The 254,930-nt window shown below is 42.6% G+C and overlaps 5 protein-coding genes, 2 non-coding genes and 1 pseudogene across 11 annotated transcripts; 2 read left to right on the top strand and 6 right to left on the bottom strand.

Moving 5' to 3' along the window:
- The first annotated feature begins 37,507 nt into the window (after positions 1 to 37,507).
- On the top strand, positions 37,508 to 55,098 carry GRSF1 (G-rich RNA sequence binding factor 1). 2 transcript variants are annotated; one of them, XM_055139106.1, is made up of 10 exons: positions 37,508 to 37,905; positions 40,663 to 40,819; positions 42,846 to 43,001; positions 43,395 to 43,538; positions 44,401 to 44,536; positions 45,907 to 46,091; positions 47,717 to 47,838; positions 51,658 to 51,793; positions 52,578 to 52,656; positions 53,575 to 55,098. In XM_055139106.1, the coding sequence occupies exons 1-9, from the start codon at positions 37,552 to 37,554 to the stop codon at positions 52,625 to 52,627; spliced, it is 1,440 nt and encodes a 479-aa protein (XP_054995081.1). In that variant the 5' UTR covers positions 37,508 to 37,551; the 3' UTR covers positions 52,628 to 52,656; positions 53,575 to 55,098. The 2 variants fall into 2 exon arrangements, with proteins under 2 accessions (XP_054995081.1, XP_054995082.1); XM_055139107.1 differs by lacking the exon at positions 37,508 to 37,905 and adding an exon at positions 37,962 to 38,182.
- Positions 48,003 to 48,179, bottom strand: LOC129405190 (small nucleolar RNA U3; annotated as a pseudogene).
- Positions 55,099 to 64,135: 9,037 nt separating the features above from the next.
- Positions 64,136 to 156,225, bottom strand: RUFY3 (RUN and FYVE domain containing 3). Of its 4 annotated transcripts, XM_055137300.1 has the most exons (18): positions 136,692 to 137,575; positions 99,560 to 99,733; positions 98,672 to 98,789; positions 97,804 to 97,905; positions 93,834 to 93,957; positions 90,948 to 91,009; positions 90,210 to 90,275; positions 87,249 to 87,318; positions 82,997 to 83,089; positions 81,254 to 81,337; positions 79,632 to 79,799; positions 78,688 to 78,785; positions 74,227 to 74,346; positions 72,979 to 73,075; positions 71,443 to 71,507; positions 67,854 to 67,881; positions 66,204 to 66,272; positions 64,136 to 64,481 (listed from the first exon to the last, which is right to left on the bottom strand). In XM_055137300.1, the coding sequence occupies exons 1-18, from the start codon at positions 136,867 to 136,869 to the stop codon at positions 64,338 to 64,340; spliced, it is 1,860 nt and encodes a 619-aa protein (XP_054993275.1). In that variant the 5' UTR covers positions 136,870 to 137,575; the 3' UTR covers positions 64,136 to 64,337. The 4 variants fall into 4 exon arrangements, with proteins under 4 accessions (XP_054993275.1, XP_054993272.1, XP_054993273.1 ...); XM_055137297.1 differs by lacking the exons at positions 64,136 to 64,481; positions 66,204 to 66,272; positions 67,854 to 67,881; ... (1 more) ...; positions 72,979 to 73,075; positions 74,227 to 74,346 and adding exons at positions 74,578 to 76,844; positions 113,361 to 113,414 and having other exon boundaries at positions 136,692 to 137,563; XM_055137298.1 differs by lacking the exons at positions 64,136 to 64,481; positions 66,204 to 66,272; positions 67,854 to 67,881; ... (2 more) ...; positions 74,227 to 74,346; positions 136,692 to 137,575 and adding exons at positions 74,578 to 76,844; positions 155,974 to 156,225.
- LOC129405251 (U6 spliceosomal RNA) lies at positions 84,690 to 84,796 on the bottom strand. The gene has a single exon (XR_008630433.1). It is a non-coding gene; the product is annotated as a U6 spliceosomal RNA (small nuclear RNA).
- LOC129405422 (small nucleolar RNA SNORA40) lies at positions 138,328 to 138,452 on the bottom strand. Its single transcript, XR_008630569.1, has one exon. It is a non-coding gene; the product is annotated as a small nucleolar RNA SNORA40 (small nucleolar RNA).
- A 12,605-nt stretch (positions 156,226 to 168,830) lies between the features above and the next one.
- UTP3 (UTP3 small subunit processome component) lies at positions 168,831 to 170,558 on the bottom strand. Its single transcript, XM_004622230.2, has one exon. The coding sequence runs from the start codon at positions 170,330 to 170,332 to the stop codon at positions 168,914 to 168,916; it is 1,419 nt and encodes a 472-aa protein (XP_004622287.2). The 5' UTR covers positions 170,333 to 170,558; the 3' UTR covers positions 168,831 to 168,913.
- A 26,541-nt stretch (positions 170,559 to 197,099) lies between these two features.
- Positions 197,100 to 208,799, top strand: JCHAIN (joining chain of multimeric IgA and IgM). Its single transcript, XM_004617915.2, has 4 exons — positions 197,100 to 197,236; positions 202,796 to 202,922; positions 206,932 to 207,012; positions 207,818 to 208,799. The coding sequence occupies exons 1-4, from the start codon at positions 197,173 to 197,175 to the stop codon at positions 208,044 to 208,046; spliced, it is 501 nt and encodes a 166-aa protein (XP_004617972.2). The 5' UTR covers positions 197,100 to 197,172; the 3' UTR covers positions 208,047 to 208,799.
- A 10,337-nt stretch (positions 208,800 to 219,136) lies between these two features.
- On the bottom strand, positions 219,137 to 235,831 carry ENAM (enamelin). Its single transcript, XM_004617879.2, has 8 exons — positions 235,778 to 235,831; positions 232,474 to 232,542; positions 232,292 to 232,336; positions 231,589 to 231,627; positions 228,915 to 229,172; positions 227,929 to 227,979; positions 226,020 to 226,070; positions 219,137 to 221,968 (listed from the first exon to the last, which is right to left on the bottom strand). Exons 1-8 carry the CDS (start codon positions 235,829 to 235,831, stop codon positions 219,137 to 219,139), a joined length of 3,399 nt encoding a protein of 1,132 aa, XP_004617936.2.
- Positions 235,832 to 254,930: the final 19,099 nt, after the last annotated feature.

Raw genomic sequence — 254,930 nt, 5'->3', positions numbered from 1 at the left:
ATGCCAGTTAAAACTAAGTTTCCAAATAGTAGATGAGATGAAATTTCTCCTTATAGAAGCACTTCGGCTTTTTAAAACTTGAACAAGTAGAAAGGGGCAGGGCAGAGGATGTGGCTCGGTGGTACAGCTATGCTTTTCAAGTACGTTTTTCAATTATCCTTCATACTCTCTTCAACAGACTCTTGTAAATGGGAATGACCAAATTAGTCTTTGACTAATTTCCCCGTTTGGGTCAGGGACACACATTTGAAGGTTCTTGGGGCCTTTTCATGACTCTGAGCTTAAGAGTGAGCCCTAGTGTTTAGGGGCCATATTTGGCCTGGAGGGTTCAGACTAGAGTCTCACCTGTCACAGCTAAATACGAAGTGTATTTAGCATTTAAAAATCCCACCCCTGATTTTCTTCATTGTAGCTTCTACCAGTTCATGGATTTAGGTATGGAGCTTCAATGGCTGTTAGTAGTGCAAGAGGGGGGTAAAACGTTTTACGTGCATCTTTTTTTTTTGGAGGGGGGTCACACCTGGCGATGCACGGGGGTTACTCCTGGCTCTGCACTCAGGAATTACTCCTGGCAATGCTCAGGGGACCATATGGGATGCTGGGAATCGAACCCGGGTTGACTGCGTGCAAGGCAAACGCCCTACCCACTGTGCTATTGCTCAGCCCCTTTTTCCATGCATCTTAATAGGGTAACTTCAGGGCTGGATCGATAGCATGGCGGGTAGGGCGTTTGCCTTGCACGCGGCCGACCCGGGTTCGATCCCCAGCATCCCATATGGTCCCCCAAGCACTGCAAGGAGCAATTCCTGAGTGCAAAGCCAGGAGTAACCCCTGAGCATCATCGCTGGGTGTGACCCAAAAAGAAAAAAAAATAGGATAACTTCACCTGTGAAGGAGGGCTGGCCAGCAAAATAAGCCTGAATCTGGCCAAGCCTCAAGATCCAATTTATAGGAAATACAGTCTACAGAAGAATGTGATACAGAACTTGTTAAATGATGTCCTTTAAATGCAATTGCAAAATTCAACTGTGGGAAGTCACGCAGCACTAGCTTCACCAGGAAATGAGTAGCAAGGAAAAATAGCTGAAGGAGAGAACAAGAGGTCCAAGAAGCTCGGAGACATACCAATCAAAATTGCAACTCTTTTGCATCCTGATTCAAAAAAGTAATGTGCTGAAATGGGGGGAGAGAGCAATAGTACAGCAGTTGGGTAGGATGTTTGCCTTGCATGCAGCTGACCTGTGTTCAAGCCCTCGCATCCCTCATGGTCCCCTGAGCTACCCGGAATAATTCCTGAGTGCAGACCAGGAATAATCCCTAAGCATCATAAGGTGTGTCCCCAAAATAAACTGTAGTACTGTCATCCTGTTGTTCATCGATTTGCTCAAGCGGGCACCAGTAACGTCTCCATCGTGAGACTTGTTGTTACTGTTTTTGGCATATCGAATACGCCACAGGGAGCTTGCCAGGCTCTGCCATGTGAGGGGACACTCTCGTTAGCTTGCCGGGCTCTCCAAGAGACAGAAGAATTGAACCCGGGTCAGCCGCATGCAAGGCAAAAACCCTACCCACTGTGCTATCACTCCAGCCCCCACAAAATAAATAAATAAATAAACAAACAATGTTTTAAGAAGATCTATTTGTTAAAAAAAAATTTTTTTAAATATCAATCCCAGTGAGTGAGAACAGATAACTGGATAAAGAAACCATGGTACATCTACACAATGGAATACTACACAGCCAGTAGGAAGAATGAAGTCAGGAAATCTGCTTGTAAATGGATGGACATGGAGAATATCATGCTGAGTGAAATGAGTCAGAAGGAGGGAAGGAGAGTTACAGATATAAAATTACTGTATTCGAGCCGCAGACCAGTGGAACAGGGTGGACTATCTCTACACACAACCCCAAATGTATGAACATCTAATTTTTGATAAGGTAGCAAGAAATGTGAAGTGGAGCAAGGAAATCCTCTTTAACAAATGGTGCTGGCATAACTGGACAACTATATGCAAAAAAATGGGCTTAGACCTCGACCTAACACCATGCACAAAAGTCAGATCAAAATGGATTAAAGACCTCACTCGGCATTAGACCAGAGTCCATAAGGTACATTGAAGACAAGGTCGGCAAAACCCTCCACGATATTGAGGCTAATGGTATCTTCAACGATGACACACCACTGACCAACCAAATGGAAAGAGATAAACAAATGGGACTATATTAAACTAAGAAGTTTCTGCACTGAAAAAGATACAGTGACCAAAATACAAAGACAATCTACAGAATAGGAAAGATTCCCATCTGATAAGGGGTTGCTATCAAGGATATTCAAGGCACTGGTTGTACTCTGCAAGAAAAAGACATCCAACCCCGTCAAAAAACAGGGCAATGAAATGAACAGAAACTTTCTCAAGGAAGAAATACGAATGGCCAAAGGGCACATGAAAAAATGCTCTTCGTCACTAATCATCAGGGAAATGCAGATCAAAACAACCATGAAGTACCACTTCACACCACAGAGACTGGCACACATCCAAAAGAACGAAAGCAACAGCTGTTGTTGTGGGTGTAGGGAGAAAGGGACCCTCCTACACTGCTGGTGGGAATGCCGACTGGTTCTGCCATTTTGGAAAACAGTGGGGATGCTTCTCAAAAAATTAGAAATTGAGCTCCCATTCAACCCAGCAACACCACTCCTGGGAATATATCCTGGAGAGGCAAAAGAGTACAGTCAAAATGACACCTGCACTCGAATGTTCATTGCGACAGTGTTTACAATAGCCAGAATCTGGAAAAAACCTGAGTGCCCAAGAACAGATGACTGGTACATCTACACAATGGAATACTATGCAGCTGTTAGAAAAGATGAAGTCATGACCTTTGCATATAAGTGGATCAACATGGAAAGTATCATGCTAAGTGAAATGAGTCAGAAAGAGAGACAGACATAGAAAGATTGCACTCATCTGTGGAATATAAAGTAACAGACTAGCACCCAAGAATTATAGAGATAAGTACCAGGAGGTTTGCTCCATGGCTTGGAAGCTGGCCTCACATGCTGGAGGTAAAGGCAGCTCAGATAGAGAAGGGAACACCAGGTAAAGTGTGATTGGAGGACCCACTTGGGATGGGAGATGCACGCTGAAAGTACACTATAGATCAAACACGATGGCCACTCAATACCTCTATTGCAAACCACAACACCCAAAAGGAGGGAGAGAACAAAAGGGAATGCCCTGCCACAGAGGTGGGGTGGGGTGAGGGGGATGGGGTGGGGGGGTGGGAGGGATACTGGGATCATCGGTTGTGGAGAATGGGCACTGGTGGAGGGATGGGTTCTCGAACACTGTATGACTGAAACACAAGCACGAAAGTTTGTAAGTCTGCAACTGTACCTCACGGTGATTCACTAATAAAAAAAATTTTTTTTAATGACTGCGTTCATTTGTAGGATATAAAAATATATATCTACAGTATGAACCTAATGCCCAAGGTCAGGGTAAATGAGCCAGGAGGTCTGGTCAATGGTTGGAAGCTTGCCACAAGAATGTGGCGGGGGACAGGGAGGGCGAAAGGCAGTGAGAATAGAGAAGGAACCAGCATGATGACAATAATAGGTGGAAATGATCATTTTGGAAGGAACTGAGTGTTGAGAGTAGGTAAAGATATATACCTAATAACCTTTCATTATCTGTATTGTAAACGGCCCAAAAAGAAAGAGGAAAGAGAAAGAGAGAGAGAGAGACAGAGACAGAGAGACAGAGAGAGACAGAGAGAGGTTACTAATAATGGAGTTTTAAATTTTGTGCTGGTATGACCCAGAAAGACAAAAAAAAAGGGAAAATAAAAGAATGTTGAGACAAAGGATTTCTTTCCTGATCCTTGCATGAGCCATATTTTCCTACTAATGTCTGAAGGGATTCTTTTACCTGTGAAACTATTCTTTTACCTATAAAAGCAAATTCTACTAATGCAAGGATTCAGTCTTTGTAGCCAAATTTTGGCCTCAGTCATTTTTTTTCTTTTTGCGTCACACCAGGTGATGCACAGGGGTCACTCTTGGCTCTGCACTCAGGAATTACTCCTGGCGGTGCTCAGTGGACCATATGGGAACTGAACCGGGGTCGGCTGTGTGCAAGGCAAATGCCCTACCTGCTGTGCTATCATTCCAGCCCCACCTCAGTATCTCTTAAGCAGCTTTTTTCTGATCAGAAATGGGATCTGCCTTTGAAAGGATAGATACCATATCAACAAATAGTAGACAAAGTATACTTGGGCAACAAATTCCTAATAACATTGCAAAATGCATTAATTTGTGCAGGTGTGTTTTGGTTACATAATATTTAAATTATTGTAGCAATTATTCCACCTAATTTGTTCATTATATAAGGTTGTTTTTATAACTACCACTTATTAAATTCATATGATAGGTCAATAACTCTAAGCTTTTCACATCTTTTATCTCTGCTCCATTTATGCCTCACCATGTCTCATGAGATTGATATTATGCATTGCCCTGCCCCTATTTTCACAGATAAGAAGACTAAATGCTGCGAGGTTATGTAATTTGCTCAAGGCCACGGAACTATTAAATAGCTAAATTCAGGAAAGTCCTTTTCCTTTGCTCCCCCAACCCACCACTGCCCAGCATAGCCTAAATTAGCATTAACATGCTCTAAATGAATTTTGGCCTTCTATGCATTCCCATTTAACACAGCTAACTACTCAACCTGTCCCTATCAAAACTCTTTAGATTTTGGTTCTATAACTTGCTTTGTTAAATACAAGCCAATGTATAATCATAAATGCTTCTCAGGGGAATGTTAATGAAAAAGGTTGGAAACTTAAAGGGTTGGCTCATGAAGCTTGTTTTTTCTCTCAATGCTTGACTTTTTACCAAAATTCATAAAACATCAAACACAAAACTTTCGGGGCTGGAGTGATAGCACAGCGGATAGAAGTGGCCAACACAAGTTCGATTCCCAGCATCCTATATGGTCTCCCGAGCACTGCCAGGAATGACTCCTGTGTGCAAAACCACAAGTAATCCCTGAGCATCGCTGGGTGTGACCCAAAAAGCAAAAAACAAACAAACAAACAAAAACACAAAACTTTCTAGTACTTATGCCATAAAGGCAGGGGGGTGGGATCGGGTGGGGATGGAAAGGGGGAGACTGGAGACGTTGGTGGTGGGAAATGCACACTGGTGGAGGGTGCTCAATCATTTTATGACTGAAACCCAATCATGAAAGCTTTGTAACTGTGTGTCATGGTGATTCAATAAAAAAAAACCTGTCAGGGACTGGGAGATAACTCAGAGGCTGAAGCACCTACTTTGCAAATATAAGGCTATAAGTTCAATTCCAGTGAAGCCACACAGGCTGAATTGTATCCTAGCAACTCTGCTGCCTGTGATCCTTGTGCCATCGTGATTTGTGGACAGACTGCCACCAGGTGTATGTAAGCACTGCAGGCTAATGGTGTGATGCCTTGGCAAACACCACAACCAGGAGTATAACCACTATCACTGCCCTGCCGCCACCCTTTCCCCCACACAACAACTAAAAGAGTGTGTCCTCTGGAAAGCACCACAGCCAAATATGACAAGCACACCACCCCACCCACCCACCCATATCACAGCAAGGACACCAACAAAGGAAAGGAAATGGGGGTGAGGGGAGATCTACGGTTTCCTATGCATTACGATGGCAAAAAACAATACGTACCTTCTCCTTCAAGCTGTTCATCTTCTGAAAATTAAGTCCATGCAATAGAATGCTAGGTTTTAGGGCATGATGAGGTAAAAATCATTCATTTGACCATGAAGCAAATAATTTAGTGTCTACTCTGAGATTTGGAAGATAGTCCTTCTCATTCTATATAGGTCTTTGGGAAATAGAGGAATCTATCAAGTGAAAACAAAATTTAAAATTGTTGAGAAGGAAGGCTCATGTATAAGTGTGCATAAAACATCAAACACAAAACTTTTGGGGCTGGAGTGATAGCACAGCGGATAGGACGTTTGCCTTGCACGTGACCAACACAAGTTCGATTCCCAGCATCCCATATGGGATGACTCTTGTCTCTGCACTCAGGAATCACTCCTGGAGGGCTCAGGGACTGTGTGGAGTGCCTGGAATGGAATTCCAATGCGCCATGAGCAATGCAAGCATCCTACCTGCTGTCCTATCATTCTGGCCTCAACAATGGCATATTTTAATAAAACTTATACCCCTCTCATCAGAAGCACCATGATAGAGAAACTGATTCTTCTTTAGAAGTCTTTTAGAACTTTTATTTTATTTTTATTTTTACTTTTTTTTTTTTTTGGTTTTTGGGTCACACCTGGCGATGCACAGGGGTTACTCCTGGCTCTGCACTCAGGAATTACTCCTGGTGGTGCTCAGGGGACCATATGGGATGCTGGGATTTGAACCCGGGTCGGCCTCGTGCAAGGCAAACGCCCTACCCGCTTTGCTATGACTCCAGCCCCAAAAGTCTTTTAGAACTTTTAAAAGGTGCCACTTTGGTCAAGATCTTAGTCCATAGAACAAAGCTCATAAAAATATCTCTTGTGCTTGCTCAATAAACTTTGAATTTCTTGACTTGACAAATTTACCATCGTTCATAGCTGTTTTTCCCACTCAACTTAAACCAGGTAATTGCTTTTCCAGTCAACTGCTTGAAGAGAAATAGAAGGAAGCATCTTTGGGGGAAGCTATTCAAAACTGCTTTTCCTAAATTGATAGGACACTGTCAAGGTCAGAAAGTCTAAAATTAACTACACCAGCTGTGTTTAGGTTTGCTCTGGGGGCTCAGTCAGCTGGACGCGCCGCAGCTCTTTCAATCTGCTGTGCTCTTAGAGCTGGTTTTCCTGGAGTGCATTGTCGTGCACAATGCATGGTAACTAAGCAGCTCAAAGTATATAAGGCTAAACAAATAAGGCACTTCTTTAAGCTCAGAAAAGCCAAGGAACATGGGTGGAGGGGGATGGTACCCTCTGTCAGATGACCGGCTTAACTTTTAACCTTACTGAAGCTTCCAGGAGAGCAGGCTGCTAACGCGCTGTCAAATGTCCTAGCAGTGATGATGTAGTCTCAAGGAGACGGGGTTTGTAGCCCACCCCTCTCCAGGAGCTCCTTTGGGCATGAAGGACCATATATAGACATAGAGAGTATCCCAACTGGCTGCAACTTAAAAATATCTTAGGAATCAGCAGCTGTTACTTTCACCCACACAAATTCACAGTTGGCTTAATTAAACAGTGCCTGTTCTCAAGAGCTGCAGCCCTTTGGATTCTACCCCCGGGAACTTGTGCTCGCTCCTTTCCCTTTCTCGGAATAACTCGCAACAGAATGGATGTACGAGGGGGATTGGTTACGAGCTGTTCAGGATCTGCATCCGTGCAAATCGTGAGATGTGTTAAGTCAGAACTTCCTATGTGGTCTTGAATCCTTGCCTATATGTATGACGGCTGCACTGCAGGCAGTCCCGAACTTGGCCATTTGTTCTCTCTTCTTCGTGATCAACCACACCCTTTTCTTGGCATCTTTCTCGTGTTTTCTGTAGTTGTCATAATCACAGCCATAGCAACCTGAGCAGGCCCCACGATCCTCTTATAGCTAGAGACGTGAGATACTGCTTTACGAGACAGCAACCCTCCCACCCTGCACCAACAGGATTCTGCTTGGGATTGTCAAGCCATGTGTTTGTCCTCAGAAGAAACATTCCAACCCTTCCAAAATATCGCTATCCTTTAAGTGTATATGGTATCCAGGCAATCAGGATGAATCTACAAGAAGAAAGAAGGAAAAACAACAACAACAACAAAATCAATCCCACTTTGAAATTTGAGCATTTTCTAACTTTCAAGATTCCCGTGTTTCCAAGTCAATCTTTCTTCTTGAGTACTAGAAAAAGACTAAGTAAAATACAATTCCAGTGAACAGGAAAACTTCCCATCTAAAGATTAAATCTAGAGATCTTAAAGAAAGTGATCTTCAAAGGATAATGCAGTCCTTATAGAGAATCTGAGATCTTCCTGGAGACCTGCAGGATAAAAGACAAAGATCCAGAGTTATTCACATGGCCAGAGAGAAAATACCACAGGTACAACCTTTGCCTGCACAGATGACCCATGTTTGATCCCCAGCATCACATATGGTAACCCCCAGCCCCCCCACAGGCTTGATTTTCTGAGAACAAAGCCAGCAATAAAACCTACTAAGCACAATGGCTTTCATTAAAATTGTCAAATATGGTCCAATGGTACTATAGCATCAGTAAATATTTTTGAGTGGTACTCCCAAAATTATAAAAGTTGCTGGAAAAGAGACCTCTGAAAATCTTATGGTATTGAACAATGTTAAATGAACTAGAAAAACAACAACAACTACCTAAGCACCGCCAGGTGAAGCCCAAAAGCAAAAAAAGAAAAGGAATCACTCAGTCAGTAACAGTTATTGAAGTGCCACCATAAACCAGTCAATACGCTAAGGAGGAGTATACAGAGAAATATGTAACATTGGGACCCCCAAGGAGCCCGTTTCTACTGGTAGAGACTAGCACATAAACAATTATATCGTAAAAAGATTCTTCATAGGGGCTGGAGCGATAGCACAGCGGATAGGGAGTTTGCCTTGCACGCGGCTGACCCGGGTTCGATTCCCAGCATCCCATATGGTCCCCTGAGCACCGCCAGGGGTAATTCCTGAGTGCAGAGCCAGGAGTAACCCCTGTGCATCTATGGGTGTGACCCAAAAAGCAAAAATTAAAAAAAAGATTCTTCATAACAGTAATATCTGGATGTAGGCAAAGAGTTAAAGGAATTATGCTGGAGAAACAATGTTACTTATTTAGAAGAGGAAGATAGCAGTTAAAGAAAGTTTTACTTTAAAAGTGAGTCTGAAAGGGTTAATAGACTCTCAGAGGAAGAAGCAATAATTGAAGAGTAAGAGTCAGAGAGAAGAGACTGCAGAAAACTGAGACCTTTTTTTGCTCTTTGGGTCATACCCGGCGATACACAGGGGTTACTCCTGGCGCTGCACTCAGGAATTACTCCTGGCGGTGCTCGGGGGACCAGATGGGATGCTAGGAATCGAACCCAGCCTGACTGCGTGCAAGGGAACTGCCTTACCCACTGTGCTATCACTCCAGTCCCAAGCTGAGACCATATATATCAAAGCCAGAGGTCCAGAAGAAGTACATGCATCTGCAAAGGAAATATTGACTACTGCTTGCCAGTTACCCAACTACATACTAGTTATATAAGTGTTGGGATTTACAAGAGTACAAAAGTCCCTAATCAGGGGCTGGAGCGATAGTACAGCAGGTAGGGCGTTTGCCTGGCATGCGGCAGACCTGGGTTCGATTCCCAGCATCCCATATGGTCTCCCGAGCACTGCCAGGAGTAATTTCTGAGTGCAAAGCCAGTAGTAACCCCTGAGCATCACTGGGTGTGACTCAAAAAGAAAAAAAAAAAGAGGAAAAAGCCCACAAAAGTTCCTAATTCTAAGAAAGTTCCACTCTGATTGGAAGAAGATATTCTGAATTTCATTTCAGATGTTAACTCTCTCTGCTTTTATTTTAATTATTCGTAACTATGGCAGGAAACCTAAATCTTTATTAAAGGAATGTTTTAAAAGGATGAAGGCATGAGGAGTCAAACAGAGAAGAAAATCTGGAATCAACATAAAGATGAAAGCAGACATTAGAACCAAGCAGTTTTCCAAGCGTATATGAATTCTGCTTTAGTCAAGGGCACAGAAACGCAAATCTAATCCTGTAAGAGCTGCCTTGAATATTTAAAGTATAATCTTCAACTCTAAGACCAAATGACAGGCCGAATGGAGTAGGTGTGCGTGTAAATAAATTAAGACATCCTCTCGGCTGTGTTCCTAGGAACAAAGCCTCCTTTTTACTCGGATGCCTCTTTCCTTCCTCAGGCAACTAGGGACTTTCATCATCTATCAGAGTCACTGTCACAAGGTTGTCATGTCCGAAATTTCCACAAATCTTTCCTGATTCATCTACAAATCTCACGGGGGCAGAAGCGGGGGAAGTTTACAAAGCGTGCCTTGAAAGATGGGTCCCTGAGTTCCTCTGAGGAGACTGAAGTGGATACTCTGGTAGGACTGAAAGCAGTTCTTTGTCCGAGGGCTACTCGGGAGCCAGCTGTGGCTGCCTGCCCCGCTGTGGCACTTGGAGAGTTTATATAACCATGAGAGCAGGCAAGCCCCTGGCCAGCGCTGCAAAGACACCACAGAATCTCCAGGAAATAGGGGAACTCGTGTTTGCTTTTCTTCTGTGCTGTGCATTTTCTGCCAGGAATCTTTCCAGACATTTTATATTATGGGGCAGATGTTAATATACAGTTGTCATAATGAGGACATTAAGTCACAAGTAATATAACATCAATGGTAAAGAGTAGATCCCAAATTTGAACTCGGGTCTATGAAATTCGTGTAAATCAAAACATCCATCGGCTTTGTATTGTTGAACAACTGTGAATTTAAGTGATACACAAATGTAGCTTTATATAATATTGAATCACATATTAGGGAAGCTATATTTTTTTAAGGGCTGGAGCGATAGCACAGTGGGTAGGGTGTTTGCCTTGCACGCGGCCAACCCGGGTTCAATTCCTCCATCCCTCTTGGAGAGTCAGGCAAGCTACCAAGAGTATCCCACCCACAAGGCAGAGCCTGGCAAGCTCCTCATAGTGTATTCGATATGTCAAAAACAGTAACAACAAGTCTCACAATGCAGACGTTACTGGTGCCCGCTTGAGCAAATTGATGAGCAATGGGATGATAGTGACAGTGATACAGTGATTTCTTTTTAAATTTATTTCACCTGACAGGAAGGAAGTCCCAGTTGGTGCTAATAACTTAAGTCTTCTTTTTTATGGGGAGGGGGTAATTTTTGGGTCACAACCAACAGTGCTCAAGGGTTACTCCTGGCTCTGCACTCAGGAATTTCTCCTGGTGGTCTCAGGGGACCATAAGGAATGCTGGGGATCAAACCTGGGTCAGTCGCATTGTACCATAGCTTCAGCCCCTATTCTCCTTTTTATTTTATTTTATTTTATTTTATTTTATTTTATTTTATTTTATTTTATTTTATTTTTGCTTTGTGGATCACACCCAGTGATGCACAGGGGTTACTCCTGGCTCTGCACTCAGGAATTACTCCTGGCAGTGCTCAAGGGACCATATGGGATGCTGGGAATCGAACCCAGGTTGGCTGCGTGCAAGGCAAACACCCTAACTGCTGTGCTTTATCTCCAGCCCCCTAGTCTCCTTTTTGAAAAGACAGTAAAACCTTGGGCCCAGATGTTGATAATATCTAACTAAAAATGACATTTTGCATTGCTGGAGCAATAGTACAGTGGGTAGGGCATTTGCCCTGCATGCGGCTGACCCGGGTTTGATTCCCAGCATCCCATATGGTTCTCCGAGCACCATCAGGAGTAATTCCTGAGTGTGTGAGCCAGAAGTAATCCCTGTGCATCACCGGATGTGACCCAAAAAGTAAATAAAATTAAATTAAATTAAAATAGATTTTGCTCCTACTCTATTTCAGTATTTTCCTACTACATAAGGCATGTAATACTAGTTTTCATGTATGAAAAATGAGATAAGTGAGGTAAAGTAGAGTTTACTGGCCAAGTTCAGTATTGTCCATTGAAACGACTATCCAGATTCAACTAGTTATTAGCTGTTGTACCTTAAATAAGTTGACTCATCCTGTTGCCTTACTAAGGACAGTTTATTTTCATTTATTTTCTCCCCTTTTCCTCCATGTGTGGTTACTGGTCGTGGAGGTTATAGGGTGGGTTTGGTCGAGTTGTGGCACACTTGGTCACAGTGTTCTTGCTCCCTGGTGGCTGCGTGCTGGGGACCGTAGACACAGCTTTCTCATGGAGCAGTGCCACTGGGATTGCACTCTATAGCGGGAGGACCCAGGATGAAACTCAAACCTGAAAGGCAGTCGCTCTACCACGGAGCCACGTCCTTTCCGCTTGGTGGAGGCAGTTGCCATGTGAGGTTGATCGATGGACTCAATGAAATATTGCATGTCACGCACCGGAACTCTATTTAAAATATAGTGTTCATCAAGAAATATTAGTTATCAGGAAGTTCAAATGAAAATCCACTGGTTTCAATCAGGATCTCTCACTGCTGGCACTGTTGATGTGGTGGGTGGCTGACTCCAGCCTCGAGGTTCCCCTGTGTGGTGTATCTTTGCCCTCTATCCACTAGATGCCAGCAGCAGACAGTGACAACAAAAATGTCTCCAGTCAAAGCCAAAATGTCCTCCTGGGGGCAAAACTGACAGTGATTGTAAACCACTGACTTAAAGGAAAATACTAGGTAAGAACCGTACTTCACTGTATCACTTCACCCCTTTGTTTATCGATTTACTCAAGTGGGCACCAGTAATGTCTCCATTTATCCAGCCCTGAGATTTTAACAGACTCATCTGACTTGTCTTATATTGGAGGCTCTTTCAGGGTCAGGGGAATAAGACCCGTTATTGTTACTGTTTTTGGCATATCAGATACGCTACTGGTAGCATGGCAGGCTCTGTCGTGCAGGAAGAACTGTACTTAGATATGACAATTGTCCAAGGAAATTATGAAGAAAAACTGAAGTTTGAAAACCATAGCTCTAAAACAATCACTGTCACTGTCATCCTGTTGCTCATCAATTTGCTCAAGCGGGCACCAATAACGTCTCCATCGTGAGACTTGTTGTTACTGTTTTTGGCATATGGAATACGCCACGGGTAGCTTGCCGGCTACCAGAGAGGGACAGAGGAATCGAATGCCCTACCTGCTGCGCTATTGCTCCAGCCCCTTTAAGACAATATTATTCAGAATTTAATTTTAAAGGTCAAAAATTACAATTTTTTTGCATATTTAATGACTATGTTCTAAGTCTCCAATCAAAGCTGAAAGTATTCACACTAAGAGGCTGAACTAGTAAATAAAAAAAAAAAAAATTCACCTTTCGTTTCCTTTGACCTTCGCCCTTTGCTTCCACTGCCTTTTTTCCCAGCCTGCCCCCACCCCCAGCACCTGTTTGCACACAAAACCTGAAACTGACCAGGAAACATCCTCCAGATCTTTCACATCTCTGTCCTCCCCAATCTGGGGTGCTCCCTCCCCTGCCTTTGAGTGCATGACCAATTGGTAGTGTACACAGCCATTGGCGTGGTTTTAGTTATAGCAGAAACATGTCTACAACTGGTTAGAGTGAGGAAGAAATCTATGGCCGACAGAAATGAAATTCAGAGGTTCGAAAGGTTTCGGAGTTTCTCATTGCAGTAGCTCCAGAGCCTCTCTCTGCCTTCCTCCGTGACTCCGACACCCCCTCCGCTGTGGGGAATTGGCTAGAGCAGATTGCGACCAAGGACACTGAAAGAAACGTGGCCCTGGAAATTACCCAACACCTTTAATTAAGGTTCAGTTTCCATTTGCAAGTTATTCGGTCCTATAAGTTATCTGCTTTAAAACAATCGCCTGGGAGGTTTGTAGGAACTGTATATAACCTTCCGAGAGCCATTGGAGGCTTGTTTGCTCACTGTGTTCTCTTGAACACATATTTTTCTCTGTCTGTCTTTGTCTCTCTGTCTCTCTCTTGGTCTCTCTCTCTCCTCACATCTCTCTGAAGTTCTTTCAATAAAAACTATTTTGCACCTCAAAAAAATTAAAATAAAAATCAGATGACCAGAATGAGAGGAATACAGCAGGTAAGTTTTTTTTTTAATGTTTTTTTTTATTGAATCACCATGAGATAGACCCTTACCGAGCTGTTCATGATTAGGTTTCAGTCATACAGTGTTCCAAACACCCATCCCTCCACCAGTGTACGTTTCCCAGCACCAGTGTCCCCAGTTTCCCTCCCATCACCCCACCATCACCCAGGCATTTAACTTTATACCTTTTTATGAGTGTAATTGTCTGCTAAAATTCTGGGCCATCCCAATACCAAAAATGAGTCTTTTTTTTCTAAAAGATAATGAACATACAACTAGATTATTCATAAGAGAGTTTATTATATAAGTTCTCATTGAATTAATGGAGTGCACATCAAATGAACCTCCCCAAATTCATATATATATATATATGTATATATTAATTGAATTACGATGAGATACAGAGTTACAAAGCTGTTCATGGTTGGGTTTCAGCCATACAGTGTCCCAATACCCATCCAGTGTACATTTCCCACCACCAGTGTCCCCATTTTCCCTTCTGTCACCCTTTCCCCACAGCCTTTCTCTATGGCAGGCGCTTTCCTTCTCTCTCTCTCTCTCTCTCTCTCTCTCTCTCTCTCTCTCTCTCTCTCCTTTCAGGCATATGGTTTGCAATATATGTATTGCAATATATGTGTTGCGAACCATACTGAGAGATAAACTAAAATCTTTTTTCTTTTTTGGGTCACACCCGGAGACGCCAGGGGTCACACCTGGCTCTGCACTCAGGAATAACTCCTGGCAGTGCCTAGGGAACCCTATGGGATACTGGGGATCTAACCCAACCCCGGTCTGTCGCGTGGAAGGTAAATGCCCTGCCGGTTGTACTTTCACTCTGGCCCCTGTAAACTCATATCTTAATGGAGTCAAATAGAAATTCTGGGGAACAGCTCAGCCACTGAAAGCATGATACCAAGAGTTGAGTCCCTAGTCTCTGCCCTCAAGGAGATACTAGGCTAATTAAGTCGGAACTTCTTTTTTAGTTTTGGTGTTGGTTTTGGGCCACATCTGGTAGTGCTGAGGGCTTACTCCTGGCTCTGTTTTTAGGGATTACTCCTGAAGGGCTCAGGGGACCACATGTGATGCTGGAGATCATACGCAGCTTCGTTGCTGAGGGCTTACTCCTGGCTCTGTTTTTAGGGATTACTCCTGAAGGGCTCAGGGGACCACATGTGATGCTGGAGATCATACGCAGCTTCGTGCAAGGTCAATGCCCCCCTACTGTCTTGTCGCTCTGGCCCCAAGTCTGGGCCCTTCTGGTCTAGACAAAACACTTTACCTAGGGCTCCTGGAGGTCACTGTCCAGTTTGTGAGGTGAATGCTCTTAGGCTCTATGATTAACATCTTCAAGGCCTAAGAATGTCATTTCACACTGCATAATGTGTTCATGTCTAAAACAGCCTTTAGGAGCTGGAGAGATAGTATACAGCGGGTAGGGCACTTGCCTTGCATATGGCTGACCCAGGTTTTATCTCCAGTATCCCTTGTGGTCCCCTGAACACCTCCAGGAGTAATTCTTGAGTGCAGAGCCAGGAATAACCCCTGAGCAGCACCACCCGGGTGTGTCCCCCAAACATAAACAATAAAAAGAAAATAGAAGAAAAGAAAAGAAAATCCAGGCCTGACCATAGAGATACGTCAAAGTGTTCTAGTACCTGATTTGCATGTGGGAGGCCTGGATTTGCTACCCAGCACCACATGATCCTTCACGACCAAGACCAACCCAAAGCTCATAGCCGGGGGTAGCCCCAAGAACTGCTGCATGTGATCATAAAATCAAAGCCAGACAAAAACCCAAAATAGATTATAAACCTCAATATTAGAGCCAAATCCACAAAATACATTGAGGAAAATGTTGCTATCAGAATGTTGTAGTGCCCTCGTGCCGTCAAAACTGAAAGCAAGGGAAGAAGAGCCAATGACTGAATTCAGTGAAGACTTGTTTTAGAGGCAAAGGGAAGAGAAAGTGAGCAAGGAAAGTCCCCAGATTATGGAAGGGGTCTCCGAAAGCAGGATTCTGAAGATAGGCTGGTACCTTTGCAGCAAAGCTGGATTAGTGGGTATTTCTTTATTATGCTCCAAGAATGTGGGCCATAAAAACAGGGGAGAGGAAACTGGTGTCTCTTCTGGTGTCTTGATCCGGTAGGGCCTGGATCATCAGGTTATCGGGCACTGCCTAGGTCTCCCTCTGACCTTCCATACCAGGGGGTTTCTTTTTTGTAAGGACCATATCTCTAATCTCACCAACTTCCCCTTTTGCTTCTAGCATAGGACCGATGCCAAAGATACAGGAAATACTCAAAGGGCTGGGGAGGTATGAACCCTGTATGCACAATTCCCCCGGTTCAATCCACAGCATTGCATGGCCGACTGTGGAGTTTCACTGGGAATGTCCTCCAAAGTCATTTAAAAAAATAAATGAATAAAATAAAATACTCGCAGAACTTAACAATAACAACAGAAACAATCCCACTGAAAACTGGGGAGAGGCTGAGCAAACACTTCCTCAAAGAAGATGTATAAGGGGGCCAGAGAGATAATACTGTGGGCAGGCATTTGCCTTGCACGCGGCTGACCTGGGTTCGATTCCTGACATCCCATATGGTCTCCCAAGCACCTCCAGGAGTGATTCCTGAGTGCAGAGCCAGTAGTAACCCCTTAGCAATGCTGAAGGTGACCCAAAAAGCAAAAAAAAAAAAAAAAGAAGAATGAGGAGGAGGAGGAGGAGGAGGAAGAGGAGGAGGAGGAGGAGGAGGAGGAGGAGGAGGAGGAGGAGGAGGAGGAAGAAGAAGAAGAAGAAGAAGAAGAAGAAGAAGAAGAAGAAGAAGAAGAAGAAGAAGAAGAAGAAGAAGAAGAAGAAGAAGAAGAAGTACAGTACAATAAGCAAATGAAAGAGTATTGATCATCGCTGGGAAATGACCTCATGCTGGTGAGAATGACCCACATTAAAAAAAAAAAAACAGAACTGGATCAGGGAAATAGCTCAAAGGGCTGGAGTGTACTGGAATGTATAATCTGGGTTTGATTCCTAGCTCTGCCTGTCTCCTAAGCACTGCCAGGAGTGACATGTAAGCACCACACGAAACACGGAACCCTCCTTCACTCTGCAGGGAATACCATCTGGTTCAGCCTCTATGAAAAACTGTGTGAAGAGATCAAAAATTCCAAAGCAGTTCTCCCACATGACCCAGCTATTTCTCTCCTTGGAGTCTCTCCCAAGGACGCAAAACATTAATTCTTTCTCAAGAAACTGGACACTGAGCCAGGACATAGCGCAATAGGCTGAGAGCCTATTTTGCATGCAGGAGACTTGGGCTCAATCCCTGGCACCACGTGATACGCCAAGCCCTGTCAGCAGTGACCTACCCAGCATACCCGACAGAGAACTGTGAGTAGCTCTCGAGCGCAACAGGCGTGGCCCTCGTATCCCGCCCTCCTTAAATAAATTGCACACAACTCTATAACTGGACTGATGAAGTGTCAGGACTGAAGGATATCTATGAGAAAATTGGGCAGATCAACTTCTAAATTATAGAACATCTTAAGAAGTTCCAAGTACACTATTATTCCAAAACATGTCTTTGGCAAAAAAGCTTATTTTATGGCCTAAAAGAAATATTCAGTTTCCTTTGTGTCTATATAAACTTTTTACACACACACACATACACACACACACACACACACACACACACACACACACATATATATATATATATACATATATATCACTGTCATAGCACTGTTGTCCTGTTGTTTGTTGATTTGCTCGAGCGGGCACCAGTAACATTTCCATTGTGAGACTTGTTACTGTTTTTGGCATATCGAATACAACACAGGTAGCTTGCCAGGCTCTGGGGTACAAGCGAGATACTCTCAGTAGCTTGCTGGGCTCTCCGAGAGGGACAGAGGGACGGAGGAATCAAACCCGGGTTGGCCGTGTGCAAGGCAAACACCTTACCCTCTGTGCTATCGATCCAGCTATATATATATATGTATATATGTGTGTGCAAACTTCTTTGAAAGGGTGTATCTCCTCTGAACAGATCAGCCTTGGCCCCAGGGTATAGCAAGGAGAAGGAAAGAAAGAATAGAGGAGAGGGAGAGAAGAGGCAGATGAGAAGCAACGAAGGTCAGACCAGGGCATTCACGGACAAAGATGATGTTAAGGAGTGATAGAGCCAATTATCCAAGTCACAATCAGTAACACTGAAATTAAGAGACCCAAACTTCCAAACTTTAACAAATGAACTTAGAAATTCATTTGTTATTCATAAGAAATTCATTCATTTCTTGTGCTGTCAAGAGGTCAGGCTGGAGCAGGGTTATGGAGGGAACCAGGGAACTTCGGTAGAGGAAGGCTGACACTGGTAGTGGGATCCGTGCTTTAATAAAATCTCGAGGTAGTACAGTGTGTTTGCCTGGCACACAACTGACCCAGGTTTGATTCCCAGCACCCCATTTGATCCCTAAACCCAGCAAGAGTGATCACTTAGTGCAGAGCCAGGAGTAAGCCCTGAGCATTGCCAGTTATGGCCACTTCCCCCAACCATCAAAAAACCTTTATATATACGTGTATATATATATATATACATATATATACATACATACTTAAAAAATGAAAACAATTTTTTTTAAGGAGTACATTCTCAAAAAAAAAAGTACAACATTTTTGTAATTCCCAGTATCTCAATAAAAACGGAAACATTTGAAAAAAAGGAGGGGGAAGGTACTCCCATTCATGGTATCAGGAAATCAAATCCTATCTGTACAACAGGAAGGCAGAACTAAATCTGCATACTTTAGATACGTTAGTTTCTCCTCTCCCAATAACCTGCTAACCTCCTGGGTAACCTTTTTCTTCCTTAGCTTTTCTATTTTAGCTAAAGCTATGTGGGTAACCTTTACTATACTTCACTTCGGGAAAGAATAATGTAAGCCTTGAAGCTAAAGTCTTAGATTGCCCTGTCCCATATGAAATGTAACTTGGTCAATTGTATACATCAGAATGTACTATTTCTTAAATTTGGGATTGATATTTGCTTTTACGACTGGTAAAGTTATCGAGGAACCTGCTTCCACATGACTTGAGAGTGGATGCTAAGGGGAGAAAGTGAATACATAAAAACTGAAACAAGACTGCTCAGTAGTTACTCGTTTTTGAACCCGGGTCACTGTCACTGTCATCCCGTTGCTCATCGATTTGCTCGAGCGGGCACCAGTAACTTCTCCATCGTGACATTTGTTGTTACTGTGTTTGGCATATCGGATACCACACCGGTAGCTTCCCAGGCTCTGCCGTGTGGGCGAGATACTCTCGGTAGTTTGCCGGGCTCTACGAGAGAGGTGGAGGAATTGAACCTAGGTCGGCCGCTTGCAAGGCGAATGCCCCACCTGTTGCGCTATTGCTCCAGTCCTTGAACCTGCCTAAAATATAAAATATAATGGGGATTGCCTCACATGTTAATGACTCTTCCTTTACTTGTGTTTGGACTTTTCTCTACTACAAAAGTTTTGGGATTTTTTTCTTTTTTTTCTTCTTTTCACTTTGCTGGTTTTGTTTTTACAGTGACATTACAGGATTATTACCATGATAGTTACTACAGTGCAATATCATAGTTCTTACAGTTACAGTTATTACAGCATTATTAAGGAGGGTCACAGCATCTCTGCTGTGCTGCTCACTCTTGGTTGTGGGGCTTGTGTCATTCTGGGTGCAGTGCTCATACAGCTGCGGGCGGGGGCTTGCAATCCTCTCTTGCTATTGTGCATGCATCTGTGGTTGTGGCATTCGCTAGAGGCCACAGACTTTCAGTTGCTAGACTTGCACCCACCACCGTGTGCATACAGGAGGTCACACACACCGTTGTGCGCATGCAGAGGCTTTGCCACTGCGCTAGTTCAAACACCCGCCTCCAAGACTACAAAGGTTTTAAGTCAGTTCACCACTAACTGCAGGAGCACCATTCACACCTGTATTCTGGAAAGACATGGGCATTAAGGCTAGTGGTATCATTTTTGTGTCCCTTTGGTTTGGGGCCCCAGAACTTCCGGTTTCTGTTTGCCTTGACGATGAATCGTGACTCTGCTTCTCCACAGAGAATAACTACCACATCTTTCTTGTGATGGAACCTTAAATGTGTGGATTTCTAGTCAAGCACGTGTGGCTTCATATTGTAATCCTTGGATTCCTGAGGACTGCAACTTTCTCTAAGTTGGCTAAGTTTGCTTCAGTTGGCCTGAAGCAAAAAAGAAGGCATGCACCATTTCTACAGAAATTATGATTCCATGAAAGATTTTTTTTTTTTTGGTTTTTGGGTCACACCTGGCGTTGCACAGGGGTTACTCCTGGCTCATGCACTCAAGAATTACTCCTGGCGGTGCTCAGGGGACCATATGGGATGCTGGGAATCGAACCCGGGTCGGCCGCGTGCAAGGCAAACGCCCTACCCGCTGTGCTATTGCTCCAGCCCCTCCATGAAAGATTTTTGAGGAGATGAGTTAAGGGTAGTCTCTTTAAGTGTGTAAAGTAATATTGGAACATTAAAAAATCTCTTTTTTGTTTGTTTGTTTGTTTTTGTTTTTTTGCACTCACCTGCAGTGCTGAGGACTTACTCCTGGCTCTGTGCTCAGGGATCACTCCTGGCTCAGAGAACCATGTGGGATGTGAGGGAAAAGTTCTGAGTCAGTTATGTGCAAGGCAAGCACCCTTCCTTATACTATCAATCTGACCTCATGAAACATAAAGAATTTCTGTGGGTTGAGTGTCATGGAAGTCTGTCACTAATTTGTGTTCCTGAACTGTAAAACATGAATATTTGGGCTAAGGAATAGTATCTCTTGATAAACATTTTAAAAATTTAAATAATGATAACCATATAGGTATTGTAGATTTTCAATTCTTTTTGACAGAATTATTTTTGGTACAAATTAAGTTTCCTAACAATTGTGATTATCATTATTTTGCTTGATTTACCTTGAAGAATGAGAGTTAACACTATAAAAGTATGTTTGAAATTATATATGCAAACCATGCATGCATATTATATAAATGCATATTAATAAAAGGGTTAAGGCACTTGCTTTGCATTCAGCCATCCCAGTTCAATCCCTGGCATCATACATGGTCTCCTGAAAACCACCAGAAGTGGTTTTCACCTGAGCACAGAACCATTGCCTATGTGAGCACCACTGTGCCCCCAAAACAAACAAAAAGTGTTAAAATAAAAGGTTTAAGGACCAGAGAGATTGTATGGAGGTAAGGTATTTGCCTTGCACACAACCAACCCAAGTTTGATCCTTCACATACCATATAGTCCCCTGAGCACCAGGAATTATTTCTGAGTGCAGAGCCAGGAGTAACCCCTGAGCATTGCTGGATGTGGCTAACAAACAAACAAACACACAAACTAGAAAGCTTAAAAGCTCTGACGGGGTCAGAGAGAAGGTTCAGGAATTAAGTTGCTTGCCTTGCATATGACTGATACTGGTTCAGCATCCAGCACTACATGGTTCCTCTAGAACTGTTGGAAACAACCCAAAGCACAGAACTTGGAGTAACACCCACACACCACCATGTGTGATCCAACACTACCCACCAAACCGCAAAAATTAATTTTTGTAAAAGTGCTTGAGAGAGGCCAGAACAATAGTACAGTGGATAGGGCATTTGCCTTGCACGCAGCTGACCGAGGTTCCATCCCTGGCACAGGTGCAGGAGTGATCCCTGAGTGCAAAATCAGAAGCCATGAGCATCACCTGGTGTGGCCCAAAACAAAACAAAGCGAGTGCGTCAGAAAGTGGGGTGAGAGGTCAGTGATAGAGAGCTCAGACATAGGAGGACTCAGTTTTAATCTACGGCACACGTCATAAAGGTACTTTGAAGGCACTTTGGTTTTTCTCTTTTTAATACCCTTCTGCTCAAATCCTTCTTAAGAACAAAATTGTGTCATGTAGCACCATGTCATGTAGCAATTTACGGTCTGGGTACAAAAACGCAATCTTATGTATTTGAATATGATATAATACAAAGATACATTTTTCTTTGGCTTTTTGGGTCACACCTGGCGATGCACAGGGGTTACTCCTGGTTCTGCACTCAGGAATTACCCCTGGCGGTGCTCAGGGGACCATATGGGATGCTGGGAATCGAACACAGGTCGGCCGCGTGCAAGGCAAACGCCCTCCCCGCTGTGCTATTGCTCCAGCCCCCACAAAGATACATTTTGAAGTAAGAAATCTGGCTTAAATCCTTGCCCTATTAGTTGTAGGATGGGGGAGCATCATTTAATTTCACTTATCTCTATTAGTTTAACAGAAAGAACTAACATTTAACTTGAGGTGTGAGGATAAGGGCACAATAAATGGTAACCACTGTTATAAATACATAGGAGAGTGTTTGCGTTTCCTTTCAGACTCAGGCCCTCCAGCTGGAATAGAGAAGGGATCACTAAGACAATGATGGTTGGAGGGGTCATTCGAGATGGGAGATGTGTACTGAAAGTATATAAAGGACCAAACATGATGGCCTCTCAGTATCTGTATTGCAAACCATAATGCCCCAAAGTAGAGAGAGAGAGTATGGGGGCAAATTGTCTGCCATGGAGGCAGAGGGAAGGTTAGAAAGTTGGGCGGGGGGAGGGGGTGATACTGGGGACATTGGTGGTGGAGAATGTGCACTGGTGGAGGGATGGGTGTTCGATCCTTGTATGACTGAAACTCAAACATGAAATCTTTGTAACTGTATCTCATGGTGATGCAATTAAAAAAAAAAGACTGGGGCCCTCTTGGCGAGGGCCATGGACCAAGCCTTGCATGCATGATACATGGGTTCAATCTCTGGCACTGCAAAAACAAAAGAAAAATTGCTCACCTATTTTTCTTTCAGTTTTGATAGAATCCTGAAACTGTTGTTGTCTGAAATATTCCTTGTAAGTATTAGGAAGAGGACTGAAGAGAGTATGGGATAAGGTGCTGGCCTCACACGTGCCTAATCCCAGTTTCACCCCCGGCACCATATGTAGTCCCCTGAGCACCACCAGAAGCATGGTTGAGCAAAGAGTCACTCTCAGGTGTGGCCTAAAAGCAAACAAACAAACAACAAATACTAAGAAGAAAAATAATTTTATCTGTAGAACATTTTTGACCAGTAAAATAAGAGTTAGGGAGAGCAACCTAACTTTACATTCAATGCATGACTCTAAAGTCTCATTAGAAAAATGTAATTTCATACTGAATTCAAGAGAGACTTCTCCTAGTTGTGTTTTCATATCTCCACATAAAAGAAAGATATAAACTATGCTGGGGAAAGATATAAACATTGGGGAAAATGTAAGGAAATAGAAATTACATTGTAATGAGAGAAAACAATATCCATTTTCATGCTTTATAAGCCGTAGGCAGACTGCTGAGGTGCTTGTTTTTTGTTTGGTTTATTTATTTATTTATTTATTTTTGAGTTCTGATTTTATGACTAATTTGTTTTTTGATCTCCAAAATAAATCATATATATATATATATATATTTTAGTGAATCACTTCGAGATGGACCCTTACAAATCTGTTCATTATTAAATTTCACATTGTATTCATATTTCATATTGTATTCCAACACTCATCCCTCCACCAATGTACATTTCCCAGTACCAGTGTGCCCAGGTTCCCTTCCATCACTGCCCACCTGCTCACACCCCAATTTGTTGTTGTTGTTTTTTTTTCAAAACAGAAACATTTATTTCTCACAGTTATGGAAACTGGGAATTTCGAGATTAAGGTTTTTTTCATATTTCCTGTCTTCTTGGGGACTTTCCTGATCATCAGCTGTTATTTTCTTACCATGTCCTCAGTTGAGATATGGTCTATGGAAGCTATCCTGGCCTCTTTTCTTTTGAGTCACCTTGAAATTATAAAGTTATTCTTGACTGGGTTTCAGACATACAATATTGGTCCTTGTTCTTTTGAATCTTGAACTAGTTACCACTAATCATTCTGATAAAAATGTAATAGTGGGGGGGGGAATGTGGAGAGATAGAATAGGAGATAAGGCATTTGTTTTGCCTCCAGCCAATCCCGGTTCAATTCTGTCATTGCCTATGGTCCCCTGAGCATCACCAAGAGCGATTCCTGAGCACAGAGCCAGGAGTGAGCCCTGAGCAAAGCCAGGAGTGGCCCCAAAACAAAAAATGTAAATGGGATGTGATTCAGAGATCTAGAGCTTACATCACATACGTAAAACCTGGGTTCAATACTCTGCACCATTTAACAACATTAATCTGACAAACTTTGGGTAATAATAAACCTTTGCTGTAGCCCATGGACTTATATTAGTTTCCCTGCAGAGAAACAAAGGCCTCTCCATATTGCATTATATAAACTTATCCTGAAATAACTACAAAGTACAAAACAATAACATATCGATAAAATTATAGCTTTATTAACAGGCATGTGTCTATACCATCAGGCTACACATGGCCCACAAGATGACTTTTAATGAAAGAAATCAGTGTATAGGAATAAAGTAAAGCAATGGGAGCATGATTATAGAACTCACCAATGAATTGTTCTTTTACCAAAAGTCACCAGGTCCATAGATTTGTGGCCTGAGCTTGTGAGGACTCATTTACGGCATCAGCTAGGTGAAGTATGGCATTCCTGTGTAACGGGGGCAATGTCTTTAGTATGTGCAGGTTCTGCCTGCAAGAGGCCCAGCTTTGAACCCCGACACTGCATGATCCCCCCACTTCGCCAGGATTGCCTGAGCACAGAGCCAGATGTAGCCCCTGATCATACCTGGGGATGACCCAAAAAGAAAATAAAAAAAAGAAAAAAGGTTTCAGTGTGTGCAATAATATAAGAGAATAAACGCACACTGTATCTGTAATAGTTTAAGTCTAAGTTGATGTTAAATTGCTATCTGTAGAGTCACAGATTGGACTCAAGCAGCAGAGCACATGTCTCATGTATGATGTCCAGTGTTCAATTCCTAGCACCATGGGGCTCATGAACCACACCATGCATAGCCCTGGTGGCCTCTGAGCACCACCAGGTTTGATCCCACCACCTTTATAATAATAATAGATGAAGTAACGGTCAGATAAAGCAATAATAATAACAACAAGTAAAGTGATACAAATAGCAAATAAAATAAAAATTGATGTCTGAGATCAGTACAGTGAGAGGTAGTACAGTGAGTAAAGCACTTGCCCTGCACATAAGCTGACCCGGGTTCAATCCCCAGCACCACATTTGTTCCCCTGTAACCCACCAGGAGTCAACTCTGAGCACAGAACCAGGAGTAAGTCCAGTGTAATGCCAAGTGTGACCCCAAAATAAACAAGAAAGAAGGAAGGAAAGAAGAAAGAAAAGAAGGAAGGAAGGAAGGAAGGAAGGAAGGAAGGAAGGAAGGAAGGAAGGAAGGAAAGAAGGAAGGAAGGAAGGAAGGAAGGAAGGAAGGAAGGAAGGAAGGAAGGAAGGAGGGAGGGAGGGAGGGAGGGAGGGAGGGAGGAAGGGAGGGAAGGAAGGAGGGAGGGAAGGGAGGGAAGGAAGGAGGGAGGGAAGGGAGGGAAGGAAGGAGGGAGGGAAGAAAGGAAGGAGGGAGGGAAGAAGGAAGGAAGGAAGGAAGGAAGGAAGGAAGGAAGGAAGGAAGGAAGGAAGGAAGGAAGGAAGGAAGGAAGGAAGGAAGGAAGGAAGGAGCAAGGGAGGAGGGAGGGAGGGAGGAAGAGAGGGAAGGAGGGAGGAAGGGAGGGAAGGAGGAAGGAAGGGAGGGAAGGAGGAAGGAAGGGAGGGAAGGAGGGAGAGAGGGAGGGAAGGAGGGAGAGAGGGAGGGAGGGGAAAGAAAGAAAGAAAGAAGGAAAGGAAGGAAGGAAGATAGGAAGAAAGAAAGATGAAAGAAAGAAAGAAAGAGAAAGAAAGAAAGGAAGGAAGGAAGGAAGGAAGAAAGAAAGAAAGAAAGAAAGAAAGAAAGAAAGAAAGAAAGAAAGAAAGAAAGAAAGAAAGAAAGAAAGAAAGAAAGAAAAGAGGGGCTGGAGCAATAGCACAGTGGGTGGGACGTTTGCCTTGCATGCTGGCTGATGGCTGACCCGGGTTTGATTCCCAGCATCCCGTATGGTTTCCTGAGCACCGCCAGGGGTGATTCCTGAGTGCAGAGCCAGGAGTAACCCCATGTGCATCGCAAAGTGTGACCCAAAAAGCAAAAGAAAAGAAAAGAAAGAGAAAGAGAGAAAGAAAGGAAGGAGGAAGAAAGAGATAGGAAAAGAAAAAAGGGAAGGTGTAATAAAAAATTTGGAATCAGGGAGATGATGGTTTGAATATTGCCCTTGCAAGTTATTAGCATTGGGTAAGTTAAACTCTCTGAACGTTTCACTTTCCTTTTGCAGAACAAGATCACATCCTGCAGCACCGTTGTTTGAATTAGAAGGGATTTGTCCCCTCCTTCCCCTTTGCTGTTGTTGCTCTGATGACTGGGATTCATGTACATGGTGACAGATGCTTGGTTGTATCACTGGGGGCTGCACATCTGGGATTGTGGAGCTCACACACACACACACACACACTCACTCACTCGCTGGTGTGTGCCCTCGTTTAGTGGTGGTGCTTGTGTGCATTCTAGTGTAATGCTCACCTGGATCATGGTGGTGCTCGTACATTTGTTCACGGGGCTTTCACTCTTGACTGTGGTGTTCCCAATTCGGAGGCTTGGGGGGTGTTGAGCCACACTTGGAAATGCTCAGGAGCTACTCCTGGCTCTGTGCTCAGGAGTCACTCCTGGGGTCGCTCAGGGGATCTTTTGTAGTGCTGGGGATGGAAGGAGTTTGGCCACATGCAAGGCAAGCATTTAACCTCTATGTTATTTCTCCAGCGCTCCAATTTTTTTTTTCATAATTGCAGTGCTTATGCTGGAGGAGGAAGCAGTAACCTGTTTTAGTTTGTTGTTCGCACACACCTGAATGCACTGGTTTGATCACATACTCTGTTGGAGAACTGGGGGTTCCACTGGGATCTCACTCAGCAGTGCCAAGGATTGCACTCTTGGCTCTGCTTGCAAGGTACCTTTGCCAGAGCTCATCGTTTATGTAGCTGACACGCTGACACAGTGATTAATTGAGAGTAGGTAGGCACTTAATAAAAGAAATTTCTAGGGCCTGGAGCAATAGCACAGCGAGTAGGGGGTTTGCCTTGCACACAGCTGACCCGGGTTCGATTCCCAGCATCCCATATGGTCCCCTGAGCACCGCCAGGGGTAATTTCTGAGTGCAGAGCCAAAATGACCCCTGTGCATCTTGGGGTGTGACCCAAAAAAGAAAAAAAATTCTATTGTTTTATTGTTTGGGTTTTTGATCCACATCTGACAGTGCTCTGGGCTCACTCTTGGCTCTGCACTCAGGAATTAATCCTGTTGGTGCTTAGGGGAGCAAATGTGCATATGGGATTTAGAGATCAAACCCATGTTGGCTGTGTGCAAGATAAGCGCCCCACCTGTGTACTATTGCTCCAGTTCCCCTACCATTTTTTTATTTTAATCTTTGGGCCATACCTGGTAGTGCTCAGGGCGTATTCCTGGCACTTGGCTCAGGGATCACTCCTGGTGAGGCTCTGGGACCACACGGAGTGCTGAGGACGAGCCTTGGCCATACGCAAGGCAGTTACCCTGCCTGCTGTACCCTCTCTTCAGCCCCTCTACTATTCTTTACCACATGTGAGGAGTAACCAAGCATGTTTTCTCCATAATTATTGCAGTATCTGGTTAAATACTTTAACATAATTGAGCATTTTAATTTTCTTATTCATTTTCTAAAGACAATTCAGAACTTAAAACTTGCTACCTAATTCACAAACTTATCCTAAGGCCTAAAAGCTTAATCCTAAAACATTTTTAAAGCTCTCATTTTAGGAGACATAGATATTCCAATTGCAAAAAAAAAAAGTCTTAAAGGCAAAGTTATATATTATTCTGCACTCTTAGCATAGCTACTAAAAGCTGCTCATTGAAAAGCTATTGTTGAAGTAGACTTAGAAACTTAAAAAAAAAGTGGTACACTTTATTAGGTGCCTTATTGACCTTCACCATAACCTTCCCCTTAAAGATGAGAATAAGAATTTATAGGAGCAAACCAAGATGCCACTAAGAGGGAGTGAAGGCTTTATGTATTCATGTAAGGTAAGGTTTATATCTTTTTTCTAAATGTGTTTCACTGATTATGCTTCCTAAATTAACTGCTTATAGGAATCATTCAAACATATGAAACAAAATCATTCAAGAGGAATCATAGAAATAGTATTTTGAATAAACTCTAGGTCCTTCTTATACAACCAAATAAGCTTTTCTGCCTCTGGACCACTGGGAAACGGGTTCGTCTTGCCTTAGTATTGCTTTTCTTTTTTCGACTTTTAGTGTTCTCTCCTTTGCTAGTGGTTCTGTACTTCACAGCATCCCCAATGTCAGGATGAATCTATCTGATGTGCTTAACACCCCAGTGTGACTAAGTTTAATGCGCCATCTCTTCAGAAATGCTAATGGTGGGACTTGAGACTTCCATGGTTATGGGTGGGGATGGTTGAGGGAGGAGAAGCTGTGCTTCCTGGCCCCCAAAATGACATTACTGAGGGAATAGCTTCCTTTTACCACCTCTCCATAAAGTCATCCCAACTTATAAATTAGGCATCACTATACAGAGATGAATTCCAGGAAGAGAGTATAAATGAAGTCATTGGGAAAATCTGCATAGCACCTGGAATCTTGGCTCACAAATTTCTAAAAGCTTCCTTTGTTATTGTGTATTTGTTTATCTTAAATTAGGCAGATGTCTGAGCCCTTTATTGGGGACTAGTGTATTGTTCTCACTGGAGTTATTTAATGTGGACTGGATTCCCTCTTGCCAGGGATGTTGTAAGGATTTTTCAAATTCTTAAAAATGCGATTTACATGTTAAACATTGTCTTAAAATCTCTCTCAATAACTTTATTATTTTTTCTATCCCACAGAGTTTAGGGTCCTCTGATAGAGCAAAATGATTTTTATACCTGACATTTCTTATTTGTTATGATTTTGGCTGTTATGTTATTAGCTGTTATATTATTAGCTGTTTTACTTTGTCCTTTACTGGTTCAGCTCGCCAGGCATGGAACTCTATGCGTGATCCCTTTTGGAATTCTACACATGATTCCTGATAAACATCACTGGCTGTTCTGCAAGATTCGGACAGAACAGCGTTGGTGGGGCATGGACCGCCTGCCCTGGCCATTGGCCATGGCCGCCTGCCCTAGTAGGGCCAAGTCACAGTGCCATAGGACATAGAGCCAAGGTGGCAGTGTGAGAAGTGGCTCACCCACTGTGGGGTGCTGTCAGCCAACCACTGGGTGACCTGGGACTCGGCGCAGGTGTTCAACCTGGCACAGACCCTCCGAGATAGGGTCCTGCTCTGCCAGCTGCTCAACAACCTCTGGGCGCATTCTACCAACCTCAAGGAGATCAACTTGAGGCAGCAGATGTCCCAGGTGTTGCCCAGAGACGCAGGCAGGTGCGTGTTTGTCAGTGTGCCGATTGTTACAACATGCCAGTCGACCAAAAGCTTACATTCGGTAGACTGGGAACACCTGTAAAGGCGATTAGAGGCCACACCAAAAGCCTCTTGGAGAGCCCAGCAAGCTACCGAGAGTATCCCGCCTGCACAGCAGAGCCTGGCAAGCTACCCATGGAGTACTTGATATGCCAAAAACAGTAACAATGACGGTCCTCATTCCTCTGATCCTGAAAGAGCCCCTAGTACGCCATCTGGCGACACTAGCACTCGAAAGGGAGAAATGGGGACGTTACCGGAGCCCACTAGAGCAAGTCAAGGAACAATGGAATGACAGTGACAGTGATGACAGTGAACATTTTATTTTTTTCTCTACCTTTTTTTAAAAAAAAATTTTATTAGTGAATCACCATGAGGCACAGTTACAGACTTATAAACCTTCGTGCTTGAGTTTCAGTCATACAGTGCTCAGTACCCATCCCTCCACCAGTGCCCATTCTCCACCACCAATGATCTCAGTGTGCCTCCCCCCACCCCTACCCCATCCCCCCCACGTCCTGCCTCTGTGGCAGGGCGTTCCCTTTTGCTCTCTCCCTCTCTCTCTCTCTGAGTGTTGTGGTTTGCAATAGAGGTGTTGAGTGGCCATCATGTTCAGTCTATAGTCTATTTTCAGAATGCATCTCCCATCCTGAGCGGGCCCTCCAAGCGCCCTTTCCTTGGTGGTCCCTTTTCTGTCTGAGCTAACTTTTTCCCCAGTGTGTGAGGCCGGCTTCCAAGCCATGGAGCCATCCTCCTGGTGCTTATCTCTGCTATTCTTGGGTGTTAGTCTCCCTTTCTGTTACTTTATATTCCACAAATGAGTGCAATCTTTCTATGTCTGACAGTGACATTTTAAACATTGAATTAAAATCTCTCTTAATAACTTAATTTTTTTTCTATCCCACAGTTTATGGTCCTCTGATAGTGCAAAATGATTTTTATGCTCGATATTTCTTATTTGTCATGTTTTTGGAAATGTCCATTAGCTGTTTCACTTTGTCCTGGACTTGTCAGCCCCTGCCCAGGGCTGCCTTGAGACCATAATAGAAGTTGCTTCAAGATACTAGGATTCCCATTGTCATAGCTCTAACAATTCCTCTCCTGGTCTAGAACTTGCCTTTTCTCTTATTATTTCATTGCCCCTCTCAGCCCACCCCCACTGTCTCTGGTCTCTTTTTCTCTTACAATTCCTCTTTCAAACTATTGCAGGAGTCCAATAACTACATGTAAATCTACATAAATCACTTGCTTACTTTAATAAAAACCTGTCACTCCAGATATAGGACCAGTTGTTTTTTTGTCTGTTTGCTTGTTCTGGGGTCATACCCAGCAGTGCTCTGAACTCAGGGATCTCTGCTAGAAGGGTTCAGCAGACCAGATGGAGTGCCAGGGATCAAATCAGGTGCCTGCAAGGCAAGTACCCTAACTGTTGTATACTATATCTCACGTCCACATGCATAGGACTTTTTTTCATGATCTAATTCCTTTTAGTCTTTTAAAATTTTCATTTTGTTAGTGTTCCTGTAGCAAACTATTTGCAATTTTTTTCATTGTTGGTTTTGGACACCTCTAGGTTCTTGGGATCCCTCCCAGGAACGCTGAGGGGATCATGTGGTGAATGAACCCAGGCCTTGAACATGCAAAGGATGCACTCCAGCCTTTCAAGCTATATTCCCAGCCCTGTAATTTTTTAACAAATCCAGATTCTATTATGCCTATGTATTTATGCAAAAATTCTTTCCTCTGACTATATCAGAGTATTGCCTCCTTCATTTTTCTAATCTCCATTGATTAATTTAAGATCTAAGTTTAGTGCCAACCATCTTGAAATTCTCTTTGATTCACAAGGATATGAAAGTGTCCCTCTTTTAAATATAATCGCATCCAAAGGTACCTCATTTTAGCAGAATTTACAATGTGTTGCATGTGATGATTTTCTTATAATCTTATTAAATTGTGAGAATCTTGAAAGTAGGTACTATTTTCATTTAGATAGTTCTCAGTGTCTGGTACAAAGAATGCATTAAATAATGTTTCTAGAATTAATGACTTTCAGAATAGGTAACTCCCAGCTCTGTGATCTCACAAAGCTTAATGTGAGATTCAAGGCAGCTTTCAAGATAACTGATACCAACAGAGATTATGATGAATGGGAAATCAATAAAAGAAAAATCCAACTGTGGGCCTATCTCACAGGGCCAGATCACACTGGGAGATTGATACTAGTGAAACTAGCATTACAGCAACTTCTCTATCTCTTAAACTACATAGATAAACACACAAACATTTTTAAAAAATAGTCTGATTTTAATTCCATAAACATTTACTGAATATTGACTGAGCAAAAACTGTATATATATATTTATATGTAAATAGATGTATATGTTATAACTCGTTGCATAATTCAAGACATACATGTATACATACACACATACTCTTATATTTGTTTCATCTGATTAGCTAAGAATTTTGTTATAACACAGAGCCTAGTATCAAATGCAATCAGGCAAAAAGCTAAATATATGAGAACTAAATATATGAGAACTAGGTATCTCCAAAATCTTTGCACTTGATGATTCTCATTGCTGTGATGTTTATCAGACCAGTGAGATACATTTGACTCAGGATAAGCTTTACCAGGTCTTCTACAGTTAATCCTTATATCAGTGTTTTCTTATTATACAGAATGTTTCCACAGAAAATTAATTTTTCCGAGGAAGCTGCTGCATGTTCTTAGATGTCTTATAAATAGATAACATTGAAATGATTATGTTAATTGCATTTCAATTAAAAATAATTATTGAGGTGAAATTCAGGGGGAAGAAACATAATTGCACACAATAAAAACTATTTCCTTTAAAAACCACCCCCTGGGGCTAGAAAGATAGTACAGTAGATAGGATGCTTGATTTACACTTAGCTGATCTGGGTTCGATCCCCAGCATCCCATGTGGTCCCTCTAGCACTGCCCGAAGTGATTCCTGAGTGCAGAGCCAAGAGTAACCCCTGAGTATTGCCAGGTGTTATCCCAGAACAAAAACTAAATAAGCAAAGCCTAATTGAAAAAAATAAAAATAAAGAAAAAACAGCCCCAAAGAACCTATACTAGGTTCTTCCTATTGGTCAGATACCTCACAAGACTATATGGTAGGAAATATTAGCTTTATTTTTATAATTTAGGAAAACAATGATCGAAGGGGTTAAGTGTGATCTGTCGCACAATAAGACAGTGACATAGTCAGGATTTTATCCAAGTGTCTGACGCTGGGGTTTTCTCTGCCTGTGTTATATTGTTAATTAAAGAGGGGAGGAACACGCCCTTCCAAATATCAGAGCAGAATTTACCTTTTCATGCCTTACCCCAGAGTCTTCTGTTTTGAACCTTAATACAGGATTTGTTTGTCTACTGTACTTCCTTTTCCTTTTGCTCTCAATTTAGGAACACATTGCTTTAGAATATCCTTTCACAGCAGGTGGAAAACTTGTCAAAATTCCAAGTGTACCGGAATCACCAAAGTTAAAGGCGAGGAAACAGTACACAGGTCTCTCAAAGTCCACACAAGACCCATAACAGCGTCTGCTTGTGAGGAGATGGGGGTGAGAGAGGCCACCAAAAATCAGTGGCCAACCCTTGTCTGTGTTTCTATGTATGATCTTGTGGAACATCTTTGACTTTTTTTTTTTAATGCTCTGTTCTTATATTATTTAGAAAGAGGTTTGGAGTGATTCTATTATCAAAGACTTCTTGGTTATTTTGTACCCATTGATGTTGAACCTTGGACTCTGGTTACAACCTAGTTTTTCCCCTTCTAGGAAAGGCTTGTTAGTGCGACTAGGTCTCAGCAGCTTCAAACAGAAACACTCCTCTAACTTTATCTTTATACACATATGGCCGGAAGATGCAGCAGTCCACCACACCACTTTAGATAGCGTTAGTGTGAGCTTTATATAGTACCACGAATTCAGCCTCCATAGAAAATTGTTTCGTAATTGTCTTGCCTGGAATAAATCAGTTCCTTATAGTAATCATGTTGATATTATATTTAAGAACTCACTCCTTCAGGAATATAGTTTACTTTTCTGGTCTTGTTCACTAAAAAATATTCACCATGAAAAAATGGGCTGGTAATATGAGATAATTCTGTTGTTTTTAAGCTGCTTCTTTCATATATTGAATGGCTATAATGACATTATGTATTTCATTAATGACTCATCATTATCTCCTCTTTCTCAGAGACTTACTGTAATTTTAAAGTAATTTTAACAGGTGAGGAAGCTGTAGTTGTGTCAGTCATAATTAGATACATTTTGCTCTTACAGAGGCATTCTCAAATGCCTATAGATAGATATAAGAATGGGCTAGCAGTTTGTTCACTGTGAGTGACCCAACAAAGCTGACCTAAGAAATGCATCACTGCAGGGAAAACAAATCTTAAGAGTTTGTGACTCCAGTGATAAAAGTGGTAAAATGCATCTTTTTGTCTTTCCTTGAAAGTAACTAGTAGCTCCAATTCCTGAATTTCTCTTGTTTCTATTCAACATAATAAACTTCTTCCTTTAATCTTGGATGATGAATAGCACCTTAACCACTGGTTACACAAATGGGCACTATTTTTATGGTACTTGGCTTTTCCTTTTGCCACCCTAAACTTATTGACATCCATGGTTCATGATTTTTTGTTTCTTTCAAATGCAAAGAAGGCTGTGGAATGGGGCTCTTTGAGATGAACTCAACCTCATTGCATATCAGAAGAAAAGTATGTTCACCTCTAAGAATTTAGAGGCACGGACAATAAAATGAGTTCCTTCATTTATTAGTAATCTGAACAAATATCCCCTTCCACATTCTCTTCCAGCTCCTAATAACGTGTTCTTTAGAGTCCCGACAGCTTCTTTTGAACATTCTTTCCTAGGAATGAGAGTGATCTTCCTCCCCCTTCCTCTCTCCCAAATCTAGAGTGTTTCTTTCCTTTTCCACTAGCTCTGATATCCTTATCAAAGAAATAGGCTGATGACCTTCCAGCATTACTGTTTAGAGTCCTCTAAGAGGGAAATTACCATGACACAAGAACAGTATGATTTATGATTATTTATTATTGAAAATATGGAGGAACTCCTAATATTTAAAGCTAATCTTTGCACCTTAATTTTGTGACCTGTCCTCTGCCATCTTTCTAGGAATCTACACACCTATTAAGTCTATTTTCTTCTGTATAATTCAACTAAACCCCTCTCAGATGTATTATTTTTCACGATCATTTCTCGATTTATTGATCAATTCCACGATCAATCTCACCCAATTTAATTCAGAGCAAAATAAAACCCAGTTTTGACTTATGTATCTTTACTGCTTTATCCCTTTTTTCACCTACGAAATAAGAAGGTTTTTGATACTTTTTATTTCATTTCCTTGCCTGTTTTATTCTGTCTCTGCCAAAATACCTCCAAACAATTGTGGCTAAGGATACTAAAGCCTTTCTACATCAATAAATCTACGACAATTTTCCTGGTCGCAAATGGATCTTAGTAAGGACCTGACATTGCTGAATATTCCCCTTCTTTTCCCCAGAATCATGCCATTTGCTTCTCTGAAGTTGCTCTTTTTGGAGGTGGAGGAGTTTGGGTAACCCTCCGAGGGGCTTGGGGACTACTCTAGGTTCTGGGAAAAGCACGCAGTGCTGGGCGCTGACCCTGTACTATCTATCTGTCCGGTCCTCTGAATTTGTTCGCTTGCTCCTCTCTTCTTGCAAATTCACTTTATTGTACCAGGCATGCATTGTAGTGCCTGTACTAATTTCTCTGACCTGTTCATCTTTCAGATGAAGAAGTCACCTTTTTGATATTCTTTGTGCTTCATTCCACAAGAGTTAAGCTGATTTTTGTTTGTTTGGGGCATGAAACGGTTTTTCTAAGTGAATACTGAATTCGCTTTTCCCCTGAAAGTTAGAAATAGCATAAACTTCAGATGCTATTAAATATTCAAAACAGTTCATCAAAATGTCATGGCATTTTCTTTTTTTCTCTTCAAGTTTTTGTCAGCTTGAAATCATCTAAGGGAGGGTCACTGACATGATTCTTGAGGCTTTGCTTTAAAAATTCTAGCAAGGGTTCCTTTATCAACCACCATCTGCAGCAGAATCATTGCTAGGACAAAGGTCTTTGTGAAAGCTTTTATGAGGAAGAATAGCACTCTTAAAGCTGAACCCTGGGGTAACAATAGAAAATGTTAAGGATAAGATCCAGGATAAAGAATTTCTCAATCTGGGGGCTGGAGTGATAGCACATGGGTAGGGTGTTTGCCTTGCACGCGGCCGACCCGGGTTCGATTCCCAGCATCCCATATGGTCCCCTGAGCACCGCCAGGAGTAGTTCCTGAGTGCATGAGCCAGGAATGACCCCTGTGCATCGCCGGGTGTGACCCAAAAAGCAAAAAAAAAAAAAAAAAAATTTCTCAATTGGCCTGTCTAAAAAAACATTCACCGGAAACCGGCTCTTAATCTTGTCTAGCTAGTAGTGCCCAGAAAAGGATGACGTCTACAACACTCGAATATGCATGATGTGTTACAGGTTACAAGACAGGTTATGTGGCGTCCTGAAACACCGTTAGGGGGTATTAGAACAGTCACTTACACCTTGGTCGGGAGTACCCTTCAGGTTAATGGTGCGCAGTGGTTAGGGACTCTGCTTTGACAGTTGTCATTGTGGCAAGTGTCTGGTTAATTAAATGCTTCCACAACCAGAAGACAAGTAACTAAGAAATGAACAGCAGCCACAAAAATTTTAGCATAGAAAAAAAAAGAGGATAGTTCGTAACAGGATTTAAAAGATTTGTAATTTCTAAAATTCAAGGTTGTTATATTCTTTGATCTTCAATATTCTCTAAATGAAGCACTGTAGCACTGTCATCCCGTTGTTCATCAATTTGCTTGAACAGGCACCAGTAACATCTCCATTGTGAGACTTGTTACTGTTTTTGGCATATCGAATGTGCCACAGGTAGCTTTCCAGGTTCCGCTGTGTGGGCGGGATACTCTCAGTAGCGTACCGGGCTCTCCGAGAGGGACAAAGGAATAAAACCCGCGTTGGCTGCATGCAGTCTACAAGGAAAAGCTAAAAAGAAAAATTGGGGGCCCTACTTAGGTATGCTCAGGGCTTACTGCTGGCTCTGTCTGCACTGAGGAATCACTCCTGGCAAGCTCCAGGGACCATACATATGGGATTGAACCTGGGTTGGCTGTGTACAAGACAAGTGCTCTATCAGCTCTCAGGACCCCTAAAAAAATTATTAAAAAAGTACATATTAGGGCCAGGAAGCTGGAGGGCATAGGGTTTGATTCCAGATGCGCCTGATCCTTCCAGGAGCACTTCCACTGGCATGGCCTCCTGTCACTTCCGAGAGTAGCCCTAGCTCCCCCGAAGGCCCAGTAATTTAAAAACTATCTATGTACATATATCGGGGCTGGAGCGATAGCACAGCGGGTAGGGCGTTTGCCTAGCAAACTGCTGACCGTGTTTCATCACAGGCACCCGGTATGGTCCCCTGAGCCCTGCCAGGAGTGATCCCCGAGCACCGCCAGGTGTGGCCCCAAATCAGAGCCTACCCCGCGGGACGCCCTCTGCTTTTGCATTTGAGATCTGATCACACGAGGGAAATTGCACAACCAGTTCCTTCGCAGAAGACACTTGCCAACAGGCTTTTCCCTCCCTTCTTTATTTTAGGGTAGACTTAGCCCTTCGGATGACCCAGCACCAGCCTGCAATAGGGATCGAGCCACTTCATTTGCAGTCCTTGGCCTTCTGCACCAACCTCACCCTTGGGGCCGGGGGCGGGCGGGGCAGAGAAGGGGATCGCCTAGTCTCTGCTTGCTGACCACCAGAAACGGCCTCCCCCCCGCGCCACGTCGCGCATTCCGGGAAGGATCGTGCGGGGCGTCGGTGAGCGGCACCCCGATCCGCGGGGAAAGGGGCGGGGTGTGCCCGAGCCCAGCTTCCGACGGCAGCTCCGGGAGGCGTGGGGGGGCGGGGGGAGGAAAAAAAAAGCCGGCGGAGACGGGCCGGCCGCGCCCCCCGCCCCGCCCCGAGGGCGGAGACCCGGCGCGCGCTCGTCCGCCTGCGGCCCGCGGCCCCGCGCGAGCGGCGCATGTGCCCGCCCCTCCCCCGCCCTGGAGCCCGCCGCCCCGCCGCTCGCGCCGCAGTCGCCGCCCGGCCCGGGCCCCGCGCCGCCGCCGCCCGACGCCATGGCCGGCACGCGCTGGGTCCTCGGGGCGCTGCTCCGGGGCTGCGGCTGTAACTGCAGCAGCTGCCGCGGCTCGGGCGCCGCCTGCCTGCCCTTCCCCGCGGCCGCCGGCTCCTTCCCGTCGGGCGTCTCGGGCCGCCGCCGCCTGCTGCTGCTGCTCGGCGCCGCCACGGCCGCCGCTTCGCCCCCGCGGGGCCTGCACACGCGGCCGGGGCCCTCCCCCGCCGCCGCCGCCGCCGCGGCCGCCGCCTGCTACCCGGCCCTGCGCGCCCCGCTGCTGCCGCCCGCGCTGGTGGCGGCGGCCGCGGCGGCGGCGGCGGCGGCGGGGGCCGGCCCGGCGCGCGGCTACGGCCAGGTACGTGGGGGCCGCGCGCGCGGGACCCTTCCCCGGCCGCGCGCACGCGCACGCGCACGCGCCCCCGCCAGCGCGCCGGGGAGCCGCGGCCGGCGCCGCACGCCTCCCTCCCCTTCGCCGGCCCAGTGCTCCGATTGGGCCCCCGCCACAAGGGCCGGTCTCGCAGGCCGCGGTCTCCTCCTGGTTTTGTTCTCCCCTCCAGCCTCCGCTCGGTTGGGCTGTGTGAGTCAATGTGGCTGGGGGCGAATGTTGAGGCCTGGTTTCCCGCCGACCCATGGTAGGTGTTTGGGGAGGCTGCGGGCGCCCCCCCCGCGCCCCCCCACCCCTCCATCCTCCCCACCCCGCTCCGCAGCCCGGTCGCTCGCGGGACCCCGCCGAGGGCCGGGAGTCGGCGGTGCAGCCCCGGCGCTAGGCCCGCGGCGGCGCGGCCTCCGGGGATGGGGGAGCGGCGCGGCCCGGGGTGGGGGGCGGGGGGCGGAGGCCGGACCCCGCGCGCTCGCCCCGGGCCCCGGCCCCGGGCACAGGCGGCCCGCCCCGCGGACTGAAGGTCACCTCTGCACCTTCACGCCCGGGGACGGAAGGTCCTTTAGGACCACGGGTCACCGCCAACGGGCCGGACAGTTTGCAGACTGAGGCTGGGGGAGGGGAGCGCGGCGAGGGCGGGGGAGGAGACCGCGGTCTGGAGGCCAGGATTGTGGGGGCGGGGGCGAAGGGGAGCGGGAGTGAGGTCGGGATTTTCGGGGGGAGGAGGAGGAGGAGGAGGAGGAGAAAAAGAAAAAGGCGATGTGTGGTTTCAGGCCTTCCTGCCAGCGTTTTTTTGTACCTTGTGCGAAGCTTGAGTTTGTCTCGTTACGTGGCATCCGGGACGTGTCCGCACGCTTGGGGCTACGCAGTAGCTCGTGGTTGGGAGCCATCGATTATCTTAATAATCCAGCCTGTGCAGCCACTTGCATCTTACGAAAACGGGGGGCTGCTCGTGGCTGCGCTCAGAGGTTTAAATCCTGGCCCCTTTCCTGTAAAAAAAAAAAAAGCTTGTGATGCTTATGGAATATGGGAGGGGGGGCGGGGGGAGTGGCGAATGTCGCCTTTATTGTTAAAAAAAAAAAAAGCAACCCCAAACCGCACAGCTGTAATAAGTCTTTGTGAGCAGGCCTTTTTCTTGCCTTTTTTTTCTTTTTTTTTTTTTCCTCCCCCGTGAAATTGACTGCGGATATCTGTTGAGCCTCTGCTGGGGTTCGACACAGTTCTTACATGGATGCCTGGCTCTAAAATGATACGCAGATCTGCCCGAAAATTTAAGAACATGGGAAGGAACGAAGCGTCTCCTTAGCCTAGTGGAATGCAAATCACCGAAAGCCCGAGTTGCCTTCCCAGACTGAAAATTGTAGCGCTTGTTGCTTTCAAAAATGTACCTCGCCGGAGATTAAGTTACCATGGACTCCGTATATACGATTGTTGTTGTTGTTGTTGTTGTTTTGGGGCCACAACTGGCGATGCTCAGCGCTTGCTGCTGCCTGTGTTCAGGCATCACTCCTGGCAGGGCGCCAGGGACCATCTTGGGTGTGGGGGGGAGGGGGGGAGGGCGTATAGAACCCTGGTCAGCTGCGTGCAACGCAAATGCACTGTCCCTGCTCTACTGTCAGTGTAGCCCCTCAATCCCTATAGTCCAGACATCAATCCCTGTGTAATGACGGGATTGAGAAGCAAGTCTTTCCTTAACCCCCGTAGGGAGCACGTCTTAAAAATCCGAGTTATGGGGCTGGAGCGATAGCACAGCGGGTAGGGCGTTTGCCTTGCACGCGGCTGACCCGGGTTCGATTCCCAGCATCCCATATGGTCCCCTGAGCACCGCCAGGGTTAATTCCTGAGTGCAGAGCCAGGAGTAACCCCTGTGCATTGTCGGTTGTGACCCCCCCCAAAAAAAAAATCTGAGTTGGCCTCCTGGTCAGGGGTTTGTTGGATTACTTACTAAATTTCAGTTTTGGTTTTGGCCAATAAAATGTTTTTTTTTTTTAAGTTATATGCTTTAGACTTGTTACCTCATTACCATTAGTGCCTCTTAAGCTCTCTTTCTTCTTCATCTGGCAGATTCATCTCTCCAAGCATCCTTCTTGTTGATTTACCCATTAATAAATATCTTTATTTAAAAAAAAATCCCTTTTTATCCCTTTTTTCTGCCAGGTTAAGAACAGTAATTTAACCAAAATCCTTGACTATTTGGTAAATGGGAGTCTTGCTGTTTCACCAATGAACTTTTGTTTTAATACTGCTTTAGCCCTTACCTCTGAAATTAGAAGCCCTGTCTGTATCTGTCACTGTAAATCCTTCTGCCAGGGCCCTCTTGTACCTTGAGTCTATTCTTATTTGGATTTCCAGAATATCTACAATCTTAGTGGTCATTTTTTGAAATGAGGGTATTTGTAATGGCACAAGGTAATTAGGAGGCCATCGTGTTTGTTATATTGAAGGGAACCACTTTTGTCCCTTGTTAGCCAAAACACATATAAATACAATTGGGACTGGTGAATTTGAGAATAAGCCCTGAATAAAATTCGTCTAGCCAAACCATTCGGATATACCTGCATGTTGCTTTAAGATATGCAATTTAGAACAGGGAGTTAGATTTGTGGTGTTTACTTCTTGACTTCGAAATAGTAACTGCTCCCTAAATAACGCCAAGAGCATTAACTTGTGAAAACAAACATTTTTAAGTAGGCTGTCAGAAATATTGTTACAATTCTCTATTTCTCTTGGAAGGAGTCCAAAACTACCTACTTGGAAGACCTTCCACCTCTCCCCGAGTATGAAGTGGCTCCCACCAAGTTAGGAGAGGAAGTGGATGATGTCTATCTGATTCGAGCTCAAGGATTACCATGGTCCTGCACTGTGGAAGATGTGCTTAACTTTTTCTCAGGTATATATTATATTTGTCCTAAATTGATTACATTTGAATTGTAAGAGATGAATCTCAGACTCTAAATTAGACTCTCCGGTCCACATCCTATTTGTTGGTTGGGAATTATCACATCTAGCTGGTTACATCCGCACACCAAGTGACAGCATGCATGCCATGATTGAGACCATGCTTCAAAGACTTTGTTTTGTTGTTTGGGGTCTCACCTGGCAGTATTCAGGGCTTCACCCTGTCTCTGCCCTCAGGAATCACACCTGGCAGTGCATGGGGGACCATATGGGATGCCAGGAATCAAACCTGGGTCTGCCGCTTGCAACGCAGGCATCCTGCCTGCTGTACTCCCCCTCTGGCTCCTAAGGACTTTAACAAAAATATTTCATGTTAAAATGACATGGTATGAAGCCAGTTTTGTTTTTTTGGTTTATTTATTTATTTATTTTTTGGTGGTGGGGAGGTCACACCCAGGATGGCTTAGAGCTTACTCCTGGCTCTGTGCTCAGGAATTGTTCGTTGCTGGTGGGCTTCGGAGATCCATATGGGATTTTGGGGCTTGAACCTTGCTGCTTGCAAGGAAAATACCCCACCCCTGTACTATATTTTCAACCCCATTTTGGGGAAAATTTTTGTTTGTTTTTGGGTCATACCGGGAAGTACTCAGGGTTTAGTCCTGGCTCTGTACTCAGGCATCATTCCTGTTGGTTCCTGGGAACCATGTGGGGATCCTGGGATGAAACCTGGGTTGCGTCATACAATGGTCCTTCTCTTTTGTTTTGGGGTCACACCTGGCTTGCACTCAGGACTTCTGGCGGTGCTCAGGGGACCATATGGGATGCTGGGGATTGAACCCAGATCGGTTGTATGCAAGGCAAGAGCCCTACCCACTGTACTCTGGCCCTCTTTGTTTAATATTTTAGTTAGTTATTATCTATTATTTTTCTCTCTCAAGATGAGTTCAACTTTTTGTTCGGTTTTGGTTTTTGGGCCCTGCTCACCAGTGCACGGGGCTTTCTTCTGGTTCTGTTCTCAGGCATCACTCTTGGCTTTAGGGACCTTACCGTGTGCCTGGGATCGAACCCAGATGGCCCCCATGCAAGGCCAGCGCCCACCCTGCAGTGCTGTCTATCACTCAGGTCCCTTTTAGCAGGTTTTTAGACCCTACCACCTATATTTTTCAAAGTAGGATAACAGTATATAAAAGACTCCAGTACTGTGTGGATCAAGCATTTTATAAAGCCACCTATATCTTCAACTTGCATCTATTATATGAAGTATTCAGTATGGAGATCCCTTTTCTTGATAACGAAAGGGTGTTTAAACTAAGGTTACAAAATTACTGCTTATTGGGAAACATACCCCAGATGTGCTTGGGTTACCATGCAGTGCCAGGGATTCAACCCAGGGCTCCTTCATGCAACACATGTACTTCAGTCTTCTTTGCACCTGCAAGGTTACTTTTGTAGTTAATATTTTAGAGCACTGTTTCTCAACCACTGTAGACTAGGGCCCCTCTTCTACCTTACCTTGTTTCCTTCTTACACGACCGTCCTACTGGTTGGCAGTGTGATGGCCCCTTATTTATATAATTTTCATTGGTGGGAATATCCTGGGGGTCCACAGGGTTCCAGTATGGATCTTATTTGAGAAATATTGCTTTAGAGTTCTTATGGTAATTTAAAAAAAAAAGACATTCATCTTTAATTACATTTTGATTTTCTTAAACTGATTTGAAACATGGAAACATTGAAATAAACATAAGACTTTTCATTTTGGACCTAGTTTGAAATGCCATTTAATGGTAAGGAGAGTCTAGGTTTCTGTGCTAGGGTTTGTCTCTTTTTTATTTGGAATATTTTAGAATCTGCCATCTCATTCGCATTTGGATGACTTCAGTGATGAGGTTCCTGTAAGGACTATGACAGGCATTTTGGTTGCTGCTTCCTATTGTTGTGGAAGGTCGCACTGGAATACCGTAATTGAGCTGAATGTGGGTTTCTGATTGTAATTAATTGTACTTGCATACTTTCAGACTGCAGAATCCGCAATGGTGAGAATGGAATACACTTCCTGTTAAACAGAGATGGGAAACGAAGGGGTGATGCCTTAATCGAAATGGAGTCTGACCAGGATGTGCAAAAAGCCTTAGAAAAGCACCGTATGTACATGGGGCAGCGGTATGTGGAAGGTATGTGAAGTCCGTTTCAACTTTTTGGGATTACAGTGTCAGACTTCATATTTTCTAAAGTATTTTTTCATTCGATCCTTAATGGTATTTGTAAATATGCTTTTTATGGGATGTGAAAATGAAGCACAGAGACTTTTAGTTCCTTCCCTATAAATGACAGTGTGGACCATGACTTGTCACTGCCTGTATTACGGTGTTTAAATGAGTTGCCTGGCATGTAGTAACTGTGCAATAAATGTCATGTCTTTTTTGTTAGATATAGCATGTAAAGGTTAATAATAATAGTTTTGAAATTCTTCAGTTACCACTAAGTGGCATTGTGTTTTCTTATTTTTAAAGGGCTTATTCCTCTTTTTTTCCTCTAAATTCTGGGTATCTTTCCTTCCTTTGTAGTGTATGAGATAAACAACGAAGATGTGGATGCCTTAATGAAGAGCCTTCAGGTCAAATCTACGCCTGTGGTAAATGATGGTGTGGTTCGTTTGAGAGGACTTCCTTATAGTTGCAACGAGAAGGACATCGTAGACTTTTTTGCAGGTGCATTTCAGTTTTGTCGTGTTTGTAGCCTCATCTTTTTTTTTTCCCTGTATCTTAGGTCAACCTAGGTAATAGCATGCAAACACATTAGGTTTATTTAGGGAGAACTTCTCATTTAGATTTCTAGTATTTACAAGTTATATAAGTGGGTTTTTGGGAGGGAGGGGACACTGAGAGGGACTCGGCTACTTACGGCTCTGTGTTTGGGGTGTCTTCCTGCAGGGCTCAGGGACCATGTGGTGCAGGGATAGAATTCTCTGGCTTCCTGGATGCAGAGCCGTCTCAGCCTGTTGAGCCATCTTTTTGGTCCTATATTATATGTGTTTAAACTTAAGCTTATCTTTGGGTGCTACCAGCTTTCAAGAGGGTTCACTCATACTGAAGAAAATAGCCTATCATGATAGCAGTTTGTATGATTGGAAATCGTTTTCAAATTCCTAGTTGTGAAATAGGCACGTTTAATAAATTGCTACTTCCTTTAATACTTAATGGCTAACAGAGAGAGTATCTTATTGCAGTGCTGGAGGTTGAGTCCAGGGCCTTACACATGCATGGCATGTGCTCTGCCACTGAGGCACATCCTCACCCAATAATTTTGTTTTAGATGGATTGCTTCTGCTTGGACCATGAGCAGTACTGAAGTACATATAGGCATGCAGGTTGTTAGTAGCTTTAGGCTGCATAGTAATTTTGTTTCCATTAAGACAGTTTTTGGGACTGGCAGAATAGCCCTGTAATTCTCTGGCAAAACAGTCCTCAAATTTGCTCATAAAATAGATGAATAATTAATGACTGTGTGTTGATTCTAAGGATTAAGAACATTTATTAGCATTAATAGTTTACTCATTCTTTGATGTCCTAGGACTAAATATAGTAGACATAACTTTCGTTATGGACTACAGAGGGAGAAGAAAAACAGGAGAAGCCTACGTGCAGTTTGAAGAACCAGAAATGGCTAACCAGGCCCTGTTAAAACACAGGGAAGAAATTGGTAACCGGTGAGCAGAGCAGATACTAACGATGCAGAAGAATCATATATATTAGAATTTTAGTGACTGTGCTACATGTAAAAATGACAGATTGTACATAGAAAATTGGATATAATGACTGTCAAATACCCGCAATTAGTTGATAATTAGCTGTATTTGCTGAATTAATTTTTCCTGTATTATCTGTAGATCTGTCTGTGTGTGCATATATTACCTTGTATATATTACGTATGCGGGCTGGAGTGATAGCACAGCGGGTAGGGCATTTGCCTTGCACGCGGCTGACCCGGGTTCGATTTCTCCATCCGTCTCGGGAGAGCCCGGCAAGCTACCGAGAGTATCCCGCCCGCACAGCAGAGCCTGGCAAGCTCCCCATGGCGTATTCGATATGCCAAAAACAGTGACAACAAGTCTCACAATGGAGACGTTACTGGGGCCTGCTCGAGCTCCCCCAGGCTCCCCCCAGGAGTAACCCCTGTGCATTGCTGGGTGTGACCCAAAAAGAAAAAAAAAATTTTTTTCTAGTTGGTTTTGGGGCTCTTCCTCGCTGATGGTTCCAGGATCGCTCCAGCTGTGCCTGCGACCATGCAGTGCTGGGACCCAGCGCAGGCCCTCTGCTGTGAGAGCGTGCACTGTTTCTTGATCTCCCTCTTTCTGGTCCTACACTTTGACCTGTAATGTATTTTATTAATGTGATTAAATTTTTTTTAGAGTTGAATTATAAGACTTGGATATTGTTGCAACTGATAAAGAACACAAAATACTCTTCTTACCCAGTTAATTGTAGGAAACAAAAGAGAATAACAAATATTAGTAAATTCTATTATATGTTTTTATTTCCTTTGATGATACAGGGATCAAACTTCAGGCTTCAAACTTAAGGCCTCAGATTGGTGAGACCTGTGTTCTGCCATTGAGCTGCAACCCCGCCTAGTTAAAATTATATGAAGAAAACTTGGGATGGGGATTAAATCTGGGACCTGTTGAGTGTGCTTTTTCCTGGGCTAATACACCTACTTTATAGTCCGGGGATTAAACCCAGAATGTGACTGAGCTACTTGGGCTGCCCTGATAGAGCTATTCTTACTCTTCCTCCTATCTACTGTTTTAAACCCTCGTATTTCATAAACTGTGGAAATAACATGCTTTTTGGGGGGGGCACTCGGGCACCATATTTCTGGATCTATGCACAGAAGTGACCCTCGGTGTTGTTCAGGAGACATGTATGATAGGGTGCTGGGAACTCAAACTAGGGTCAGCCATGTGCAAGGCAAGCACCTTGCTGTCTCTCTGGACTCATACGCACGCATTTTTGTTTAATGAGTTTAATATAGTTTGTACCATTTGTGCCTGCTTGCTTTTTTTTTTTTCTGACATAGATACATAGAGATTTTTCCAAGCAGAAGAAATGAAGTGCGAACCCATGTTGGTTCTCATAAGGGAAAGAAAATGGCATCTTCTCCTACCGCTAAGTATATCACGGAGCCAGAAATGGTCTTTGAAGAACACGAAGTAAATGAAGATATTCGACCCGCGACTGCTTTTGAAACTGAAAAAGAAATAGGTGGGGCTTTGCTGCTTCCTGAGACTCACTCAGTTTATCTGTAACGTTTTGACATTTGTTAAAATGTTTTTTAATTGTTTCGTATGTAGTTGTAAGGTTTTAGGAGAAGTAAAATGAGTCGAAGATTTAACATGTACTTTGAATATATGCAGAGAGGCCCAAGTATTAGCTTTTTGGAGGGGTTTTGTTTTGCGGTCACTCCGGCAGTACCTGGGTTGCTCCTGGCTCTTGCTCAGGGATCACTCCTGCCAGTGCTCAGGGGCCGTGCTGTGCGGCCAGGGACTCCAGCCAGGCTCCGCTGAGTGCATGGCAGGCACCTTGATCTTTGTACTATTTCTCTGGCCTCTAATTTTTAAAATTTAATTTTTATAGATTTTCATAAGCAGGGTGGCATAAAATACCAAAAGTAAAATACCAACACTTATTCAATGAGGTGGGGAAAGATGGGCCAAAAACCAGACGAGGACTAAAGAAGAGCTTTGTTTCTGTCTGTATTTCTAATTTTTGACCCTCCAAAAACAATTGTAGCATGATAATCCTATTTTAACTGCTGTTCTCTGACGACATTTATTCTTCCTGTTTTTTTCAGTGCCTATAATTCAGGAAGTTTGTCTTACCCTGATGATTTCTGACATAATCATTTTACCTTCTCTGTTGCCACAGAGAGCTAGATTCTTAATCTGGTAGTAATTTAAAACACTAAAAGTTGGGTGTTCCAGTGACTTTTTTGTTTTCAATTTTATTGTCATAAGATTGTTCACATTAATTGATTACATCCAATGTTTCAGCACCAATCCCAGCCACCATTATTTCAAATTTTCCCACCACCGTTCAAGCCTGCCTGCCAGCAGCAGATGCTAAATAATTTATTTTCTATTGCTTATTATGAATATCGTGAGAGGTCACGCGGCCGCTTTTGTGCTTCTGGGATTCTAAAAGTGTAAATGATTGGGCCGTCTCTGGGTCAAGGCTGCTGATGCGCTGAGATGGAGCCCGGAGGCAGATTGTGGGTGTGACAGTCAGAACCCTGAGCGGACGGGGGTGGCGGGGCTGGGGGGGTACGGGAAGGGCCGACCCGTCTCCATAGCAGTCATGTGGCCTGGAGTCTTAGTCCCTGATCCTGCGTACTGGGTTTTGCGTCTGGAAGCTCGTAGCCATCAGGGTTTCACCCGGAACACGTGAAGCTGGCACACGTGCTCGGTCTGAGGTGCCCGGTGGGATTGACTCCATATGGGGTCGTGAGAGATCTCCGGCGGGCTGCTGTCCTCTGGTATTCATTGCTTTGTCTCCAGTCACTGTTCAAAATTTTTTTGCAGAGGGCAGTTCCTTGCTCTGCACTCAGAGATCACACCTGACTTGCTGGGGGGATCTTAGCAGGGTACTGGGGATCAGCCCGCCCGGTCAGCTGAGTGCAAGCAAGGGCCGTACTTGCTGTACTGTCACTCCAGCCACTAAGGAAGTATTTTTATAGGTGGTGGGGATTTCAAATGATATTTTTCAAGCGATTTTAGCTTATATTATTGGGTCTGTTAGCATTCAGAGGAATTTAGGAATTGGAAATACTATAATCTGTTAACTCTTGAAACTTTTATATTCTTGACACTGCTCTTTATTCCACCTCCCAGAATTGCCTAAGGAGATACCAGAAAAGCTTCCAGAAGCTGTTGATTTTGGAACTACGCCTTCACTCCATTTTGTCCACATGAGAGGGTTGCCTTTCCAAGCCAATGCCCAAGACATTATAAACGTATGTGGCAGTAAGATGTTCGTTCTTAATAGTTTGAGCAAAAAGTTTTGAAATTGAGCTTGTATTAATTTGGGGATGGTAGAAAATAAAATTTCTGGTGTATCTTTGTATAGTTGCGAGGCAATTTCATGCTTGTGGAGGTCTCTTTTGATTGCATTTCTTTCCCCACACCCTTCTGAAGGAAGAGAACGACCATCAGTGGTAAAAGGTAGTTGTGAAAGCAGTCCCTAGAACCAGCTTCGCAGAGGATCCTCTGGTTCGTCCTCGTGGCTTAGGGTCCTCTGCACGATCAGAGAAACATCTCTAGTAACTATAAACATGATCCCTGAAAGTATGGTCTTGTTTTTCTTTTCTGTGGATTTTTTTAAAGCTGATTACTATGCGTTTTATTATTTTAAGATCATACATGACAATATTGGAATTTTGGTGGTTTGGGTCCACACCTGGTGATGCTCAGGGGTTATTCCCTGCAATGCCAGGAATCGAACCTGGCCCTTTTGCATCCAAACTGTGGGCTATAGGCCACTGGACTGTTTTCCAGTCTCCACATAGGAGGTGTTTTTAGTTGTAGAATATGGTACATGCTTAGTATTCGAAGTAACAGAAGTTTGATTTTTTGTTTTTGGTCTAAATTGATTCAGCCCTTGTTTTTCTGAGTCTAGAAAACTTTAAGACATGACAAAAATGTAAAAGAGCAATTACAGACATTTTTGGGTTTTGTTTCGTATGGGGGCTAAACCTGTGTGTGCTCAGGCATCACTTCTGGTGGTGCTTGGGCGACCAGATGCAACAGTGGTTGGCATTGGATTGGGGTTGGACACATGCCAAGTGAACGCCTTGACCCCTGTGCTGTCTCTTCAGCATCAAACTTTGACTGTATTTTTTGTTGGGGCCTGCAGTGTAGCTCTGTGCCTTGCATGTTCAAAGCCCTGGTTTCAGTACCACCCAGAGTTGCTAAAATAAATAGATATAAAAAAAAAATGGTGTTTGGCATTTAAAAAATAGGGACAGAGTGATAATACATTGGGTGGAATACTGGACTTGCGTGTGGGCTGACGTCAGTGGTTCAATCTCTGGCACCCCATATTGTCCCCTAGCATGACCAGGTGTGATCCCAGAGCACAGAGCCAGCCAGATGTGACCCAAAAACTAAGAGGGAAAAAAAAAGATTATTCTTTTAAACTTACTGAATGTTTTTCTTTTTAAGTTCATGATGATTTGTTACATTCAGTATTCCAACACCCATCCCACCTCAGTGCAGCTTCCCACCACTGTTATTTCCTGTTTTTCCAACCACCATGCAAGCCTGCTCCAATAGCAGGCCCTGAATAATTTATTGTGTATCGCTTGTTATAATTCTCTGAAAATGATCAAAAAAGATTTCCTTAGAAGAAAGTGTGTGAAGATTGTTGTTATCTCACCCTGGAGCCATCAAACCCTTGTATAAGAGATTGGTAACATGTTGTTACCGATTGAGCCTTGTGTGTTAACATTTTCTTAATTGAGATTGCTTGGTTGCCTTCTACTTTACATCCCATCCAGTGCTGCTCTTGGTATGTACCAGTGATGTAGAGTAGGAGATACTGCTCCAGGGATTCTAAAATTTTGAATGAAGCAAGCGATAAGCTGAGTTAAATTTTTAACTGGATGTGGTGACTTTGGGGTCTGGAAGTATCTCTGTAGCTTGTTGATCTCTTCCGAGATTTATTTGAGTCTCTGGATCATGGCTGGCTAATGAACTTATTTAGTGCCAGCTGGTTGACTTCCTGAATTTCATCATGTATTTAATGTAGATCTATTCCAGAGCCTTCAGTTAATAGTGGGACCTCAGTTATTTCAAAAAGCCTAGTGGGAATCATCAAATGAAAGTACAGTGGTTTACTTGGTTTGGTTTGGAATGATAAACACTCAGTGTGGTTACTCCATTTATGTTATCTTGATCAACTACCAGGTATGTGTGTGATTGAAAAAATGGTTAACAGTGCATCAGGAGCACATCTGAGGTGTGAATACCATTACAGTGCAATGGTACGCCATTTAAAACATTTTGAAAATAGGACCGAGGGATGTGACGTTAGTGGTAGAATATTTTCCTTGTATATGTAAGGCCCTGGGCTCTGTCCCTAGCATTGTCAAAAATATAAGTAAAATGAATTCTTAAAAGGCAGGTTTATTTGGTAGACTCTCTTTATAAGTGTATATAGAATAGAAGACTTGTTGAATGGGAAAAAAAATGGTCACACTACCCCTTCCATCAGTGGTGTTTTCTATCCCCCCACCCCAATTACTGGGCCACGTCTGGTGGTATTCAGGGCTCACTCCTGGCTGTGCACTAAGGAATTTACTCCTGGCAGTGCTCAGGAGACCATCAGGGATTCTGGGGATTAAATCTGGGTTGGCTGTGTATAAAGCAAACGCCCTATTCGCTATACTCTCTCTCTGGCACCATCCATCAGTGTGTATTTAAGTGACTAAATCATTAGTCACCTAGTCACTTGGATGACAAGTGACAAGTGAGAAATCCTTAATCATGAATGAGGACTGGATTGGGAGGTTAGTTCTGGGATTGCAAAATGTAAGATGTAAGATGTTTTCTTAAAGTATGTAAGATTCTGAAAAATAATTAGGTCATGTGGGTAGGGAAAGCAGACTAAGAGAAGCTGTGAATTTGGTTTTATGGGTTAAACATTACCCCATGATTACAATTTATTTATTTATTTATTTAGTTTTGGGTCACACCTGGCTTTGCACTCAGGAATTACTCCTGGCAGTGCTCAGGGAACCATATGGGATGCTGGGAATTGAACCTGGATCGGCTGAGTGCAAGGCAAACGCCCTACCCGCTGTGCTATTGTTCCAGCCCCACGATTTTTTTTTTAATGGCCCTTGTTTTAAAATTTTTTAAAATTATTTGTATGGTATTGTATTTATAGCTTTTATCTTATTATTGGGAAGAGGGAAGAGGTGTTTGGGTCACTCCTGGCACTGCCCAAGGACTTTAGAGCTCAGGGGACCATATGAGATGCCAGGCATTGGACCAGGCTTATACAAGATAAGTGCCTTAACCCTTGTACTATCTTTCCAGTCCGATTTACGGTTTTTAGTATTCTGAATTGATACTACTCGAAGTGAAACCATGATTTTTAAGAAAATCAGGAGATATATCTATAGTTGCTCTGCTGTTTTTTTTTTTTTTGCAATAATGCATTTTTATGTTTTTTTTTTTAATTTTTTTATTGAGTCACCATGTGGAAAGTTACAAAGTTTTCAGGTTTAAATCTCAGTTATACAATGCTCGAATACCCATCCCTTCACCAGTGCACATATTCCACCACCAAGAATCCCAGTATAGCTCCACCCCGCACCCCCGCACCCCTAACCCCCCCCACGCCCCTAGGCCCCCCCCTCAGCCCCCCCCCCCCGCCTGTGTAACTAATAAATTTCACTTTACTTTCACTTTGATTGCATACAGTATTTCAACAAAACTCACTATTATTGTTTGGAGAGTCTCTCCCCTTGCTCTGCTGTTTTAAAGGGAAATTTACTAAGATCAAATTGACCAGGTACATGAATGCATACGAAGTGGTGGAGTTGGAGAGAGAGCTCCGTGTGCTGGGTGCAGGCTCAGACCCCGTGGCCACAGGATCCCCTGAGCACCACCAGGAGCAGTGGCTGAGCAGGAGTAGCCCTAAACGCTGCTGGGTGTGGCCCCAAAATGGAAGGAGGGAAGACTGCATCGTGTTTAGTGTAGTCAGCGGACTGTCGGAGAGTAGGCTGAGGGCCGCTATGTGCCTTTGACTTTCTTTTCCCCTTGTGCAGTTTTTTGCTCCCCTGAAGCCTGTTAGAATCACCATGGAATACAGCTCCAGTGGGAAGGCCACGGGAGAAGCTGATGTGCACTTCGACACCCATGAGGATGCAGTTGCAGCCATGCTCAAGGATCGGTCTCACGTTCGTAAGTGCTGTTCATGGCTTCCGGGGTCATTTCTGTCTGAGCTGGCAGAGGCCTGTTTCTGTTCTGGAGTTTGCCTAGAATTTTTACTTTGGAATGTTACTATTTATAATACTCCTAGATTAAGTGCAATTAAAACCCCCACTGTATTACAATGAAAATTATTTGTCTGTTATCCTGCATGTTTTTACTTAGAAATTAATAGGATTTCAGTTTAAAAAATTTGGGGCCAGAGGGCAGGAGCAGTAGCATAGCGGACAGGGCGTTTGCCTTGCACGCGGCCGACCCAGCATCCCATATGGTCCCCCGAGCACCGCCAGGAGTAATTCCTGAGTGCATGAGACAGGAGTAACCCCAGTGCAAAGCTGGGTGTGACCCAAAAAGCAAAAAAAAAAAAAAAAAATTGGGGGCCGGAGAAATAGTACAGGGGTTTTAAGTCACATATGGTCCCTCTAAGCATTGCCAGGAGTGTGATCCTTGAGCACTGCTAGATGTGGCCCAGTAAATACACAACAACAAATTTTAAATTTGGTTTTGGGCCACACCCTGCATTGCAGGGCTCAGTCTTGGCTTTGTGCTCCGAGATTACTCACGTACCTGGGATTGTACCCCGGTTGACTGTCCAAGGCAAGCATCCCTACTTGTGGTACTGTCTCACCAGCCCCCCACATTCTTTGTTTTTAATAAGGGAAAGAAACGGGCCAGTGATTTCAGTTGTTCTCTGATTATGATGGGCACGGTATGTTTGCCTTTTCAGTAAAATGAAACTTTTTTTTGTCATACGTAGACCATAGGTATATTGAATTGTTCCTGAATTCATGTCCAAAAGGAAAATAGGACGACTTCTAAGGATTCCAGATAAACAGGTAAACTTAAGTGCAATTGTGGTGGCCATTATGAATTGGCAGATTATTTATATAACTTATTTGTAATGTGGTAGAAACTATTCTTTTTAGTTAAACCAATCATAATTGAAATATTAATATAAGGAATGGAAATTGTCCTGGGAAATGAAATACATTATATAGTGGCTTTGAGAATTTTTCTTATATAAAGTCTACTTTGTGTTATGCTGACATTCATTATGATATGTGCCTGAAAGTAATAGTTTTACCTTCAGTGGTACTAAATCATTGAACACTAAATGTATTTTTTCAGTTCTGAGGTGTTTCAAATGAGACATTTTAAGCCAGAGTTATCTTTGATATTTATATACATAGATTACAATTTTTTAAATAAAAATATTATGCAAATGGTTGCTTGTCCTAGGAAGTCAGTTTGTGTTAAATATAACAAACTTATCTTGATAGACCTTTCCTTGATCACATGTTTTGTAGTGTATTCCCCTATTAAATCTTTTAGTGAGTTGAAATACTTTGTCTTCATGTATGGTACATTCCTTTGAGACTTATCTGTAATTTCTTGAAAGCAAATGGAATTTTCCAGTACTATAGTTATCTATAGTTGTTACATATAACTATAGTTGTCCTATAGTTATTACAGGCAAATTTTGGATATAAGGCCCCACACTCTTGTGCTGTTAAGGAATTTGTGTAATGTACTTTGTGCTAAACTCTGAAAATTGCTATTTCCATACCGGGTTGCAAACACTAGTACCTAACTAGTTTTCTTCACCCTTAACTTGGTTTGCCAGATAAATTATCCAGAATTGGAAAAATTAAGGTTTTATTTATTTATTTATTTTTAATTTGTAATTTTAAATGGTGTGGGAACTCGTGCAAGTTTTTGTCATTTGAATAATTGTGCATCATTTTTTGTTTCAGGATGAAGCGAGAAGCATTTCATTTGCACATCTTTTTGGACATGGGATATAAAGTTCCAGTTTCTTAGCAGCAACTGCTAGAGAAAGGATCTGGGGGCTTGGGATTAATTGCTTCTAAGAAAAATTCCTTAGTGGACTGTTCAGAAAGGAAAAGAAAAAGATTTAGTTGGGGATTGCAAAATAAACTACAAATGAAATTTTTTTCTTTAAACCACCCAGGATCTGATTTTAAAGTCTGGTCTACATATGATTAAAGAGTTTGTTTTCATAGAGGATGTGTTGCCCAAAGTTAAGACTACACATTTTTTATTCAGCACTATCCTTAAAAATCTTCTGCGCATTTAAAAAGTTGCCTGCTGGGGGCCAGAGCGACGGTACAGCGGGGACAGTGCTCGCTTTGCAAGGGGCCGACCCGGCTTTGACCCCCACCAGCATCCCATATGGTCCCCGAGCCAGGAGCGTCGCTGGGGGTGGCCCAAAAACAAAACCAAAATGACCTGTTTGAGGTTTTTGTTTTTTGCCTGTGAATCGAGCCCTCTAATATAAAACTTCTCATGGAATAAATACCGATTTATTTTATCCAAGTACTCACCAAAGCAAGAAAACATTACACATCTTTGAGCCAGTATGTTTTGACGGAGTAGTTTTATTTTTAGGTGTATTTGATTACTTAGGGGTAGAAATGGGGAAAAAAATAAGACCAAAAAGGGAAAAAAAAAGAAAACTACAGGTTAGTGAGTGTAAATGAGGACAATTTGGCAGTTCCCCGTTTTTAGAAATGTTTCCTATTTCTAAGCCTTGTGCTGAAGGCGCGTGCCTGTGTGCTTGAGGAAGGACTTCTGAGATGAGCTTCGAAGTTTTCTGAACAGCTCCCCCCACCCCTTTGTTTTGTGTTTTTGGGTAAATCTTATGGGTGTGTGTTTAGTCCCAAGACTGTGAAGTGATCTGTCAAAAGTCCTGCCCAGGAAGGACATTCATGGCTTCACTTGAATTTAAACCAGCTCTAGTAGGAAAAACCTAAGTCTCCTCATTTGCTTTTTTCAGTGGGGTAGCACATCCCATATTTTAGAACAAGTAGGGGTGCCTTGCTTAAATAAAAATAGCATTTAATGTATAATTGTGTGAAGGGTTGTGGATAAAACTGTACTTCTGTCACGCTGTGGCAGTACCTTCTGCTTTAATATTAAACAACTTGTTATTTAAATATTGGAATCAAAATGGCTGGCTTCAAAATGTAGTCGTTAATAAACTAATTTTATGTGCACCTGTGTAGGAGAATTAAAGTCCTGTATACTTCATTTGCCTTGTTCCTGTTCTCAGGGTGTGACTGCCACATAGTTACCAGGAGATGCAGTTCTAGTTCTCAAAATGGAGTTAGTCCATATTTCTGAGAGGTGATATCTGGTAGAGAGATCATGTCTTCTCTCACTTGTAATCATAACCATCTTTGATTACCAGCTAAGATACCAAATCACTGTACTGTAAGTAGTCAATAAAATGAAGGCTTGTTTCAGGCTAAAGATTACCTGAGAGTTATTATTTGGGGTGTGTCAATTAACCAGTTATATTCTTAAACACAAGTCCTGGTATATAGTAAGAAATTGGGGCTGGAAAGATAGTACAATGGGTAAGGTGCTTGCCGTGCATGAAGCTAACCTAGGGTTTGATACGTGGCACCACATGTGGTTCCCTGACCCTCTCCGGAGCCAGGAATAAGCCCTTGAGTGTGGTGGGGTGTGGTCCCAGGATTAAAAGATGGAGCAATAGCACAGCAGGTAGGGTGTTTGCCTTGCACGTGACCTGCCCAGGTTGATCCCTGTATCCCATATGGTCCCCGATCACCTTCAGGAGTAATTCCTGAGTGCAGGGCCGGGAGCAGCCCCTGAGCATTGCCTGGTGTGACCCACAAAGACAAAAGCAAAACAAACCAACCAAAATGAAATGGTTAGTTTGCAGGTGATTGTCTTTATCTTTGAAGAATGCAATTTAGTCTGCCTATTTAAAATCATCAGTGGTACTACTTAGATGGAGATGTGTTTACTTATGTGGCAAATTATACCTAGTAACGAGAACTGTTGCCTATAATTATATGGCTTGTTAGAATATAATCTTTTCTTTTCACAGTACTGTGCTTTTAATGCAGTAGGCTGACGTTTGATCCTTGTACAGCCGGTAATAACCCCTGTGTACCCTAAGCTGGGTGTAGTCAGAAAACCGAAACAAGCAAAAAGACATGGTAGGTTTTTTTTTGGCAGTTGGGTGTTTAGTTTGCTGTGGAAAATATTCTGTTGGTGTTGCTGAAGTAATTTGCAGTTACTTTATATTAAGGCAGTAGGTTCATTTGCACATCTGTGGGAGAAGGAGCGGCAAAATGTTAGGTGATTGGAAAGCTTGAAATGTTTATCTTGATGCCACATCTAATGACTCAGTTCTCAGTACAAAAGGTTCTTGGAACTGATGAATTCATGTACTTTACTTTAAGTATGTAAAGAAATAATACTGGAAAAAAAATATTGCGGAAAAGCACATACTAGAGTGAAACTAATCTTTAATTTCTATTTGGTCAAAAGAAATTTCCCCTCATATTTTGCAAGACCAGGTTGTGTACCATTTATTTGCTTTTGAAGTAAGTAATGACAGTGAATTGCGTTCTCCTAATTTGGTCCTTTATATCTTTGTAATCTCTTGTCACAAAGCGATGAAAATAGCAGTATTGAAATATATGGTATATGTGGGTCAGTACCTTGTCTGTGAGATTTCTTAGGGCATTGTAAGGGGATGAGGCATTGACTCAGACACCAAGGAGAAACTCCCCTTTGTGATCTCTTCTAAAATACCAAATCAGATACTGAAACAACAGGAATTATTTTTTTTTGTCCATGCGTGGGTGACAGGCTCCTACCAGGAGGGAAGAGGAGGCTGAGTTCGTGATGGAGCCGTAAGCTCTGAAACCTCAATACTTCCAGGATGTGGACAGAAAGGAGAAAACCACTTCATTGTGGTATACTTTGTGGCAAAACCCCACTTATTAGATCCTGCATATTATTTGGTTTTGTTTGTTTTATTTGGGGACTAAACCAAGCAGTGCTTAGGGCTTATTCTTTGCTCACTCAATCCGGTGCCCACTTGAGCAAATCGAAGATCAACGGGATGACAAGTGATGCAAGTGATAAACTCTATCATATGGGGTGCTGGGAGTTGAACCCAGGTCTGTCGCTTATAGCACCATTACTCGATGGACTATGGCTCTGGTTCCACATGATTTTACTTGTTTCTGAGTTAAATACTGTTCATTTCTCTTACTTTGTTGAGACGTAGTTCACAGACAGTATAGTGAAAGTAAACAGTGGGCACTGTGGGTCAGAGATACTACGGGAGTTAAGATGCTTGCCTTGCGTGTAGCTGCTGACCTGCGTTTGATCTCTGCTATGGTTCCTCCAGCACCACCAGGAGTGAATCCTGAACACAGCCGTGTGAATAGCCTTTGAGTGCTCCTGGGTATCTGATCCAAACTGTTCTAAGGACTGAAGAAAGAGTACAGGGGTTAGATGTGCATGTGGCTGACCCTGGTTCAGTTCCTGGCACCTCATGGTCCCCGAAACATCACTGGGAATGACACCCAGACATTGTCAAAAATGACTCAAACCCCCCAAATAAGTGATACTGTATATAGATGTGTAGAGTGAAAAGATTACAGTAGGTTGGGTCAATTTTATCTCATTGATACAAAGAACTGTCGCAAGTGTGTTTCAGCATCGTGTGTAGGCTGGGAAGCCCCAAGCATTGCCAAGGTGGGCCTGGTGGTCCTGTGCACATGACCTGAGGCACCGCCACATCCTCAGGCCTTAGCATCAAACTGACCGGCCAGTTGGGAGAGAAGCACCAGGTGGTTCTGGGGCTCCCTGAGCACTGCTAGGGAGGTGAGGTCCGGAGCAAGCTTTCCGGTGTGATGAGATCTCTTAGGGTTTATTTTTAGCAGCTTTTTAAATGTACCATGCAGCAGTGTTAACAATAACACCTTATACATTACACTTAAGGTTCATCTTACAGTTTTAACAGTTTTGATTCTTTCAAGAGATTTCCCTAAATTATGTGAAAGGATTCACAATCAGTAACGCATGTATCAGGGTCGAGGGGTGTTTCTCACTGTGATTCAATTATATTAATCTAGACGGGGTGGGAGGGAGAGAAGTCCAAGTTCCAGGGATTTGGAAAACAAATTATCCTATTAGAGTAGGAATGCAGTTATTTCCCTGGACTTCAGCAGGTTTGAAAATAAATTTCTGAATTTTGTAGGAAGCAAAAGGTTGCTTTAAACATTTATGAATAAGTTTCTCTATATAGGTAAGATAACAGCTAATCTGCATTAACAGTAAGGAACGCTGTTACTGGGTTATGTAGTTAGTTTTTTTTAGTTTTTTGTTTGTTGTTTTAGGCCACACATAACAGCTTAGGGTATTCCTGTCCTGTCTATATTCAAGAATTACTCCTAGCAGTGCTCAGGGGACCACATGGAATGCCAGGGATTGAACCCTGGGTCGGCGACATGCAAGGCAAACACTCCACATGCTATACTCCTGTTCCAGCCCAGAAAGTTTAGCTTTGAATGAAACCGCCAGTCTCCCAAAGTGGCTATATCACTTTGCATTTCTGCTAGCAAACGAAAATACCTGCGTGCTTGCCAGCATCTGGTGGACGCAGTAGTAACTTATTTGCAATTCCATAGTGACAAGCATTTTAAAACACTTTTATTGAATCACTGAGACCTTGCCAAAGCTGTTCATGATCGGGTTTCAGTCACAGTGTTCCAACACCTATCCCTCCACCAGTGGGCATTTCCCAGCACTAGTGTCCCCACGTTCCCTCCTGTCACCCTGCACCCCCACCCCCTGCCTGCCTCTATGGCAGGCGCTTTTCTCCTCTCTCTCTTCCCCCCGCCCCCCCCCCCTTTTGGGCATTGTGGTTTGCAATATTGATACTGAAAGGGATAATGAGCATTCTCTCAGGCTCTGCTGTTGTATCCTGTCTCGATGAAATAACAGCTCCTCTTGCCCGTTTAAATTTTTTCAGTTGGGTGTTTTTTTTGTTTTTGTGCTGCATCTAGTGGTGCCAGGGATTATCCCAATTTGTTTCTCAGGGGTCACTCCCAGGTAGTCCCCAGGGAAGCATGCAGTTCCTCGGATCAAATCTGGCCCTCCATATGCAGTGCATGTACTCCAGCTCGTTGAGCTACTCCAGCCCCTGCTGGGTGATTTTCTCATTGCATTTGTAGGAAGGAAGATACCTGGTTTGATTTACTCAGTTATTAACCTTGATATATAAGTAATGGGATAATTTATAAATTTCTTGATTTAGAAGTGTGTGTGTGTGTGTGTGTGTGTGTGTGTGTGTGTGTGTGTGTGTGTGTGTGTGTGTGTGTGTGTGTGTGTGTGTGGACTGGAGTGATAGCACAGTGGGTAGAGCATTTGCCTTGCATGTGGCCAATCCAGATTCAATTCCTCTGTCTCTCTTGGAGAGCCTGGCAAGCTACTGGGAGTATCCCACCTTCACAGCAGGCTACCCGTGGCGTATTCGATATGCCAAAAACAGTATCAACAAGTCTCACAATGAAGACATTACTGGTGCCCGAGTGAGCAAATCAATGAACAACGGGAGGAACGTGCTACAGAAGTCTTTTTAAGGATTAAAATGCAAGCAATACAAAAGGGCCTACAGTGAACAGTCTCCCATCTTATACTTGTCATTTAGTTACCCCTTCTCAAGCAGGCATCTTCTATCTTGAAGATGTCTAATAAGCAAATATTAGACAGTTCTTAGTACATATGACAGCATGTAAAAATCTTTCCTCATTTAAAAAATACAGAGGGGCCAAAGAATAAGTACTTGTATTTCACCAACCTTGACTGTCACCAACACCGCATATGGGCCCCTGAGCACAGCACAAAAAAGGTGTGGCACACTTTATATATACTTAGTATGCAGAGAAATAGGGGTTAATGCGCTTGCCTTACATGTGGCTGCCCTGTTGCAATCCCCAAACGCATATGGTCACCTGAGTACCACCATGAGTGATCCGTGGCATAGCCAGGAGTGGCCCTAAGTCTAAGTCCTCCACCCCCCAAAAGATATAGTGTGGATATACACTGAATGAATTTATAAGTTGTTTCCAGTCTTTTGCTATCATAATGCTGAATGAATTACCCTGTAATAAGGTTGTCATTTTCCGTATACATGAATTTCTTAGAACGTCAGTGTATATAGTTTATATCTAATGATATTTCCTTTTCTGTATATTCAGATTTGTTCCCTATTTATCCTTCCCTTATCATTCTCATCTACAATTCTCATTTTTAAAACAAATCAAATACCCAGTATCTCTAGTCTGTATATCTCAGTATATTAGTAATATATAGTGTATATATTTCATTTTAAAAAATGGACTTAAAAATCCCTAACTACTAAAAATGCTCATGTGGTGGGGCTGGAGCGATAATACAGCAGGTAGGGCATTTGCCTTGCACGCAGCCAACCCGGGTTCTATTCCCAGCATCCCATAGGGTCCCCTGAACACCGCCAGGGGTGATTCCTGAGTGCAGAGCCAGGAGTAACCCCTGTGCATTGCCGGGTGTGACCCAAAAAGCAAAAAAAAAAAAAAAAAGGCTCATGTGGGCGGTGTCTGAATCGCTGGTGGCCCACAGTAACTCTGCTGCGGTTCAATGACTGGCCCAGTGGTGGGGCTGCCAGGATAGTCCCAGGAAATGAGCCTCGGACCCCAGGCATGCCTGGTGCTTAGGGGCGGCTCGAGGCACATGTGTTGTTGGGACTGAACCCAGGCCTCCTGCAAGCAAAGCTCTGCCCGTTGAGCTTCCTCTCATTACCTCAAGAAGTTCATTAACCGGAAAGAAGCAGTTACACAGAGAACCGCACAAGTGGGAAAGTTTTTCTCTCCATAGTAACCAAGGCCCATTTGGAAGCAAAGGAACTAAGGAATGTAACCTGAAGTCAAATTCTTAGTAATCCTTAGGGTTTATGATCCTGTCTTCCTCTCACTCTGCCTCCTGCACTTATAAAGTCCCAGTGGGATACAATTTGGGATCATACCTGAGTTTGTGCTCCCCAATGTCCAAATCCAAGGCCTTTTATTCCCCCTTCCCACAACTGACATGTGACAGAATATCCTTGTGGGGGCAGAGCTTGAAATCAAACCAAGAGCCTCACAAACGCAAGGTCAGCGCTACACCCTGCCCCTGTGTGGATGGCAGGTCACACACTTGGTTTCAATGCCTTGGACACTTGGTGCTCAGCACAGATCTGGCACTCAGTCGTGGTGTGCTCGGGCAGGTCTTGGTTGCAGTGTTGCAGGGGTAGCACACTTAAGTTGCAGAGGACACAGGTGCTAAATGGCAGTGCTTGTGGGATCATGCTTAGTGCAAGTGGTATGGTGCTGGGGATCAAAGTCAAGGCGCCCCCCCCTTTTTTGAAGCAGGTACCTTTGCAACTGAGCTACACCTTAGCCCTCCAGAATTTCTTTTTCAAGGCTGAATAATATTCCACGGCATTATCATGCTTTCATTCATTCAGACACTTGTGCTGCTTCAATTCTTGGCTCTTGTGAACATTACAGGTATGTGTAGGGTTCATAAATCCTAAAATTTATTTTTACTTTTTCTGTGTGTGGGCACCAAGCTGGGGGGTTGTCACACCCATCTTTGCTGAGGTCACTCAGGGATTGAGCCCAGGCCAGCCACGGGCAAGACAAGCATCTTAATCCTAAAACTATCTCTCCAGTCTCTATTTCCATGTCACCTGAGTAAATTAATTGCTGGATTATGATTAATTTGATGTTTCATTTCTTTGGGAAGGCCATTGAGTTCTACAGTGGCTGCCCCAATATTTCACACTGCTCCCAACAGTGCACCGATGTTCACATCATCAGCAAGTTTTTTTGTCGTTGTTAACAGCCAACCTAGTGAAGTGGTATTTTGTGATTTTGACAGTCACTTTGGTGGTGTTGTGCATCTTTCAATTTAGTTTTTTGCAATTTGAGAAGTATCTGTTAAAGTATATTGCCCATAATTGGAATATTTTCCTGATTTAAAAAAAAAATATCCTGCTGTGATTTACTTACCATATACAATTTACAAATACGTTATCCTGTGTTTGCCATTTCATTGTGTTGAGTCTTATTAATTTTCTTTTTCTTTTTGGGCCACACCCTGCACTCAGGAATTACTCCTGGTGGTGCTCGGGGGACCATATGGGATGCTGGGGATTGAACCGGGGTCGGCCTCGAGCACCCTACCCGCTGTACTATTGCTCTGGCCCCATCCCAGCATTCTTGATTTGCATCGTATCAACATATTAAAGAAGTTTCTCAATTCAGGAACAAGTGTCTTCCTATTGCTATTTCTAACTCCTTAAAGCATTTTTTAAAAGGGGATACCAGGGAATCAACAAAGGCCTTCATACATGTGGCACTTGTATCTAATTTTAGGAATGTTTTGTGGTTTTGAGTCTTTTCCTAAATGTGTTTGTTTCTGCATCACACCTGGAAGTGGTTGTGTTCAGGAGCGACCTCTGGCAGCGTTCGGGGCCACATGTGGTGGCAGCTGGAATGAACTGAGCATCACACCGACATGAAGGCAAATACCTCACCCCTGTACTAGCTCTCCAGCCGGGCTCAGTCAGATGCTGTTCTCACTGATGCCACTGGAGATGGTGGAAAGCAGTTTTCAATTGAAGATACATTCAAGCCAGGGTACTCATGACTTGGTCCCCTTGTTTTTGTAGACAACAGCACTAACACCCACAGGTTCTGTGGTTTTTGTATTTAGTCTTTAGGCAAAGACTAAATCGGACTGGGGAGATCACGCCAAGGGCTTGGCTTTGCTTTGTATGCAGGAGGCCCAGGTTTGATCCTGGGTACCACCCAGTCACCAGAGTGCCTTTGGGAGAGACCCAGAAGTACTGAGCTAAGCATGAAGCTCCTGAATATGGCCCCACACTCAAAATAAATAGAAAAAGACACTACATAGCTTGGCTGGGGTGTGGCAAGCCTCTAGTTAGTGTGTGAGGTCCTGGGATGAATTCTGGACCCTGGGATAAATACACAAAAAATAGTTAACTTATGTGCAATTCAAAATCTTATGTATGTCATATGTAACATGACTACATATTAGTCCTCAATAAATACAGAGCTTCCCCTTTTCAATTTAAAAAAATCAAAAAGAAGTGTAGGCATATATTCTAGTAGTTCTATAAGCTTCATATGCTAGAGTGTCATCATACAATGCTCATGCCCCACCCCGCTGCACCTCGTAAGCTCACTTCTGTAGGACAGTTCTCCGGTAAATTAAAAAATAAAATATATATATTACTGACTTTTGTTTATGTACGATAAATTCTTTACATTATAAGTCATTAAAACAGTGTTGCCATTATAGATGAACAAAAATTATTAACTAACTTTTGTTAATTTAGGATAAATTCTTTACATTATATATGAAACAGTGCAGGTGGACAGAAGAATCACAAAGATATTGAGAGGGGAAAAAAAAGACAACAAACCAGAAGCTAGAGTTGTAATATTTTATTTTTCCCTCTCAGCTGCATCAAGTAACAGGCCATATTTCTGGAATAACATCTCTTTCCCAAGTTGTAAACCTTTCCAGGAGGTGTTTATCAAATACCACCTGGTCTGGATGTAGCAACCTAAGAATTCTAAATCAGTTGCAGAACCATTTTTGTAGATCTTAATTAGAATCAAACAATCTAGACAGATGTTAACATCATCAAAATCGTATGTAACCATTTCTGTCCTTGCCTTGTTGAATGCACCTCTTTTCTCCCAAAAGGATGTTTAAGAGTCTTATACTTTCAAAGACACGTGTCTACTAGTTTTAATTCTTGGCTCAGAATATGAGACCTCTTATATTCTAATTGTTCTCAGCTACGGAACAAGTTAGTTTTACTCTCCACCTAACTCCACTTTGCTTCTAGTATTAAAATCTCCCTACTGGCCTGGGAATGAGGGCTGGCGGTGGCTGGGAAGGGTTGAGATGTAGAAAAATTCTTAAGAGACCAGAGCATCACTTTTGAAGTCATTACTGAAGAAATCAAATATTCCTCCTTCTTCTGATAATTAAAAACAATGTAAAGCCAAGACCCCGAAAATCCTGTTCCTGAAATGACAGTGTATTACAGTAATACTTAAAGTACATTCAGAATTTATATTACTCTCTCTTTTCCCTGAGTATGTGGGGTTCACAGTTTTGTGGCACTGCTTTCGAGAGGTAGTTGGCGGGGATGCTAAGGAAATAATGTTTAGACGTAGCAGCACCTGGGAAAACATGTAACATGTGTCGTGTTGATCTCAATGAACACATCTGCCCCACGAGCCCTCGAATGGGAAGATGATCACTCTCGTCACCTGCCTGGTGCCTGTCTCCCACGCCCTCCCCCCCGGATCAGCACCCCTTCTTCCGGAGACTGCACAGCCCTTTCAAAAACGTGCAGTTAAACCTTCTGAGTGGGGCTGTGCACATGTAGAAGATCTGAGAGGCTCAAAGGAGTTAACTTTTATTCATACAGTTCTTAGGGAAAACGAACAAACTATCTATCACCCCCCAGCCACTGCCTTTCTGGCCCTGGACCTGGTGTGTTGAACTCACTGCTGTGACCTGCAGCTGGGTCTAAGGCCTGGGCTCTGGACGGTCCTGACAGCTGGCGCAGATGCACGTGTGGTCCGGGTCGTGGTCTTCAGACTTAGGCCGGGCTGCTGGAATACTGTTCCATCAGATGTTTGTGACAGGGATTGCAAACTCGCTCAGGCTTGATACTCGAAGGAAGAGGCAGTTCGTTTGTGGAACAGGCGTCACAGAAGGTTCCTTTGCAGTTCTTGCACACGTTCTATTAAGCGGAGAGGACGTTAGGTGGGGAGGAAAGAAGGGCAAGGCATGGGATGCACGGGGTATAAAAGGCCAAATACAGTAAACGCTGAATGCTTAAGCAAGTACTGTCTACTTATCTGCTCTGTGCCAGAAATGATCTGACCAACGAGCGTCTGCTTACCCTGGTCACTATTCATGTTCAGGTGGGCTGACCCGAAAAGTAGTTGCAAGTACCTAACCACACTCAGCAGGCAGGGCCCTAGCAATGGAATCTGTTCAATACTTTCCTGAGACGCTTGATGTCAGAAGTGGGGAGCCTTCTTTTAGTTAAGGCCCATTTATTTTATTATTATTATTTTTTAATTTGGTTTGTTTTTTTTTTTAGCCACACTTGGCTATACGAAAGGGGTTACTCCTGGCTCTGGACTCAGGAATTACTCCTGGCAAGCACGGGAGACCATGAGCATCAAAACCCAATTGACCCCATGCAAGGCAAGAGCTCTACCTGCAGTAGAGCTATGGCTCCAGTCCCTCAGCTGGAAAGTTAGGGCACCCTTCACTGGTCAGACAAGAGGAGAGATGGGCCGCGGGCATGTTGTCACGTCCCAGGGACAGACCAGTCCGCAGGTCAGAGGCCCTTCCCCTGCTCTATTAGAATCGGCTTCCTGCATTCTCTTTACAGGGAAACGGTCTCCTCAGTAGCCAGAGATGGACAGCGTGTGGCCCATTCTGACGATTGTCAGGGCGAAACTGATGCCATGACAAGCTGCAGCCAATTGTAAGTCTCAGCTAGGCCTCAGTTTCTCTTTCCCCACAGCAGAACTTGCAGTTTCTGGTAAACTCCCAGCTGAGTAATTTGCCAAGACAAGGAACTGGGCAGTTGGGTTCTGGCCGGTCATGACGGGTCACTGTCCCCTCCTTAGAAACTGTTACTGACCACTGTCTAATTACTGACCACTGTTGTCATAGGGCCAATGCTAAAAATAAATAACCAGTATATAAATTGCTCTTAACTCTGAACCCTATATAAACTGCGTGTGATCTGGAGTCAGGGTCCTTGTCAAGACTCCACGGTGTTGGATGAGACTCGGACCCTAGCTTGAGCTAGCGATGGCTCGGGCTAGTAAGAAAGTCCTCAACCTCTCAGCGTCAAAGGCTCTTCATCTCTCAGGTGATGACACGAAGGGACATCTGTGTCACAAGAACAGGGACTTGGCCTCTATGTTATCACTCCTTTTTTTCCACCACATGGTCCAGTGAGCACGTTCTACCCAGTCAGGCTCTGAATGAACAGCTAGAAACTTACTTGCTCCGAATTATTTGTTTTCATGGGAGGGAACTGAAGGAGACAATCTACTGTATTCACTGAATAATGCACAATAAATGCTGGCTGCTTCCGGGAGCGGGGAGGGAGCACAGGGGTTATATAACGCCAAGCATGTGCCAGATTCCAGCTGCATCCTGGGACCTCATATGTCAACACCCCTCGACCTGTCCCCAGTCCCCCGGAGTGGTGGCACTCAACGCTGTGGGCCGAGCACTGCACCCTGAGCCCTCACGTCGCGCCTCCTGGCCTGGCTCGCTGAGTATCACATGGAGTGTCTCCCCCCAGTCCCCCCCATAACAGAGCAAAAAGATGCCGGCTCGGTCGGCTCTTGCCCCCACTCTGCCGGAGCGAGGGCGCCGGCATGGAATCACTGAACATGCTCCACGGAGCCCGTCTGGTTCCCACTGGCCTTACCTGCGTTAGGCGGCCCTTGTCCTGACACAGCTGACACGCCTGTGGCTTCTCCGAGGACACCAGCTGGTCCTAAACCACACAGGAAAACTGTTAACTCCCTGGGTCCCCTTGCCAAGAACTCACTTTCAGAAAACGTACTTGTCCCCCCCTAGCAGAAAACAAAAGGGGTCGCAGAGCACTTCGGGGCAGGGGGCCTGCTCAGCACGATCCATCCCAGCACAGAGAAGCACGGCCAGGCGTGGCCCCCCAAATAAACAACGCAAAGCGAAAATCGGAATATGCACTTTGCAGGTACAAAGTCAGTGTCACCACACCACAGACTAATTTGGAAACCAAAGCAGCCAACAGAATCCCCTGCCTTCAGACACGCTGACAGCCCTAGTTCTCCTCCGGGAGCCCTTTTCAACTTTTATAGTGAAGATGATTAAAAGAGAGAGCTAATTGTATTTACGCACAGTGAGCTCAGGATAGAAGTATCCAGTGTGCGTGGGAGAGTCCTACTATGGGGCTGGGGAGACAGCTCAGCAGTTGGGGGTGCGATCCTTCTCAGTACGAGAACCCCAGTTCAAGCTGTGGCACTGGCGGGTGTAGATGCGGTGGGCCCCCCAGCACCTCCAGGTGAGGCCATGGTGACCCCCAGCGGCCCCGAGCTAGCTGCCTGGCTGGCTGAGTACTGCCATGAACGGCCCTGGGCCGGGGGAGAGGGTGGCTCTTGAGCACTGTTTAGGAGCCCTCCTCCCCCCTAAATGACCATTCCTCTTGTCTTACATTACCAGTGAGAATGAAACACAGTAGGTTTGATTTCGTGTATTTGTAGATAAAAAGGGCAGGAGCAATAATAGCACAGAGGGTAGGGCGTTTGCCTTGCACACCACTGACCCAGGTTCGATTCCTCCACTCCTCTCGGAAAGCCTGGCAAGTTACCGAGAGAATCTTGCACGCATGGCAGAGCCTGGCAGGCTATCCATGGCGTATTCGATATGACAAAAACAGTAACAGCAAGTCTCGCAATGAAAATGTTACTAGTGCCCACTCGAGCAAATCGTTGAGCAACAGGATGACAGTGACAGTGACAGTAGATAAATAACAGAGGTAACTCAGAATAACACTATAACTTCCTTAAGGGGAAGTCATATACAATTATATCTGCAAACTATCTTATAAACATTAACCTACTTCTTTTTTTTTTTTTCACTTTTTGGGTCACACCTGGCAATGCACAGGGGTTACTCCTGGCTCTGCACTCAGGAATTACTCCTGGTGGTGCTCAGGGGACCATATGGGATGCTGGGAATCGAACCCGGGTCAGCCACGTGCAAGGCAAACGCCCTACCCACTGTGCTATCGCTCCAGCCCCAAACATTTACCTACTTCTAAGTGATCAACAAGGATTATTTTTTTCTCTAAAAGGGAACGCTAAGGGACAGGGTAAATAAAATGAGCTCTCCCAGATCTCACTTGAGGTGAAAGAGAGACAATTTTCAGTAAGAACCGCCGTTCACTCAGAGCAGAGCCGCTTCCTATGGGAGCCTGAGGCAAATGCATTTGTCTAGCGCGTGGTTACAAAGGCCCGTGAGCACTCATCTGCCTCCCTGCACCGTCCCTCAGAACCAGGCAATATAAGGTATCTGAGAAATGAGACACAGTTACCTGTTCATCCTCAGGGTGAGACTGCAGTCTGCAATGGAAAAAAATGAAACACTAAGAAACAGCAATTTCCATTTCCATTTCTATAATTTCAAAGCTCAGAGAAGTATGGCTTCTATGTTGCCACCAATATAATCTTGACTTCCACGGAGAGGAAATGTTGGACATGAAGTCAATTATTAGAAGCTGACCAATGTTTAATGCTTAAAAAGATTTCCACTTACTCATGTTTATGTTTTCTTTTTTACTACTATGGAAATGTTACATTTCCCAATCTGTACACAGTCAATGGCAAATGCTATTATGTTAAAATAGCTTTTTGTCTTCTTCTTATTATTATTATTTGGACCATACACAGCGGTGCTCAGGGCTTACTTACGCTCTGTGCTCAGAGACCACTCCTGGATGGGTTCACAGAACTATACTGGGTGCCAAGGATGGAACCAGTTTGGCCACATGAAGGGGAAGGGCCCTACCTGCTGAATTATGTTTCAGGGTCCTAACAGTATTTTTTTTCTATCTGGTATAGAAATCTAAGTCTATTATATACTAGCCCCCTCCCCCAAATATTTTTTTTGACCACACTTGGGAATGTTCAGGGGTTACCCGTGACCCTGTACTTAGGAATCACTCCTGGATGGCTCCGGGGACCATATGGGATGTCGGGGATCAAACCTGGGTTGGGCCGAGTGCAAGGCAAGTCCACTCCCTGCTGTTCTACCACTCTGGCTTTCCAAATATTCTTAAAACTTGCCTAACTTGGTGGTGAAAGAGAAGTGAATGAGATGGTCACATGAAAACCCTTTTAGGTAAAAGTATTTCTTCATGAGGCCCAACAGAGCTAATCCTGGATTTCCCAGCTTTTAGTTAGAAGCCACACTTGGAGCTGGGGAAGATGTGTCACACCCATACAGTGGCTCCCATCTCCACAGCTGAGGGCCAAGGACTACCAACGTGACCAGGTTTTCTTCTCTTCCTCGGGAACACAAACCCTAGGAAGTGTGAGGATGTCTCAGGATTGCCATTTTTTTCCACGACTTGCCTTGGATGCAGGGATTATGCCCTGATGAGACAAAGAACTGTTTACCCGGGTAAAGGCAGCGTGGGTGGGCATGTCACGGAGCCTCTGGGAGCCTTAGCTCCCCCCAACTAAATAGTAGGGATGGATGATTTTATTTTTTATTATTTTTCTTTTCTTTTTGGGTCACACCCGGCAATGCACAGGGGTTACTCCTGGCTCATACACTCAGGAATCACTCCTGGCAGTGCTCAGGTGAATATATGGGATGCTGGGAATTGAACCCGGGTCGGCTGCGTGCAAGGCAAATGCTCTCCCTGCTGTGCTACTGCTCCAGCCCCTGGGATGGATGATTTTACTTGTATAAGGAGAACTAGTATTTGGGAGGGGATAATAAATGCAAAAGCATTTATTTGTTCGGGGCCACGCGTGGCAGTGCTCAGGGCTGACTCCTGGCTCTGTGATCAGGGCTCAGGGAATCCGACACGGTGCTGGGGATTGAACCCGGGATGGGTAAGTGCAAAGCAAGCAAGCGCTCGCTGGACCAGCTTTCTGGCTCCACAAATATATTTTAAGCAGTGGAATGCAAGACACGTATACTACAGTCTTGGATTTCCAGGGCCTGGGTCAGACCCTCTATGGAAGACAGTCCCGACTGCTCATAATGACATCTCAGCCTGCAAGTAGGCTGACTCAACGGCCCCGAGGCTACCTTTGGCTTTTCTGGCTCCTTGCAGGCCCCGTGCAGGCCCGTCCCTGGAACAGGGCGCAGTTCAGTCCTGATCAGAGCACTCTCTTTGCGAGTAATCACTCTGGTCAGGAGGAAAGTGCTTTTTAGGCTGAGCACCTGCAGCACGAGCCTGCATGTGGGGATGTGTGATTTATTTTCCCCAGCAGCAAGTTTCTGTCTTAGGGACACGCCTGGTGGTGCTCGGGGATTATGTGCAGTGCCCTGGATCAAGCTGGGATCAGTTGCGTGCGAAGCAAGAGCCTCCCCCACCAGAACTATTTCTCCGGCCCCTCCAGCAGCATTTTTGGCTCTAGATGGACACATCACCCCCTTTCAAGGCATCTCAATCTGGAGAGAAACATTTCCCCCAAAAGTACACTAGACAATTCTCTCATGGCATCTTTAAATGTCTTTTCTCCTTTTTGGTTTTCTTGGGGGTTGATGTTATGATAATGGGTTTTAATTTTCAGAGCAGTTTCAGGTTCCTAACAAAAATGAGCAGAAAGTACAGAGATTCCCTAATGCATCCACCACTGCCCCCACTGTCCACATCTGCTACTACTAATGAAACTACATTTGCACACAGTAACTCCTGAAAGTCCAGTTTACCTTAGGGTTCATTCTTGGTGTTATATAGTCATTGGGTTTAAACAAACGTATAGTTTGTTTGGAGAGAAGTTTATGTGTGTGTATATATATGTATATATCTTTAATTTTTATATTTATGTATATATGTATATATTTTAAATTTATATATACGTATATATTGGGCTCAATTCCTCTGTCTCTCTCGGAGAGCCCGGCAAGCTATGGAGAGTTATCCCTCCCGCACGGCAGAGACTGGCAAGCTACCCGTGGCATATTCGATATGCCAAAAATAGTAACAACAAGTCTCACAATGGAGACATTACTGGTGCCCGCTTGAGCAAATCGATGAACAAGGGGGCGACAGCAATATAGTGCAGTGCTATGTATATATCACTGTATTACTGTCATCCCCTTGTCCATCGATTTGCTCGAGTAGGTGCCAGTAACATCTCCATTTGTCCCTGTTGCGTTTTAGTGTAGCCCAAGGGCATCTGCTTGCTCCAGGAACACAAAGAGTCTGAGATTTTAGCAGCCTCTCCTTACTCATCCTTCCCAACGCTGTCACATTAGGGGCTCTTTCAGGGTCAGGGGAATGAGACCCATTAGTGTTACTGTTTTTGGCATATCGAATATGCCCCGGGTTTTCTTTCTTTATGGCATTAACTGGTGCTCTGTGCTCCACCTATTCTTGTCTACACTCTCATGACGTCTGATAGCCAACTGTGTGAATATGATTTTTGACTTTTCCAGGAGAGTTGGGCTGCTTGCTTTTTAATGGAGTGGCATTATGTTTCTACCTATTAACATAACAATTACAGGTCAACTTTTGTGAAACAATCACACTCTCCTTATAGCAAGATCAGATGAGTGAGGGAAAATGAATTAACATGAAATTGTGTGAGATCCTAACAGACTGGATTTCATTCTTTTGTGACATAATTTCATAAAGATTAGAAGTAATCTAATAATGTAATATACCTAATATATGTGTTGCCGAAGGGAGCACTAGAAGTAACCTTTTAAGAGTCTGAGGTTAACTAGGAAGAGTCAGAGGCCAGACTGATTTCCTGTGTTCCTTTCTGACATGCACTAACAGACTTGTTTTAATATATGTGTCTGTTCAGTGCTTATTCCACCCTTCACAAAGGTGTGACACCAAATCACTTTCCCCGTATGTCACTGTCAATGTATATCAGAAGCTCTCTCTTTCCCAGCATCGCAAAATAACATCTTAGTTAATACTTCATAACAAACACCTGTGGCTTTCTTCTAGAGGTTTTTTCAGTTTAACATTTTCCTCTTGAATTCGCTGCTTTCCATCCTGCCAAAAGAAAACAACCTGGTTTAGCCTTCATCATATTATTCATCAAGAAACTCAGCTCCAGTTTCTTGAAAAACTATCTTAAAAGTGTCTTCAGATGATTTTCAAAGAAGCTATTTTCTTTGATTCTTTAAGGTTCAAATGAAATTTTGCCTATAACCTCCTTATTTGCAAAGTGAACTCAAGGTATCTAGTACTTCATAGCAAATAAATAAATTAAATTAAAGATGCATTTCCCCAGGTGAACTGTGGAAATAAGAAACCAAGAAGGTCCTGACTGGGAGTCTATGGCCCCCCTGGGTGCTCTGTCAGGTCGGTGTCTTTCCGCCCAGACAGCATCTACAGCTCATATAACTTGAGGGATTTTCTTTACTCTAAAGGATCAACGTAAAATTCAAACTGTTCTACTCAGCTTTTCTAAAGTCCAAGCATTTCTAGAACCAACACTCTTTAGGCTGCACATGGCTGCTTGCTGTGAACGGTTTCTCACAAGCCTCCAAAAGTAGAATGCATGTTTGGAGGTCACTCATGCAGCAAGAAAGAGAAGAGTCAGAAGAACAGCTAGTCTTCTGGAAGCTCAATCAAGGCAATTCCAGATTTGTGAAGAAACGTTAAGTCCTTACTGGAAAACCGGGGCAAGGAAGGCCGGGATTAAGTAGATATCTGCAGCCCCTTTAAAGCAGATGATACATTCCTTAAAATAACAAGGACTGCATATGATGAAAGAAGGGGTACTTTGCACACTTTAATAATGGGTATGCAATCCATTTCCACCCCCGCCCATCCCATTCTGACACACAAGCAAATCGGCTGTTTTCTCTAGAAATTTAAAATAAGAAGCTTATAAATGTCCTTTGTTATACACAGTGTACGTAGAAAGTAATTTTCACCCATATTTGTCTCTATAATCCACGCTCTTCTGCTTTCATTGTTTGAAGAGACTAGCTCTATTTGCTGGAGTACTGTGGCTCTCTGACCCAGTTCCTGCACACCACCTTCACAGGCACCGACAGGAACTATTAACTCCTGCTACGGATGCCATTTCAGATGACTTCCCCTCCCCAAGCCTAAACCCCTCTTTATATAATTTAAGACAATCCTGTTAAAAATCAACTCAATGTGGAGAGGGATTATTGTAACACAGAATTAAAAATACGAGCTCAAAACATTTATTTTTGTTAACACACAAAAATAATCCTAGACTGAAAGGAGTAAGAAGGTCACTGGAAAAGAATAAATTAAGAAAAAGAAAAGGAGACCACTGGAAATCAGGATTATTAAAATCCCCCTTTCCAAATGAGACCAAGTAAGAGTGTCTGAAAGGCAAAGGCGGGCTCAGGACCCATCTCTCACTGCCACCTCTGCTCCCGAGGCCGTGCAGTGACACGGGTGTCCAAGATACACAGCTGTCTGGTGCATCAAGACAGCCTCGGAAAATTCCAGAAATAAACAAGGGAATAACAAGTATTACCATTTTGGGTTCTGGCTTCTGGGAACCCTTTCCTGGGATGCTCCTGTTTTGTAACCTTCTTTCTCTTTCTTGTTTTAGTTCTAACTCAAGCTGGTTCCTGGGGTTGGTGAGAGAGAAAAGGATGAAAACTCGGATTTCTGTACTTGATTCTCTAAAGAATGCCACGCCTGCTTGAAAGCTCAGTAACTGACCTCTAATTCTTGACCAATTCAAAGTTACATATATATATGTACATATATATGTACATATACATATATATATGTACATATACATATATATATGCACATACACAAACGTACACAATAAGGTTTTAGCCACTAAATACAAGAGACCAGTATAACTAAAGTAAATACAATATTTATGGTGTGCGGGGGTGATTAAGAATAAATGTTAGAATCTTAAAATTGCCTAGGCGTCACCACTCTGAACATCATTATTTTATATAGCTCTTCATAAGAGCTGTGGCCCCCAAAAAATATTAGTAGGATCTACTATAACCAAAGACAGTTTTCGGATAAATTTTTTTTTTCTTTTTTGGGTCACACCCAGCGATGCACAGGGGTTCCTCCTGGCTCTGCACTCAGGAATTACTCCTGGCGGTGCTCAGGGGACCATATGGGATGCTGGGAATCGAACCCGGGTCGGCTGCATGCAAGGCAAACACTCTACCCGCTGTGCTATTGCTCCAGCCCCTTCGGATAAATTTTCAGCATGAAGTTGTATGACGTACTGATATTTCAGTACCTTTCCATGCTAATTAGCGGGTCTCTCTTTATAGGCCTGTCCAGCTCAGTTATACGGTCAAGCTCCTCAACCACGAGTGTCTTCAGCCGCCACGTGCTTTTCTACCCAACCACAAAGTTGGACTTGTCTGAAGCGGCAAGAGCACTGCTCAGTCTCAGTCTCAGTCTCGCTGGAGCCAGACCCGCAGAGTGGGTAAGGCTCAGAGGCACAGGCGGCTACTGGTTAGCTGAACTTTGTGACTGTGGCACAATTTTTCACCTCTCTACTCTTGAATTTCCCCTGAAATCGGGGGTAATAAATTGCTAGTCGGGCTGACGGGAAGATGTGAGGGGTGAGTGCGTGCAGGAACAACGTCAGTGTTTAGGGCCCTCGATCCTCACACTGCGTCCTCACTTATCCCTGCGGCTGGACTGGACGCTCTCAGATTCCCACCGAGGAGAAAGGCCTTTGCCCTCCCGCCTGAGAACCCCCCAGCGACCGACCACCCGGGTGGCCCCTCTTCACCGCTGCCTGGTGAGCGCCTCCACTTGCAGCTGCAGGCTGTTAATCTTGTCTCCAAAGTCCTGCTTGAAGAGCCGGTTGTCCAACTCTGCAGACTGGCGGCCGCGCTCGGCCTGGCGCAATCTGGATGTGAGCCACATGAACTTGTGATAAAAAACAAAAGCCACGTGGGGGAAAGACCAAGTCCACAACACAAAAGCAACCCAGGGAAGCAGGCATGGAGGGGGAGAGAGGGATCGAGGAAAATAAAACCAAACAAACAAAACAACTTCGAATGGCACAGGGGGAAAAAAGAAGGGGAAGAAACCAATTCTAAAGAAAAGCAAGATGAAGGTGAACCAGGCAGAGGAAAAGTTGATTTTCCTTTTTTTTTCTTTTTTTTTTTATTCTAGTACTACAGTTTACAGCCATTAGATGATAAACAATAAAACAACACTTTTTTTTTTTTTAGAAAATCCATATCCAAAGCCAACCTCAAGTACACAGCAATTAAAGTTAAATTCACTTTTGTTTTTCTATTAAGCTTGATACCTTACATTTGTTTGACACACATACTTGGAACTTGCAAATGGGCAATTACCTTTTATCTGTGGGATTGGAATTTTTGGTTCATTCCCTACATCACAAGTTATATTAAATCATTAGACAGTATACATCAATCCTTAACCTAGGCTGCAGGTCACTACATCTGGAAAAGCTTCATTGGAGTTTGGCCATCTCTTTCTTTTGCCATTCCTAAGGTGTGGTGTGTGAGGAGGTGAACAAACAACTCAGCACCAGGCTTGCATAAGATGTCTGACCAAAATCTCTGGAAGATTCTGATGAATGTTTTCCTCTGAATATTCTGTAACTTTGTACCGATAAAAACAGAAACAAAAACCATGTCTGAAAATGGGAAACATTTGGGGCTGCATATAACAGAATTTGGAAGCATGCTATGTATAGTCCGTAAAATGTTTTATTTTGGTGTCTGAGCACTCCTTTCGAATGCTCATAGAAAAGGCAACTCATCACCACAAAAGGATGGTGAGAAAAGACAATGGAAGACTTTATATTTATAGGTGCAAAGTTGTCAGAACTAAAATAAGTTCAGTAAAACAGGATCTTCCACGAGACTGGTCAGATCAAAGTCAACTGTTTGACTTGACTTTGGTTGAGTGTGCAAGGACCTATTAAAGCACACATGGCATCCATTTTATTCCTTTAATTTTGCCTTTTTTTTCCCTCAAGAAGGTGATAAAGAATTTTAAGAGCTGGAAGCAAAGGGATTATCTTTCTTTCTATGTAGGCAGCTGAAATGCTGCAAATCATACCAGAATTTAAAGAACTCAAAAATTTTGCCAGACGTTTTGAAAGAATGAAGGCTCTGGAAAGCCTATTCGCCCAATCAAAAGTGATTAAAAAAAAAATCAGTGTATTTAAAGGATTATTTACTATGTAAAACCCAGCAAGGATTAGAACTGTGGTCACTTAAAAAAGAAACCCTGCTAGTTATTGTTTGTGAATAACTATTGGGATAATAATATTCAGACTAAATAATGTTAAGAAAATAGAAGTTTATAGTGTATCTCCAAGTTGGAAACGGTTTTCTAATAGTTGGATTGTTAGTTTCCCAGAAATGTTAGAAATTTCCATCCAAACATAAAAGTGTTTCCACTCAAGGAATGAGAATCAGGAAACAGTCACTCATATCTGTATCTTGTTTTCACCCCACATGGAGAAAGTCAGATAGCTTTGAAAAAAAAAAAGAGGTGTATTTCCTTTCTAGGAGAGATTATTTTGTCTCTGAGCTACCTAATCAGGAAGTGAAATTACAGGAAAATGGCAGAGGTAGAAGGTGACAAAACATGGTGAGGATGTTCCCAAGCTTCCACATTATCACATTATCATAAGTTACCTAACCACTAACTTTATCTCTATGTACTTTAAAGAAATGTAAGGGTGCCGTGGTTGTATTTTTTTTTTTTCTTCAAAGTCACTAAGGCAAAAACTTGCAAGCAATCTTGGATACTGAGAAGAGAACTGTAGTAAAATACTAAGTTACTTATCCTTGGCTTGGGGCTTAAACCTATGGAACGGAAGTGAAAGGGGGTCATGACTTAGGACGTACGGAGCTACTTTAACAGAGTCCAAGTCCATAAGGTAGTCACCTCTAGCTCCCTAACTGCACGAACAGGCTTTCTCTCAGGGCATTTGGAACCTGCCCTTGCAGGGACTGGCTGTAACGGCGGCAAGAATAGACGGTTCGATTCCCTAGGGCTGCTGGATGGTGTGTTCAGTGGTTATCTCAGAAGCAATTTCTCAAAGTTGGGTTGGCATTTAATCAAGAACTTATACTAAACCTTCTAACTCTGGGGGAAAAAAACCCAAAAACAACAGAACAACACAGTCTACATGTCAAACTTTTTTTTTTTTTTAAAGTCCAACAAATTCAGATTTAGGTTTTGGTGGTTTAATTGAGAATCAGAGCTCAGATGTTGCTGACTTTCAAGGGTCTTCCTTCTACAATTGCAGTATCAGACTTGTGAGGTGACCAAGTCCCAAATGCTTAATGATGTTTGGGGATCAGTTTATTTGCTGCACTATTTAAGGTCTTTGCCTGTTTCACCAAATCCTTTTCACTAAATTAATAAATTAAAAAAACAAAACAAAACAAAGATGGAGTGAAAGGGGAATGAGAAAATGGATAAACAGGAAAGACAAAAATAGGAAGACAATAAGTCAGCTTAAAACTTGAAGAGATAAATCATTTCAGCTCTGTCTGCTTTAAATGTCAAGTAAGAAAAACTTTCTCACTTGCTAATGATGAAGCTGAAAGTACACAAGTCACGAGTACTACGTCAACAGTGATATGCCATGCTGGCCAGGACCCTCCCTGGTTAAGGACCTTCTAAATAAAAGAATCATCCATTCATTTCCGTATCTTCTAAGTGAATGCCTTATAGTCAAGGCACGACGGAGACTTAAAAGTTAGGGCCAAAAGGGCTTACGAGTTAGAGCCAGAGATTTAGCTCAAGGGGCTGGAGCATGTTCTTTGGTGCCACCTGGTGCTCACCAAACATCTCAAGCGGCGACTACTGAGCACTAAGTTGGGAGTAACCCCTGAAGCACCAGGTGTGGCCTGGCCTTAAGAAAATCACTCTTTTTTGGGTGGGAGGGGTGGGGAGAGCAGGGGGACACACCTGGTGGCACTCCAGAGTCAGGAGGGCTTTACTCCTGACTCTGTGCTCAGGGATCACTCCTGGTGGGCTCAGGGAATGGGGTGCCGGGGATCAAGCCCAGATTGGCCAGGTGCAAGGCCTTTCCTGCTAGCTGTACGATGGGTCTGGTCCCAAGGAAGTCATTCTCATGAGATGATGCAGAGGATTAAAAGACAGGTACAAAGTGTCAGATGCTCTAAGCAGGATGCAGATGGACTCCGGGGAGTCCAGTAGGAGTAGACCTTTTTTTTGTTGTTGTTTTTTTTTTGCTTTTTGGGTCACACCCAGCGATGCTCAGGGGTCACTCCTGGCTTTGTACTCAGGAATTACTCCTGGCGGTGCTCAGGGGACCCTATGGGATGCCGGGGATCGAACCCAGGTTGGCCGCGTGCAAGGCAAACACCCTACCCGCTGTGCCATCGCTCGGCCCCAAAGGACAGTTTTCAGCTGGGAAGCAGTACCAAAGGCTCTGAATCTGGATGGACAAAGTGTCTCTGAAGAAGAGGGAGTGGGAAGAGGAGGAGCGATTCTGATCTGTAGAACTATTCCCGAATATTCCAATAGAATGGATGGGAAACACGAGACACAGGTCCAAGCATCAGCAGTGGCTTCGCTGCACTCAAGTGCACAAAAAGTGACCTGGGGGGGTTAAAGGTGGAAACGTGGGCGAGCGACACGGAATAATGCTGTCGAGGCCCACTTCTGGGGCAGCTCAGCCAGCAGGAAGGAAACGGTGCTTTTAGCCAGAGAAACAAGGCAACTGCACCGGAGAGGCTGTGCTCTGGGCAGACGGACACGCAGGGATTGATAGGAAACAGCTGGTCAGTGCAGGGAACCACTGGTCCCCAGGGGCAGAGCCGTTACTACCCACTGAGCTATGTGGGAGGTGACTCCGGATGCTCTAGCGCTACTCTGGGGGTTAGAGAGAAAAGGGGGCGGGGGAGCGGAGAGGAGGCAGTCAGGGACCTCAGTACTCTCAGCACCAAAGTATTCAAAGACTTAAAAGCTCAAAAGCACTTTCCTCCTTGGAAGCCTCCTTCTTCTAAAACATGGCAGTGAGATGGAGTTGAATTAGAATTCTGTTCGAAGAGCCCAGAACAGTTGGCATGTCTGAAAATTATTTTCACCAAAAAGTTAGGATATGCAAAATGGACTTGGCTTTCTTTCTCCCGGCATCCTGGATGTTAGGGATTTTGTCTAAGTTTGCCTGCCACAGGCAGTGCGCACTCTCCCAACGTGCTCCACTAGGGGAAAGGCCCTTTACCTCTGCTCCAGCTGCTTAATGGTAGCCGCCATCTGATTAGTCTTCTCTTCCAAGCGACTGTTGAGTTCACTTTTCTGCTTCACTCCTAAGTCTGAACTCTGTCATGAAAAATAATTGAGTCATGTATAGATAAGGTCAAAAATCTGAAGTAAATCAAACATATCTTTTGAACCTAAGAGAAACAGGAACACTCATATATTGGTCTATTAGTTAATTCCTAAGTGGAAAACAAAAGGCAATGCTTGTAATTAAGTGGATTTTGGGAGGATGATTGGATTGTTTTTGGTTTGGGGGCCATACCCAGAGGTAATCGGGGATAATTTCTGGTTCTATGCTCAGAGATCACTCCTGGTGGTGCTCGGGGGACCATAAGCGGTGCTGGGGATAGATCGCTGGTCGCCAGTGCCTTACCCGCTGACCCCTGCAATTCATGTTGCTCTAAGATACTTTACCGCAAAAATCAACTATCAGAAGGATCATCAAATTGTCCCCGAAGCTAACAAGGGGCTGGCCAGAGCGCTCACTGGCTTCAGCCTTCAGCACCACAGGGTCTTATGGTCTGTCTCCACTGCAACTCCCCCGGGCCCCCAGCCCTGCCAGCACCCCTGCACAATGCTGTCGGTAGCTTCTGAGCACCGCTGGGTGCAGCACAAGTGAAAAACCAAAACGAAGCAGCTGATGGGATATGGTACTTCATTGGTGTTTAAGGCCGGAGAACAGCATCATGTGAGAGCATATGAAAGAACGTGTTCCTTCCGACTGGGGCAACAGCTTTCCAGAGCAGATCACATGCAAGTCTGGCTCCCAAAGTGGTTGCGCAGCTACTAGCCTCAACATGAGATGAGGCACTTCACTTTTGTATTTACAGCGTGACTCAGAGAAGGGCACAGGGACGCTTCGGGGCTGCAGCGAGCCAGCAAGCCTGTTCTCTCCACATCTCTTACCTGCAGCTTAAAGGCAAGTTCATGCTTGAGCGCCCTGAGATCGTCCAGCTGCTGCCGCAGAGACACCAGGGCATCCTGCTTCTCGCACACATCTTTCTCCAGCATCTTCATGGCCAGCTCCATCTCCTGTCTCATGCTGATCTGGATCTCCAGTTCCTTTTCAACGTCCTGCCCCCGAAGGGAAGAACATCGATTACGGTCTCTTCCTGACCCAAGGACGAACAACGAAATCCCACAGGGAAAGGCAGACCAAAACCCTTGCGCCTGGACATCCCAGCAGTAGCTATCACTACCTACACACATTAATTATAAGAGTAACCACATTAATTATAAGAGTAACCTAGCTTCCAAGCACTGCTGACTGTCCCTGGGGGCCCTGCACTGCACTGCAGTCCCAGGCCCCGTCCACCCCAGTGAGCCAAGTCTTGGGAGAATGGCCTCTCGAGCATGCTGGCAAGACCCTCGACCCTCCGCAAAAGAACAATATTTGGGATAATGCAGCAAGTTATTCAAAAATGTGCAAACCGAGAATCATTCTCCTAGACCTGTACTGCAAACCTGAATTGCAAACCATAATGCCCAAAAGGAGAGAGAAACGGCAATAGAGGGAGAAGAAAAGTGCCTGCCACAGAGGCCGACTGGAGGTGGAAGATGCGGGGCGGGGGGGGGGGGGGGGGGGGGAAGGGGGAGAGGGGAAGAGGGGGAGCGGGGGAGGGGGGAGGGAAGGAAAATGGGGACAATGGTGGTGGGAAATGTACACTGTTGAAGGGGAGGGTGTCGGAATATTGCATGACAGAAACCCAATCATGAACATCTTTCTAATTGTGTATCTCATGGTGATCAAAAAAAAATACAAATTTGGTAGACTGATGCCATCTGATATATACACACATCTGATACTGTGTCCATTACAGAAACATACCGTGTTCAGCAACATACACTTCAAATCTCCTCACTATGGATTCTGCTGACATATTCCAGGGCCCAAGGAATGCAAAACATACTCTGGTAAAATGGTAATATCTGAATGACCAGGAATGGTCAACCTGGCTAATGAAATGTTTATATTCATTTACATTGACATTTTCATTTTAACCTTTGTTACCGCAACATTACTTAGGTGATCAAAGACACAAAGACTTGAAATTCTTCCATTACCCAAGCTGCACTCAGGACACACCTAAGAGCAACTGCTTATTTGCTTGGATTTTTTTCCTTTATAAAAATATTTATCTCTTTATGATGCAAAAATGTAGAAAATTCTGTGTAGGATTTTTATTATGCTTACAATGCTTAACTTAGATATTCTATTTTCACAGTAAACTGATACTGACATATTTCTAGGACCTTCCTTATTTATGGAAAGCATCCTAAATTTAATTCATAGAAGGAAAAAGATAATTTCTTCATACTGGCAAAATCCTACTGGCTGTTGAGAACAGGCAGAAAATGTACTGGGAAAACATTACAGTGAATATGAGTTAAGAGGAGAAATAAAAGTTTCAGGCTCATAAAAGTGTGTTAGGTACTGTTATTGTGTCTTGCTCTAGATGATAAAACCTCTAAGTAGTGGGTTAGCTTTTAACATGTCCTAGAACTACTAGAACTGAAGTAAAGTTTACCAGTCGTAATTGTGTCTCTTCCTTTAAATGTTTTCTGGCTTCAGTTAGAGCTTGTCCTTCTGAAGTCCTGTCTTGTTTGGGACCCTTAAAAAGATAGATAAAATAGTGCATATTTAAAGGTTTAAAGAATCTATTCATATAGCATTACTACTTAATGAGAAAAAATAATCATATGTAAATAGTTATACAAGTAAATGAACATGAAAATGATACTCTAAGTGAGAATAAAGATAAACAACCTCCTAAGCTGAATTGGATATTTCTTGCCATTTTGTTTAAAGTAACAATACAAATTACTATACGAAAGTGAAATCTTAAAAATCCATCTCTAGAAAAAAAAATTGCGCTCACATACATGGATTCCTGTGCCACAGTATATCGGAAATAAAGTCCAAAGGGAATGTGGAAACCTTTCTACAGATGCTACTAATAGCAGCAGGAAAAGATGCTGTCGAATCATAAATGGAAGGAGAAAAATCACCCACAGCTCGAAGTATTCAAACATAGGTGTTAGAAGTTCTCTCAATTTCTACAGTCCCTAAAATACTTAAATACCACTATAATCTAGTAGAGTAGTGCCAATATTTACAGTTATGACCTCTAGTCATCATAAAGAGCTGCGTCAAATTATATCCACTGCTTAAGGTTTGGAATTGTGGGCCAGAGCATTAGTACAGTGGGTAGGGCACTTGCTTTGCACGCGGCCAGCATCCTACAGGGTTCCCGAGCCCTGCCAGGAATAATTGAGAGCCAGGAGTAATCTCTGAACATTGACAAATGTTCCCCAAACAAACAAACAAAAAACAACCAAAAAAGACTTGGAGGGGGCTGGAGCAATAGCACAGCGGGTAGGGCGTTTGCCTTGCACGCGGCCGACCCGGGTTCTAATCCCAGCATCCCATATGGTCCCCTGAGCACCGCCAGGGGTAATTCCTGAGTGAAGAGCCAGGAGTGACCCCTGTGCATCGCCAGGTGTGACCCAAAAACCAAAAAAAAAAAAAAAAAAGACTTGGAATTGTGCAGTACATGAAAGGTTTGCAAAAAATTGGACTAGACACGTGTATGAAAATCTTGGTACTTTAGGGGATTCAGTTATGCAGAAAATTACAGAAAATCATTAATTAGTTGCTCCAAGTATTATCAAATGTCACATCTTTATAAAAATAAAAAATCAAAACAATACACAGTAGGTTGTTTCTCCTGTGTTCTCCCCTGAACATATATCTCTCCCTCCCCCTCAAATTTCTTTCAATAAGAAGGATTTGGGGGTTGGAGGGAAAGTACAATGGGTAAAGTGTGTGCTTTGTATGCTGCTGACCAGGGTTTAAACCCCGCATCCCATATGGTCCCCTGAGCACTGCTAGGAGTGATTCCTGAGTGCAGAGCCAGGAGTAATCCTGGAGCATTGCTAGGTGTGATTCAAATACAACACATAAAACCAAAAAAACCCCAGTGATTCTGCTTTACTAAAGACAAACAGAAAACAGTAAGGTGGCTAAATATAACAATATATACAGCCATAAAATATGTACATCTCAGAATGCGTAAGAGCCAGGAACTGAGTTAGATCAGGGAGGCGCCAACGAGCCTCCGTAGGAGCCTCCATCACTGACTCAGTTCCGCACTCCGCTGGAGCCCCGCAGTGACCCACAGCTTCCAAGGTCCTGCGGCCACCCCCGCTGCCCCTCGGCTCAAATACCGACATGCCCTCTGGGAATAATTTGCAAAGCTCATGAGAGTAACCTTCCGATTGGATTCCAAAATGTAGGAGCTTTCCTCTTTAACACGTTCCATTTCTTCTTGCAAGGTAATAATCCTGTTGTTTGCGACCGCAAGCTGTGGATAAAATTACAATATTAATCTTTTATCGTTCTTTCATCAACACTGGAGGAAATAATTTATCAAGTAGGTTAGATAATTTCCTTAAGACGCCAACTGATGTTTTCGTGTGCCAGCTTTTTGAGTATGAGGTATTAAGAATGTTTACCCCAAGGGTGTCTGTATGTTTTTGTTTTGTTTGGGGGCCACAGCAGGCAGGGCTTGGGGGATCGTATGGATGCTGAAGTAAGGCAAGTACCATTTGTACTATCACTGCAGCACAACAATTCAAATTTGTATGGAGGTTTTACAGGCCCCAAGCGGTGCACTATCGTGGTATTTCAGGGAACTTCAAAGCTTTCCCTGAAGCAATGATTTATGGTGCCAAAGATCAAACTGGGTTTGGCCACATGTGTCTTATCACCTGTACTATGTCTCTGGTCCCATGATTTAAAATTTTTTTTTTTTTTTGTGGTGGTGGGGTGGGGGCATGATACCCGAAGTGCTGGGGTCTATTTCTGCTCTGTGCTCAGGAATTGCTCCTGGTGGGTTTGGGAGACCACACTGAATGCCGGGGATCAAACCTGCTCAGTTGTGTGCAAGCAACCACCTTATCCACTGTACTACCTCTCAGGCCCCCAAAAGTACTACAGAATTTAAGAATCTACAACTGAAAATGAAATTCTTGGCTAGGGCGATGGTTCAGGGCGGGAGCGTATTCCTGGCATGCAGAGGGCCCTGGGTGTGATTCCTGACACCCACTAGGGAGGCCCAAAATCATAACGAAAAAGAATGTCAAAAGTAAAGTCCAGGGGGCTGGAGCAACAGCACAGTGGGTAGGGCGTTTGCCTCGCACGCGCCAACCCAGGTTCGAATCCCAGCATCCCATATGGTCCCCTGAGCACCACCAGGGGTAATTCCTGAGTACAGAGCCAGGAGTAACCCCTGTGCATCGCTGGGTGTGACCCCCACAAAAAAAAAGCAAAAAAAAAAAAACCAAACAAACAATAAGTAAAGTCCAAAGGATTGACTAATAAGGAAAGTGTTTTTATAGTAATGTTTGTTCTGAAGAAAAACATGACTTTTTCAACACCTTCTTGGTTAGTGCTTTAAACCTGGTTTGAAAATAAAGGAGGGGCTGAAGTGATAGCACAGCGGGTAGGGCATTTGCTTTGCACGGGGTTGACCCTGGTTCAATTCCCAGCATCCCATATGGTCCCCTCAGAACTGCCAGGAGTAATTCCTGAGTGCAGAGACAGGAATAACTGCTGTGCATTGCTGGATGTGAGCCCCCCCGCCCCCCAAAAAAGTAAAGGAAAATAAAAATAAAACCAAGTTTAAATTTGATTTAAACTTTTTCCCCCTCAGCGACTTTGACATTAGTTAACGTTAATTAATAGGACTGGAATGTTTTAGGGATTTCACAGTCTCCACAGTATACATCACTAAACCACACAATCATTACCAAAATATCTTGATTTTACTTATCTTCCTTTAAAATTTACTCTTGGAGTTTAGAGCCATACCTGGCAGTGCCAAGGGCTGGAGGTTGCCCATGGCAGCGCCATTCACCAAGCCTCCCTCATGCCAAGCCATCCCACCCCACGTCTTTTTTTTTTTTTGTATGGAACGCTTCACGAATTTGCATGCCATCCTTGCGCAGGGGCCATGCCAATCTTCTCTGTATCATTCCAATTTTAGTATATGTGCTGCCGAAGCGAGCACCCCACCCCACGTCTTAACTCGGTTTTATTTAAACTAAAAGTACTCCATTATTTCTATAATTAGAAAGAGAGAAGATAAAGTCTTTGCCATCCTGATAAAGTTCAATGGTTTTTCAGAGAAACATCTAAAGCTATAGAAAAAACATAGAGTAGCCTTGGGAAATCCATTAATGGGACCAGAGAGATAGTCTGGGGGTTAAAACACTTGTCCGCTGGGGGTATAATGCCGCCAACAGGTCAACCTATACCTGCGGGGTGAGTGTATCGACAGCCTGATGGTGCCTTCTGGCTTCCTGACACCCCAAATTTGCCGCTGTGCCTTTGGCTGGACCCCAACAACTTGGAACCAAGTTTACCAAGAAATTAAATACCCAAAGTTAGGTATATGGGAGCCACACCCATAAACCACCTCTGGCTCAGCTATACAAACTCATTTATTGGCCTTATTTCAGAGACCTATAGATAAATCTCCAAAGAGACCAAAAGCCACAGTTAATCTTGGACCCGCGCATGGCTGAACAGACTGAGTTAAATCGGACGGGGGCAGGTTGGCCTGTGCCTGCCCAAGCAGAGCCCCCAGCAGTCACTTGCTTCCACAATCCAAAATTACCATCATACCCCAGGCCTGACTCCACCGTCTCAGGACGGACCTCACCAACATACAATCTGCTGGAAATCTGGGTATGCGGGTTTTGTGACTGAAATCTCCACGCTTTCATGGAGTTGGGGTGGGCTACTTCCCCCCACTTCCCAATACACATGGAAGCACTGGCAGTCACCCCCATGAACCAACTCCAGAGCCACCCTGTAAACTCTATTACAGGCCTTGCTTCAGAGATCCATGAATAAACCTCGAAAGAAGTTAAAAGCCAGAGACACAGCAGCGAGTCCCGGAAGACATCACAGAACCGGAGATCTCTCTGGGCCCCATACTGAGCCAATTTCACCAGCACACCCCAAATGGGGCAGGTGCAGTCTCCCCGCCTACTCCAGATGGAATCCTGGTGACCGAGAGCTTCCATAAGCAAGGCCCAGGTATGCGGGTTCCAGGATTAAATCTCCACGGACACATGGCGGCAGAACCGCTGGGCTGTCCCTCCACAGCTCCCCAGCCACTTGTCAGCCTGTCACACCCACAATGTGCCTCCAGGCAACATCTTAGCACACCTTCAGCCCTGGTCCAGAGACGCCCAACTGAATCCCAAAATGGATTAGTGCCCTACAGAAATGTCTCTGGAACCCAACCATTTACAATCTAGGATTCCAGGAGCGCGTGTCTGTGGCACCCATGATATTCAAAATGAGCAATGAACAATAAATGATCTAGCATCTGCCCCTGGCAGGCAGGCAGGCTTGAATGGTGGTGGGAAAATTTGAGCAAAACATAATGCCCCAAAGCAAAGAGGAATTGCTTTGCCATGGAGGCAGGGTGAAGACTGAGATGGGGAAGGGGGATATTCTGGGGGCACTGGTGGTGGGAAGTGTGCACTGGTGGAGGGATGGGTGTTCGATCATTGTACAGCTGAATCTCAAACATGAAAGCTTTGTAACTGTATCGCACGGTGATTCAATTGAAAAAAAAAGTAATGTGGATTTCATGCCCAATTCAAACAGCTTAATCAATGGCTGAATTAATAGCAGCATTCCTACATTTAAAAAAAAAGAACATTTAAAGGAGAAAAACTTGATATTGATTTTATATTAGTAAATAATATAGTTACTGATTAAGTATCAGCATTAATAAGTAAAATATTGCAATGAAAACCTGTGGATGTAAGAAACTGATAAAATATACAATGTCCAATGTAAAAATTTAAAAAAAGGCACTTGTCTGCATCCTCTTATCTGCAAGTATCAGCAGGGGGCAGTGTTGAGCACAAAACCAGGAATAGCCCCTAAGCACTGCCTGGGTGTGTCCTAAAAACCAGGAGGAAACAAAGAAAGTAGAGGGGGTTGGGGAAATGCTTATTATTTGGAGATAAAATGAGGTCATTTTAATACTTCTATTTTAGGAACTTTTCAAAGAGTTTTCACATATATCAACTTATTTGATCTTCAGAGTACAAGTGTGAGACTAAAAGGGGAAATATAATCACCACTGTTTACCAGCGAGGGAACCAGTAAGAGATCACATGGAAAGGAGCACGCGACACGCAAGCAGGGGTTACTGGCTTCTAACTAGGGTGCCTGAGGTTCCCCACTGCCCCAAGAAGAAAATAAGGCGCATGTGTGGACAGCTCTCCAATCTGGCACACAGAAACCAGTGCCGGGCACGAATGTGACGCATATGTCTTGTCTAGCTTGAGCACGTAAGTAGGATTCAAAAAGTGTTGAGTATCCATGATGAATGTTCTAGAGTAGGTCTTTTACTTCCAAGGTCCCAGAGAAACTACTGCTTTCACTAATGTACATTATTCAAATCTTGGGCAATCAGATTTTCTAAAAACACTTACCTCCTCTGTCAGTTTAGTGTTGGATTTTTCCAGTGCATCCACTTTAGCTTGAAGGTTGTTTACAGTAGCACTATCAGGAAAGAAAAACATGATGAGCTCTTCTAGAAAACAACACTGTACCTTGTCATTTTATTTTTTGCAGTGTTGGGCCCTGTGCCTCAAACATGTGAGGCACGAACTGTATACGGTCGAGCCACATCGCCAGCACCGTATCTTCCTTTTATTATTATTTTTTAAAATTTTATTTTCCCCTTATACTTCATATAAACACTGTGGTTTACAAAGTTGGTCACGGTGATTTGTTACAGATACTCACTATTCCAACACCACTGCACCTTCCCACCACCGTTATTTCCAATTTTCCCAACCACCCCTTAAACCTGTCTCCATAATAGGCCCATAATAATTTATTTTGCATGGCTTGTTAAAAAATGTTTCTGTAGAAGAAAGCTAATGAGGATGATTGTATCTCACCACAGAGCCAGCCATCATGTATAAGAGATTACAAAGATGTTGTTATAGTGTTATAGGTTAAGTCTTCCATGTTGATATTTTGTTAATCGAGATTGGTCGCCTTCTACATTATATGTCATCCAATTTGGTGTTACTCCTTTTTCTTCCTTTTTTTTTTTTTCTTTTTGGGTTACACCTGGCCATGCACAGGGGTTACTCCTGGCTCTGCACTCAAGAATTATTCCTGGCAGTGCTCTGGGGATCATATGGGATGCTAGGAATGGAACCCGGGTTGGCTGCGTGCAAGGCAAATGCCCTACCCGCTGTGGTATCACTCCAGCCCCACAGTAACTACCTATTAAACATCAAGTTTACTAACTAGTGTCTGATGTCCACAACTCATCATAGATCTATGAGGTCTAAGAAACTAACAGGGTCCTATGTGTCTTAATTGCTACACTGACACTGAGTTTGCACTCACTAAGCATTTGTCAAGTGAAACAATACACTACATGGTAAATAAGCTTTAAGGTTTACTATCTATAATACAGGCTGCATGAATTAAGTACTTCTCATACACTAATCACTGTCGTCCCATTGCTCATCGATTTGCTCGACTGGGCACCAGTAACGTCTCCATTGTGAGACTTGTTACTGTTTTTGGCATATCAAATATGCCACGGGGAGCTTGCCAGGCTCTGCCGTGTGGGCGAGATACTCTTGGTAGCTTGCCGGGTCTCCAAGAGGGGTGGAGGAATCGAACCCGGGTCGGCCGTGTGCAAGGCGAATGCCCTACCTATGCTGCACTATCGCTCCAGCCCCATACACTAATTATGCTCCTAAATTATATCACTACATCATTTCACTCTTTGCAATAATCCTCCATCTTAGGTATTATAAAGAATTAGGCATTATAATTATAAAGAAACTGAGGCATAAAGAAGATAAATAATGGTTTTTTTTGTTGTTGTTAACTACAACCACATCTTTCTTGACTCACATCTCTCCAGTGCACGACATTACTAGATCTGATCTGCAGGGGAGTGGATTCGAATTCTTTAGTAACAAAACTATGAACAAGGTAATACTGAATGGATACATTAATTAACTCTTCTGACTTATTCAAAAGTCAAATTAGATAAGAACATCAACATGCTTGAGACTACCAATAGTTCAGCTAGCTCTCTTCAGGAGAAAGAAGAGCTTTTTTCAAAATAGTGTTCCAGATTTGGAAAATTTCAAAAAATACATACTGACTTCTTAGTAAGTTGACGGTAATGTTATGAAGAATGAATTAATATTGCTAATTCTATGAATAAAAGAGAAATGTATGGAACTCAAAGGATATAATTAACCTAAGGGTGCTAAGGCATGTGCAGCCCCTCTAAGATTACTCTAAAATTAGGTGCTTGGATCTACTAAATCAAGAGGGTCACAAATGTCAATGTCACATATTAAATTTTTACTGAGTATGTCTATCTTATCACTAGAGTTATCACATCAGTCATATGCAGCTTTTCATTAAGGCAAAAAAATATTAAATTTATATAGTCCTGGGCTGGAGCAATAGCACAGAGGGTAGAATGTTTGCCTTGCAAGCGGCCGACCCGGGTTCGATTCCCAGCATCCCATATGGTCCCCTGAGCACCACCAGGGGTAATCCCTGAGTGCAGAGACAGGAGGTACCCTGTACATTGCCAGGTGTGACCCAAAAAGAAAAAAAAAATTATATAGTCCTTAGATGGTGGTTGGCACACAGGTATTCTCTGTTTCACTGTATTACTGTCATCCCGTAGTTAGTCAATTTACTCGAGTGGGCACCAGTAACGTCTCTATTACACTCAGCCCTGAGATTTTAACAGCCTCTCCATCGTTTAGTAACGACAGATCTCATTCTTTGTAGATTGTTGCATATTATCTGAATTTATCCTCACTGTCCACTAGCTTCCCTTTCCCTTTCCCTTTCACTAGAACTCTAGTACGGAGACAGGAGAGACCTGAAGGCACCTCACACATTTCACTCTTGACACACGGGAACCAACCTGTAGGACCTGCCGGGCACCATGCAGAGTGAAAGTCTCCAGTTTAAAGATCTAACAGCAATGATTCCCCAGAAAAAGGTCTGGGGGCGTGGAGAGATAGTACAGCGGGTAAGGTGCTCGACTCACACACGGCCCACCTGAATTTGACCCCCGGAATCCCATAATGTCCCCCGAGCACCACCAGGAGTAATTCCTGAGGGCAGAACCAGGAGTAAACCCTGGGAATCGCCGGGAGGGGGCAAGAGGGGGTCCCAAAACCAAAAGAGAGAAAAGAAAGAAAAGCAAGTTTGGGGATTTTTTTTTTCAGGCACACGAGTACATGTGTCTGTTTACTATGGGAAAGGTACACACAGTAACTTCCCTAAAAGGAAAAAAGTTTAAAGATCAAAGGTGAAACTTAGAACAACAACAACAACAACAACAACAACAACAACAACTCAACCCCCCACATGTATCCGTTCTTTACTTCAGATGTCTGTTGAGTTCCTCCACATAGTTCTTCTGGTCCAGGATTGCAGTGATCTGGCCGTCTCTAGGGGGAGGAGAAAGCTCAAGTTAAGACAATAACACAAACAACTCAAAGATCCCCTCTACCCGCGTCTTTTTATTTTTATTCCACAGTTAGGAACCTGTGTCATGACAGTCTGGCATTTATCAGAGATACGTCAAGAATAAAAAACTTTTCCTCTGCAATGAAAAAGGTAAGACTTTCCGTGTTTCTGAAATAATCTGTGCTTCTAAGTACCACGTGAGTATTTTTAAAACTCTTAATTTTGGAAACTAAAAATAGAGTTACAAGAACCATGGAAGTCGAGCAGAGGTCCGAGAGTCTAAACTCAGCTCTTCCTAATGTTAACATTTTACACAAACTCATGATGCATAACCAATAGAGCACACCGGAAGCAAACCGAAAACTTAATTCTTTGTTCACAAACATCCCATTTTCAAATATTTAAGAGATTAACCATCATGTTCCTTTCCCAATAATTTTTGTTCTGTTCATCCCTGAAGCAGGTGACAGAAAAATCCCTGCTTTAAAATTCTTTTAGCCAAAGCAATCTGACTGTTGAGTGTTAGGCCCCATGTCTAAACTGAAGCTGTGTTATCAGAAGTTCTTCCAGCTTCCAGCTTGTCTATTAAAACCCTACTGTAAACCTTAATTGCCACCAAAGAAAAAAAATAATTCAAATTTTATTGTACGTACCCTTCACTACCTTTACTGCTGTTCCCATCCTTGAGATACATTGAAAAATCTATGACTCCAACCTACAGAGAGAATTTACAGAATATAAAATTAGATATATTTCCCATGGGCTAGAGATATAGCCCAGTGGGTAGGGTGTTTGCCTTGCATGCGGCCGACCCAGGTTCAATTCCTCCTCCCCTCTCAGAGAGCCTGGCAAGTTACAGAGAGTATCTCGCCCGCATGGCAGAGCCTAGCAAGCTACCTGTGGTGTATTGGATATGCCAAAAACAGTAACAACAAGTCTCACAATGGAGATGTTACTGGTGCCCGCAAATCAATGAGCAATGGGATGACAGTGATACAGTGACAGTGATATTTCCCATATGACATAAGTCACTTTTAAAGGCAAAATAGCAATATGGTTGTGACAATTATGAAAAATTTTGACTACAATGTAACATTTTACACTTTTATTATAATCAAGACATATAAAGGGTTGGAAGAAATATAGAACCAAGATTTTTTTGTTTGCGTCTTATTTTTGTTTTGTCTTTGTGCATCCCAGCTGTGCTCAGAACTTACTTTCTAGCTTTGCATCCCGGGGAACTTAGGTGGTGTCCGGGATACAACCTAGATAGAATGCATGCAAGGCAAGTGCCCACTGCACCATCACTCTGGCCCCAAGATTAAAAGAACCAAGATTAAGTCACTAGTGCTGGATGATTAGGGAAAGTCAACTGGGGGCCAGAGCTATAAGACAGCGAATAGGGCACTTGCCTTGCACAGGGCAGACCCAAGTTTGATTCCAGACACCCTAGATGGTCTGCCAAGCCCACAAGGACTGATTCCTGAGTGCAGAGCCAGGAGTGAGACCCCAGCAGACCCAGGTGTACAAACACACACACACACACACATAAATAAAAAGGAAAAGGAAAGAAAAGAGGAAGGTCAATAAAATATACCACATTTCCACATTTTGAGGTTTGAAGTTTCCTTCTCTCTTGCTTATTATATTTTGGAAATAATCTTCTAAAACTTATAGTTACAAAAGTAATATATATATATATTCCTTATAGATGTTTCAGAAAGTAGAGATAAACAGCGCTGTAATCCCAATCACCCAAAGATGACCATTTAGCAGTCTGGCCTTTCCAAACTCTCACTAGTGCTAATGTTTAAATTTTTCAAGGTTGCAACTTGATTACTTGACTTTTTATTTTTCAGGTTTTGGGGCCACACCTGGTGATGCTCAAGTGTTACTCCTGGCAGGCGTCTGAGGGATCATCTGGGGTGCTGGAGATGGAACCCGGGTAAGCCGAGTGCAAGACAAGCACCTACCTATGGTACTGTCTCTCCAGCTCTAATATTTTTAAAATTTCAGATTAAAAATAATCTAATCCACTTACATTGTCAGAATAAAACATGATAGGGGCTGGAGCGATAGCACAGTGGGTAGGGCGTTTGCCTTGCACATGGTTGACCTGGGTTCGACTCTCAGCATCCTATATAACACCCCGAGCACTGCCAGGAGTAATTCCTGAATGCAAAGCCAGGAGCAACCCCTGTGCATTGCTGGGTGTCCCAACAAGCAAACAACAACAACAACAACAACAATAACAACAAAAACCAAAAAACAAAATCCCATGATAGAGTGGGGCAAGGGGAAAAAAAAGCTTGAGAAATTTGTTGTAGGATGTAGTGCAGAGGACAGCAGGGATTCAAACCGGGTTATTTGCACACGCAGCAAGTGCTCAGCCCGCCCCACCTCTCCAGGCCCACTTATCAGTGAAAATTAAGCCAGGGAAAAAAAAGGGGAACTACTCTTGAGAGCTTATTTATGTGCACAAAGGGAGATTTGTATGAGTTGTATGTAGGCATGAACATATAAAACATCACTTGCCAAGTTGCAAGGGAAAATCTGTGTGTGTTAATTCACATCAAAATTAAAGAATGTCCTATTGGAGATCACTGTCACTGTCATCCCGTTGCTCATCGATTTGCTCGAGCAGGCATCAGTAACGTCTCCATCGTGAGACTTGTTACTGTTTTTGGTATATCGAATACGCCACAGGGAGCTTGCCAGGCTCTGCCATGCAGGCGAGATACTCTTGGTAGCTTGCCAGGTTCTCCTACAGGGGCAGAGGAATCAAACCTGGGTCGGCTGCGTGCAAGGTAAGCGCCCTACCCGCTGTGCTATCGCTCCAGCCCATTAGAGATGAAGTCATGAAATTTGCTTATAAGTAGATGGACATGGAGGGTATCATGCTAAGTGAAATGAGTCAGAAAGAGAGGGACAGACATAAAAGGACTGCACTCATATGTGGAATATGAAATAACACAATATGAGATGGACACCCAAGGACAGTAGACACAAGGGCCAGGAATACTGCCCCATAGTTGGAAGCCTGTCTCATGAGCTGGGGAAGAAGGCAGCTGGAATAGAGAAGGGATCACTAGGACAATGACGGTTGCTCGAATCAGTCGGGATGGGAGATGTGTGCCAAAGTAGATAAAGAACCAACTATGATAACCTCTCAGTATCTGTATTGCAGACCATAATGCCCAAAAGTAGAGAGAGTGTATGGGGGAAATTGTCTGCCAGGGAGGCAGGGGGAGGGTTGGAAATTTGGGGTATACTGGGGACACTGGTGGTACAGAATGTGCACTGGTGGAGAGATGGGTGTCTGATCACTGTATACCTGAAACTCAAACATGAAAACCTATAACAGTATCTTACCGTGATTCAATTAAAAAAATAATAATAATAAAATTAAAAATTAAAAAGAAAAATGTCCTATTTATGACTCACAGAGCTTCCTCTGAATTGTCTGGTAGAATCTAATGCAAACTAACTTAAATGATTCTGAGATAACAAATCACAGTAGCCAAGAATCTTTCCCATACCTGAGAGTCCAAATCTTCTCCTTTCATACAGAAATTGGCATCAATGACATTCAGACCCACCAACAGACCAGCAATTATGGCTCCTTCTTCTTCCATCATGAGTGCATTGGGTTCATAGAATTCACTGTAAGAGAAATCCATACACTAGTCTACTCCGATAATGATCTCAACAATCCAATGATGTAAATGACCAAATGGTGTTTATTCCATAGATATAAGAATGGTTCATGTACAAATCAATCAGTATACTACAGTGCATGGAAAAAAGAAAAGACAAAAATCATGATCACACCAATAGATTCTGAGAAAGCATTTGACAAGATCCAGTACCAACTGATGATAAAAAGTCTAGTCTCAACAGAATGGGTCTAGAGTGAAGATATCCCATCATAACAAAGATCATAGACTATAAACCCAGCCTTTCATTTTATTATTGTACTAGTTCATTTATTTTTGGGTTTTACCCAGCGATGCCCAGGGGTTATTCCCGGCTCTGCATTCAGGAATTCCTCCTGGCAGTGCTTGGGGCGGGGTGGGGAGGTGGGGACGCCAGGGACCGAACATGGGTTACGTTGTGTGCTCGGCAAACACCCTACCTGATATACTAACACTCCGGCCCCCAATTTTTTCTTTTCTTTTTTAGTTTTTTAAATGATGATGATGATAATCATCACAGTAAGTATGGAAAACTTAAATAAAATACTACTCCGTTAAGAAGCTACTAGAGGGGCCAGAGCAATAGTTTCATGGGTAGGTCATTTGCCTTGCACACGTGGCCACCCAGGTTCAATCCCTGGCATCCTATATGGTCCCCCAAGCACTGCCAGGAATCATTCCTGAGTCCAGAGCCAGGAGTAACCCCTGAGCAGGTCAGGGTATGACCCCCCTACCCCCCCAAAAAAAAAGAAGCTACTAGAGGGAGTGGAGAGAGTCCTCAATGGTCCGAGTGTGGCTTTGCATGTGGGAGGTCCAGGGTTAAGCCCTGGACCTGCACGTCCCCTGGGCACCACTAGGAGTGTCCCCTGGACAGTGAGCTAAGAGCAGCCGCTGAGAACTGTGGCTGTGGACCACAAAGCGAAACAAGCCAAAGCTATTACACACAGTAAGTTCAGCAAGGTGGCAGCTTACAAACATCGATAAGGAATAAGCAGTGAATTCTCATATGCAAATAACAATAAATTAAGAAAACAATTACATTTGTAACTGCATGCAAAAAATTTAAATGCACAGAAATAATTTTAACAAAGAAGGTGAAAGACCTATATAAGAAAGCTGAGATACTTATGATTAAAAGACAAAATAAGACATAGGAGAGGGAAAGATATTCCATGTACACAGAGGGGGGGAAATATAGGCCAAATGCCCACTTAGCCAAAACCACTGCACATATTTAATTGAATACTAATCAAAATTATAACCACACATCACCAGGAGTGATCCCTGAGGAGTAAGCCCTGAGCACTGCTGGGTGTGGCCCCAAAACGAACAACAACACAACAAAAAGGTAGTCTCAGACCGCGGGATAAGTCTCAGAGCCTAGCGATAAGCCCTCGGGCTACGGGCAGTTGGCAATGACAAAGGACCTGGGCTTAAAGTGGAGGAGGAAAGCCTCTCCCACAAATAGTGTCGCAAAACTCAACAGCCACAGGGTCAAAAATAAAATTGCATACGCATATCATACCATCCACAAAAGTTAATTCAAAATGGATTAAAGACCTTGAGAGTAGGCTAAAATCTATAAAATACATTGAGAAAAACATGGGCAGAATTCTCAAAGATATCCCTTCAGTGATTCTACTTCGTTGGTAGAGATAACAAAATAGAAAAAACAAATGCAACTACATTAAAGAGAAAAAGTCGTGAAAAAAGGAGCAGACTAAAATAAAAAGACACCCTACTTAATGGGGAAAATATCTGTATAACATATATATCATATATGGGGATAACATCAAACTTACATAAGGCACTCAAAAAGCTCAATTAATAAAAGTAAATATGAGCCAGTAAGTCCTACAAAAAGATGGTGAGAGTAGATAAAACGACATTCTGTCAAAAAAAAAAGGGTCTATTTTTGGCCAGCAGTTATATGAAAAAGTGCTCAGTGCAAGTTATCAGGAAAATACAAATCAAAACAGTGAGAAATTGGGGCTGGAGAGATAGCACAGCGGGTAGGGCATTTGCCTTGCACGCAGCCGACCTGGGTTCGATTCCCGGCATCCCATATGGTCCCCCGCGCACTTGGGAGTAATTCCTGAGTGCATGAGCCAGGAGTAACCTCTGTGCATCACCGGGTGTGACCCAAAAAGCGAAACAAAGAAAAAAAATGAAAACAAAAACAATGAGAAATCTCCTCACAGCAGTCAGAATGGCATATATCAAAAAGACTAGAACAATCAGTATTGGCAGGAAGGTGGTGAAATAAAAAGCCACTTTCACTATTAGTGGAAATGTCATCTACTTCAAACCTATGAGACACAGCCCAAAGACTTCTCAGGGAACTCAGAACAGCGCTTCCGTCTTCTCCACGGGGCCAGAGCGACAGCACAGTGGGTAGCCGCTCCAAGAAGCTGACCGAGGTTGTTTGCTACTGGCACAACAGATGGTCTCCCAAGGCCTGCCAGGAGTAATTCCTGAGTGCAGTAGCCAGGAGTCACCCCTGAGCCACCGGGGTGGCCCACAAACAAACAAAGAAATAAACAAAGCCTACGACCCACAGGGTCTACTTCTTGGACTGTACCACCAAAAATACAAAAAAAAAAAAAAACAAACACATCAATTCAGAGAACTAAGTACAATAGCTAGGTTTTGGAAACAGCCCAACAACTGATGAACAGATACAGAAACTAAGGCATGTGCGCGCACACACACACGTGTGTGTGTGTGTGTGTGTGTGTGTGTATGTATAGAAATATTACTTAGATATAAGAAAAGAATATTGCAGTTTGCAGCAACTTGGATGGAACTGGAGAGCATCATGTTAAGTGAAATAAGTCATAGGAAGACGGGAAAATACCAGATGGCGTCACTCTCGCAGGATACAAAAACAACAAAGATGCAGAGTACTGGACATTGACAAACCCCTGGCACTGCATTACAAAACTAGATCACCCAGCAGTGGTAGGGGGCTGTGGATGGGGGGAGAGGTGACATAAGGACAGTGGTGTTGGGTGCTGGGCACTTCGGTGGTGGCGAAAGTGTAGTAACTCTACACTTGGGAGCTCTTGAGTAAAAACTGGTGGTGCTAGGGCTTGAGGGTGGGGTGGGGGCATAAATGTCTCTTGAAGAAGAGAAACTGTCCATCTAAATGTAGATCAATTTATTCATCTTCTCCGACATGGTATTTTTTTTATGTCTAAGAAAGTTCGAGCGGGCACCAGTAACGTCTCTCATTGTGAGACTTGTTGTTACTGTTTTTGGCATATTGAATACGCCATGGGTAGCTTGCCAGGCTCTGCCGTGCTGGCGCGATACTCTCGGTAGCTTGCCGGGCTCTCCAAGAGGGGTGGAAGAATCGAACATGGATTGGCCACGTGAAAGGTGGACGCCCTACCGCTGTGCTATTGCTCCACCCATGTCTAAGAAGGTTATGATTACCTTATGATTTTCTCTGAAAATTTTATTTTTTTTTCTACCATTTTTATCTGAGATCCACCTGGAAGTTCCTGTGTTTTGAACTTTAAGGTCAGTTTCCTGTCTTATGGGTACATGCTAAGATGTCAAAAGCCTCTTTTCTAGAGATGATACCCTAGAAGAATCTCTTGCATATTGCAGACTAAACAAACTAAACACACGTAATGTAAAAATATCCCTTGATATGTGTGTGGGAGGTATGTGGGAGAAGATATCATTTTAGTTGAAGGATGTGTTGTATCAATGGTTTCATTTACAGTAAACCATGGTAAAATGTACGTGATTTAACAGAATATGGGTAGAACAAAGAAAGAGACAAAGCTGAATTAGATGTTCATACCTGAGAAGTTCCTTTTTATTGATCAAAGCTTTCATGTATTCTGAAAGTTTCTTTTGCATTAATGCCAAACGAAGCCATGCTCTTCCTCTGCCTATTGGTGTCCTACAAAAACACAAATACTAAGACATCTAAGAGTAGCAGAGAAAGGGATCACAGAGGTGCAAATTCTCTCAATCTTGCTAAGAGTTCCAACAGAAGGCGATCTGTGAACACTTCAGACAAATGCTTTTGGGAAGAATTAAATTACTCAGTGACTACACAACTGAAAGTCAAGATTTCAGGGATCTCAAATTTGTATACCACATAAATTTGATTAACAGTACATTTGATTAGTAACCCTCATAATTATGAGGATTTATGCGTAATCCTCAAACATCTGATGTGAATCATACATGCACCCAAGTAATAATGCAGGCACAGGTCAATGAGATCTCCATCTGATTAAATTTAGCCAGTATAATTGGGAAGGGGAATTATTACTTATTTTCAGGTGCTCAGGCAAGGACATTATTAGGTTCACTTGACAAGTACTTAAATCTTGAATCCCAAACTCCAAACACTACTTTTTCTTAAGTCCAGTTCTTCCCTCCCATATCTAATTTCATGAGATTCACTGATCTAACTAGAATCTTAAAAAAGAAATGCTTCTCCCTGATGGTCATACTTCTCAGTAGTTTATATTACCTGTTATCTTATAACAGTGCCCAATCGAAAAAACATACATATTGATTATTGTACTGCAATATCTTAACATATTGATTGTTAAGAAATAAATTATTATATTCATTATAACTTTTAGTCTCTCTCTTCAAGGATATAGATAATAAGAATGTTTTTCCTGACAAACAGAATTCAACCTTAAACTTACTTAAGTCCTGGAAGATCTTTGACACTTGCTGTTATCTCTGCAGCTTCTGGAACAAGCTTTTCTACCAGTTCTAGAGGCCCCCAAAAAGATTTGTTTTGTCCAAGGAAAGTTTTCTTAGCTAAGGCAATAAAAACAAAGCAACATTTTAATACAATTTACAATTTAAACACACCCTCAACACATATGCATACATGTACATCACCCCCACACACTCTAATTTAATCAATGCACATCCAGGTAACTGGTATTAGATTAGCAGAAAGTTCTAACATTACTCATACTTTCAAAAATGAACATTCTGTGAGAACTAAACAAAAACCTCTTCTTCCAAGATTAAATTCATTCCCTTTCAGTAAGAATTTAAGGACCATGCCTACAGTTTGTTACTGCAGTACAAAAGTAGCTGTGTGGTATCAGTAAATAAACCAGTTCTGGAGGGGAAAAAAAAAAATCCCAAATAACTATGCATTCCAGAAACAGGCTACCAAAGACTGGGATATGAGGGAGGAAAGGAAGAGCAGATGAAGAAGACCTGTCCCTTCGTTTTATGGGTCATCAGATCAGATGTGAGTTCTAGCATTTGCTCTGGCCCCATTCACTGTGTGAACTTGGGCAAAGTACCTCTCGTTTCTAGCTGTCAAACAGAACTGCAGCACTGGACTAGTTACTTGTTCTTTCAGCTAGAGCTTTTCGTGAGTTTTTCAAGCTCTCTTTAAGTGCAAAAAGACAGCCATATTTCTCTGCCCATCTGTAGCCTGCATTCTTCCTGGTTCACTATCTCTAACTGAAGTCTCACATTCACTGGCTTCACAGGAGTGCTCTTTGCCACCAGGACGGGTTACTGGGAGGTCGCAGCATGCACACTTGCATTTGGAGGTGGTGGCCTACCCTTCAAGCCATGTTTCAGGCAATGCTCCATCACCACAAAGAACTGCTGAAGAGGCGCGTAGTCAGAGTCCAGAGTCCTCCCCAGGTTCAGAGCTGACTCAATCAAGCCCTTGATACTCAGCTTGGCCATGTTCATCAGGTTCATCCGTTCGTTAGCCATGAGATAATTGGGATCTGCAGCCAGAGAGGAGAGGATAAAGCCTGGTTACTGGAAACTGCATTTTAGATCCAGTATAACTTCACTGTGCTGGCAGTCACACTCATGGTACAAAAGCACCGGTGATGGTGGCGTCTTGGCAAGAATCAGAGCAGCATCACCAAATAACGCTAGTTGTTAGCGTTGCTACTTTTTTTTTTTTTTTAAGTCAGTTCCCCTTAAAAATATTCCTGACAAGAAAGGGCAAAACTTACTTAAAAAAAGAAAAATCAAACTGTGTGCCTGAAATAGTCTTGCAGTACCTCCACCACCCTAACTTGGCTGCCCACTGTCATTCCCTGGCACAGTCTGCACACTATTCTCCCCGCTCCCACACATTCCCACACCTCCCCTCCTCCGCTACTCAAGTAAAATGCTATGAAAAGGGAGCTAGTGTAAAAATAAGAGGACAAAGTACTTAGAGATTCTGTTCCACTACTTGTACACAGGTCCAAGACAACTGCTTCAAGACCAAACAGTTCACGCAAGGCAGACTCTGCATTTGGATCTAGCAAGAAAACAAATGTTCTTTCCGCTTAGACACATGCATCCTCCAAGGCATCAATACATGAAATTTTATAAATACTGAAAAAAGGGCTAGAGGATCTACATTTTAATTTTCCTTAGGTGAACTAGAAGTATATGCTAAATATGATAATACATACTCATGCCTGCATTATGAGTAATAACATAAAATATGATTTTTGAGCCACACCCAGCAGTACTCAGTGCTTATTCCTAGCTTTGCTCTTAGGAATCACTCCTGGTGGGGCTAAGGGGACCATTTGGGATACCAGGGACTGAACCCTGTTGGTTGTGTGCAAGGCGAATGCCATACCTGCTGTACTATTGTGTGAGCCCCCCAAAACATGATTTTAATCACACTTTACCAAACTGTTTTCTTTGTACTGCTTTCATTTACACTTTGTTTTCAATTAAATGAGCAAAATAAAATGGTTTGATTCTAAGCTCATCAATCTTCTCTATTAAATTTACAGTTCCAGCTATATATTTACTATAGCAATAATTTTAGAGAAATATTTTATTATAAAATTCAAAATTAAAAGAATTAAAGTCTTGACTTTAATTCCTCGGAATTCCTCGGAAACCAAGGAATGCTTTGGGATTGTGTCTCAAAAGCAGATATATCAATAACCGACACTAGAATAAATTCACAAAGGATCACTGAAATACATAACACACACGCATCTATGTGTGCACACGTGTCTCACACACATAACCCCTAAAAATCAGCCGCAAAGAACAAATCATTCAGACAGCAATTATGAGCATCACCAGCATTTGTTACTTTAGTACACCTGCCTTGCATAGTCACCGGTAGAAAGAAGTTAGGGCGATATGACAGCACCCAACAATGTTTGCAGAGAGCCACTGTACTTTCCAACAAGTGGCAAGAAAATGTGGAATTCAATAACTAGCAGCCCGTAAGATACCTGTGTCAACCGCTGACCACTAATTTCAGGGAGCTAACAATATCCAGCACGTCAGTTTACAACCTGATTTCCCCCTGGCGAAGAGTAGTCACAGAAGCACTGGAGTTGGAGTATGCACCAACATCTAACCTGGAGGTGTTTCTCTAGAATCAGTTACGTATTTCCTCGTTTCGTTTTATAGAAGCAGTTACTGTATTTCCTCGTTTCGTTTTATTGCTGCTGGTGGTGCTGGGGATCACACCAAGGGCCATCTATACACAAATCACTATATTCCACCGCTGAACTACATGCCTGGCCTTTCTGTGCTTTGCCTTTTGTTTTTCCCCAGCAACAAAGTGAGAATCGGGCAGCAGATCACTGGGCAAGCAGGGTGGCTGTCAATGATGCGCTTCCACCACTCTATTCTATTTGAACGTGATATTTAGAACTAACCTGATATTAAAAATGGGGTGCAGGGAACCGAGAGATGGTACATGGTTAAGGCATTGGCATTGCACGTAACCAACACAGGCTTGATCCGTAGCACGGGGGACGGTCTACCACACGTGATCCCAGAGGACAGAAGCAGGAGGAAGCCCTGCGCACAGCCAGGTACGGCTCCTCAGTCAAAATGAAGTGGGGAGGGGACGCAATAATGACACAGGCCCTGAAGAAGTTCACCAGCAGGTAAAGCTGGAGTTTTCTTTCCCCTCAAACACAATGGTTTCAGTTATGTGAGCCGCAGGCCCATGAAACATGCACTGAGCAGAATATGATCCTCTAGGTACTGTTCTATACTTAACTAACTATAAAAAGTTAAACGACTTCCTTGGGGCTGGCGAGAGTGAAGGGGAAAGGTCTTCGCCTTGCACACCGATGACCCAGGTTCAATCCCCGGCATCACATATAGTCCCCTGAGGAGTCCTGAGCACCACTGGTGTGGCCCAGCCCTCAGGGAAAAAAAAATAAAGGAGCATGGATTTTTCTTGAAAGTTATTATTTTAAAGTAAGGTCTAATGTCACGGATTTGAATTTGAGGGGAAGTTATGTTAGCAGCCTTGAGTAGGACAGACAGGAATGGGGCCCGAGCCCAAAGCTGAGGAGAGGGACAGATGTCCTTCTACACCTGGAGAAAGAATAAGGGCCAGACGCCAGCAGTGGGTGCGCTGGGCACTGAGGGTGCTCTGGGCAGAGCGTTGGGACCACAGACTTGACCACCTGGGCATAATATGGAAAAGACAGCATGGAAAGTGACTCCCACATGTCTTTTTATTTTTAATTTTTAAAATTTTATTGAATCACCATAAGATAGTTACAAGCTTTCGTGTTTGAGTTACAATCTCACAATGATCAAACACCCATCCCTCCACCAGTGCACATTCCCCACCGCCAATATCCCGGGTAGACCCCCCCTTTCCCACCCTCCCCCTGCTCTAAGGCAGACAATATTCCCCATACTCTCGCTCTACTTTTGGGCATTATAGCTTGCAACACAGACACTGAGAGGTCATCATGTTTGGTCCATTATCTACTTTCGGCATGCATCTCCCATCCCAACTGATTCCTCCAGCCATCATTTTCTCAATGATCCCTTCTCTATTCCGTCTGCCTTCTCCCCTCTGCTCATGAAGCAGTCTTCCAACTATGGGGCAGTCGCCCTGGCCCTTGTATCTACGGCCCTTGGGTGTCAGCCTCATGAACTCCCACATGTCTTGTTTTGTGATGAGAAGGATGACAGTGTCAATCGCTCACAAAGACTATGCAGGACTAGGGGCTGGAGCTATAGCACAGTGGGTAGGGAGTTTGCCTTGCACGCGGCCGACCTGGGTTCGATTCTCAGCATCCCATATGGTCTCCTGAGCACCACCAGGAGTGGTTCCTGAGTGCAGAGCCAGGAGTGACCAGTGCATTGCCGGGTGTGACCCAAAAAGCAAAAAAACAAAAAACAAAACAAAACAAACAACCAAACCCAAAGGACTAAAGAAATCATGAGCAGCGGAGGATAAAGAACAATAAACTGTATTAACTGTAACTGGGTTTTCAATCAGTTCTTTCAAGAGCTTCTGGAACTTCATTTGTCTCACTTCAAAATGCTAATTTTCCGATGAGGACAAATGAGCGTTGCAGAGCTATGTGGTTCGCACAGCTAGTAAAGGCCAAAGTGAATGCAGTCACGAAGCTGCGAGTGACAGCAAGTCCCACTCTTCTGCAAACCGTCATCTGACCAAGACCCCATTTTAACTTTGGATGGTGCAATGTCTAATGCTCATACGGCAATATCCTGAAATGCCTAGGCATAACTGAGGGAAAAATAAAGTCTATTTAACATCATGCTAATATTAAGTTTGTTGCATTATGCCCAGTTCCAGGTAATTTTGGAATAGTTTATAGTTTATAGTACCTACTTCTGAGAATTTTCTGGTTATTTGAAAAATTAAATGAGAAATAAGTTTCCATACAGAAACTTTTCCAGTCATACTTAGGTACACTAACAGAATTAAAAATAAAAAAATGACAAATATATTGAAAAACTTACTGTGTGTGTTCAGACTAACTAAAAACTTAAAATTCTTTAAGAAACTTATTTCAAACATTTGTTATAATTACTCTTAGAGTATAAATTTAGTCATTAAGAAGTTGTCCTTGATAGTGAAATTACTGAAAGATCTAAAAATCTTGTAATAAAACACGATTCAACTAATCATATGACACTTATACAAGAGAACTTTTACTCAATCTTCGTGTACTAAAAACAATCAGTTGAATCTTAAGAACCTTTGATGGGGAGGCTGGAGCGATAGCACAGTGGGTAGGGCGTTTCACCTTGCACGCAGCTGACCAGGTTCAATTCCCAACATCCCATATGGTCCTCCGAGCACCACCAGGAGTAATTCCTGAGTGCAGAGCCAGGAGTTAATCCCTATGCATAACCGGGTGTGACCCCAAAAGAAAAAGAAAAAAAGAACCTTTGATGGTCTCACTCTATATATATCCATTTTCATTTTAAAATTTTAGTTAACTAATTAATTTATTCAGTTTTGGGGCCACACATGGTGTGCCCAGGGGACTGCAAGTGCTATTGGAGATTGAACTAGCGTTGGTCAAACCTAGTTGACCTAGACTGCACACAGGCGACCTCCTGTGCCAGCTCACTGGCCCTCACATCTAATTTTATAATACCATCATATACATAGTCTATTCAAGAATTATAAAGAGGGATGTTACTTAAATAACATTTTTCTCTAGGATACAACCTGTGTAGAGTCACAAAAATGTAACGATGCATTTATCTTCATTGAACAATCAAATATATATTTTCCTAAAACTAAGCCTTAGTACCAGGAAGATTGTATCCATCCACTACTTTTAATTTGTTTGACAGTAAACATATAATAAGCTAAGTGACTTATTATATGACTCTTGGCAAGAATCTAACCACTTTGGGCCTCAAATTTCTTCTCATCAGCAAATTGATGGGTGGAACTTGCTGAGTAACATTTTTATCTGATGGAAACCATATTCTCTCCTATCAACAGTAAAGACTTCCTTTACCACTTATTCTCAAAGGAGGGGTACATTAGTATCAGAGAACATGGTTTAGAAATGCCACGAATGACTCTGACACCGTATCCTTGCTGCTCTGGGTGTTGTCCTAGAACCTTAACTCGGGATAACCTGGAGGCTTTTAGAAATGAGAAACCCCAACACTACCAAATTAGACTAAAGCTACTGATACATACTCATTAGTTCAGGAAGTAGTGATTTATGTCTCTCCGAGCTCTACCACACAATAACATTGTCAGCTTCCCGAAGGACAACCAATAAAATGTACACACTAGTGGAAAGCTCCAGGAGTGAGGAATAATAAAGGTGAGAACACAAGTAAATTAACGAATGAAAATCATCATTGGTAAAATGAATAAAACCCAGCTGGTTCTCGGAAGAGATCCACAACACCGACAACATTTAGCAAAACCGATCAACCGAAAAAGAGAAAAGACTCAAGTTACTGAAACTGGGAATGAAGAGAGGACATTGCTACTGACCTTACAGAAACAGAAATGATTTTAAGAGAATGATGGGCAACTACATAGTAAAATAGTAGAGAACGCAGATGAAATACACAATTTATTAAAAAGATGCAAACTACATGAACGGACTCAGAAGAAGTAGAAAATATAAATAAATTTCTAACAAGTAAAGATATTGAGGGTGGGATGGCTAGTGCAGGGGTTCAAATGCCAGGCACAACCCACGGCTCCCCGAGTCCTGCTGGGGGTTACTCCTGAGCACAGCACCAGAAACAGCCCCTGAGCACTGCCAGGGGTGGCCCAATCCCCCCCCCCCAAGAATAACCCCACCAAACAAGCAAAGATATTGAATCTTTTAAATCTTTTAAAAATTACATAATAAAGAGGCCAGGGTCAGGTGACTTCATTACTGAAATGGACTAACTATTCATTTATTCATTTATTTTGGGACAGTGCTCAGGGGGACCATAATATGACGGGGCTCAAACCCAGGTCTCCCATGCGTAATGCATGATGTTCCAGCCCTCTGAGCTATTTCCCTCGTCCCATATCGAACAGTTAAATCAGAATTAATATCGGTCTTCACAAATCAAAATTACAGATCAGTACCACTTATGAATATATTTTAAAAAGTTAATAAAATATTTCCAGAACAATTCTAATATCTAAAAAAAATTACACAACTTGACCAAGTAGAATTTATTCCAGAACATAAAGTTAATCCAATACACAAAAAACAAACTCATACACAAATATGGGCAAACACTGCATTAAAATCTCAGAAGCACATAAAACAACGCATTTGACTAAAACCAACACAATTTAATAATAAAAACACTAAACAAAGTAGGAAGAAACAAAGGCATCTTTAACTTGTTATTTTTGTTTTTTGCTTTTTGGGTCACACACAGCGTTGCACAGGAGTTACTCCTAGCTCTGCACTCAGGAATTACTCCTGGCAGTGCTTGGGGGACCATATGGGATGCTGGAATCGAACCCGGGTTGGCTGCAAGAAAGGCAAACGCCCTACCCGCTGTGCTATCGCTCCAGCCCCAGCTTCCTTAACTTGATAAAGAACATCCACCAAAAACTTACAGCTAGCATCACATTTAAGGTAAAAGACTCAAGATTTTCCTAGAGCTCCAAACAAGACAAGGACGTGTACTCTGGCTGCTTCTAATTAATACCAAACAGAAAGGCCTAGCCAGGACAAACTGGCTTAAAACAAAGAAACAACGGTATCCAAATTGGAAAGTACAAAAGCTATTTGCAGATTATACAACCTATATATAAAATACCCTAATAATTGTATATAAAAAGATTACGTGTTAAATGAGATTGGCAAGGTTACAGGGTACAGGATAAATACACAACTACTTGCACATACTAGCAATGAACAATAAACAACGAAAGAAATGAAATGAAGGTCTGAGGCAATAGCTCAGGACGGAGTGCATGTAGGAGGCCTGGGTTTGGTCCCAAGCACTACATAAACCCCTAAGTATTACTGGGGTACTGCCTCTGAGCATGAAGCTGGGAGTAGCCCCTGAGCACCTAGAATGGCCCAAATTATTGCCATCGCCCCAATAATAAGAAATTAAGAGAATAATTTAAAATAGTACCAAAAGGAAGACTCAAGAATACATACTTTTAAAAATAGGTAGGGGCCGGAGCGATAGCACAGCGGGTAGGGCGTTTGCCTTGCACGCGGCCAACCCGGGTTTGATCCCCGGCATCCCATATGGTCCCCCAAGCACCGCCAGGAGTAATTCCTGAGTGCAAAGCCAGGAGTAACCCCTGAGCATCGCTGGGTGTGACCCAAAAAGAAAAAAAAAAAGGTATATATCTACAGTTAGGTATGAAGCTACAAATCATCACTGAAAGAAATTAAAGATGAGCTGGAGCAATAGCACAGCGGGTAGAGCATTTGCCTTGCACGTGGCCAACCTGGGTTCAATTCCCAGCATCCCATATGGTCCCCTGAGCACCGCCAGGGGTAATTCCTGGATGCAAAGCCAGAAGTAACCCCTGTGCATCTCTGGGTGTGACCCAAAAAACAAAAAACAAAACAAACAAAAAGAAATTAAAGATAAAAATACAGAAATCTAGGGGCCTGGAGCAATAGTACAGCAGGTAAGGCATTTGCCTTGCACGTGGCCGACCCAGGTTCGATTCCCAACATCCCATATGGACCCCTGAGCACCGCCAGGAGTAATTCCTGAGTGCATGAGCCAAGAGTAACCTCTGAGCATTGCTGGGTGTGACCCAAAAAGCCAAAAAAAAAAAAAAACACCAAAAACATAGAAATCTAAATCTATACAGGTTCAGGGCCTGCTACAGGGGCAGGCTTGAGAGGTGGTTGGGAAACCTGGAAATGTTGCTGCAATGGTGGTGGAACTGGTGTTGGAACACTGAATGCAATAAATCATGAACTCCATAAAAATATATACATGAATAAATTTAAACTAAAAAAAGAGAAATCTATACGGAAAAAAATTTTATATGGGAACTTCTCTGAAGACAATATACAAATGATCAGTAATGACACGCGAAGGTGTTCATTAGGAAAATACAAATAAAGTCACATGAGCTATATCACTTCATATTAATCAGGATGGATAGAATGAAGAAATTAGAAGGAAAATGTTGCCAAGAATGTGGAATGACTGTAACTAATCTTTGTGTATTTTTGATGCACAAACTGATAAATCTATAAATAAGATACATGGTGGAGGGCTAGTTTGCAATGAAAATTATTTAAATATTAATGCCTGTTTAAAACATGGGTCAATCTTAATTGTCATTAGTTGTTTGTTGTTTTGGTGCTCAGGGCTTACTCCAGGATGTGCACCCAGGGGTCTGTGCTGAGGGGCCTGGGTGCAGGGGTGGAACTCGGGCTGGCTGCGTGAGAGGCAGACTCCCCACCCACTGTGTTACTTCTCCGGCCCGAACATGGATGCATCGTGAGAACTTGGCTGAGTGATGCCATCACACGGGAGACACCCCAACTTTATGACTTTGTTCCTGTGAAATACTCAGAATAGGTCACTCTAGAGACGGTAGGCAGAGAGTAGTGTGGCCAAAGAACGGGCAAGAGTGAAGAATGACTGTGAATAGGTCTAGTTTCCTTTCAGAAGTGGTGAAAATATTCCGGGATTACATATTACAGCGATGGATCCAACACTCTGTGAATATTCCAATACCGAGTTGGACACTTAATTGTATTATTAATTCTTAGTTTTTGGTTTGGGGCCACCCCTGGCGATGCTTGGGTGCTACTGCTCGTGGCTCTGCTTGGGGAAGCACGTGGTGCCACTGACTGAACCTGTCTCTGCCCCTGAGCTGTGCGCTCCCAAGTGGTCATCCTGGCCAGGGATGGCTCTTGGTGGGCGAGCCCTTGCCTCGAAGGAGTGAGGCCCTGGGTTCTATCCCTGCTTCTGCAGACAAAACAAAAGCAAACAAAACAAAACAAAACAAAACTACAACCTCCACCAAGATGTAAAAACACACAAAAACAAACAAAATTTCAAATTTTGGCATTAAGGAAAAGCAACAATTCTACTGGATTCTTTCGGTTTGTTTATACCTGAACTGGATAGATACCAGATGGGCAGTTCAAAGCACTGTGGTGTCTTTTAGACTGAGGGTCGCAATACTTCAGTGACTACAATTAGGTCACTGTTTTATATGTTAACGAGGCGTAGGTCATAGAATCCCATATCAATGTAATATCTTAGCATGTTACTATCTTAAGTTGACTGCATCTGAGGGGGGGGAAGTCAGAAATAGAGATCCCTTGGGATCCCACCTCTTCATGATCACCCCTCCTTCCTCGAGAGGAGACAGCTCCCAGGTAAAAGGCACCCCATCCCTGAAACATCCCTGAAAGGAGGCATTTCCTCACTTGAGAGGGAATCTGGGGCAGAGAGATGCTATACATTTACTTCCCCGCTGTAGTAAGCAAATTCCTTGCTCTTCCCAATCCTTCACAAAGCTATGATTTGCTTGTCTTAAAGGTATACAAGCTTCCTGCTCTTGGGGTCTTTCTTTCCTTGGAAAGAAAATTCAATAAAACAAACATGCTTTTGTCCTGGTCATCTGTTTTGCACCAAGCTAAATCTTAGCTAAGTCAGAAACCCAATGCGGAGGGGGTGTGTGTGTGCAGAGAAATTCTTCCTTCCTTTGAGTTATACGGACAATCAATGTGTATGCCAAGTTCCGATAAATCGTTATTTTCTAGTGTTCTGGAGTCTGGCTGGCCTGAAGAACTATACTGCTGTGGTCCTTTAGCAGACTGCAGCCAGCCTGCAGTCAGAATTCTAGTCAGACCCTTCCCAAACAGTGTGACCCTCAGAAAAGTTTGTTTTGTTTTTTTTTTTCCTGGGGGACCAGGGTGTTTCTTTGGATATAATTGTAGATTCACATGCAGCTGCATAAAATAACAGAGACGGAGACATATAAACACCTCACAAAATGAGAGTACATGATCACAGCCGGGATAGTACAGTAAATTATAGTCAAAACATTGTAAGAATCACCACAAGAATCCTTCAAGTTTCCATTTTATAGCTGCACCCACTTTTCACTTTCTCTCCGTCTCTCTAAACCCATACAATTACTAATTTCTTCCTCATTTTTACAATTTATTATTTCAAGAATGCTATTTAACTGAAGTAATACAGTTTGTAACCACACACACACACACACACACACACACACACACACACGTTTTCTTTTTTTTTTTTGCTTTTTGGGTCACACCCAGCGATGCACAGGGGTTACTCCTGGCTCTGCACTCAGGAATTACTCCTGGCAGTGCTCAGGGGACATATGGGATGCTGGGAATCAAACCCTGGTGGGCTGTGTGCAAGGCAAACGCCCTACACACTGTATTACTGCTCCAGCCCCTATTTTTTCTTATATATATATATATATATTTTTTTTTTCTTTCTTAGTACAATTCTTAGAGATACATTCAGGGTGCTGTATATAGCAATAGTTTGTTTCTTTCTACTGTTGAGAAATTTTCTCAGTCTCTTTATGACTATGAGCACAACATTTCAGGAAAACCTTTAATGAATGTGTGGCTTTACTAACGCACTTTAGTACTAAGTGCTAAAAAGATCTCTCACGGTATGTTCCTTCTATTTCTCAAGATGGTGGACATCAAGTCTTAACTCAAAATAAAACAATACAAAGAACCAGCAAGCAATCTTGACCAGTTAATATTTCACTCAAGTATATTCTTTTCCTATTTCAAGTAATATCCTAGCCATATCAATCTTTAGGGAGAAGGGTCATAACCAGCACAACTGCAAATTCACAGAATCTGCTGAAAAGGCTCATAAGTTGTTCTTCTGACTATAATTTTATACTGCTTTCCAAAACTTTTATAAATTAGTAGCATACGTGAGGTGAGATGTGAGATAGTTCATCAGTGCTGTAAATACAAAACAATTCCACCACAAGAAGAACAACTCCATATTCTACTAGACACAAGTTACAGACACACTGAACAAACGCAAAAGCAATCATCACTGTAAGAACTTAGTGCATAAAACCTGGGGCTGGAGTGATAGCACAGTGGGTAGGGTGTTTGCCTTGCATGTGGCTGACTTGGGTTCGATTCCCAGCATCCCATATGGTCCCCTGAACATCTCCAAGAGTAATTCCTGAGTTCAAACCCAGGAGTAACCCCTGTGCATTGCGGGGTGTGACCCAAAAAGCCAAAAAAAAAAAAAAAGAACTTAGTTCATAAAACCTTTCATTTTTATGTTGTTTTTTATTTTTTCAGTGTGTGTGGGGGGCACATCATACTCTGGCAGGCGTGGAGGACTATCCAGAGTGCCAGGGTGTGCAGGGCAAGCACCTTTCCCACTGTACTATTCTTCCCAACCCCTGAAAATAAAAAAAAAAAAAAACAAGCAAATTTTCAGAAGACGAGAAGCCAATGTTGACACCTCACCTATAAAAAGCCAATTACTGAGCCAGAGATAAGTCAAGGCTCGTGCATGCGGGACGCCCGGCCAGGGCCTGGCCTACACACGGGGTCCCGAGCTCCACCAGGCCCACCTGCCCAGAGCAGCTCCTGACCAACGCTGTGTGTGTTTTGCACCCCCACCTCGCTGCAAGGCCAAACAGCCAACGACTGTAACGTGTTGTTGCAGTCAGCACAATCGGGCTGACACCTCACAGCTCAGGTCCTCTGAGAAGCCCTGGGCCCACGCACAGTATTGGTTTGCAGAGAAAGATAAATTTTAGGGGTGGGGGATACTCTGAAACCCATACTTCCTGTTACAAGCACTCACTTACAAAAAAGATGAATTTCTGTATTTCAGTCAAAAATGAGCCTTTCTGAATTGAGACAGGAAAGTGATATAAATGGTAGAAAGGAAAAGACTGAAAAAAGCTTTAAAACATAAAGTGAGTTTTCCTTCCACCATTGATTCGCTTGCTTGTTCTGGACCTCACCCGCAGTGCTGCGGGTCACTCAGGCAGAGCGCTAGGTACCAAGAGGTACCAAGCCAAGGCCTCCAGCACTCAGAGCCTGCACCGAGGCCCCTGGGGGAGCTCTCTGCTCACTCCCCCACGCCCCACATTCTGAGCTTTTTCTTTTCTGGAAAAAAAAATGACACAGCAGAAACTTTAGGCCAACTTCATGTTACTGCAAAACACACAAGTGGTAATCTTGTGGTAGGACTATCAAAGTATTCATATAATTTATATCTTCTATTTTTTCAAGTGCTTCTATTACATCTTTTTTTATTTCATCTAGGATAATCATGCACAAAGATTCATGCACACATCTAGGACAATCATGCACAAAAATTGAAAGTGAGATTTGACTTCCAGTGAACTTGATTCTTGCATTAGTATGTGTATCATAGAATTTTATACAGATTGAGTCATGGGAAGACGTCCTTAAGGAGAGATAGATTTGTTGTCTTTTATATAGCATTTTGCTTTATCCATACTTTTTGGTGTGTGTGTGTGTGTGTGTGTGTGTGTGTGTGATGCTAGACATTAAATCCAGGTGTGTGTGTGTGTGTGTGTGTTGCTGGAGATTAAATCCAAGTCTTCTGCATTCAAGGTCTGCACGTTAGCGCTAAACCACACCTCAGGCCCTGTATTTTTCTTTAGCAGCTAGTCTATCAAAGCAATCAAAACTATAAACCTGGGGTCCTTGGGAAATAGTAATACTTTAACTCACTTCATGAACAAGTCAACATCTTCTTTTTTCACCCTTTTCTATGAACTATAAACCAACTAGATAATAATGACTCCCCCCCACCCCGGCCCCCACACTGAACTAATGATACAGAGCGAGTTATAGTGAAAGCTGAATCAAAAATCAAATAAGGGCTGGAGAGGTAGTACAGAGGCTCAGACACTTGTTCTGCACTCGGCTGAGCTAGGTTTGAGCCCCGGTACCACATCCAGTTCCCTGAGCCCTTTCAGGGGCAAAATTATAAAATAATAGAGTCCCCAGAGACAAACTCCAATCCTTTCATTTCAGTTTAAGATTATGCAAATTACCCTGAGCTCCTGAAGTTAGATGCTAACTGTACAGGAAATAACTACTGGCTTGAAGAACATGAACATAAATGTACTACTTTTCAATATAAACCCCCAGGAAAGAATCAAGCTGAAATCTTAATGATATGGAAATCCATAAATCAAAGCAATATTCCAGAAAAATACTTCCAATTCCAGTGTCTGATACTGTGGGATGCACAGAAATCTATTACATATATGCATGAATACGTATACATATTTATTTACACACAATCATGTGAATAAAAATTACATCTCATCAATAAACTTTTGAATACATTATTTAACAAGTATCCTAAGCAAACAGTATAAACAAACATTGATGCCACTTTACTTGGAAGCATAAGGAGTAATTCAAATTTTAAGGCTTTTAAAAGCCCAATCCTGTCTGATGTACCTGTATGGAAAATCTGACAAAGATGTTACTGCTCCATTTATTGCCATGGAAAATAATAACTAAACCGACACTTCCTCTTATGGAAAACAACCCGAAGGTGGTTAGAAAAGAAAAAAAAGAAAGAAAGACAGTAAGAAAGAAAGAAAGAAAGAAAGGGAAAAAAGCTGAAAGATGTTGGTGTGGCACGCACCTTCTGTATCATCGCGCATTTGCTCCACCAAATCTGTCAAATCCTCCCAAGAGTCTTTGCAAACGGCAAAAAGAAAGGAAAAGAAAGAAAAATGTCATGCAGGCCAAGAAAGAAAAGTGCTATTAAAAACAGGGGTTCAGGGGTTCAAAAGGCATAACTGAAAAAGAGGGTCTCGGACTCCTTCCACTTAACCCAGAGATTAGTAATGGCAGGCAGGCAGGGGTACCCACGGAGGAGAAGATGCTAGTAAGCAAACACACCAGTCACGACTAGGGGATGCTTCAAAGCTAAGATTAATTGTTTCAAGGTTCCTAATAAAAGGAAAGAAAGACGTATGCTATGCTCCATATAAAAAGATTTTCCCATTAAAAATTAAATTTAGGCTCTTTATATCCCAAGTACACAAAACATCAACCTCATTCAATATTGATTTTGGTCACTTCACCAAGGCTGAAAATTCTGTGAAATACTTTTTAGACCCAGGGTCAGATACTGTGGAATACTTTTTAGAGCCAGGATACAGAATTACTTTCTTTAAAATTACCCCTGCCAAATCTAAATACCACTCCCAATGCCCTCTACCTTGCCAGCAATTCCCCCCACACCCCAAATTTAAAAAAAAAGTTGCTTTGAAGACTAATAATTTAATAATCAATACAAGGATGTGTATTTAGTTAAAAGTACAGTACTTATTGGAACATTGCATGCATAAGACCCTTTAATTAACAGTATCATAAGTCATAGTGCCTAAGATAAAATTTAAAAAAAGGTACAGTATGTTTTAACTAAAAATTGATTGTTCTTGCAAGTCAATGTGAGGTAACTGATAGGAAAGCATGACAAAGATTACAAATGTACTCTTATAAGATTGCTATTGAAATAAACTCAGAGACCCTAAATATTTTACTTTTTGTTCCTCAAATAATGGAAATTCTAGTATGTCTGCATAAGTCTTCCCCTTCCCCCCACTTGCTGTGTCTACCATGCATCTACCAGTTGACATGGGTGGTACTGGGGATTGAATTTATAGCCTCATACATACAATGCTACAGATCTACCACTCGACCACATCCTCAGGGCCCTATATGAAAAAATCTTAAGAATGAGTTAGTGGGGCTGGAGCGCTAGCACAGTGGGTAGGGTGTTTGCCTTGCACACAGCTGACCCGGGTTCAATTCTCAGCATCCCATATGGTCCCCAGGGCACTGCCAGGAGTAATTCCTGAGTGCAGAGCCAGGAATAACCCCTGAGCATTGCTGGTGTGACCCAAAAAGGAAAAACACAAGACTGGTAGTGGCCTCTTTAAGCAGGAAACCCTGGGACCAGAGAGACAGAACCGCTGGGGAGGCGCTAGCCGCACTGCCAGGGCACACCCGGAGTCATCCCTAGCGAGGAGCCAGGAGGAAATCCCAAGCACCAATGGTGTGACTCCCTCCACCAAAAAGAAAAAAAAAGAGTGAGTTAGCTTCATTCTTTATTTTTGAAACTACTGTTACAGATAACTCTGCTATTCATATTTGAACTCACAAAATTATGCTAATTTTCTAAGAATAAATATGCAAGAAGGGGTAAGTTTTCAGAAGATGAAGCAGCAGAAAATGAGAAGCTAGCGAAAGAATACTTTGTTCATGACAACCTTCCTTCCTTCCTTCCTTCCTTCCTTCCTTCCTTCCTTCCTTCCTTCCTTCCTTCCTTCCTTCCTTCCTTCCTTCCTTCCTCCCTCCCTCCTTCCCTCCCTCCCTCCCTTCTGCCCGCCCACCTGCCCACTGTCCCAATGATAAGCTTGCTTTCTTGAAAAGTTAATCGTGGGGCGGGAGAGATAGTACATAAGACTCTTGCCTTGCACACAGACATCTTGGCTTGGATCCCCAGCATCCGATATGGTTCCCTGACCCCACCAGGAGTGAATCCTGAGAGCGGTGTCAGGAGTAACCCCTGAGCACTGCTGGGTGTGGCCCCCAAACAAAACAGAAAAAAAAAGAAAGACAGAGAAAAAGAGAGAAGAGAGAGAGAGAGAGAGAGAGAGAGAGAGAGAGAGACAGACAGACAGACAGAGAGAGACAGAGAGAGACAGAGAGACAGAGAGAGAGATAAGTTAATTACAAAAAACTTGGAATCAGCTCAGGCAAGAATGGTTAATTTTTTGTTTTTTTTCTGGGTCACACCTGTGACACTCCTGGCTCTGTGCTGAGGGTCACTCCTGCTAGGGCTCTGGGGACCATGTGAGGTGCCAGGGATCGAACCTGGGTTGGCCACATGCAAGGCAAGTGCCTTACCTGCTGTATTATCTCTCCAACCCCCAAAAGCTTCAACCTCAGACTGGTCTTTGATGCTACTTTCTACTTACCATATTCACCTCATGACATGCTAAACAAGAGAAAATAACATCTTCAATTTACTTAGATAATTGAAAAAAAAAACAAACGAAAACAAGAGATTACCTAGTCAGTCTGAGGTCAGAATAAGGACAGGTGATTAAGCAGAGGTTCCTTACTCTCAGCATCCCTACTCTATGACACTTGTGCTCCAGTTCAAGTTTAGAATTTAATGATTTAGAAAGCCAAGAATAGGGATAGAGTCCTGAAAACCAGGATTAAGTTTCCAACTTCTATTAATATCCCGTGAAAGTCTCTTTAAATAATCAGGTGGGAGACAGGATGATTCAGGCTGAAGTTGTTCTTGAGAGAAGGAAAATACTTGCTTGCCTCTCAGCTCCAGCCCTCACAGGCCCGGCAATTCATCTCTTTCTCCCTCTATAATAGACATCCTCGAACTTTCTTTTCTATTTGAATTATTTGGAAAGCTTTTCAAATTCCCAAAGTCTTTTTAATATTCCTAATAATGTGGTTGAGGGCCAGGCCACAATTGTGATGGTCATGTCAGAACCATCTCTGAAATGGGCCCCAGTCTTCAGTAATTTTAATTTTATTTAGAAGATTCCAATGTGTGATCAACTTTGAGAACCATTAATCTTATAAACAGGGAAAGCAGCTTGTAGCATCTTGTAGCGCTGTTACGAGGAATAAAAGTAAACATAGGCCCCAAATTCTTTATCAGGCTTTATTCTGGCTAGTTTATTTTATTTATTTATTTATTTTCTTTTTGGGTCGCACCCGGCGATGCACAGGGGTTACTCCTGACTCTGCACTCAGGAATTATCCTCTGGTGGTGCTCGGGGGACCATATGGGATGCTGGGAATCGAACCCGGGTCAGCTGCGTGCAAGGCAAACGCCCTACCCACTGTGCTATTGCTCCAGCCCCTATTTATTTATTTATTTTTTAATTTGCGATTTATTTTAAATTTTAGAGATGTAAAATGGTCCATTTAATTTTGCTTTGTTTTGGGCCGGCCGCACCTGGTGATGCTCAGGGGTTCCTGCTGGCCTGTGCACTCGGGAATCACTCCCAGCAGCGCTTGGCGGCCACACGGGATGATGAGATCAAACCTGGGTCAGCCGCAAACAAGGCAAACACTCTAACAACTATACTACTGCTGCAGTCCCTAAAATGGTATAATTTTTGCAAGTTTTCTGAAGTGAACAAATCCATAGAAATAGCAGGATGCAGGGCAACACTCCACATTCAAGTGCCATCATTATTTCTGCAGAGTTAAATAAATGAATCCTGAGACTGAGCAGGGTAAATAAAGACTAGGCAGGGGGCTGGAGCCATAGCACAGCAGGTAGGGAGTTTGCCTTGCACGCGGCCAACCCGGGTTCGATTCCCAGCATCCCCTATAGTCCCCTGAGCAGCGCCAGGGGTAATTCCTGAGTGCAGAGCCAGGAGTAACCCCTGTGCATTGCCGGGTGTGACCTAAAAAGCAAAAATAAATAAATAAAGACTAGACAATGCTCCAGATAAGTTCAGGGCATGTTTTAATACCAAAAGTTCAGGTAAATTAATGAAAAACATGTTTGATTTCCAGAGCTTTCTGAACTTTGGAATCATGGATCTTGATATGCAAAAGCCATCAGAAAGTGTTTCAGACAGAACACGTACAATGCTATGTGTTAAGGATATTATGCACAGATAACATATAAATATATCATTTCTAGGCGATCTGACAAGCACAGCCATCAAGCCAACTTTATTCTTAAGTTTTAAACATTAGAATCTCCGTATTTGTCATCTAACTCAAAGAACCACCTTATAAAAATCAAAACATAAAGATCCTTCAAGATCTGTGTACCAAGGGTGGTGGGAAAGAAGTTTCTGGGTGGGAACAGGCGGGATCGGGGGCGGGGGGCGCTCCCTCACCCCCCTGGCGTGTCCAACTGCAGCACATTTTGGTTCCAATCACACCCTCAGTTTTTAAAGTGAATTTAATGGGATAACGTTCAAATGATGGAGTCAATCTGCCAGAGCTGGGGAGATGGCTCAAGTGAGAGGAACCGAGCAAGGCCTGGACTCTGGTCCCCAGCTCTGGGTGGCCTCCGTCTAGCACCACCACAAGGACCACTGGGCATGACCCATGAACATTTTTTTTTTAAATAAAAGAGCCCTCTATACCCTGAAGACTGAAGGCATGTGTCTTCTCTTAAAAATTATTCTCTATTTCATCGAGGCGTGCACCAGATTGTACTGTACTAAAATATGGATATCATGCTATTCTTCAAAACCTCCAAAGAATTTTATATATATGCACACACACATATATATGATTACTGGACTCTCTGGAGTACTTCAAAATATTAAAGTAGCATCATTTATTGCAAAAATATATAAAATTAACCAACAATGTAGATGGAAAACTCTTGACTTTCTTAGAACAAATAATTTCTCCAGGGATAATACTTTGATATCTCAAACATGTTTTATCCTGTCTTAAATACAGACAAAAAAACCTACTTTCCAGTCTGCAAAGAGCTAGAGTTAGAGTTAGAGCACATGCCTTGCATGCAGAGGCCCCGAGTTTGAGCCTTGGCACTGCAGGGACCAAACACCTGCCCCCAGACTAATGAAAGAAACACCATAAATGTACATTCTCAAATTATATGAAATGCCACAGACAGACCTGCAGTTAAATCTTGTTATACAGATTTACACCATGCAGGCGTGGGCTGGATATACAGTGTAAATTTTGAAGCAGATAGAGCAATGGCACTTTTAGCTACAAAGAATGAGTCTCTGTGCCCGTCCGAAACACTGGCTAAAAGGGAAAAGGGGTCTGTGGTTTAGAGGCGCCAAGCAGAGGGCCAGTGAGATCATGTCAAAGGGCTGCATGCGTGCTTTCCGTGCGGAGGCCTGACTTTGATCCTCAGCAACCCCAAGTCCCCTAAGCCTCCAAAGGACTCAACCCTGAGCAGAGCCAGCAACAGCCCCCAAGTGCTGCCAGATGGACCCCAGCACTACCACCCCGAAAGAAATGCCAAGAAGCTGGAGCGATAGATAGCACAGCAGGTAGGGCGTTTGCCTTGCACACAGCCAACCAGGGTTCAATTCCCGGCATCCCATATGGTCCCCCGAGCACCACCGGGAGTAATTCCTGAGTGCAGAGCCAGGAGTAACCACTGTGCATTGCCAGGTGTGACCAAAAAGGAGGGCCCAGATAAGATCCAGAGCTGCTGCTCGCGAAACAGACCCTGTGCTCCTAAAGACTATGATCCGAGAGGTCTGCTAACCCATTCTGGCAGCCAGAGCGGTTTCTTACAGAAACGCATCTAGACTGTGAACTGAGCTAAAATATCAGAAATCCAAAACTCATAGACTCTTCATTCTCAGCAATGAAAAATTATTAAATGATGCCTTTTCAGCAGGCCTGATTGTTAGGGGAAAATTCCAAACAATAATAGTGAGTTCTCTATTGAAATACTGAATGTATTCAAAGTATAGAGAGAATAAAATGAAGATCATTAGCTACCTAGGTGGGGGCTGGGTGGGAGGGAGTATATCGGGGTTCTTGGTGGTGGAACATGTGCACTGGTGAAGGGATGGGGGTTCAATCATTATATGACTGAGACTTAAACCTGAAAGCTTTGTATTTTTTTTCACGGTGATTTAATATAATTAAAAAAAAAAAAGGGAAAAGAAAAGAAATGCCAAGTGGACTCTCGCTGTGATGGTGCCGTGAGTCTGGGAAGGAAAGAGCAGGGCCACCAGTTCTCCAAACACCTACACTACAGTGTTGAATGTTCCACAGCTAGGAGACTGCAGTAAGCTTCCTAGCTACAGGACGAAGGCTGGAAGAGTACAAGGATACTCAGAGTCCTAAAAATGTTGTCTTTGGCAATCATTCTCCTTCAGCCTGTCTCAGAACAAACAGATCAGCACACTCTGGGGCGGCAAATATTGAACTGGGTGTGTCTGTGCAGTGCTGTTTTGATGGTACATATCGAGCGCCAACAGCATGTGGTGTGGTGCAGGGCCCTGGCTTTGAAGCTGAGACAGATCTGGGGAGAGCCTCCCTCTGGCTGTGGGGTCACCTAGTTCCCTTTTTTCTCTGGATCAAGGAACCCCCTGAAACTCCTCTTCAGAGGAGGCCTGCAGGAGGTAAGAGCCTTCTCCTTTGTTTAAGTATCCAGTGATCAAATCCTGATATCGCCTTTTTCCTTTCCCCACAGAACCACTGTAGACGATCAAGTGTTTCTGCTGTGTTACTTTACAGAGGACAAATAATCCCTTGATGGAAATAAAAGCTCACAAATTTAAATCAGTATATCTATTTTACATTTATGAAACTAATGTGTGATCTGTGTTCTGATTTCGTTATAAAATGGATTCCTGTACTGTTGAAATGATTATTTCAAGAAAACAGAGGAACTGGTATTTTTAAAAAATAAAAGTAAACATTAAACTTAGGAGTAACAAGTCAGTGTAGGCAGATAAGTAACAAGTATAGAAGCAAAGGTACTCTTAAACTAACAATAAAATAGTCTACTAATAATTTCCAAAAGAACTGTCAAATAAAAATTTTTTTTTTAAGTCACACCCAGCGATGCTCAGGGGTTACTCGTGGCTATGCACTCAGGAATTACTCCTGATGGTGCTCAGGGGACCATATGGGATGCCTGGGATTAAACCCGGGTCGACCGCGTGCAAGGCAAACGCCCTACCCACTGTACTATCACTCCAGCCCCCGGCCAAGCAAATAAAAAAATAATGCTTAGGGGTCCTAGTCCTGGCCTTTCTACTCCCCACAGCAGAATCAAATGTGTTAACCAGAAACATATCTGTGTTGGTTCCAGAAAAGGTACTATTAAGTTATCAGCACCCAGAGACATTTAACATTTACTCAGCACACAGGGTGAATGACAATCTTTACTGAGCCAGGACAGTTACTTTGTAACAGAAGTCACAAAGGTAAAACAGCCATAGATATCACTCTTCAGGAGACCTGAAAACTGGAACAAGGGGTAAAAGGACTCGCGATTACAAAGATGAGAAAATAGATTCTCTTTTTGGGAGGCCCCCAGTGTGGGCATGGGGGGAGGGGCAGACGCCCTGAGATTCTCGAGGCAGCCCGGGGGATGCTGAGGAGAAGCATCAGACTGTCCTTATCCCCTAGACCGTTTCTCTGACCGTCATATGGATTTGCAAGTCAGACAGCAGGGAGAAGATACAAAGAGGTTCCAGAGGTCTGGGCCTGAGGAAAGGAGGAGTGAAGAAAAGGGCGCTTCCTCCTTACGCCTGGAGAGGCAGCATGGCAGAAATAACGCCTGATCCACCTCCGCTGAGAAACTGCTGCCCGCAGAACCCTGCGGCAGTCAGGTGGAGCTGGCACATCTCGTGTTAACCCTTTGGTTTGTCAGAATTACAGGAGCTCTGTGAGGGAAAGGGAAGGGGAAAAAAATCTGCAGTCTTTCCATCCCCCCAAAGCAAACGCTAGCCAGCTTAGGAAAGCGTGAAATTTCTCAGTGCACAATTAACAGCAAAAACGCATTCTCTTCTGCCTAGAACACTGTCACCAGCTTAAAGGACAGATTGAAGAAAAAAAAAACATTAACATGTGGTTAACAGTTGCTGGATCAACATGCTGAATGAACCATTCTAAATTCCACACTGCTTTCTTTGGAAAGTTTCGATTTTAGTACAGTGTGAGAAACTATAATTCAACTGGAGCACTGAAGGTAAAAGAAAAAAAAATGAGCTGCAAAGAAGTGGCTACTACAGAAGTCTGTGATACCGTATCATTAAAACGAAAATCAAAATCCAAACGTGTGGGGGCTTTGAGAGACAGTGGGTGAGCAGCTTGCCTTGCACGCGGTCAACCAGGGTCCGATCCCCTGACCCACACAAGGTTCCCTAACCTCAGAGTCGGGGCAGTGAGTTTAACCAAAACAAATTAATTAAAATACTTTTTTTTTGAACCGGAGATAGTCACACCAAGTGAAAAAAATTCAGAAAGTGAAAGCAACTGGATGGATTATCTCATATGTGGGATTCAAATAGTCAAAGCAAATGAATCAACATATCACAATAAAAGTAACTCTTAGACCTTAGGGAAAACATGACAGTTACTGGAGGGGAAGGGAAGGGAAGGCGGAGGGAAGGGGAGACGAGTCAGGATGATCTTGGTGATGCCAGGAGAACACTGGGGGTGGGTTTGAGGGGGGGTGGACACATCCAGAAGGAAGCTATACTCCCCCAATTTATACAGTGTTGTAAACCATTGACAAATAAAGAAAACTTCCACTGAAAAATAATTTCGGGGATCAGGACAGAGCTCAAAAGGCTGGGGTGAGTGCATCGCATGCAGAAGTCACAGGACCAACCCCAAGCGCCCCAAGCTCCTCTGGACACCTCGGGGATGGAGGGGTGTCGTTCCAGAGCAAACCCCAATATCAAAAGTTTAGAATTGTTTATGGCACTACACACAGTATATAAAAAAAATTAAAGTACATCACTGTCTGACCCAGAAATTCATTTCTATGAGTTAAAATATGCCCTCCTCACGTTGAAAAGTAAACTGATGTGCCAAACTGATTATGGTAGCTGTTTTAATTAAAATACACACGTAAGAATGCTTAATGTCCTCTTTTTAAAAACCATTATTTTCAACACTGGTATAGTTTATTGTGGGAATAACCGTGATTAAAAACCAGATAATTATTTAGGTAGCATTTGGTCAAACAGTCTATTTTACTATTTCTCTATACATATGCTTCTACACCCAGAAAAAATCTGATGTTTCCTTTCTTTCTTTTTTTGGCAGGGGGTCACACTTGGTGATGCTTAGTGCTTAGAGTTACTCCTGGCTCTACACTCAGGAATTACTTCTAGTGTTTGCTTGGGGTACCATATGGGATGCTGGGGATCGAACCTGGGTCGGCTGCAGGAAGGGCAACGCCCTATCTGCTGTACTATCATTACAGCCCCCTGATTTGTTTTCTGGAAGGTTAAATAACCCCCAAATTACAATACCACAGATTTTTGGTATTCACTGTTCTTAATCAAAAGTACTTTCCAGCAGTTACAGTCACTTGGTGAGGAATGGAAGAACTAGAAGACTATGCCCCATTACACCTGCACCCCCTGCAGAAAAAAAAGGGGGGGCATTATCAAAAAAGCTTAAACGTGGAACCACAACTGAAGAGCAGAGAATATTGTGGGAGCTGATAAATGGAGCACTTGTTCTTTTTCTGGCCAGTTGTCACGCTTGGGACCCTAACAACCTGAATTCCAACCTGAGTTTGATCCCTGAGTGATAGTTCTCTAATCCGACACAAGATTGACCTAAGAAAAGGATCAACAAGGATCAACACAGGAGTAAGTCTGGGACAGTGACTTTCTGGCACTGAGCACCGATAACCTAAAGAAGGGTTCGCGTGAACTCCACCAAAAAAGGTACACAGTAATGACTGAAAGGAAAGCTCAGTCTAGGCAATGTCTGCAAAAGGCTGTGGGACGGAGGGCAAAGACAGGCAAGGTGACTGTGGGCTAACCAGGGCACCAACACAGGCGTACTGAGCTGGCAGAAACGGAAAGTAAACCTGCAATGAGAAAGAGAAAGCGAATTCTAGGGAGTGCGGTGTTATGGACATCCTGTACGTGGCTTTTGTGTGTGTGTGTGTGGTTTCAACAGGGACAGAAGGTGCAGGTACAAATGTTCTAGATATTCTCTCCGGTGTTAGGATTTTATAAAACCCCACAGGCAGGTAGCTAAAACTTACCTTGAAAGGATGTCCCGCCGGGTTATTATTCCCGGCTCAGGACCCTAGAAGGAATGAACCTTGTCCAAAGGACTTTGCCCAGCAGGCGTCTGGCATAGTGTTAGAAATTTCGACCTTCTCCCTTCTCACAAGATTGTGTAACCACACACTGGAAAAATATGACCCTGGAAATCGGAGGCTAACCCAGCTGGTAGCAACAAAAGTTCTAATAAAGTCATCGGGATAGAGTTGGAGAAAAAAAAAAAGGAGGCACGATGTATCAAAAGCAAAGAGCAACTGACAGAACTATGTGAGGAAAAGGAAAAACAAAGGAGAATCCAAATGACTCAGGTTTTGTTTTCTGAATCTTCCTTAAGGAAGGAGTAAATCTAATATTGTAGCTAATGAATTTAAGTCTAGACATCATGGCCCACCCTTCTGTATTACGGGAAGCATTTGGTGAACTTGGAAAACAAAGCTTGCATGTAAATAAATACAGGTCTGTAGCATGGAAAAATTCAAAATGTCTGATAGAAATATACATATATAAATTAAAATGATATGAAATAGAAACCAAAGAAATAGTGTCACTTTAGCCAATTGCTCTTGCTTGTGGATACGTAAAACTGTCACAAAAGATCTTTAATACATTATATTAGGCAGACAGATGGACAACTGCATGTTGTTTTCATAAAGCATCTTTCTTAAAAATATAATCTTTTATTCATTATAATAATAAATGTTCTTGTAGAATATTTGAAGGCCATACAAATATAGAGTATATGGGCTGGAGTGATAGTAGAACAGGTAGGGCGTTTGCTTGGCATGTGGCCAACCAGGGTTCAATCTCCCAGCATCCCATATGGCCCCTGAGTACCACCATGGGTAATTCCTGAGTGTAGAGCCCGGAGTAACCCCTGAGCATCACCAGGTATGGCCCCAAAAGCAAAGAAACAAACAAAACAAACAAACGAAAAAATCCCAACAACAACCAAAAACCAAACAACCAAAAAAAAAAAAACCCTGAGTAAAAATATGAAGTATAATAAAAATGACATAGTTTCACTATTCAGCAAAAAATACTTTCCTACATCTTTGGTACTTTTTTGGTCACATGTATATAACATGTACCTACATTTAAAACAAACTGTAACCTAGTGTACAGATTCCTAGGCATAATTTTATTTTGGGTGGGAGAGGGACACACTCAGCAGTGCTCAGGTCTTCCTCCTGGCTCTGCATTCAGAGATCACTCCTGGTGGGCTCAGGGGACGATGTTTTGTGCCATGGATCAAAATGGGGTCAGCTGCGTGCAAGACAAGCGCCTTACCTGCTGGACTATCCCAGGCCCAAGGGATAGTTTCTAAAAATATTATATTATCAACAGTGCCTATGCTATTAACTATTTTTCTACATTATTTTTAGTTCTTGTGTACAATTTCTATAATTTGTTCAATAATTTTCCTGTCAGGCTGTTAAGTTGATATTAAAGTTTGGCTAAAAAAATTCATAGTATTATGATAAATATCCATATATAAAGTTTTGCCAGTATCTGTTACTTTCTTAGGATAGATGTCTTGTGGGTATAAGCTCTAGGAATTCATTTTGTTTGTTTTTGTTTTTGAGCAGAGAGTCTCTTGCCCGAGCGCCTGGGTGTCTTCCCCGGGGCCCCTTGGAGGGGGTGGGCTCCAGCTTCCCTCCCCGCCCTAAGCAGAGCTCCCACGGCCAAAGACCTCCGGAGTCTAGCCACAGCCATGCTCAAGGCTCCTCTCCACACGTTCAGATAAGCCTCATGCATGAAGGTACTGGCAGAGGAACCCAGGTGTGTGGGATCTGGGGCTGAGACCTCCAAGCCTGCTCAGATCGGGACTGGGCATCCTCCGCCCAGATTTCCCATTTTCCAGTAGCTAGGCAGTCACACCCAGGGACTGCCCCTGGTGCCGTGTAATCCCACCAACGGCCAACATCCAGAGACTTAAAACCAAGCTCCTGAAAGACATCTTATAGCCTACTTCTCCCTCTGGGACAACCTGGCAAGCTACTGAGAGTTTCCTGCCCACATGGGAGAGCCTCGAAAACTCCCCATGGTGTGTTCATATGCCAAAACAGTAATAATGCTGGGTCTCATTCCCCTGAGCCTGTAAGAGCCTCCAATGCAGCATCCTTGGGAAGGAAAAGCAGAGAGGCTTCTAAAATCTCAGGGCTAGGACGAATGAAGACGTTACTCAGATGGCTCGAGAAATTCGACGATCAACAGGATGATGATGATGATGATGATGATGATGATGATGATGATGATGATTGTTCTTGAGCCACACCCAGAGATGCTCAGAGGTAACTCCTGGTTTGCACGCAGGAATTACTCTTGGCAGTGCTTGGGGGACCACATGGGATGCTAAGAGATCCAACTGGGATGCTGCATGCAAGGCAAATGCCCTTCTTGCTGTACTATCACTTTGGCCCTGGAATTAATTTTTTCTTTTCTTTTTGGGTCACACCCGGCGATGCACCCAGGAATCACACCTGGTGGTGCTCAGGGGACCATATGGGATGCTGGGAATCAAACCTGGGTCGGCCACGTGCAAGGCAAACGCCCTACCTGCTGTGCTATTGCTCCAGCCCCTGGAATTAATTTTTTAAAGGTTTTACTTCACATTAACAAAATGAATTTCAAAATGGCACTACCATGTATATTCATGAAGTCCTTTCTGAATCGTCTCATATTTTCATCAGCACTTTTCATGGGTATATATATATATATATTTTTTTGCTTTTTGGGTCACACCCAGCGATGCTCAGGGGTAACTCCTGGCTTTGCACTCAGGAATTACTCCTGGCAGTGCTTGGGGGACCATATGGGATGCTGGGGATCGAACCTGGGTCGGCTGCGTGCAAGGCAAACGCCCTACCCGCTGTGCTATCGCTCTGGCCCCATGGGTATATTTTTTAAAAAAGTCACATTAGACTTCCATTTTCTAAGCAAATTCTCTGGGTCTGACAACTAAAATGGGATTGCAGGGTAGGAGATGGTGGAAGAGAAGGGTCTTACGAAGAGCGGTAGGAGGATACTGGCACTCTGGAGGTGGGGTGTGTCATGGTAACACTGTATCTCCCAAATACACTATCATTTTGTTGTAAAGATCAATGTTTATCTCAAAAAAATTTTTTAAAAAGAAAATTATAAAATTTCATTTTTTCCCCCTAAATAATATACAGGAACTCTGGAGCATGAGGTAAATCATTTGTTCTTAGGGTTAGTGCCAGCAGTGCTCAGGGGCTATTCCGAACTCTGCTCACAGGTCACTCTGGACAGTGCACGAGGGCCCATGCAGTGCTGCAAATCGAACCCAAACCTCACACGTGCAAAGCATATGCTCGGCCTTTGGAGCTATCTCCCCAACCTCAAGAAAAAACATTTCTAAAAGCTGCAAAACCCTCCACAATACTGAAGCTAAAGGTATCTTCAAAGATGAAATGCCACTGGCCAAGCAAGTGCAAGCAAAGATAAACAGACGGGACTACTTTAAACTAGAAGTTTCTGTACCTCAAACGAAACACTGACTAAGATACAAAGGCAGCCTACAGAACGGGAAAGGTTATTCACCCAATACCCTCTGATAAGGGGTTAATATCAAAGATACACAAGGCACTGGGAGAACTTTACAAGAAAAAAACATCCAACCCCATCAAAACATGGGGAGAAGAAGTGAATAGAAGCTTATTCAAAGAAGAAATTCGAATGAACAAAAGGCACATGAAAAAATACTCTTCAACACTAATCATAAGGGAGATGCAAATAAGAACAATGAGATACCATCTCACACCACGAGACTGGCACACATCCAAAAGAACAAGAACAACCAGTGCTGGCTTGGATGAGGGGAGAAAGGGACCCTAACGCACTGCTGGTGGGAATGCTGACTGGTCCAGCGTTTTTGAAAAACAATATGGACATTCCTCAAGAAACTAGAAATTAAGCTCCCACTTGACCCAGCAATACCACTGCTGGGAATATACCCTGTGGGCCCAAAAACACACAGCAGAAACACCATCTGCATTTTGATGTTCATGGCAGCACTGTTCACAATAGCCAGAATCTGGAAACAACCCATGTGCCTGAGAACAGCTGACTGGTTAAAGAAACTATGGTACATCTGCACAACGGAATACTAAGTAGCAGTTAGAAAAAATGAAGTCATGAAATTTGTTTATAAATAGATGGACACGGAGAGTATCATGCTGAGTGAAATAAGTCGGAAAAAGAGGGACAGATATAGAATGACTATATTCACTTGTGGCATATAAAATATATATAGCAGAAGACCAGGCCAGGACCAGGGAAAACAAGGGCTAGGAGGACCAATGGTCGGATCTATCACAAATATGTGTGGGGCAGAGGGGAGGTAAGATAGAGAAGGGACCAATATGACAACAATATTTGAAAACAATCACGCTGGACAAGAACTGAGTGTTAAAAGTAGGTAAAGGGATATACACAACAAACTTTCAGTGTCTGTACTACAAACCACAATGCCCAAAGGGGCGGGCGTGTGTGGGAGAGAGCAAGAACGAAAGCGAGAGTGACAGGGAGAGAGTGAGAGAGAAAGAGAGAGCGCGCGCTCGCGAGAGAGAGACACAGACAGACAGACAGAGATGGGGAGAGAGAGAGAGAGAGAGAGAGAGAGAGAGAGAGAGAGAGAGAGAGGTGTCTGTCATAGAGGCGGGGGTGGGGGATGAGGGATGGAAATTGGGAACACTGGTGCTGGGAAATATACACTGGTGGAGTGGTGCAGGGACGGGTGTTGGAACACGATATGACTGAAACCTAATCATGAACAGCTTCGTAAGGATCGACCTCACAGTAATTCAATAATAAAAACAATTTCTAAACAAGAAAGGCGAGGGATTTGGGGAGGCAGTTCAAAGGGCCGAGGTGGATGATTTGCAAGTGAGAGCCCCAGGTTCAATCCCACCCCCTGGGTATGCCCTCAACTCCACTTAAAAAAATTCTATGTGATGAAGGGAACGTATTCTAATAATCTTTCTTTTCAAAGGAAAGATTATTTCTGGGGTCGAGTGGCACTAAAGTTCTAGGATGTTACCACACACACCACACAGTCTTACGAAGTCTTCTGGAGGACACAAAAGGAAAGCTTTGCCCCCAAAGCACTTTCTACGCAACTTCATGCAACAAACGAATTTACGAAACAAATAGACAATTTCACATAATAATTTTAAATTAGTCCTCTGCAGTGACCGAGAAAGCACAGAAGCTAATACACATCACTGGAGAATGATTTGCATTCCTGTGTGTTCCACCTGGTGGGCGACAGGACCTGATGATTCAGAAGAGGGGAAGGAGAGAAGGTCTTACGGAGGAGGCAGCTAAAGGGGCAAGGGTCCTTCCCTTTCCTCCCTTACTTCAGAACAAAACATTTCCAGAGGGAAGAGTTCAGCAAGAATAACCATGAAGGCCAGAGCGATGGTGCAGCTGGTAGGGGCCCTTCCCTTGTCTTGCGCATGACCCATCCTGGTTTGATCCCCGGCCCTTCGTATGGTTGGATGGTCCTGGAGCCCTGCCAGGAGCGATCCCTGAGTTGGGTCTGGCCCCAGAACAAAAAAATTAAACAAGGAGCCGGAGTGATAGTACAGGGTTGCCTTGCGCACGGCCGGCCCAGGTTCAATTCCTGAGTGCAGAACTAGGAGTAATCTCTGAGCATTGCTGGGTGTGAACTCACCCCCATCAAAAAAAAAAAAAAAGAAAGAAAAAAAAAGAAAAATTAAACAAAACCAACCAGACAAGTAACAAAAAAAGAATAACCACAGTTTTGGGCCACAAAGATAGCTCAAAGGGCTGGACGCATGCTCTGTATGCTGCTGCCTCGGGTTTGGTCCCCAGGGCCACATGGTCTTTCAGCACTATCAGGAGTGGCCCACTCGCTGCTGGTCTGGGTCCCAGATAAACAAACAAAGGCTCTGGTGAAGATCAGGATCAACAACAGTAAGGATAGGTGATGCAAAGGAGCTTAAGAAGTCCTTAAGTCACTAGAACACTAGTGGCTAGAACACCAGGAATTCAACAGTTACTGTTTGAAACAATCCCAAACCACCACCGACACCACCATCATAAACAGCTTTACCTACATCTTAAGTTCCTTCCACATGCGAAGGAGCTGCTGTTAGCTGAAGAGGCACGCTCAGTGCAGGGTTTGCATCCGGAAAGCTTGGGTTTGGTCCCTGTTACTGCCCCCGCTACGTGTGAACCTTGAGCACAGAGACAGAAGTAGTCTCTGAGCACCACTGGGTGTGGCTCAGAAATCAAACATCCCCGCCCCCACCAGAAGGTGCTTCCTGTAAGACCAGCGTTAGTGTTTTGCTGTTTGACAGTTCCCTTACAACTAAATAAACATCTTCTTGACTTCAAAAAACAAGGGGCAAGAGAAAAGAGAACTCGAGCGGATAAAAAAAGCTATGGCTTCCAATTGAACTGATGACAATCTGCAAACATGCCACCAACTGCATGCTTCTGGCCTTATCTATATATTGCCAGATGTGCTCAGCTGTGTACACATCTGCTGGAAATGTGTTCACCAGAGGCAGGATGGTGTCCCCTATCCCAGGCAGGTCTATGGTCGGACTCATGTTCACCAAATTCTGGTAGAGGAGGGTTGCACAAGGATTGGATCAAGGGGGCCTGAATCGGACTCCGGGCTCTAAATGTCAATCTGAAAATGGGGATTACAATAGTAGTTACAGTCCAAGGACTGTTGAAAGGATTGGAAGAAATAGCTTTATTGAACCTTTGAGGATTGCAGGTCTACTATTTTCTTGCTGGAGAAATAAATATATGCTCATGAAAAAGAAAAAGAGTTACACATAAATGGAAACAGGAAGTTTAATTACAAATCTGCATGTTACTGGAACACAATATTAAGAGCAATCACTGTTGGGTGGGAAAGAAAAGTACAGGGGGTAGGGGGCTTGCCTTGCATGTGGCTGACCCCGGTTTGATCTCCTGCAGGGCACGTGGTCAGGAGGGATCCCTGAGCACAGAGTCAGGAATAAGTTTTGAGGACTGTTGTATGTAGCCCCAAACAAAAATAAAAAAACAGAGTAACAGTTGTGTGGTAGGTGTTAAGGCACATGTCTTGCATGTGGTCAACCCCGGTGCAATCCCAGAAATACATGTTTCCCCAGATATCTCTGGGTCAAGCAAGGGGGAGGACTCCTGAGCACTTCTTCTTCTTCTTCTTCTTCTTTTTTTTTTTTTTTATAAATACTGCTATTTATTTCCTGAACACTTCTGGCATGTGGAGACCCGAGTGACACTGTAATCCTTGGGACCTTGCTCTGCTGGCTGAGAACCACTAGGACAGACTCCCAAGTTCCCTGAGCACCACTTGGGAACCCAGCCCTCCAGAAAAGAATAACAGTTGGTTCACTTTTGCATCAACATTTTCATCAAGTCTAATTCAAAAGAGCTATTAATATCAACATATATGATTTAGTATGTTCTTGAAGTATAGAAGTACATGAACAATGTAACACTGAAAACACTGCAGACATTTTGTTTGTTTTTGGACCACACCTGGCTGTGCTCAGGACTTACTCCTGGCTCTGCACTCAAGAGTCACTCGTGGTGGTGCTCAGGGGATTTTACATGGCACTGGGGATCAAAACCAGGTGAGCTGAGTGCAAGGCACTATCACTCTGCCCCAAACATTGCAGATCTATTTATTTGTTGGTTTGTTTATTTTCGGCCACACCAGACCTGGCTCTGCATTCAGGAATCACTCCTGGTGGTGCTGGGGGCAGGGGTGGGGGGGGTGGGAGAGGCCCAAACTGGATGCCAGGGATTGGGAACTGAACAGGGTTGGTTGCATGCGAGGCAAAAGCCCTACCAGCTGCACTATCGCTCCAGCCCCATCATCGCAGGCCTTTTTTTTTTTCTAATTAATTTCATTTCATTTTGGGGTGGTTGACCCACACTAGCAGGTCACTGCAGATTTCATGTGAAAAAAAAAAATTAACATTACATACAACCAGAAGAGAAAGACAATCTACTCTTTTTTTTTTTTTTCTTTAAACCACTCCTAACATTTCCTCTTCCTAACAGAGCTTGAGGCTTTGTTTAACATTGCTGATCAAAGAGGTGAGAATTTGGAACGGAAATTTGGAAAGGGGCTGAAAATAAACCGAGAACCATTCACCCTGGGTGCTTAGCTCTCGGCATCAGCTGTCTCCTTCACTACACTCTTGCCTCCTGTTTACGCTCAGACACTGCTGCCACGTTTTTAAGTTTTCACTCAAAGGTTACACATATTGGAATATTTTCCCAGGAATGCCCTAAGGTCTGTCCCACCTGTGTTGTAGAAACCACTGCAGCGCTAAGTGCCATCTGGACTTATTTGCGGCACCCGCTCTTCAGCTCTGTCTTGGCAGGAAGCTCGGAGAACAGAGCTTATTTGCCGTGTTGTCACTGTAGGACCCGGCAGAGCAGAGCATGACATAGAAGTAGGATTCATTTTCAGAAAAATAGATCCTAGTTCCAAAAGCCATGCGCTAGACTAAGCATGCTGTGAGTTTATTCCTTGGAGTTTCTAGGTAAGTTGTCATTTGGCTTCCCCAGTCAAAATACCCGCTGGGATATGTACTTTTTTCATGAAAACATACTCAGTTCAGGGCAAGACGGGGCTACACTAGTGTGCCGTGACACCAACCCGTAAGCGTCAATGAAGTTAGTATAGTACCGGATACTACGCACAGTTACTGAATACAAATACTCTACTTCCTATTTGTGGGATTTTCCCCTTATTATTTCCCTTATTATTTCACATCAGTAGAGTATTTTCTATTGAAAATACACTTTAGCTCAAATTTGTATCTGTGTCTTATGGGAAATAGGGTCATTAGATGAGCTATCTGGCTTTAAATTCCATGTCCTAGTTCGTAAGAAACAGTTGTCCTTTGGCAACTACACGGTTTACATTTGTCAACCTTCCATGTCTTTATTTCACTGCTTTACTTTGACTGTGAACTCACTGAGGGAAAGGCTACGTATTCTTAGTCTCTGGAGAGGGACTTCACATCAGGGGATGACCAACAAATATTTCTGACAAGCGGCAAATCAAAGCACAATGGTGCCTTATCACAGCCCTACTCACATATTTCATAAAAGCTCCTTCACAGCACAAATGCCTGACATTCTAAGTGATCACTGAAGCAAACACAACTCCCCACAGGAGAACTGCAGTTATACAATAACAGCGTGTGTCAAATTTACTGTCAGATGCAGTTTTCCTTAGTAAGCCAGAACTCCAAGACTCAAGCAAGGTTCTAGTCCCTGCCTGCGGTCCTACTGACCACCAAACTATTTCTTCATAGTCTGCCTCTGACCTATATTTGAAAAGAAAAGTCTCTTAGCCAAAACAGCATTTCAAAACTTATGGAGAGAATACCAACCCCACACCCCTGCAAAAACCCCCACTCGTTTCTGTTGGATTTCTCATCTTCATAAAGATGAAAGGGAAACAAGTATTTCTTAATACTTTCAGTCTAACTTGGAACCAATTATTTTCTTCCTTATAGAGGTCCAAGAAAACACAACTCTAAGACATGCAGTTAGGCTATTAATGCTCATCTTTTGTCGAGTGAAAGCTAGTTTAGACTGCTCCAGGTTAGACACAAAAACAGAAATACATATTAAAATAGTAACATATTTACGAATGTGTCTTCAACTATTACCTTCAAACCTTGAACACAAACTTTCCAGGTTGCTTTGTATTAATGATTCATGTAATCTTCCTAAACTGTTACCAAACAGCCCCTTCAGCTCCCTAGGCAGTACCTGAAATGACCTTAACCATGTCTGCCTGGTGATCCCTCTGCAATCTCCCAAGTGTCAAAGTCTCCTTTACTTATTAATGAAACCTTTCCAGAACCATCCCCTCTCCTATGGAATAAACTCTCCCTTTTGGTCTCTGGGAGACCTTCTATTAGCGAAAGTTACTATTAGAAATCTGTCCCTGGTTCCAAGGACATACACCTGTACATAATAAAAGAGGTATCACTTCTCTGACCACCAAGAAAGCAATGAAATAATAAAGGGAATGTTTTTATTCCCAGGTATCTAAAGGATCAAGCTAATCTTAAATTTGAGCCTATCAGAGTGTGTAGGGTGGGGTGGGGGGATGAAGAAGGGGGGTCTGAATATAAGGGGCAGGAACTCTGCTTTCAGGGGGAACAAAACTAGACAAGTTACAGAAGCTTCTATTTATTTTATTTTACTTTTATTGAGTCACCGTGAGACACAGTTAAGAAACTTTCATGTTTGGGTTTCAGTCATACAATGATCAAACACCCATCCCTCCACCAGTGCACATTTTCCATCACCAACGTCCCCAGTATTCCTCACCCCCCCCCATCCCAACACTCGCCCTGCCTCTATATGGCAGACAATTTCCCCCATATTCTCTCTCTACTTTTGGGCATTATGGTTTGCAATACAGATACTGAGAGGCTATCACGTTTGGTCCTTTATCTACTTTCAGCACACATCTCCCATCCCGAACGATCCCTCCAACCATCATTGACTTAGTGATCCCTTCTCTATTCCAGCTGCCTACAGAAGCTTCTGTTGCTGAGGACACACACAGTCTATGTTACCCTCTTAAGAGGGTGCACTGAGCCTCACGTTTTCTCTTATGGGGCTCAAGAGACCCCACTGCCAGTTTGAGTGAAGTCACTTCTCTGGAATCAGTCACAAAGTCTTTAGTGAGTATACTGTGACCAGGCAGCACGTGCTCTCCGTTTGGTCAGCAAGGTGAGATTTTCAGAATCAATTCAGGGCCTCTGATCACTCCTTAAATGCCTAGAGCAAGCTTAAGGCCACAGTGTCAGGGAATCAGCACGCAAGCACATAGTTCTAGGGTCCAAATGACTAGGTAGCGAGCCAGTGAGCCAGTGAGATGGACGAGCAGCCCTCTTAAGCGCCGCCTGGTTCCTACCACCACACCTAGACTTGAATGGTTTCCTGGGTCTCTATCTTCCTTTACTATTTAATTTCTAATTATTTAAAATTATGGCTTTTCTTGACCAACTTTAAGGTAAAAATTCTAAGTCTATTGTCAGCATTTCTCTATTTTTCTTCCACCCTCCCTAGTAGATTCTGAGATGCTATAAATGGCCTTCCCTTCATTAAGTTCGCAGGTTAGGTTCTAGCCCTAATTTTGCATCACAAATTTCTCTGTAAAGAATTTCAATGGCTTTTCTCCAAATCCTTCCATCAACCAAACAGTTCCCTTCTGCTCACTCATGGGAATTTTGCGCAGAAAACACACATATATTCAAAGTACTAAAATTGGTATCAGTCTGGACAAGAACTGAGAGTTGAAAGTAGGTAAACTGAGAGTTGAAAGTAGGTAGAGGGATACACATGATAACCTTTCAGTCTCCAGCGAGTATACTGTGTCCAGGCAGCACGTGCTCTCCATTTGGTTAACAAGGTGAGATTTCTGTATTGCATTACAGAATCTGTATTGTATTGCAAACCATAATTCCCAAAGGGAAAGAGGGATGGCGGGGGGGGGGGGGCGCGGGGGAAGAAGTGCTTGCCACATAGGCAGTTGGGGGGTGGAGGAGAGAGAAACGGGGGACATTGGTGGTGAAAAATGTACGATGGAGAACAGATGGGTGTTGGAACATTATATAACTGAAACCCAATCACGAACAACCTTGTTAACTGTGTTTCTCACCTTGATTCAATAAAAAAGTAAAAAAGAAAATTACAATACACATAAAATGAAATAAATAGCTAAATATTATGATGGAGACACTGATGCCCTGTAGTTTATAAATAAGGAGTACTTCATATTGCATGACTTAAAATGTATGGAAATAATCGAAATATGCCAACTAAGGCATTTGCTCAACCTTCTACTAAGACTCTAAGAGTATCTTTTTCTCTTTTTCTTCTCTACGGATCTGAAAGTTTTGGAGGCTGTCTAAACAATACTGGCACCTGATGGCATTCCAACCCTTGGACCACACTCTGAAACTGAATGCAGCAGGAAGCGGTCTAGGGACAGGGGATTGTTAAAAAGACACAAGGATTAAAAAAAAATTGGGACAACGCCCATAATGACACACCCTAAAATAATTGCTTTGTGTTCTAGGATGCTAAACTTCTCTAAAACTTTCTCCAGGCTCTGTCTGAGAGGAAAAAAAAAAATCCTCATCGATTGACTACAAAGGGTGAAATAAGAGACAAGACCAATATTGCTACCATAAGGCCAAGGGCAAAGAAATCACTTTTCCTAAAATGGTCTGTCTCCAGATGTGTAAATTTACTTTATATTCTCTGTGCTACGGATATGCCTAAGGACCAGACAGATGCTTGTGAAGTCTGTGCCTTGACCATGCTGAGGATAGAAAATAAACACTAGCTGAGGTCACTATGTAAAAATCAAAATAATCTGCAGCTATGACTTCCAATTAATACTCTTCTTTATGGTATGAAGAAAATGAAGGGTTTAAAATTAGAAATCTCTCAATTTAGAAAAGATTCTGAGAAAAAGCCAAAAAATCTCTAAGGTAGCAACAGAGGTAATTTCAAACGTCACAAATTAGCAGAAATGCCTTGTAACAATCAAAGGTCAATGGATTCACAGTCATATTATTAGTCATATTTTCAAGGCATGATGCTCCTACCCCATGAAATAGTACCAAATATAAAACTTTTCTGATCTAACTTTATACTGTATATCACTGAAAAAGCAAGTTGTCTTGCCAAATATTTTCTAGGTGTGAAAGAATCTGCTTAACATTATGCCCTGATGTTAGGGAACTCCTCAAGAGTTTCAACTATATCTCCCCTTACAATGATAGTTACAGCTTCAATTAAAAACCACCGTGATTTCTATAAAATGTTAATATATGCCCCCACACAATCATTTTTCCCATTACTGATCCTGACCAGATGTGTAAATGATCTCGGCTTAAAGACAAAGAACTCTAAAGAAGCACCAGCATCTTTTGGAAACGGTTACTTGAGGGATCGGGATAAAAATAAAAAATACCATTTTTTCCTCCAGTAGAGAAGAGGATCTGGGCGGTAGGCAAGAATGAAAGACTTCTAGGGCTGTTACCATGAGAGTGTGGGCTCTTCCTGCCTCTCCCTGCCTCCCAGCCCACGGTCCCAACGAGGGGGCTGGTGACTGACTCGGGGACGGGGTCTGACCATACCTTCGTGGGTAGGCTCGGGGTCAGGTGTGAGGGAGATGTCATCCAACTCTCGAAGGCAGAGCCACTCTCCATCCATGGACACCCGGAATTTGCAAAGGTAGATGGTCTCCATGGCAGCCTGTGTGATCTTGTCAGTGGTGGGGGTTGGCATATCGGTCGGAGGCGTCAGAGCAGACATGATGACTCAGCTGGGACCACGACACACTTACACACTCGGACACACACACATACAAATAAAGCCTCCCCGTCACAAAAGCCCCCCAATCCAAAGCTCTGGAACAAAGCTCTTAAAAAGGAAAAGGGGGGTGGGGGAGGTTTGAAAAGAAAAATACGGGTGGCAGAAAGGACCCGATGGTTGCAGAAGCAACGGCGAAGAGGAATAACTCTAAGCTACCTTTTCTCATAGGCAGTTCCTACCACTCAGCAAAGTGAGACGAGGCTTTTCTTCTCCCAGGTTCCTCTTCTTTTATCTTCCCTACCCTACCCCCTTCCTTTTTTCAGCCGAGCTCTAGGCTTTAAATCCTGCACAGCCGATGCCACGTCTGCTGGTTTGAAAAAAACTGGCCTCTGCCTGAGTAAGTGGAAAAAAAAAAAATCTTCCTTCTTTGTGCAGGAGAAAATACAAAAGGAAAAAAAAAAAAAAAGGAAAAATAAATCTAGCTTTTTCAATTGAGCTTAAAAAGAAAAAAAAAAATCCTGGACCGGAGAAATCCCTTGCAGGCTGTGCCCGGAGGAGCAGGGATGCTGGGTTCCAACAGGATTGGCTGTGCGCAGGGAGCAGGGTGTAGACCAAAATGGCTGACTAATGAACTGAACTGAAAATTCAGGCTCATGTGACCAGCTGCTCTGAACACAGGGCAAGCAATTCCCAGGATGCTTTATAGATGCTGCTGATGCTGGGAGAGCAATTATGCTGCCTGCTCTCATCCTGCACAACCCACTTCCAGACTGTGCTAGTCAAACGGAGAGCAGACATAACACAATGCACAGATCCTCATCCATTCCTCTCCCTCGGGACCCGCGGGCTGAATTGTAGGAGGGTGATTAGTACCAGAAAGCCATGGCAAGAATGGCAAATGGGGTGACTCAAGAAGCATCTCAATTATTATTTTGTTTAACGATCATTTATTTCCTCCCAATTATTATTTTTTATTTTGTTGATTTTTTAAAAATCTTTATTTACACAGCTTTTAAAATTCTTTACACTTTATTCTGGGAAAAGCGGTATTTTGAAACAAACTAGAGCAATTTTTCAATATAATGTTATTTTCCCTAGAATGATAATAAATCTGCTGGATAGAAGTGTAAGGGGGGCTGGAGCGATAGCACAGTGGGTAGGGCATTTGCCTTGCACGCAGCCAACCTGGGTTCGATTCCTCCGCCCCTCTCGGAGAGCCCAGCAAGCTACCGAGAGTATCTTACCCACACCATGGCAAAGCCTGGCAAGCTACCCATGGCGTATTCAATATGCCAAAAACAGTAACAAGTCTCACACTGGAGACGTTACTGGTGCCCGCACAAGCAGAACGGGATGACAGTGATGACAGTGATACGGTAGTGTGAGAGAAAAGTCCTTGCAGTCCTAAAGTAAACTCTCCCAAATTTTATCAGTTTCCCCACTTTCAAACAAAAGGTTAACATTCCTTCTTACGTGTATCAGAGCACATACAGAATAATGAGTTTTGGGTTGCCAAAGAGGATTTTAATCCTTGCACCCGTCTTAAAGTCTTTGTCCACGGGTCAGACCCAGTTTTAACTGCTACCGTTTTTAGCAAGTTTTGGCATTAAGCACGTATTGCTTCTGATTAGAAAATAAAATTACGGGGGCTGGAGAGCTAGTTCAGTAGGTAGGGCGCTTTCCTTGCATGCAATCTGGGTTCGACACCCAGCATCTCTGACGGCCCCCTGACCCCATCAGGACTGATTCCTCAGCACAAAGCCAGGAGTTACCCCTGAGCATCTTCGATTGTGTCCCAAAAACCCAAAAAGGAAAAAAAGAAAAGAAAATTATTTTCTATTTAAAAAATATTTTCATTGTGGGACATTCTAAGGCACATTTTTTTCTTTTTCTTTTAAATTTTTATTTTTTCTTAATCCAATCAACCAACTATTCCAACCACCCTGTGTGGCATGTACTTAATACTTTTATTAAAAAAAAGTTAGTTACTTGCTTTCTGAGCAACATACATAATACAGAGATGAGGGAATGACACGGATGATTGAAAACAAGGTTTTTTTGTTCTGTTTTTCTATTTAAGGTTGCTTTTGTTTTGTTTAAGCTGGAGCATACAACCTTAAGAAACACATCCAAAGTGAGGAAGACCGCTCAAAGGGCTGGAGAGCACTTTGCGTGCAGGTCCAGATTCAATTCTAGGCACTGCATGGTTCTCTGAGTACTGCCGGGAATGATCCCTAACCCCTGACACCCTGCCCTCCTCCGCCCCCCAAAAGAATGCATATAATATGATTTATTTGTTGGTTTTGGGACCATACTTGGCAGTGCTCAGGGGTTATTCCCGTCTCTGCCTGAGGGAGTGATCCCGGCAATGCTGTGGGGACCATTTGTCGGGCCAGGCAGCATGCAAGTAAGTGCCTTACCTCTGTACTATCTCTCCCCGTACTCAGAATAAAGGTGGTGGGGGCAGAGGTGGAATAATCAAGTTAAAGAAAATAATACAGATTTCTTCATCTCTGTTTTAGCATTAGCCAATATCTGGACTCGGAGCTATTCATTCGTCCAATCACTCATTTAATACCCACCGAGATCAAGCACTCGCAAAGCAGCGAGGCAAGCTCGGGACATGCAGCAATCAAACAGCTCTCAAAGTTTACAGGAGGAGCCTTCACTTAGCACGTGCATGGGCTTACAGTTCAACCCTCCCTCCCTCCCTCCTTTCCTTCCTCCCTTTCTCTCCCTCCCTCCCCCTCCCTCCCCCTCCTTCCTCCCTTCCCACCTTTGTCTTTCCTTTTGGGGCCACACCTGGTAGTGCTCAGGGGTTACTCTTGGCTCTGCACGCAGGAATCACTTCTGGTGGATTCGGGAACCACATGGGTCAGCCACGTGCGGACAAAGGTCCTTACTTACTGTTCTGTACAGCTGTAACATTGCTCCGGTCCCCAAGCCCTTTCTAACCAGACACGTATCTCCCTTACATACTGAAACTTAGGGCAGAGAGTTGACAATTTTACCGTAAGTCATGTAATAATTCCAAACAGAGTAAACAGTCACTGAAATACTTAAGTCAGGGCCAGAGAGATAGTCCAGCAGGTAGGACGCTTCCCTTAGACGATTCATGTTCGATCCAGCACCCTATACAGTCCCAGGAGAAATTCCTGAGCATTGTCAGAAAACAAAACAAACAACAGAAACACTTTTTTTACCCCCAATTAGACTTAATACTGCATAGTTTCTAGAACCATAGCGCCAAGGAGTTGACTTATTTCTATATATGAGACTCAAACGCCAGGTCAGAAGTCTGAGGATGGCTCAGTGGCAAAAGCACCAGCCTGGCAGGCGTGATGCCAACGAGCTCGGCCCATAGGGCCGCCTGCAGGTGCTGAGTGCCGTCCCCAGGCTCTGCTGTCTGGGGCCCTGGCACCACGTCAGAGCCAGTGTTGGCTAGTGGTGATCACCGTGTCAGCACTGCAACTGAAAATGAGCCCGTGCTGCAGCTGGCTGCGTGACCCCCGGCAGACGCACCGTGTGCTTTAAACACAGCTCAAGCGTGTGCCCCCTGCACTGAGCACAGCCTGCTGAAAGTGCGTGTCCACACAAAAACACACGAGCCTACAGGCGAATGCTAGGTCATACGTGCATCCGACAGGGCACAGGGGAAAGGCATGGGGAAGCAAAAAACAAAACGAAGCCAAAAAGAAAAAAAAAAGCCAGAAGTCACTGATAAATTTTCAGAAATACAGAACAGTGACCAGTGCGTGTATCTGAATGCTCTGGGACCACGCTGCGTCCACCCATACCCGGAATCATCCTGCCACAAAACATGAAACTCTTTTTCCCTCAGTCAGCACTGGCCAACCCTGAACAGGAGATCTGGCGCGGTTGCGACATACCAGCACAACAGGAATATCCAGACTTTCTAAGTAGTGAGCGAGAGTCACCTTTCTGCCAGGCCCTTCTCTTCAGGTGAAGCCCAGCACAACTAGAACCGGGCCAAGGGGAGATGGACCTCGCAGGCTCCACCTCTGCCCTCCGAGAAGGCCCTGGCAGTCGTTCCAGGCCCGGGAACTGAGGGTGGCAGGAAAACCTGTATATGCACTCTTGCACCTGTTCGCACGGCTACAGTTAGGAATCTACTGTGAGGAAGCAATGAATTTTACTCTGAAAGCAAGCACAACTTGTAGAGGACTGTATCACTGTAATCCCACTGCTCATTGATTTGCTCGAGTGGGCACCAGTAACGTCTCCATTGTGAGACTTGTTACTGCTTTTGGCATATGGAATACGCCACAGGTAGCTTGCCAGGTTCTGCCGTGCAGGCGGGATAACTCTCAGTAGCTTCCCAGGCTCTGTGAGAGGGGCGGAGGAGTCAAATCTGGGTCCGCTGCGTGCAAGGCAAACGCCCTACCTGCTGTGCTATCGCTCCAGCCTTTGCAGAGGACTGATAAAAACAATTCTAAGTATTGCTTAGGGCTGTTCTTACATTTATCACATAAATCTACTAGCTTAGGTGGTAAAACCTTGATTTTTTCCCCCTTCATATTTTTACTTCCCTCTATAAATACAGAAGTTACACCTCTATTCAATTATTTTCTCATTAGATCCTACGTGTGCATAACGGCACATCATTGTAAGGTGGTATTATGGAAGGTGGGGTACACTTTGTGAATCTAAAACAGAATTAATAGGTCTGTGTGAAATTCAAATCCAAGATCTGATTCTTGCAATCCCAGCTGCTCCACAGCCTGAATTCTGCGTACTCTGGGGATCCAAAGCCAACACCACTCACAGTCCGAAGCCAGGAGCTACATTCCTCTTCAAGTGTGTTTGCTGTTACGAATAGAAGACAAAGCCTCGCTTGTCCCTGTTAGACAGCAGAAAAATGATAAACATACTAACTATTTTCTGCTGTGAGGGTGTGAGGGGTGGGGAGTGTTTCCTTCCTTCCTTCCTTCCTTCCTTCCTTCCTTCCTTCCTTCCTTCCTTCCTTCCTTCCTTCCTTCCTTCCTTCCTTCCTTCCTTCCTTCCTTCCTCTTTCTCTCTTTCTTTCTTTCCCTCTCTCTCTTTCTGTCTTTCTCTCTTTCATTCTTTTTGTGATCATACCCTGCTGATGCTCAGGGGTTACTCCTGGCTCTGCACTCAGCAATTCACTCCTGGTGGTACCGTATGGGATGCCGGGGATGGAAGCTGGGTTGGTGGGTGCAAGGCTAACACCCTACGCCACTCTACTATAGCTCTGGCCCCATGGCAAGAGGTTTACAAACACCACACAAACTCCTTAAAAGAATCCCACAAAGCAGCTACTAATATCCCTTCCACAAAGGAAAGCCAAGTTGAACCATGCAATCGGCTAAAACACACAATTCACAAGTGCCAGATCTGGGATTGCGAGATCATTATTTAGATGCTCCCATGCTTACTACTACTATTAGTTCTTAATACTCTACAACTTCAACACTTTATGTAAAGGATTAAATTTTACAGAGAGGGAAAACACACACGTACGACACATTCACCACCACCACCAAATCCAACCAAAAGCGCTTAACACAGGTAAGGTATTAAAAAATTTTTTTCCTAAATATGCTTTTCCACAACTTTAAGATTTGAAGAAAAGGACAAATTTACATCTCCCCCCACCTTTTTATTAATTCACTGTGAGATACCGTTACAAAGCTTTCACATTTGAGTTTCGGTCATGCAGTGATCAACCACCCAGTGATCAACTTCACCAGTGCACATTTTCCACCACCAAAAGCCCCGGTATCACTTCCATTCCAACCCTTCCCCTGCCTGTGTGGCAGACAATTTCCACAATACTCTCTACTATGATTGCATTCAATATTTCGACACCAGTCCCAGCACCACTCAAACCTGCCAAAAAGGCAATGCTAGACAATTTGTTTTGTGTTGCTTGGTATGGATAGCATATAATGTCGCTTTATTAACTCTAAAATTTTCATAATCAGGGTCTGGAGAGATCTCTGTAGCAAGCCGCTCAGTTCCAAGATTCGTGTGTGTGTCTGGATCGTGGCCTTGTATGAGCTTAATAAGTAGCTGGGGGCAGCTTGTGGGCGTCATCTCAGAGTCCCATCGGGGCAGGACAGGGGGAAGAGAGGGATCAGCTCTTCTCCTGTTCCTTGAGGCCTGGCGTCTGCCGCTTCTGCTCCCGTATACCTGGACTTTTTGTGGGGTTCTGGAAGGTGGCAGCCGCCCGGATTCCTAGGGGGCAGGCAAAGGGACAGCACCTGCTCCCGTCTGGAGTGGCCCCGTGAAAGTGCCTATTACCAAATCTGGAGGCATCTCTGCTGTGAGCTGCTTGGTTCTGAGATACGTGTGTGTGTGTGTGTGTGTGTGTGTGTCACAATTTTACATCTTGCGTTTCCTAAACTATACCCTCTCTGAGCTTTACTTGTTAGCTCAGAATTTTAGCATGCGGGTCACTGTCACTGCCATCCTGTTGCTCATCGATTTGCTCGAGGGGGCACCACTAACGTCTCCAGTGTGACTTGTTGTTACTGTTGGCATATCGAAAACGCCACGGGGAGCTTGCCAGGCTCTGCCATGTGGGCGGGATACTCTTGGTAGCTTGCCAGGATCTCTGAGAGGGGTGGAGGAATTGAACCCAGGTTGGTTGCGTGCAAGGCAAATGCCCTACCGTTGTGCTATCGCTCCAGCCCTGCATGCGGGTGTTTGCCTTGCACGCGGCTGACCTGTGTTCGATTCCCAACGTCCCATATGGTCCCCTGAGCACCACCAGGAATAACTCCTGAGTGCATGAGCCAGGAGTAACCCCTGTGCATTGCCGGGTATGACCCAAAAGGCCAAAAAAAAAAAAGCATGCAGGTATTTTCTTACAACTGAAACCACAGCACGTATCTCCTGACTTTAGGGCAATGTCACCTGGCTACTCTCACTGCGGGGAGACTGGAAAATCATGCTGCAGGGGCCTGTCCACACAGACTCAGTCCCAGCTGGACACAGTCAGAATTCTTGATCCAGGACTGGCCAGGGCACCTGCCTTGAGTGTCTGAGCCTCTGAATTTGATCTCCAGCAACAGGGGAGTGGGAAGGAGAGAGAATACTTGACACAGACCTAGGGCAAAGGGCAAAGGGCTGGAATGGCTCTGGGTTTATTTATTCCTTCAGTGTCGCAAAGCATCTGTATGGAGCAACCCCAGTGAGCATCCTGCCCACACCAGAACAAACACAACACCCCAACCTGACGCATAGCTATGAAAACATCACCGTATCACTGTCATCCCGTTGTTCATCGATTTGCTTGAGCGGGCGCCAGTAATGTCTCCATTCGTCCCTGTCGAGTGTTAGTGTAGCCCGATGGCGTATTGGGAGCTCTTTCAGGATCAGGGGAATGAGGAACGTCATTGTTACTGTTTTTGGCATATCGAGTACACCACGGGTAGCTTGCCAGGCTCTGCCTTGCATGAAAACATAGACTTATTTTCTAAAGTGATCACCCTAGAGACTCTAAGTAGCCAACTTCAACCTATGACTTTAATTATTTAAAATATAACCCATGTTGGGGTTGAGAGAAGGGCACAGTGCTTGCCAGGCACAAGGCTGACCGAAGTTCATTCCTGTATGGTCCCCAGAGCACTGACAGGAGTGATCCCTAGGCACAGAGTCGGGAGTAAGCCCTGAGCACCGCTGGATGTGGCCCCAAACCTACATAAAGTGTACATATATACATATATACATATATATATATATATATACAACCAATATCTACAAAAATTAACCCAAATGCAGAAATGAACCAACAACTTACATTTATCTGCCTCTCCTCTTATAATTTTTTTTCCTCCCCTTTTAAGGCAACCACTACTAAGAGGTTTGTAAGTCACTACACTATTTTTAGGATATTTTAAAAATATAGATGTATGAACAATATGCTGAGATTTAGTCTTTTTCAACTACCCTTTGAGTCAAGACTTCATTTTCTCAGATTTTTTGCTGTGTAGGGTGCTAGTTTAATTATTCTTCAGGCTGCTTGATTAGAAGATATTATTTCTTTGCACTATAAACAGTTTTCTGATCCACTTTCATGCTGAGGGTTATTTGAGTTAGCTCTAAGTTCATTTTTAATAAGATTATTTGCATACCTTTGAGAAACAGACTTCCTACAGGCAGGCCAAGTCTTAGCCCTTTGGAAAATGGAGACAACTTTCCTTAGTTTTGTTCCCCTTCCCTTTTGCTTTTGTTCCCCTGTCACTGTGGCAAGTGTCCGGGGGCTGCACGTCTGGCTGTGGTGCGTTACTTAGCTGCAGTACTGCCTGGGCCTCCGGGCCTTGTGCTCAGGGATGTGTCCTGGCGGGGCTTAAGGAGACAAGATTAGGGTGCTAGGGGTGGAACCCAGGTTGGACACGTGAAAGCAAGCGCCCTCCCCACTGCACCATCTCTCCGGTCCTTCCATTTCAACTTGTTTTTTCTTGCTTTGTTTGTTTGCTTGCTTGATTGCTTTGGGAACACGCTGGTGACGCTCAGGACTTACTCCTGGTCCTGTGCTCAGGTATCACCCGGATGGCCTCGTGCAAGGTCAATGTCCTGCCCACAGTGCTATGGCGCCAGCCCCTCCAGTTCGCTTCTGCTGCAGTGCTGGATAGTTCTGAAACTACCCAGAGTTCCTGTTTTATACATAAGTACTTCTAACTTGCTAGCCTCTGCGATGAAATGTTTGCGAAGCTCCCAAGTTCCTTCCCAAGGCTTCCTGGATCAGTTTCACAATTAAAGAAAAATCTCTCCCTCCTATTTCACTAGACGCTGTTAGCACAAAATATATAAACAGATCACTTATCATGATGACACTGGTAGGAAGTCCTTATGGTTTCTGCAGAATAAGATTATTCAATTGGATGATCAGGCCTTTTTCCCACAGTGCTTTACTTCTTTCACCCGTTTACTTCCCTCTTTTAGAACCAAAATCTGTTATGTCCACTTGTGTGTGTGTGTGTGTGTGTGTGTGTGTGTGTGTACACGCGCACGCGCACACGTGTGTGTGCAAGAAATTTGGGATATTGTCTGGGACACCTCCAGAGACAATGGGTGATCGTTGCTCAGCTGCTGCTGCTCTGGACTTTGGGGTGACGACTCTGAACGGCCACAGCTGGGGGCAGGAGGGCACGTGGTGGTGGGAATTAAACTGGAGGCCTGTGCACGTGACCCAGTTTTTTGGGTAGGGACCAAGGGGGAACAGGCTGGGCGAGATTAGGAACATGGCCCTAAGGAAAGGGAGCCATTGACGTGGAATGCCACAAGGGTGGTGTAGGTGGTGCCTGATAATCTGGGTGACCTTGGCCTTAAAAAAGAGAACTATTGGCGTGGAATGTCACAAGGGTGGTGCCTGACAATCTGGATGACCTCGGCCTTACCAGGCCATCGAGTGGACCAGACTTTAAAGATGATCATGTCCGCTCCTCCCCCCTGTTCCAATGGCCACATACTAAAGAAACGCTCGCCCAGACCCTTCTGTTTTAAATGGCATGAAAGGGGAAAGGTGATTGCTTGTCTCTGGAATCCATCTTTAGGAGACCCCTCCTATAATCCAGGAGCGTCCCTGCCCTCCTTTCCCTTCCTCTCCTGTCCTTTAAATAAAGTCTTCTGAATTCAGCCCCTGATCCCTTGCTTTCAGTCCTCCCTGGCTCAGAACAAGAATCTGAGTACCTGAGCCTGCGTAATGCTGAGGTCCTGGGTCCTAAGATAACAGTCAACTTATGACGAGCTTTTAGAACTTTACATTTTCATACTTAACAGGCTTCATACTATGTTGTAGATACTCTCCAAGAGTAACTGTTAAATAGTCATACCCCAGAAGCTGTTATTATTTTGTCACACCAACAGTAGTATAATATATAATCTATAATATATAATCTTTTTTGCTATCAACATTAACTAAAATAAGATTATAAATAACCTTATGTAATAATTAAACTGACCTTGTGGCATAGTGGCAAAAGGCAATAATTTACACATGTAAAATTATCAATCACTTAGAAGACCTTGGGAAATTTAATGCCCATTGATTTAGTCAGCAGTAAAATGAAATTAATACAGCTTCACAAAGACCACAGGCCTCATAGCCAGAGCTTTATCTATTTTGTACATCCTCTAAGCCCTGTAAACTCTTATAATAGGGCCTACCATATGCCAAATTCTCAACAGACACTAGTTAGTATAAATATGTAGTTTCAAAGTACCCCATATTCTTGCAATGGTATATTTCCAACCTCCTTTTTCCTTTACTCATGAAAAACCTCAAATTCTATAAAATCAAGACATATTTACAGTCCAACAAGTAAGTCATTCTAACATGGGCTTTTATTCATTTGTAGTAAGTCATTAACTTCATATGTATACAGTATCTACTATGAAAAAATAAGACAGTAATATATAAGAAATAGGTAATAATAGACATTGCTAAAGTTGTGTCTCACAGATGGCTGGCTATTCATGGTGGATTTACACATATAAATACTTGGTCAAGCGGTGACATGTGAAGTTCACGTCCATTAATTCATTTTTAGTAAGTCAGGCTCTTGTGAAAAGAATTAGATGCTTGCGGCTGTCTAAACAGGGGTCTCCAACGTAGGATTGAGAAGGACAGAGAGGAAGTGGACTTGACATGTAGAAGGCTCATGGGAAACCTAGATATATCACTCAGAAGAGAAGTTAACCTTGGCATACGGTGCCAGTTTCTTCAACATCAATATAGGATAATATTAACTTCAGAGTCAAAGTAAGAAAGTCCAATGCCTAGCCTGGTGTTTGACACAAAGGAAACAGTCCCTAATCCTGGTCACTGTATCCTAAATAGTGCTTCAAGGGCAGAGTGACAGTTCAGTAGGTAAGGCACTTGTTTTGCACACACGACCAGGTTCAATCCCCAGCACCACATACGGTCCTCTGAGTCTCATCAGGAGTGATCCCCGAGCAGAGCCAGGAAACAGAGCCAGGTGAGACCCCAAACCAAAATCAAATCAAATAAGGGCTTGGAACTCTTAGAGTTCTGGTGGGGCCAAGGAGAGACAATCTATAGTACACGAAAGTCAGAAAGGATGAAGGACCAGGGGATCACGTCTCTGGCAATGTGCACACAGACACAGACACAGACACAGACACACACACACACACACACACACACACACACACACACGTGAACGGTCATGGTATTGAGGCACTGTCACTGTCACTGTCATCCCGTCTTCCCGTTGCTCATCAATTTGCTCGAGTGGGCACCAGTTAATGTCTCTCATTGTGAGACTTATTGTTACTGTTTTTGGCATATCCAATACGCACGGGTAGCTTACCAGGCTCTGCCTTGCGGGCGCAATACTCTCAGTAGCTTGCCGGGCTCTCCGAGAGGGGAGGAGGAATTGAACATGGGTCGGCCGCATGAAAGGCGAAAGGCGAACACCCTACCACTGTGCTATCGTTCCAGCCCGATATTGAGGCAAAGAAAAATAAAAAAGATCTGAACTAAGTTTATGCTGGGGATCTCCTGAGCCAGGAGTAACCCCTGAGTGCAGAGCCAGGCGTAACACCTGAGCACCCAAAACAAGCAAGATTCATATAGTTAACGTGTTAGACACTCATCACTACCCCACTAGATTGCATTGTGGCCAAATAATCTTCTGGTTTGAAGAGCTTCTTTGTCATTTGCCACTGCTGTCTCCTTCCTCCTTCCCTCCTCGATCCCTGTTTTTGGCCACACCCTGCACTCCTCTAAGCTACTCCTGGCTCAGTGCGGAAGAGTCACTCCCTGCAGTGCCTAGGGGACAGGGTGCAGGGGATCTGAGCCTGGCTTCTGGCATCCAAAGAATGTATCCAGTGCTTTGGGCTATGTCCCCTGCCCCAACTGGTTTCTTTACCGTCCTGGTGGGAGCGATACAATGAGCTTCCAGCAGATTACTTAGTCATATGAATTCTTTGCCTCTAAGTTTAAAAATTATGATAAATATTATTTTAGCTGGGGGGAGTGCAGGGTGGTGGGAGGGAACTTGGGACACTGGTGCGGGGAAATGCCCACTGGTGGAGGAATGGGTGTTGGAATACTATAGGGCTGAAATCTAATCATGAACAGCTTTGTGAGGATCTATCCCACAGTGGTTCAATTAAAAAGTTACAAAAAAAGTTTTTTGCTCTTTGCCTGGGACATAAAAATATTCTATAAAAAGGCCCTATAATTGGCAGGGCCACAGAGATGGCTCACAGGATGGGAGCACGTGCTTTTCACGCACAAGGCTTGGGTTCAACTCCTAGCACCACATGATCATCCAAGCACCACCACGAGTGACTCGTTTGGCCACCAGCCCTTAGCCAATTAAAAACTGGCACTTTACAGTCTTTTTTTTTTTTTTTTTTGACACGAGAAATCAAAACCATGACCTCAGACATAGGAAGCAGGGGCTCCAATACAGAACTATCCATCCCTGGCCTTCTCCATTCTTAACACAGCTGTACAAGAACTGGCTAAAATATTTATGAATTATAGTATTGCAAATAAAGGCATTACTCTACATTAATTATACCAAAAGGGGTAATAAAACTCACAAATCAATCTGCAGTTCTAAAACCTACTGCTATGAAGATGAATGCTTTAGACTTTTGGCTTCTAATGATTCAACCTTCCTCCAACCCATACCTCAGTTTGAGCAAATGCCTTTATGTTCACAAAGCAGAATAAAGTACTTTTTTGTTTTTCTTTTTGGGCCCACACTCAGCCTTGCTCAGAACTTTACTCTTGGGTTGTGCTCAGGGTTCATTCTTGGCAGTGCTCGGGAATTCTACAGGGTGCTGGGGATCGAACCTGGGCTGGCCACATGCAAGGCAAGCGCCCTGCACACCATTTTACCTCTCCACCACCATCCCACCTTCTTTGTCTTTTCTAAATTTAAAAAGCATAGAGCAAGGGCTGGAGCGACAGCAACACAGCAACGTGAGTAGGGCATTTGCCTTGCATGTGGCTGACCCAAATTCGATTCCCAGCATCCCATATGGTCCCCTGCGCACCGCAGGAGTAATTCCTGAGTGCAGAGCATCACCGGGTGTGACCCCCCCCCAAAAAAAAAAAAAGCATAGAGAAGAACTGTTAATTGTGCCTTCAATTCCTTTTTTTTTTTTTGTAAAGAGGAGGGTCACAACTGGCTCAGTGCTTAGGGGACTATATAGTGATGGGGATCAAACCAGGCCTGGTTGCTTTTAACCCGTTTACTAACTCTCCAGCCCATGGTGTCTTCAACTCCTAACTGCATACAATTATTTTCTAGAACTGTTAGATAATGAAAAAAAGGAGAGACATTAATAGAATTGTACATGGAGAAACAGAAGTCAGTGTACATAGGTATAAATACACACACACAGATAGTATATTCATATTGATCTACATCAGAGGTTCTCAAACTTATTTAACATATTGCTGCCGTTGTAGGAAAAAATCCTCAGTGCCCTTTGGAAAAGCTACTTCCTCTAAGTGCCCACCTTGCCCAACCATTCCTGGTTTTTCCCAGGGCAGTATGCAGTGTAAGGAATCACCGACTACAGCTATGGAATCATATCTATAAACCTTGTCACATTTTTTTGGATTTGGGGGCCACACCCTGCAATGCGCAGAGATTACTCCTGACTCTGCACACAGGGATCATTCCTGGGAGTGCTGGGGGGACCATACAGGGTGCCGGGGATCAAACCTGGGCTGGCCGCATGCGAGGCAAGTGTTAAACAAAGACGTGAACCTGTTGTACTGTCTCTGCAGCCCCTGTGTGTATTAACTTTGAATAGAAAACGTATGTTTTCCCTTTCAACATTAATTCCTGAGTTCATATGTAACCGGAAATGTGCTTTCCACACATCACGAATTCTTACAGTGCATCTGTGACAGACACTTTACCCTTTCCAGGGATAAGCACAGACCCCCGCCCGCCCCTCCTCCCCCATTCAACCCAATTTGGAAGTGTAGTCGTGGCTACACCGCCAGGGATCTCCGAGGATTGTCCTTCTACTCCTTGTTTAGCTTCTCTCTCATCTCAAAACAGCACGGGCAGATCTGGAATGAAAGCAGCTTCTTTGTAAGGGGAACACATTTCTGGTGTACTGTCACGGGGACAGAAAAATCAGGGCAAAGATGGAAGCTATTAGCAGTGCTTCTATGTGTGCTGGAGCTCTGAGCATCGGAAAGAGAGTCAAATCCCTGTGAACTGAACCGGGTAACCCTGCACACGGCCGGACCGCTTTTGCCCTCAATACCAAGTGGTCCTTATCTTTTGTCTACCCAAGAGATGGTCTCTAAAGTTAGGATTAAAAAACAAACAAAAAAAGCATTGAAAGTACTGAGCAGGGCACCCTGGGGCTCCTCCTCAACATTTTTGACATGAAACTGGTATAAAAAAAACTGGTATAAAAAAAAAAGGGCAAAGTCTACACATGTCTGCAAAAGCACAAAAAAAATTCTGGAAGTCCCTGCCATCAAAAGTGGCAGATTATGACAGAAACGGAGGCGAGGTGACCCAAAAGATCACTTTGTACTCAATGTATCTTTGTATTAATAAAATACCTAGCGCTGGGCCAGAGAGGCTGTATACAGCAAGCAGGGCGCTGGCCTAGCTCACAGTTGACCTGGGTTGGATCCCTGGCACCCCAGCTGGTCTCCTGAGCACCTCCAGGAGGGACCCCTGGATGCAGAGTCAGGCGTAAGCTTGAGCATGTGATTAGATCACTACATGACTTGAAAATATAAACAAAAATCAACTGAAAAAGAAGCCATGGTGAAAAGGTTTGAGATTTTTAAAGCTGGATGCACAAAAATGAAGGTTACCGGTATAAAGAAAATCCAACTGAAACAGAAGTCGTGGTTAAAAGGTTTGAGATTTTTAAAGCTGGAAGCATAAAAATGCAGATTATCAGTATATTCAAAACCTCAGAGGGGAGGATGGGGGATGGAGTTTAGGAAGAGGGTAGCTCACGCGCATGTGTGAGGCATGTGTGGCGCTCCTGGTTCTAAGTCCCCACACCGCAAAAATACAGATATTTCCAGTGGGATAGATATAATCTAACAAGAAGAGCTAGAGAGACAGAACAGAGGGTAGGGAATTTGCCTTGCACTCGACCCACCCAGATTCCATCTCCAGCATCCCACAGGGTCTGGAATGCTGCCAGAATCAAGTATAGGCCCTGAGCATACGTGGGTGTGGTTCCACAACAACAACAACAAAACCCAAATCTACAAGACATAGTCGCCTCTTTCCTATCGCACAGACACATGTCAAATATTTCTGCACATTCAAACCTGAAGGGTTTTACACCGACACAGCACATGTCACAAACCTTAAGAAAAAGATCAGGCTACCTTCTTCTCCACATTTTTGCTATTCTTCGTTAGTATCTTTTGAAAGAAAACTTCTAGGGCTGTGTGTGTGGGTTAGGGGTAAAGTGCATAAAAAAATCTTTTATAAAAAAGCTCTCAGGCTCACATGAAAGGTTAATTTTTAAAATATGAATACAGTCAACATTAATGCACTAGGGCCTGATAAACAGCACAGGGCAAGAAGGCATTTGTCTGGCATGTGGCGAACCCTGGTTTAATCCCTGAGCACCGCCAGGAGTGATTCCAAAACCAAAAAACATACAAAATCCTAAAATAAAAAGATCACACCGGGCTGGAAAGATAAGTGGGTCGGGCATTCGCCTTGCATGTGGCTGACCTCAGTTTGTCCCAATATGGTCCCCTGAGCACCATCAAGAATAACCCCTGAGCATCGGGGGGTGTGGCCCCAACCCTCCACTCCCAAGCAATCATACTGCCTTAATGTACAATCTCTCCAAGTTTTATATATCAAACATCTTTGGCTAACACATTAGCAAAAATTAAAATCTGAACGTTGAGGGCTGGCAAGAGCTCAACGTGACGGAGCACAGACTCTGTACGCAGAAAGCCCGGGTCCAACCCCACAATGTCCCACGCCCCAGCACTGGCGCTGGAGAAGGCTCAGGGTATCACAAGTATGGTTCGAAAATAAAAGACATGGAAAACAAATGTAAACATTTGAGTGCTTAGGGCCAGGGATGTAGCTCATCTGTGAAGCACTCGTCTGAATGTGTGAAGTCCCCGGTTCCATGCCTAGTATCCGCCCGCCCCCCACTCCCAACACACACACAAATTGAGAAACTCAATGGATTCAATCCAAGTACATTACAATACAGACAAATACAAATATTCATTAGGTTCAGTCCAAATACAGCTCTTGGGGCTGGAGCGATAGCACAGCGGGTAGGACGTTTGCCGTGCACGTGGCCGACCCGGGTTCAATTCCCAGCAACCCATATGGTCCCCTGAGCACCACCAGGGGTAATTCCTAAGTGCAGAGCCAGGAATGACCCCTGTGCATGGCCAGGAGTGACCCTCCCCCCCCCAAAAAAAAAGCAAAAAAAAAAAGTAGATTAATACAGCTCCGGAAAGTTTTAAAAACTGTTTTGGTCTTAGATGCTCAAATGAACAGCAAACAGATCCAAGTTCTGATATACTGATTTACAGGTAAGAAAAACAGTATTACATTTACTCTGCAGAGCAGCAACAAGGAAGCTTTTTATAATCAAAATATTATTTTTCCAAGTATTTGAAAATTTAAGTACATATAAAAATAACCGATCTGAATAAAACAGTTTAAAATAAGAACCACTTTAAAGCAATTTTATATTTAAAATATGTATGCTTATTTTTTTTTAACATGAAATGTTCTAAGTGACTAATTTAGAAAGCAGAGGAAGTGGGACTCATGTATTTTCCACATGAATGCTTACACAATAAACTAATTCAGAAATAAAGACCACGAGAAACTATTAGAACTTTACATGCTACTGAATCATGCCAAAGCATCTAAGAGATGACACTTATGAAACCTTGAAGTTTTCCATTCCTTTTTTTTTGGCTTTGACATTGGGCCACGTCCAATGGTGCTCAGGGGTTAGTTCTGGTGGTGCTCAGGGGACCATACGGGACTCTGAGAATTGAACCCTTGTCCGCTACATGCAAGGCAACTGCCCCACCAGTTTTACCATATTGCTCTAGCTCCAGTTTTCCATTCTTGAGCTGAATCATGTTTAGGCCCCAAGTTTCTTGTAAGACTTAAAAACAAACATGCACGCGAACAAAAGGCCCTTGACAAATAATTAAATGAAATTACAATCATCTCCTTAACTAATTCTACGAGACTGCTGAAAAGTTCTTCTCCATCAATCCTCATACCCACGCAGCCGACCTGAGTTCAAATCCCAGCATTCCATATAGTCCTCTGAGCACCGCCAGGGGTGATTCCTGAGTGCATGAGCCAGGAGTGACCCCTGTGCATTGCTGGGTGTGACCCAAAAAGAAAAAAAAGAAAAAAGAAAAAAATAAAAAGAGGCGGTGCTGAGAGAAAAGTGAAAGCAGAGTAATACATTTATCTCCTCTGCTAGAGAAACTCAGTTCTGCTATGCACGGATCTGGCTTATTAGCGTACACCACTCCAACGCCCAAACTGTGGGTTCGACTACGAATCCTCGTCCACGGTCAGAGTTCGCCTCTTATCTGACCTACTCCAGCTGAACCCAAGGAACCTTTATCCCAGGACAGTGTTCCACAGTTTCGAATGTCTGATGTATTCTTTTATAGAGCAATGGGCCTGGGAGGCAAGGAATCCGGGTTAATTTTGTTCCTCTTACATACGTCTGAGTGTAATTTGCAACAACTAGCTCAATTATACCGATCCTTGGCTTCTTTAGATCAGGAAAAGTGGTATCTTTAGCTCACATGAGATTCACTATGATAATGACAGCACATGCTCATGGGACATATGCCACTGGTGTTAATCGCTTCTTAGGACATGGGGTGGCGGAGATGCAGGAAAGGCAGTAAGGGACGGCAGTGCAGACAGCAGTTCAAAGGTCTGCTTTGGTGCTAAAAAAGTCTCTTAGTTCTGTCTCTGAGATTCCCTCCTCACATCAGGCAAGTTCCTCTCTCTTTATGGAACTCAGAGAGCAAAAATATTTAGCATGTATGTCATACCTTGTCTCTTCAGTCCTTTTCATACTTGAAAAACAAACCTAGTCTTTTCTCAAGACCAGACCACACTGTTCCAACAATCGTTATTTAATACACTACGGCCCGCGAGGACCCCCGCCTGCGCAAACCACAACACACAGGGCACTCTCTGGGTGTCCAAGGACAGCAGCCCGGGGACAGCCCTCCCCAAACCGCCCCGTCCTCCCGCACCCGCGCCTGCTCCGACTCCGAGGGGAGGGAACCCTGTGAAATTTTAGCGAGTGGGATTGCACACTCTGTTAGCAAGGGCGGGGAGGGGGAGACGGAGAGGCGAGAGAGAGGAGAGACAGAGAGGCGAGAGAGAGGAGAGACAGACAGAGAGGGAGGAGAGAGAGACAGAGAGAGGAGAGACAGAGACAGAGAGGGAGGAGAGAGACAGAGGAGACAGAGACAGACAGGCGAGAGAGAGGAGAGACAGACAGAGAGGGAAGAGAGAGAGACAGAGAGAGGAGAGACAGAGACAGACAGAGAGGCGAGAGAGAGAGAGAGAGAGACAGACAGACAGACAGAAACAGAGAGGAGACAGCGAGATAGAGAGAGAGAGAGAGAGAGAGAGGAGAGAGAGAGCGAGAGAGCGCGATAGAGTGGCAGAGACAGAGAGACAGCGAGAGACAGACAGAGACACAGAAAGAGAAGAGAGACAGAGAGAAACAGACGGAGAGGAGGGAGAGAGTGACAGAGGAGAGAGACAGAGACAGACAGAGACACAGAGAGACACAGAGAGAGACAGAGACAGGGAGAGCGATCGAGTAAGAGCGAGCGAGCGAGATCTCGCTCTCGGGCCAACCGAGCGGCCGCGGCGGTGGCGGCGCGGCGGCCACACCCGCCTCCCCGGGCCGGCCGGGCCGGGGGTCGCCGGGCACCGCCCCCTCCTGCAGCGCCGCGGGGCCGCCCGGGCCGGGGCCCGCGAGCACGTGGGGGGCGGGGAGCGGCCGCGGCGGGGGTGGGGGTGGTGTGGGAGCGGGCCGGGAGCCGGGAGAGACCGACGGGCGCCCCGATCGCCGCCCCCCGCCACTCACGGTGCTTGGCGCCGCCGCTCGGGTAGCTCAGCAGCAGGAAGGGCAGCGGCGCGCCGGCGGGCGGCGACGGCGGGGGCCTCCAGGCGCGGGGCGGCGGCGGGCCTCCATCGCCCGGGTACAGCAGGAAGAACGGGGCGGCCAGCGGCGAGCCGGGCTCCGACGGCCCCGCCGCGCCCTCCGGCTCCCCGGGCGGCGGCGACGTCCCGGCCATGCTGGGGCTCCGGGCGCCGCGCTCGCCCGACGCCGCCCCGCCCGCCCGGCCGGCCCGCGGCTGCTCGGCTCCGCCCGACGGCGCGGGGGGCGGCGCCCCGGGCCGCTCGGGCCCCCCCTTTCCGCTTCCCGCGCCGGCGCCCCCCGCCTTACCCGGCCCCCGGGACGGCCCTGGAGGAGCTCGGGGTGCGGGGGGGTGTCGGTCCCGGCCCCCCCGCCCCCCCAGCGGCGCGGCTCTTTGTGTGCCGCCGCCTAAGTTCGTCGGGGGCCCGCCGCCTCCCAGACCGCGGGGACCGAGCGGAGCTCATTGCCCGAAAAGAGGGGGGGAAAGAAGGGGACCCCCCGCCCTGCGGGGAGCAACCGGACCATTTGTCGTCCGCACACGGCGACTTGAACCGTTCGTGCCACGGGCTCTGACTCAGGAGCTTGCTCCTGCGAGCAGCCGGAGGTGGGTGTCTCGCTGCCACCGCCGCTTTTGTTCCCGGGCATGTGCGCGGTGGGGAGGTCGGGGGGTCGCCGGCGCCCCGACTCCGCCGCTCTTCGGCCCCGGAGTTGGGGACGCGCCCGCAGGCACCTGGAAGCCAAACAGCTTTGGAATCTGTGGGACCCCGCGTCTGTTAAAGGGGCGGGCGGTTGTCACTTGCACGGAGCTCGGGATTGTCCCGCTCTGGCTGCCTTTGGGATATTTGAGCCCGCGGGTTCCGATCCAATCTGTAAACGTTTCTTTTCCCTGAATAAAGACAATTTTCCCAGTTGCTACCGTGATTTCTTGCCCCGGTTTCCGTGTCCAAGCGTCCCGTGTTAACTAGCCGATTCGCTAGTGTTCCGGTTGCAAGATGCTGGCCTACAGTCCGTGCTGACTCATAATTAAAAATCACTGCTGGGTTACATTGTTACACTCCTGCTTTTCTCTCTCTCAGGTCTGCCTTTCCCCCTGTAATGCCGCCTTATTCTCTGAAAGAAGTAAACCAGGAGACTTATCTAACCATTCACAGCCTATTCACCAAATCTTTGAAATAAGGTTTTTTTTGTTTGTTTGTATGTTTTAACGTTTACAAGAAGCTTAAAGCAGAATTTCTTACTAGCGTTGCAGTTTCTGGTATTTCCCAGACTTCTTGTTCCAGGTTTCTGCCTACTTATTTATTCTCGTTTCCTCTTCTTTAAATCATTATAGTGTTTATTCACAGAGACGTGGGGATTAAAAAGAAATATAAACACAACTTTTAAAACAGGATCTGGCCTAGTGTAAAATTATTTAATCACACTGGCAAAATAGTATATCACTCACAAAAGAGTGGATCATTTAAAAGTTTTATCTTCAACATTTTGGAAGTTTGTTGAACCTTTTTAATATTAGAATATTGGTGAGGGTGAGTTTCTTGGTTAAGAAACACTTGCTGCCTTATAGAATTTGCAAACTGTTTACTACATTGGAGAGAAAAATTGAAGGCTTCTGTAAGTATTTATTCGTGGGACACTTCTGGCTGCATAGGGCTTACTCCTGCTTCTTACCTGATTTTATTTATTTATTTATTTATTTATTAATTTATTTGCTTTTTGGATCACACCCAGGATGCCCAGGGGTTACTCTTGGCGGTGCTTGGGAACCATATGGGATGTCGGGGATTGAAGCCGGGTGGGCCTCGTTCGGGGCAAACATCCTACTCACTGTACCCAAACCCCCTGTTACCTGATTTTAATGGGCAGCTTTTACAGAAACTTTTAGCTCCTCATTCTCTTCCCTTTGGCTCACAGTTGCTGGAAAGGGGTGGTACACTACCTTGCCAGGCGGCCCTGCACCACTAAACCCGGTGCGGGTACCCCCATCTTTTACTTTACTTTACCTGCAGAAATTTTCCAGGATCGTCATTTTCTTGTCAAGTTCCTTCACCAAGGAACTTGATTTTGCAGTGTTTCAGGAAAGAATTTGACAGGAATATCTCTTAGGTAGAAGTGAGTATGAGCCTCACAAATCACTCTTAACGGAGACCGGTAGTCAGCCAAGGGACTCATCAGCACATTCATAGAGTAACATATGTTTTCTCTCTCTCTCTCTCTCTCTCTCTCTCTCTCTCTCTCTCTCTCTCTCTCTCTCTCTCTCCTCTCTCTCTCTGTCGCTCTCCACCCCCCGCCGCCCCCCCCCATTAGCCAAGATACCTACTATAGGTATTAGAAACGTTGATGGTGCTGGGACACCTTGCCTGTATTGATGTATTTTTAAAATGCTTTTTCTGTTTGTTTTTGGGTCACACCTGGCAGTGCTCAGGGATCACTGTTAGTGGTGTTCAGGGAACCATCTGTGGTGCTGGGGATTGAGCCCAGGTCAGTAGTTTACAAGGCTAATGCCTTACCCACAGTTATCTGTCTGCCCCCAAAATGCTTTTAAAAGCAGCTTTATGGTTATTAAGTGTCAATGTAACAAATACAGAAAATTAGCCAAACTATGAATGCTTTAAAACTCATAGGCAAAGCTATCTGATGAGTGGTTTTTTTTTTTAAGGTGGATGGTACGCTATGTTCCTAATTCCTTATGCTTTTAGTTTTTGAATCAATAATATAATCACAACTCTGCATAAACTTTAGTGGCATAACCATCTGATTCAGCTGTTACACATGTTTAGTGAAGCCAAGATAATAAAAACAAATAGTGTTCAGTTGCTTCTTTTTGTTGTTTGGTTGTGTTTGTGTTTGTTTGGGGTCATATCTGGAGGTGCCCAGGGCTTATTTCTAGTTCTGCACTCAGGGGTCACTCCTGGCGGGCTCGGAGACCTTATAGGTTACCGGGGTTGAACTCAGGTTGTCTGTGCTCAAGGCAAGTGCTCTATCTGCTGTGCTATTTCTCTGATACTTGAAAATTGGCACCAAAGTTGGCACCAGAGAAAATGATGGGTAAGACACTTGCTTTGCATGCAGCAGTTCCAGGTTCGATCCCCAGCACCCAATATGGTCTTCCAAGCCTCCCCAGGAGTGATCCCTGAATGCAGTCAGGAGTAAGCCCTGAGTACCACTGGGTGTGGCCCAGAGACAAAAAAGAAAGACAATGGACAGAGTCTCTTCTTTCAGTTTTAATGAGACAAAACCCGAACCATTATAAAAACCCGAACTCTACTTTCTTGGACAATAAGCAAGAGGTGTTTTTATACTTTATTTGCATTTTATTTTAGTTATTGTTTGATTTTGTGAAACACTCTGAGGGTCTCAAGGGTGAACACTTCGTATTCTGTAACTTTTTAGGGATCGATGCCATATGTGTACTATTAGCATCAGCTTTTAGAGCTTTTTTTTTTAGGTCACACCCGGCGATGCTCAGGGGTTACTCCTGGCTCTGCACTGAGGAATCACTCCTGGCGGTGCTCAGGGGACCATATGGGATGCTGGGAATCGAACCGGGTCAGCCATGTGCAAGGCAAACACTGTACCCGCTGTGCTATTGCTCCAGCCCCAGCTTTTAGAGCTTTGACCAGAGGAAAGGTACCACTTGTTTTTCTGCTTCCATATGACTTTACCAGATTGTTTCAACTTCCGTGTGCTGTTCTTTAAACTTCTAAAACCCCTCCCAAATCTTAATGTTAATTTGTGCTTTCTTGGATAGAATTAGGTTTTTTATTTGAGGGCTGAGGTGTCAGGGCTCTATTATTCTGATTCTATTATTGCAAAGATCTTCTACCCAGTTTCCCTGCCTCTAGTTTTGCTTTGTTTTTGTGTTTTGGGCCACATCTGGTGGTGGGTGCATAGGGCTCACCCCCCTGGTGGGACTCTGAGGGACCGGATGGAACCCAGCTATGCCACATGCGAGGCTAGTCCTTTAGCCACTAGTATCTCTCTAGCCTCCCCCTAGTTTTAATCTCTAACAATTTCTTTTCCCTGTGACAGCTGGAATGAATAATTTTCTGGGGTTTTCTGGTTGTTTCTTTGGGGGCAAGGGTACACCTAGCTGTGCTCAGGGCTTCTTCCTGTGTCTGCACCCAGAGTTCACTCCTGGCAGGGCTTGGGGGAACCGTGTGTGGTGCTGAGGACTGAAACCGGGTAGGCTGCACGAAAGGCAAAACACACGCGGGGCTACCCTCCAGCCTCAATAATTTGCTGCTTTGAAGTCTGATGTAGTTCGAGGTATGTCACAGTGATTGTTTATTGTTTTCTGTCTTGGACCACACCCCGTGGTGCTCGGGGGTTACTCTCAGCAGTGCTCGGGGTATCCTGCAGTGCTGGGCTCTGAGCCCAGGGCTCCCCATGCAAAGCATGGCTTCAGCCCTTTGGGCCATCGGCACAGGCTCCACCATGATTCTTAAAATTCTTGGCTGGCCCTCCGTATCTGGGATGCAGCTTCAGTCGGAATCGTTCCCTACCTTTCTTCCTGCCTGCCCTTGCCCTTCTTGCTCTGGGATAAACTCGGACATGCTTGGCGTTCCTCGTATTGCCACGCCTGCTCTTTCTCCAGGTTACTCTAAACGGAACTTCCTACCGTCAGTGTAGAGGACTAGAGGATTATTTTGAGATTCCATGGCACATTACTAAATAGTTACTGCATTGATTAATTTATAGTGTGTCTATGTTTTCAATAAGGGTTTGCTGACTTTGAATTTCTTTAAGTAGTGCACAAAAGATTTATTCTAGTAATTTTTAGGCAATCTGGCCCCACCCCACTAGCTCATTATTTTCTTGATTTTTAAATTGATTTATCATTAGCTTACAATTATTATGTCTGGCATATAAAGTAACATTGCTTAACACTGCTATACTTGTGTAGGATTCACCACACCCACCATCAAAATGCCAGGTGGTTCTAATGTCATCCCACCACCAAAAAGACTATTGTTTCCTTTCATTCCACTTTCCCAACTCCTGCCTCTCTGTAGCCATCATAGTTTTTACCAAATTTAGGAGACAGATTTATAGTTTGTTTTGACCAGGATTTGCTTTAGCTATTTGTATTTCACAGATGAGTGAAACTGTCAGGTAATTAACTTTCACATCCTTTGTACCTCTACACCTCAATATCCAACCACTTTTGTCCTGAAGGCACCAAAGGACACAATTTTATTCAATATTTTTAATGGCAGAGTAGTATTCCTGAGTATATTTACTATGGGACTGGAGCCATAGCACAGCGGGTAGGGCGTTTGCCTTGTACGTGGCTGACCTGGGTTCGATTCCTCCGTCTCTCTCAGAGAGCCCAGCAAGCTACCGAGACTATCCTGCCCGCATGACAGAGCCTGGCAAGCTCCCCGTGGCATATTCGATATGCCAAAAACAGTGATAACACGTCTGACAATGGAGACATTAGTGGTGACCACTCGACAGTGCTATATTTACCACAGTTTCTTAATCTAGTCATCTGTTACGGACATTCAGGTTGATGCCTTATTTGAATATTATGAATAACTCTCCTGTGGAAAGAGGGGTGCAAATATCCTTTAGAATTTTTGTTTTTCTGTCCTGATAGAAACCTAGGAATAGTATCACTGTATCATACACTATTTCTCTTTTTTTAAAAAAAAGGAATCTCCATTCCATTTTCCATAGAGGTCTCGCCAACTAACATTCCCATCTACAGTGGTTTTTTTTTTTTTCTTTTTTTTCTTTTTGGGTCACACCTGGCAATGCTCAGGGTTTACTCCTGGCTCTGCACTCAGGAATCATTCCTGGTGGTGCTCTGGGGACCATATGGGACACTGGGAATAGAACCCGGGTCGGCCATGTGCAAGGCAAACACCCTACCCACTGTGCTATCGCTCCAGCCCCTACAGTATATTTTTTTAGAGTTCATATCCTTATCAATACTTATTTCCCATGTTTTCGGTTTATTTTTACTTTGGGGTCATTCCTCGTGATGCTCAGGGATTACTCCTGGTGGGTCTCAGGGGATGCCAAGAATTGAATCCTGGTCAGCTACGTGCAAGGCAAATGTCCTACCCACTGCACTCTCTCTTCAGACCCCACTTCCAATTTTTTGATAATAGACATACTTGGACTGGAGCGCTAGCACAGCGGGTAGATACATTTTAAGGAGTGAAACTGAGCCTTAAACTTAGTCTAGCCACAGATAAAGAAATGTGGTATATATACTTTTTGGGGGGCTGGAGAGATAGCACAGTGAGTAGGGCGTTTGCCCTGCACGTAGCTGAGCCGGGTTCAATTCCTCTGCCCCTCTTAGAGAGCCCGGCAAGCTACTGAGAGTATGTCGCCCGCAAGGCAGAGTCTGGCAAGCTACCCGTGGTGTATTCAATATGCCAAAAACAGTAACAACAAGTCTCACAATGGAGACGTTACTGGTGCCCGCTGGAGCAAATCGATGAGCAACTGGATGACAGTGATACTTTTTTTGGAATATTACTCAGACAAAAGAAGAAATGAAACTTTGTCTTTTGCTACAACGAAAGAGAACATCACATTCTCCCTTAGGATGAAAGGAGAGGCTGGGAGAGGGGGTGTCACACCAGGTGGAAAAAGCCAGAAGGGGAAAGACAGCTCTGTCCTAGACGGTATCACTTCTGGGTGGCTGGAGAGAAGCAAAGCAAGAAGACTAACAAAATCAAGTCAAACAAGCACAGTGGACGCCGACGCAGAGCTATGCTTCCCCGAGGAAGGATGCAATGGGAGGGAAGATGCCGTAGAGGGAAAGAGACTTCAGGGGTGGGTGGGGGGACGGGTGATGTGGTAAGAGACCGTGAAGCATGAAATTAGACCCCAAAAATACTATCTCGGTATAAACCATTGTTATCTAATTAAAAAGGAGTATAGATGAAAAAGCTAACCATTAGGCTCTAAGGGACAATTGTTTCTCTTAAAGCATAGCATTGTAGGCGCTGGAGCAATAGCACAGCGGGTAGGGCGTTTGCCTTGCACGTGGCCGGCCCGGGTTCGATTCCCAGCATCCCATATGGTCCCCCGAATACCGCCAGGAGTAATTCCTGAGTGCATGTGTCAGGAATAACCCCTGTGCATTGCCGGGTGTAACCCCCCCAAAAAAAATTTTAAAAAGCATAGCATTGTATTAATTTCTTCCAGATCGTTTTGTAGTTTTGGGAAATGCTGATTAGCTTTTGCGGGCGGGGGAGGGGCTGTTCCCTGGCTCTGTGCTTGGCGGGTGCTCCTAGCAGTGCTCAGAGAAATGTGGTTCCAAGGATGCAAGGCAAGCACCAAAACCCTGTACATCTCTTTCATCCAAGACTGCTGATTTTTATTATTTAATATTAATATCCTTACTAGTTACTAAATATTTTAAGCTTCACTTTGAAGCAAGTGCAAAATCATTGTTGTTCTTCAAATACAGCTGAATCAAGAAAACATATTTGGAATATATAGCCAAAGTAATTATCAAATAAAAAATTCAATATAAAAATATACTTTAATGGAATACTACGCAGCTGTTAGGAAAAATGAAGTCTGAAATTTGCCTATACAAGGATGGACATGGAGAGTGTCATGCTGAGTGAAATGAATCAGGAGAGGGGCAGACATAGAATGACTGCAGTCATTTGTGCTACATAAAAAATATAGTGTTAGGGGCTGGAGCGATAGTACAGTGGGTGGGGCGTTTGCCTTGCACGTGGCTGACCCGGGTTCAAGTCCCAGCATCCCATATAGTCCCCCGAGCACCGCCAGGAGTGGTTCCTGGGTGCAGAGCCCGGACTCAGCCCCGAGCATTGCCGGGTGTGACCCAAAAAGCCAATATATATATATATATATATATATATATGTATATATATATGTATATGTATGTATGCATGTGTATATATATAGTGTTTTTTATATATGTATATATATATATAGTGTTAGTATATATATAGTGTTAGACTAAGATCCATGACCAGGGAAACAGAGGGTAGGAGGACTGGCCAATGGTTGGAATCAACCACAACAAGTGTGTGTGGGGCGGAGGGTAGTTAAGGTAGAGAAGAGAACACTATAACAATAATACCTGGGAATGACCACGCTGGACCGCTGGACAAGAACTCAAGAACTGAGTGTTAAAAGTAGGTAAAGGGATATTCTTGATAAAGAGCAGGGGACTGGGGGGAAGAGAGAGAGAGAGAGAGAGAGAGAGAGAGAGAGAGAGAGAGAGAGAGAGAGAGAGAGAGAGAGAGAGAGAGAGAGAGAGAACTGGTGCTGGGAAATGTACATTGGTGGAAGGTCAGGTGTTGGAACACCGTATGACTGAAGCTAATCATGAATGGCTTTGTAAGGGTCTATCTTGCAGTGATTCAATAATAAAATTTAAAAAATAGGGGCTGGAGCGATAGCACAGTGGATAGAGCGTTTGTCTTGCACGTGGCCGACCCTGGTTCGAATCCCAGCATCCCACATGGTCCCCTGAGCACCGCCAGGAGTAATTCCAGGTGTGACCCAAAAAACAAAACAAAACAAAGTTTTTAAAAAAGTACTGTTGCCCCTTTGTTCATTGATTTTCTCGAGTGTGCACCAGTAACATCTCCATTGTTGAGACTTGTTGTTACTGGTTTTGGCATATCGAATACGCCACAGGTAGCTGCATCCCATGCAGGTGGGATACTCTCGGTAGCTTGTCAGGCTCTCTGAGAGGGATGGAGGAGTCAAACCCGGGTTGGCCGAGTGCAAGGCAAACCCCCGCTGTGCTATTGTTCCAGCCCTTTAAAACACTTTAAGCAAAATTTAAAAGACAAACACCTCACTTGCTCTTCAGGCCCACATTCTCCCTTAAACGTGCGCGCACCTCCCTTGCATGTCCCTGTTCCTTTGCTTGCCTTCTTCACTCGGGAGAAGGCCCTGTTCTCTCTTAAACACTTCTCCCTCTCTCCCCTCACATCTTTCTAAATAAGTTTCAGTAAGACTCTTGCTTCACCAAAAATTAATACACCTAGCATTTGATGTCGACTGTTAATTTTTAACTATCTAAACTTTCAATGGCAGAATAAAAATATTTTTAAAGAACTCTAAAATAATTAAAAAACTTAATACCAGCTGCAGTACATTTCAGTTTGAATTATGGCTTTTTTGAATCATCTACTGTTCAACTAGTGTTATATGTTGATGATTATGATTCCTGAGGTGTAAGAAAGAGGGAAGTGTGTTTTCTTTCCCACTCTCCTAAGTGGGAAATGTTCTTTTGGAACATTTTCTTTTTTTTTCTTTTTTGGTCACACCCAGCAATGCACAGGGGTTACTCCTGGCTCTGCACTCAGTAATTACCCCTGGCGGTGCTCTGGGGACCATATGGGATGCTGGGAATGGAACCCGGGTTGGCCGCGTGCAAGGCAAACGCCCTACCCACTGTGCTAGTGCTCCAGCCCCTTTTTTGGAACATTTTCTTAACACTTTATACACATGGCAGGGATTGATACAACATCAAATACTTTCCACTCATTTCCTTGTTGTTTGGTACCTTTTTGAGGTGCTCAATCAATCTTCTGTCCAATTTCCCAAGATTTAAAAACTTTCAATTTTTTGTTTGTGGGGTCACACAACTGGCATCATTCAAGGCTTTTTCATTGTTTTTTGATTTTGGGCCCTGCAGTGCCCAAGGCTATTCCTGGTGGGGTTTGGGAGATCATGTGGGGTGCTGGGGATCAAGCCCAGGCTAGCCGCATGCAAGGTAAGTGCACTACTTGCTGTACTGTAGTTCTGGCCCTGCCCAGGGCTTATTCTGCTGGTGCCCAGAGATCACTCCTGGCAGTGCTTGGGGCAACATGGGGCGAGGGATTACACCCCCTTAGCCACATGGGGAATCTCCTTGCCCGTACTATCTCTCCAGTTTCCTAGACCTTTCACACTATCTTTTTTTTGCTTTTTTTCTTTTTGGGTCACACCTGGCGATGCTCAGGGGTCACTCCTGGCTCTGCACTCAGGAATTACCCCTGGTGGTGCTCAGGGGACCATATGGGATGCTGGGAACAGACTCCAGGTCAGCTGCGTGCGAGGCAAACGCCCTACCCGCTGTGCTATGGCTCCAGCCCTCACACTATCTTTTCGTAATTGGTAGATGTGGCTATGCCATTATCTATGATTTGTTGAGCATTTCAATGCCAGACGTTAATCCTGATAACTCAGTAAGGGCCAGTAATTATTAGGTAACTACTGTATGACAGGCATTATTGCTTTGCAAATATCCACTTACTTCTGTATTGTTTTGTGGAGCCACACCCAGCTCCAGACTTGGTGACAGTATATGGTGCCGGGAGTTAGAGCTGGCGTCCTGCCTGTGAAGCATGCAGTCCAGCCCACTGCGCAATCCAGCCCCAGGTTTTCCAGTTGATTCAGATGATGCTGGTTGGCAGTGAACTTTGAGAACCGCTACGCTACTTTACTGTCTGCTCTTGAACCAGAAACAATTTTCTACCTGTTTCTCACTACATTACTAAACATCTGTAAAACTGGGCATGTAGACTTTTCCTCCAGCCACACACTCTATAATTCTGAACCCAGGTTCGATTCCCAGGTGTCCTATACACTCAATTCTGACATTACCTGGAGAGGGTCAGGTCCCAGAGCTAAAGGCCTAGTCCTGGACGAGTGCCTGCCATGTCCCCAACTCCAGATGCCACTCAAAAGTCGAGGTTCTCACTTGAGCTGCTGACTATAAATAAATGATCCCTGTAACTTTAATTTGCTAGAATGGCCCCAGAATTAAGATAAACATGTTTACCAGTTTATTAAGGATAATGAGGGCTACAGTAAAATAGCCAGGATGAAATGTCTCGGGCTGGCCTGGAAGGTTCCCAGTGCAGGCAGGGCCTTCTGTCCCAGCACAGCTTCACTGACCCCCGCCACCCTAGAAACTAGAGTTCCAAACTGCTGGGATTTTGTGAAGAATCCTCTGGTAGATGTGATATTCACTCATGTTTGGACCTCTCTACCCTCTCTGGGGAATGGGAAATGAGGAGGGGAGATGGGAAATTCCAAATTTCTAATCACGGTGACCAGCCCCCATCTCTCTAGAGTCCTCAATGGAACTTAAGATGTTCATGGTAACTCTATCACCCAGGAACCTTTTTTCAACCTTTTTAGGGGTGTAAGTCAGCATCAGACATAGGTTGAAAACTAAGGACATGGGAATTCAGTTTTAATATTAAAACTGGAGGCAGAGACCATTTCCTATTACCTTACAGATTTTAACAAGTTTGTATCATTACTTTAAGGCAGATGGAACAACAGATTGAAACCCAGAAAATGTTGCAAAGGTGAACTTAAAACTCACCCAAGAAAGTTCTAAAATTGGTTCCTCCCCATTACACCAGAAAAGGAAACAAAGTTCTGCTGTCAGAAAGGCCAGGCTAAAATCCTGACTTACTACTTAATAGCATTTTGACCTTGAGAAAGTTACTTCACTTTGCTAATTTCCTCATCTTTAAGTATAAGGATAATAAATAGGATTTGCCACCTACTTGTTTTAAGAAAGTAAGTACAAAAAATGTGCTTACAAACATACCTTTACATTCAGTTTCCTTTTATTTCCAACCTACCTCTTCCTAAGAAAAGAAAGATGAAAACCTAAAAATCCTTGGCACTTGTGCTGCTCTGAGAAAAACACTGTACACAGGGTACTTAGAGAAGGGAGAGGGGGCTGGGGGGCAATGGAGAAATCGAGTGAGCTTTTAGAAAGTCCGCACCCCAGATTGCAGCATTCTCTCAGGGACAGGCACAAAGGTGAAATGGAGTGATGTACAACTGGCACACGGCAAGCTCTAATATTAACCACCGCTCATCTGCACATCTTTAATGAATAGTGATAGTTAAGGACTTTGTCCTGTCACTAATCCTCTCATTTCCTTCCCTGGCTGGCATCATCCCTCAATTGTTTTAAAAAATCATCTTTTTTTTTTTTTTTTTTCTTTTTGGGTCATACCCAGTGATGCACAAGGGTCACTTCTGGCTCTGCACTCAGGAATTACCCCTGGCAGTGCTCAGGGGACAATATGGGATGCTGGGAATTGAACCCGGTTTGGCTGTATGCAAGGCCAACACCCTACCCGCTGTGCTATCACTCCAGCCCCTAAAAATCATCATCTTAACACCTTTCTTCATTATAAAAATCAGAGTTAGTTCTAAGGATCAATGTACCTTTGTGACGCTTTGATACCAATTACCTAGTAATCATACTGGATTCCTGACAACTGGAATTGACAAATAGCAATCACTGCAAGTGGTTCCACAGAAGTGGAAATCGAATTTTCATCTTATGTACAACATCTTATGTAGTCCAGTCGGAAAAAATTGAATTAAGGCATACCTCTCTACTTATAACAAAAGTTCCCATCTACTTTTAGCCCAGGTTCCTCTTCATACCCATTTAGAATATACAAAATCCTTAACATTGAACATTAACATATACAAGAGCCCCGCCGAAGAATTATAATTTGGCAAATGAAATGTCAGGACTACTTATAGGCTATCTTAAAAACAAGATGATGACCAAAGACGCATTCTCCTAAATGTGAAACCTTATCTAACAGTGCTAGGTGCTGCAAAGCTAGCTGTGTACTTTCTTTAGGTCCCTAATATACAAAATACCGAGCTTTTTTCATTTCTTTCACCAAAGACTTCATAATGCTCCCACAGTACTCAGCATACCTTATGTGAAAAGGACAGATAAGACAGCAATATCTGTAAAGTCCCTATAGGAAAGAACTTTTAAAATTGTAGGTTAGGTACTGCACATAATACAATAACTATCAATTAAAAGTAAAAATTTATTAATCTAAAAGCATCATCAAAGATTTGTAGGTAAAAAAAAGATTGTAGGTAAGTGAAAGCTTTATTTAAGCTTGATGCTCTTCTTAACGCCGGCACGGATGCCGGAGAGTTCGCCGCTATACCGCTGCTCTTCTCTCCGAACCTCGCGGACCTGGCCCCTGCGGCGGATTTTCGCTCTCCGGAACTTCTCCCGGTGTTTGACTCTGGGGTTCCGATCGATCTTCTTTCTCCGGGGTGTGAGCCCCCTATTTTTAGCAATCTGGTAAGTAATGGCTCTTTTCGCATTTGGATCTTCTGCCGTCGTCTGTTCTTCTGCACTACTGTCCTCTTTCTTCCGCTTCAACGTCTGCCTCTCTTCCATCTCTTTGTAGTACTTCAATGCCGCTTCCTCGTCTAAGTCGGACTCGTCAGAATTATCGGCGGTGGTCGCGGCCCCGGTCCTCGAAGCCGATTTTGGCTTGATCCGGGTGGCCCGGGCCTTGAGGTTCAGTCGGAGCTTTTCAGGGTCATCCTTCAGTGTGAGCAGATGACGGATCTCCGAGGACAGCTTCTGATCCACGACCGCCAGCCTGTTGATCAAATTACGGTAGGTAACAAGCCTTTCGATGACGGGGTGGCCGTGCACGGGGGCCCTCCTGGCTTTCAGGATCAAATAGAAACTGATGTTGGAGCAGTAGTTCAGGTAGAGGTGGTACTTGGTCCTCAGGTACTGGCTCCCTTTTCCAGAAGGGATGACACCTTGCTCCACCAGCTGCAGCAACGGCTCCAGCTCGTCCTTCACCTCGGCCAGCTTGACTTTCAGGTCTTCGATCAGCTCCAGGAGCTCCGGGGATTCCTTCTGCAGCATCTTCAGCTTCTCCTTCGCAGACACTTTCGCCAGGTCCTTGACGACCCGCGTCTCGATCTCCTTCTCCTGCGACGCGGGTTTTGCGAAGGCCTCCACCCAGGTGATGCCAAAATCCTCCTCCTGGAGCCCTTGGGTCAGGCGCTTCTGAATGCGCTGGGCCTCCTCCTCCTCCTCCTGCTCCTCCTCCTCCAGCTCCTGCTGCGTCTGCTTGCGCCCGGGCTTGGAGCCGTAGTCCGTGTCGTAGTAGAGTTTCTTCCTCTGACCCCAGGACAGACTGGGATCCACGTCGGCCTCACTCTGCTCGGAGCTCCCGTCATCCTCGTCGTCGTCGTCCTCCTCGTCCCCGCTCTCTCCATCCTCGTCGTCCTCGTCGGCGACGTCCAGGGCCAGCACCTCCTCCTCCTCCTCCTCGCCGTCCTCCTCCTCGTCGGCGCTCTCCAACTCGCCCCAGCCCTTGGCCAGGGCGGCCCGAGAGCGGGCCTCGTGGAACTCATCCACCTTATCCTGGTAGTAGCTGGAGTCGCCGGGCGAGGGGGGCGCCTCGAGGCCGTCAGGGTCCTCCAGGTCGCGCCCCGCCTGGGCTCGCACCGCCGCCCACTTGGCTGCTCCGCGCCGCCGCGATCTCCCTACCATGGCTCGCAGTTTCGGGGTCCCCAGCCGGCGGCGGACTCTCGGGCACCGCTTGCTCCCCGCGTCCGGGCCACGCGCGCGCTCCGCCCACGCGAGTCTGCGGCCGCTCGGGACCCGCGGCCAGCGGCAGGAACGGGCTCCGACTTCCGGCTCCCAGGATGCTCTCGCGCGGCGCGCGGCGCCGGGACTTCCGCCCCGGAAGGCACGCTTCCGGCCAACGTCGGTCCGGGTAGGAACAAGAGTCGGAGAAAGCTCAGTTCCGCGGAGCGCTTTAGGGACGCGCCCGGGCCTGGTCTCGCGATCCTGGGCGGGGCTGGGCGCGGGATCGTGACGGCAGCGGCCGGCGGGGTCGAGGGGCCGGCAGGGGGCGCTGTGCCGCTGCGCGCGCACATCAGCGCGCGTTTACTCGCGTTCCGGGGCAGCGTTTGTTCTTCTCGCCTTAGGAATGTTAATTAGTTGTTTTTTTTTTTTTTCCCTCCCCCTACGGAGAACCCAAATGCTTCATTTCTGGGCACTGTGCTCCGAGGCCGGGGCTGGATGCTGCTTTGCCTCCAGCGCGGTGCTCGCTGTGCATTTGTGCCCCTTGGGGTGCTGCTTCTAGGGTGTCCCCAAAGGGCGACAGTGGACAGGCAGACCCCTGCTCCGCGATTTGACGCTTTCCGGGCTACCCCCAGGAGTTGAAATGCAGTTTTTACTTTTTTTAAATTTTTTTGGCTTGTTGGGTCACACCCGGTGATGCTCAGGGGTTACTCCTGCTCTGCATTCAGGAGTTACTCCTGGCGGTGGGTTATCTCTGATATTAAATAATATAAAAACCGCTCATTTCCCACCGTTTAGCTGCGGAAGGCAACATGCCATTTACCCCTGTCTTAGTACACGGTACACGGTGTCGGAGGATGGGTCCACCAGTCTTTTTTTTAAATTATTTTTTATTTTTTATTTTTACTCTTAGTCACACCGGCAGTGCTCAGGGGTTCCTCCTGACTCTTCACTCAGTAATTACCCCTGACAGTGCTTGGGGGACGGTATGGGATGCTGGGAATCGAACCCAGGTCTGCGCCGTGCAAGGCAAAGGCCCTACCCCTGTGCTATCACTCCGGCTGGGGGCCACCGTTCTTAAAAGATTTTGTTTTCTCACCCAACTTCCCGAGATTTCTGCTGTACTAAAAATAACCACAAAGAAGAGTAGCTCAATCATCAGCCGTCTGATCTCCTTCCCTCCCTTTGTCTTCCTCAGTTCTTTCATATCTCCTTGTCCATCTCGAAGACAACGGATACAGTATCTGGCATGGAGTGGGAAATCAATATTCGTTTAATGAATAAGTACTGAAATAACACTCTGATTATCATGTCATCTCATATGCCACATAAAACTGAGCAAGGTAATGCATGAAATTGCAGACATCCCTCAAGAAGATACCTTGAGCTGGAATGGATTTCAGGATTAATTACAAATACTTTTCCATTTGTGAAAACAGATTTGGGGAGATTAGGGGAACAAATCTGATGCAGGAACCCGGCGCGGGCGTCCGCCAGCGGGCTTTTGGATTCCGCTGTGTGAATAAGTTTCAGACCTTTTTCCAGAGGGGGTGCATGCAGAGTGAATTTGAATGAACCCAGGGCTCCAGATTAAAGTATTTGAGGAGAAAGGTGGTAGTGAGGGAAGAATTTTTCACAGATATCTTTAGAAGTGTTACTGCACGGGGGTGGGGGTCGGGGAGGTGGGTGTGTTCATAGGGTGAATGTGTTGTGGGATCAGGTTTTGAGACGATGCCCAAGGGCTGCAAACGCCCTGTAGGGTGTGGAGGTGGGACATCGGATGCATGAGACCCTATCTTTTCATTTACAGCAGCATTATAAATCATTATAATTTAAAAAATATAAATTAAAGGGGCTGGAGCGATAGCACAGCGGGTAGGGCGTTTGCCTTGCACCCGGCTGACCCGGGTTCGAATCCCAGCATCCCATATGGTCCCCTGAGCACCGCCAGGGGTGATTCCTGAGTGAAGAGCCAGGAGTGACCCCTGTGCATCGCCGGGTGTGACCCAAAAAACAAAAACAAAAAATATATATAAATTATAAAGCATTATACAAAATGGTGACTTTTATTTGCAGTTTCCACCAGAAAGAATAATCAGGCTGTAATATAATCAAAAGATAATACTTTATCTGAGAATAGGGGTCCTGATCAGGGTGCATGGTTCACCACCAAGAAACCCCATGTTCTCTGCTAAGGGTCAGGGCAGCAGCGAGGGGTTAAAGCATCAGGCAGGGAAATTGTCTGAGTTTAATTCGTTGTGCGGTGTTCCGACCCTCCCTCTCCACACAAATATTTAACTTTCTGTTTTTTTGCAATGCCAGGGATCAAACCCGGGGCATCACGTATGCAAGGCAGGTGTTCCACTGCTGAGCTTTTTTTTTTTTTTTTGTTTGGGGGCCATACCTGGTGGTGCTCAGGGCTTCCTCCTGGCTCTGCATTTTGGGGTCACTCATGGTGCGGCTTGGGGGACCGTATGTGGTGCCAAGAATGGAACCATGGTTGACCTTATGCAAGGCAAGTGCCCTATCCACTATCGCTGTAGCCCCTGAGCTTTTGTGTTTTGAGTGGCACCCACCCACCCAGCTATTTTTAGGTGCTACCCTCCCTGCAAGGTGCCGAGAAGGTTGTTCCCGCTGGTTCTCAGAGGAATAGGCCGGTACCTGGAGTCAAACTCAGGGCCTCACTCGTGACGGCAAATAGTTTACCACAGACCTACTCCCCAGCCTTAATTTTAAAATCCCATCTGTCTCTCCAAGATGAGCAACAGTCTCCGAGGGCTGTGGGGTGGGGGCCAGTTGCTCCCAGCACACGGCTCGGGTGTCCTCTTCTGGAAGAATTGCTGAGCCGGACTGCTTGTTTCCACCAGGAAGTCTCGGTATAGCAAAAGAGACTCCACAGCACATCAAGACAATATAAATATTTAAGATGACTTGATGTAAACACTTCACTGAACTCAATAATTTTCAAAGGATAAACGTTATGTAATGTATTTAAAAACCTTTAAAAGGTATTAGAAAACTTAAAAAGATGCCTGTCAAGATGGTAGGCTGGGAGCTGGGGGGTACATGAGGGAAGGGGGGTACCGAGGTAGAGTTGACACTGATGGTGAGACTGGTGCTTGAACATTGTAACTATGAATGACTTTGGAAAGTGCTGTGCTTTGATCAAAAATTTTTCAAAAAATAAAATTCAGGAGAAAAAATGAAATTAGAAAATAGCATATCATGAATTTTAAAAAGATGTGAATAAAAGTCTGACCTTATTGTCGGCACAGAATTCTGGTTTTATTTTTATTTTTTTCAGTGAGGCAAGAGAGGGGCTTTTGGGTTTCTTTATTTTTCGTCTTTGTTTTTGGTGTTTGTGGGCCACACCTGGCAATACTCAGGGGTCACTTCTGGCTCTGCACTCAGGAATCACCCCGGCGGTGCTCAGGGGACTATATGGGATGCTGGGAATGGAACCAGGCTCTCCAGCGTGCAAGGCAGGCTGTACTATCTCTCTACTATCTACTATCTAAGAACTATCTACCAAGACAGTTTTTATTGAATGAAACTTGCTTAGAAAGACTTCAGAGAAAGAGAGGAAGTGTACATTCAAAAAACCATAGTCTTCTCCGGAGTGGAAAAAGCAAACCATAGAGATAAGCAAGTGAGGTATATGTTTGAGGGAGTACACAATCTTGAAAAACAAGCTAGAATTAATTTTATTTTAGACACAAAATAGTGCAAGAACAAAGAATAGGCGGAGGCTTGGAGATTAGGAGCATTAGGATGGGAAACTTCTTGTTTTTCAAAATTTTATTTTATTAAAGCACTGTGAATTGCAAAATTGGATTTTTGACATACAATGTTCCATCACCAATCCCGCCGCCAGTGTCAACTTCCCTCCACCAGTGTTCCAGCTTCCCTCTTCTACCTCCCACCCTAGCCCCAGCCTGCCATCTTGACTGGCACCTTTTAAATTTGGTTATTACAACAATGAGATGTCATCTCACACCATAGAAACTGGCACACATCAAAAAGAACAAGAACAACCAGTGCTGGTATGGATGTGGGGAGAAAGGGACTCTCATTGTTGGTGGAAATGCTGACTGGTCCAGCCTTTTTGGAAAACAATATGGGCATTCCTTAAAAAATTAGTTTCCATATGACCCTGCAATACCACTTCTGAGAATATATTCTGAGGGGCAAAAAAGCACAGTAGAAATGACATCTGCACCTGTATGTTCATTGCAGCACTGTTCACAATGGCCAGCATCTGGAAACAATTCGAGTGCCCGGTAACAGATGACTAGTTGAAAAAAGTTTGGTACATCTACACAGTGAAACACTATGCAACTCTTAGGAGAGCTAAGTCATGAAATTTACTTATAAGTGTATATAGATATGGAGAGTTTCATGCTAAGTGAAATGAGTCAGAAAGAGAGGGACAGACATAGAACGATTGCTCTCATTTGTGGAATATAAAATAACATAATGTGAGACTGACACCCAAAGACAGTAGACACAAGGGCCAGGTGTATTGCTCCATGGTTGGAAGCCTATCTCATGAACTGGGGGAGAAGTCAGCTGGAATACAGAAGGGATCCCTAAATCAATGATAGTTGGAGAAATTGTTTGGGAAAGGAGAAGTGTGCTGAAAGTAGATAAAGAACCAAACGTGATGGCCTCTCAGTATCTGTATTGCAAACCATAATGCTCAAAAGTAGAGAGAGTATGGGGGAAATTGTCTGCCATAGAGGCAGGGCAAGGTATGGGATGGGGACGGCAGACTGGGAACATTGGTGGTGGAAAATGTGCACTGGTGGAGGGATGGGTGTTCGATCATTGTATGACTGAAACTCGAACATGAACGTTTTGTAACTGTATCTCATGGTGATTCAATAAAAATAATAAATTTGGTTATTATAATTTGGGTTTCGTGATTTTAGGCACCTTCTATGAACCAATAATGATAATGTGCTAGGAACTAAAGGGAATAATCAACTGTTTACATATGAGCTTCAATTAAATTATACACCAGCAAAACATGACCATATGGGCCCATAACCCATATGGCCCATATGGGTCCTTTAAAGCTTCCTAATATCTATAGGAGCAAATTCTGTACTCCTTAGGATTCCACTCATCTGTGTATCTTAAACTGTGCATAACATAGCACTCTTGCTGTAATATAGACTTACTGCTTATGTTTCTGTGTATGTATTACTTGCACAGTTAGCACTTATTCTTGACTCCTTTCTACACTTTCTGGAGTGTGTGTGTGTGTGTGTGTGTGTGTGTGTGTGTGTGTGTGTGTGTAATCAAATTCAGGGCCTCACTTATGTGATTCCTACTAGCTGAGCTACAGTCCCACAGTCCCACTTATGACTGGCTTTATTTGATTTTTGCAGTGCTAAGGACTGAATCCGGGCCTCACACACACAAGGCAAGTACTATGCCACTGATTTGCCTTCCTGCCTTTAGTCAAAACTAATTTAAAAATCACCTTAAAATTTTCTGGGATCATCAATAAAGTGCTTATTTTTTCACTCCCATAATGTCTCATAAATTTCTATCTTTCTTATTTCCTCTACTTAGTCTATAAGTCCTATTTAGTCTGGAGTCATATAATCATTTTCTTAATATCTAGAATATAGGTCAGTTCTTGAATAAAAAAAGGTTTTAAACTCAGTATCAGTTTATCAGAATAGAAGTCTTGTTTTGTCAGTCACCACCACAGGTTTTTTTAAAAAAATCTATAAGTAATATTTAAGATACTAAATATTTAATACATAATTTTCATAAACTTATGCTATTACTTAAATATGTACTAATTTTAATCAGGAATACGGCTCAGTGGTAGAATTGCATGCCTTGTATGTGGAGGACCTAAGTTTGATCCCTGGCATTGCAAAAAAGAGAAAAAAATTGTTAAAAATGACATAATTTTTTAAGCACCAAAAACTTTTTTAGACTAGGTTGCGCTAACTGAAGTTGTCAAGATAAAGTATACTTTTAGTGTCTAGTGACGTAACGATCATAAAAATAATTTGATATGAGAGCAATAATGGAAAAATATTCTTTGTCTTAATAGTTAGCAACCAAATTAGAAAATTTTATATATTCACAGAAACTCTTTGACCTATTTTTGGATGTAGAAATGAAAGAAGTTAGTTTTTGGTGGTAGGGAAAAAATGGAAGGGAATAAGTATAGTTGCCATCTGCTTTCATTTTGGTCAGAAACCACTTACCTCTGAAACCAGAAGGTAATAGATTATTTTTGTAACTAAGTTTTGTATCTACTTAAGAGCAAAAATCATACATGTGATTTGGAAGCAAGTTATATAGTTGCTACTATAATATGTGATTAGCACGAAGTCTTCTAAGCTTTTGTTAAGAATGACTTGGTTTGGTAGTCTTAATTACAAAATCCAGATTTTAATAAAAGTGACACTGCTTTCTGTTCCACGTTAATACAACTAAATTCTGTCTAACTATTTTCTAAACCACCACGTTAATAATTTTATTTGTTTCTGGTTTTGGGGCCAATTCTGGCTGTACGTACTCTCAGCTCTCTGCGAAGGGATCACTCCTGGTGATGCTCAGGGACCGAACCCTGGTTGGACAAGGCAAGTTCCCTGCCCACTGTACTGTCTTCTTGGCTCCAAACTTAATAATTTTAAATCCCTCTTTATCATAAAACCTTGTAGATTTGTTTGTTTATATGCTAACAATTCATTGATAATTATAGTGATGATAATTATTCATTGATAATTCAATGATGATCTTTTGAAACCAAATCTAGGTAAAATATTACATTAGTCACTCTTCCTTCTAGGCCTGTAGCACTGTAGCACTGTCGTCCCGTTGTTCGTTGATTTGCTTGAGTGGGCACCAGTAATATCTCCATTGTTCTAGGCCTAACATTTTTTTTTAAGGGCCTATCTTTATCAGGTTTAAACTTTTAAAAAATATGTTCTCCTACTACTTTTTTTTAATAAAAATGAATTATACATTCTAGGAAAACTGAAATACTCGTCATTGCTTTTCTCTCTTTGAGTTATCTAGGCCTTTGCTTAGGCTGTCCCATCTCAGTTCTCAGATGTCCTGCAGGATCCAATTAAAATCATATCTTCTCCAGGCTGTTTTCTGTTATGTTTCCTTCTATTAGTATTCAGTCGTCCCTTAACTCTTCCTATGTTCATTGATTTTGCTCGAGCAGGCACCAGTAATGTCTCCATTGTGAGACTTGTTGTTACTGTTTTTGGCATATTGAATACACCATGGGGAGCTTCCTACGTTAAACATTTTAAATATTTTCTCCATTTATATACTATTCTTTCAGATAGTCACTTTTGTGACCTTGTAATGTCTAATATAGTTATTCATACATGAAAAAACTGAAAAATAGCTAGTAAAATAATGAAGTCATTTAATTGGTATATGTTACATTTCAGTAAGTTTTTAAAAATGATTAAAAGAAACCTAAAATGCTATGAATGTATTATTTGACAGAAATCTTGCAAATTTGATAAATGGCAGTAAATGATAAATAACTTCAAAATACTTTTACTAAGCACCAAATAGAATAGTTTGCAGTCTTTTTTTTAAAAACCAAGATTCCCTTTATTATTGAAAGATTGCTTAAATTATTATTCTTATCTTTGTTTTGGGGGCCATATCCAATGGTGCTCAGGACCTAGTCCTAGCTGTGTACTCAGGGGATACTCCTGGTGACCCTTGAGGGCCGGGGTCAGCTGCATGCAAGGAAAGTGCCTCACCCCTGTACTATCTCTCTAACCCTGATAGGCTAAAAATTTTTAGATATATAATTAAGTAATCTAAAGCTGCCTGATTGAGCTTCTAATTAGTATGTAGCCAAGTTAACAGACTTAAAATAATCAAATACCAGTAAAAATAATTTTAAAAGCATGGTTTAAATTATATACATATTCTGGCTGAGGGCATTTGTTTTCTTCAAACTATGTACCACATACACAAAAGCAGATAATAGGTACAGTGGAAAAAAGATAAATGTGTGTCCCTTATTTATTCAGAGTGGGCTAATGCTTATTTCTCCTACAACGCCCAGACACAGATCACTAACTCTCAGGGGAGAATCAAGCAATGCTGGAAGGAGGGACAGGAAGTCCCAAGTCTTGCATTGTGGCTTGTGGCTGAGGGTCTTCCGAGGCTTCAGGGATCAGTGGCACCATGCTGGAGTGCGAGTGGGTGTCAGTGCCGGCAAAGAGGGACCGTCAAAGCTGGAGAAAACAAGGCCAGAGGCACAGAAGAGGTTGGCGCGTTGGCTGTGGGTAAAGGAATTGCTCTTTTCAGGAGAGGGAAGTCAGTTCTAACTTGTGCTCAGGTTCTGCTGGATTGTTGTCTTCCTTTGCAGAAAAGAATTTCAGGAGAAGACTAATAATGAAGAGACAAGCTCCAGAGAGCACATGGCTTCTGCCAAGGAGAACAAGCTGAGAGCACACATCTCAGCTCGAGATGATGAGTACCCTGAAATGGAGAGTATGCCATAATGTAAAAGAGGAATTATTTGTCTCATCCAAGATGGAGAGGGGTGGTGGTGGTGGGGTGGGGGGAGGACTTTCTTTACAGTTTTATAATGGGCCTTTTCTTACAGGCTCTGCCTGGGCCTTTGTAGCCCGATGTGGCCAAAAGGTAGAGCCTGAATTCTTTTTCATATTTTTTTCTTTTTGGATCACACCCGGCGGTGCTCAGGGGTTACTCCTGGCTCATTCACTCAGGAATTACTCCTGGCGGTGCTCGGGGGGACCATATGGGATGCTGAGAATTGAACCCAGATGGGCCACGTGCAAGGCAAACACCCTACCCTCTATGCTATTGCTCCAGCCCCGACATAACATATCTTTTTTTTTTCATTTTGGGTCACACCAGGGATGCACAGGAGTTACTCCTGACTTGCACTCAGAAATTACTCTGGGAGGTGCTTGGGGGACCATATGGGATGCTGGAATCGAACCCAGGTCGATCACGTGCAAGGCAAAGCCCTAACTGCTGTGCTATCACTCTAGCTTCAAGTCAGAACTCTTGTTAGTCTTTCCCATATTTTTATCGTGGCCTTTTATTTCTCTTGAAGTTCTCCTTTTCTGGGAGGACCTACCCTTCTCTAGGTTGTGCCTCCATTTTTGCATCTGGGTGTTGCCTTTATGCTTTTGGAATTTAACTTCATTAAATCACATCTTAGTTTTGTTACTTCCCTCAAAATCTCATTACGGATTCCCCCCACTCCTGCTATCTACCTACCTGCAACATATTATAAATGATCAGAATATAAGATATGTTAAGAACTGTAGTGTTGAAGATGTAGGTTGGACCATAGCCAGTGGTGCTCAGGCATTACTCCTGGTTTTACTCTCAGGAAATGTTTGGGGTTGACTATGTGGTTCTGGGGGTTGAATTGGGGTCGGCTGCCTGCAAGGCAAATAACTTAACTTCTGTACTGTGTCTTTGCTACCTGCCTCAACCCCAGTTCTATTTGCAGTATTAACAACTCAGACCTTCCCTAAGCTGAGAAGATTGTAGGCACTGAGATCCAGGAGGCTCAAAAGATTCCAAATAAAATAAACTGAAACAGATGCTCACCAAGGCATACAATTAAAACAACCAAAAATAATTATAAAAAGGGAATGTCAACAGCAACATTCAAAGCGAAGAATTGTATGTCAGAGAACACCCCTCTAGGAGAGCCAGCATATTTCTTAGTAGAAATTCTAGAGACCATAGAACAGCAGCATGAAATAAACAAAAGGCTAAATGGAAAAGACATCAATAACAATAATAGAGTAGATAAAATAAATAAATAAAACAAAAAATCTAGAATAGAGATTAGCAATTACAGGAGAAGAAAAACTCATGTATTTGATTAAAGCCAAGGTTTCTCTCTGAAAAAATTATACTCTCATTAAAGTAATAATAAACCGGGGGCTGGAGTTAATGAATCGAGGCGCATACTGCTTGTGCTTTTTCCTGGGAATCTGTTTCTTGTGTGACTGTGGAAATCATGAGATGATTGTGAAATTTGTACAGCTGTTTGTCAAATGAATTTTTAGAAATAAGCTGTAAATTATAACCAATTCAGAAAGTAGTGTGGTGAAAGACAATCTACACGATGGCCAAGTGGTTGACAAATAATTCCAAATAGCAGTTGTGTGAAAAGCCACTGCAGGTGCAAGTTTATGTAAAAACAGACCACAACACAGGTGCGATTCTTATAAACATTTAACCACAAAGCACTGCCCTAAAAGTCTATGTGGAAATCTTGGGAAATAAAGAGAAATCTGTTTTTTGTTGGCCATTACATTAAGAAAATGCTTTTGTGTGTTCTTGTTGCCATATCCAGCAGTGCTTAGGGCATTACTCTTGGCTCTGTGCTCAGGGATCACTCTGGCAATGTTTGGGGACTCGCTGTGGCACGAGGAATTGAACCAGGTGTGCAAGGCAAGTGCCCTGCCTGCTGTACCATCTCTCTGGCTCCGAATTTGAAAAAAATTAAAAAAAAATTTGGGATAAACTCTTCCTTGCGCCCTGGGCACTAGCTCAGCAACACAACGCTTGCCCCATGTGTGAGGCTCGAAGGTCCATTCCCAGCAGCAACAACAAAAAACCCAAACGTTTCTTCTTCATGTTTTGAGTTCTTTTGAAATTTAAATTTTGTTCCCTGACATTAAAATGTCAATTCTATATATCCTGTGACAGATACAAATAAATATTTGAGAACATTCCATAGGCAAGAATCAAAATGTCTCAGGTTAAAGCTTGTTAGGAGCAATTTATCCATAGAGAGGTGAAAAAAAAATTAATGGTGTTTGGTTTTGTCGAAGAGAGAATGGACTGGAAGTTAGATGACTTATGCTACACTTTCTGCTTCAGAGTGACTAAGATTGATATTAAAGTTCAAAATAGTGTTTAATGTTGTACCATTCAAGTGAGTAAAAAATTGCTCTAGAAATAACTCCATGGTATCATCTACAATGGTTCTGCCCTTCACTCTGCTTTCTCCCTACCTGTTCAGGCAAGCTTACCATTTACTTGCAAGCTGGGCCATTTACTTCCTATTGCCCTTATTTTATTTTATCATTTATCTATCTATCTATCTATCTATCTATCTATCTATCTATCTATCTATCTATCAATTAATTAATTATTTTTTTGCGTTTTGGGTCGCACCCAGCATTGCACAGGGGTTACTCCTGGCTCATGCACTCAGGAATCACTCCTGGCGATGCTCGGGGGACCATATGGAATGCTGGGAATCAAATCCGGGTTCGCCGAGTGCAAGGTAAATGCCCTACCCCCTATGCTATCTATTGCTCCATCTGCTACCCTTTATTTTTTGGAGCTGTGTTTTTCAGACTCTGGTGGGCCGACCCAAATCCCCTGAACATAGATATGTTACCTGCTACACAGCAAACAAGAATTTGCAGTTGTGATTAGAATAGAGGCCTTTAAATGGGATGATTAATAGGATAAGGAAAGAAGAGGCAAAAGCTGAGGTCAGAGAGATGTGGGCTATGGAAGGGGTATGACCAATCACTGCTGGTTTTGAGGATCCAGGGGGCCACAATCTTGCGTGTAGGATGGTGTACAGTGGGTGAGAATATGGGGACCTCAACTCTACGACTTTAAGGGACTGAATTCTGCCGACAGTCTCAATGAACTTGGAGCTGCATTCTCTGCCAAAGCCTCGGTTGTTGGGCTAGGCTGACTGACACCATATTATTAGGAAACGGAAATGGAGGAATTTGCTTAGTCTACCCCGAGTTCTGATTTGTAGAATTGTGAGATCACTCACTTCTGTTGTTTTAAGTCAATTTGTGGTAGAAAACTCACCTAGGTTACTCATTCGTTCCCATTTTTGCTTAGACATTACTGATACGTGCCTTTCCCAAGTTCTTCTCAGCTAAGACTGACTCAGTCTTAGCCCAGATGCTGTTTCTCATCTTCTTTATATCCTTAATTGCACTTAGCACAAACTGTGCTTATTTAATTTTTTTCTTATCTCTCTTCCTCACTACTGGATAATTTCTGGGAAGGCTGATTGATCATGGTCACCATTGCATTTTCTTTTTTCTTTTCTTTTTTTTTGGAGGGGGCTTTCCCGAGCAGTGCTCTGGGGACTTGAGAAGCTCTTCTGGAAATACTCTGCCAACAGAATCAGACAGTTTCATGCTTGACCTAAATACTGCCCTGTCCCAGCAGTGCTGGGGCCATTGTACCACGCCCAGTGGTGCTAGGGGGCCTCTGGTTCCACATCTGGCTGGGGTGGGTGGACATAGGATGCCAGGGATGGAGATTAGACCTCTCAGATGCAAGCTGTGCAGTATGGGGTCCAGTTCTTTAAGCTAGCTCCCTGACTCCGCAGCCTGTGTCTTGGCACAAAGAATACGTATACCAGATACATACTGGGTCTGTAATAATGCAGTCATTTGTTGTTCATGACAAAATAATTTATGACAAATTAGGTTATGTAGTAAATTAGTTTATGACAAAAATAGTTTACGACAAATTAGTAAATGTAGTAACCGTAAATGGGCAGGACAGACTTAAGGGTGTCATCTAAAATAATCATCACAATCAATTCAAAGAGACATTTATTTAAAAAACTTCCCTCCTATTTCAGTGATTGAATTAGAGCAAAAAGTTCATGTTTTATTATTAGTTGAGTCTAGATGGCATCAGGGGTGTGGGAGTTTTATCCCACATAGGAGAAGGTGCAGGCCTGGAGCGATAATATGGGGATTCACAAACTTACCTTGTATCCTGCCAACCCTGGTTTGGTTCCTGGCCCTGCACACATTACCCTGGGAACCACCTGGGGGAGATTCTGAGCACAGAGTCAAGAATAGCTCCTGCTGGATGTGTCACAAAAGCTAAGCCCAACAAAATACAGAGGGGGATTCAGGCTTCGAGAGCTCTGATTCTTTCAACGGTGGTTTCCAAGATCGCTTTGGGGAGTCTCTAGTCCAGTATGAAGGGGTGCTGGGAGTGCAAGGCCTGTTACACAGTAGTTTTAAAGACCAGGTATGGAGGGAGCAGACATTATTCTCCCCCCCACCCACCTGGAAGCAACCCTGCACTGGTCAGACTTAGAAAAACCAATTGTAATTGGAGCAGCTTAGATTTTTAATCAAGCCATGTACCCAGATGGTGTCCCAAATGCCAAGATCAAGTCTATGTGAGGCTAGCTCACATATATGATGCTTCTCCTATGACATACCTTATTTTTATTTATTTATTTATTTATTTGCTCTTTGGGTCACACCCAGCGATACACAAGGATCACTCCTGGCTATACACTCAGGAATTACTACTGGCGGTGCTGGGGGACCATATGGGATGCTGGGAATCGAACCTGGGTCAGCTGCATGCAAGGCAAATGCCCTACCCACTGTGCTATCACTCCAGCACCCCTAATTTTTCTTCAATATTGGAAGACCCAGCTGTTATTATTATTTCAGTGAATTTCTCTTCACTCCAGCTAATTGTTTTTCCGTACGTGTGTTGAATCTTCTCATTCTCTCTTATATGTTTCTTGGGCCAGAGGTAAAGTGGGTGTAAAGTGCTTGCCTTGAATACAGCAAACCCTGGTTTGAATCTCCGGTACCACAGATGGTCCCCCAAGCACTGCCAAGAGTGACCCCTGAGCACACAATCTGGAGTAAACCCTGAGCACAGTCAGGTGTGGTGCCAATGGATGCCCCACCCATATTTGAAAAGAATAGAGAAATTTATTACAGACGTTTTCCTCAAAGTGAGGGCCTACCCCTGTGTTTCAGAGGATTGGTCTTAGTTATACAGTTTTTACAGGTCGACTGTCGGAGCACCGCCTGGATGATTCCTGAGCACAGAGTCAGGAGTAACCCTGATTACTGCCAGGTGTGGCCCACAAAAATTCGAAAAACTGAAAAAGAAGGAAACCCAGAGGCCACTATCTTCTTGTTGTTTTAAGTACAGTAGAAATTTCGGGAAGTTGGGTGGGAAAACAAAATCTTTGAAAATAGTGGACGCGGGCCAGAGTGATAGTCCAGTGGGGAGGGCAATTGGCTTGCACACGCCATCCTGGGTTCGATCCCCAACATTCCATATGGTCCCCCGAGCACCGCCAGGAGTAATTCCTGAGTGCAGAGCCAGGAGTAACCCCTGTGCATGGCCAAGTGTGACCCCAAAAGCCAAAAAAAGTCCCCCCAAACTGCTATCACCAGTCATTAATAATTATGTATTAGGCATAGAAGTTCATTTCAAGTTAGCTCATATAATATGACACTATCACAGACATTATAATTCTCTATTTTGTCAATAAGATGAGAGGGATGGAGAGAGAGAGAGAGAGAGAGAGAGAGAGAGAGAGAGAGAGAAAGAGAGAGAGAGAAGTGCCTGTCATAGAGGCAGGCTGTGGCTGTGGCTGGCAGGATATGGGGAGTACTGGTGATTGGTAGTGGGAAATGGTAGAGGGATGGGTGTTGGAATGTTGTATGACTGAGACCCAATCATGAAAGCTTTGTAACAGTATCTTGCAGTGAGTCAATTAAAAATTATATATGTATTAAAAAATCTTTCCTTGGTCCCTATAGCTTTAATATCATGTGATTTCTCCTCTGGAAAGTCTTCTGTGGTATAAAAGGATCTTGGATACCCTGGCATCTTTCCACTTACACACTTAAAAGGAATGATTTTTTTAAATAGCCTTTTTGGCTTTAAGTCCAAGATGTAACAGAACTCTCTTGATTTTCCATTTAGTGGATGAAATTCTGCCTTAAATATAACAATTCATTGTTCCCATTTGTCCTTGAACTTTATGTGGAAAACAAATTTTGGTAATGAGAAGCATTACCCAAATCAGCTCCAAAATTATTCCCTGACAGATTTTATAGGGTCACCAGAACACGGCCTGTAGACCTTTTCCATATAGACTACATCTCAACCTCATACTTTGGAAACACTAGACAATACAAACGTAACATGTTGTTTGTTTTGGAGTCACATCCTGGCAGTGCTCATGGGTTTTCCTACCTCCCGCCCTAACCCCAGCCTGTCATCTTGACAGGAACCTTTTAGATCTGGTTATTAAAGTTTGGGTCTTGAGATTTCCAGGTTGTTGACTTGATGGTTTGGATATTTAACTCCATCATTTGAAGATTTGGTATATATACATAATGGAATACTATACAGAAGATAACGTGTGTAATGAAATAAGTCAAAAGTAGAAGGGCAAGCACAAGATGTTATTACTTATATGTGATATTAGAAGTAACTGGATGAGGAAATGCAATGGTTTAAGGACGGGGTACCTAGATCACCATTGGCCCCAGGGTACAGGGAAGACAGAAACAGAGTGAAGGAAAAGGGGAGAAGAGATAGATAAGAAGTAACAGGTGCAGGAGTCCCCTCAGGGGACTCAGGGACATTATTTTTTTGAGGGGGGCACACCCACTTGTGCTCAGGGCTTTCTCTTTGCTCTGGGCTCAGAGATCCATCATGTTGGGGCTTGGGGGCTCATATGAGGTGCCAAGATTGACCTGGGTCGGCCACATGCAAGGCAAGCACCCTCTCCATTATACTATCTCTAACCCTGTGAAATATTTGTTTTTTAAAGGCAATTTTAAGTTCATCGTACACTTAATAGAAGCCAATCACGAATCACGAATCATGAAATCCCATTAATCATCGATTTCTCGAGTGGGCTCAGTAACCTCTCATTCGTCCTTTCCCTGAGATCTTAGAAGTCTCTCTCGACTCTGCCCTCCCAACGATGTTGCACTGGAGGCTCTTTCAGGGTCAGGGAAATGGGATCCAGCTTGTTACTGGATTTAGCATATGAATACACCATGGGAAGCTTGCAAGGCTGTCCCATGTGGGCAGGAAACTCTCAGAAGCTTGCCAGTTTCTCCCAGAGGGAGAAGTAGGCTACAAGATATCTTGTAGCTTCTGGGAGCTTGCTTTTAAGTCTCTGGATGTTGGCCGTTGATGGGATTACACACACCTGGTTCCTCTGCGTGAGGCCTGCCTGAGCGTGTGGAGAGGGGCCTCGAGCATGGCTGTAGCTAGGTTCCGGTGGTCTTCAGCTGCCGGGAGCTCTGCTCAGGGCGGGGAGGGAAGCTGGAGCCCATCCCCTCCGAGGGGCCCCAGGGAAGACAGTCAGGCATTCGGGCAAGAGTCTCTCTGCTAGAGAATCTTTATAGAAGCCAATAGTGTAATAAAATTGCCAAAAATTGATACTCTCTTATGTATCATTTATTGAACAAAAGAAATTCAAAACTGTTCTGTGCTTTGGGCTTAATCAAATAACTTGAGCTATTATACATACATATCTGGATGCTACACTTAAAAGTGACACTGGCAGTATGAACCCCACCCCTCCAAAAGAGGCTGCTATTGTTAGAAGGCTTAACTGTAGATAGTTTCAACTCTTCGGAAAATATTATCCCATTATCTTTTATAATCAATATATTTTAGGATTCCTGTTTTTCTAAGAAACAGAAGTGAGCAACAAGACAATGTCATTCTCAAGAAGCTTTTTTATTCTTTTTCTGGGGGGTGGGGGGCCATACCCAATGATGCTCAAGGGTTACTCCTGGCTTTTTGCTCAGGAATTACTCCTGATGGTGCTTGGGGGACCATATGAGATGCCAGGGATTGAACCTGGGTTGGCCACATGCAAGGCAAACGCCCTCCCCACTGTACTATCACTCTGCCCCCCTCTCAAGAAGCTTTTAGAGGGCCACAGAGATTGGTAAAGGAGCTCAGTGCATGCGTCACCTTTGGGAGGCCTGGGTTTTATTTCTGGAACCACGTCTTTCAAAGTTTGGGTTTTCACACCTTTCAAAATGCAGCTGCGGACAGCCCCTGCTGGGTCTGGTCACAAAACAAGATAGAATACAAACAAACCGACAAAAAGTTTTTATATAATGAGGAGGAAGCAAGAGACATAATAAAGAACTTAAGTTATTTACAAGGCGAGTAGACCTTAGGAGGGTTATGCTTAGTGAGATCATTCAGAAGAAAAAGAGACAAATCCCACATGATCTCACCCATCTGTGAAAAAATTAAGAAATACAGCAAACGATTGAACAAAAACAAAAGCAAGTTCTTAGATGCAAGGAACAGTTCAGAGGTAAACAGAGGGGGAGAATTTTGGAGGTTTGGTGAAATGGGTAAGTGGGGTGAAATTTGTATAATCTGACCAACATTTTTCCTAGTTCCCCACTTCTGAACTTCTGAAAACCATTTTTCTACTCTCCACTTCTAGGAGTTTAATGTTTTTAGATCACAAAAAAATGCTATAGGATGAGATCTTAGGGTATTTGTCTGTCTCTGACTTAATGTAGCATAATTCCTTTAAGCTTCATCTAATGTCACAAATTGCAGAATTTGTTTCTTTCTCAGGACAGAATAAGATTCCGTTTTAAGAACATGCCACCTCGCGGGGCAAGGGGGAAAAAGAAAAGTTATGTAACAAACAGCAGGACTTAATATCTCTATATGCTTAGTAATGGAGAATTATCAAATGCCTCATTGGCAATAGGACTGTCTTTTTCTTTTTGGGGGGAAACCCCAGCAACGGTAGTGAGTTGTGTGCTGAAACATGGGATGTAATCGAGATAAGCGCAAATGAAGTGAAACTTATCACGTACAAGGGTGGGGACTAGGGAGGTGGGAGGGGGCGGCAGATATACTGGGGGGGTTGGGGATGGAAGATGGGCACTGGTGAAGGGAGGGGTGTTTGAATATTGTATAACTGACATAATCCTGAGAACTTTGTAACCCTCCACTTGGTGATTCAATAAAAAAAATAAAAAATAAAAAAAAAATTAAAAAAAAAAAAAGAACATGCCACCTTTTATTTTTCAATTCTTCTGTTGCTGGACATATAGGTTGTTCACGTATTTGCTTATTGAGAATTCCTTCCCTCTCCCTTCCCCCTCCCCCCCGCCCCTGCCCACCACATGCATATCAACACTGACTGTTTCCAGTATTTTGGGGGGAGAGGAGGTTTGGGCTACATCCAGCATCGCTCTACTCCTGACTTTGCACGCAGGGATCACTCCTGGTGGTGCTCAGGGCACCATATTCAGTACTGAGGATCCAACAAGGGTCAGCTAGGTACAAAGCAAGCACCTTACCCCTCTATTATCTCATTGGTCCTATTATTTTTTTACGTATGCTGTTTTACTGGAAGATGATACCTCATTATTTCTTCTTTTTTTGTGTCATACTCGGTGATACTCAGAGGTTATGCCTGGCTCTGCACTCAGGAATTACTTGGAGCAATGCTCGGAGGACCATCTGGGATGCTGGAGACCTGGGTTGGCCGTGTGCAAGGCAAATGCCCTCCCAGGTGAACTATCGCTCCAGCTCTGTACTACCTCATTGTTGTTTTGATTAGTATTTCTCTGATAATAAGTGACAATGAACCATCTCCACATGATTATTAGCCACCTACATGGTCTCTTTATTTAAGTGTCTGTTCACTTCCTCTGTTTCTTTTTTTTTTTTTTCCCTTGGGAGAGGGGGAGTAGTACACACCAGGTGTACTCATGGCTTACAGTGGTTCTGTGCTTAGGGATCACTCCTGGCAGGCTCAGGGGCCCACAGTGAGTGCCAGGGATCAAACTTAGGTCAGCCGTGTGCAAGAAAGTGCTTTACCTGCTGTACTACTCCAGCCCCTCTTGCCATTTCTTGATCGGCTCATTATTTTTGTTGTTGCCGTTGCTGAACTTCGTGAGCGCTTTATATACTTAGAGTATTAGACCTTTATTTGATGTATTGTGTGCAAATTTCCCATTTGGTAGGATGTTTTTTAATTTTAGTTCAAATTTCTGTTGTCATGTAGGAGCTTTATATTTTTTAATTTAATTTACTTTTTTTAAAAAATTAAAGAACTGTGATTTACAAAATTATTGATAGTTGAGTTTTAGGCATATCATATTTCAACATCAATTCCTCGACCAGTGTGTCAACTTCCCTCCACCAATGATCTCATATTCCCTTTCCAACCAACCCCCACTCCATCCCGCCTGTCCTCTTGACAGGCACATTACAAAGTTTCAGTGGTTGCAGCTTAGATCTCACGTTTTCAGTTTTGTTGAGCCAGTGTTTTGAATATACGGCTATACCACTCATATTAATTATCTCACTCTTTTTAATTTGATGCAATCCCATGTGTTTGCTTTTGGTTTTGTTATTTTTGTCAGTGAGGCGAAATCACTGTAGAAATCTTTAAGGTCCAGATTCTGGGGAGTTCTTTATTTTCCTCAATGAGTTTTGTGAATCCTATTCTTATTTTGAAGCCTTTAATCCATTTTGTGTATGATGTCAGATATGGGTCCAATTCCTTTTTTTTTTTTTTGCATATAGTTACCCAGTTTTCTTAGCACCATTGCTTTTTGTTTCTTTCTTTTAAAAAAGTATTTATTTATTCATTTTCAATCAAATCACCATGCGATACACTGTGTCAAAGCTGCTCATGAACGAGTGTCAGTTATACAATGTTCCATCACGTTTCCCTTCACCAGTGTACATTTCCCACCACCAGTGTCTCCAATTTTCCTCCCATCCCTCTCCTCCCAACCTACCTTTATAGCAGGCACTTTTCTTCTTCTTTCCTTTTGGGCATTGTGGTTTGCAATACAGGTGCTGAAAGGTTATCATGTTTGTTTCTTTACTGACTCTTAGCACTCTGTTCTTTCTGTTTGCTTTTATTGAATCACTATGAGATACGCAGCTACAAAGTTGTTCATGACTGGGTTTCAGTCATACAACCAACACCTGTCCTCCACCAGTGTACGTTTTCCACCACACCAATGTCCCCAGTTTCCCTCCTATTACCCCCACCTCCTTAGCCTGCCTCTAGGCACACACTTTTCTTCTCTCTCTTGCTCTCCCTCTTCCCCTCTCCCCACCTTTCTCTGTCGGGCATTATGGTTTGCAGATTAAGTACTGAAAGGTTATCATGTGTATCCTTTTTCCTTCTACCTCCTTTCAGCACTCAATTCTTGACCAGAGTGATAATTGCCAATAATCGTTGTCATAGTGATCTCTTCTCTGTCCTACCCAGCACTTTTGTTGAAGAGGCTTTCTTTATGAACCTTTGGGATATTTTCTAAAATGCTCACTCACTTTACTTTGGGGAGAGATGAGCATCCAGTCCTTGTGCTCCTGAAAGTAAGGGGTAGGAAATATTCTTACCACAGACACTACTATTTCTATGGGGCCAATAGCTCCTGTGTTGGCATCTTCCTTTTCCTTACTGAGTCTTCTAAGACTAGAGGAGGAAGATTGGGAGTGAGGGTGATGGTTGAGGTTAGTAAGATGAGTTCCACTGCATTTTGCTAAATCTTATAGGAAATTACCAGCTTTCTCTAGAATTTGGGATACTTAGCCAGTTTTGTTTGTCATCAGTGATTTCTAGTTACTAGTGCAGGGGAAAAAGACATATATATGTGTATATTTTTAATTACTGTGGGTGTTTTAGTGGTCTAAAAGAGGGTGAAGGCTTGTTCTAGGATGTGAATGAATGCAATCATCTAGTTAGGATTTATCTTGGAAATTAAGTCATTATGTCATGTAATAAATTAAAAATAGGGAAAAGGAAAAGAAATATGTAAAACTGAAGAAGAAATTTTTAAAATTAAGTAATAAATTAAACAAGGATTAATTCATTAAATTTGGACCTGTTATGTATCTAACAGATATGTATCTAATCTGTTAGTACTAAAATGACTATGAAACAATTAGTCTATGGTCGAGAACTATAAAATTAGGAGCTCAGCTAAGTTGTTTTGAACATAAGCATTTTCCCCCCATAACTTTATTTAAACACCAAGTTTTACAAAGTTGTTCACAATACAGTTGTTTTAGGCATTTAAAGTTCCAACACCAGTCCCACTACCAGTTTGATTGTCCCTCCACCAATGTCCACAGTTTCCCACCCATCCCCCAAGCCTGCTCCCGTAACAGGCATAAAATAATTTATTTTATAGTGCTTGATACAACAAAATGGTAAATGAATTATCAAAAAATTAGTTCAGTAAAAGGAAATGTGAAAATTGCTATCTCTCACAGTGGTGTTGTTAAAGTCATTGTCTGAGAATTTATGGAGCTGTTTGTTGCTAGTTGAATCTTCTGTGTTATTGTTTTCACTTATTGAGTTTATAGGGCTTCTATACTATCTAATTTGCTGTTCTCCTACTGGGATGTCAGTATTGTGGAATACGGAGATTTCAAAAAACATTTTTCATTATCCTCTTGATCATCTTCCTCAAATAGTTATTAATACTAGTTATTCTACCAGTTTTCAACACATATTGTTCAGAATCAACTGGAGTGCTTTTTTTAAATAAAATTAATATTTTTATTGAATCACCATGTGGAAAATTACAAAGCTTTCAGGCTTAAGTCTCAGTTTTACAATGCTCAAACAACCATCCCTTCACCAGTGCACATATTCCACCACCAAAAAAAACCCCAGTACACCTTGTCTCTCTCCCCCACCAACCCCCCAGGAAGGAAAAGACAAGAGAGAAAAACCTTTCCCCTCCTGGGCAGACATGGGGCCACAGCTTAGTTCACAGTCTAGAGACATTTCTGCAAGAAGCTGTCGGTACCAAAAGTAGTTTAGCTGGCCTCTGGAATCATGCTCGTGCAGCTGCAGAGAGGCTGCACATGTGTGGCACCGGGGTCACATCTTGGCAGCTCAAGTGGAATGCTTTTTAAAACACATGTTCCAAGGTTACGGATATGGTTCAAGTGGTAGGGGTATGTGTCTTACAGGTGCCATTTTTACTATGACCTCTGGTGCTGCATGCCCTCCCATTCATTCTCCTTTGGTCCACAGCATTGCTGGGTATGGCTCCTATAAAATATAAATTCCAGGTTCAAGGAGATAATATAAGGGTTGAGGCACATGTCTTGTACATAGCTAACCAATATTCAATTCCCAGTATCCTATGGCCCCCAACATTTCCAGGTGTAGACCTGGATGCCTGAGCACCACCATCTTGCCCCTGATGGTCTCAGAACAACAATCTAGGGTCCTAGTGTTAAATAAGTAGCCCGATTGGTCGAGAATTGCTAGACATAGCTCCTCATGGGGTTGCCTGTGTACTTAATGGGAGTTCTTCCCAACCCCAAAATTACACACTCTAAAACCACATACCTAGAATTTCTGATTGAGTATAGTCAGAGAATCTTTATGTTCACTAGTGACTCTATAGAAAATGAATCCTTAGAGAGAGAGACTGTCATTCATTGCTAGTGGGAATGCCAACTGATTCAGCCTTTTTTTGGGAAAACAATATGGACATTCCTCAAAAACAAAGAAACAACTTCCACTTGACCCAGCAATACCACTTCTGGGAATATATCTTGAGGGTCCAAAAACACACAGCAGAAACGCCGTCTGCACTTCTATGTTCATTGCAGCACTATTCACAATATCCAGAATCTGGAAACAACCTGAGTTCCAGAGAATAGAAGACTAGATAAAGAAACTATGGTACATCTACACAATGGAACACTACACAATGGTTAGAAAAAATAAAGTCATGAAATTTGCCTATAAATGGATGGGCATGGAGAGTAGCATGCTGAGTGAAATGAGTCAGAAGGGGAGGGACAGATATAAAATGACTGCATTCATTTGTAGGGTATTAAAAAAATAGTATGAGACTATTATTCAAGGCCAGAGAAAACAGGGGCCAGGAGGACTGGTCAATGGTTAGAAATTATCATGAGTGTATGTGGACTGGAGGATAGTTAAGATGGAAGAGGATCAAAAGGATGACAACAATACTTGGAAGCTGTCACTCTGGATAAGAACCGAGTGTTGAAAGTAGGTAAAAGGATATACATGATAACCTTTCAGCATCTACATTGCAAATCACAATGCCTAAAATGACAGAGAGAGAGAGAGAGAAAGAGAGAGAGAGAGAGAGAAGAGTGGGGGGATTTGAGGGAGGATGGAAGGGAAACGGGATACTTATGCTGGGAAATTACACTGGTGGAGGGATGGGTGTTGGAACATTGCATGATTGAAACCCAATCATGAACAGCTTTTTAATACTCTATCTCATAGTGATTCAATTAAAAAAAAAGTACTTGAGTTGCATGTAGACAATGAAGGTCTAACCCCCAGCACCACATATGATCTTCCAAGCCCTGTCAAGAGTGATTATTGAGCATAGAACTAGGAGTAGTTCCTGAGCAATGCTAGGATTCAAATCCAAAAACCAAAATCACAACATAAAAAAAGTTATGTATTAGGGAGAGATGCCTCCAGACCCCATGCCACGCTGAGTCTTATCCGGGGCACTCTGGAACAGGGTGGATAAGCCCACCACCCACCCAAACAGTGCCCAGGCAGTCAAAAACCTCCAGAACCAATTGCTGCCATGCTCATGGATGATCTCCACAGGCTTGGGATAAGCCTCATCCATGAGCGAATCTGCTGAAAAACTCTATGTGGGTTTTGTGACTGAAATCTCCAGGCTCTCACGAAGTTGGGAATGGACAACCTTCCCTCATCTCCCTGTTCTATCAGCAACCTGACAGTCATGCCCATGAAACTCCCTCTGGCATCATCTAAGCTCATTAACAGCCATGATCTAGAGACACACAAATAAAACTCAGAAGAGAGCAACAAGCTTCAGAGATGCCTATGGACCCCAAAGTCACCATCCAGTTAAAAATTTAACTCCAGCTGTATCAACCTATTTAAAATTTTAGAATTCCTAGAGTACGTGGCCGTGAATGTGAATTTCATACTCTACACCACTGATGGACAGGAGCAGCACACCACCTTGAATGGTATGTAACATAGAAGGCAACCCATCTCAATAAAAAAATATTAGCGGGGCTGGAGTGATAGCACAGTGGGTAGGGCATTTGCCTTGCATGCGTCAACCTGGGTTCGATCCCCAGCATATCATATGGTCCCCTGAGTACTTCCAGGAGTAACTTCTGAGTGTACTCCAGGGTGAGGTGCAACAATCTTCGCATACTTTCTTCTAGGAAAACTTTTTGGGATCACTTTTAGTGGATTATTCATAATCAGTATAAAATAAATTATTTAGGACTGCTATTGGGGCAGCTTTGGGTGGTGGTTGAGAAAATTCAAAATAATGGTGGTGGGAAGGTGAAATGGTGGTGGGACTGGTGTTGGAATATTGAATGTAACAAATTACTGTGAGCAGCTTTATAAAAATAAAATTAAAAAGAAAAGAGCATTAGGTAGGTGATTATTTAAGTGAGGGAGGCATGGAAGCCCATTTCAGGTAATAGCCGTGTGTGTGTGTGTGTGTGTGTGTGTGTGTGTGTGTGTGTGTGTGTGTGTGTAGGGGGTGGGCTGAATCAGGGACAGGAAGCTTAAATGTGTGACCAGGATCACAAATGGGTGTTGATGAGTGAAGAGGAAGTGAAGATGAAGCCTGACAGATAGGAAAGCTGGATCACAAGAGATTATGTTAGTGAAGAGAATGAACTTAATCCTGAGAATTTTCCAAATAGAAGTCAGACTAGATAAGAAAAGTTCTATTAAAAAATAAATATTTTTTGTTTTGTTTTGTCTTATTTTGGGGCCACACACTGTGTTGCTCACGCTTACTCCTGGCTCTGCCCTCAGGGATCAGTTCCGAGAGGCTGGGGAACCACATTTGTTGTTAGGGATTGAACTAGGTGAACTAGGATTGGCTGCATGCAAGGCAAGTGCCCTACACACACACACACACACACACACACACACACACACACACACACACAGATGATTCCTAATCCCACTTGACAAAACATTGTTCTTTGATACTATATTACAGGTATAGACTCTCTATTTAGTGATAATGTGCCACTTGGATCTCCACACCTAATTTTTATTAGAATAAGTTATTTTAGTTGCCTTATGTAAATGCTCTAGGTAAATGCAAAACGATGAGTCTGAAATCATAGAAACTCCAAATCTAGAACTTTTGTTTAGTTTAATAATTATAAATCAGATAATTCTGCTTTTAATAAAAATTAGCTTTGTGTAAGAAATTTAAATTTTTTTCCCCAAGGATTTATCCAACTTACTTTCAAGGGGCCAGTCTAGCCTTGAGTTTATTTTCAAGGAAATTATGAATTAAATAAAAAGTATCCAACAGCTAGCTTCTGATTATTCCTTTTTTAGAGTGATAATTTGAATTGGTTGCTTAGAAACCATGAGGTATGAGGTGCTTTTAAAGTAGTTGTTAATTGTTTTGACCTCCTGACCACACACTAAAATACCCTGCTTTCGGTTGTTTTCTACTTTCCAAAAGATATATATGTTCAGGTGAATCCAGTACATTTTTCTTAACAGAAGTCCTTTCCAAGACCTGTGACACAGGTTAAAATGAGAGTAAAGTTTGGTAGTATAGTAACATTTGTTCTAGTGCCTGGTACTTTGCTCCTGCTAGACAATCAATACATATTGATTAAGGGAGTACAAATTATTTGCTAGCTTGTTCATTCTTTTTTCTTCTCACTGTTAGCTATAAAACCAGCTGCTTATTTTTTAAGTAAAGATCAATGTTTGCTTACGGTTCTGAGATATTTTTCTTAAAATTCTAGGAGACTAAAATTGAGAATGGAGAACCAAAGTACCATAGATTTGATGTTGTTGCATATAAACATGACCGACATGTTGTTATAACTAATTCTATCTACTTAGAAAATTCTTTCATGTTGGGTGTTTTCTCTCATTTTTAAAAAATCTGACCCTCATTATTGAAAAAAATTGCAAGAAATTCCGCAGCAATTTATGCTTCTATTGAAACATTTTTTCTTGCTTTTTTTTTGGGGGGGGTCACACCCGGAAATGCACAGGGGTAATTCCTGGCTCATGCATTCAGGAATTACCCCTGGCGGTGCTAGGGGACCATATGGGATGCTGGGATTCGAACCTGGGTCCGCTGCGTGCAAGGCAAATGCCCTACCCGCTGTGCTATCACTCCAGCCCCTATTGAAACATTTTTTAAGGAAATAATTTTATGGGTTTTAATTCTGGAAGATGTTACTAACTGAAAAAAAAAACAGTCTGCCTTATTGTCATCAAATTAAAATGTGACAACAGGTACATCTAATATCTACTTGCACCTAATTCTAATTACATATTTGAGTATATGGCATAATTTAAAGCAATCAGATTATGTATAATTGCATATGTCATATGTAGTACATATATTTAAATCCTATAGTGATTAAATCTAGAAGAAAAACTTACATAAGGGAATTCTGCCTAGGAAACATCCTCTCATGACTTGAAAAGCTTCTGCCATTTTCTCTTTTATTCTCTTAAATAAAATCCTTTTCTGGATAATAAAAATGATAAGGAGGGAAGTTGCATAAAGTATAATCAGGCAGTAAGATCTTTAATTTGTTCTTTCCCTTCTCTTTTCTTCATTTACTGTTCCAGGCACAATACATGTGAGATACTTAATTTGATAACTGATAATGAATCTATTCAGGTAATAAAGTTGAGAACACCTATTTACACTGGATTAATTGTGTAGCGGAAATGTAAACTAAAAAGATAATTTCACCAAAGCTTTACTCCTGTGGAATGCTTTTGGATAAAAACCAGAAATGCTACACTTCTTTTCAGTGTAGCATTTAAATTTCAGACCTCAACCGCAGTCTGATCGTTTCTTAGTTTGTTAGCCGCCTGATGTGTTATTTTAAGAAAGCAGAAGCAGCATCATTTGCACACCCCTTATAGACCACTCACCTTAACACTGACTTCTTAGCTTGAGTTTTTCAAAAGAAGCGAAGTCAAGATGAAGAGCTATTTGCTTTTCTGGGGTGTCTTGGCCATTTTTTCTAAGGCTGTTCTTGCGACAGGTATGTGGTATTTTGAAATGAATTTAGATAAAAGAAAAAATCTAATAGATCTGTGTTTCAGATTTAAACATTTATGTTTGTGCTTTCCTGGGTCAGTTATCTGGATAATTTTTCTGTCCTTTATATGGGCAATGATATTTACACAGAATAAAATTCAATGTAGTTATTATTTTTTCTCTTTTATTTTCCTATTGCAACTTTGAGAATAAGAAAGTAGGCACATCTGGATGAATCTAGATAGCTATACTTATATGAAGATTCACATTGAATCTTTAACATAACTAATATTCTTGAGGCTCTTAAATTAATATTCTAAGGAAGTGAGGCAATTTTTACTATAATAAAAGAAATATTGTGCTTTTATTTTATTATTATTATTTTTTGCTTTTTGAGTCCACCTGATGATGCTCGGGGGTTACTCCTGCCTCTGCTCTCAGGAATCACCTCTGGCAGTGCTCAGGGAACTACATGGGATGTTGGGGATGGAATCTGGGTAGTTCATGTGCCAGCAAATGAACTGTACTATTGCTCTAGCCCCAATATTGTGCTTTTATTCTCCAGAGTGACTGCTGTTAGGATTTTTAAAAAGGTTTATTATTATTATTATTATTGTTATTATTGGTGTGGGGAGCACAGTTGGTGGTGCTTTGGGCTTATTCCTGTGCTGAGAGATCACTCCTGGTAGGGCTCAGGGATGGGGCATCAGGGATCAGAATTGGGTTGGCTGCGTGCAAGGCAGCAGCCCTACTCACTGAACTATCAGTCCGATCTCTGGTGTTAATTTTAAAATCTTCCAGAATACATGATACCTGAATTATGACTCATTTTTCTTTTTTTTGTTTGTTTGTTTTTTGGATCACACCCGGCAGTGCTCAGGGCTTATTCCTGGCTCTGTGCTCAGGGATTACTCCTGGCAGACTCTGGGGACCATATGGGGTGCTAGGGATTGATCTTGGGTTGGCCATATCCAAGGCAAACAGACTACCCACTGTGCTGCTATCTTTCCGGTCCCATTTTACGACTCTTAGACAATGTTTAACATTGTTTAAATTGCTTATAACTTCCTTGAACTTTGGTTATTTTTGTTATTGGCCTTTCAATTAACTACATGAAAAGACATGCATTATACATACAGCAGCGCATACTAATAATTTTTGTCTAGATAGGAGAGAACATGAGCTAAAAGCAAGGTGCAGAATTGCCTGTACATCCCTACTTGGGGTCATGTTTTACTTTATGGGACCCTCTTTTCTCCCTCTCTCTTCTCTTCTATTTCCAAAATAAGACTATTTACTCCACTAAAAAGAGGTAAAATATGGATAGATTGTTTTTTAACACAGAACTTACTGTTTTTTAAGACAAAACAAGATACGTAATTTAGAGTTATGTAATTAAGAAGCCATTCAACATATTTTATACTCATTTAGATTAAGGATAATGAATTTTTAATACTATTTAGGATATAATATTAAACATTAACTGTATATTAATATATAGATAAATATGCTTACTAACATTTTTACATACCTGTAAACATAAAACATCTATATATCTACAAATAGAAAAGAGTTATAGCTTACTTAGCACATATTATGTATGTTCTAGGCATTATGCTAAGCACTTTACATGCATTATTGTACATAATTCTTACAATAATCACTTGAAGATAAGTACTGTTACTATTTCTGGTATATTGTTGGTCCCATTTAGATTTAGAGAGTTGTTCCAACTTACCTAAACTCACATGCAAGAATATGGAAGGGAAAACTAGGTAATCTAATCCATACTTACAATTCCTAATGAATATCTTATTCTAATTGTATGTGATCTAATTCTAATTGCATTTTAGTAAACTTATTATGTTCTTAATCCAGTATGTGACCATTCCTTCTCTCCCTCCCTTCCTTCTCCTCTCCCTCCTTCCCTCCCTCCCTTCCTTTCTGCCTTCCCTCTCTTGTTCATGGACCACACCCAAATGTGGTCAGAGCTTACTCCTGGCTCTGTGCTCAGGGATTACTCTTGGCTGTGTTTAGGTGATCATATGTAATGCCATGGTTTAAATCTGGACTGCTATGTCCAAAGGCAAGTGACCTACCAGTTGTACTCTCTCTTCATCTCTATTTTTCTTATTGTTTGAATGGAATTAAATAAAAGTGTAATCAATACTTGTGGTACACCTACTATCTCTTAGGTACTTTTGGAATAAAGTAAAGCACAATCTGTTTTAACAGATAAATTAGGAAAAAATACTTCCTGGCAGTCAGAGGGAATATAAAGATTCTATTTAAGTCTTGATAAATGTATCTGTATATTTCTGGTAAGTGTATTAGGCTATCTAATGTTTTAAAGCAATAATACCAGTGCTATATTTTCCTTTAGTTGCTAGCGTGGAACTAAATTATATGCCGTACTGAAATATGGACATTTTGTATTTAAAACTTAGTAATCAACTCCTGTCCTCAATTCAATCTGTAATTTTAGTCAAACATTACAAGTCTATCTGTATTTTTTTTTTTTTGGTGAAAAGCATTAAAAAGTCATGAGTTCAGCAGTAGGATAGAGGACACCATTTAAGTCATCTTACTCTTTTCAAAACATTAAAAAAGGAAATCATTTTCTTGAACTGACTTCATAACATTTCATCTCCAATTCCATAGACTTTTATCAGAAGTTATTAAGTAGTTACGGAAAATGGGACAATAATGCATTATACAGTACTTCAAACAATTATAAGTACAATAACAATGAGCTTAAAATGTTTTTGTAATTGCTGTTACCATTAGGATGGAAATACTTCAATTAGGTCCTCTCTGCTCTGGGATCATCTCTGGAATAATTAGACACCCAGTTATAATGATGTCTATCCTGATTACTTAGCCGTTAGGATTTGAAATCATGCACTAAATCTTTGTTGTTGCTGGTTTTTTTGTTTGGACTTGATGACAAGAAATTATTTAGATCATTTATCTAAAAGATTTTAATATCACAAAATCATAGAAATAAAAATATACCTGAAATCATTATCTTAATTAGAATAAATAAAATCATTATTAATTAAATATCTCTTAACTGAACTAAATCCAGATAATAATAAATATTTTTTGTGTGTTCTTTGAAATACTAACCCTTGTTCAATTTTTGATTAAAGAGAGTTGAGGCTTTTTTAAAAGAAGGTGAAAGTAGTCTTTGTTTTCCAAATAGCATAATGGCATTTTATCATATGTGACATATTTCCACTATCTCTAAAACTATATTGTACAAGTCTTGGGTGATGAATTTTTTTTAATTGCTTTTTTGGGGTCACACCCAGCGATGTACAGGGGTTACTCCTGGCTCTGCTAGGTGGACCATATGGGACGCTGGGAATCGAACCAGGGTCGCCCTCCTGCAAGGCAAACGCCCTACCCACTGGACTATCGCCCCAGACCCCCTGGTGACGAATTTTTAAGAGCGTTAGTAAAGTTGTTTTCATAGTTATCATATTTATTTTATAGTTATTTATTATTTTCCTCCACATTAAATAATACTTGTACCTCACAATATTTTCAAAGTGCTGTTGAAAATTTGTAACCCTTTATATCTGCATATGTTCTGTTAAAAAGAATTCTTTTGGGGCTGGAGCAATAGCACAGCGGGTAGGGCGTTTGCCTTACACATGGCCAACCCGGGTTCGAATCCCAGCATCCCATATGGTCCTTTGAGCACCGCCAGGGGTAATTCCTGAGTGCAAAGCCAGGAGTAACCCCTGTGCGTCGCCAGGCGTGACCCAAAAAGAAAAAAAATAAATAAAAGAATTCTTTTGGGGGAATTTAGGGCTCCCCTGAAGTGCTTAAGGGGCCCCAGTGTCACTTCCAGCCACATTTGCCAAATAGCTGCGTGGTTCAATGTTGGGGAATCACCAGGGTTACACCTGGAGGTGCTTGGGGAGGGGTGGGGTGTGTAAAAATAACATACTTTGTTTGCTTTTGGTCACATCCAGCAAACCTCTTGGAGGCTACTTCCAGTTCGGTCCCCAAGAGTCTCCACTGGCAGTGGTGGGGATGACGCAACGTCAGGGATCAAACCCAGGGTTCCTGCATGCAAAGCATGTGTTCAGCCCTTTGAGCTATCTTCAAGGCCGTCAGAAAACCTTTTCCTATGGTGTGGGGGGGCACTTCCAGTAGGGCTCGGGGGTCCAGGGGCCCCATGTGAGCCTCACCAGTGGTTTTTGGCCAACTGTGCTGGAGGCTCAGTGTGAGCCCGAGGATGCAGCGCTGCTCACGCCTTGGGGCGCCAGCGATACTCAGACCATCGGCGGTACTGGAGGCCTCCAGGCTGCACCAGTGACACTTGGGGAACCGTGTGGTGCCAGGATCGATTTGTTTAATAATCTGACTGGATTGAATCCTGGCCAACTTCTTATAGGAAATAGTAATAAGTGACTCGGGATATGGCTCAATGGTTGAGGATCACCTTGCTTGCATGAAGTCATGGGTTAAACTCTTTACACTAAAGGGGTTGGAGCGATAGCACAGCGGGTGGGGCGGTTGCCTTGCACGCGGCCAACCCTGGTTCGATTCCCAGCATCCCATATGGTCCCCTGAGCACCGCCAGGAGTAATTCCTGAGTGCAGAGCCAGGATTAATCCCTGTGCATTGCCAGGTGTGACCCAAAAAGCAAAACAAAAACAAAACAAAAAAACCAAAAAAACCTCTTTACACTAAAGGAAAAAAAAAAAAGGAAGCAGGGGCCATAGCACAGAAAGCAGGGCGTTTGCCTTGCACGGGCCGACCCGGTTCAATTGCCAGCATCCCATATGGCCCCATGAGCACTGCCAGGAATAATTCGTGAGTGCAGAGCCAGAGGAAACCCCTGTGCATCCCTGGGTGTGACCAAAAAAGCAAAAAAAAAAAAAAAAAAGAAGAAAGGAATATATATACACAGTGTATCATTTTCTTTAATCATTTTGCCATAACAACTTGGTATTATGAGAAATAAAAATATGAGCAAGTATAAGAAAGTTGTAACAAAAATATTTAGAAGTTTAACAAAAAAGGTTAAACTTGGTTTTGGGTAAAACATGTCTATTCTTAGGTCCACAAAATACAACACCCCTCTCGGCACTGCTTTCCCTCCCCCCAAATTATATGAATTCAGGAAGGATGACACTTGAAATTTATTTTATAAAGGTTTACTTTTAATGAATTGTTTTGGCCTATGAGAAATCCAGCCTTGATTTTTGTGTTTGCTCACATTTTTGCATTTGGCAATGATTTAGACAAGGCTGCACTAGCGAAGAGCTATTCCTCCATGGAAAACATTTGAGGAAAAGCAGCATTCTGTCAGCTCAGGATTAACCTGAAGAAAAACAAACAAAAATTTTATTTCATAGCTCATTTGGATTGTTATCATTATTATGTGAGTGTCTACTTAACTACTTTAGTAAGGGTGGAGAAAAAAATAGAGAAGGTGAAACAGATTAGTCATTAAACTTAATTTTTCTGCAAGGGAAAAAGTAACTTCATATAAAATATATAAATATATGTAGTTTCTTTTGTTCTTAATGTTTTATTTTTCAAGTCGATGATGGAGAGGAAAATGTTATTCTTGCTGACAACAAATGTCAATGTACTCGGATAACTTCCAGAATCATCCCATCTCCTCATAATCCTGAAGAAGACATTGTGGAGAGAAACATCAGAATTGTGTATGTGGCATTTCATATTTCCTTTTTGTCATGTTAAAAGTGTAGTCAGTGTCTGGTAGTAGCCATTGTTTGATTGGTGTACTTTTTTTTTATTTTGCTTTTTAATACGTAGTGCCTGACATGAAGTTCAATCTGGTTAATAGTCAGGAGCTAATTATGTAGAAACTAGGGGTAGGAACAAAGATTTCCAAGCAATCTAAAACCAGTCAGAAATACCAAATTATGACACAAGATTTTTACCTAGTCATCAATGTTCTCTGTGTACATGGAAGTTGTTTTTAACTTTGAATCAGAACATTCAGCTGTCTTTGATAGTTCAAAATCAAGCTTGAAGTACACATTGAAAGTTTTATTTTGATGTATGTGAAGTACAGAATATTTGATTATTCATATTTATACATAAATGTAAGGTATACAGTTCAAACTGAGTAATTTGATTTAACCTCACTTGTAGATTGAACTTCAAATGTTAATTTTATTTGATAATTTAGTAGTAGTTTAGAGTTATAAATTATGAAATTCTTTTTTTTTTGAGGGGGGGTCACACCCAGTAATGCTCAGGGTTTACTCCTGGCTCTGCACTCAGGAATTACTCCTGGTGGTACTCTGGGAACCATATGGGATACTGGGAATCGAACCCGGGTAGGCTGCATGCAAGGCAAACACCCTACCCACTGTACTATCACTCCAGGACCAACTATGAAATTCTTAAGAGTTAAAATGTCAGTGCTTAAGAATGAAATTCCTGGGGCTGGAGCGATATAGCACAGCAGGTAGGGCGTTTGCCTTGCACTCGGCTGACCTGGTTTCGATTCCCAGCATCCCATATGGTCTCCTGAGCACCGCCAGGAGTAATTCCTGAGTGCAGAGCCAGGAATAACCCTTGTACATTACCAGGTGTGACAAAAGAAAAAAAAAGAGAATGAAATTCCTTTTGGATCTATAATCAATAACAAGTCTTCCTTATGAACCACTCTAACCTTTAGTAGTTTTCTTAAATCAAATACCTCTTACTGAATGAGAATATAGCATCCATTACCATTTAATAAGACTGTTTCAGATTAAATAGTTTAAGAACGGTGTGTTTTGGTATACAAATTACTTATTCATTCTATTTCTTCATCTTTAAATAGAGGGAAAATAGGATGGATCTCTGAGTTATTATTAGCTTAAATTGAGAAGACCTATTCCTATAAGAAACTGGATATTCCTTTTAGAGACTATTATAAGCACATTTTCAAAATACATTGGGTATATTTAGGGGCTGCAGAGATAATACCTTGTATCCAACTGAGCCCATTTGGAATCTCTGGCCACATATGGTCCTCTTAAGCAACGCCAGGAATAGCCTCTGGCCAATCTCTTTGTGGCCTCCAACATTCCTTAATCAATCAAAAACACTCTGAAACAACCTCCCTCAACCCTCACCCCCATATTTGCTGTTATTGATTCACCTATAGTAATTTATTAATTACTACAATTAATAAATCATATTTATCATGTGCAAGTTATTACTGTGTCCCACTTTTTCTTAACATTGTTTTAACAGGGAGCAAAGCGATAGTACAGCGGGTAGGGCATTTGCCTTGCGCCAGCTGACCCGGGTTCAATCCTCCACATCCCATATGGTCTCCCAAGCACCTCCAGGAGTAATTCCTGAGTGCAGAACCAGGAGTAACCCCTGAGCATCACTGGGTGTGACCCAAAAAAGCAAAAAAAATAAAAAATTAAAAAAACAAAAACCAAAAACAATAACAGCAAAAACCAAAACAACAAAAATAAACCAACATTGTTTTAGCATCCTCCTAAACTTAACAATCCTTTTAACATTGTTTTGGGGCTAAATTACAAACACTTCAGCTTAATGTAGAATAATCAGCATGCGTTTAAGCGCTTCCAGTGCTACTCCTTTTTACATCTCATTTTTTTAAACCTCCTGTTGGAAAATAATCCAACCACATTATGGTACCTTTACTTTCTCATATTCATAATTGTTTTTTTCTTTTGTTATTGCATATGCTAGTTGTGCCCAAATTTTTTTATTTTTTAATTTTACTTTTTGCCCCTCTCTACCCCTTTAACTCCTCTGCAGCATGCATGTCTTAGCTTCCACAGCATTTCCACTAGCAGGTTCTCCTTGACCACTCAGTCTTCATACCATATAGTCCCTATTAGAAACAGACAATTGGACAAGTTTACAACCTGAAGGGATGGCATTTATGGCATTGGCACCTAATCCACATTGAAGAGGAGTGTCTTTTGAAAATGTTATCATTGTGTTTTGTTGTAATTTAGGTGTTTACAATAGGGTTAAAGTTTATGGTTTCCATATACAAAATTACTACAGTTAATACTACAATTAATTACTACAATTAATATCCTCCACCATCAAAGTGCCCATGCACAACCTTTTTTATCTTCTATCTTTTTTAAACTTACATATAGCACAGCATTAGGGTGTTCGGCTTTCACGCAGCTGACACGTGTTCGATTCTTCCGCCCCTCTCGGAGAGCCCGGCAAGCTACCGAGAGTATCGCGCCCGCACGGCAGAGCCTGGAAAGCTACCCATGGTGTATTGGATATGCCAAAAACAGTAACAATGAGTCTCACAATGAGAGACGTTACTGGTGCCTGCTCGAACAAATCGATGAGCAATGGGATGACAGTGACAGTGATAGTTTATACTTGGTGATGCTCAGGGCACTTTTTTTTTCTTTTGGGGGTGACATCTTGTGATACTCAGGGGTTACTCCTCACTCTGCACTCAGAAATTATTCCTGGTGATGCTTGGGAGACCATCTGGGATGCCGAGGATGGAATATGAGTCGGCTGCATGCAAGGCAAACGCCCTACACACTGTACTATCGCTCTGGCTCCACTTGATGTTTTTTATTTTTTAAGGGGAGGGGGCACACCTGGTGGGACTCAGGGTCGGCTCCTGGCTCTGTGCTTTGGGGTCACTCCTGGTCCTGCTTGGTTGACTATGTTGTACTGGGATTGAATTCAGGACTCCTGCATGAAGGACATACTTTTCAGACTTTTGCGCCATCTCTCAAGCTAAGGAGTGTCCATCTTTACATAACATATTTGTTTTTCCTTCAGAAGAATATTTTTACTGTCACTGTCACTGTCATCCCGTTGCTCATCGATTTGTTTGAGCGGGCACCAGTAATGTCTCTCATTGAGAGACTTATTGTTACTGTTTTTGGCATATTCAATATGCACGGGTAGCTTGCCAGGCTCTGCCCTGCAGGCGCGATACTCTCGGTAGCTTGCCGGGCTCTCTGAGAGGCGCGGAGGAATCGAACTCGGGTTGGCCGCATGAAAGGCGAATGCCCAACCGCTGTGCGATTACTTATGCTCAATGTTTACACCATGCTCTGAGCCCAGGGATCCCTCGTGGTGGGGGTCAGGCCCATATGGGATGCTGGGGGTTGAACTAGGTTGGCCTACAAGGCAAGTACCTACCCTACCTGCTGAACTCTTCCTCTAATCTGGGCATGTTTTTATTTTTAAATGTATTTTAAAATTTATTTTCAGTGCAGTTGATGAAACCCAGGACTTTTTTTTTATACATACAACATTTGCCTATTACTACACTTGCAATGATATTTCACCACCTCCAGCACCAGTATGTCAGTAACTGGGAGGACTGTTTTGAGTAGAAATGTGTGAAATATACTGAGGGCTGGAGAGACTGCACAGTGGATAAGGTGCTTTCCTTGAATGCAGCCAACAGGGATTCAATTCCCAGCATCACATATGGTCCCCCAGTTCCCTCCAGGGGCAATCCCTGAGCAAAGAGCCAGGTAAACCTTAAGCAACACCACTTTGGTCCTCAAACCAAAACCAAATTTGAATTACTGTGAGATATGAATCAAATATTATTATATCTTGCTAAATTTAAAAGCCCAAGTTAAATGGTAGATACTGTCCTTTAATATATCTGTTAGCACAAATATTAATTTTTGCTGGTTTTATTATTTTGCTTTACTTTCTTTTTTTCAGTGTTCCTGTGGGGAACAGGGAGAATATTACAGATCCTACGTCTCCAATGAGAACCGAATTTGTGTACCATTTGGCTGACCAGTAAGAAATATTTCTTGTTACTAAGATAAATCTAACAGGCATTGTTAAGAGTAGTTGCTAATAAGAAAACTTATTTGTAAGAATGTTTTTCTTAATAGGTTGACACATAAATGTTTACCAAGGTAATCTGATGTTGACTAATTAATTATTATATTTGCAGATAAAATTTTCCTGTAAGTTTATTGTAGGTGCTAGATAGTACAGCAATTAGGGTGCTTACCTTGCATGTGGCCAATCATATTCTATTTCTGGCACTCCATATAGTCCCCTGAGTCCAGCCAGGAGTAATCCCTGAGCACAGAGCCAGGAGTAAGCTCTAAACACAGCCCGATGTGGCCCCAAGACAAATTAAAAATTTTTATTCTAAATAAGAAATTATTATGATCAAATACAAAGAGCACCAATTTGTCCAAATAGTCCAATAATTGGATTTCAGACTTGTTAATATGCAGATAATTCTTTGGAAACTACAAAATCCTGTTACCAAAAAAGGTAACACTATAAGTAATGCCTTTAATTCTGATATGCAGTTGGGAATAAACATAAGAATAGAAATTGTATGATATAGTCCAAGTGATGATATTAAGGAGTTACTCATTCTATAGCCATTCTTTCAACTAATTTACATTGAGTTCTTCACCATTGTATTTGCATTAGGTTCTTCACTACTAATTTCCACTGGGTTCTTCACTACTGTAGAGCAATTGAAGTTCGCTCAGAGTTGCAAGAAATAATTGATTTTGCGTGGAAATGTATAGTTATTCAGATTTTGAGACAATGTTTGATGGATCTGTTTGCTTTTCAGGTGCAAAAAATGTGATCTTGTAGAAGTGGAGCTGGAAAATAAAGTAGTTACTTCCTCCCAGAGCAATCTGTGTGAAGATAACGAAGTTTGCTATACTTATGAGAGAAACAAGTGCTACACCAATAGGGTCCCACTCACCTTTGGTGATAAGACCACTGTGGTGGAAGTAGCTTTGACCCCAGATTCCTGCTATCCTGAAGATAGTTATTATTACAATGATAATTATTAAGTCATTGCTAACTGCACAACATTTATTTTGAAAGGCTCTCCATTTTGATCTCATGTATTTGTTCCTAATCCATTTGAAACCGTGATTATTTTTGACAATTAAAAAACTATCCCAGCTCAAAACTGAAAGAGTGACATTGTTATTTTAACTAGATAATTACTTCTCAATTGTAGGCTCATGTTACAAATATGGAAATCTCTGTTATCATCCTTACCTAACTGTCCTGGAGAAAAAAATTTCTAGTAGTAAAATGAAAAAGTAAAATTAAAAATATAGACAAAGTAAGTCAAAGAGTAAAACAGGAGGTTTGATTAAGTCATCCCTCTCTTTTTGACTTTGCCTTGGAGAACCAAAGCTTTTGCACATTTTACTTCATTTTCAAAAAGCATCACTGTGTAGAGAAAATTTATATGTAAACATAAGTCAATTGTAATCCTCATTCAGAAAGTAATAATTGGAAACTATTTTTAAAATATTTGTAAAAATTACTTACAATGTGATGTCAAATATGTATGAAACCATTTAGTTGAAAGTGACATAATTGAATGCATAATTGAAAAATGTTTTAAAATATGAATTTGATAGCAAATGCTACATATTTTTATTTCTTAGATAATTTTTTTTTATAAACAGGAGATGTAAGAAATATCCATTGGAAATAATCTATGTTGTAAGCCAAATGCAATGAAATGTGTATTCCAAACCATGTATTCTCTAGCACAGCCTGAATTATTAAATAGATTCATAAGCATTCATACCTGTGTGAAATAATTTATTGGAAACATTTGTGTTAACTTTGTTGTTTGAAAATACAATTTTTAATTTATGAACAGTTTATAAAAGTATGTTGTAAATATATATTAATAACTGGATGCAAGTACATATTTGATCTAGTTTTGTCATTTAAATCTCAAATGAGAAAAATAATGTTCATCATGGTATGTAAAACTTAATGGCAGAAGGTCAAGGGCAACAGTCCTTAATAACTAAGGGTCCCATGGAGGATTAAGGCTAACTCTGGAATTTAAATAACAGGAGGTCAAACAGTAAAATCAATTTGTTGAAGAGATATTGTTCTGTTTTCTATTTTTAATGATAATTGCAATTGTTAATAACCTCCACTGTGTTCATCTCTATAATTTATGCATTTTTAGGGATAAAACTAGGAAATTCTAATACTCAGCTGGAAACATGATGTACCTAAAATACATTACTCCTGATTAATACTTAATTTACTTGGGCTTTCAAGTTTTTTCAGCTGAGTCTTTGAATTTTATTTAATCAGGAAAATTTTAAATAAAATTAAATTTTATTTAATCAGGAAACATTTATTGAGTGTTTACCCATGCAAGGAACCATGCTAGAGTTTTTTGGGCATTAACTTGTAGTAAGTGCCCTCTGATAGCTTCCTTTTGGCACTCCTCCCTAAGCATCCTGCTGAGCAGTCGTCTTCTCCACCCTGACCATTTTTCTTAATAGGAACCGTAACCAGTGTGATGCAATACACTGGTTGGAGCTTGGAGCCACTCCTGGATGGGCTTGACCTAGAGGTGTGGTCCTGACGCTTCTGTGTTTCTATGCTCTCTTGTTTTGATGTTTCTTGATGCCTCAGTAGTGATAGGTCTGTTCAGGTATTCCAAATCTTCTTCATTCAGTATTGGTCTTGGGAGGTTATAAGAATCTCTTATTTCATGGCATAAAGTTTCTCAAAGTAATCTCTAATGATCTGTTGAATTTTTGTGGTTTCTGTTGTGATGTCCCCCTCTTTCATTTCTGATTCCGTTTATTAGGGTTCTCTCCCTCTCTTTCTTTGTGAATCTTGCTAGTGGTTTATCTGTCTTGTTTATTTTCTCAAAGAACCAGCTCTTGGGTTCATTGATCTTTTGGATTTTTTTTTGATTCTAGCTCATTAATTTCTGCTCTAAGTTTTATTATTTCCATCCTCCTGCCTGAGGATGGGCTTCTTTTGTTGATTATTTTCCAAGATATTAATCTGTGAAGTTATTTATGTGGGCCTTTTCTTCTTGATGATTGTTTGCAGAACTATAAACTTTCCTCTTAATGCTGCTTTTGCTGTGTCCCCCAAGATCCTGTGGCTTGTGCCCTCATTCTCATTTGTTTCCAGGAATCTTGTGATTGATTTCCTCTCTAGGCCACTGGTTGTTCAGTAGTGAGCTGTCTAATTTCTAAGTGTTTGATTTGATTCCCTGTTTCTGTGTCTGATTAGCTTTTTATTGACGCATATCACACAGTGTGCAGGTCCATTGATACTTTCGAGCCACTGTGGTCACACCCAATGGTGTCAGGGGCCCATGTGGTGCCAGGATTGAACTAAAGCCTCGTATATCCTAGGTATGTGTTCTGTCCCTGGAGCTGTCTCCCTAGTCATCACCCTGAGCATATTTTAAAAATTGCTATCTCCATCCCCTCATCTGTCTTTTTTGTCCCCCTGAACTTATTACTCTCTAGCAGATCATTTACTTATTTACTACGAGTGTGGGCTAGAGCGATAGCACAGTGGGTAGGGCGTTCACCTTACATGTGGTGGACCCGGGTTCGATTCCTCCGCCCCTCTCGGAGAGCCTAGCAAGCTACAGAGCGTATCTCGTCTGGCAAGCTACCAGTGGTGTATTCGATATGCCAAAAACCGTAACAACAAGTCTCACAATGGAGACATTACTGGTGCCCGCTCGAGCAAATCAATGAACAACGGGATGACAGTGATAGTTACAGTGACTATGAGTGTGAACTGACTTCTACTTGTGTGCATGATTCACATGATCAGGCATTTCAATCTTTCCCAGTGATGAACAACATGAGGACCAAAGTTGAGTCAGTTGCATGACTTATTGGAAAATTTAGATTTGAAGAGCTTACCATAAACAATGCTTGACACATGTAAGTGCTCAGTTAAAAAGAATGCTTGCTGGGGCTGGAGTGATAGCACAGCGGGTAGGGCGTTTGCCTTGCACGCGGCCGACCCAGGTTCAAATCCCAGCATCCCATATGGTCCCCTGAGCACCGCCAGGGGTGATTCCTTAGTGCATGAGCCAGGAGTGACCCCTGTGCATTGCTGGGTGTGACCCAAAAAGCAAAAAAAAAAAAAAAAAAAAGAATGCTTGCTGAATGAACAAATGCAGTATAGCTTAATTGAAAAAAGAGGATTTATGCCTAAGTAATTACAATAATTTGGCAGAATGTCATAGATGCAAACAGATTCTAAAATATTACAAGAATTTGTGAGAGATGTTCTACCTCTAACTTCAGGTTTATTGAGAAATAATTGAAATAATAGCAATACAGATTAAGGCAAATAAAATAAAATTTGATTAAATATAATTAATACATTGTTGGCTGATTACAATGAATGGTTCAGTTAATATCCATTATTTCTAAAGATAGAATTAAAAGGAATTGAGAAGAAGGAAAAGTTCTTTATGGTAAGATCTTTTAAGATTTTTTCTTTTAACTTTGTTGTGTATCATACAGCACTGTTAGCTATAGTCATCATATTCATCCCTTAGACCTTATAACTAGAAGTTTGTGCATTTTGACCCTTTCCTCAGCTTCTGTCTCATCAAACCATCTGCTCTCAGTAAACACAAGTTTATCTCTTTTTCTATATTTTTATTTATGTTTAGAGTCCACAACTAAGCGAGATTATATAGCACTAGTTTTTCTTTGTCTGACTGCACTCAGCTAATGCCTTTGAAGTCCATCCATGTTGTCTCAAGAGACAGGGAGAAGCTTTCTAAAGAGACTTCTCAATTCTCTTCCCATTGATGCCATAGTTTCTTTCATACCAACAGTAAAAGGTTTGACCACGCCGCTGATTCATTTAGAAAAGACCCTCTAACCCAGCATCAACATCTCAATATCTAGCTGAAGCTTATCTAGAAACTTAGACTTCTGGCAGTCTTTAATTCATTTTCTTCTATGTACTAAGAGAAAATTTATCATGGATACACTATGGAATCTCTGTAGAGGAGGAACATGTTTCCTTGTGCCAGATCCTAAGAAACCACTAGACCCAAGTCAAAGATTCAGCTTTCACTTTAACACTATTGTCACTTTTAATGGTTCCATCTAACTTGATACTCAGCATAGCCGTACTCACACTTTCGTAATAATAAGTGTGTGGATACACATGTTTGGAACAAGAGAAACACGGAATCCCGAGTCCCTCCTGTGGGAGGAGTAGAACAATCAGAGTGTGAGAACTTTCCAGGGCTTGGTTGGGAATGGCAGGGCATCTGAGCCGATAAATCCAAGTTGGAATATAGTATTTCCAAGATTGTTCCTTTATGTGTGTATAAATACAATGATCTGTTTATTTTTTTAAAGAAGCAAATAAAGATAAATGCTGCAATCTACTGTATATCATTTAGTGCCGCTGTAGGACTCAGTAACCTTCTATAAATTGCAGTTGCTTTTGTGTGTTCAATGTCTTGGCTTTTTTCTCTGACAGGGCAACAAATCAGAGAAAAATGTAAACATCGATATTCTTAAAACTTAAGTTTAAGTTTGGAAGGCACGTGGAGAACTTGTTAATAACTTGTGAACCCCAGTGACAGGAATGCTGGTTAAAAAGTTTGGGGATGCAGCTGGAGAACTCACGTACCTTGAAGACATTCATTACCAGGTGTTTTTTTGGGAATTGGGTGAGAACCCCTGGTTTAGAATGTTAGAATGACAAGCCTCTACCTCCACCCAGTGGTTAAATTGTGAAATAAACGTACATAAATTTTTAACATTTTCATTTAATCCTCATAACTGCCTATCTTCCTTCTACCAATGATGAAATGGAGCCCCAAAGAGATGAAGTAATAATCTAGAGGCTTTAAATTAGTACACAAGGAACTGTTAGTCAAATCCAAGACTGTGAAGACCAAAAACTGGTACTGTCATTCAAATAGATCTTATCTAAAATATGTGGTCTGAGAATTTCCCACAATAGTCATACTTCTGAGGAAACAGTAAGAAATAGGACAAAGAGGCATAAAATTTTATCATCATTTCCTTTATCACCCTGAAAATTCAGAAGAGAGTTTAAGTTTATCATCAAGGGAATGATAATATCAGCATATTTCAGAATATTTTACAATGAAAAAGAGTTTTAATTTTATGAAAATTGCTTATAAATGGTGATTTGGAAAATAATTCTAGTTCATAAAATAATTAAGGCTCTCCACCCTACACTCCCAAATAAGAGAATATAAGATGAAATATTAACATCGCATGCTAGTACTCTGTTAATTTTTATAATGTAACAAAAATTTTCAAATTATTTTATATAGTACTTAAACATTTCATTTAAATATTATTATTATTATTATTATTATTGTTATTTTGGGGGGCTCTCTAGTGGTGCTCAGGTACCCAGGTGCTCAGACTTGGGTAATTCTAGTCAATCCACCTAGCACCTCAGTGTTAAGGCCTGAGGATATGGTGTTCGAACACTGAATTTCTGAAACCCCATCATTGACGGTATCATAAACCATGGTACTTCAAGTGAAAAAGCAAAAACAAATAACTCCCCCGCCAAACACAAGTGCTGTATATTCTGTTGTGAAACATCATCTATGTTCTCTGTAGTGCAGTTCTCTTCTGGAGTCTCGCTGGGCGTTTGGTGTGTGTCACAGTGAAACCACTGAGGTTTTGTGGAGGAGAGACAGAACCGTTGATTTTAATTCCAACATTTCCGGTTCCCCTTTTGGTTTTTAGAAACAAAGTCGGGTTTCCTGAGTCGGAGATGACTCTTCATCAGGGTCGTGGCTGAAGGAGAGGGGCGAGCGTGAGGGCGAGCTAGAGATCTCAAAAGAGTAATAAAGGTAACTCGGAGCAATGTCTCATGTGTTCTCTCTGGGGAGTCATGTAGGAGGCTCATGACTGCTACTGACTTTGCTATTCGGGGGAGCAAAGAGCCAGAGGAAGAATCTCTATGAGAATGGCTACGAGGCTGTTTTCAGACGCAACTAGAATGAATATTTCTCCTCTTCTGCTTATTTCTTGCTTAAAGTGAAAAAGTACAAAATTACCTCCAGCCAACTCAGTCAACTACCCGAAAGAAATCTATTTTTGGGTTGTGAGACGGGAAAGCTTACAAAGTAGTTGAGGTTTAGCCTTTCTGGGTTATTACCTGCCCTTGTCATTCTCAGGCATTATTTTCTTCTCTCTCTACTTAATCAATGCAAGATAAATATTTTTATATAACTTCCCTTTAACTTAAATCGAAAGAGCTATGCTGCGAATATCATGTCTCACTCAAGTGAGAGAAGGAATCTGGAGTTCTGACCTCCGTCAACGGTCAAAAATCAGGGATGCTGTCTCATTTGCCAAGGCATCAAAAATCAGATGGGCCGATCATGTAATGCAATTCAGAGACGACAGCTGGACAAGAGCTGTTACTGACTGGATTCCACAGGATGTCAGAAGACCTCGTGGCCACCCACCAACTAGATGGTCAGATTTCTTGGTCAAATCTCTGAATGAACGATTTGAGGCTCTTTCTGTTCCTGGAGCAAGCAGATATCATTGGGCTGCACTAGCTGGAGACGGACAAATGGAGACATTATTGGCGCCTGCTCGAGCAAATCGAAGATCAATGGGGTTACAAGTGATACAAGTGAACTTCCCCTTAAAAATGTTTCCTCCCCAGACATGTGAGAATTTGTAGGTGACTGTTCACTAAGCAGGAACTCACTAGGGGCGGCGGGGTGGGATGGGGGAGCCAGAGACACAAAGGGTTGTTTTCAAAGCCCCGTCATAACCGTGGGACCGTCACCTTAAGAGCTGACAATGAAAGCTGCACAATAAATTAGCACACAGGGTAATTTCTTTCCTGCAAGGGACTTTGATCTGATATCTAGGTTTGTGGAAGAATTGCTGTTCGGATGAGATGAAGATTCATTTTCAATAGGGCCATATTCATTTCCTTCTTAAGAGAAGAATGATCTTCTCAAATGCAATAGATATTTCTGTCTCATTGTGCCTTTTATGGATTACTGACAGCGATCTTTGATGATAATGTAAGCTGGGATGCTTCACAGATGTAGGTGTATCAATGTAGCTGCCAAGACTAAGGTAAGAGCCACGCACTGGGAAGAAATCGTGGACTGAATGAATAGCCTACAATGAAAGTTTTAATTGTAGATTCAAAGAACAATTGGAAAAAATAGTGAAGCGGAGCAGTATAGGTTTATTTTGGTGAGGATAATCCTTCATCCCTGCTGAGGACCCCAGCCCAGGGGGACCAGGATCATGTTGGCGCTTGTGTGGTATGGTGGGCTGTGAGGATTGCCTCTGTGTGTGCGGGCAGCATGGGGGGTCTTTCCCGGGAAGCCCGAGGGGAAAGACTGTTCGGATCAGTTTAGCTCAGGAGGTAGCATAGGGGTTTGAACTAGGATTGCCAACCAAGCACGAGCCCTCTTCTGGGCCAGATCGTTTTTTTTGTTTGTTTGTTTTTTGGGCAACACCTGGTACTGCTCAGAGCTTCCTCCTGGCTCTGTGCAGGTATCACTTTTGGGGGTGCTAAGGGGACCATATGTTGTGCTGGGGATTGAATCCAGGTCAGCGATGTGCAAGGTGCTTACCTGCGTGACTGTCTCTCTGGCCCGATGGTCTGACAGCTCTTAGGAAAAACTTTTAGGGGCCTGTATGTGACTCAGTGAGAGTGCACGCATCACAGATGTGGCCCTGCATTATATACCTGGCCTCTCCCTAACAACAGCAACAACAACAACAACAACAACAACAAATGGACCCTAAAAGGTAACAAAGTGTTTTATACAGAATTTGTGAATGATTTTTCACTGTGATTAAAATATAGAATGGTTGTGGGGAATTTCAGGAGCTAGTAGCAGGCTTGGATTACTGTTTCTCAACTTTTTCCCGACCATGGTGGCCTTCTGAACTTGTTTCTTTTTTGTGGACCTCCCCCAACCCTGTCCCCCTACTGGCTAACCAGCTGTTCTTCTAGTCTCCAGCTAGGGGCCCCTACTTACACAATTTTCACCTGTAGCTCCCCTTGGAAAATCCTAGCCATACGTTCCCAAATTGAGAAATGTTGGCCTAGATGGTGTGTTTCTAAAAGGCTTCCTTAGCCTGAGCGCCTATGATAAAATAGTACTCTGGGCTCTTCAGTCTCCCAGATTTTTTTTGTAGGAAAAATGCATTGTCATCTTTTCAGCAGAACTTTGAAAGTTATTATTTTAAGTTAAATAATTTTATTTTGAGAAATATGAGGCCTTTGTGAGAGCATTCAAGGAAGAACATCAGCTTCTCCAGAGTGGGGGACCAAGGGTACGCTCTGCCGTCAGGTGAAAGAAAGGAATTACACATCTCAGCTTGAGAATTGAGCAAATCCCAGGATGGGATTTCAAACATCAAACATTTGAAAAGCCTTTTAAACAACAGTCTGTTGATAAATATTTATTGGCTATCTACTATATACAAAAGGTCATGTTAGGAACTTTAAAAGACTTAAAGTATAAGGTAACTGTTCTTGGGAGATTGTCAACACTATATTTTCCTAATTTGTGAGGTCTTCTTATCTATCCCAGGAAATTTTCTCCAAAAAAAAAACTCCTTAGAGTTAGAAGATAACTTTCTAGATCATTTCAAGAATTCTTCTTCTGAGAAACAATATACAGATAGGATATACAGATAGGATAAAATGCCACTTAAAAAAAACACACATAGATATATTTAAGCAAGGCAAAATAGTAATATCTACTTTACAAAATAATTTACACAATTTAATCAAGATATGAAGGTATGATGTATCCATAAAAAATTCTGCTAGGATATTAAGAATACATCTTTAGAGTTGGTATGTATTGGTAGAATCACTTATAGAAAACTAACTATTGACTCTCTTCTTTATTTTGTTGAGAAGCGTAGGAACTCTCAAATCCTGTATATTATCAAGTGGAAGTGAGATGCTGTAAGTACTTCCTGTTTTGTTACTGTTTTAAGCAGTTCAGGGATCAAACCCAGGGCCTTATACACACAAGACAAGAGCTCTGACTCTGAGCTACACACATCCCTACCCAATCCTACTCTTTCTTTTTCCAGGATGCTCAGTCCTAGAGTGGCAGCTCTTTCTTCCCCACTGCTCAAACTTTGTGCCCAGGCTTTGAACTCTAGAAAACTAGGTTGTGTATCCTCTACTTCTTGAATGTTACTCTGGTTGAGCTGTCTATTTGGCAAAGTCTATAAAAAACCAAAAGTTTATATCTTGGTTACTATTTCTAAAATGTGTATTCCAGTGGTTACTGAACAAGATTAAAGAATTTAGGATAGGGGCTAGAGAGATAGTGCAGCTGGTAGGGCACTTGCCGTGTACACGGTCAACTCAGGATTAATCCCTGGCATCCCATACAGTTCCCTGAGCACGGCCAGGTGTAATTCCTGAGCTCAGAGCCAAGAGTAACCCCCTGAGCACTGCCAGGTATGGTCCAAAAAAAAAGTGTAGAACTTGGAGAGGAGATCAAAAATAGAGAAAGATATGTAGTCATTTTTTGGGTTGTGTGTGTGGGGGGGCAGGGGTCACCAGGACCACCCTGTCATGCTCAGGGGTCTCCATGGTCACACCTGGTGCTCCAAAGCCTCCATTCCTTCACCAAGTGATGTGTGTGTGTGTGTGTGTGTGTGTGTTGGGGTGGGGAATGTGGTGCTGGGGATGAAACTGCATGTTGGCTCACCTTACCCTTGTGCTAACCTTAACCCCTGTGCTAACTCTCCTGCCCTAAGACATACAGTCTTAAGATACACAAATAGTGCAGTAGGAGAAAAAGAAATTGTAGTCAAGAAAGTAGTCAGAGCAGAAAAAAGACTGACTGATAAGTGATATATAAGGAGCATAAAGATGGGAAGAGATGGGGCTGGAGCCTTGCAAGCAGCAAACCTGGGTTCGAATCCCAGCATCCCATATGGTCCCCTGAGCACCGCCAAGGGTAATTCCTGAGTGCAGAGCCAGGAATGCACACCCTGTGCATTGCCGGGTGTGACCAAAAAGAAAAAGAAAGAAAAAGATGGGGAGAGAAAAATAATGGAGAAGGTAAAGACTAGTGAGTGATGGTAAATGATACCATGCCATTTACGTAATGAAGACAACAAGAAAGAAGACAAAGATGGGAAAGAAAAAAAGACAAAGTAAAAAAAATGATGGCTAAGAGATGGATGAGAGAAGGAAGGCAAGAAAGGAAATAATAAGAGCTGGGGCGATAGCTCAAATGCATGTGGGGGGCTGGGTTCCATCTCCAGGACTGCATGGTTCTCTGGGCACTTCCAGGGAGTAATCCAGAAAGCCACACCGGGAGCAGCACCAGAGCACCAAAAGGGTGATTGAACGCTCCTCTCCAAAAGAAAAGAAACAATAAGGTCAAGAAAGAGGCAGTGGAAGGAAAAAAAAAGACACACAAAAATAATATTAATAGGAAAAAAACTAACAAAAGTTAACACAAGAAAAACATGTAAAAGAGCTGGAGCAATAGCACAGCGGGTAGGGCATTTGCCTTGCATGCAGCTGACCAGGGTTCGATTCCCAGCATACCACATGGTCCCCTGAGCACCGCCAGGGGTGATTCCTGAGTTCAGAGGCAGGAGTAACCCCTGTGCATCGCTGGGTGTGACCCAAAAAGCAAAAAGAAAAAAAAAAGAAAAAGAAAAACATGTACAATGCATCAGGATTATACTGATGTACATATCTCCGTTCATGAAATGCTATTTATTCGCCTTTCTGTTTTGCAAGACTAGGTGATTTTTGCAAGTAAGAATCTTTGAGATAAAAAGGAAGAACTGGCAAGCAGAGGGACATTAGTCTAGGTGAGTTATTTCTATGTTCAAGGATGGTCTTAGCCAGCCTGCCTTTATAAAGGTATTGCGTATTATTAGGACCTCTGAGGCCCAGCCTCGTCATTGTCACCAGGGCCGCTACTCTTATTGCTGGGAAGGGAAGAGTCTCCAGGATCAGGAAGAAGGTAGTCAAAGTCCTGAGTCTGGGTCAGGGGAGTGGGGAGGGCTGCCTGGGAGCCCCTGAAGATTATCAGCTATTTTCCTTTCCTAACGGTTCTTTGTTGAAGTTATCCCTAGGCCTGAAGGAGTAAGCAGTCTTGTACCTGATCCTGTAGGTTGGTGCCTGTTGGAAGGGTATCAAATGGAATATGTTCACCTGCGTTGAGCAGGTCTACATTTATATTCTGAAACTGTGCCCCCGTAGCTACCCCATCCAGCGAATTGGGAATTTCAGTAGGCATATTTGGATTCTCATCAAATGGGCCTTGGTTTCCAATGCTAGATGGACTTCCGGTGCCGGAGGAGTGATACTTCGCTAAAATGGAGCCAAAGCATGGTAACGGCAGGATACTAGGCAGTCTTTGTTTCTGTCTCTTGTCCTCATTTCCCGGCACTTCACTCTGAATTCCTTCTGGTTTGGGACCTTCATCAACTGTATTGATAACAAGCTGTTCAGGAGTCAGGTCAACATTTTTTTCACTCAACTGTTTGTCTTCAAATACTTGTTCCAAAACATTATTCCCATCTCCTCCATGATCATTTTTGAAGCAGGGTGTGTTCTTTGAGTGAAGGGGACTGGCTTCAGGAGAGGGCGCACCTCCTTTATGACCTAGATGACTTTTTAGGGAACACGGTGTGTCTCTTCTCATATTGGACACATCATCTCCAAAATGGCTCAGGTTTTCACTTTCTCCAGGAAGTCCATTGTCGGAGCTATTTCTCTGGCTAGGTATAATGCCTGTGGGAGAAATGGTGTGTCTTGGATGCTTAGTATGGATATCTTCTGAGTACAGAAGACTAATATCTTGGTTCTCCCCTGGTATAACATCAAAGGATGGAGTATAGTCTTGAAGAGCAAGTGGATTGTCCTTTTGTCCCATGGAACCACCCACACAGCAAGAACCTCTGTGGTTTGGGTTAAAGGAGTGTGCTTCATTTTGACCTGCTGGGAGACTTTGAGAAATTAAGCTTGGGAAAGATGGGTGTTCGCCCTCTGTTGGATTTAACCTAGTAATTTCCATGCCATAATTCACGTTCTCGCCTTCTTGCCATATTGGATTTTTCTGAAGTCCGGCTGGGGAGTTATTGGAATAGGGTTGGTTCTCTTTCTGGTGTGGTGGGCTAGTTGGGGCTTTGTGTAAGTTTGTTGATTGATCCCAGAAATTTCTATTAAAATAGGAACCTCTTTCTTTCTGTCCTTGACCTTGAGTTTTGTGGTCCCAGGAGCTCCAAGAAGGAAACAGACTGTTTTCTTCTTGTCCAATAGCATTATTAGTATAATAGCCTCTGTTTTCCACAGGCGGTAGGACAGAAGGAACTGTAGTATATGATGGAAAATTCTCCTCTGGGTTCCAGGGATAAAATTCATAAGGAAAATCTTCTCTGGGTTTTAAAGGATTATCAAAGGAATAAGGAAGGTACTCTTTTGGTTGATTTGAGTTATACTGCTCTCCTTCGTATTGCTTAATGGATGGGCCTCCTTTAAACCTTGTCTCTTCCATACCCCATCTGCTTTGTCCTGTGAAGGATTCATCCCCATCAGTTGGGTCAGTTGGGTCCTCTTCATTGTAAGGAGATGTATCTTTGGGATCCGGGGTATTCATGGGGAATAGTGAACTTTCAGGTTGTCCCATAGTATTGGGAGGACTATATCTCTCATCCCATATATTGCTCCTCAAGTATGGTGGGTTTTCCCTGGGGTCATAGGGGTTATAGTCAGGGTAGTACATAGTTCCTCTGGAACCGTGAGAGGGAGGGAGTACTTGCCCTTCCTGCCTCCCAAGCTCGTCCTTAAAAGATGGAGAGATTTCTTGATGGTTCCAATTGTTTCTTCCAGCAGGAAATTGTTCTCTTGCCGAGGAAGGGATTTCTGCAGGATAGGCAGGCTGATATGTATTGGCCTTTATTTCTGGGCCATTAGTTTCTGGTTCATATGGGATCCGTTTCGGGTCTAAAGCAATCCCTTTGGGCAAATTCTGGCTTTGGGTTTGTCCATCAGAATTTGGAGCTCTTCTGGTATCTCCTCTTGGGTAATAAGGATTTTCACGTTGATCAACAGAATTAAAATTTGGGATTAATCTGTTGCCCGAGGGGTGAGGATTAGGGGGTTTATAGTTTGATTTATTAACTCCAAGATCTTGAGAATTTCTCCAGGGGCCAGTTGGATCCCTGGTCGGGGTTACTATTCTTTCTTTTTGACCCACTGGTTTCTCTTTTGGATTCTGAGTTTTTTCATTGCGACCAGCGATATCATTTTTAGGACCCAGAGGAACATTTTGGGCAGTATTGGGTCCCAGAGGTTGTTTATTTGGATTTTGAGGCTTCCTTTTGAAATTTGTTGGATTTCCTGCTTGATTGGGAGAATTGCCTCTTGCAGTAGAAGCATAAGCTTTGCTATAAAATGGAATTCCAGGACGAATAGCCTGTTTGTTTTCAAGAGTAAAGGAATTCCACCGTGGACCTCTTTGATATAGTTGATTTCGGTAAAAAGGCACATTCTGTCTTTGCCATGTGTCAGTACCAGTGGGACGCCATTGTCTTCCTGCTGGAACATTTCTGACATTAGGATTCGGATAATTTTCATAAAAATTGTGACGGGGTCCCAATGGGATTTGATTTCTTGATACTCCCTGGCCTGAAATATTAACTGTAGGGGATGGGATGATCCCACTTTGAGGGTTGTTTGCAGGGTTTCCAGTTGTGATGGTATCATTTCTGGGACTGGCTGCATTTGGTTGGGTGGAATTAGACTCAGGAACAGTTGAATTAGAGGTGGGTTCTGTGGCTGGACTCTCTGCTTTAGGAGGATCTTTTTCTTTGGGTTTTTCATAATCTTCAAACATCTCTTCTGAATAATAAGGACGACCCCCAAATCCATGAAATCCAAAAAATCCGAAGTAAGGATTCTGTTGGAAAGAATAAAATCAATAATTACTGGCTCCCACCATGGTTTTGCTTTTAAACGTGTTTTAGGGAATTATGAATAGACTATGCTTCTTTTACTCTCCTTGACCACATTTTCTTAAAATTTAATTTCTCCTTAGTTTTCATGTCTTTATTCCCTGTGGTTATTTATTTTGGTACTATTACTTTGTGACTATTAAAAATTTAGAATAGAAAAAGTTTTGTTTTCCTAGACCTGGTTACTAAATCTAAGTTTTAAACCTTTTCATTTCTTAAAGCTTTCATTTTAAATCCTCCTGATTTTTTTGTTTCTATTTTAAATAACCATCTTGTGTAAACTATTGCAGGTCAATTCTTTCAGTACAATTACAGTTCAATGATTTCCAATGATTACTCTTGGGCTGGTTAATGTATTAGGTTGAGATAATACTACATCACTGAAGATCTCATGAGTACCTCTCACTGAAAGGATCTTACTTCCCCCCAACTTTCTTTTCCAATACTCTTTATCTAAGCAACACACACTACTATTTGCCGGGTCTCCCAAATTTCTGTCCTCTTCTTTGTTTCCTTAAGTTGCCTAATAGCTGAGACCTACCAAATCTAAATTCACATCCTAGTCTCTTCTTCCTTTATGCCTAGTATGCTGAGCTTTTCTTACAGGTTATTCTGAATAATTTCTTATAGGTCACAGTCTTCGAATCATGCTTCTCCACTGCCATCACAGTAATAGAAGATGGAGGTGGGACATGTGGAAAAGTTTGGTTACTTTCTTCTTTAAATTCTATTTCAAGTTACTCTTGCATTATAGGATAAACTCTAACCCCACAATATAAAATATAAAGCAGTATATCATGCTGTTAAGGAGGGGAACACTAAATAGATAATAGTTAAAGCCCCTGTTCTACCAATATTACTAGTATGACTTTGGACTAAACTCATATTTATGGATTTCAAATTTGAGATGAAATAAATATTTTCTATAATTATCTTTTCTTTGTCATATTTATCCTCATTTTATTCTTTGCTGTTTTGGATAAAATAAATATTTTCTATAATTATCTTTTGTCTATCATATTCATTTTCATTTTATTCTTTGCTTTTTGGGCCACACTTGGCTATGCTCAGGGCTTACTCCTTGCTCTGTGATCAGGGTCACTCAGTCGTGCTCAGGATTGAAGTGGACTGGCAGCATGCAAGGCAAACTACCTCTATTCTGTCTCTCTGGCCCTACCCTATGTATTTTACGCAATTGCAAATCCCAACTACTACAAATACTGTTTGCTGCCTTATATACAATGAATATAATCTAGAAACAACCCAGTCTATCAACAGATGAAGGGATGCAGAAGTGTAGCATACACTTATAATGGAATGGAATTTAGTCTAAAAAACAGAGGGCAACTTTGCAGTAAGGAAAGCTTGGATAAATCCTGAGTACATTATTCTTACTGAAATAAACAAGAAAGACAAATATCACTTATCCATTTATATGAAGTATATGAGTCTATTTACAGAATCAGAGAGCAAAATAGTGATTTCTAGGAGTTGGAGAGAGGAGAAAATAGGGAATTAATAATCTAGAGGAACAAAATTTTAGTTAAGCGAGGTGAATATGCTCTAGAGATCTGTTGTATGTGTGACCTTGTACTTAGAGTCAACAACACTGTTCTCTTCACTTAAGAAACATAATATGGGAATAATAAATTGTTAAAGACAACAGAACCTGAGAACTGGTTTAAAGAACTGAGCATATCAAGGTGGGAAAAAGTGTTTAGGAGGGGATGCAAGACCCTTGTGGAGGAGCGCACACACTGCCATGGAGTGTGGTGTTGGGGTATTACGTGCATGAAGCCCTGTCGTGAAAAGGATTTGTAAATAACAGAATTGCTTCATAATTTTTTTTTGTTTGTTAAGAGGGTAGATTGTAAGTTAAGTTATTTTTTTCTACCATAACTAAATAAAAATTAAAATGATTTTGAACAACTCCTTATTCTGACTAGTCTCTGTGGTCAGTGCTTTCAGCACGGTTACGTCATACTGAATTTTCTTCTCACCTACGTTTCTTGTCCAATGACTCACCCTCAGGACTAGCTTGCATAGTTTTTTCTCTGGCCTGACTGGCCCTGGGCAGAATTTAACTTTCTCTGATTATGTGTTGACAGCAGTAGAGATATCTGCCATAACAATAAATCTACTAAACTTCACTGGCCTATTTTCCTGGTATTCTCCTACTTGATTTGCCCACATGAAGTTTTTGAGTGAAAATGCTTTTTCTGACCTTGTTTACATACTCCTTAGCATTGTGTACATGCATATTAAGTTTTCTGTTCAACAAATCATTTAATCACAGTGAATTCGCTTGGTATATTAGGCAGACATTAAAGTTATTTGAATATTAAATATCTGTGTTAAATTAATATTCAATGTAAATATAAGTATAAATATTAATATTAAACCAAGTTATCTGCTTTAATATTTTTTATCCCTGTCTGTGGATGGAGGTGGTGAGACATATAGGGGAGGAGGTATCTTCTAGATGATTCAGGACACTGGGCAGCATCCTCAGAAGGAGGGAAACAGACTACTACTGTTTTTTCTCTTTTTTTTGGGTGATGCACAGGGGTTACTCCTGGCTCTGCACTCAGGAATCACCCCTGGCGGTGCTCAGAGAAACATATGGGATGCTGGGAATTGAACCCGGGTCAGCCACGTGCCAGGTAAACACCCTACCCGATGTGCTATCACTCCAGCCCCTACTTTTTTTTTTATGTGGTACTGAGAATCAAATCCAAGACCTCACACATGTAAGGCCAGTACTCTTCTGCTGAACCACTTCCTTGGCTGAGAATATAGACATCTTATATGTCTCTGCAATATGCCTGGGTTATTCTTATTTTCTCATGATATATTTGTGGAAATTTGAAATACTAGTTTGGGGAATGAATAAAATTATTTGAACCATTTTACAAATTTGGGACAACTAATTTTTGGATTTTACATAAATACCTCAACCCATTCCTCCATAGTCTTCTTTTCTTCTCTCATCTTATTTACTTTTATTTTTTAAAGACACATAGCTTTTATTGTTTTGGTTTTGGAGCTATGCCTGACAGTGCTCAGGAATGACTCCTGTTGATGACTGGGGGACCATACACAGTGACAATGAAAAGGACCCAATTGCATTCAAGACAGGCACTTTAACCCTGTACTATTTCCTTAGCCTTTTTCAGAGTACTTTTTATTGACACTATTTTAACTCCCTTCCTAGACCTACTTCCTCAGAAATATCAGGATCTTATATTTCATCTGGAACCATTGCATATTTAGGAAATAAGAGGAAGTAAACTCTAGGGTTACAGTCACTAAAATGACTTTTTGTTGCTTTTTCTCGGGGGGTGAGGGGTGGGGCAGAAACTATACTTGACAGTGCTGCTACTCCTGGCTTATGTACTAGGGGTTGTATGTCTGTGATGCTTAGGGGATCACGCAGTGCCACGAGACAAAACCTAGGGCTTCTGCCAGCAGAGCAAGCACTCCGGCCCTTTGAGCTATCTTGACAGCCCCTAAAATATACTTTGAACACTCTGTGACCTCTATTTGTGTCTACCTGTGTGATGGAGTAAATTAAAAAGAAATAGAGTTGCCAGAAAATTTTTGTTCTGGTTTATCCCTTAATCCGGAGGGTAAACCAGAAGAGTAATTTATCTTCTCTAGGCTTTAACTTGGTTGTACAATATGGGAGATAAGTAAATAATTGCTTAATTTCTTTCTGGGGAGAACTGTTGCTCTCTCCCTCTCTAGAGTCCAGAACTAACCTGGAAAAATAGTTTGTCAGGTGAACCTTCTGATTTGGGAGGAGAGGAAGGAAAAGAGATTTTATTTCATGTGGAGAAGTGATACACATTTTGTTTTAAATTGCCAGTTTGATTTATTTTACCTTTTCTTAACTCATGGGTGTTTAAGTTTTAATTTATTAGAAACAAAGGAGAAAAAAGCAGGAACCAATGAACTGGAAGTCTTAACGGGAAATGTAGCATTATTTGTACTTACCCCACCCTCTTCATTGCTACTGGGGGGACGTCCGAAGCCTGGTGGCATCCTCTGAAAGGTGAAACCACAATGAGCACAGGGAAAACCACTTTCTATGCTGCCCTTTTTAAGGTTCAAAGTGTCTTAAATATTTCAAACCAGTAGTTTACTTGGATTATTAGTTTCTGAGTGATCAACTCCCTTTATGTAGCTCCTAATAATGATAATTTATCAGTAAGCGCAAATTCTTTATCTGGAGTTTAGATGAGTAAAATACCATGACTGAATCTCCTAGCATTATCCCGTCCCGTTATCCCCTATCGTGGGTGAGGGGAGAGGTAAATTTATTATAATGAAAATATCTATATTATAATATCTAATAATGGAGGTTAATTTATATTATTTTTTACTATGTTGATTCACATTTGATAATCCAGGATTACTGTTATGATATTTTCATTTGGTCAGAGTTTATTTTCCTAATTAAGTGGAGACTAAGTTTCTGTTCAAGAGAGGCTTTAGAAAAAGAACATTCAGCTCCACAAATCTTGAAAACTTCCTCAGTAGAAAAGTAACAGGTGCTTTAGCAAGAGATTCATGCTCGGATACTTTTCAAACCTTAACCTGTTATTGCTTAGTTTTCCTTTAGTTTACTCTATCTGACCAGTGAAAGAAATCAGTCCTTTCAGGGGACAGAAAGAAAAGGAATTCTTGCTCCTGGAAATGTCTGGCTTCTTAGTGATAGACAGGAAGCCTTTTGGGGATGGAGAGCAATGAGAGAGCTCTACAGGTTGGATCTCACCCTGGGCAATAGGGCATTAAATTCTGGGTCTGGGCACTCAAATGTCAGACCCATACATCTGGGACAAGAATTGCCAGGAGTGGGCCTGGACCTTAAGCCCCAATGGAGATTTCACCACCCACTCCCAAGGAAGCTTCTAGAATTGTAAACAGCAAAACCCAATGCCAATGAATGTTAAAGTATTTCTCGCTGCTTTTGTCAGCAACATTGGCTTTAATAATGCTTTAGTTCCAAGTGCTTAATTTGTAAATCATATTTTTAGTGCTTCTTATGCAATTGAAATAAATTTCCAATTTATTATTTTTTTTGCACTGTTGAGAATAGAATCCAAGTCTCACACATGCAAAGCATGTGTTCTACTTCTGAGCTTTACCTTCAGCTCCCTAGATATTCTTTTAATAATTCAAAACTTTGTTGGAGAGATAGTTCAGTGGTAAAGTCTTGCACATAGTTGACCCAGATTCAATCCCCAGCACTACAAATGACTCATGGAGCACTACCAGGAATGATCCTTGAGCACAGAGCTAAGAGTATTTCCTACTACAGCAGGGTGTGGCACACAAAACAAAAACAAATAATGTCAAACTTTAAATTTCCCATTATACTATGTGAAGATAATTTCTATGTTTTCTAATCTCTTAGGGAAGTGGGAAATAGTAATGAAGTAGTGTGCACTTCGCTGTAGCACTGTCGTCCTGTTGCTCATCGATTTGCTCGAGCAGGCACCAGTAATGTCTCCATTGTGAGACTTGTTGTTACTGTTTTTGGCATATGAATATGCCACGGGTAGCTTGCCAGGCTCTGCCATGTGGATGAAGTAGTATGTTTTTTAAAATTAATTTATTAATGAGGTTATTAGTAACAGAGGATTTAAGGTTGTGTTTATGTCCTTATTTGAATAAACACTTCCTATAAAATTTGTTTCCATGCCTCTGAATTCCTGGATTCTAGCTCTAGTACTGCAACAAATAAAAATTCATTTTCCTTCCTGATTACTGGTATAATGATTTTGTTTTATGCTTCCTACTCAGTAGCATATGGCATCTGCTTAGACTATATGAAATCATAATTGTTTGAAATAAAACATGCTAATATTTTTCACTTCAAGAATAAAGAAAAAAAACTTACGTGTGGAATTGGCCACAGTGGTGGGAAGGGATACCCAAATGGTGGGTATGCCTGAAGAGAAAGAAATAATTAGAGAAGAAGGAAACTGAGGAGAAGACAAAAAATGAAATATGCATATAAATACAATTATGGGAAACTTAGGAGTCTACATTTACATTGACGTACACTGAAATTTCTTAGGGTATTTGATACTAGTAACAACTATTATGAGTTTTATTGAACACCTATGGTCTAGGTACTGTGTTGAGCACTTTACACTGGTCAACTCATTTAATTCTCACATAACCAGAGAAGTCATGCATTGTTCTGCCTGTTTCCTTAGACTTTGAGGTACAGAGAAGGAAAACCATTTGCTTCAAATGCTGCATCGCTGGCAAAAGATTGAAGCTAGGATTCAAATTCATGATTATCTTATTACTCAGTTTTGTATTCTCTGTATCTGTGAGTGTCTAAAAAATAATGTTCTGAATGGGATTTTGAGAAAACATTTATAAAGTTATCTTGAAGTTAGAACTTTAAGCTATGCTATCCAGAAGTAATGAAGTAGGGATACCTTTCATGGAAGTGGTTTAGACAATCACAGCACAGGTGGAACACGGTTACTGTCATCAGATCATTTTCTCAGTTAGCAACTTAGGCAACTTAGAAGATCTGGGGGTAGGGCTGAATCTCTGCTTCCTACCAGTTCTGTTGGGGCTCATATTGCTATATGACACTGCAAATTTATTTTATTTTATTTTTAAAGAAGGGTCTTTAATTATCTGTGAAATAATTAAATCAAGAAAAAAATGACTCACCAAGGAGTTTTGGATTGGTGGTCAAGTATGACCTTGAAATAAATGTCCAAATAATGATCCTATTTTATACCTAACAGTACCTACCTTCAGAAACACTGGAGGAAATGTGTATGTAAGGGCACCTTTGCTCTCCAACCCCCCTGAGGCCATTTCGGACTCTGGTTTGATATTTTTCCTCAAAAGTCTCACCTGATGTTGTGGCAGTTCCTCTTTGGGCTTAGAAGGAGTAGTAGTTTGTGACTGCTGTGCAGGCTGCTTTGACGTTTTGGGGGGTGGAGACTGGGTGGGTTTAGGAGTCTCTTGAGTTTGATCAGTCTTGGGTGATGGAGGAGTTGGTGATTTTGGTGGGTGCCCCATATGAGGTGGTGGCTGAGGCCACATTGGCATATGATACTGTGGAAAGAGCTGAGGCATTCCATCTCCATACATGGGACCCAGCTGTGACATCTGAAAGGGGAGCAAATGTCAGTCAAACCACACAGGGCTGAGATGTAGAGTCTTTTCATCTTCAATTACCCATTACATCAGTAATCATGAAGAAAAAGGAATTTTCATTTGTTGCAGTACTAGAGCTAGAATCCAGGAGCTCAGACATGTGAGGCATGGAAATAAATTTTATAGGAAGGTTTTACTCAAATAAGGACACAAACACAACCTAAATCCTCCATCACTAATAACCTACTTAATAAATTAATTAGGTTAAATTTCATCTCTAAAACTCAGCTAAAGAATTTGACTCAATAGTGGAAGGCTGGAGCGATAGCACAGCAGGTAGGGTGTTTGCCTTGCACGTGGCTGATCCAGGTTCGATTCCTCTGTCCCTCTTGGACAGCCCGGCAAGCTACCGAGAATATCCAGCCTGCATGGCAGAGCCTGGCAAGCTACCCGTGGCGTATTCAATATGCCAAAAACAGTAACAACAAGTCTACAATGGAGATGTTACTCGTGCCCGCTCGAGCAAATTGATGAGCAACGGGATGACAGTGACAGTGACAGTGACAGATCTCAAGAGAAGTGAATTCAGTCTTCTATAAAAAGAATAAAATAAACCCAAAGGCAGAATTCTGCGTAAAATTTCAGTTGAAAAAAAAATAACTCTGAAGTCTGACTCAGGAAAGAGGTGGATGGGTCAGGTTATAGAGAAGTTGATGACAAAATCAGAATCAATCGGACTGGTTACAAACAGGTTGAACAAGAAGGAAAAAAAAACCCACAAGAATAAATGAAAGAAACGATGCCATTTAAAAAAATGAGAGGTAATAAAAATCTGGTATATGTAAACACTATTAATTGCCTTTTTTAATAAAAAGAATTCTTATCAGCTTTCAAATTCATTATCAGATTTTTTTACAATATTAGCTTCTATTCACATGTTCCTTCCCTGGCTTAATAGCAGCCTCTAGCTCCAATATTCACTGGTCAGCCCTTTTTTGGTCTACTGGATAAGGTATACAATACTAGAGAATATCTGTTGATGATAGGTAAAACTGAAAATCAGGCATCGAACAGGATTTTATTAAAATGAAAATTGTTGGTGAAAATTGCAGATCACAAACAAAACATTGAGAATGAGTGCTAGAGAAAGCTAGACCAATCTAGAGTTGAAGAAGAGAAATAAAAAATGATGCTAAATTGAGAGGACATGCTTTTTAAATGCAGAGGGACTTGACTGAATAGGATTAAGAGAAAATTTGATGCAAATTAGAGACATGGCTTAGATGACTGAAGATCCTGCATGGCATTCATGAGCACCGATATTTGGGGCTTGGCACTGTAGTACTGCATGGCTTTCTCAGTGCCACCCGCCAAGGCCCATAAGGGGCCCAAGCATATCTGGGTGTGGCTCTATGGCCACCAGAACACCGGGAGGCCAGAGTATCACATAAGCACTGAATTTCTGACTTGATTGGCTCAGTATACCTGGAATGAGCCCCAGGATTTTTGGGGTTTTGCTTTAAAGATTCTCCGATATAAAAGGAGAAAATTGGTGAAGTCCTTCATTCTCCAGTTCCCAGTGGTTCTTGTAATCATATAACAAAAGTTAAGAGCCAGAAAATATTATTGCATTATCATATTACTTTGAAGAGAAAACTTATGTCAAAAGATGCAAGCAACCCTTGAGTTGTTGTTCACTGTATCACTGTCATCCCGTCGCTCATGGATGGGCACCAGTAACATCTCCATTGTGAGACTTGTTGTTACTGTTTTTTGGCATATTCAATATGCCACGAGTAGCTTGCCAGGCTCTGCCATGTGGGTGTACCAAGTAGTACCAAGTAGTACCAAGCTACTCTTGGTAGCTTGCCGGGCTCTCCGAGAGGGAAGGAGGAATCGAACAGGGTCGGCCACGTGCAAGGCGAACGCCCTACCCACTGCTCTATCACTCCAGCCCTGAGTTGTTGTTAGTTTTAAATAATAGTATGTGGTTGTAAGTATAAGCTAAATTTATTTAAGTGAGATACAATTTAAATTTAATTTAATAATTTAGTGTTATCTTTCAAGATAATCCAAATAAAATTTACCATCCCCATCTATTTGCCATGCTATTGTAATTTTTGTGAGTATATTTTGCATGGCATTTATTCTCACAAACAATTTACTGTTTTCTTGTCCACAAACATTTTCTTCTGGATATATAAACCTGGGTAGTTAATAAATAATTTTGATTTTCATGAAAGAACAAGAGTTATGAATAAGAAGAAAACTCATGTATGTAAAATAATTTACTCATTTGAAATTTTTCTAATTATAATTAAAACATACCTATTGCTGTGTCTTTATTAACTAAGACAAACCTATACTTATACTGTACTTATCTGTATATAAATTCAAAGCCATTAGAAAAAATAAAAGTAGGACTTACATGAGGGGAGTTCATAAAGAATTGATTGAACCGCATCATCTGTGACCAAGGAAATTCATTAATTTGGTACCAAGTGAAAAATATTCATTTGTTCCAATTTTTTATTTTATGTTACAAGGTTATAATGTCTCTTTCTTATTATGCATGAATTAAAAATAAGCATGAAATGAAAACAACCTCTACGGCACTTTAATTTTTAAGCCAAACTTTTATTTTGAGAAGAAACAATATAGAAACACAAGGAATGAATATTCTTCTCTTTCAGTGTTTAGGATTTGAGAATGTGATAATCTGTTGAAAAGACGATTCTTTCTGCTGGGTATGAATTTGGTTTATGAACCTGGATGTAAGTCCTGCAAAAAATATTTATATGCTCAAGTGTCTACTGTCTAACAACCATTAATAGAAATGGCTTACCTTTGCTAGCTTGAAAATGTAAAAAAAAAAAAAGCTGACACTTACTGTACTTGAACACAAATTCACATTTGCCCTAAAATGGATATTTAAATATTTAAGTAGAATAACTCTAGGGAACTTAATACTTAGGCTAGATGAGAATTTGAGTCTTTCAAATTCCCAGCCCTCTATAATTTTCCATGTATATATTTTTTTGTCTTAGAAAAAATTTTAATATTCTCTGTTTTAAAATGAACTCTTTTGAAGGACTCTGGAAAAGATCTCCAGAAAGAATAATCATACATACCTCCTCACTTTTACTGCTAAATCCCCGCATTCGGGGCATTTGCATCTGAAAGTGAGAAAATATGGGTGATTAATTCCGAATATCAGTTGAGATAAGCCAATTTCTTCCAAGATACAATATTAGAAAACCAAGAAAAGTTTGTATAAAAAGAAAATAAGTAAGTTAAAAAGAAGCAAACTCACTGGCATAGCAGTAGAATAACCGAGCAGGCCTAGAAAGACCAGGAGAATCTTCATATTACCACTTGGTACCTGCAATACAAAACCGTATCTCATTTGTATTTGCGAAGGGTAAACCGAATTCACGCAGGCAATAAATCCATCTGCTTATTAAGAAGAGGTTCAGGGGGTCAGAGTGATAGTACAGCTGGTAAGCCATTTGCCTTGGACACAGGGGTTCGGTCCCTGGCACCACATAAGGTCCCCCGGGCTTCATGGCTGGCGTGATCCCTGATTGCAGAGCCAGGAATGAGCCCAGAGTGAGCGAGCCCAAAGCCGGGTGTAGCACCCCCAAAGCGAAGTTCAGGAATAGATAATAATGAAGCCTTGATACCATTTGTATTTTACAGAACGAAGGTACTAGTGGTTGAGTGGTAGCACTCTAGCACTGTCTTCCCCTAGTTCATCCATTTGCTCCAGCGGGCACTAGTAACGTCTCCATTGTGAGACATGTTGTTACTGCTTTTGGCATATCAAGGGTAGCTTGCCAGGCTCTGCAGTGAGGGCGGGATACTCTTGGTGGCTTGCTGGGTTCTCTGAGAGGGACAGAGGAATCAAACCGGGTCTGCCTGTGCAAGGCAAACCCCCTACCCACTGTGCTATTGCTCCTTCAGGCTTTCTTAACCTCGCACAATTCTTTGCAGCTCTTGGGGCAGGAAATGAAAAAAAAAATTTTTTTCGTTTGGTAAACCTGGGTGTGCTCAGGACTTATTCCTGGCTCTGGGCTCAGAGGTCACTCCTAACGGGCTCAAGGTTTGGAACCCAGGTCTGTTGTGTGCAAGGAAAGCACCCTACCTGCCGTCCTATTGCTCCGACCCCAAGGGCTGGAGAATTCCTAATGGTGGAGCCTGTTCCAGGTGCGTGATCTGGAGGTACCCTGGCTTTTACCCTGCAAGGCTAGGAGTTGTGGCCATCAAGTGTCTCCAGACATCCTCAATGTCCCCAGGGGGGACAAAATTATCCTGACTAGACATTTGCCCAAAAGGTGGCTTTAAGGCATTTTCTAATCCCCCCCAGAGTAAAATGCTCATAGGGATGTGCCGACTAGACCATTGTGCACCCTCCCTCCCTCCAGGGGGTCTGCCTCTGGGTCCAGGTCTCTGCCTCAGAGATGGTTCCATCAGCCTCCACACAGTGCAGTGGTACTGTTCTAAGCTGCCAAAGGATCTGACTTAAAAAAGGAAAGAGGAGAGAAACACGGAGGGGGCGGGGCTGAGGGAGTGTGGGTCAGCTGGGGAGAAGGAGGGAGAGAAGGAAAAGGAAGGGGAGGGAAGAGGACCAAAGACAAAGACAAAGTTGGAAAGAGATGCTCGGTCACAAGAACAGCAGCATTGTGAGGTGGAAATTAGCAAGTTATTAAAAAGATGGCGATTGATGGTTTTGAACTTTCAGTTGTTAGTCTAGCTTAGAAAAGGTTGATGCTGGAGCGATAGCACAGCGGGTAGGGCATTTGCCTTGCACTCGGCCCACCTGGGTTCGATTCCAAGCATCCTATATGGTCCCCTGAGCATTGCCAGGAGTAACCCCTGTGCATCACCAGGTGTGACCCCCCCAAAAAAAAAGCAAAAAAAAAAAAAAGCAAAAAAGAAAAGGTTGACTATATTCACTGTTGTTGACTATATTCACTGTTCAGAAAGATTTCAATTTCCATGAGATACACTCCAAAATTATTACTTTAAACTAGCAAGATGATGTAGACAATATTCTATTATGTAGGGACTAATCAAACTAAACAGAATATCATAGAATCCTATCACTTTCTCCTTTCCTCTATTTTTTTCTGTTACTATTGCTTTATCTTAAAATATTCTTCTCATAAATGGGAGAAATAGGACAAAACAGGCAACTCCATAAATTATCTTTGTTGGATACTTTGATTAAATTCAAAGAAGAAAAGATTGAAACTGTAGACATATAAAATGTGGAGATTGCTTTCACAGATTTAATATATTCCACTTTAGTTAATTCTAAAGCCTTACAAAAGTAATACTTCTATTTACATCTTTGAACAAGGTTTATTCTGAAGTATATACTTGGGTAATTTCTTAAGAAAATGGATTTATTTGCATATGCAATATAGGAAAATAAAGATTTTATTCAGAATGGTGTATTTTCACGGCATAATATATACAATATAATTTTTAGCATAGTAACAGAATATAGGCATTAGTAATTGCTAATTTCTTTTGTTCATTTTTCCTTTTGGGAGGAACATTAAATACACTTAGTAGTTAAGTAAACCAATTCTCACCTATCTGCTTCCTGAAGGAACAATATAATAAAGGGCTATTTCAACATTTTCCTGAATTGTAGGTGTAAAAATTCCTTTTAAAAATTACTGGGATATATCAGAAGAATTGGAAAAATGTAATTAAACAAAGTAAACAGTAATGTATGTATCAATTCCTGCTAATTAAGGATTTTCAGATTCACAACATTATAGACAGGTCAATATAATTTTATACTGTTTAGCCTATAACAATGTAAGGAAATTACTAAGGGAAATATTGGTGAATGATTTCTTTTCTAAATCAAACTTTTGAGATTATGACCAAAATTTGGGAAAACCTTTGGACATTCTTTTCTGATTTAATTAAATAAAAATATTGCTAATTTTTATTAAGACTAATTTCTTATTTAATCTTTAAAGTAGTCACTACTGAGAATATTTATTTTTTTGTTTTGGTGTTGCAGATTGAACCTATAGCACACACTATACCAGCAAAACTATATCACTGGACAGATCCTTGGTAATGATGTTAAAGGTGGTAGGCTTCTATTTTGCAAATATAAAATGGCATTCAATTTTCATTTTGTAAAAGTAATATTTTCTTTCAGGTGACTTTTAAGATTTCTTTCATCTTTAAAACTTTATGATGGGGGCCAGAGCAATAGCACGGCAGGTAAAGCACTTGTCTTATACACGGTGGACACCCCAGAATCACATATCGTCCTGGAGTCAGCCAGGAGTGATCCTATAGCCACGAGCCAGAAATAATCCCTGAGCACCACCTGGTGTGGCCCCCAAACAAAATAATTATGATCGGATGCAAGTCTGTGATCAGTTTTTTTTTAAATTGGAAGTAACACTCATTATGCTTACTATGTAGTATAATGACTGTGTAAATTCTTAGGTTTTCCTTCTTATCTATGAATTTGATTTTTTTCTGATATATTTAAGTAATTTTTTTTCTCTCTGGTGTACTCCTGACAATTCTTAGTTTGCTAAGCAACCTATGTATCTTGGAAAATGGATTAAAATACTCACAAAGTGATCTAGCTTCGGACAAGAGGCTCCATACCTGCACGGAAGCAGCAACATTTTTTCACCAAAACTTTCATAAGCCTTTAAGAGAAATAGATATTGAGCATTAGAAGAAACTCAAATATAAGAAAAAACCAAAATAAATGAATAAACAATTAATAAAGTGTCAATTCTAAGGTAGTACATGTCATGTTATTAGTTTTATTTAATTGTACTCTGATTAGAGAATTTTCATAACCAACCAATTAGAGAATTTTCATGACTAAAAATTTTCATAACCAAGTCTTTTATTACTATAAAAGAGAGGTAAATCATGCAAAAAGTGACTCAGGCACTGTTTTGAGATAGTTCTAAATGCAATATTGACAGAAATATAGTTTTCTTTTAGGAACTGTATACAGGCATAATATTATATAAGGTTGAACTAACTTGGAAGAAAACTAAGAAAAACAAGTACACCAAATAAATCAAGGATTTTAAATTTTTGTGAGAATTTTAGTGTACCAACAATGAATATACAATATGAAAGAATTCACTGAGGAGATCAACTAACATTTGTGAATTCAATATCTATGAATCCATTTCAGTAATTGGTACTATATTATTTATGTTGACAATCTCTAATACTCACCCAATGCCAGAAGCTCCAATATGTTAAAAAAAAACTTACTTGAAATTTGTTAATCTGTCTTTTAAATATACCTTTTTAATGGTTCATAATGAAAATGACTACAAATTGCTGAAGTCAAAGAGATCTCAAAGAACAAGACATATTTATTTCTTAATAGTAAAGCAAATTTCTTCACAGATGTCACGTTCTGTACCAAAAAGACTTAAAATAAAGTGTTCTCCTTGCCAGAAAGCTTGAGATAGCAAGGTTACATTTAAGCACTGCTGGAGATGTGCACAGCCAATCAGCTTTGAGGAAAATCATTTTGCCATCACAAGAGTTTAAATGAAAAAAACATAGCCAATGTAAAATTTATAGTGTATTATTATAGAAGCTGTGAAATCAAGTCTCTTATTATGTATAATAACAGGCCAGGAAAATGAGCTTACAGCAGGAAGTTTCAAAAGATGCTTTCCTTAATGTCTTTCAAAAGATGCTTTCCTTTTAGGATTTTCAAGTATGAAAACTCTGTGAATGCAAAAACATTTAAGGAATAGAAGTGAATATTAAATACACCCATTGTAATAAATCATTTAAAAGGTACACAAACAGATGCATTTAATTGGTATATTTAATATATAATTAAAATGAAGTGGGATGTGTATCTATGGACAACTCAAAGACTTGATAAAATTTGTGATATATAAAAGACCGACCGCCTGGATATTCTTTTGGAAATAAAATATAATTTAGTCCTATGGGATCTAGAATTTTAGGATGCCTGGACAAATGAATTCTTGTCTGTTCATGAAAATACAACTTCATGAAAATGGGAGTTGAAAAAATTGCTGAAGAGCTGATATTGTGGATGTTTGTTAAAAGCTGACTTCATGAGGAAGACTACTTTTAAGTAAATGGGGCAATTACACTTCTCATTGGCAAGAGTAAACTTTTCTGTCATTGCTAAGCCAAGATTCTTTTGTTCCATAAAAAAAAACATCCATAGTTTGCTTATTTTGACATTGGTATTTGCAATTTAAGAATGCTTGACTTACAAGCCCAAGGCTGGTTTCCCACTTAGTATGATCACACACATGGGTTCATCTATTGTACACAGGGCTCAGGTTCTTAAAAGAAACGAGAGAGGCCTTGTCCATCCTTCTTGGGCCAAATAACACTCCATTTCTCAGCATACCCCTATCCCCAAATTTTGTCCCCAAGGAATAAAATGGAATTAGAACATTTAGTTTTAAATTAAACGTATTCAAGGTATATCGATATGAATCCATGTGTAAAATTGGATCTGCTCCAAATTCCTGCGTCTCTTTGTTGGATTTTATAGAAAGTGGGTAGCAGTTATAAAATGGTTGTACTCTTCATACTTTGAGACGAATTCAGAAGTGATCGGATGAGTAGAGCCCAGGGTATTTATGGATGTGGAAGAGAAATTGTGTGCTGAATGACCTTGGCCTTTGCCCTCATGTAGGGGCTGAAGTTTTGAATTGGGCCTTAGCTTTATAGACTATTGGGGCACTGCTACTAAGAGTCACTTAATTTTTTTTTTTTTTTTATTCAAGAGCCATGATTCACAAAGGTACTGATAGCTGCATCTTAGGCATACAACAATTCAAAAACAATCCCTCTGTCCCTCTGCCTGTGTCAACTTAGCTCCACCAGTGTTCCTAGAATCCCTCTCTATGCCAAGTCCCATTCCACCCCCACCTGTCAATTTAACAGGCGAATTACAAAGCTTCAGTGCTTCCGGCTTTGGTCTCATTTTTAGTTCTGTTGAGCCTATGTTTCGGGTATGTCCTCACTCATCTGTGAGGGTCTACCCTCTCTTATCTCACCTCTATAACTGAAACTCTGATGTTCACCTATTACTTTTTTTGGGGGGGGTCACACCCAGCTATTCACAGGGGTTACTCCTGGCTCTGCACTTAGGAATTGCCCCTGGCAGTGCTCAGGGGACCATATGGGATGCTGGGATTCGAACATGGGTTGGCCGCATGCAAGGCAAACGCCCTACCCGCTGTGCTATTGCTCCAGCCCCTCACGTATTACTCCTTGTTCATTTCTTCCTCCCTTGATTTCTTTCCTTCTCTGTCTGTGTTCTCTTTAAACACAGGAGTCAAGGATAATATAAGCATGCCCCCTAAAAGTCACTTTTGATCACTTTATTTAGCCTTGTTTTCTCTGCCACAATGGTCGCTAAGGAGTTTCTTCAGGTGTATGTGGGGGGACAGGGACATTTGGTGCCAGACTTACTCCAGCTCAAAAGCTGCATCCTTGACCCGTCACCACCCCTTAAACAAGCTGACGAAGCTCATTTCAAGTCGTCTCAGATCATTTCTGAGAGTTGCAACTCTAACCGCATTATATAATTCAGTGAAAAACTAGTTATTTTCCCCCAGTTTTTACCACATTTCACTGAATAATCATTGTGCCCCCCCCTTTTTAAGTAACAGTGGCGCAAACAAACAAAACAATTCACATAATGGTCTCATGATGAATTCTTGGTAGTGTGAATTGGATTGCAAAAACAACCAAGTCTACTTTTCTTTAAAAACACTAAAGTACTTAGAGGTAATTGGAGTAAGAAGGAAATGGTCACATGTGACTGATTTCAAAGTATGTTAGTGATATATTAGTGAATATATTTTATATTAAATTATTTTATAGATTCCTTAAGTTTTGCACAAGGAACGTGGCGTTTATTACGTAAAGGTAAGTCAAAGCTATTTAAGACAATGGTATTTATTAAAACAATGGTACTTATAAAACAAATTTTTATTTTACCACGCAAACACCTTGTACTGCAGGGCTTGTGCTCCTCCTCCTCCTTCTCCTCCTCCTCCTCATCCTCCTCCTCCTCCCTCCCCTTCTTTTTTGGTTTTGGGCCCACACCTGGGGCTTAGGGCTTACTCACAGGTTCCTGGCTCTGGGCTTAGGGATCAGTCCTGGAGGATTTTGGGGACCATACAGGATGCTATGATTAAATCTGGGTGGAACGCATGTAAGGTAAACGCTCTACCCACTGCACTATCTCTCCAAACCAAAACCAATTTTATTATTATTATTTTTTATTAAATCATCATGTGAAAAGTTACAAAGCTTTCAGGCTTAAGTCTCAGTTATACAACGATCGAACACCCATCCCTTCACCACTGCACATGCACATGTTCCACCACCAAGAACCCCAATATACCTCCCATTCCCACCCCCAGCCCCCCACCTGTGTAGCTGATAATTTTCACTTTACTTTCTCTTTATTTTGATTACATTCAATATTTCAACAAAAAACTCACTATTATTGTTTGGAGCCCTCCCCCCCCCATCAGACCTGCTGAAAAGGAAGCATTTGATAATTTGTTTTCCATTGCTGAGAATGAAGAGATATGAGGTCACGTGGCCGCTATCGTGGTTTTGGATTTCTGTGTTTTAATATTTTAGTAACTAGGTCCAGGGAAATTTCTGCCAGAAATTGCTTCATTGCAAGCTCGTACTTCTCTTTAGTGGTCCTTACAAGATGACGGGATGACGGGAAAACCTTTTCCCTCCTGGAGCAGCATGGGGCCGTGGCTTAGTTCACAGTCTAGAGACATTTCTGCAAGGAGCTGCTGGTGACAAGAGTAGATAGGTGGCCTTGGGGATCATGGTCATTCAGCAACGGAGAGGCCGCATGTCCACTCGGGTCACAGCTCGGTGGAGAGCAGCGACCCCAATTTTTATTTTAAATGGTGGAGTCAGTAATCTATGGGTGACTCCTACCCTGAAGCGGCGACAGAAAATCCCTGCGGTGTGACCAGAGCCTCCAGCCTGGACTGCGGGCGCCTGCCCCGGGAAGGCGAGCCTGCATGGCCGGACCCCCAGGTGTGCCTGTTCCCTTAGCGCTGGAGACAAGCCCGTCTAAAGCGGCAGTTCTCCAAAGGGGAGACTCATCCGGGAGTCCTTAACATTTCTAACACCCGAACCAACCTTGGACTTGCTGTTTCGGTTTTGACTTTGGTTTTGGGGATACACCTGGTGGTGCTCAGGTGTTTAGGGGTTGTGCTCTGGGCTCTTTGTTTAGGGATTAATGCCTGGCGTTGCTCGAGGGACTGTATGTGCTGCGGGGGCTAGAATCCGGGTTGACTGCAGGCAAGACAGGCGCCCTGCCCACCGTGTGAGCATTCCAGCGCCAACCGTGGGTGGGTTGAAGACCAACAGGTGCAGCAGATCAAGGTGATTGGTGCCTGGAGTTAGAAACACTGGTTCTCACACGTGACTGCAGGTGGCATAGATTCCCTTTTCCACAAACGGCTACTCCATTTGTAAACATGTTTATGACATGGGTTTGTACCGTTGCAGACTATTTTTAAATGGTAAAAAACTATTATCTCATTACTTGCTTATTTGCTTTCTCAATGTTCCCCTCTGTGTCCGTCACACAGCATTCCTTTTTATTAAGTGATTTCTTGGTTTATAATTCCCCCCTCCCTTTTTTTGGTCATACTAGCTGGTTATAATGTGCTACTTATTCATGACTCTACGCTCAGGAATTACTCCTGGCAGGGCTCAGGGGACAATCTGGCTTGCAGGGAACCTAATGCAGGTTCGTCTCATGCAAGGCAAGCTCCTTATCTGGGGCTATCTCTCCGGTCTGGGTTTACAATATTATGGGACTTGGTGTCCACTTTTCACCACTCCGAGCACTGAAGCTCCAGTACCAACTCATCACAAGAAAGATTCCAGAGACCCTCTGCTCGTAAAGACTATGATCCGAGAGGTCTTCTGACCCATTTTGGCACCCAGAGCGGCTTCTTATAGACATGCATCTAGGCTATGAGCTGTACTACGACTATGTGCCGCCCGGGGAGGGATTTTCCCTCTCCACCCTGTTTTTCTGCGTGGAAAATGGCGGTGGCGGCATCATCCATGTGGCGAGAGCCACCTCCTAAGACTTCCACTCAGAGGTAGGAACATTGCAATGTTGTGGCTCATAGGCGATCATGGGAAGGGGGTGGTACTGGCATGCCCTCAGCCCAGATAAGATCCGGAGCTGCTGCTCTCGAAACAGACCCTCAACTTGTGAAGACTATGATCCGAGAGGTCTTCTAACCCATTTTGGCACCCAGAGCGGCTTCTTACAGACATGCATCTAGACTGTGAACTGAACTTAAATATCAGAAATCCAAAACTTCATTCTCAGCAATGAAAAGAAAGTATTAAATGATGCCTTTCAGCAGGCCTGATTGTTGGGGGGAAATTCCAAATAGTGAGTTCTCTATTGAAATATTGAATGTATTCAAAGTATAGAGAATAAAATGAAGATCATTAGCTACTTAGGTGGGGGCTGGGTGGGAGGGGGGTATATTGGGGTTCTTGGTGGCGGATGCACTGGTGAAGGGATGAGGGTTCAATCATTGTATGACTGAGACTTAAACCTGAAAGCTTTGTATTTTTTTTCTCATGGTGATTCAATATAATAAAATAATTTTTATTTTTTTTAAAAAGAAAGATTCCGCTCCTGGGGCCGGGAGATATTACAATGGTTCAAGTGCACCTTGAGCCTGCACAGACCTCGGTGGGATGCTCAGCATCATCTGGTACCTTAGCATTGCTACGGGCAACCCTGGAAGCCCGAGTACCACCGGGGCTGGCCGAGGACCCTTCCAGCACTTCCTGAGTGCCTGGGTGCCCCCACAGTGCAGGGTCCGAGCTGCACTGCTTTGATGATAAACTGCCCACCAGGTTGGCTTGAAAGGCCACTGTGCCCCTTTAGCACCTCTTGGGAGGACCACCCACCACCAGAGCTTCCTCGTTTCCCCCAAACCCCCTTGCCTTTCTTTCTGTAAACCTCGTCGTTTTCACTGAATCTGGGAGTTGGCTCCCCTTCCCCCAGCTGCTGGCCACCCCAACTCCCAGGATAACTTGCTCTAGTAATACACGTTCTGCAAATGAGTAAGACCATGTAATTACCTTCCGACCTTTCCTATTTCACTTACCATAATTTCTTTAGTTGCTGTTCATTTTGTCCTCACAGACTCAATTTCATTATTTACTTATATATTTCAATTTGGGGTCACACCCAGTGATGTTGAAGACTTACTCCTGACTTTGTGCTCAGGGATCACATGTGGCAGTGTTTTGGGTGACAAGACGTGGTTCTGGGGCTCTGAGAGGGGTTGGCTGCGTGGAAAAACAACCGCCTTAACTCCTGTGCTAGCTCTCTGGCCACCACGATTTCCTCTTTTCATTTGGCAGGTAGTATATTCCTTTGGGCACAGTCACTTTATTCAGTCATCGGTCAATGTGTATTTAGGTCGATTCCATGTGAACAATACAGCTGCAGATATATCCTTTTGAACTAGTGACTTAATTTCTTTTGAATATATGCCTAGCATGTTGATATTGTATATATGACATTTCTACCTTAGTTTTAAAGTATCTTTATACAAAACTTTCCTTTTTCTTAAAAAAAAGGAAAAATGCTTATTTACTTTGTATTTCTTTTTATTTATTTATTTATGTAACTGTATTTAAACACCACCATTCATTCACAAAGTTGCCCACAACTCAGTTGTTTCAGATATTCAATATTCCAATCCCAGTCCCACTATCAACGTGCCCTTCTCTCCACCAATGTCCCTAGTTTCCCACCCAATTCCCACACCTGTCCCTTAACAGGTACTAATTAATTTGCTTTATATTGCTGATGGACTGGAGCCATAGCACAGCGGGTAGGACGCTTGCCTTGTACATGGCCGACCCTGATTCAATTCCTCCATCCCTCTTGGAGAGCCCAGCAAGCTACCAAAAGTATCCTGCCCGCACGGCAGAGCTTGGCAAGCTCCCCTCGGCATATTCGATAGGCCAAAACCAGTAACAACAAGCCTCACAGTGGAGACCTTACTGGTGCCCGCTCGAGCAAATTGATGAGCAACGGGACAATAGTGCTATAGTACTACTGTTTTCACTCATTGAGCTCAGCGGGCTTCTACTCAATTTTCCCTTCTAATTTTCTAGTTTCTCCTGGGCTGTCAGCTCTGTGAAGTTTGGAGGTGTTGCACAGGACTTGTCCTGGCCCCACTCCCTAGGCCCAGAGATATTTGCTCAGGTAGCCAGGTGTCCTTGGGATAACTCAGCTTTAGGCATCTCTCCAAAACTTGCTTTCTTAAACTGTATCCATAAATCCATGAAAGTGTGCAGAGGAATTTGTGTGTTTTGGGTATTTGTGGGTGTGTGTACATTCCCCCCAACACCTCAAGGGATATCTATTTTTTTTTCTTTTTGGATGGTGACGCACGGGGGTTACTCCTGGATCTGCATTCAGGAATTACTCCTGGCGGTGCTCAGGGGACCATATGGGATGCTGAGAATCAAACCTGGGTCGGCCATGTGCAAGGCAAACACCCTACCTGCTGTGATATTGCTCCAGCCCCGATATCTACATTTTCTAAGGACTGTGATCACCCAAATTTCTCTGCTTCTATTTATTAAGAGCCTTTCATTCCCCAAGATTTTAAGTTGCAAGGAGGAAAAACTTCTTTTGAGTTCTTACTAATGGTGGGAACTGGCCAGACTTCAGAGTTGCCAGACTCTAGCCGATACTTTCAATAAATACTTCTACTGTTCAGTTTCCCTGTTAAGTAAAAGGGGATAATATGTTTCTATTAGGGAGCCAGGTAAATAATGCATGTGAGGTGTTGTGGGTTGGTAGTGAATGACTGTAACTATCATGAGAAAAATTCCTTCTATCCCCATTTTTATTGAGAATTTTTGTGATTAAGAGGAATTACATCTTGTCAGATGCTTTTTCTGCTTTTGTGGATATGACTATCCTATTTTTATTTTTCCTTGTACTGAGATATTGTATTATATCAGTTGACTTGCCTAACCCCAAAACTACTCAATATGGGTAGAGAAGGCACCAGTGAGTTCGAAGAGAGTCTATTAAGTTCCTTTATGCTTATGCTTACCTTTTCATTTCTCTACCCTATTACTATTTTTTGCTTTGAATTATATGCTTTAAAGAAGTTATAGATATACAAATTTAATTAATAAACTATGTAGTGATAATAAACCCAGGCTAGTTACCATTATCTTATGTAACAATGCCTTGAAATGTGTAACAATAACTCCACTTACTGTGTTCAAGCATCGGGGTGTTTTAGATGATTTATTTAACATGAATAAAAACCCTATACTGTGACCCCCTTACATCCCCATTTGTACCATAAAAGAAAAATAGAATTTTAATGAGGTTAAATAACTTTTCAAAGGATTGTGGAACAAGAGGTTTTTCTGAACCCAGGTTTACCTGGATTTTTACCATTTTATTCTAAACAGTATGGATAAAATATACATTTTTGTACCTGATGCTATGCTAGGATCACTATCACTATCACTATCATCACTATCATCTCGTTGATCCTCGATTTGCTCCAGCAGGCCTAGTAACATCTCCATTTATCCTAGCCCTGAGATTTTAGCAGTCTCTCTTTACTCATCCTTCCCAACGTGCTGCATTAGAGTCTCTTTCAGGCTCAGGAGATGAGACGCATCATTATTACTGTATTTGGCATATGAATACGCCATGGGGAGTTTGCCAGGCTCTTCCATGCGGGCAGGAAAACTCTTGGTAGCTTGCCAGGTTCTCCAAGAATCTCTTGTCTCCGCACCTGGCTGTCTTCACCGGGGCCTCTTGGAGAGGGTGGGTTGAGTTTCCCTCTTTCCCCTGAACAGAGCCCCGGTAGCCGAAGACTCCTGAAACCCAGCCACAGCCATGCTCAAAGCCCCTCTCCACATGTTTGGACGAGCCTCATGCATGAAGGAACCAGCAGCAGAACCCAGGTGTGAGGGACCCGGGGTTGAGATCTCCAAGCCTGCTCGGATTGGGACTGGGCCTCTTCCCCCAGGTCCCCCATTTTCCAGTAGCTAAGTGGTCACACCCAGAAACTGCCCCCAGTGTCGTGTAATCCCATAATTGGTCAACATCTAGATATAAAACCAAGCTCCAGGAAGCACGTGGCCTCAAAGTGCCATGGACATCTTATGCCAGGATAACAGGGAAAATTATATGAGACTTTATTGTAAAATGGTATGTGAATTTAGAAGCCATGAATTTGTGAAATTAATTCCAAATATTAGTATAAATTTAATTTATATAAATATAATTAACTTATTATATATTTAATATCGACATTTTATACAATTACATATTGTTATATAAATATATATTATATTAAATAAATATATTATAAATATATTATAAATAAATATAAATTAGTATAAATTGTTTTTTTTTCAAAGTTCCATTATTTGGAAAGTAATAAGTAAAGTCTTGCTTCTCTTGAAAACAAGAGACTTTCTCTTGATATTGAAAGTGTGCATGATGGGTAAGATGAATCAACTTTTAAATGAACACTTAGAGCAGACTGGATAATTGAGTAAGTTGAAGCTTGTTGAGTCTATCATGTCATTTTTTACTAGACATCACATAATCACCTTCCCTCACAGAAATGCTAGCATCTACACTGACACATCTACTTTGAGACTAACTACCCATTTCAAGCTCCCCATTCTCAATAGGTTTGGATACTCAGGGGTCACCCCTCTGTCTGTGACTTTGTATTGAGTAGTTTCCCTTGCCCATCTATCACAATTCAAATTTCTTTTTTCACAGAGAATGAGTCTCTAAAGCCCACCCTCAGTATCTTAGACGGTGCCTTCCAATCCTTTCAATTCTAAGGTGCTTCAACCTGTTTGTTTAGCATGTGACCTAGGAAAAGAGTTTTTATCAGATATGTTGTCTTTTCCTCAAAATTTATGAATGGTAAATATTTAACACTTGTGGAAACTGAGATGGAGTGTGATTGAATAAAAAATGTAGGCTGGGTTATTTAGATTGAGAGTCTGTACTATATTGACTTCCTCTTTTCACTTGCCATAGCACCTTCATGGCAAGGTTGTGCAAACACTCATAGGAGGGGTACAGTTCGATTGGGTCACCAGAGTCACTAAGTCAAAGAGTTGCCACAGATAATTTACCTTTGTTTCTAACCTTGAACACATCTTGGTTCTCCTCTTTTTTCTCTGATGAGAAGATAATTCTGGACTCATTAGAAATTGAACATTTGCTTTAACCACCAGAAACTAAGAATCTTGCATACTTAAAAAAATTTTTTTTAGTAAGATAAAGTATTTTATTATTGAATGAAACTTAAAAAGATAGGAGGGTGGGGGGGAGAAGAAAAGGAATCTTTCAAGCTCAAGAAAGAACAGGAGCTTGAAAGAGCAAGCAAGGAAAAAAAAAAGACTAGCAAGATATGATTTCAAGGGAGAACATGGGCTTGAAGACTTCCAAGTCCAGCATACTTCAGTAGTCGAAAGATAATTAACTGGAGAAGATTTCTTTTAAACAAATGGAAATATTTGTTTTTTTCTTTAAAGGCACTTGTCATGTATTTTTCTTTATTATAAAGCTTCCTAAAGAGAGAAAATAACTGAAAAGCTGTTACATACATGTACAAATGTGTGTTTATATATGTACATTTTTCATATATATACATATATATGCTATATATAATTTTATATATTCATACATTTTTCAGGCTTTTAAAGTACTAGTTTCTATGTGAATGTAAGATTCTATCTTACATTCTTACATTATTTTACATCTATTCTTACATTACAAAAGAGAAAAAGCTTCTCCGAATTATAGAATTTAGATTCAGAAGAGAAAGTGAATCATCTAAATTCTTAGGGTCATAATTGAATCACCTGTTTGGGGAAATTCAGCTCTACTTTTCAAATAGATTAGATTTGGAATCAGATCACGATGTACCATCTCCAGCCACTTTGTTCTTTTCTTGTCCACCTCCTTAATGTTGTCTCTGCTTCTTGCTCCTCTTTATTCTCAAATCAGCAGCCCGAGTGATACATTAAATATGAGTCAGATCAAAACCTTTCAATATTGTTTCCTCATCTCAACTTGCATTAAAGAAAGTCCTTAGATGGCCACAGTATAGGATGCTTCCTCGCACATGGTCAACCTGGGTTAATACCCTGTATATTCCCCTGAGCACCACCAGGAGTGATGTCTGAGTGTCATGTGTGCAGAGAAAGGAGTAAACCCTGAACATTTCTGGGTGTGTCCCACAAAACAAAACAGTCAAAAAATATATCAATGGTTAGCAATGAAATAAATGTGTGCACACATTAATTTATAATGTTGCATGCCTAAAACCTATCTAATGTTATAATGCAGTGTAATTTCAATGAAAAAAAAAATGTCTTTTCCACTCCTTTACTGTTGGTGGAAATGATGACTGGTTCAGGCTTTTTGGAAACCAGTATGGCCATTCCTTCAAAAACTGGAAATTGAGCTTCCATTATGACTGCACAATACCACTTCTGGGAATATATCCTGAGTGTGCAAAAAAGCACAGTAGAAATGATATCTGCACCTGTTTGTTCATAGCAGCACAGTTCACAATAGTCAGAATCTGGAAACAACGTAAGTGCCTGAGAACAGATGGCTGGTTAAAGAAATTTTGGTACACCTACACAATGGGACACTATGCAGCTGTTAGGAAAGATGAAGTCATAAAATTTGCTTACAAGTGGATAGTCATAAAGAGTATCATGCTAATTGAAATGAGTCAGAAAGAGAAGGACAGACATAGAATGACTGCACTCATCTGTGGAATATAAATTAACATAATATGAGACTGACACCCAAGGACAGTAGACACAAGGGCCAGGAATATTGTTCCATAGCTGGAAGTATGTCTCATGAGCTGAGGGAGAAGACAGCTGGAATAGAGAAGGGATCACTAAGTCAATGATGGTTGGAGGAATCGTTCGGGATAGGAGATGTGTACTGAAAGTAGATAAAGGACCAAACGTGATGGCCTCTCAGTATCTATATTGCAAACCATAATGCCCCAAAGTAGAGAGAGTATGGGGGAAATTTTCTGCCACAGAGGGGGGATGGGAAGGGGGTATATACTGGGGATGTCGGTGGTGGAGAATGTGCACTGATGAAGGGATGGGTGTTCGATCATTGTATGATTGAAACTCAAACATGAAAGCTTTGTAACTGTATCTCACAGTGATTCAATAAAATAAAAAATATTTAAATAAAATAAAGATATTTCTGGTAAAAAAAAAGTCCTCTACTCTATGAAACATTTCCTTTTCTCCAGCATATATAGTCCTTCTCCTTCTGTTCTTTGACTTCTTACCTTAGTATTACACTTTACCACTGAGTTACTTATGCACCTTGGTATCATAGAGGCTCTAGGTACCACAGTAACAAACACTTGCCAAGCACTTGTATCACTTGTCATCCTGTTGGTCTTTGATCTGCTCTAGCGGGCGCCAGTAACGTCTCAATGATATCTGCTTGCTCCAGGAACAGGAAGAGCCTCAAACGGTTCATTCAGGGTTTTGATGGAGAAGTCTGACCATCTCGTTGGTGGGTGGCCACACGGTACTCGCCAAGCACAAGCACTCAAAATCTGTTAGCTGGACAAAATTTCAGAGTAAATTTACTGACAGTGTATCTTTTTATATTTTAACTTTTGTTGAACAGACATAGTTTTATAACATTATACAGATGTCAGAAGTATGGCATTATAGTCTTAAACCTATGCCTTCCACATTATGATTCCAATAAAAAGTATATTTACTTCATACCACCATACAATGGATCCTATATATCCACGGTTATCCATGCCAAAGCCCTCCTCCTCAGGAAATGCTTTTTGTTGTTGTTTGCGCATTAATCTTGTTTCTTTATCTTCCACATGTGAATGAACTGATTTTACTTATTATATGATATATATTGAATGGACATGAAAGAAATTCTTAGTGTGAGGGTCATGGCTCAAAGGGCAGGAGCACAGCCTGGCTTGCCCAGGGCTGTTGCTCAGTTCATTGTTAAGATTCCTGCTCCCCCCCTTCTATCCACATGCATTGCTGGGTGCTGCTGTGTTTTGTATCATAGAGAGTGGCCCCAGGTCATTGGCATTACTGGGAAGGATCTCCTAAAAAAAGGAAGTCTTACACAGTCAAGACAGATTGCTCCTATAAAGATTTCCTCCTTTGTCTCTGATTTTTTCAAAGGTTGCTACCTGCAGAAATGATATGGTTTCAGTCATCTGGGACTTAGCTCTGGCTGCTTCATGGAGGTAATTTAACCCTAGACAGTCATGTAAAAATGATGTGCAAACTCCGCTAGACACATAAATTCAGGGTTGATATTTTTAATGGCAGTTTTCCCAAACACATCTTTAAGGAAGACCCACCCACTTCTAGTTTGTGAATAAATTAGAATGTGAATCCCTCTCCACTTTGAAAAACTCTCCGTCATTTCCTTCAGTCTGCTCACTATAGCATATCTTTAAGTCATTATCGAACCAGTTGTTAGATGGGTCTAGAAAGCTGCTGAAAGTTAGGAAAAGATGAAAGAGTCAGGTGAGAGCTGAAGGCATCAGCAAAACACATCTTGACAAACAACATTATCATGAGCATTTCTCAAGGGTAAGAATTTAGGTTCTACTGTCTGGGTTCTGTGCAATGTGGTTGCTGGTACTTTTACTATCTGGTGTCTGATGTGTATGAAAGAAAGACCTGGCTTAAACTGATGCTTTCCTCTCTCTCCCTCTTTGCAAAATGCAGTGTTGTCTGCATGTTGCTGTCATTCACCCGGCCTCACACATCATGCGAGTCAACCATCTAACGATGGAGCAGTTTTACAAGTAGGGGAGATGCATTACAAATTTTAAGTTCTCATCTGTTTTTTCCTCTTTAATTTTTTTTAAATTTTAGTTTCATAAGTTTGTTTGCATTAATTGATTACATTCCATATTTCAACACCAATCCCACCACCATTACACCTTCCCAGCACCATTACTCTGAAGTTCCCCACCACCATTCAAGTCTGCCTGCCAGGTGGCAGATGCTAGGTAATTTATTTTCTATTGCCTATTATGAATATCATGAGAGGTCACATGGCCGCTCTTGGGTCTGGAATTCTAAAATTGTAAATGATTGGGGTCCAGAGACATCTCTGTAGGGAGCTAATCCATTTTGAGATTCATTTGGGAGTCTCTGGGTCAAGGCCATTGATGCGCTGAGATGGAGCCCGGAGGCAGATCGTGGGCGTGACAGCCAGAACCCGAAGTGGGCAGAGAGACGGGAAGGGACGGCCCATCTCCTCCGTCGCCATGTGGCCTGGAGTCTTAGCCCCTGAACCCGTGTACCTGGTTTTCTCCTTTGGAAGCTTGTGGCCACCGGGGTTTTATCTGAAGTGGGTGGAGAGGGGACACCTGCTCCATCTGAGGTGCCCCGGTTGAACTGGCTCGGTTCTGGGTCTGAAGAGTTCTCCAGCGGGCTGCTGTCTTCCAGGATTCACGGCTCTGTCTCTGGATCAAGGCCGCTGATACGCTCAGTTCTCATCTGTTTGAGACTTATTTTCCCAAGGAGATTATTTGTAGGTTCTAAAACATAAATTTAGACTATAAGTCTGGTTCTGGGTCAACCTGAATATTTACTCCGATTTATATAATACCATAAATGGTAGGTATTTGAATAATTAGACTGCAGGTCACTTGAGTAATCTCTGAAATGGCAGGCAGAATTTTATTCATTGCATTAATTTTTTTTTTCTTTTTGGGTCACACCCGGCGATGCACAGGGGTCACTCCTGGCTCTGCACTTAAGAATTACCCCTGGCGGTGCTCAGGGGACCATATGGGAAGCTGGGAATCGAACCCGGGTCAGCCACTGCAAGAAAAACGCCCTAGCCGTTGTGCCATTGTATTAATTTTTTTTAAGGAACAGATTAATCATAACTTTAACTGGATTTTCAAATGAATGCTTGGTGGATGAAGAGAAACTGGCTAGAGTGCTGAGTGGGAAGTCTAAAAGTGGGGTACTTTAGCCTATAATTGTAATGAGAACATTGTTTTTTTATATTTTATTTTTTAAGTTTAAAATTTTTTAAATTTTATTTTGATAAAGTTGTTTAAAATAATTTATTACATTCAGTGTTCCAACAGCAATCCCACCACCATTACATCTTCTCACCACCATTATTTCCAATTTTCCCAACCACTGCCCAAGCCTGCCCCTATAGTAGGTCCTAAATAATTTATTTTGTGTTGCTTGTTATGAATAATCTGCTAAACATGATGAAAAAAACTTTCCTTAGAATAAAGTGTATGAAGATTGTTGTCTCTCACTCTGGAGCCATTATGCTCTTGTCTGAGAGATTACCAACGTGCTGTGTAACAAGAACTTTGGAAAAGACATTGCTCTCCTGGTCAATAGTTTTTGCACCCAGAACTTAAAAGATTGCATAAATAAAAGTTTCCACACACTTTATTTATATACATAGTCATTTGCATGCTGCCTTTGTAATTGCTTGTCATATATTTACTTAAAATTTTTTTTGGGGGGGTCATACCTGGTGATGCACAGGGGTCACTCCTGGCTCTGCACTCAGGAATTACCTCTGGCGGTGCTTAGGGGACCATATGGGATGCTGGGAATCGAACTCGGGTCGGCCACGTGCAAGGCAAATGTCCTACCTGCTGTGCTATAGCTCTAGCCCCTTACTTAAAATTTTTAACACTTAAGAATAAAATCCATTTCAAAATTTAAATATTTGCTCTGTAAATAATAAACTAGAATAATTTTGGGGGGGACTTTGGGCTATTGGCAGTGCTGGAGAGCCTACTCCTAGCTCTATGCTAAGGGCTCCATCCTGGCGGGCCTGGGGAAACATATGAGGTGCCTGGGAATGAGTCTGGGTCAGCTGTGTGCATGGCAAACACCTTACCCACTGCTCTCCCTCTCCAGCCCCATTAAACCAGCATCATTTGGTATCAGTGGAACAAGATTATTCAGGCACGGCATAAAAATTATGTATACCAATAACTGGCATGCCTGAAATATATTGGTGTATTAGAGATCACATTTATATGCTCACCATTTGATTCTCTTTCCACGTTTCCCACTGTGAAGGACCCAGAAAATGCTTCCTTCACTAAAGCATTAGGAAGAATTTTATGAATTTATCCACTGGAGGGCAAACATGATGATGGGTGATACTGCTTTGTGATCTCAATGTTAAAAACAGATTTCTGAAATAGCTGAAGCCAAGACAAAAAATGTCCAATATTCACAATTGGCCACAGGATGGAATGGTGACCAAGGGACTTGGACCAAGAGGAATCTGTGGTGATGACTAGTAGATCATGGATCTCTAGGAAAAGAAAAGATGGATATCTTATTAAGATGCTGCTTGATATACAAAGATGAAAAATTATAGATTCATTTAGCCTAATTAAGATCACTAATAATATGACTAATGGTCTTTTTTTTTTTTTGCTTTTTGGGTCACACCCAGTGATGCACAGGGGTTACTCCTGGCTCATGCACTCAGGAATTATTCCTGGCAGTGTTGGGAAGACCATATGGGATGCCGGGAATCGAACCCAGGTCAGCTGTGTGCAAGGCAAACACCTTACCCTCTGTGCTATCGCTCTGGCCCCATGACTAATGGTCTTAAATCTAGTTTGCAGACCTAGAAACTTTGAACTGAGAGAAACATGAGGAAAAGTCTCATGATCTCTCTCTCTCTCTCTCTCTCTTTCTCTCTCTCTCTCTCTCTCTCTCTCTCACACACACACATATATCAAGGAAGCTTCTCTGAGTCTTTTCTGAAGGGTTCTGAAGCAATTTGCTTAGGGTCACTGTACAGGTTGGGCTCAGGCAAGGGAGATACTCAGATTTCTGAGGGATTAGAAGGTGTTTTTGAACAAGAAAAATCTTAGTAGGGTACCAACTGAAGCTTATGAAATCCTGGCCCACATTCACCTAACTGTGGACTGATTTGCATCTATCTTGTAATTATTTCCCCAGTTCCAGATCACTTAGTGAGAACAGATACCTAAGAAGAGGCAGATTTCTGCATCAATCACTATACCAGTGAGTGAAAATGATTAAGTTCGGAAGGACCCAGTTGAAGAAAGTTCCTGGAATTATATTTCTTTTACTACTGATCTTGACCTCAGTAGTATGGGCCATTGTAGAAATATGGAATACGGTAGGGGTATTGTAGACATTAGTGTTACTCTGGAAGATGGACATGAGAGATACAAATTGGTGTCCTACTACGTGTCCATTCAATTCACTTGTTTGGTGCGCAAGATGTGTAGTGGAAATCACAGTGGGTTATTGCAAGCTCAGTACACTGGTAAGTCTGGTTGTAGCTGTAGTTCCAGGTGTGATAACTTTATTGAAGAAAATTTGTATAGCCTACAAACCCCAATATTTTAATTTTAAGCTGACATTTTCTTTTTCTGTTCCAATGAGTCAGGCCCCAAACACAACTTCTTCTGATCAGTTGGTTTTTAAAAGACAGGGTCAATGCAAACTTAACCTATCTTACCCAGAGATGATGTTATTTCTCCTGAAAAGTGTGAAAAAACCATCCTAAGGGTTCTTGATCATCTTTCTAGCCCATAGAATACCATACCTATTCACCACATCAAAGCCACAGAATGACAGGTTTTAATTAGTATAAATCAGAAAACCACAGGGTGCAAGATAAGTATTGCCAAAGTTACACAATTCACAGTTTTAAGGTCTGGTTGTCTGGGGCATGCCAGGCTAGCTAAAGTAAGTACATAAGCTACAGCCTGCAAGAGTAGAAAAGAACATTTTTTAGGGCCTTTTTTTTTTTTTTGTATTTGAAGGTAATATATGTTACATGCCTTATAACTAGAAAGGTGGTCAGTTTTGAGTAGAGCTTAGAAAAACCATCTTTCTACCCGCTCTTATTCACTATTAGTGGGAATGTGGTCTGTTTCAGATATACGATTTTCACATAAAAATAGTATAGTGATTTCTTAAGAAAGCATGAATAGAACTTTCATTCCATTTCTTACTATCAACTTCAAGAACGCCAAAACATTGACTTGAAAAGCTGTCTCTATGTTCATTGCAGCCTGTACAATAACCCAGGAATCTAATGACAGATAAATATACAAAGAAGTTGTGGCATAATTGTCCTACTCAGTGATGAGAAAAGATGAAATCTCAGATTTTGCTGCAATTTGGAGGCATATGGAAGGTGCAGGGACTTTGAACATCAAAACCATAAACATTAGTACAGAGGTTACGGTGCATGCGTTGTGGTGAACCCTGATTTGATCCCAGGCACTGTATGCCACCCCCCGACCTTCCAGTGCCTCTGAAATCCCCTGGCACTACTGGCCCTGCTGTCTCTGACATAGCATGGCATGAGCAGCACCACATGTTTGGTCTCCACATTGAACCCTGCCAGGATGGTCAAGAATTGAGAAAAGTGACCTTTAGACCCTCAGGCCTCTTGAGCACCACTTGAGAGTCCTCCCCTTAACAAAACTACCAGGAAGAACAATATATTTACAGAAAAGTCTTGTATTTTTTGAGTGAATTAACGAATAATGGAAGTTTAATATTCTTTGTATAAGCGTGGTGAAAGTTTACAAACAACGAGGATATATA

The sequence above is a fragment of the Sorex araneus genome, chromosome 5 (genome assembly GCF_027595985.1).
Source record: "Sorex araneus isolate mSorAra2 chromosome 5, mSorAra2.pri, whole genome shotgun sequence".
Taxonomy (NCBI): Eukaryota; Metazoa; Chordata; class Mammalia; order Eulipotyphla; family Soricidae; genus Sorex; species Sorex araneus.
Note: the sequence above shows the minus strand (reverse complement) of the source record. Positions and strands in the feature narration are given on the sequence as shown.

Bases quoted from the DNA above. Each gene is read 5' to 3' on its own strand.
- JCHAIN (XM_004617915.2), top strand. From the start codon at position 197,173: ATGAAGAGCTATTTGCTTTTCTGGGGTGTCTTGGCCATTTTTTCTAAG. The intron at 197,237-202,795 runs GTATGTGGTATT...TTATTTTTCAAG, and splicing joins TAAGGCTGTTCTTGCGACAG to TCGATGATGGAGAGGAAAAT. The intron at 202,923-206,931 runs GTATGTGGCATT...TCTTTTTTTCAG, and splicing joins GAGAGAAACATCAGAATTGT to TGTTCCTGTGGGGAACAGGG.
- ENAM (XM_004617879.2), bottom strand. From the start codon at position 235,831: ATGTTGCTGCTTCCGTGCAGGTATGGAGCCTCTTGTCCGAAGCTAGAT. The intron at 232,543-235,777 runs GTGAGTATTTTA...TTTGTATTGCAG, and splicing joins GTCCGAAGCTAGATCACTTT to GTACCAAGTGGTAATATGAA. The intron at 221,969-226,019 runs GTAAGTACAAAT...TCTTTCCAACAG, and splicing joins GTAGCAATGAAGAGGGTGGG to AATCCTTACTTCGGATTTTT.
- UTP3 (XM_004622230.2), bottom strand. From the start codon at position 170,332: ATGGTAGGGAGATCGCGGCGGCGCGGAGCAGCCAAGTGGGCGGCGGTG.
- GRSF1 (XM_055139106.1), top strand. From the start codon at position 37,552: ATGGCCGGCACGCGCTGGGTCCTCGGGGCGCTGCTCCGGGGCTGCGGC. The intron at 43,539-44,400 runs GTGCATTTCAGT...TTGATGTCCTAG, and splicing joins CATCGTAGACTTTTTTGCAG to GACTAAATATAGTAGACATA. The intron at 44,537-45,906 runs GTGAGCAGAGCA...TTTCTGACATAG, and splicing joins AGGGAAGAAATTGGTAACCG to ATACATAGAGATTTTTCCAA.
- RUFY3 (XM_055137300.1), bottom strand. From the start codon at position 136,869: ATGTCTGCTCTGACGCCTCCGACCGATATGCCAACCCCCACCACTGAC. The intron at 93,958-97,803 runs GTATGAACATCT...TTTCTCTTACAG, and splicing joins AATAAAAAGGAACTTCTCAG to TGAATTCTATGAACCCAATG. The intron at 74,347-78,687 runs GTAAAGGGCCTT...GCTCACATCCAG, and splicing joins ATTAAGCAGCTGGAGCAGAG to ATTGCGCCAGGCCGAGCGCG.